Source organism: Lampetra fluviatilis, chromosome 2, assembly GCF_964198595.1.
Source record: "Lampetra fluviatilis chromosome 2, kcLamFluv1.1, whole genome shotgun sequence".
Taxonomy (NCBI): domain Eukaryota; kingdom Metazoa; phylum Chordata; class Hyperoartia; order Petromyzontiformes; family Petromyzontidae; genus Lampetra; species Lampetra fluviatilis.
Window position 1 is genome coordinate 7,166,671 of NC_136276.1, and position 288,358 is coordinate 7,455,028.

A 288,358-nucleotide genomic window follows, 5' to 3' on the forward strand; every position below is an offset into this window, starting at 1 on the left:
TTGACAGTTGTACAGAATGGAAGCTAGACCAATGTTTTGGTCCAACGAAATATTTTATTGTGAACTAGTGTAATTGCCCGTCACATGATAGGTTCACAAAAAATATTTAATTAATTTATTGAATACAAAAAATGCTCTACATGTCACATTTGGTGTATATTTTTGGAGAAAATGTATTATTCTTGTCACAAAGTAATACTAAGTTACCATTTTAATAATAAGCCTTTTATGAAAAAAAAAACATTTAAAATGGCATGAAAATCCACGCAGCCTACCCATCATTACACACAAGGTACATAGTGTCAGGCGTTAGGCACATATGGGGCCGTCCATAAATTACGTCACGCACCTGGGGGGGGGGGGGGGTCAGACATTTGTGACAATGCGTGACGAGGGGGGGGGATTAATGTGACGTCACATCAAAATGCGCAACTTTAAATAAATATATAAATATTTTTACAACACTAATTGCTATAACAACACTCCTACAACATCAGAGTGCAGCGCCACATTAAATACGCACTACATGACAATAGTTTAAAGCGATTTGAAGCATGTTTTATTTTCAAAATGGAAATATGACGTCATATTTGAGGGGGGTCTGACTTTTTGTGACGCCGTGTGACGATGGGGGGGGGGGGGGTAAAAATCGTCCAAAATCGCGTGACGTCATTTATGGACGGCCCCTATCACCAAAACTATATGTATCATTTGCACTGGCCAACTCACTTAGAGTAACAGCTTAAAGTTCAACTTTATCATTAGGACATGCCTCGGCTTTGATGATACTAATAATAACGATCTTTGCATTTGTATGGTGCTTAAATGCATCGACATTTCAAAGTGCTTTGAGCTGGAATACAGCCAGAAACCCACGCCAACAATTTCCCAAGCTCTGTGATCTGCCAGTAGTGGGACATGCCATGTATACTGTAGTCCCAATTGACTAATGATGATACTCAAGAGTTGTGATCAGCTAATCGGGAATCATTTCGTAATACGATCTGTAAACTAATATGTAAAATCGAACTCAACAACATATTTTGATTTAAAGCTTTCGTGACTGCAGGGATTCATATTCTTGGTTATTTCGGTAAAGTCACGAAGAAAAAAAATAGAAAACAATAAAATATTTTTTATTTATTTTACTATTTCCCTTCTACGTGACTTTACCGAAAGAACCAAGAATATCAACAATATATATTTTTAGATTTGTAAAACCCTTTCTTTTTATCGTGTTACGTCAATCTGATATGATTGACACGTGCAACCACAACGCATTGTTCTGAGCCAGAACCTTTCCAGAGCATGCGGCTGCAGCGTTAAACCCTCCATCATCTGCAGCAGCACATCTTGACTTGCATCAACATGCAGAATGGCTTGAATATGACTGTTTTACTGCAGCAGTACTGTCCTCAGCACCACTACGTTATATAAGTCTGAAACTACTGCTGCTGTTCTAAGAATTCCGTCACTGGGGAAAGAATCTCAACATTAGAGTCTCAACAGAGCGCCTTCTCCACAGATGCTGGCAGGCCGATTTCTGATTAATGATGTAGCACTCATTGAGTCACTCCTGTTACAAACGTACGGCGGTCAAGTCGCCTCTTCTCTCGCGACTATCATGGAACATTTCCGATGAACTTCACCTATTGATTCCTCCACCCGTGCTGAGAGCTGGGTCTACAGAATGACTGTTTTCCCCATCCATACTGTGTTCAACAAATCACACTGCAGGTCAAACCACTTCTCTTTCTGTTTCTCTCTTGGCACTGCTCAGTAAACATTAACTTATCAAGATTCAAGAGTGTTATGCTAATGTAACAGAACATCGAACTGACTTTAGAACGAACCAATATTTTGCGTGACTGTCCCTGGTGGTCGAGTGTCCACCCCTTCTAGGGACTACACGTGTCTGCCCCCTAGTGGTCACTCTTGTACACTACTACACGTGTCTGCCCCATAGTGGTCACCCTTGTACACTACTACACATGTGTGCTCCCCAGTGTGCACTCTTGTACACTACTACACGTGTCTGCCCCCTAGTGGTCACCCTTGTACACTACTACACGTGTCTGCCCCCTAGTGTTTACCCTTGTACACTACTACACATGTGTGCTCCCCAGTGTTCACTCTTGTACACTACTACACGTGTCTGCCCCCTAGTGGTCACCCTTGTACACTACTACACATGTGTGCTCCCCAGTGTTCACTCTTGTACACTACTACACGTGACTGCCCCTAGTGTTCACCCTTGTACATTACTACACGTGACTGCCCCCTAGTCCACTACTACACGTGTCTGCCCCCTAGTGTTCACCCTTGTACACTACTACACGTGTCTGACCCCTAGTCCACTACTACACGTGTCTGCCCCCTAGTGTTCACCCTTGTACACTACTACACGTGTCTGCCCCCCTAGTGTTCACCCTTGTACACTACTACACGTGTCTGCCCCCTAGTGGTCACTCTTGTACACTACTACACGTGTCTGCCCCCCTAGTGTTCACCCTTGTACACTACTACACGTGTCTGCCCCCTAGTGTTCACCCTTGTACACTACTACACGTGTCTGCCCCCCTAGTGTTCACCCTAGTCCACTACTACACGTGTCTGCCCCCTAGTGTTCACCCTTGTACACTACTACACGTGTCTGACCCCTAGTCCACTACTACACGTGTCTGCCCCCTAGTGTTCACCCTTGTACACTACTACACGTGTCTGCCCCCCTAGTGTTCACCCTTGTACACTACTACACGTGTCTGCCCCCCTAGTGTTCACCCTTGTACACTACTACACGTGTCTGCCCCCTAGTGTTCACCCTTGTACACTACTACACGTGTCTGCCTCCTAGTGGTCACTCTTGTACACTACTACACGTGTCTGCCCCCCTAGTGTTCACCCTTGTACACTACTACACGTGTCTGCCCCCTAGTGTTCACCCTTGTACACTACTACACGTGTCTGCCCCCTAGTGGTCACTCTTGTACACTACTACACGTGTCGCCCCCTAGTGCGTTCACCCTTGTACACTACTACACGTGTCTGCCCCCTAGTGTTCACCCTTGTACACTACTACACGTGTCTGCCCCCTAGTGGTCACTCTTGTACACTACTGCACGTGACTGCTCCCTAGTGTGTTCACCCTTGTACACTACTACACGTGTCTGCCCCCTTGTACACTACTACACGTGTCTGACCCCTAGTGTTCACCCTTGTACACTACTACACGTGTCTGACCCCTAGTGTTCACCCTTGTACACTATTGCACGTGGGCTGCCCCCTAGTGTTCACCCTAGTCCACTACTACACGTGTCTGACCCCTAGTGGTCACCCTTGTATACTACTACACGTGTCTGCCCCCTAGTGTTCACCCTTGTACACTACTACACATGTGTGCTCCCCAGTGTTCACTCTTGTACACTACTACACGTGTCTGCCCCCTAGTGGTCACCCTTGTACACTACTACACATGTGTGCTCCCCAGTGTGCACTCTTGTACACTACTACACGTGTCTGCCCCCTAGTGGTCACCCTTGTACACTACTACACGTGTCTGCCCCCTAGTGTTTACCCTTGTACACTACTACACATGTGTGCTCCCCAGTGTTCACTCTTGTACACTACTACACGTGTCTGCCCCCTAGTGGTCACCCTTGAACACTACTACACATGTGTGCTCCCCAGTGCTCACTCTTGTACACTACTACACGTGACTGCCCCTAGTGTTCACCCTTGTACATTACTACACGTGACTGCCCCCTAGTCCACTACTACACGTGTCTGCCCCCTAGTGTTCACCCTTGTACACTACTACACGTGTCTGACCCCTAGTCCACTACTACACGTGTCTGCCCCCTAGTGTTCACCCTTGTACATTACTACACGTGTCTGCCCCCCTAGTGTTCACCCTTGTACACTACTACACGTGTCTGCCCCCTAGTGGTCACTCTTGTACACTACTACACGTGTCTGCCCCCCTAGTGTTCACCCTTGTACACTACTACACGTGTCTGCCCCCTAGTGTTCACCCTTGTACACTACTACACGTGTCTGCCTCCTAGTGGTCACTCTTGTACACTACTACACGTGTCTGCCCCCCTAGTGTTCACCCTTGTACACTACTACACGTGTCTGCCCCCTAGTGTTCACCCTTGTACACTACTACACGTGTCTGCCCCCTAGTGGTCACTCTTGTACACTACTACACGTGTCTCCCCCTAGTGTGTTCACCCTTGTACACTACTACACGTGTCTGCCCCCTAGTGTTCACCCTTGTACACTACTACACGTGTCTGCCCCCTAGTGGTCACTCTTGTACACTACTGCACGTGACTGCCCCTAGTGTGTTCACCCTTGTACACTACTACACGTGTCTGCCCCCTTGTACACTACTACACGTGTCTGACCCCTAGTGTTCATCCTTGTACACTACTACACGTGTCTGACCCCTAGTGTTCACCCTTGTACAATATTACACGTGGGCTGCCCCCTAGTGTTCACCCTAGTCCACTACTACACGTGTCTGACCCCTAGTGGTCACCCTTGTATACTACTACACGTGTCTGCCCCCTAGTGTTCACCCTTGTACACTACTACACATGTGTGCTCCCCAGTGTTCACTCTTGTACACTACTACACGTGTCTGCCCCCTAGTGGTCACCCTTGTACACTACTACACGTGTCTGCCCCCTAGTGGTCACCCTTGTACACTACTACACATGTGTGCTCCCCAGTGTTCACTCTTGTACACTACTACACGTGTCTGCCCCCTAGTGGTCACCCTTGTACACTACTACACGTGTCTGCCCCCTAGTGTTCACCCTTGTACACTACTACACATGTGTGCTCCCCAGTGTTCACTCTTGTACACTACTACACGTGACTGCCCCTAGTGTTCACTCTTGTACACTACTACACGTGACTGCCCCTAGTGTTCACTCTTGTACACTACTACACGTGTCTGCCCCATAGTGTTCACTCTTGTACACTACTACACGTGTCTGCCCCCCAGTGTTCACTCTTGTACACTACTACACGTGTCTGCCCCATAGTGTTCACTCTTGTACACTACTACACGTGTCTGCCCCCTAGTGTTCACTCTTGTACACTACTACACGTGTCTGCCCCATAGTGTTCACTCTTGTACACTACTACACGTGTCTGCCCCCTAGTGTTCACTCTTGTACACTACTACACGTGTCTGCCCCATAGTGTTCACTCTTGTACACTACTACACGTGTCTGCCCCCTAGTGTTCACTCTTGTACACTACTACACGTGTCTGCCCCCTAGTGTTCACTCTTGTACACTACTACACGTGTCTGCCCCCTAGTGTTCACTCTTGTACACTACTACACGTGTCTGCCCCCTAGTGTTCACTCTTGTACACTACTACACGTGTCTGCCCCCTAGTGTTCACTCTTGTACACTACTGCACGTGTCTGCCCCCTAGTGTTCACTCTTGTACACTACTACACGTGTCTGAACCCCTAGTGTTCACTCTTGTATACTACTACACGTGGGCTGCCCCCTAGTGTTCACCCTAGTACACTACTACACGTGTCTGAACCCCTAGTGATCACCCTTGTACACTACTACACGTGGCTGCCCCCTAGTGTTCACTCTTGTACACTACTACACGTGTCTGCCCCCTAGTGTTCACCCTTGTACACTACTACACGTGTCTGTCACCTAGTGTTCACTCTTGTACACTACTACACGTGTCTGCCCCCTAGTGGTCACCCTTGTACACTACTACACGTGTCTGCCCCCTAGTGGTCACTCTTGTACACCACTACACGTGTCTGCCCCCTAGTGGTCACTCTTGTACACCCCTACACGTGTCTGCCCCCTAGTGGTCACTCTTGTACACCCCTACACGTGTCTGCCCCCTAGTGGTCACCCTTGTACACTACAACACGTGTCTGTCCCCTAGTGGTTACTCTTGTACACCACTACACGTGTCTGCCCCCTCGTGTTCACTCCGGTGCGCTGCACGTGGTTGTGGCCGCTCTAGTCGCACGGTGATGACGCGTTGGGGGTGGGGTGGGGGGTGTTCAGTGCCGGGCCCCCTCTTCGCAGCGTGGCGAGCACGTGGGGCGCTCTCACTCATCATCCCTCTCGCCTCTATCACTTGGATCATCATCATCGTCGTCGTCGCTGCTTTACACGTCCACACATCCATTAGCGTATCATCGTTGAGTGAACTACATTGTGGCCGGCCACAGCCTGGGCGTTGAGTGGTATCGCTCATCCCGACCGTCGCGACACGGCTAATCACCAAACTCATTGCCATCATCATCATAATCACCACCGCTCACTCGTTTATTTACGGGCGACCAGAGTCTGTACCTACGGCTGTAGAGGATCGTCGGGATCCCGCTTCGTGTGTTTGCCGAGCAATGGCTCAGGTGCAGGCGAGGTTCGTGACGAAAAATAAAAAGTGAGTACACAAACTAAAATCTGTCGTTCAACCAACAACTGAATTGCGTTTATCGAGCAACTCCCACGTGCTCCCTTACATCCATAAGCGAGGTAGAGACTCTAGTTGGCACAGGCGACTAATGAGAGTGTTTTTAATTATCTAAGGGGGGAATAGTCATCTCAGGACTGCATTGTAGCAGTGTTGCTGCTGCTGCTACTTCGTATTTTTACTGTGTTATGAGTGACTGCCCCATCGTGATGCAAAATCCATTCAAGTCCAATAATATGTGAACGACACGACGAGTAACACGTGAATTAGCAAACGATTTTCTTGAATTGTAGAAACCGGTTCCAGAGTTTGCTTTGTGTTGAGCCGATGCTGTTGAACTAATGCACTCGCCGAAAGCCCGTGTGGCTGAGTGAGATGTGTAAAGAAATACAAACTTATATTGTAATGTGGAGGAACAGATGTGGAAAGGAGACCTCTTACGACTCTGTTTTGTAATTTAAATTGTCCACAGCGATGCTAATGATTATTTTGTGCAATATGAATTGTGTCCACTTTGATAAAAAAAAAATACGTTTTGCCCTCTCTGGCAATAAAACATGCGTTAAATGTTCAAACGTCAAATAGATACATTTTGCAAGGCATTAACCATACGTACTTGTGGCATGACGTGCAAATATATAATCGTTTTGATACTGGCAAAAAAGCTCCTATAGATGTCCGCCTCGTATAAGGCGATCTAAGTAAGAATGCCCCACTATTTGTTGTGAATGGAAAATAGCTTTCGTGTGCTTTGAGGATTCGCATCCCCAGGGCTCATGCTCTCTCTCTCAAACCCCCTTTGGTGCAGGTATGAGGTGGACGCAGTCCCCTTCTCGGTGGTGGCCCAGGCTGAGGTCACTGACCTCAGCAACCTCATCAACAAACTGCTGGAGGCCCAGGCAGGTGAGTCGAGCCCTTTAATCGCAAGGTGGATGCAAACGCATCAATTCCATGTGACATTTTGTGTACCTGCTGTGTGTCCGAGCCCGTATACCGAATACCTTAATTTTGCGCGCACGTCTCAAGCTTAATGTTACTCTGTTTTTAAAGTACTTTGACGAAGCCAAGGGGATGTTGTCTTGTTTAATATGGATGCATATATGTGTGCAGTAGTTTTAATTTACTTGCATGGCGTTTTGTTTTATTCCTTTTTGCCATTTTGGAACCGGTTTCGCTTTGCACGTGACACTATTCTGGTTTTTTTTAGTTCTCATCTGGTTAAATATAAACCAAATTACAAGTCACGCCAACACGCTCATGTGCACAAATTCTAATGCCATCCGATTTAATGGGTGGGGGGGGGCTAGTGTAAACCCATGCAACACAACGATGACACTTCCTACGGATGAATTACACAAAGCACAGTTAATTTGCTCCTCGCGAACTGGTGACGTTATCGAACGTGTGGTGCAGGAGAACACAAGCATGTGGAGTTTGACTTCCTCATCGGCGGGCAGTTTTTGCGGATGACCCTTGGCAAGCACATGGAGCAGGAGGGCATCTCCACGGTGAGCAAAGGATGATCGTGGGTCACAAATCATTTCCATTTAACATTTGAAGAAATAAAACAAAAAATCCTTTTCGCTTAACATTTATAAGTGAGCTTACATATTAAGCTAATGGTCAGAATAGGAAGATATTTCCTCAAAGACACTGGTGTAACCACCAGCCACATCAAAAGATCACCAGGCCGATGCGCACACCTCCTTGATGAATGTAAAATGAAAGACAAGCCACAGTGCGATTGTGATCATGCAACCCAAGCTATGGACATGTAGACAATCACTGTAATCTGCACTACTTCAATGGTGCAATAACACAACTACACAAACTCTCTTCTCAAGCCCTCTCGTGCTTATTAGAACCTGACATTGGCATTTAGCACACACACATATTGCCATACACAAATGTGAAATTTTAGTAGAGGGTATTCTATATAAGCTGTGTGACTCTTCAGTTGCAACGAATCCTCAGTCTGGAGTTGTGCCCACCTAGTAAACTCCCCGTTTGAGTATTGAAACTTGTGGTCCATTTAAGGTGGCTAAGAATGATTACGTGTCCCGAGGAAGTACAGCCAATTGACTTGGAAAGCTGATGTGTCCATATATTCTGTGTTTCAGGAAACTGTGGTGGAAGTTGAATATGTCGAAAAGTTCACAGCACCACAGCCTGAGGAATGCATTTTGCATGATGACTGGGTCAGTGCTGTTAAAGTATGTAATGATTGGTAAGTTTTATATTTTTTCATAGGGTTGGCATGAAGCACAGATTTTTGTTGTTGTATTAAATCTGTTTGTTAAGCCCACTTAAGTGTTATATTTGTGGCAATTTACCTGAACATGGGAATCTTTACAAACAAGGCTGTAAAATAGTTTAACAAACATAACATGTTATGGTTATATTTAGAGTGTTGTGAATAGGAAAAGTGAGCAATATGTGTGCTTCGTTGCAGGATTCTGTCAGGGTCTTACGATAAGACGGGGCGTATCTGGACTACAGATGGAAAGGCATTGGCGACGTTAAGTGGTCACACGGAGGTGGTGAAGGACGTTGAATGGATTAATAAAGGTCTGTATGCAAGTATGCAAAAACAACTACAAATTGACTGTTATTGCATTGCCATTGTAAGCTAATTGTTGACTTGTCAAAGCCAGTATTTTCCTTTTCATACTTCAATTATTTATATAAAATGATGATCATCAATCAGAGTCCATTGTTGCTACCATCAACCTCACTCCCATACGTAAACTGATCTCATCACTCCATTTTCTCGGGGGTTGTCTTCTTGGATTCAATTTCTCCTTTGGCTTCTATTCCATCCGGAGTCACATCCATTGGCCATCACCTTTCTCGTAATGTGTCCTGCCCAAACTCTAATTACCTTTTAAAATGTTACTGCTATGTCTCTGGTTTTGTGTTTGTTCTCTGATCAATGTTTTTCTTTCTCTCTCAGTATAATTCCAAGGGAGGATCTCTCCATGCTACTTTGTGCACTTTTCATTTTTGGTAAAAAAAAATTCGCGAATATCTGTGTTTCTCTGATGGATATTGAAGTGAAACAGTTTCTCTGAGATCTCCTGCTGTCCCCCGTCCATTATTTATTTACCATTGATCTGCCCAGAGTAGCCTTTACAAAAGGGCGCACATCAAGTCCTTTCAATAACACACGAAGTTATCATCGTCACCTGTTAAGATAAAAACAGTCCCATTTTTTGCCGCGTTCGCAGGCGAGGAATCCTGTCTGCTGCTGACGGCCTCCCAGGACCAGACAGCCATCATCTGGGAGTGGAATGTGCGGCAGAACAAGGCGAAGCCTCGTCACTGCTGCCGAGGACACGCAGGCAGCGTGGAGGCCGTCGCTGTGAACAACACGTACACCAAGGTGCCGCCACGCTAATAATCACCGGGCCAGCCGAGACGCACGCACACCTACCTCTTGTCGCTCGGGAGGCATCAACGTGTTCATCTTCTGCTAAGAATGCGAAATGGTTAATGCAATAGATTTTTACGTGGAGAAATGTCATTTTAAAAATACGTTCTGTACATCACGTGTTAGATTTAGAGCGGGGACGTTTAAGTGGATTTGCCAAGTAAAACTTATAGTCGACAACTTGTTTGTGGTCAATTGCTTGGGCTCCTTCAAAATTGGTGGCCATGCCCAGCGTAACGCGGCTGATGATGACAACTACATCTACAAGTTCCACCCCTCGTCTATCCAGTATCATTTGTGGAAACAGAATTGAAACCTTTTACCAGACGAATTGAATAATGGAACCAATAATCAGGGATCGATTATGTTAATAATCACATAGCCCAACTCTTTTTAGATATATTAAATGTCTTAACTGAAGTTGTACTTTTAAATGAAGTCATATTGATGTATTTTATTTTCCCAGTTCTGCAGTGGTTCCTGGGACAAGATGATTAAAATTTGGTCTGCAGGTAAGACATTTTATAAATATTTTTTTATGAAGTGTAATACTGTATGTATATAAATGTCTGAATAAAGGTGCAGCCCTGCAATTTCTCACGCCACCGTTGGCGGAAGGGCCTCCTAGATAATCATTTTTCCATATTGGCCGTAGATCGTTGAAGACGGTTCTGTGTTTGTAATATATATTTATGAAACTTTCCCTTTTTATTTCCATCAGTGTGTAAGGTTGTGTTTGCTTATATCAGAACTAAGCATTTCAATGGTGTTCTTATATCCAGCTTCTACTTTACATGTCGAATAATGAGATACATTGCATTCTTTCCTTTGTGTTCTATAAGTTCCAAACGACCAAGAAGATGTGGTAGAAGAAGGAAGTAGTGCAAGACCAAAAAAGAAGCAGAAGATGGAAAAGCTGGGGCTCACTCGGGTTTGTTTAACTGCTGTGTCTACTAGATCGCTCTAGTTACTCTTCCAGAGTAATACAAACGTTTCACAGTCGCATTTCAACACCGCAAGTCACATCATTCCATTTTTTGTGTCCTTTTATCTCCCCTTGCAGACACCCATTATGACGATTTCAGGTCACAATGAAGCCGTGTCCTCCGTTTTGTGGTCGGAAGATTTGGAGATCTGCAGTGCCTCCTGGGATCACACAATCAAACTCTGGGACGCCGAGACTGGAGAGCAGAAGACTTCGCTAGTGAGTTGGCCAAGAATTCCATTCGAAGTTCATTTTTACTTGAAAATGGAATAGTTGGGCGTGATAGAAATTTGTGCTAAAAATGTTTTGGTTAAAACCTACACACACGTGTTTTTTTTTACTATTTACAGGCTGGAAACAAAGTGGTAAACAGCATCTCCTACTCGCCTCTGTGTAAACGTATCGCGTCTGGGAGCACCGACCGACACATTCGCATCTGGGACCCACGCAGTAAAGGTATTGGCTTTGGGCACGGTATATTCTTGTCTTTGAGTGGCGTCATGCTCATCAACTTGGAGGTTGCTTCCATTGTTGAACATTGTAATATTGAGTTGCACCTCTCAGAATAAGAAAACAACACGATGTGCGCACATAAAATATGTGTAATTGTTTTTCTCTCTTGCACTAAATACCTGTGTGATATTTGAAGACTCGCCATCAAGAGTTGGGGCATCACCTTAGCTTTCACTATGTTAAACTGCTCTATACACTTCTGGATGCTAATTTAGTCATTATACAGGCGTTAGACGACCGCCTAGTCTGCGAGGCAGTGAGAAAGTGGATAGGGAGGCCGCAGTGTTTTAGATACAACTCTTCGTCTCGTTTCCCAGGTGGTTCCTTGGTACAGCTGTCGCTCACCTCTCACACGGGCTGGGTGACGAGTGTCAAGTGGTCTCCTCACAATGACAAGCAGCTCATCTCGGGCGCTATTGACAAGATGGTCAAGCTGTGGGACACTAGGAGGTATGTAAAACCCAGCGGTGATGAGTGGTGCAGCACGGACACGTTTTCTCTTCATCAGTCCTCTGACAAGTGGAAGGTCATTTAATATAATGCTCTCCATCCTGTTTGATATCGAGCTTTCTTCATATCACTGTCATGGCCCCTTTACTTAAAGTTATCAAGAAATATTTGTATGTTTCTTCTGCCTCTGGGCCTCTTTTAAAAACCTTTCCAGAAATTCAGTCATCCAGCTTTCATCTCTGAGAATGTGGCCAATCCACTTTTTTTTCCCCTTTTCTGGATTGTTAATGGCCAAATTCAATTTTGAATACGTGTGCACAACCATTTTTGTACCAGCGCTGATATGAGTTTATGAACACACCTTGTTGCTTTTGCATTAACTTTTAGATTCTCTCATAGAAACACCTGTCAAAGGTGTCATGAAATACATGCCGTGTGGACAGGTTTTATAATCGGCATATTGCATTGTTTTTCAGCCCCAAAGCTCCCCTATACGACATGGCAGCACACGAAGAGAAGATATTGTGTGTGGAATGGGCTGAAAATAATGTACGTCTAGCACAAACAAATCACATTTTACAATACAGTTGAATTTTACGAATGTTCGTTGTTTTGTTTGCAACTGCATTTATCTATCCATGTGTGGCAGCCCTCTGATCATGCTTACCTCGTGTTCCTCAGATGCTGCTGAGTGGTGGCGCTGACAACAAACTGGTGACATTCAACTACTCAGACACCGTCACTGGAGATGGGGCTTAACACGCATTTCTCAACCGCACCAGAGAGGATTTCTCATTTGCTGCCAGTTGTAATTACCACGACGAACTTTTTAATAAACGTAACACGCATTTTGCCGAACTGTTATTTACACCTTTGTGTTTTTAAATGTTTAACATTTATATGCGTAAAAAATGTATGCATCTTAGTGCGATCATAAAAGTTCAACAGCAAGTTACTGGGCAAAGGGTAACTTGCATTTAAAAGTAAATTCATTAAACTCGAAAAATGTCCAATTTCATTATTTTTGGATATATATTTCACTTTACGTTATCTTTAAATATGTTCATGCATATAAAGTACAGGAATCTCCCGCTATACATAACGGATGCATTCATGAGAAATGCTCCTTAACTTGAAATTACTTAAAGCGAACTATAATAAAATCAGGTGTTGTGCCCCGAGCTAAAATTTCTGGAAGAAAAAAGTGACAGTGTCTTGAAATGTACAAAAATGCATATGATTATAGGTTAACATACATTTGAATCAATACAAACACCAGAGATGGTTGAATAACTTGTCTTATTGAGGCCTCTTGTATGTATGCTGAATTTCTTTCGCACTGTTTCCAAACGTGCTAATCAGAGGTGCGGTGAGCGGTAGTGGATTTATGCAGATGAAGAGGCAGGATCGCCTGCCCCTCCATCTGATGATGAAGCTGGAGCCACAAGAATGATCACGAGAAAGCTGGCTCTTCTTGTCTAGCTGTCCAAGAACAAAATGTTTATTCTGCTTGTACAGCGCCTTGAAGCAGTGAATGCCACTGGTTCATTGCCTGTTAACTCTAGAGCTGTGTTATACTGGTAGGAACCTCCTGGTTCCACCAGCCCACAGGGGATTATTGTGTCCGTCCTGCTGGGTGGAGAGGGGAGGGTGGGGAGGGGCTGGGTGGGAAGGGGCTGGGTGGGGAGGGTGGGGCTGGGTGAGGGATGGGAGCGGAGGGGCTGGGTGAGGGATAGGAGCGGTGGGGCTGGGTGAGGGATGGGAGCGGTGGGGCTGGGTGAGGGATGGGAGCGGTGGGGCTGGGTGGGGAGGGGTTGGTCACTCCGTGGTGCCCTTATAAAACTCAACGTTTAACCTACTCACGCCGGCTTGTGCCCACCCTCAATCGGGCATATTTGCGGAATACACCACGCCGCCGTTAACCCTGGCCATTGACCGAGCAATGTGGACATGTCAATTAAGTTATCCAGTTATTGCTAAACCGTTTGCAACGATAGCCTGGGGTATTTTAGCACTGGCCAGCACCTCAGGAATGTCTTACAAAGTTAATTGTGCTTTGGTTTTGCAATGTCCACTGGCGTCGTTTCCGTTGGGTTGACTAGTGTTGAGTTTGCATTTCACATGCAATCTGCAGAACACATTTGTTTCTTTTATAGGTAAGATTCTACTTGGATCCAAAGGTTATTTAATAAAATGGGGGTTGGCTCAGCAAGGGTACCTGTATTTGAGAACACAAACACATTGCATGTTTAGAGTCGGAAGCAAACATCAAACACGATGGGAAAATAATTTTCATCTGCATAGATTTTATTCAGTTACAGTTTTGAAAATGATCAAATTCATTATTCTAGTATGTTTAATTTGTCAACCCTTAAACACAAGGAAAATAATATTCACACCCATTGAGTACGTTGGGAACAAACTGCAGAGGTACCCCCCCTCCCCCACCAATAGAAGTCCAAAAATGTACTTGTTCATACATCTTGTCCGTTAAAAAATATTTGGAAAATTATTCTAATCTCAAAATGTAGTCTAAAATAATCTAAACGTTTGGTGACCTAATGCACTGACCACTTACAGTACAGGAGAAAAACAATGCATAACTTTTAAAGTGCAGATAAATATACTACAAATGATTAAATATATTCAAAGAAATGCAAAATATCTAGGTCTATGTACTGTAATTAACACCTTTTTCATGCGTAACGGTAATGTGCAGTGCAGCATGCATTTTTTATTGGTTTATATTTTAGTTTATCGTGGGTTAAACAAGTCCATTATTTCACCCACTGGACTATGCAGCTTATACTGTATGAACAATGTTATCTTCATATGCACCAGTCACTAAAGATACACACACGTGTGCTACATTTGGTTATTTTTCATGCAATGGCGTTTGACAACAATAAAGGTAGGATTTTAAAAAAATATTTTACGTTGTGTCATTGTGCTTAACATTGGCACTCAAATTGTGTAAATGTTGAATTTTACATTTTTTTACACAAGCTCACAAATGATTTCAGATGGCTCCTGCGTCCGATGGACCATTGTTGGTTTAGGTCAAACGGGGTACAAAACATGTATGTTGTGTACGCTCTCTAAGGGAAGGAGGATGGTTTCTGGAGGAGGTGAATACGTCGCTGAAATGAACTGCATGTGGAAAAACCATTATGAAGCAAACGCCCTTGCATTGTGTTGCATTTTCAAAGCTAAGAAAAAAATTACCAATATAGGAGTCATTGCCCCTATGAAACTAAGATTTTACTCGTTAACAACAAAGCAACATCGTTACACTGGACTTGTGGAAACGTCAACATTTAAGCAGGCAGCATGGAAACGAAAGTATTGCTACATTAACATTTTTAGGACATTTATTTTCCCCCTCGTGACATTTGCATCTTGGATGGAAAAATATGGTTAACTTCAAATTAAAGTCCTCAATTGTTGTGGCAGATTACAACAAAATAAACGAAGTTTAATAAAAAAAAAGATGAAAACAGTATATGCCATGGCTTGTTTATACATGAAGGAAAGATTTACTTCTTGCTTTATTTCGATACAGCATCACCACAGTGTGCAATGGCTTGCTGGTAAAGATTTGTGCTACATTTCTGTAAGAAATATACGAAGTTGGGGAGGAAAAAAAACATTGTGCAATTTTTGTGCATTTTTAGGCTTAAAAAGTCCAACAAAATTCAGTCCCATGTCTTATATTGCATGAAAATAGTGCATTCACTACAATAACCTTTAAATATACAGCACATTACAGTGACATTTGCACAAATTTCAGGATAAAACAATAAAAAAATTACACTGAATGCATCTTAGTACGTGTATCAGTGTACATAATATTTTAGAGAAAAGTTAATTTTGTGCTATACTACTGTGTACGATTTCACGGTTGTGCTGGTATATATCTCTCAGATGTGTTTTCAGGTTGTGCTGCATGTTTAGGAATGATGTCCGATGTTTCGCTGCATGCCCTCTTAGCTGTAACCGATTTGGGCGTACCAAGGGATAAAATGAGCGGTCCAATTTTAGTTCCTAAATGAAGCTCGCAGGATGATGCCGCGGATCGTTGGATTTCATGCCAAACACGCGGTGGGTAAACCAAAAAACACCGAGGGATGTTGATAAATTGTTAATGTTGCATTCACAGGTCATGTAAATTTGCAGTTGCGATTGCTTAATGAGATGATTCAGTATTTCAACTGACGTTTGATTGGGCAAGCTTTGGCGAGTCTGCATCAACAGATGATTTGCTTGCTAATTTGCAAAGCAGGCAAATATCAAGTTATGCAATATGGGTCAAACTTATAACAGCAAAGCAAAGTGAAGTGTTCAGCCTACCGGCTTTTAATTTGTTATTGCATATAATGGATTAAAGCAAGCGACATTCAAGTACACTAACATATGAAGGCATCTAACAGCCTTATGAAGGAGTGAATTGCACAGTGTTGAACGTCAAAAACCGCCAGTGTAAAGAATATAAAAAAAAACTTGGTAAAATAAACCTTAAATATTAAAACCTGTCATCATAAGCATTGCATACATTTGACTGTCACATGTCAGAACGTATTTATGTTTCTAATGTACAGTGAAGGTATGTACATTCATAAAAGTGTGCATGTACTGTATGTTATATATTTACACTCAAGAGTAATTCATGGTTATGCATGGTAGATTATTTTAGTATAATGCATTCATAGTATGTTTAATGCCACAGCAACGAGATTAATCTAGTGTCAGTAATTTACAAAAACTTAACAAAATTAAAACCTCAGCATGCACGACCATAGTTGGAGCGAGGATACGTTTTATTTATTTTGTTAACTTATGGCAAGTATGATCTTCTACTGGCTCAGCTATAAAACACCTTATGGGATGCCAAAGTAGCCGAGTCAATAATACTGATGTGACATCGGGAAGCTTCTCTTGCCCACATTCATACACCATTGACATTTCACTGTCAACATCAAAATTGTTGACATAACAGATCATAGGCCACCATCATCTCTCGACAGTTCCCACAGTTGCTCTCAATATCCTGCCCGTGTAATACATGGTCAGCACTGAAACTTGTGCCAATAGAGAAACAGTGAATACGTACTTTGATATGTTTCACACCACACCAACGGCTTTCTCCAGTTGCCATGTGCTTTCACTTTTGACCTACAAGTAAATGTTTACACTTATTTTTTCACAAATGTCTCTAACTCGCTGAGGATACACCACGAGTGCTGCTCGTCAGCAAAGAGCAGATGATCCGCGATGGCAGATCCTCAGGTGTCTGTGAATCCAGCATCTTGGGTGAGTCGGGTAAAAGTTGTAGTCATCTTTGCTGCATCTGTCTTCGAATGTTTTTGCATGGCAGGATTGTGTGTTACCGTTTTTACAAAAACTCATACACTCGCAATTCACATTCAGCGTTGAGTACCCTCAGCCTGCGACCACATAAAACTATGCGCCTCCTTGCTGAATATCCTGCAAGTCGTACAAAATGGAAGCAGCCTCCGATTGCATTAACCCTGAGCGTGTGGTAACTGGGGAATTACGGCTCAATCCAGACCTTTTTTTTCTGGAGAACTGAGTCGTCGAGGAAGTCGGGATGAAACTAAAAGCAGCTTTAAAAAAAAAAAGACCAAAAAAAAAACATTCCCAGAGATGCTTAGCTCCCTGGAAGACCCGGGTCTGACATGTGTTGCCGCAGCAGCAGCAAGGGGATCTCTGAGGGGTTGGTGGGACCAGGGTCTGGCAGGGATGAGTGACGAGTGGCGCTTGTGTGTGCTGCCACCGTCACAGCCACGGTCGACGCTGCCTCCTGAGCTGGTTCGTTCCCACACTTTACGTTGTCTTGTTCGTCCTCCTCCAGGCCCACAATGAGCGGCTGCTGCTCAGGGTCCAAGAAGGTCAAGGCTATAGTCTCGTCACAAAGGGCATCGGAGAGGGCATCTACCGGTGCCCTGGAATCCAGTGTATTGGAGGCGATGGAATCCTTCGACTTGTGCTTGCACATGTCATAGTCAGAGTGCATGCGACTCTGAAAGAGAAATACAACTTCATGAATTGTGGCATTAAAAAGGAAAAGCAATTCGACAAAATATGAAAGATACAATATGGTTGTCATTCACATTCTTAAAAAAATCAGCACTTAGAACGTGTTGTTGACCATAGTAAAGGTGGAAAAGGGGTAGTCCTGCAATTCCTTGCTCATGCGACTGCTCGCACATGGCCCTCCACCCGAGAGTGAGCACGAGAGAACCCCTCTTCCACACACTAACCAAACGCGTCTTGGAAGAGGTAGGAGTACCCACACTTTAACCCACCACACAAAACCTGCTGATTGACCGTAGTGTACCCATGTATGCCATACATTTCCACTGTACCTATTTTATTCCCATTAAAAAACACTACAGTATTTGCACAAAGCTGCAAGGTGTTGATTTGTAACAGCTGTTTGGGTAGCAGGTGGCGCAATGGTAACACTTGGTAACACTTGTGCCTCACAGCAAGAAGGGCCTGGGTTCGATTGCTGACTGGGGCGCCTTAATATCGTGGAGTTTGTATGTTCTACCTTTGTTCTGCATGAGTTTCCTATGTGTTCTGCGGTTTCCTTCCATAACTAAAAACATATACAATGTAACTGGTGTCGGCCAAACACTCAAAATGTTGAAAAATGACCTGCAAATTACTCCTTTGGGACGACACAGAACATCATCCCCTATCTGGAAAATGTAGCAAGACCATCCTGAAAAACCTAGGCTTTCCTGGGTAAACAATCATAATAAGAATATTTTTTTTTAATGATAATCATGTGTATCAGGCCTCCCCTCCCCCTTTCTGTCCAATGCGTTGGCGTGTGCAGCAGAAACCGCGTCCAAGCCGTCGTCCATCCTTTTGGCCCCGCCCCCCTCCCCCTCTCGATGCGTTGTACGTGGCACTCCGTGCCGTCTTTGAGCCCCGCCCCCCTCCCTCCCGATACGTTCCATTCATTGGCTACCACATTCTAATGAGCTCCCCCCCCCTCTCCTCCCCCCCTCAACTTGCTTTTAAGGGATTACATCTTGAATCATTGCCTCACTTGATGCAGCTAATCCGGCTGTGACGGTCCCACCTGATGACGGAGACTTGTGTTGCCTCCGAAACGTCGTGATTTTTTATTTTATTTTTATTAATTTTGATGTTTTACCTACGTGACTTTACCGAAAAAACCTAAGAATATGATAATCACGTGTCAAAGGTTACCTGGCTGCTGGAGGCAGTGGTTACTTCTGAGTGGGTGGAGACGGCTGTGTGCCCTGACGGGCCAGCACGGTCACAGGCTTCAGAATCGGCAGCGTGATTCGCAAGCGACATGGCACTGTACGCCGGTGGCACCAGCACCGCTTGTCTCTGTAGCAGCTGCAGGATGACCCCGACATCTGAGGCCATGCGTGACTCCAGCCTGTGGCCACCCACCCAAGACAAAGTTACTTTTGTTTAATTTGAAGTTGAAATTAAGTAGTCTAAGCAGTGCCTGGATAGGATGCTGCCTTCAAAGGCCGTGAATATTTTAGCAACCGATCATTTGGCAAGGTCATGCATGTACTGCTGTAGATATATTCATGCCTGAGAGATAGCGCAAACTATATAAAACATGGCTCTGCTTAGAACTTCATATGCATATCAAATATTCATGTTACGTACATTAATAAAGCATATGAAATGGCTTCATGAGCATAAATATTAACATGAATTGGTTACTTAAATGCCCCAGCATCTGAAATCACAGTATATCTTATTTCAATCATTCCAATGCCTTGCAATAGTTTAAACTGCAAAACTCTGCAACAAGGGGCAAACGTGCTACCGCTTGGCCACGTCACCGCTAACTTTAGCGATGTGTAATGAGACCGGGAGCACAATGTGTAACCGTGAAAACAATAACTTTTTTTAATTAACACGATGCACGCTTAGCGAGGACCAAGATACGAAGCAGGAACATGCTCACGAACCAATCCACGCGCAACTCTAACCTTTTACAGTACCCGCTCTCTCCTTTTAAACCATGTGTTCTCCCCTCAAACGTCCCCTTACCCAGAACTCCCTTTGCATTTATCCATCTACTTCCAATTACGGATATCCATCTCCTCCCCACAACTTCGTTGACCTTGCCATTACGTGTTCGGTTCGAATTTCGAACCAACCACTTCGCAGGCTCCCGCTCAGTGGCGGCGAATGGCGCGAGAGGACGCTTACAAATAAATGCGGCTGCGCAGTTTGTACCTGCCGAGTTGTTGCTGCATCAGGTCGAGTCGCCTGTCAAGTCTCTCGTGCGGAACCTCTGTGCGGCCTCCGCCTTCCCGCAGGACGTCCTGCTCGGACACGGAGCGCTTGGGCACCTCCTGGTACTCGTGCTTGCCTTCGCCCCACATGCTGCCCAGCATTGCCGACACTCCCGATAATGCTCCTGCACGGAGGAAGAAATGAGAACCCCCAAAAATTCACACACAATGTATGTCTGTGTTTACATGTCATTACCCATCATGCTCCACAATTATGCAGAATTATTTTGTGTACAATATTTTGCATTTGGATGGTGTGCTCTTACCAAAAACATTCGGCAACCCACCAACATTTGTGTAACAAGCCGCGACTGGTCCAGAGTTTTCCTGTTTAAAGAAATGCTGCTTATATGTGGTACTAGAGGGAAGTACCCGGCGTTGCCCGGGGGAAAATCTATTTCAAAACTTCTCTTAAAAACATAACATATACTTACACAAAAACTAAGCTATTGTAAAAGTCCGGCATGCCATTTGTCTGTCGATTTGTCTGTCAACAAATTCCCGTGGAGAGCCCCCGGGCCTTGCCTAGATTTCCCAGCCGGCCGAGGTGGCACCTTGGCAGGCTGGGGCTGGGCTACTATATCCCCCCACTACCCGCTCTACAGTAGTAGTAACTACAAACTCTACAATAGTATCTACCTACTCTACAATAGTATCTATCCACTCTATAGTCGTATATACCGACTCTATAATAGTATATATCGACTCTATAATAGTACTAACTTCACAAGAGTGTAGTGGTGAGGCCTAGTCCCATGCAGAGCCCCTGGCCTCGCCTAGATTGCCCAGCCGGCCGAGGTGGCACCTTGGCACGCTGGGGCTGGGCTGCTACCCCCGCCCCCCTACCATCCCCCCGCCCGCTCTTCAATAATGTTATCTAAGGTAATAGTAGTATCTACCGACCCTATAGTAGTAAGTGCACACATTGGGGAGAAGAGGACATCACACTGTGAAGAAATCACCTTAGCATTGTGTATTTTTTTTGCTTTTTTAACGCGAATGAGAATTAACCCCCCACCGATCAAGTGTGTGCGTTGCTAGGGCAACCACCACCACGGAGCCAGCTTTCCCGTGCATGCGCAGATGCGTGCTCTGGCGCCACCCTGTGCTTATGAAGGGGAATCAATTGTTAATTTAACTACTTTAAAGTTGACAGATGTGAAATTCGAATAGCGCTTTTTCATCTGGGGGCATACATCGTGGTATCCGTATACTTTTTCGATTCGTAAACCCCACAGTGTCAGTTAAAAACGTCTCAAGGTACCCGCGCAGACAGACAGACACACACACAGACAGACAAAAAATTACTTATTTTAGGTAAGATTACGCAAAACTCCCAAAAGGAAGAGATATTTAGAACTAAACTAAACTATTTATATTTTTGCCACGTAAGGCCTACTGAGCTATAAAGCTCTTTTTCAGAAGCTACCTGGCCACAAATAATAGCTCAACAAAGTGGCTTATCATCCCATGGAAATTTACAGCAGCCAATTACTCGCAACGCATGTTTCTAAATGTGGAAGAAAAAAATGGAGGACCCGGAGAAAAATCCATACAACCATGGGGAGAGAGACATGCAAACTCCAAATATAAAGGTGTCAGGGTCGCGATCGAACCCACAACCTCCTGCATACTCGGCGAGGTAGTTAACATCTTGCCATCATGGCGCCCCTATTCAGAGTAAAAGGAATGGAAATTCTCACCGGAGATGAGGCCTCCTCGGTCCCGTGGCCTCACGGCAGCTGTGAGCGGTGAGCTGAAGCTGAGGTCGGCCGGTGTGATGTCGCAACCGGCGCACTCCGGGGACAGCTCCACGATTCGCGACACTGCCTTCACAGCCTCGCCCCCATTGTTCTTTTCCTTTGCGGCGCCACCGCCGCCGCCGTCGTCGTCATCTCCTTCTCCTTCGCTGGAAGCCGAGAAGGTGGTGGCACTCTCCTGCCGGCCCGGCCCTCGGCGCCCACCTCGCCTGCGAGGCCTTCGCGCCGGCCACATGTCGCTCGCCTTGGCGTCGCCGTCATCCTCGACCCTCTCATCTGCGAATGAGTAACGCGCATGTGCGTGTCTAGAAATCGGTCAAGGAGTGCACTAGTGTAGTCGTTTGGGAACTGTGCTGTGAAGCTGGGCGACCCAAGTTGAATTCGCGCTCACGAACAATATCAGTGACTAATATTTGAGCCAGTTCTGGGCCTCCCTTCGGTCGATTCAACCTATGAGTACCTGGTGTGAGACAAAGGCGGCCGGCCGTGGTGCTGTCTTCCCATCCCCTCGTAGGCTGTGCCGGCCTTCATAGGTGACCGCTAACAAAACTTGCCCTGACAGTTTGTTAAAGGCTATATGGAGGATCTTTGTTTTTGACAGATCGCCCCATATAAAGGGTTTAACATTCAAGATACCTGAAATTAGTGCCATAGCGTATGTTGCCAAATACGTGAATGGAAATATGTGAGTGTAAATTTTTTGAATGAGAGATTTTGTACCTTTTTCTGTTCGACGCCTGAATGACAATTTCCGTTTTCTAAGTTTTCCATAAGCTCCATCGGACTCATAACTCCAAGGGGATCTGGGGATCATTTCAGTCTGTAAAGCCAGAGATATGAACATTAAATGCATCCATTATCTTTAAAGGTACAGTAAATTAATTAACCAAGCAAAAACGTACAACTCAAAACAATTCGTTTACTTATCATTTTATCGACACAGTTGATACTTCACAAATAAGAGAGGATAAAACACACACCCATTAAAATAAAACAGGAAAACTAAATGCAATGTACTGCATAGTTACATACGAATACATATACTTAGGCATGCTAATGTGAAAAAAAAGATATGTAAGTTGCATGCTCTGCATGCGTAAAGTGAATTCATATTTTACTTTTGAGCTTATGTCTCGCAGGTTGAAGGTAATCTCCAGGCTGGGCCAGAAGTGTTCGGAGAATTCCGGGTACATGTCCAGGACCTCCAGCATGTCCTCGCGCACAATCTTGTGCAGGTCACAGTAGGTCAACGCCCGCACGTCTGCACTGGATTTCCCGGGACGCGAGTACTGGTTGACGGGCTCTCCGAAAATGTCATTTTTACCTAATGAGGAAATACAAATTGCTCGCAGTTATCAGGAGTGAAAGGAGAACTTTGGTGGAAAAACGACCCACCCTCTCGGGGTCTTTGTGATGATAAAAAAAATAAATACCCTATAACAAGACGCTCCGGAAAGTAAGACGGGCACTCCGAAATTGTGCTCGGTATCAATAAAGTTAAACAAATGTTTTCACACACACACCTACCGGATTATAAGACGCACCTCCAACTTTTGCATCAACATACAGACGCAAAAGGTGCATTATATTAACTCGAAGTATGTATCGAGTAGTTCTATGTCCTTGGCTTACGAAATAATTTCATACCTCTTTATGCAAGAATAATGTAAGTTGAGCTTCTTTCGCACTGTACGTAGCCAATGGTGCTAATCGGAGGTGCGGGGGAAGGACAACAAACTAAACACAAAAAGCAGTTCTCAATAAATTAGTTTGAAAATCTACATTTAAAAGTGCATAGCTCCAATGGCTTCCTGATATCGGAAGAGCGGTACAGACGGCCGAAGCGCATCCGAAAGTGCACGATGCAGTGGCCGTCTTTGTTCGATGGCTAGCCAAAAGCCGCTGCGAAAATGATTGTAATGATTGTAAATGTGCATAATGCCAAATCTGGCAATGGTAATGCCGTTTTGGAAACGTAACATGGGATAAAAAACAATCGCAATATTGACGTGCTTATTACAGCAATTGCAGTACCCACCAATCATCCAGCAGGTGGCGGTACAGAGCTTGCTCAGCCACAGCATAGACATTTGGCGATTGAAAATGAAACAAATCTAATCTTGGTTAACAAAGACGACCAACGGCAATTCTGGATTCTTAGGGATAACCGTAACATTGTAAACATACTAGTTTCTGTCCAACTACATCCTGGACATCTGTGAAAAAGAGCTTCATAGCTCAGGGGCCGTAGATAAATGACGTCACGCGATTTTGGACGATATTTGACCCCCCCCCCCCTAGTCACACGGCGTCACAAAAAGTCAGACCCCCACTCAAATATGATGTCACAAAGCTCTGCCCCCCCCTCACCCAAAAATAGAAACCTGCTTCAAATCGCTTTAAATTGTCATTGTAGTGCGTAGTTAATGTGGCGCTGCACTCTGACGTTGTAGGAGAAACATTTATTTAAAAGTTTATTTGATTAAGTAGAACGTGTTGTCTCTATTTATTTAAAGTTGCGCATTTTGATGTGACTTCACATTTCTCACCCCCCCCCCCCCTCGTCACACATCGTCACAAATGTCTGACCCCCCCCCCCAGGTGCGTGACGTCATTTATGGACGGCTCCTCATCGGATTCCTCCAGTCTAAATAAAGATTCTAATTCTGACTTAACACACATCTCCTTCGCTCTCCGACGTGTTCGTGTTTTGTAGTTGTACCAGTCTTGGGAGCTTCTTCGCAATCTGAATTCTTCAGGAACTAAGTTCCTGAGAAATATCTCGGCAAGTGGAGCGAAAATGCAGAACACCATGCCCAACAATGCGCCGGGCAATGCAAAAATACATTGTGGGAGAGACATACAGCAACAACTGCGGAAAACCTACACAGCTTAAATCTCCCTACCCAAAATTGCCACCACAATGTCCTCGCGAAGGATCTCGATGGATCCTCGCGAAAGGAAGTACATGGCTGTGATGACGTCCCCGCTGTGGACCAGCGTGTCTCCGGGTGGCGCGTGCGTCGTCTTGAACTTCATGGCCAGGGCACGGAGGCAACCCTTGCTGGCCCCATTAAAGGCCTTGCAGCTCTCCAGCAGCGTTCGGTTGAGGTGCAAACAAATGTCAGCCTGTAGACACTCGGGGAAGCCTTTTAACACCTGCGTAACGAGAAGGGATTTTGGACTACAGTGAGAAAACGGAGGTTGAAAGGATATCAATGAATGCCCCCAAACAAACGTAAATTGCGGCAAAGTCAGATGCAGATACCTAATGAGGTCCTGCACTTATTTTGTGCAGTATAACACCACTAGATAAGTGCAACACTAAGCATGGTAATATGATTCAAGCAAGGATGATTAATATGTATACAGCATATATTTGCACCGATTAAAAATATTTTATGCAAGTTAGCGAATGTCACCACAACGCATTCCAAACATAAAAGCACAGCAAGCTCCAATGCAACCAACATTATAAATGCTTTTGTAATTAAGTAAGTAAATAAAAGCCATATCAATCTCTTAAAATTGCACTGTTCATAATACAAAACTTATTTTCATGTCATACACTAAAATAATGGCATCCAGCATGCTTAATGCACCCACCACCTTCACAGGTAACAACAACAAAGGCGATGATGTCTCCATCATTCAGATGCGGAAACCACAGCGCATGATTTGCTCCACCGCAGCCAATAACAACGCACGACAGCACAATGCACCGCATACAAAATGTCATTTGCAGCCGACTTCAGGTTTTTTAAGCGCCTCTCGAAACCGTGTGCAGAGCTTCACTTTGCATAACTCTTTGACACAGGACTCGAGAGTAAAAAAAAATCACAAAAGAGTTGGTGTGAAAATGAAAATCTCCAAAGAAGTTCAACATTAAAAAGTCAAAAACGTGTCTACTGCGTACAGTTGTCATACGGAGTGGTGTACGGAGTTTTCCTCTCTCCCCCATGTGAGATAATTTGCGCGCCAGCATTCGTGCCAGTTCCTCTGAGACAGCATTGTCATTGCCTTGCACTGTGGTGGTGTGACTGAGATTGGTAGTTTTGTGCTTGACAAGATGGTGCCGCCGGTGCCTGCAGCTTGTTCCACCGCACGTCAAAGCTTTTTCATGAACAGCATCAAAATCTGGCACAGAAACTTGCACTTTGGTCCCTGGAAATTGTGTGTTCAAAAGGCAATTTTTCCACAGTGCTAAAAATAACTGTCTTGCTTTTGGCATTGCTTGTTTTAAAATTTCGACCACGTAAAGATGTTTATCCACGACGTTTGTGAACAACACTTGGCGATTCGTTCACTGAAATAAATCACTGGCATTCTTTCTTCAAAAAAATCATCTTGCATGGCCTTCCCCATGGAAAATCATTAATAACGACTTGGCTCAAAGCATATTTCATTGCTGTTAAAACCAATTAACCATACATCTGCACCGTTTAGGAATGTTGGTCATGTATACACACAACACACCAAAAGGTCATACCTACAGCGAGATGTACAGTAATAGTTACATAATTTAAATGTATTAATGAGCAGTTATAACTTTGTCAAATAAAAAATACCATGCAATAAAAAGTAATGCTAAACAATGTGTAACTTGAATCTACTTGCTAATTGTAACGTCGCCAACTTGTTTTAGGCTGAGGCAGTAACGCAAACTCAGCAGCATACGGCACCAAAGGCAATGAGGCAGGTGGATTTAAAGCTTTACTGCAAAAACCATAGACATCTTTTAAAATATGAATCAGAATTTTCCTTTATCCTCGAGAAAATCCGATGAGCTATGAAGCTCTTTGTTACGGATGTCCAGTAGTCACAGGTGTGACAAAGGGAGCTGGCCCCTGACTCTTCAAACGTTAACTGAGCTTGACTATGTCAACTGCAACATTTATATTGCCAAGTGATTTATGGAAATTGGTATTTCCTGCAGTATCACTATATCCACCTGGCATCAATGTCAGAATGTTCACTTAATTGCTGCCAAAGACTGCACTCATTGTTGACTGCCAACAATCCAAGTAAACAGTGCTCACGTGATCGCCATGTCTTACACATAGCAAGTCATGGACAGGTGTCTCAGCTGAGTGGTTAAGCAGCGAATTGGTTCTGCTGCCATGAAGCTGAAAGATCCTCGAGAAAGTCCACTGCATGGTTGGCGAAAGGCCCCTTACTCTTGAAGGACGGAAATATAGATTACAGGTAGGGATGTGTCTGTGCATGCATGCATGCTTTGGATTACACAGGCATAGCAGGCATCAGGCATCACGACGAGGAAGGTTTCTCAATCAGGTAAGGAAACAAGCAGGGCCCCTCCTTTGTAGTCATAACTCTTTCCAGCAGACACTTGTGAATGTGAGAATGGAAAATACTCAGTGGCAAAAAAAAGCCTTAAAAATAAACCTTAGGCCAATGACAAGGTACCGACTGAATTGCACAGGTCCATGAAAAAGCTAAGTTGTGGACCCTCTTGCATGGAAAGAGTTATAGACATTTATTCGGTTTGCATTTATTACCTCCTGTAGATATTGCAAAAGCACGTCCATGAATGAGCAGGGAGGTGGAGGAAAAACGATGGCCGGGTTAAGCACAAGGTCACTTGCAGCCCCCGTGACATGGCAAAGCAGAGCAAGAGGAATGGTAGGCTAATGTGCCTGGACCGGAGGATAGACACGCAGACATTTTGGCCTTGGCACAAAGACTCGTATTGCTTCACGCCATCCACTGTGCATCAATGACAGAATGCATGTTTTATGCCATTAGATATATGCCAGTGCAGTGAGCATACATTACATGATTTAACCTACGGCTAATATGAAAAACGTGTATGGTTGGACACATGCCGAGCAAGAAAAAAAAAAACAGGTATGACGAAATGTGTTGTCGTGACAAATGCATAACTAAAAAAAACACTCACAATGGCTAACCGGTCAGGTAACATCAAATGAAACTTCATTTGATAGACGCTACCATCCCATGTCTGCGACATTGTTCTACAACGCACTCACTCGTAAGTGGCGTTGAAGAGGGAGAACCGCAGGAAAGTTCATTGTTAAAATTCCATGATCCCAAAACAACAGGTCGGCAATGGCGCTGTCGAAACGGCTGTTTGTACGCTCATCACAAAGCATCGTGCTTCTGAAGGGAACATTGCGTGTGTCCCGTCTCACCACCCTCGCTCTGTCTATCACCCACTCTGGCACGGTCGGCAGCTGCGACGCGAGCACACTGGGACCACCAGCGGTGCCACGGGAGCGAGCTCTGGCTGAGCGATCGCCCCCCCCCCCCCCGCGGCCGTAGCCATACCATGTTCATGTCGATTCCATTGGTGTAGGACCAGGCGTGCTGGAAGTACTCCTCCAGGCGCTGCCGCAGTGGGTTGGGGATCTGGTGGAAGCGGATGAACTCTTTGACGCGCAGCATCTGCGTGTGGTAGCGCGCCGTGCCCGAGTACAATCGCTGTATGATGGCCGATACGTTACCGAAGATGCTGGCGTACATGAGGGCTGTGCATTATGGAAACACGTACAAAGACGCGCACACACACACCACTGCCATTAGTGGGGGTCTGGCAACACACTCGCCATTCCAGCGAATCATCATGAGATCCGGTGGAGCTAAGCCAAGAGCTTGGCAGGATGGAATAAGAAATGAATGTGTACCCTGCACTTAAAATGCCGTGCTGCTGCTGGTACGATATTTATTTTTGTTTCAAAAGTGTTTTGTTCTTTCACAGTTAAGAGCTATTCGCTTCGTCAAAAAGTTCCCAAAACATGCTTTTACCGGGTATTTCATAAGTCATTCATGATTGAATTTTGGGTCAAAGGGCATGAGTAAAATTGCGTTATACACCCACCTCCAAACAACAGGCAATTAATAAAGTTGTCACGTGAACAAATGTGCCAGTTTACTGCTGCTTCAACACACTGGTATTTTGTAGAGAAATCCACAACATATAACTGTTGGGTGTGACGATTTCTGTTAACTGCCTGATGATGCTGGTCATAACTACCAGCAACATGTCGTCCAGAGCTCGCTGATTCGATCTCCCAGCGCGAACTGGTGTCCGCCCAGCAGTATAAATGAGTACTGTACACCACAGTTAGTCGATCGCAAGGTCACATGTGGTGGAGTAAAGTGCGAGTATTCACGCTGCAGCCCAACTTGCTAATCCAGTTGCACCCACCGCTCTTTCTGGACACATGTGCCCCGAGCTGCGGCAGCATCTGTCAATCCCAGATTGGTCTCTTCAGCCATCTTCGGACCCACAGATAATCCAACTTTTCTCGGGAAGATAATCATCCTCGATTGCCTATGATGATGTTGAGTATTCCCACCTCTCACCAATATGTCTGGCCAGTGTACAGCAGTAGGACGAATACCCTTCTAGAGAGTCTCTCTCGAGTCTTCTCTTGTGGAGGTCCCTCCACCAGCAGTGATGTGAGCAACAATTGCAGGGATGCATCTGTTACCTTATTAAATTCACAGCTTCATCAATAATGAGCACTCACAGAGGCGGGGGGGGGGGGGTGAAAGCGTTTAACTCACATCCAATGAGCATGACGCAGATGGAGAAGATCTTTTCGTAGTTGGTGTTGGGCGACACGTTGCCAAAGCCCACACTTGTCAGGCTACTGAAGGTGAAGTAAAGGGCTGTGACGTACTTGTCCTTGATGGAGGGGCCTGAGGATGTGTCTGAATCGTTGTAGGGCTTTCCAATCTGGCCACCCAGTTGATCCAGCCACCCGATGCGATCCTTCGCTAAACTGCGAAGCAAAAAGGTACAATCCACGTATTTCACGCTGATGGAAAGTAACATAACCTGTATATTTTCACACTCACAAGGTAAACAACAGGACAGGCTGCGAAATGGAGTAGCCCTAAGTGGAAAAAAGGAAAAATGGTAGTCTTTACTTTGGTGGTATCAATAATAATAAAAAAAATTTAAGTGGTTGGACGAAGTCACTGGAGCTATACACTTTAAAAATCTAGATTGAAAACTCGTTTCTTTAGAACTGCTTTTTATGTTCAGTTTGTTGTCCTTCCCCTGCACCTCTAATTATCATGGTAGGTTATGTACGGTGTGAAAGAAGTTCAACATTACCAAAACGTAAACGCATTGTCTTCATTAAACATTACTCTTTATCAAAGGTTAAGGCCTTGCAGATTCAAAGTTAGGCCTGTCCTGGTTTTAATCGGATTGTCCTCTTTGATGCAGCTCTCCTGGGAATGTGTTAGTCTTCCTGGGACATTAAAAGTCATGTTTTTTTGTCAGTTGTCTGCCAACTGTAATACACCACATACGACAATGCCTGTACATGTAGTTCTCCACTTCGTTCCCTGTTATGTCCTGGATTGTTTTGTACCTCTGCGGTGGAAACCCGAATCCCAGCACTGCTACATTTGCACATTTCCATTTCCATGGCAAACAATAGATCAACCTTCAAGATTTAGAGAAAACTGGAAAAAGACCATTTAAGATGACTTACCTCATCAGTTTTGGAAAAATGAACAATCGCCAACTGAGACGCAAACTCTACAGTCATTAATATAATAACTTTTACTGTGTAGAAACAAATATTGAATACCCATGACCACATGCATGAAGTACAGGCAAAAAGCTGCCACAGTAGCATATTAAAGGTACACACAAAGGTACACACGCACAAACTTGGGTTACCGATCGTTTGAATTATATATCTCTGCTCAGGCCACAATGAGTGCACTTTTCCATTGTTTCTTTGTGTTCCTTATTTTTAAAGAAGAGACTTGTCTGAATGAGAACAAACAAAAAAACACCTGGAGGTCCTTCCATCTCAGTAGCCAAAGCCAGACGGTGCGGTTAGAGAGGTATTGTATGAGGGTAATGTTACCTGTCCACGGGGCGTTCCATGTTTCCAATGGCATACCAGATGCAGGCCAACCAGTGCGCGATGAGTGCAAACGTGCACATGAGCAGCACGAGAACGGCCGCTCCATACTCGGAATAGCGGTCGAGTTTGCGCGCGACGCGCACCAGACGCAGCAGCCGCGCCGTTTTCAGCAGCCCGATGAGCGTTGTTGTCTGCGTTATGTGCAAGCACAAACAACAACAACATGCATAATTTGCCACTAAGTAGTGGTGTTTGTCACCACAGTGCTTGCGCCAGGCTAGGTGTACATGGAACTGACGCAGGTGTTATGGGTTAGTTTAACACGTAGGCTTTCGCGACCAATATAATCCATAATATAGGTATTTTGGGTTAGATCGCGTAAATATATAAATGTGTCGTTAAAACCCGCCACCACCCGACACAGCCAACTAGTAATATCTGGTACAAAAGATGTATTACCGAAGCTATCAACAGAAGGTGTGTACAGGATTAACAGCACGTGTGGAAAATGTTATGTTGGGCAAACAGGACGAATGATCAGCACGAGACTAAAAGAACATCAGAGAAATATTAAATACTCCCAAATACAACTGTAAGCAGTAGCAGAACACGCGTGCCAACAAGGACACTCAATTAATTTTGATGTTGAAGTTCTGTGCAAAACTAGCTACCACTGGCCAAGACTAATTCGAGAATCCATCGAAATTTAAATAAATAAAAATAATTTAAACAGTTCGGATAGCTACCGCCTTAGCGCTGCATGGAAGCGAATCGTCAAATAATACATTGTTTAAATGCATGCCTATGAAGGGCACCATACTTCAATAGGGATCACTGTTGGTACGGCTATTTTAATAAACACAATAGACAGGAAGGACAAGATCAAAGGGCTCGCATAATGCACATGCAGAAGCGTGGTCACCACATCTGCGCCTCTATATAAGGAACAAAACAGTTAGACTCCTCCACAAATCTGGCTGTCGCCTGATGAAGCTAGTTGTAATTACTGACGAAACGTCGTACTCAGTTTGTAAATGTTGTGACTTGGCTCTCCAACAAACCGGTGTGCTGTACTAGTGACGAATTGGTCACGTTCTGTTTACGTGACAACCCTTACTAGTTGGCTGTGTCGGGTGTGGTGGGTTTTAACGACACATTTATATATTTACGCGATCTAGCCCAAAAAACCTCTATAATGGATGTTATGGGTGAACTGATTGAGATGAACGGCAGATGCACCATCTGTGCTCCCCACTGCACCAGCTTGCTATATTTTAGCCACCGGGTGCTCTGCACGTTGTTGTGAGCATCGCTCCTTCGGCCTACATTGTTGTTGGGAGGGCGAATGCCTCGCAATCGAGCACACATGTACATCCATACACATATTTATGAAAATATATATAAACATGATTTTTTGTTATTGTTGTAAATATCATAATTGTTACATAATTTTGCGAATCAACTGATTTGCAGTTAATTTTGAATGAACGGGTATTCGACACTATGCTTAGTTAACATAATGCTTCTCTTTAAGCCGCTGCTCTTGGGCTTTTGCAGTTCTTCACGCGTAATTTACTAACATCAAATCCCCACGAAATTCCAATTATACTTATCTGCGCGTAGCATTACAGCCTAAAATCCACGTCACATTAACTATACAGAACAGCTTGAGCACCATGAATGATTCCACAAATGCCCAATTGCGCAGATAAAAAAAAAGTTATTAAAGCGAACTCATCAAAAAAGCCATTCTGGTACCGAGCCAAAACGTTTCAATCTGCTCTTATTTGGTTTAAAATGTCCCATTGGTTCTGAAAATGTGAAAATCAGCAAGGGAAGGTGTAACTCATCAGCATTTAATAGAGGTGTAAGTATGTATCACGGAGGGTGCGGGAAAAGCGGAACACGTGTCTAAGTGAAGTGACGACACTAGCCAGCAGTCATGACAGGTTTAAAACGTATCTTTTTGGTGTTTTGCTGAGAGAAGGCTTCTGCACACGGTTAATGTAAAAAGAAGTGTGCATCACCGGCTGGTGTATCCATTTCTAGATAACCCCTGCAAATGCCAAAGACCTCCTTATATTTGGTTTGTTGAAACATATTAAAACTGTATGACCTTCTGACACTCAGAACACGGATGGCAAATCCAATATATCATACGCTGTGCTGTTCATAATGAAGTGAATTACACAAATTAATAATTCAAAAGAGATCACTGAGCTGCTAATAACTTACTGGCCTCATATATATCAGTTATTTTGTAATATATTGAAATAAATAAATAAAGGCAATTAATTAGTTTATTAACACAACGTATCTCATGTTTAAAGTACTGTACAGGACAGTCTCATTACAACGTGTACAATGGATTTCTGTTTGCTTAATTGTAACATGAATAATAAATTATGACGAATATATTTCCAGGGCCAAATATTGTACTTCAATGGGAAAATACAATACACAAATAAGCGTAACCCCTGTCAAGCCAGTTCAGGGTTGATGAATTCGGTAACCTTGAATTAGTCTTGCAGTGTTATTTTGTGCTTGTACTAATGTAATGCCATTGATTGAGAGGTGGATGCAGGCAGTCTGTGTGCTAATCAGGAACGCTATCGCAAACATAAATTACTCATTAATCATTAATCAAGTGAAGCATGATTACTTGCCTACACTCCAGGTAGTGTTCCAACGTCAAACTACGTGTTAGAGGCACTAGCCAAACATACTTACCAAGGCACATGAATTTGAAAAGCTATCCAGCATATATAGATTTCTAAAAGTCAAATTCTTGTTACCCATCCTCCACCCTACTAAACATTTGTGATTCATCATCATCAGCCATGATCTATCCACTGCTAGATGAAGGCCTCGCCAAACCGTCACCATCTCCAGTGGTATTGCGGTGTGACAATCAGTGCTGTACCATTCGGCTACACATTTGTAAAAATGTCTCGCTCCAGATTTGGTTTAGATCGATGTGCTGGGAGCTCCTTCAGGAGCTTCGGAAACTCATAAAGTTCATGTTTTATAATTTGTTGAAACAGATGAGAACTCAAAAGATCAGGATAGTCCCATTTGCAATAGTGACCTGGGACATTAGTCTGCCAGTTGGAGGCCTATGATTATGATGTATAATCCCAATTGAGGAGTTTGCGGGTGTATTTTTTTACGTTGCAAATATCAACTGTGAAATCGGCACAAACGGCGGCCTGCTCTTGTGAAGATGTCAGCGGGATCTTTAACGTTCACTGCGAAGCAGACAACGCGTAGTAGTAGTATTATGATGGTGATTACACACAGCAGCAATAATAATCAGGGCGGCCGCTGGATTCGAACCATGAACCGAAACTTTGCAGCAAGTGGCGAGCGCGCTACCGCTGGGCAATGCTCTTGTTGACGTTCACAAGCATGAGCACAACAATTTGTTGGCTGTGCTTTCAGGTGCATGCAAACAAATAGTGGGGTTATGACAGCAGATCTGCATTTCCCAGTCGTAGCAGCAGAACAGAAGAACCTCCATGTGCAATCCTTAGTATAGTAAATCACGGCAGGGTGGATTAAATATGTGAGGCTCCTCTGCTTAGAGTATTTTGAGTTTATGTGATAACTGCTGTGGGTGCAAACATTGCTTTAGTTTAATCATGAATTTGTTGTGGTGGGTTTTTTTTATTAACAAAGGCTTAAAATGTCTTATTGGTCACAATAATCCATTACCGGCTTTAACAACATTATTTATTGAGACAAACACACTTCTGCATGTTCGTTCGTTATTGTAAAATGTATTCCTGTTTGCAATTGGCAATTGCAGTACTATATATTGACCCAAAACATGCGAAATGCTTAAAGCTCTTATGAATTTCAGAAATAAAGAAGCTTCAATTTAAAAGTGTGGTAAATTACGTTGAAAGGTACTTCACTTATCTACTGCTGAATGCTATTAAAAACACAGCTCATGATTTAGATGTTTGCCTTCCAGCAAACCGTTAGAAGAGTATACCCTAATCATCCTATTGAACAGAAATGTATATCTCACAACTGCTTAAGGCAGTAAAACTGCCTGAGCAAAATGAGAAGCCATATAATTGAACGTAATCAATCATAGCATGCGTCATATCCTTCACCAAAGCTGACAAGGTCACACGCACCATAAACAGGATGCGTGGAAGAGTAATTCCAATTCAAGGTTATTGAATAATTAAACACTAGAAAGGAATGAAGTACTAAATAAAATACATGTAATAATTCGCAACCATTGTGTCCTTTTGATCCTGCCATGTGTGTGACGTGTGTGTATGTGAGCGGTAGTGTAGCGGTTAGCGCGCTCAAAGCCAACACCATTGACGATTATTTGAACCGGTCCTAGGTCTCCCCTAGGTCGACTCAGCCTGAAATTAGTACCTGGTGTGATGTATAAACATGGCCACAAAGGCGGCCGAGCGTGGTGCTAGCCACCCACCCCCTCTTGTGCCGTGGCGGCCTTCACAGGTGTGAGATAATAGCACTTGCCCCAACAGTATGTTAAGGTTATATGGGGGGTCTTTGTCCTTGTTTTTTGTTGTAAATGTCTGCTCTGGTGCTTGTTTGTTACTACGTCGAGTGCGTGTCAATATGAGATGAGCCGCTTTGGTGGAACGCGGCTGAATGTGTTGGCAGTATGTTGTGATGTCATGTTTTTAGCACTCCGAGGTTTTTACTTTTGCAATGTGTTAAGGGGATATGGGTCAGTTATATAACAACGAGTAACATTCACTAAATGATAACATGTAAGCGGAACCGACTTCATTTCACACAGCCACATGTGGCCTGACACTTTGATGGCAGATTATATATTTGAATCACTGAAAGCATCTTGGCTGAATTGAACTGAATTATGAACAGATTTTTGTTTATATTCTTGGTTCTTTCGGTAAAGTCACGTATAAGGGAAATAATAAAATAATATAAATATAAAACAATAAAAATTCTCACGACGTTTCGACTGCAACATCATCACACCAAGAAAATTTTCAAATTTCAAATTTTCTTGCTGGGGATTTCACACCTGATGATTATTGCTTGTGTTGCAGTCGAAACGTCGTGATCATTTTTATTGTTTTATATTTATATTATTTTATTATTTCCCTTCTACGTGACTTTACCGAAAGAACCAAGAATATGAATCCCTGCAGTCACGAAAGCTTTAAATCAAAATTAGATTTTTGTTTACTTTGAGTCTAAACCCCCAATAGTGGTCCTGATAATAAAATGCATGTCAACACGAAGGCAGAAAATATTAATCATTTTTACAAACACAAGTAAAAGTCAGATCCATGTTCTAGTTATTTAACTCAAAAGTAAATCAAAAGAGTTGTGTGAATCGATGAAGGAGTTGTTCAAAACATTATTACGGTAATAATACAACACAAATTATTCATATTATGCTCACAGAACTCAACAGTGCAAGTCAAGTGCATGTAGCTTGATATGATTATTTGACAATTTGACAAATAAATAAGCAAATGGGTCGAGAATAGATTTCACTGAACTCAACGAAAATAGTCGCGTTCAGCGAGCATTACATCAACGTCTGGTGCCGTTAAAGCTGTCCTTGAAGTTTTGATGAATTTCTTAATCTAGTCACCCAGTCCACCAATTCAGAGCTATATTGCATCATCAGGGAAGCACATAGTAAACAAAACAAACGTTTCATTTTAAAATGTTTCCAAATATTTTAAGCTGTAACATCCATGACTTATTTGAATAAAACGAGCCAAAATATAATATTGTTATGAAATAACCATGAATGGTGTCATATATAATTATCAATCGAACTATTATTAATGCATATTTTTTTCACCTTAACATTCCAGTGAAAGTTAATATTCATACCAACACATTTTACTGTTAAAGACAATAATGATATATGCATTTTATCTTGTGGAATAAGAACACATAATGGTCATAATTGTCAAATTATCGTCTCACACAGCTGGGATGTTTTGCCAAATTGCCTGTCCCAAACAGTGTGCTCACTCACAGAATGTAACACATAATTTGGTCATGACCTTTGTGACGTCAAAGGAAGTGTAGATGTGACATGAACATCCTTATCATGCCACAGAATATAAATAACTTTAGGAAATTCAAAAGCACAAAGCATTGGACATAGAGTACTTATGATAACAACAGCATCGCCTGGGTCAGTTGAGATTTCCTCGAAGTATAATTACACAAAGGGTTTTCTACCAAAGGCAAACGAAAAAACTAAACTTTTTACTCACCTCTCCAGAGCCAGAGCCGGAGCCAAATATGAGCAGATCAAAGGGAATGGCTGCCACCATGTCGATGAGGAACCAGCCTTTGAAGTAATGAATGGCAATCTTGCCCGGGTGGCTCACCACCTCTTCATTCTTGTTGATGTAGGTGGTGCGAAAGTTGATGAAGATGTCCACCATGAACATGATGTCCACCATGAGGTCGACGATGTTGAGCGGATTGCAGGAGTAGCCGCACTTCTGACGCTCGTTCTCCACCTGCTGATCGCTCAGCAGGAAGGCAGCCGAGTAGGGCGTGAATATGGCCGTGTATATGACGAGCAGAAGGATGAGCCAGTCCCACACCGCCTTGAAAGGGCTGTAGTGCAGGATGGTCCACTTGTGGATGCGCGGCGCCTGCAGCTTGTACTCCGGCAGGACGTCTGCTCCCAGCGACAAGACCTTCGGAGCGCACGGCACATCAGATTGTAAGGCAGCCGTGCCCATAAAATGGACATTGTAGACTAAGGAGATGCTGTAAACTGCAATACGGAATGGACTAAGTTTTGAATCTCTCCAAGCTAATGAGCGAGGGTGATCTGGAGAAAGCTATAAAAATATGAATGCATGCATTGTATTTTAAGCATTAAAAACTATTTTTCAGGTAGGATTGTTTAGACTAAGCAGACCGTGCTTTTAACTTCGTTTGACTGTTTCATTAGTTATTTAAAATGTGCTTAAAAATGTTACGTCACGTAAAAATTACTTAAAAGAGTTTATTCAATGTCATAAACTCCGGTGTACTAAACATACCTTTAAAATATACATGACATGTAAATGTTATAAACCATCCCAGGCAGCATATATAAAATAAAAAAATTTAAACAACAAAAAAACTACAGAAGAAATACCCAGATGGGTCCATGCATACCTTTGCATCCCATCCCTCCAACTGGTCACCACCTATGTTTTGCTTGCTCTCTGTCATGCTCTTGTTCTCTAGATATTGACTCTACGCTACTGTAACGTGACGACAGTTCCCATGTGCTGGGGGCCAGTGGCTTACACAGCCACAGCAGTATCAGTTGGGAGTGCGAAAAAAATAAAAAAAAGCCCTTTCTCCTTGCCCAAGGCTTATCTGTGGTCACAGTGCCAACACCAATCCCCGGTTGTCATGGACAGACATGTTGTATTCACAGGAACATATGACCCACCAGGACTGTTCAATTCAAGGAACGCACGCAAGTTGCACCAGTGATACTAATGGTTCAAATGAACGTGATTTTTTTTAAACCGTTATAAAATAGATTTGGAAATAATGCTTACATTTTATAGATGTTTTTCTCGACTAATATTGCTTGAATGGTAAATTCTGTATGTATGAGCCCATCCACCCTTTGTATGACAAGACTAAGAGTGATTTTCGCTTGAGAAAAGGTGAAGCGTTGAGATGAATTTTAACCCAAAGCATATGCAGGCAGTATAATTAAAATATATGCAGTGCTCATATATAAATACTATAAAGGGTAAGCATAGTTTCAGTTATACAAACTAATAATTTAAAATAATTAAGATTACAATCTGGCACTCTTTAAATTTTTTAAAACATCACAAATTTAGCACACTCTAATGTGAGAGCAGAGTGCATTATAACATCGTAACGGTGACTCTAATGCAGAGATGGGTCGATGACTGGCAAATTTGGATTAGGGATGAGAGATTAAAAAGTTGAGCATCTATTAGAATTCACAGCCAGTGAAAATAGAGGGGGGGGGGGGGCAGGGGTTGAAACTTATTGCAGGTGATACCAAGATAGTTAACATAAATACATCTAGCACAGCACTTAATCGAATTTCGGTTAAGTATAAATAACTAATAAATACTCATTTGTTTGTAAAACAGTGTTAAAAGCATGGTCCTCTATGCAAGTTTAAAAAAAAATCAATACGTGGAGCGGTTGAATAAAAAATTCGATCCCCAACTGATCCAATCTGCAATTCAATGGGAGCTTAACTGGATCAAGTTTCTTGACCCGATTTGAATAAGATGAGATATCCCAATCGTTGCATTTTCAATGTTAGTAAACTACTGTAACTGGAGAAAATCCACGACCAGAAAATACTGAAATATGTGCACAATAAAAATGTGTTTGCTGTGCTGTTATCTCCTGACCTTCTCGCCACCCAGTGGGTTGGGAAGGCTCACAAATCTGTGTAATTCACCGACACTGACTCCAAAGTGCTGGGTATTATGGTCCACATTACCAGCCCCCCGGTACTGTACTGAAGAAGCTTGACTCAATTTATCACTCGGCCTTAAGATTTGCATTGAACTGCCCATATAGGACCCACCACTGCGATCTCTACATTAGGTCAAACTTAACATCTCTTAATAATCGACGGCTTGTACATCAGATCTTATTTATTCACGATGTACTTGTAACAAAAAATCAGCAGAATACCTGCTGGATCTCCTCACTGTTTCAAAGAACAAATGTGACCTAAGGTCCTCGCTCATTTACCAGCTTCAGAATCCTTATTGGCGTACAAATACTGGAGGAAGGGCCTTTGCTGTTGATGCCCCCAGGGTCTGGAACGCTATCGCCAATAAACTGCAACTTGGATCACTACCTCTGAGATCTTCACTCAAAACTGATCTTGAGGAGTTGTACACCCCTAGCTGCCACTGCTATGCAGAGTGGCCTGAAATCAAATGTATCGCTCTGGATGACCGCTGCAATGTATGATCTTGAGTTTTGATGATAGTGTGCTGATCTTTAAAGGTGCATTGAAAATGTTTGATACTCCTGCTGATACTCCTGCTGTTATGGAGTGACTCATGCTGCCAGCTATGGCTGCACAGTTTGGTCATACATGTTATGTATATCGTGTATTGTTAAATTTGAATCCCAGTTCCTATGATCACTGTTACATTGTTTTTATAGCTTTATTTTGGTGATTTCGAAAACGTATGGTTTAGCCATGTTTGTTGAAGTACAGAGTTAACCTGATAACTTTAACCAAAATTGTCTTATGGTTGTTATTGTTTGACTTGCGTCCCACTGGGATTTTTGCAAACAGCGTTGATATACGGTGTTTTTTGCTGGAAGACTTTGCTGTTTTTTTCTGGATTTTTCTGTTGCGCGTAGTCACTTTAAGATGTTTCTTGTTCATGTTTTTGTTTGTTGCGGTTGCACCCGAGTCAAGAGCCGCATGGCTCACAGGGCTATACCTAATAAATGAAACTGAAAAACCACATTAAAACAATAATAATCGATTCACGAATTGACTCATTACATGTGCAGCCACAATCAATTCCACATTATCCACTATAAAATAGTAACATTTTCAATTGAATTGTGTGCAATGATTCATCCCTCAGCTATTCCAATGCTACAATTAAAATTACTACAGTATTCGATCCAAAAATATGTTCTCTCTTGTCTTGTTTTCACCATCTTGTTTGTATTGTTTCCCATGTTTGGTCTGGTGTGTTTTAAATCCAGAACCCTAGTTTATAATCTCCGTGTCATTTTCATAAATAGTAAATTCAGTCTGATATGCATGATTCCATGCAGATATCGTGAGCTTAAAACTCAATTTCAACTGACTGGATGCATTTCACATGTTTAGTTTATTATAATGTAAATGTACATTAGCTATTAATAAAGCATCAAACAACAACGTTCGGCATCACTCATCTGAGACGTTACGATGCAACGCTCTGTGGAGCTTCAGCAGGCACAGCACTAATCACTCACTATCCACTCAGATTGTAAATGTTGTGGCTTGGCTTTCCAACACATCGGTGTGCTGGACTAGTGACGAATTGGCCACGTTCTGTTTACGTGACAACCCTTACTCGTTGGCTGCGTCGGGTGGTGGTGGGTTTTAACGACACATTTATATATTTACGCGATTTAACCCAAAACACCTCTCTTATGGATGATATTGGTCGCGAAAGCCTACGTGTTAAAATCAGTATCGACTTTGACAACCTTAACCAGAATGCAATATATGCATGTATGTATATTGAACTTCTTTCGCACCGTACGTAGCCAACCGTGCTAATCGGAGGTGAGGGGGAAGGGCAACAAACTGAACACAAAAATGAATCTTTAACAAATGAGTTTTCAATCTAGATTTACAAGTGCACAGGATGGGCTAGGGGAGAAGAGACGGGGGTTTTCCTAAGAGACGGCAGCAGGTTAGCGAAGATGATTGTTTTAGTAGGGATGGCCGTTGCTAGTTTTGTCTGGATAGTTATGGTCAAGGGGCAGAGCTCGAAATGAAACATGCGTTGAGACTATTTAGATTATTTGCTGCTATAAGTGTCCAAATGATAAACCACTTTGTTGAGCGATCATTTGTGGCCAGGTTGCTTTTGAAGGATAAGTTAATACCTCACTTGGCTTTGTCTGGTAGGTTGGGGATGGTTTTGTGTTGTATTTGCGTGTGTGTTTGGGTGATTTGTTTACCTTTTACTCCTATCGTGTTTTTGTACTGTTCGTTGTTGTCACGTTCTTACCTGACCCGAATTGACATCTGTGAAAAAGAGCTTTATAGCTGATCGGATTCCTCTAGTATAAATAAATATTCGGATAACATATTCTGATTCCGAATCGGCTTCGTGAACTCCTCGTGGCCCACAGTCCAGGGCCCTCCTCCACACTTTGCCTCCTCGTGTCTCGCCGCATTTTCACTTCTTGGCTGATTTCCTTATTTTACATCTCTTTTATAGGTTTATTAAGTTTGGTGTGCTTCCTAGGGATTTTATTGTTGAATTAATACTGGTTCGGATGTGATACGATCGAACCAAAACGGCGTCATCTGATCTCAAATCCAATCACGCCCTATGCTGTCAGTGTCCACCTAGTCATCTGAACTGATGTACTTATAAGGCCAAACAGTCAGGTAAATGCTAATTCTTTATCAAAGCGATGGTACACTCATAGAAAATAAGTAGCAAGTTTAAGTTGACCATAATATTCAGAAATAATTAACAAGCCTCGGGGTCAATTTAACCAGAGACTTGCAAGTATAAGATATTGTGTTCATAATCCACCAATGCTAATGGGAGTTTTAAAGTCAAATTGAAAAGATTATACGAAAATATTTGCTCAGGAATATAATTACCTGCTGACTAATCATAAATATACCAACCCGGCATGCAGCACTTCATAAAGCTTGGTGAACAAAGATAAAACCATTGAGGGTGTAATTTTATGGTTTCCAGTTTTACAATTACAAAATGGAAAATAAAGATTATTTACGGCAGTCACCTTGAGTAACTTTAACAAACAAACAGAAACCCATTATGTATAATGAGAAGGTCAGTATGTATACCCAAAAGAGGCTAAACACTATTGCCCTGAAGGCAACTTTAGGATGTTATGTTCCACTCTTTTGTATGAGTGGGAAATATTACGTAAAATAATATATATTTTTTATCGAATCATGGCCAGGATCGTGAAAATTCATCGAATCACTGGGAGGTGGATGAATATTAACATACCTAACACTTTGAGAACCTCCCCACCCAACATTGATTGATTTAACCACTGACCGCAAACTTTCTCAGTGATTAGTGGACTGTCCGTACATGAGATTATTTACTATCATCATTAATCACGGTCAATCCACTGCAGATCAAAGGCTACCCCAAGCCACTACACCATCTCTCACGAACCTGTAATAATGACACAGTAATTGACGTAAGACCTGTATAACCTGATTTCATTTCTACATCTCCTCTGGGACAGTCTCGAATGCTTTCCATTCTTTGGGTGTCACTGCATCATTCTTGACCATCAGCCATCAATATACATAATCTTGGGTGGCAGGATAGCGACACATCCAAGTGCTAAAAATGCACCTGCAAATTACTCAACTTGGCAGAACCCTCCTGAATAAGAATCTTTAGACTCGGTAAGGCTTTCTTGGGGAAACAAGCATAATAAGAATAATGATAAAAGTAAAACAAATATTGGATGCAAAATATACAAATATATGTAAGTTGTATATTAAAAGCACTACGTACAGTGAGTCATATGTACCCAATAATATAAAAAGATCAAGATGTCATTCATTGGAACATTGCTGTTCCATTTCCTCACCGAATGATATGGCAGATTTTGATTTAATGTCAATGTAGTCACAATTTTAATAACAAGTGACACAATCTTTTTTGAGATACGAAATGAAAACATGTTGAAATAGCATCAAGCATCATGGATGGCGAAAGGTCACCAAAATGATCACTGGAGTGCTAAAGCATGATTTATTTTAAATGAAAACAGAGAGAATGGGAATTTTTGGTACAGGTTACATTTTCCGTGAAGTTCATATATCATTACATATTATTATTCCCATTTTCAACAACAGTACGTCATGGTTTTCAAGCAATGTACCTCCTATTTTATGTTGTAGACAACAAAATATGACACAGCAGTGTGTGCCTGCACGATATTTCATGAGCATATAAGACTTAAAGTAAAATCAAATGTAATTATGAGGCAATTTATCCGTTTTTGAGCCTAGTCGGTAAGATTCAGTTCTTGGTAGGTTCTATTCTAGCTACTCAACAAATGCTCTGTATACACACATTATTTTTAAGCCATAAGTTAAAATGTTAACAAACACTCCTTATAAGCAAATAAAAAAAATGCTCATATACAACGCATATTAAAATTAAGTGATAATAAAGCATTTCATTATATCAGCCACGATTCTTTGACCATGTCCCAGATGACATTCGCATTTGTAATTGACCCCAATTAGCCAAAAGGTTACACACATTTTGAGGTCAGTGAGTGAACGACGAACGATTTTCTGAATCAGCAATTAAAGTACATTTCTTGATTAAATATCAGGGGGGGGGGGTGAAAGGTAGAGGATGGCGGAGTGGTGGCACAATGGTGAGCGCACCGTACTTTGAACCCGGCTCCAGGAATTGTATTCGCGGCCATCGTTAACATCAGTGGAGCATAGTGTCTGAATCGGTACTGGCCCCCCCACCTCCACTGACCCGCGCTGACCAAACAACCTTCATGCCTGGCAAGGGTGTATGTGGCCTTCATCTAGCAAAGGGCTATATATGAATTATCACGTATTGTTCAGAGAAATTCAGGGAACATCACATATGCCACAGATGATGTGACATCTGCTTTGGAACCATGTGTGCCAGGTAGTAATTTGGTTTTCATACAAGAAAAATGCTCGGACACGGGGTATTTAGCTTAATCCAATGTGGCATTTGTTGAATAATTCAATCCCACAACCAGCACCACAATCAGCTTAGGCCGTTTTCGGCTGCAGAGTCAATATTGACACCAAACAACCGAGCAGAATAAGCACAATGTATAATTTTAGTCTGATCATGACTGATGAGTCCCTTTTGAAAATCTCATAACATTTCTGATGAAAACAATTGTTATTTAGAATAAGCATAATATTTTATTTTGAATGTTTTAAAGCGAATTGTATTTGCTATTCAGATCTCTTGCAATGAACATTCTTGATACATTATCATCTGCCATGGTCTATCCACTGCTGGAGTAAAGCCTCCTCACACTGCCACTATCCATCAAAGTCTTGGCATGCCACAGTCTATCTCGCTCTTACACATGAGCTGAATGTCACTCCATCCATGCTGTGGTCATCCTTTTGAGCACGTTTTCTCCTATTACCAGTCTCATCCATCAAACATCATCATCCCTTCTATCCAAGCACACTTTATTTTCTTAATGGTCAAACTCTGTTTCTAAGTTGTGTTATTTACTGATCGATGTGTTCCTCTGTTTAATCAGATTTCAAAAAACACAAAAACATGATTTGCATAATAATGGAAAGGAAATATGAAAGTACAGTTCCACTAAAAAGGTTTCATGACTGGAACAATTACTTCCTTGTATTTTCTTTCAGAAGAAGATAATTTATAATGTTCCAAAGTGGCGAGTGATTCGTTGTTTTTTTTATGCGACAGGACCTAATTATAACATATCCATGATGGGAAACCCTTCATTCGATCTCATGTATTTAAGACTAAACTTTTGTAGCATAAATGAGCATATACATGAAGATGAGCAGTACTGTACCATTTTATCACACTTCTATCCCAATGAAATGCCAGCCTGATCTCAAAAGGTCAAGTCCTTAACGTCACGGTCCATCAGCACAAGCCATTTTAATGGAGTGACAAATCATACTGGAAATAAATGTACCTAAGAGACTGCGCTGTGCTTATATTTGAAGCATTATGACAGGTGTTTTATTGTGACAGTCTTTTGAAGCAAAGACGTGTTACTCTCGTGACTTGCTTCCAAAGGAGACATCATGCAGATAAGCCTTCTTTCTAAAACGTAACCTTTAATGTTCACACTCAGCCATGAGCACATAAGAGAAATGTTCGATTATTTACGAAATACGAATTGGCAGCCAATGTACACGTGAATTTGTGATTTATAAAAAAAAAACAATTTCCAGTGAAGCATTATTTTAAGCGTTTTCAATTTGAGGATTTAAACTACAGTAGAATGATATAGGATATTAATGTGTTACGTAATTGTTATGAATGATTAACGCGGTTGACTACGTACAGTTAAAATGTTTATCAAAAGTGCAGGTAAAGTTGAAAGCCTTTGTTTGATGGACACATAATTAATATATCATAAGTGTGCAGGCAACCGTGTGCACTACCTAATCCACTGACACCACATTTTACAAAACTGAACTGCACCTCTTGGCATGCCATCATCATTTGTTGCAGTCAAACAGAAGAATTTGTTTTTAGTAACTGCTCCAAAAGAAAAATATATATTCTCAGAGCGTTAGACTTCGGTAATTTCCCTTCAGAAATTGAGAATGTTTTGAGTAATAGGCCAATAGCTGTAAATATTATTTTGCACATTTAAGCAGTTTAATTTAACAAATGCTATAGCAACATATACAGCTACTGTATATCCCACATTAGTATTTATTTCAACAGATTAAATCATATCTAGTAGTCATGATAAAATGTTAATCGGCATCCTTCAATGTATGAAGCTATTCTTAACACGGATGCTTTTCGCGTGCACATTTTAGCAACTAATTAAAAACAATTCCAATATAGTTCTACTGCGTTATTAAGACGTGCAGAGATGAGAGTCACATGAATTATATGACAGCCGAGACATCAATTCCAGTTGCGGCATACGCGACAATTGCGCATTCTATCCAACGATCACAAGCACACACCTCTGATGAGCAAGGTTGGCAACGTACGGTGCTAAATAAATTCCAACATACAATGCATATATACACACGAATCCCTTTGAAAATGCCATTCAATGTAGCCGAGTGCTAAAGTTAAGGATGTTACAGTACCTCCTGGGCAACCAAGCTGGAGAGGCGGACCCCTTTGGCACTCATCCCACTCTCGGCAGCCTGCAGGAGCTCACACTGAATCTCGTCCTCTTCCATTCCCATCGCCGACCGGACGGGCGAATGGTCTCACGAACAGAGACCTCAGCCCACAGCAGCCACGGCCACAGCCACAGCAAGAGCAGGAGCAGAAATAACGCCAGCCCCCAACCGCGAACAAAAGGCAGGAGATGCGGCGAGCATGCAAGTGGCATCAGATACCCGTCTGGCTAATCTGATGCTGGGAGCAAAGTCAGACTCACGCTTCCAGCCATAACAGTGCATACCCTTGACAGCGAAAATAGATTGACGGCGGCAGTGGCCGTTGCTCGGACCTCAAGTGTGAAGAACTGTGGCTGATAGAATAAAATAAACAATTTGGATTAAAAGCTGCATCATGCCAATATTGATAATTCTTCAACCGAGGGAAATAATCGGTCCAGCGGATACCAACAGGTGAGCACTGCATCGTGCAGCCACGCCGCTCTGGGTCTCCTCCCCTATCATTTTCAACCTGCGACTCAAGCAAGCAACTTATGGAACCTGCTTCACCATTCATCCAGCCCCAGAGCCGGGCAAGGTCGGAGCAGGAGGGGCCAATGCCTCGTCCCCTCCCATCGCTCTGCCCTCGTTAATTTTTTTTCCTTTCCCGGACCATCCCCCCGACGAGAACTATGCAGACACCGTCGTAATCTGTTAATGGGGGGTTGGGGGTTGCTTTGACGTTGCTCATTTAACACATCCCCCCCCACCCCATCCCAGCCAACGATGACATCAAAAGTTGCCTAGCAACCCAGGTCAATTAATTAGGGTGGCTATCCCTCCAGTTTCACCAACTTCTCACGCCGCCTCCTAGCCCGTGAATGGAAAATGACGCTCAGGAAAGATGCCAATTGTCAGAGCGCGCGCCGTGGACTCGGGATCCGTTCTCGAGTCATCTCGCACAACGGGCGTGGTGGTGGTGGTGGTGGTCGTGTTGGTCGTGGTGGCGTGTTTCGGTGGGTTCTGTGTACGCTGCCAGCCTTTTCGTGGAGATGCTTGCACAACGGAGCCCCTTCGCTCATTAAATCCTTTATATTAAGTTCACTTGCTTGCTTGCGCGCTTACGACCGTGCAAATCTTTCGGTCGTTTTTTAACCCACTTGCCGTGATCCAATCGAGCTGACATTTTGCACACAGACTCGTTGTGCGTGACAATTTATTTTCGTGAAATTTTTTTCTCCAAAATTTTCAACATTTTAGGGAAAAATATATATATTTAATTACCAATTGCTTAATGGTGGCAGGCAATCATCTGACCCATAGGTGGCAGCCATCTCAAGCCAGAGAACGAGAGGACTCTAGCCACCCGAAAACCGATGCCACGCATATAAAGGATTTATAGTGAAAAACTTTGTTTTTACGGGTAAATTTTTTTTTATATTTTTAAAGGGTCTCGTGTTCGCGCGATATTTCGTTTTTTTTTTTATGAAACATGCCTGTAACACTACCACAAATGGTCCTGGATTACGTAATGGAAACGCATACAGTGCCTTCAACACCTCCATAAGTAGCTGCTGTCATGTTTTCCGTTATGTGCATTTCTTTTATTAGAGTATTCCCAAATGGCATACAGTAAAAGAAAAAGGGACGCTGATTAAGGAATACGGTGATTAGTCTTCATAGTCAATGCCGTATACACTGAACATGCGTTATGGATTTCATAGCAAAATCAGGATTGTACTCAGCCTCTACTTGTGTCAAGCAGAACATTTTCACAGCTTGAAATTATACGAAGTTGTAATGGGTCTGATGGGCATAAGGAAGTTTTGGTTCAGCGAAACGTAAATGGTATATTTAAAACCACATGCACATTGCAATTCTGACAGCTCCAGTCCAAACTTGTGTGATATTATTCTGCTAACTGCACAGCGTCTGATGAATTTAAATGAACACATTGTACCGAGCCTAAAAGAAACTGTTAGTTTCAGAACTGCACCTCCTGAAATTGGTTGCAGTAGTGCATGGTGCAAACTTGAAAAAGGAAATGCTCAACAAGCCTACTAACCCAGGAGACCAGGATTGACTGAAAACTTATGCGTGCTAAATTTACAAGAACTTATCTCAAACAAACAACACATGCACTGACACTGTCCTGTAGTATCTGTACGTAATCATTCCATACATATACTGTTTGCGAAGCTTACTCAATCGTTGGAGGCATGAATTCAATGACGACATGTTACACGTTGCGGTGCCCGATGGGAATCCAGTGTCAAGTTGCCCACGTGCACCCCATCCATCCGCACTCCACGCTCGTGTTCACGTTACTCATTAGGGCGAACGATGCCGAAAGATTCTATCCCCACAACACAACCCTGCGCGTGGAATTTTCTCTTGTATTTTCATCTCAGGTATCTGATGCGAAATAAATGCGGCCCGATTGGATCTCTCCAGGATAAACAGGAACTGAATTGTTTCGCTCATCTAAAAAAATAGTTTATTCTAGGACCATTCCATACCTACGCCATCAATACGGGTGAAAGGGATAATAGTTTAACGTGAGATTGAGATCTAAAAATAACAATTATTAGGAATAAATTGAATGGCAATTAACAGTCTGATTTAATTATTGTACGGTCACTACCGTTGATTATACTTTTAGTTTATACATCCTAATTAAAGGGCAGAAAAGCCATGAGAGTGTTTCTGTATGAACCAGCAATATGCCCTCATTATTTGTTACTTTAGTTACAATAGGACAATTTTCCCTTTATAGAAGAGCGCTCACATGTGAGTTAATCTAAAATTATCAATGGCCTGTCATTGTTAACTTGTTATGCTTTTGTAACGCACGTGTTTTCGCTAATTTAACATAATGCGCAACACAATACATGTTTTACAGTATCAGGATATTTCATTAGCAAAGTAGAGAATTGCACCCAAAAACACATGCAGTCACTACTTGTACGCAAAATTAATATTGCATATAGCATTGAAACAACTTTAGTGTGTGTATTATAAATGTGTATCATCGGGTTGAGTGATAGACTTTAGCCAATTATTTAGATAATAATTTACATCCCTTTCTTAATCGAATGCTGGATGAAGGTCTTGCCATGCCAGTCATGGGGGTTGTTTGGCCATACTTCACCATGCTAGCTATTGGGGGTTGATGAATGAAGACCCAAGACCAGTTCAAATATCACTTGCCACTGATGGTAGCTGTGACCTGGAAATTAACTCAGGTCGCTGGGTTCAGAGTACAGGGCACTCACCACCATGTTACCACTTCTCTTGATTATATATTCTTATATTGTTAGCTGAGTAAAATTTATGAAATAGCAAGTGACAAAAAAATAAGAACACTGGAGATGAGTTAAGTTGTAATAAATATCTTCCAAAACCAATGAATATATAATTAACATATTGATTTAATTAGTGGAGAGTCACTACCATCAATTACACTCTACAATGTGCCAATACGTGGCATATGCTTCTCGTGAAATTAAGCTCTTCCCATTTATACATTTATACCAAAAATGAACTACAGCTGACAAATGCCAAGAAATGATGATCATTCGTATTAACAGTCCGACTGCGTCTTCAAATGCCAATGCAGCACAGATATAAAGATTACGTACACAGTGTCAGTGAAAACCTGCACTCTCAAGCCCCAAACAATCCAACCTCTGAAAAGAGCAATTTCCCAAGAGACACACCAACGCATTTGGATCCTCCTTCTGACATCCAACCCAGGACAATGACAGATCATCACCGAATGCGAGTCCTCACTTGTGATGGATGGCCATGTAGAGACATGAGGTCACATTCAAACAATGGGAAAAATGCCCCTCCCTGCCTCACATTTGCCATGATTCAACACAAGGGGTTACCGCTTGTTAGAAACCATTGTCAAATGTTCAGTCACATTACCACATGACAGTTGGGACATTTGACACGATAACTACAATAAATGGACCTTATCCACAATTTTAAAATAAATCAATGCTTCTCCAGTTAACTGCTACAGTGATAATACTTTTATATCAAAAACATTGATCCTTTTGAATTCCATAATATGTATCCAAACAACTTAAAATTGTGAGGAACAAAAGATAGGCAGCGGTTTTCAAATTACTATGTAACATGTAGCCCCTCTCAAAGTCGCTGGGCAGGAACACAAACATAACAGATTACCATACACACATCGTGCCCAGACTCACGTAATCGGCTTTTTAAACTAGATGATAAAAATATTTGTGTTTATTCATGGACATACATCCACAGCACAAAGTAATAAAGCACAATGACACACACACACACCACTGGTTGTAAGCCTCTGCAGATATACCAATTGCTTACAGGAAATACGATGCACATGAAGACAACGATGTTCTGCTCAGCCAAATTGACCAATGGGGCAAATCGCGTTAGTGAACACCTACTCTATAGAAAGCAGTAAGCACTCGTTATTTCTGTATATTAGCATACAGTTTGTAAAATATAGCTGATATCTTTCCTAAATGCATACATTACATAGCTTATATACAATACGCATTTAAAAACCTTTAAAACCATGTGTCAGACAGGGCATGTCGATACTCTAAGTGTACAAACGTCACAGCACACACTGCAATTTCAACGGCTTCAGAACAAACCATGCATGTAACTACATCGCAAAGGCTGAGATAAGGTGACGCCTCATCTCCTATGTGGCTTTATTGCGATGGATCACAAGCGAGGAACGACTTAATTAGAGCCGTGTGTATCTGTGCCCCTGTACCTGGGTGACCTTCTCTGTCACGTGGTGGGTCTTCTCCTTTACTTTGGGCGGGATGAAGTTCTTCTCTGAAGAGGGTGGTGTCACCACGGTTTTGTCGGAGCGGAAGTCGGAAAAGTTGAAGGTGAGTTGTGGGAGTTTGCTGATGGCCCGGTACTTCATCAGATCCGAGTCGGATGTGGAGTTAAGAAATGCAGGCCTAATGTGGTTTGCAGTATCTGAGGAATAGCATGAAGATATCAAGTAAGACAAAAGATAAACGCTCATTGCATCGCACCTGATTTTCTTATATAAAAAAATTACTGATGACAACTACAAGTTGAACACTTGAGACTGTTCCAGAAACCATTTACACATAATGAGCGATGTCGCTCATGAGATATTTTGCATGTGCCTCTCTGAGCCAAGCCTGATCTTAAAAAAAGACATAGAGTAATGGGATCATTAGACTGGATATTTTTCTCAAACAGAGTAAACCTGGAATGACCCAAGCACCTGCTGATACATGCAAGGTAGAGCGCTCGTTTCGCAAGCGGGAGAAGAGAAAACAGCCCGATCGATTGGCATCCAGGAGTGAGATACTAGAGACATTATTAGAAGACAAAGTATGTTAGGAACTACACCCTGATGTACAAACGATGTCTATCCTACTCTGTGACCATCGTTATTGCACGAAAATCACAACAGTGTGTGTTTCCATGCCCCCAACGTTACAGAGACAGTCATACTTGGAAGCTGAGTCTGGGGTGATTTAATATAAAGACTGTAAACTAAACTTTTATTTTACCAGGTGAGGCCCATTAAGCTGGCCACAAATATAGCAGCCAAAGACTCTAAACGTATGTTGATTCGAAATGTGGAGGACAAAACCAGAGGTCCCAGTGTAAAATCCACACAACCACGGGGAGAACATGCGAACTCCAAATATAGAGGTGTCAGTGTCGGGATTGAAGCAGGCGAAGAAGATAACATCTTGCCACTGTCGCGCCAAAAAGACGTTCGGTATAGATTAGAGATCCAGGTTTGTGTAGATGGACAAGCAGCTCACATGGTTTAATATTAAATGGAAGATAAAAAAATGTTTGACAATATACAAAAAAGGAACCTTTATTTATTTAGTATTAATTGACTTTAAATGATTATTGTGGTGGCTAGTTTCACGTAATCAATATAGGAACGCAGTGATAATCATTTCAATGTATGCAGTGCCAAGCTGTGCATTCTGATGCTGTTCTTGGAGATGGAGAGGAAATGTGAATGGAGTAAGTTATTTCAATTAGAAAGTCAAAAACATACCTCGTATATGCCTTCCTCTGTCCACTTGGCAAGAACATTAGTTTTCAAAGAAGCACAAGAAATACAACCATAAATACATACTAATGCAATGCACGACCATGCAACTTTATATGCTTCTCACAAATCACTTATTTTACAACAAACACAACCTGTAAATGTACTGTACATGGGTTACACTGTGATTTTAATTGCGAGAACATACATACCTAAATACACGTTAGTTTTATCTGTATGTCAATATTATACGAGAGATAGACAAAGAAGCAAGGCTAGAAAGCCAGGTCATGTATAGGGCACAGCAAAATTTCGGACAAGTGACCAGGATGCATGGTGCCTGGCTGCAAAGGGTGGTAGGGGAATAGGACGCCCGCAGTCTGAACGAACGTCAAACATCAAGAATTGGACAGGTTGGAAACCAACTCAGTTGAAAGACGCAGCGGCGGACAAAGAAAAGTGGAAAGAGCACTCCAAGGAGATGTCGGTGAAGGAAAGTTCATGCCCCAACGTAGTCACATGACATGGAGCAAGGGTATTGCAGTGTGCTACGGCGCAACTTAGGCAGGCCTTCAACAGCAGCGGAGTGATAATATTGACGACTGCAGCGCAAAAAGCACGCTGTTCCCGGGAGCGCATGGGTACCTGTCGTGCCGTGACGATCGCGAAACGGCCGCTCCGAGTCTCCGCGCATCGCCTCAATATCGTCAGCCGAGGATGCCCTCCGCAGGCTGTGCAGGCTCTCCTTGGAGCGGATGTGTGCCAGGTTTGAGTTGGAGCACGCCCCATCCAGCACGTGCAAGCGGTCCATGTTAGACAGCTGCTGCTGCTGCTGCACGAGCTGCTGGTGCGCCAGGTGCCTCGGAGAGGAGTGACCGAGCGACGCAAGTGCAGCCGCCGGGGGCGGGGGCGGCGGTGTGGTGACCGGCATGCCCGAGTGGTTGGAGCGGGCGGGCGAGGAGTCGATGAGCACGCGCGTGTCTTCGGGGTGCGACTGCAGCGAGCCGTCGCGGGACGAGGAGGAGCGCATGCGGCGCAGTGCCAGCGCCTCGCTGCTGCTCATGCCGCTCGTGCCCGGCCGGTGCCGCGGCACTGTCGCCTCCACCAGCACCGAGTCCTGGTCCTCCCGCGGCAGCGACAGCTTGCTCGCCGCGATGGTGCGCAGAGACTGAAACTTGAGACGGAGCGCCTTTCCCGTGTCTGCGTGCAGAGGGTACGGGAAGGGAAGCTTCAACAAAAGAGGATGTAACTCGATTGTATTAAAATAGTTGTAAAAGTTACATGCGGATAAAGTGATATAGAGCGTGCGATTCAAAATAGATTTGTGGCCACGAAAGTAAAAGCAAAGCCACAAATATGTGGAACATTATCTGACTGAAAAATACAATATAGTTGTTTTTTTATTACTGGGGGTCAAAATAAATATATATTCCAGTTTAAATTTGATGTAACAATTAGTGCGGTGTTTCTAGGGGTTACGGACATGGAAAACTGGAGTTTTGTAGTGGATGTCAGTCATCGGATCTTGCACTTAATGGACCATTCTCTAAATGTTATGACAGCACACTCATTCACTATGCACACAGGCATAGGGGAAAAAAAGAAGGTGGTGGTGCAGGAGGAGGAGTAGAAGGGCAGATGTAGCACTCACAAGCGGCGATCCGGGACTGCACGCCTGCATGGTTGACAACCTCTTCGGACTTGAGTGACGTCCGCTCCGTCACGTCGTCAAAGTTGAGGATGAACATGATAATTTCACCAATTTCATTCTTCACAGGGACAATGATGGTGTTGCACAGGAAGCAAGTTCCTACAAAGTGAACATATTATTATTATTATTACTGAAACACAATGTTTATATTTGCACACAAAAAACAACGTTTTTAAATATAACATGTAAATAAATTTGGAAATTAAAGGAACTGCATTGGCAGTGGCATGAAACGCAAATGGGGGGAAAAAACGACTCGACGAATGTGTCATTCAAACTGCCTGACAACAGAAAAGTCTATCCTGGAGAAGGCCACATTCAGGCGATGGCCCTCCAGTATTACCATTGTGTCCTCTGTTTGACTGTGATGGTTGTACGTGGTACTCTATCAAGGCAGTTATATAACATATATACGGGTGCTTAAAAAAATGTTTAACACTTATATGGGACTATCGTTTTTTTATGGAAAAAAATGGATAAGACACTGTAACATGATAACAAATGTATGTTAATAGCTTCAAAATTTTCGATTTAAAGCTTTCGTGACTGCAGGGATTCATCTTCTTGGTTCTTTCGGTAAAGTCATGTAGAAGGGAGAAAAAAAACACAACAAAAAAATAAAAAAAAGCTTCAAAAAGTCATAGAGTCTCCACTTGTTCGCCATCATTGTCAACACACGCGTAGAATCTTCTCCAGGTGGTCTCCAGAGGCCCCGGAAGCAGCACATTTCTTGTCGTATTGTTGCAAATTCTCGGGAGTGTTCACATTTTTTTGAAGCACCCTGTACAGTAGTTGTTTTCACATCAGGTATACTTTGATAATATTACTACTAAAGAATTATCAAGTTCACATACCGCCAGGGCTTCATTTTCCCACTGAAAATGTTTCGGCTCACTGGTAGACCTGGAGCAGGCGCGTGACTATCGCTTACACAGCAGAGGGGTAAATCTGGATTTGGTATACTTGGGGCAAATATATTTTCCGTGTCGCTGATCACAGACAGTTGCAATTAAGTCCTGCTTATATAATACCAAGTCTGGGTAGATATAATTAATAGCAATAGCATCTGACCTTCACACAGTTAAATTAAACTCTTTCTCTTCATTAGCACCAAACGGTAAAGTTTGTACAACGAATAGGTCTCACCATGAGCCAAACGAAAACTCCATCACTACGTTGCATATCAGCTGCGGTGTTTACTGATGCAAGGCAGGCATGTCATTGAGTTTTCAAGAGTACTCTACTGATCAACATGAACACACAGAGTAAACACATTTGAAGCGAAAATCCAAGCATACACAAGCAAAGCACATATCACCCAAGTCATGTGTGCGTGCTATCGATTTAAACCACGTGACTAAAGGCAATGCAAGAGATGCTACATTGGCGTGTTGTAACTATTCTGAAGGGCTAAACTTGTGACTCAAGTCATCTGAAATAACAAACAATGTATTGTAGAGCAGTTTTCATGGCCAATGTAAGACGTGCGAAACCTGCAGATGTACACACTTTGTTATGGGATTGCAGATGGCCATCGACCTCACCATAGATACAATGTTAATACAGTACATGTATGGATAAACCAGTCATTAGACTGTGATGAATGCAATAACTTTTAATCGTGGACTCAATAAATAAAAAAAACACGGTGGATCTGTTTTTACGAACACCAACCGGCACTCCACATTAGGGATGATGAACTCCTATGTTGGGCTTATAGCAATTAATACACTTGAACGAATTACTTAAGGGATAAATATATACAAGTAGAACTGCATTCTGCGTCTCCACATTTTTATGAAATTTATTAACCCATTGATTTTCCAGAGCAATGTAATCCGAACACAAAAATTTGTATGGTTAACTCAGTTGGCTATATATAGAATATTTCCACACGGCACTCTATTAACACTTGTTTACTTTGATAGCTAAGGGTCGGGAATCTGCCAAGGCATTCATAAAGCATGTTTGGCGATGTCTCATATGGCTCCTGAGTAATCCTGATTTTCAAAATACCAATTTCTCTCTTTAAAGTACAAATTATACATTTGGGTTCAGAGAACACACAAATAGAAATTGAATGCAGGCAGATGGAAGCTCGGATTATACTGCAGGAATGCCTGATGACATAGGATTTTGGAGAACGTTTAATTCGAAAATACAGATGTGTCCTTCGACATGATTAAAACAGGTACTTTAATCATCCCACATGCAGTCTAATCCACAGTCAGAATCACATACCAAAATCACCCAGATGTAGAAACGCCATTGCAGTTGTTTGCAATGTGCATGAAAAACATGTAAGATCACATTTTTCACAAATCTACTTGCCAAAACAAAAATGATTCCAAATAAATGATCAGTTTCATCTCAAATACCCAGACCTTTGCGTTCTTGTGCTATAATCTAAATACAAATCTGACTGTCACATCACAGTCTGTTCTAGGTTCCAGATACAGTATTGGAAACTGTCGTTTAATGTTTGATACTCATGGATCTTTTTAATTACTCATGTTTATCCAGGAAACCCTCACTGAGTCTCATGACAATTTTGTTTAAGGAGGGTCCTTACAAAGGAATTGGGGGCGATGATTGAAATATTATGTCGGCACACAATGGCCTAGTGTTGTGAATTAGGTTACGGGGATCTTTAACTATACTCTGAAGTGAGTAGTGTGTTTTTAAGGGTAATACGATACGAACCGCGAACCTTTGGAACAAGGAACACACTACCACCGGTCTATGCCACTGCCCTTCATGCAGAGCATCCCAGGATGCTTTACAATAAAAGGTCTGACAATGATAAAGGCCATTGGGCAAAACATCCAACTCAACAACAAACTGATGCTAACAAACACTGTAATATATTGTTGACGTGTGCAACATGATGTGTAGAAGAAAGCAATATTGTGTACGTTTACAAGGCTCATCCTATTAATGCGATGTATTAAACCATTAGAGCTTAAATATTATTCAGGTTGGTCCTGCATTTGGATGTTTGGCAAATTTCATTCTAATCAGTGTTAACATGTGGCAAAAAATAATTGCACCCATAGAGTAAGAACCCATCCATATGAGGAATTAATTCTCAATGGTCCGTACAAACAGGTTCACAAACCTACTTTCTATACTGCCCTCTACGTTGCACGCCTAGTGATTTGGAAGATTTACAGATTTGCAGTACGGCATTTTTATCTAAATAGGATTGGGTAGGTCAAGTTGCAAGAAGGGATGGATGATGGATACTTATGGAGTGCCAAAGAGGAAAAGCAATGGAACACATCCAAGAAGATGTCAACTGAGGAGATGGAGCAATAAAATCAGCTCGTACGCAGATGCTAGGTGGATTGCCAAATTGTAGGATTGCAAGAGATGGCAACGGCTTGAGCAAGCCTTCATCCCGCAGTGGATTGATCGTGTAAAATTAAAACGATTGATATTTACACAACACTAACAATGTATAGATCAGTCCTCGTTCTTGTATAAATACAAAGTCCACCCACAGGTCAAGCATAAGCTTTTAATCTATCAGTAATATATGCAATGCTGGTTCATTTCAAGTCAGTATATCATAGGAATATTCACTTAAGCACATAAGGAAACTTAAATTCCTCAATTAGGACACTTAATTTCCTCATTCGCTGAAGTGATATGTAGAAAATATGTCTAGATTCTCACACTTTCTTCATACATTGGCTAAGGAAAAAGAGCGAATGTAGAATTTACTTGGGATGTTGAATATTAATAATATAAATAATTCACACCATGCCCTTCAGTATGCCTATTAGAGAAGCATGGAGACCACAAAAGTCATGTATAAATACACCACTTCAAATAATTAGATTACATCATCAAACACTCTGTTCGACCAGAGTTGTTAATTTTGTTCACGTCTTATACTGCAGACCGGAGACACCACTTAAATGTGTCCTTTCATTCACTCATTGCTGTTCTGCAATGACTGTAAAGAGTGGCTCTCTGTTGGTTGGGAAGAAGTAAAGAAGTAAAGCCCTGAGACATGATCTGAGGACCGGATTAAGTACTACTGGACCATCGTATTGCTTTAACAAAAGCCAACTTCAAAGGCGGCTACAAAATTGAATGCACATCAAACGCCAAACATGTGTTTTTTTTAAAGAAGCGCTTTCACTTTGACAATATCAGATAAACACACGTGTTCCTCGTCTCACAAAGATGCACAGCATTGGGCTCATTGCACGGCTATGACTTATCGGGATGATATTTTGGAAATGCGATTACTTACAACAACTATATCAAGTATTGTTGTTCAGATAAAGTGATGAGCATATATGAAAAAAACGAACTTTTGCTGACAACATGTGTTGGTAAAATAAGCAACATGAAGATGATATTGTCTGTTTAGGATGCGTGACCATATAATTAGCGCAATCACGTTTCATGACAAGAAACTTTATTGAGACAAAAAGACACTTTGACACAATTTTTTTTTACTTTAGTACATGCAGTCCACTATATTATTCACGATCACCTCAAACCCAAATATGTTTTATTTAAACACAAAGCGATGTTCTGTTAAAAGACAAGCGACCTTCATGTACCATATTGCAAATAAATGTATAATTTGTATAGCATTTTTTTTTTATATAATAAAGTACAGTGTATCATAATAAAATCAAACCTTCTGGTGAGAATTGTGTGTACCCATATTTAAAACAAAGAATTGGCCTTTGAATTATATTATTATACCTTACTGTCATGTTATTCTAATTATTTGTGATTGATATTTTGTCCTTTTTTGAAAAAAGCCTCACAGACTTCGTAGATTTTTTAGGGCAGACATATTTGGGATGTTTACCCCAATCCTTATTGAGTACGTTTGCAAAGACATGTAGCTATTTAAAGCAAGTCCGTACAAAGCTATTGAAAGAACATTATTAGTTTAGGAACTGAAGCGGAATTAATCTATGAATATTGAATCTCCATGTTTCTCACAGTCAGCAATGCCACAACATTGAAGTCGAATTTAAAGTTGCGTTAAATGAGGCGACAAATTACAACCTGGGCAGTTAGAGTCAAAGACTAAAATCCCCCTTATAGCCTTAACAGACTGATGGGGAAATGCTGTTACCGAGCAAATATGACGGCCCTTTTTCTTTTTCTCCATGGCAAACTAGGAGGTGGGTGGCCAGCACCACACCCGGCCGCCTTTGTCAGCCCAGTGGCGATGTTTACACACCGCACCAGATACTCATTTGAGGCTGAGTCGACCTAGTGATGGCCCAGGACCGGTTCAGATAATCGTCACTGGTGTTGCAGGGATTGAACTCGGGATGGCCGGGTTCGTAGCGCAGCGTGCTAACCGCTGCACTACCACTCCCAATAGAGCCCAGTTTTGGACATGCATACTGACTGCCATGACTTCCACTCAAGCGTCCAAATGTGTTTTTTTTATGACTGATGTCATTGACTAGAGGCGGCAATGCCTGGTAAAACAAAACCTCGAATTTCCTACATAGACCTACAAACATGATGTGCTGTAGACACCTTGAAGGCATATTCTGACAGTGTTTGTGATTGTTTTGGATGAATAATAAAACACACAAGCAAAAGTATTTCTTTGATGAAAATTTTTTCAATGCAATTTTGTTGTTTGTGTTAAGAATTGCCATGATGGTGTGTGCCTTGTAAGAGGTGGCTTTCTCGAACAGGCACTTGTTATCGTGGTCCTTGTAGCTTAGGCCAGACAGAATGCTGGACCCATGAGCTACGAAGTCAACTAAAGTGCTAATACTAAGTAAACGTTTTATTTTCCCAGGTAAGGCCCACTGAGCCATACAGCTTTTTTTCAGAAGTGACCTGGCCACAAATGATAGCTCAAGAAAGTAGCTTATCACGTGGACATTAATAGCAGCCAAATACTCTAAACGCATGTTTCTAAATGTGGAGGAAAAAACCTGAGGACCTGGGAAAAAAATCCACACCACCACAGGGAGAGCATGCTCTAAATATACAGGCATCACGGTCGAAACCGAACCCACGACCTCCTGCATACCAGGCGAAGTAGTTAACATCTCGCCACGGTGGGACGTTAAATGTTCTTATGGATACCAACCGCAGAGCTGTATTCAATAAAGGAGCTAGTTCTCTGTGCCTTACTCATAATACAACATAATTCCTGAAAACAACTTCGTTCAGGTAGGGAGCACTGACTGATTACGGCTCAATCAAGGCTGATTCTAAGCCTCCCCAAAGTTTCCATTGGCCAAATAGATGGATAGCTGGATGAACTTTCCAAAATGAGGCCAAACTGACTCGGTTCATCCCATCACGACCAAAGGGAAACTTGTACAAATGGTGTTAACGAAGGAATTGCAAATGTATTTTTTTACAAACACAACAAAATAACGAGCAAAATAAACATTGTCGGTATCGTCGTCGAACGTCGCCATGCAAAAAGTAACGTACCAAATTCTTTAACATTGTGATAATGAACACCTAGTTGAACAATATAAGTGTTTTCCCTGTCAGCAGCCAGTGACAACGTTCAAGAATCCGAAGGTGCGTGCAGAGAATTAAGTTGTTTATTCGCGAGGCCTAAGCCATGGGAGCTTTAATGCATGATCTTCTCATGCTCCAATTTAATTACACACTTCATCACCAATATTCGTAGACACGTGTAAGCTGATCAATGATTAATTATCCGGCTGCTTCTAACGTTATCCTGCGGTCCCGGGCCGATCCGGCGAAATTGCTCCAAAGGCTGTAAACCCAAGATCGTAATAACTGCGCACATCACCCCATGCAGGGTCTTCGAGATTAGAGTGGTAGGTACAGCACAGTAAATATGTTAACTTTTTACAAGAGGATTTTTTTTTATGGCAATTGAATTTCGTAAACATTTCAAACGCAAATAAACACATATACGCAACACCTAAAAATAGAGCGTTATGCAAGGATTTGCAAACATAAGCTATTTTAAATAATGATGTAGTGATTATCCGCCGTTTTTGAAAATCCGCCCCCCCCCCCGAAACCGCCAGATAATAATCGATGATGATCGACCCTACTTTACTTTCTTCCTCACCCATGACAAACCCCAAATCATGGTAATGTCGCCATCTATAGGTCTAAGCCAGTACGAGCTGGAATGCGGTCTTCAACAAAGCAGGACAAAATAAAAAAAAATTCCCAGGTAAGGACCACTGAGCTATGTGGCTCTTTTTCAGAAGCGACTTGGCAATCACAAGTGATAGCTCAACGAAGTGGCTTATCACGTGGAAATGTATAACAGCCAAATACTCTAAACGCATGTTTCTAAATGTGGAGGGAAAACCGGAGGACCGGGAGAAAAATCCACGCGACCAGAGGGAGACACAGCAAACTCCAAATATACAGGCGTAAGGGTTTAGATCGAATATACGACCTGCTGTATACCAGGCGAGTTAGTTAACATCTCGCCACTGTGGCGCCCCTGTTGGGGACCACTGGATATTTCCATGAAGCCTGTTGAGAGTTGCCAAAGTGTTCAATTTTAATAGGGAAACGAAAATGGGATATGATCGTATCTGATGCTCGTTACATTTTTTTGTAACAGAGGCATGGAAACGTGTGAGCACAACAAAGCATGAATAATACACAATGGTGGCGAACGGAATAAATGTTCAATGAAGAGATTGCCCAGTTGGTTACACGCAACTAAATTATTTAAATCTACCAAGAAAGCAGTAGTATTAAAAAAAAAGTACATTTAACCCAGGAAAGTCAACATAGTGGCAATTATTGAGCGATTAAGCCAATGGTTAATCGCTCTAATTAATATACATCATATTCCACTAAAAGGTCATGGTTACTTCAGTACAATTATCATAATCTATAATGCATTAATGGAGTAATAAGCAGAGCTATTATTACTGAAGTTTTGCTGCTTGGTATTTCAGAATAGTCATATATTTTAAGACAATAAAACAATTCCCCACGGTTAGGTTGGGCTAATTAAGGCATGTGGCCCCATGTTAATGACAAAAAACATAGACAAGGCTTGTGACACAAAGATCTTTAAAAAAACGTAATTTTACAGAAGGATAGACAAATAATTCCTGATTATTCGTAAATTTCAATGTGTCGACCAACTAGTATTGCTAATGATGATACTAATACAAGTACTGTAATGACTGTGGAGACATTGGAAATTGAGGTTAATTTCTAAAATATATCTCGAACAATTGAAATGAACAACAGACTGTATTCTGCATAAGTCAAAACAATTCTGTTGTTGCAAAGACATCGCATGGATGGATAGCACAATGGCTAATTAACTTACCGCTGTGGTGCTTTGCATGTGGTGTTACATAACCGTTTCATCTGCCGTAGAGTGGACATTTGAGACGTCACCATACATGCAATACGTAATTTAGAAAAAATATATATGAATTACTCTTTACATGAATTTACAGAGTGGAGCTCTGGCACAGTGGTTTGCGTACTGAGCTATGAACACATCAACCGGAGTTAATTTGCTGGCTACAGAACTACTCCCGAGACAACCATCTCACCCCAACCCTTACTGACCAGCATGATGAGCGAGGGTCAAACAAGCCCCATGACCGATGCGGCAGGGGAAGACATTCATCCAAATGTGGATTAAAAAAGAAGTATACGGATGGTGAACTTCTTTCGCATCGTACGTAGCCAATCCTGCTTATTATTATTATTGTTTCTTGTACAATATATACATCAATGACCGTACCACAGAAATGGTATATAGAGAGCATTGCTGCTAAATAAAACAAAACCAAGCCGCCAGGTGGCACCATCAACTGTTCTTTGAGAAGCACCATCGAGGCTTGCAGGCCAGCACCCGCAGCCTTGTAGAACTATTTACACAAGACAAGCCAATTTCATAACTACCCATCTCATATTTAACATTTAAAACGACTAAACGAAATCAAAAAGCTATTATATATAAATCTTGACTTAAAGCTTTCGTGACTGCAGGAATTCATGTTCTTTGGGTCTTTCGGTAAAGCCACGTAGATAGAAAAAATTATTATACAAAATCATATCGCTAACCTATTGTAACACTACATTATCGTTCATTAAAAGAGAACATTCATACCATACCATGGGGTTCTACACATATAAAGCGTGAGCGTATTCTTTTCTGTTTGTGTTCCCATTACAGCATCTGAATATCCTTCAAATGTTTTTAAAAAAACTATAATTGATATGGTGAGCTCGAAAGTCAAACAATGCCACCTCCCGCAAAAAAACGACACCCCTGAACCTTTTGTCTAACATGAAACAAAAAGTGCTCATTCAAACACAGCTGGACAAAGAATTGGCAGGTGACACATTGAGCAGAACTAAATAAGACGAGCAAGCAATGATGGCAAGATCCCAATATATGCACGTACGCAAACATAAGTGAGCCCCGAAATACTTGCACAAATATGTAAAAACACACACAACAGCACATTGCAAAGCACAAACGCGGCGCAAATAAAAATGCCTTACAAAAAAAAAACACCTTCATAAGCCAAGTCAGCAGAAAGATTGTACACTCAGCTAGACTCGCTTGCTTGCTGACCTACTCCCCCTCGGCAGCGGCATTGCACATTACGACGCACACCCCCACGGACAGACTTCATTAGACCCCTCAGAACATGCCCTGTGGCCACCGCGAGACTCGCAGGGGGACCGGCTGCTGTGCTGTCACCTGTACGCGTGTTCACGTGCCCCTGCTTCCTGATATAGCTAACCTTCGACAAAAAGAGTCAGACAAGGAGATGAACCAAACAAAAGGGAGATTGAGGTTTTAGCCCAAGAGCACAGGCCAGCTGCGCCAGTGGTAAAGGCCTTTCGCTGTGTGAATATCAGTAGAACGTTAACATAGTACACAGTGGCTGCATGGAGATGATTAGAGGACTGTTGATAACTCCTTTTTTTCCATTGTTATGAAAATATCTCGGTAATCCAGTGTGTGTGTTGTTTACTTGTTTGTTAAACGCAGACACCAGACCTTATACACCACTTAGGGCCACGTTTCCTTTAATTCAGTCGCTGCTATTCTCGGATGACTATAAGGATTGGGTAATACAGACTGGTAAGAATTAAGATAGACCAGAGGAAAAGTATCTGATGATCGGATTAAGTATTACGGTATTACCATGTCACTTTAACAAACGGCAGCTGCAAAACAAATCGCACATTACAACAATAACGTATCTTTGAAAAGTAGTTAAATGTTGACCGTCAGATATTATACAATTATTATTAAAGTATTCCAGTCAACCAGTAGTGGATTGGCAAAGGGCTGTTTTCTTTAAGTTGCAATTATAATGTTTTCCACATTCATAAATATGAATTCCAATGCATTATGTTGCAAGCCTTTTAATGCCAAAACAAGGAAACAGCAATTTACCGTTTAATTCTTGTGCACCACAAACCTGAAAAGCATGTTATAATTGCATTATGACCAATTTGCCTTTTTGAGAGAGAGAAAAAGAAATCGACAATAAAATACGATGATGTAACAACCAGACGCACTCACTTGGACAGCAACTTAATTGAATAAACCACCCTTCAAACTATCGCCTGCACGCATGTGCTCCCAGATAAAGCTGGCAGCCGATTAAAACAAATTCTGGCTGAGCGTGGAAAAAAAAAGACACGGTGGGGAAAACAAATCCATGTTACCCGGGCATGCAATGCCCGCGACCGTTGTGGACTTCATCGGCTGAGAGGCTGTCCACGTTCCGCGGAAACCGATCGTGCTTGATTAGATGCCTGTTTACTGGACAGCCAAAGTCATGGAGCCAGAGCCCATCGGGCTCCTGAGCTGTCACGCGGATTCCCCTGTCAGAGCCAGCAGCGCGTCTGCTGGCAAATGCCACTTGGCTGCCTCCGTTTGTTAAGTTTGTTTTCCATGACGGAGTCATGCAAAGGCATGGGACTTAGTCTTCCAGTTTGTGAGAAGATGGATGTGAAGGGCGGATAGCGGCAAACTAATAGCAATGATGATGTTAATAGAAATAATATTATTTGTTAAGATCATTATCATCATGATCGTCAAAGGTAAAAAAAAATGCTCAGTCAGGTATGACGAGCGTGTACTTTAAAGCCCAACGCATTCACGTTACATAATGGTTTCGTAGGAGCTACTGTATATTTCTACGCATTAAATAAGGAAACATGTTGTGCCATTAAATGTTTTCAAAGGGTGTTTTATATACTGTTGATGGACATAACAGGAATTCTAAATCAATAGTACTGCTATTTACGTGGCGAGGGAAGGTAATGCTTTTGAAAATGCATTCGGTTTAAATTGTTTATAAAAACACTTTTCAATACGGCAGTTTTACGAAGCTTATGCTACATTTTTACGACCAATGCATATTTAATACCACCGCTCAAATGCAAAAGTTTTAGGGGGTTCTTGGACAATTGTTAAACGACTATAATAAATCCGTTGCCACTGTTGGTTACACTTACACATGCATTATGAATATGGTATTTAGTGAGCAGAGCATTTAGAAAGGTCATCTACGATAATGGCATGGGCTTCTTTTGTTCGTAAATTTCGAAGCACTTTAGTGCGAATACGTGCATTACACTGAAAAGCACAGGAGGCAGATAAAGGTAATCGAGGAAGTTTTAAATTGAGCACATTTCATACAGAGTATATCAAGAAAGCCATTACGATCCCCCACTATGGGTAATGTAAAAATATGTGTATACATTGTAACCTCTAAGAGTAATCTTAAAATCTCTATAAAGGTATACCTAGACTGTAATAACATAACAATTTTTTTCTCTGTGTAATATATTTTCATATGCAATGCTCTATTGGGAGTGGATCGCTGATGCCATGGTAAGCGCACCGAGTGTGAGACCTGGTCACGGTTAAATCAATGTGAAGTGATATATAAACTGGTTCTGGCCCCCCTCACCAACCTACACTAATTATAGTATGGGGAAGTATGGTTAAACCACCCAAAATTGTACATGGTGTTGGGAGGTCCTCAGCCAGCAGTAGATTGATAAAGGGCTGTAAATTGTTATTAATACAGCTAGAACAATAGTAATCTAAATAATGTAATTATTCAGGAAACGATCACCGAGTCTCAAGACTATTTTGGACAATGTTTTTGCATAACATGTTTTTTTCTGTAAGAGGTAACCAGAGTACTTAACTTGGAGAAAATACACACGTTAAAAATGGTCTATACAAACGGGTACATTGACCCATTTGCTGTACTGACATGTTCTGAATACTTTACAACCTCGTGGGGTTTACAAATCTGGTGATCTACCGACCCTTACATGTGCCGCCACACCACCTTCAAACACCTAGCTCTTGGACCAAAAATAATCACTCATTTTAATTAGACTCGACCATGAATATAATCATGTCTACAACAACATTTAAAAACATTTTGTTGTAGACCAGACCCAATCATAAAAAGTTACAATTTATGTATATTTGTTAATTTAAAAAAAAAATGCTTAATGCAAGGAGGGCTCCCCATGAGAAAAACGGCGCACTATTGTGCAGAGAAGGTTTTGGGTTCAATGGATCGGAGCCGGCTACTTGGCCAAAACAAAGGGCCAAGGATGGGGTTACGTGGAAAAAAGTGTTAATTATGTATAAGGAAAAATTCCAATGAAAGGACTTACCTTAAAGAACCCAGTCAACCAGCTCTCCTCACCTGTCTGTGCATTGAGTGCATTTAACCCTAGCTAAAGCAACTATATTCGATTAACTATTAACGTTTTAGGGTGTACTGGTTGACATTTGGCATCTTCTGTAATGAGAGTGAATTTCAAATGCAGCACAGTGACGTGACCACAACAGAAATCATGGATATTATCAAGTGCATTTAGCAAGGCAGGTGTGCCTTTCAAAAGTACATAAATACATTTAAAGTCTAATCGCGTTTTTCCAAATTAAGATAATTTAACTAAGCACCTCGGAAATAACATGCTCTGTCGATTTCTCACGAGAGGTTCATGTTTTTCCCTGATTACAATTTATAATTTAAAAACCATAAATGTCTTCAGAGCAATTAACATCCAGCCGCGTTTGATTAATGTTCCATTACTATCCCTGCGCCTGATAGTTATTAACCAGGTAATGGCCATGAAATACACAAACACTATCATTTTTCTACAAAGACAAATAAGTACCGTACATTGTGTTTTTTTCTCCAGTAAATGTCCACTGCTGTTAGATGAAGCTCTCCCCACGCAATGTCATTTACTGGGGTTTGTTTGACCATACTTGACCGTGCAGCCTGCTGATGGAGGGAGGCCCAGAACTAGTGAAAATATCACTCAATACTTCTCGCTACTGAAGTTAGTCATAGCGAAGGTATCAAAGTCGGGATTCATCGTGCAGTGAGTTAACCACTCCAACGACCACGCCCCTCGAATGTCCACCAAATGCAGGCTGTAAATTGGACTTAAATTCCTTAAATACATTGTAACATGGTCTACCCATATCTCAACTTATATATTTTATATAAAATCCCCCAATAATTAATTGGAGTTCTGCTGTACTGTATCGGCTGTATATGATACACTGTACTGTACTTATATGTGTGTTTTGTTTAATTATGTAGCCACATTATCACATTCTCTTTTTGTACGAATAAATACATCTGTAACCTATTATGATCTTGAGATGCATAAGTTCCACTGTAACTTGAAAACATGTAAGAATGGACGCAAATAAACACAATTGACGCAATGTATGGAGTTTAACTTCATTCGTGGGCAATAACATTCTACATGCCCCGTGTCATGTACTGTGCACACAACAAAGAGCGGCTGTATTGATGCCAACATATTAGTGGTGCTAATGGACACGGCGGAATACTGAATATAAAAAAATACAAGAAAAATATGTGCGTGGTGTGAAACCATTTGCATAACGATGAAAACAGTAAACACAGCACTGAACATGGCTGGAACATATATGTACAGAATATGGTATTAGTGGAGATGATGCTTCCTAAACCATTACATGCACTTCTTCTTTTGTGGTTAACAGTTATATGAAATATAGGTTCAGTAATTTCACGGTTGCCATTATCATAACTGATGGCCAAAATAAACTTGGCTCAAATCTTTGCTGGGTCAGGTTTACTTTATGAACAGTAATATCTAAGATGCACGGTTATGGTCTGATAGTTTATCAGAAGATTGTTAAATGTCAATATTCTTGTTGACCAGTTTTCACCTTTTGTTAAATGCTCTCAAAAACAGCACACGAAACATTCCATAGTAAAGTCATTTCATGGTTTGACAAACGTTACTGGAGAACAAGTTTCACACTGACATTCGGTTATGCTTATTTATCATCATGATGTTTGTTTTAAAACTCATTATTCGTGCAATGAAACACATTACTGTGTGATAATCTGTGAGGTGAAACAAGGGGTTTTATGGGAATGGCAATGAATGATGCATCGGATCATAGATTAATATCCATTCTTCAGGCCCCCAAACATGCCACACTGATTTGTATTTATAAGATTAAACATTATGGGAACCTCATTTGCCAGTAAAAATATGATAATTGGTTCTTTACCCTTCTATCTGGCAACAAAACTGTTGCCAGATAGAAGGGTAAAGAACCAATTATCAAGATTAAACATCTTTTATAATTTATGGATATTTGAAAAAAAATTGTATGTGTTACGTTGGGCCCAATTGGGTGAAAGAAATGTTTACATCAGTCAGAAAGTAAATGACAAATTGTTCAATGGAGATGGTAGAAAGTGACGAAAAAATATTCTCAAATCAATGGGGGTGGGCAGGAGAGGGTGAATTGTTACACCTCAAATTACTGTAGTGCATTGGAAATACCGAAGGTTTCTACATGTATGGTAATAGAGGGTTAAATTCTCAAAACCACATTTTTTATCGCCACTTCTATGGCAGACACCATGTGCTGCTGAAGGTGTCTTCACCCGCACACACCAAAGGTCATAATTTGTGCCGGGCCTGACCGAGCCAATTTTCCTGGCCCTCACTCAAGGCAGAATGTGATCTGTGAGAGCTGCATGGCCAATCTCATTATGTGGCATGGCCAAACCGTATTGACATAAGCCACAGTGAGCACTCCGACATGTCGATATGTAAATGATGACGCAGTTCAGGGATCTCCACGTTGCATTCTCTGCTCCGTAACTCAGAGAATTTGCCCCACTCATACTAGACTTGTTACTAGATTTTATTCATCATCATACAATAGTCAATTTACAACATTTGTCTGATGTTTGCTGACAACTATTAATAATGTTTTTGATCAATGAAAGAAAATACATTACTATATAAAGATATTACTGGATATGATTTAGCTTTTCTGTTTAATGTCTCTGATTCATCAATAATTGATTTCGCATCATAGAAGTTTGCACTCCGGCAATTTCAAGTACAAAACAATGCATGGTCTACACAGGGGAATGTAGCCTCGGGGACAGGAGGATTAAGTATGTGCGTGTCTTATGAAAAAAATTGGAGAAAATAAAACGAAATCTTGACTTAAAGCTTTCGTGACTGCAGGAATTCCTTATTCTTTGGGTCTTTCGGTGAAGTCACGTCGATAAGTTAAAATAAAATAACCAAAAATAACAAAAAACTACGACGTTTCGATCGCAACACAAGCGGTCGTCGTAGTTTTTTGTTATTTTTTGTTATTTTCTTTGAACTTATCTACGTGACTTTACCGAAAGAGCCAAATAATATATATATTTATTCCGTTAATGTGCAGCTGCTGTCCACAAGCTTTATAGATGTTAGCTTAATTATTTTCAAGACGTTTGAGGACGTGGAAGCGATTTTAAAAACAATGCAGGAATATTTAGCAAAATTTATAACCCATTCATTTTCATAACCATAAAGTGTATGCATCCAAAAGTAGCTTCAAAATAAGGACATTTTAAATATTAACGATTTGCAGATAATACGTGTGCACAGAGCCACTTGCACTGTATGCTGTGGTGTGATTGATAGTAACCCGCATTGTTCTGTCCCCCGATAATGGTCGCCAACAGCTGACCACAGAGACACCCTGCATCAGCCCATCACTTAAGATGCCGTTCAACCCAATATAAGCTTAAATGCCCTCCGTGGTATTTTTGAACTTTCATGCCATTTGCTTTCTATCACAATGGAAATAATTCTCAGCTGAGTCTGAGCTTTCACAAAAAAAACACAACTGGCTCATAAGGCAGTCGTTTTGGTCCAACCATTGAGACAGGCAGTTTTCATGTATAACTAAATATTTGATGACCTTTATGTAAATGACACCATTCAATCTCCTCTACCCACTTAAAAAAAAACACTTCATTTATAATGAACTGCCAAATATTGTCTGTCTGTGAAAAATTTACAATGATCTAACGACTTTAAATTCTGCATGTACAGTATTATTGAGGGGAGTGGTGGGTTTGGTGAGTGTACATGCACTGAATACGGTGACCTGAGTTCAATTTTGGGCCACATCTAACACGAGTGGCAAGCGATATCTGAACCGGTCGCGGGCACCACCTTCACCAACCCGCACTGACCAGCGCTCGTGTAGGATGGTAAAACGACACCCATCACCGACACGGCATGGAGAGGCTTTCATCCAGTAGTTAACTGACAAAAGGAGCTGTATGTTATTTGGTTTTTATTCCAGTATTACCAGCAAATATCGCATCGTGTAAGAAGCTCCAATAAAGGCATTTGAGAGAAGAACACATATTTTATATAGTTTATAACCAAAAACTGATCTCTGTTCAGCATATGGCTGAAAAATAAGACATTGATGAATTGTGATAAAGGAAATTTTGAATTTCAGGGCAATGTACTCAACTAATCTATTTCGTTTTGTACGCACGTCGTAATGGATGTATTAAAAATATAATGATTGTTTGAATTAGCGCTCCTGTGACTTTGCTTAACATGAAGCTCACGTGTCCGTTGATATTGTGCAATTTGTTGCGAGAGGTTAATTTGGCTGTGACGAGCAGACGAAAGAACATTCTTCCGAGGCATGATTGTGCCTTCAAATATCCATTATAAAGCAATAGAAAATAGGTATCTATTTTTGCAATACGTGAATATGTGGGCTTGAACCATGAAATGCCGATATTAGAAGCGAATATAGCATCATGACCAAATTACTGGTCACAACTAAACATCATTTGTATTCCGATTACAGGACTGTGATAATATATATTTACTAATAGATATATAAACATGATTTTATAAGCGTGGGTGCTTTGAAAAAAAATCAGGATCAATTACTGATTTGTAAGTTGACCATGACAAGCAAGTATTTTGTCAGTCCAAATTAGATTAAAAGTTTCCTTGAAAGGTGAAGATTAGTGTTAAGATGCTTGGCTGAGTTGATTTTATCTCAATATTGAGTGTCAACATGAAGTCACTTATCTAACTCCAGGATACACAGTAACCATTAAAGAGATTGCATCCAGGCCCCTGGGATCAGCAAGTGTCGCTTTGTGTGAATAACATCTGTCCAATAACCATTTAACCTCGGCACATGCAAAGCAGACTTGGTGTGCCGAAAAATGTATATTCTGCTGCTAACCGTTTATTTTTTAAGATGAACGTGTCGACTGTGCCCGGTGAACAGACTGGTGGAAAAGCCCTCCGTGATGGATGCACGTAAAAAAATACTTTCGAACTCAGTTCGCTAACAACATTTCTGAGATGCTCGCGTAACCCGGAGGCAAGAGTTGTTAGTTATCTTGAAGGATGGTGTCATGGCTGGAAGGGGGCTGACAGTTCAATGCCACCGGCGTAGATCAGATGTTCCCATGTGTCACTTCACTCGAGCACGGCGTATATTAAGCACGTGCAAAGAAGACATCCTTTCGCCGCTCTAACAAGCGTGGGGACACCGTTATCGAACAAAGTCAAAGGGGAGACGCGAACTAAAACACGATACAGACACATTAAAGATGCTATAAAAGCCCCATCCATTGTACAATTGCTTATAGCGAGAAAAGTTGGGTAATGAATTAAAACTTCATTGCAACAAAGCACTGAGAAGAAAATTAGCAAGGTTCTTTTTTCAGGAAATTGAATTCATTAACATTAGGCGTAATCCCCTCCCCCACCACCACTTTGCGCAAGAGCGCAGAAGCGTGGTCACCACATCGACGCCTCTATATAAGGAACGAAACAGACTTCTCCACAAATCTGGCTGTCGCCTGATGAAGCTAGTTGTAATTATCTTCTTTCTTCTTTCGGTAAAGTCACGTAGAAGGGAAATAATAAAAATAAAACATTATAAAATAATTATCACGACGTTTCGGCCACAACTTAAGCAGCCGTCCTCAGGTGAAGACCAGGTCTGTCGGAAAGACAGCGTCTGAATGAAACACCACCACGCTTGGCAGCGTATATTTAAGCTGGGTTAGAGGAGGAAGGGCGCCTTGACAAAGGAATTTACATATCAACAGATGAATTTAGCATATTTATGGAAAATGCAGATATGGGATTAGTCACTACTTGTGGAATGTGTGGGTGGGGGGAGTCTCAAAGTCATATTATGCTCGTTAATTATGTAGGATTAGCAGTCATAAAGGGAGGAAGTAGGATTAGCATTAATAAAGGGAGGGACATTTTAATAGTAAGGAGCTGCAGCAGCCAAATCGAAATGTGGCAGAGATGTTAACTACCTCTCCCGGTATGCAGGAGGATCGGTGGTTTCGAGCCCGACCCTGACGATACCTGCATGTTTGGAGTTTGCGTGTCACTTTCTGCTTCTCTATTTAACTCACTTCGTATGTTGTGTACTCAAAAAATAAATCTTGCAACTCAATTTTTACACACTTCCCAATATGCTATCGACTGCAAACTTCGTATAGCTATGTCATACTGATGACAACACTTCATTGAAAAAAAATATATTTTTTTTTAAACAATCTTTTTAACGGTTCTAATCACCACGTGGTCCCTTACGTCACGGCAAGCCTCGGGGAGCCACGCCCAGGGGCGGGGGATGTGAAAGGAGGGGGGGCGATGGGGGAAAGGGGCAGGGGGAGGGGCAGGAGGTCGTGGGTTCGATCCCAACCCTGCTGTATGTTTGGATTCTAGATTTGAAGTTTTCGTGACTGCAAGTATTCATATTCTTAGGTTTTTTCGGTAAAGTCACGTAGGTAAAAATTAAAATTAATAAAAGTAAAATAAAAATAATAAAAATACATATTAAACATTTTTTACCTACGTGACTTTACCGAAAAAACCTAAGAATATGTATATTTGGAGTTTGCATTTTTCTCCCGGTCCTCCGTTTTTTCCCTCCACACTTCTAAACATGCGCTTAGAGTATTTGGCGGCTATACAATTCCACGTGATAAGCCACTTTGTTGAGCTATCGTTTGTGGCCAGATCGCTTCTGAACACATTCCTGCGGAGGGAGCTGGTAGGAACGTTGGGTTGCTCGGTCAATGGCCAGGGTCAACGGCGGCGTGGTGTATTCCGCAAATATGCCCGACTGTGAGGGCGGGCACAAGCCGGCGTGAGTAGGTTAAACTTTGAGTTTTATAAGGGCACCACGGGGTCACCAGCTCTCACAACCCAGCACCACCCAGTCCCACCGCTCCCACCCCCACCCAGCCCCACCCTCCCACCCAGCCCCTCCCCACCCTCCCCACCCAGCCCCTTCCCATCCTCCCCACCCAGCCCCTCCCCACTCTCCCCTCTCCACCCAGCCCCACCCCTCCAATTTTTGGATGCACGACTGACGGACACAATAATCCCATGTGGGCTGGTGGAACCAGGTGGTTCCTACCAGTAAAAAGAGCTATATAGCTCAGGGAGCCTAACATGGTAAAATAAAATGAAAATAGTTTACTTTCGTTTTTTACATGGCTGTGAAAGCACACAAAGCACATCGAGCCACACTTGAGCTCCTATTGGTCTGAATCTCACCGAGCAAACCCAGCCACTGATGCTCGCTCGTCCCTGCTGCTCACATCTGTTGCCACTATATCGAACGTCTCGATCCTGCACAGCAAGCGGCCATCCTACTGCTTCTCTAATGAGGCAATGAAAATTCTGTGAAAAATAATTCAATGGCAATACAGCCTTAAATTATTTAAATTGTTGTGCTTCTCTTAGCTTTAGCGATTTAAGTGGGCCATTTACTTGTAATGGACGGTTGGCAAATTACCGTGAACAACTTAACCTTTGTACATGTACCTATACACAGCGTCTAACATACATTGTTTTATTTTTCACAGCAGTAATAGCCCCTACAATTTAGAGAAAACAACCATTAATTCACATTGATCATTTAAATTAAAATGTTTTTGTACATCACATGGTGATGACCTTAAGTGTTTTTTTTTAAATATGTATACTGTACAATTAAACAAATCAATAACATTGATCAAATGAATTGTGATGTTTGGTGACATTTTGTTAGCTAAATGTTTTGGTGAAGTTTAGTTATCTAAATGTTTAGGTCTCTATTTGGATATCTTCTGTGAACCACGTGTTACTCTTTCCATTTGACCTCTTGGTGCAATAAAGCGTGTGGCCTCATTTCAAAATGTAACTGCCGTTCGTCCTAAAAAATACTCATGTTGCTTTAGGTTACAGTGTTCTGAAGAGAGGCGATGTATACTTGTTGTCTGCTTGCTCCGAGAAAAGTGTTGGTGTGGCGTTCCAACCATTTACTGGCCCCATTTCGACCACTGTGAATGCGGTGTGCAACGTGTGAAAAGATTGACCACAAATGGAGACGTCCAACCAGTCCTCACTTTCACTCAACAGCCACACACGGCGTGTGGCACGTGTTCGATTTATGTTCGGGCACTCAGCTTCCTTGCCCGGATTTAAACATTTACCCTGCTCCCCACCTGTACAATCGTGCAGGTGACACCTATTATTTATTTACCAGTTTACCCTGAATTGCCGGTACATGTAAACCCTTTAGAGATACAATTTAAGTTACGTTTACACCTGGAGTAATTGTTTTATTCTGTTAAATTATTTCCAGAACAAAAACATATATTTTTATGGAATTCAGAAGAAATTATGTATTAATTTGATTTCAAATTACATGAAAACTCATAACTACATGGAAACACGATAATTATACACTTCTTTCACCTCTACAAATAATATAATATACGAAATCACCTCAGAAACAGAATCTTTATCAGAATCAGAATTTTTAAATAGACTGGAGGAATCCGATGAGCTATGAAGCTCTTTTTCACAGATCGTCCGGTCGGGGTGAGTTAAGCCTCTCATAATGCAATTACACACCATGTGTGGATACAAATAAAAAGTTAAACGAGCGAAGGTGACCCAATACATGCAGAAATACAAAGTCAACCAGCATGCGTTAATATACATTTTTCTTTATGGAATTTTCCAGTAAGTGTAGAGTATTTTTCAAAATATTTGAGACTTGTGCCCACACACGCGCGTACGTTTTGAGTGCCTGCATGAGCGAGTGCCTTGTTATGAGCTCTGACAGGAAAGGAGTATCTTGATTCAATGTTCTGACCTTTCGTGACATTTTAACCACTTGGTAACGGTGAAGTATTTTTGAAATTTTAACTATTCACGTTTTGATATACTCACAGTGCATATTTTTGGCGGAAAAAATGTATGAATCGGAACGTTTTTAATTACCTTACACGAATATGCATCACTACATTTTACAGTATCGTTCCATTAGTGACACTGACATAAAGCTTTCACACGACCACACCCATCCTCTCGAGTTGTACGTAAATGATTAACACCATGTATATTCAGCAATGAAAGCAGTAATCATGAAAAATATGAGACTTTTTTTTTATTACTTCTCTTCTATGCAATGTTTTCCTCTTAGGAAAGAGTCTCTCAGCAGCAGTGTGGTACTATTAATTCTGCATCTATGGCAATGGTTGGACATTTGACCTCTCAAGTCTGACCCTTTGGGTCTTCATTATTGTAGTGATGGACACAATAGGGTCATGAATCTGTCAGAGAATAACCGGCTTGTACAAAGGTGGTTGGCAGTTTCTTACAACGAGTATGAAAGAGCATTGAACATGGATATTCATGGGAACTGTCCATAACGGAGCCGCCAAGCGAAGTAACATATTCAAGCACCCTTGTGAACTGGGTTTATATCTAATTATATCCCTGCTGGCCCTAAGTCATTCTCATGCGTATCAATCACCATTAACCAGATCTGGCAACACACAAAATGTGTGTGAAAAAATATGGATTACATTTTTGTTCTCACTTCCCAAAGTGTTTTTCCTGAACAAGTAAGGACCCTGCAATAAAATCAATTTATGTCACTGAACAAACTAGATGTTCTTATCTCGCAATGAAACATTCATAAGTTTAAGCATGTAATTGTATTCCATCTTGCGTAGAAATATTTTATACATGTCAGAATAAATTTAAATGCATACCCTTTGAACTTGCTACGGTACATATTTCTCAATGGGAATTGTCCATCCGTTTTCTGCCTCCAATCCACGCGTATTGCTGCATTACATTTTCAGTGATGATATAGGACCATTCTTTATTGCTGGAGACTGCTGTTTAGGCCAGCCGTGGAATGTCAATGGCACATTGCTCCCAAAACTGGCAGAGCAGAGGCATTCCAGGGAAATGCAACATATCTACAGGACATCTGTGAAAAAGAGCTGTATAGCTCATCGGATTCCTCCAGTATAAATACATATTTTGATATTGATTCTTAAAATGCTACGTGATATTTTAATTGAATTATTGGAAACAAAATGGGATGTGGTAGTTTTATGATATCTAAATGCTTTCACGGTTTTTTAAAGTTCAGGTTGCTGTAAACATTGGGTAGTTATAAATTACATTTATCTATTTCATATTTAATGTTCAAGCATTGTTTCCTAAAGAAATATATAGTTCTTGACATCACACCACTCAAGAGGTAAATAAGGCAAGAAAGCGAGGGACGCCTGAGGGCCAGACAGAATCGTGGCCCAACATTAATTTAAAAAACCCAACGACAGCCGTTAAAAATAGCAAGCTGACCCCTTCCCAGACAGTGCCTCTAACAGACATGAAAGTCTAAACTTCAATCGTGCAGTGATAACAATATATGTTTTACTCTTCACATGTCTCAAGAAAGTTGCACTTTAACCAAGTGTAAGCTCGCTTATCAAACAGGGCCGTTGATTGTGCGAGCGGGGGTAGTTGCGTGCACCGGTTCTTCCATTACTCCAGATGCACCCGAAAATGTAGAAGATTCGCAAGTATGCGCATTAAGAAATGACAACCGATGGTGGAAGATCTACGCGGGGCGACGAAGAGGGCGAGACCAGCGGAGGGGGACCTTCTCTCGTCCAAGGAGCAGCCCCGTCATCTGCTTCGACTGCGGTCTGCCGGGGCACATCGCGAAGGGATGCCTCGCTGTGCCAGGAGGACTCCCTGGACCACCGTCGTCCTCCACCTGGTCCTCATCTCTACCGGGCCCCCAGGATCAAGGCACCTGATGCCCTCGCCGTCGCCGGTTGTGCCGGCCGCGGACGGACCACTAAGGTGGGAGCAACCGTTGCCCACTCGTTCTCCTGCTGCCATCAGTGATTCCCGGGAGGGACCGTGCCTGTTAGGCCATCCTTCACTTTCCCCCGGGCCCCTCCAAGGAGCTCATGCCCACCTCACTTGGGGGCCCGGCAACGAGGACTCGTTCAACGACTAATCGGTTCAAATTACTTTTTTCCACCGTGTTGTTCCCCTGCGCCGCCTGCTTTTTGCAACACTCACGAGTCAGGGGATTCATTGGCTGAACCTGCTTCTTAGTGTGCTCGTGGGTGTTGCCACACATGCGGGCGTAAAGTCGTGCTGGAGGTGGGAGGGTATGTGAAACGGGCCTTGTATATTGCTGAATTTCTCTTGCTTTGTTGTTGTTTTCGGTTGTGATTATTGTGCATACTGTGGTTATTTATTGTTGTTTGCCTATCGGTTGTTCTTTATTGTTGTTGGGAGGCACACTCTTATCTTTTTTGCAGATAGTGACAGCCGGGACGGCTGTATTTTACGAAGGGGGGGGTGATATAGTGACATACTAGATGTCACTAGAGGGCAGCCACAGTACCCAGTGGAAGAGGGGTGCTGTAGGGGCATGGCCCTGGCAACGGTAAGAGAGACAGCGCATGAGGACGTGGCCTTTGGGTGAACCCGGGAGGACACGTGACCGGACGAGGTGGAAGGGGCTACCCCCAAAGGGGGGCGAGAGGGACACGTGATGAGATACCAGAGCCCTCAAGAAAAATCTGGAATGGGGTGTGACGAGGGGTGGGGCCCGGCCATGCCGGAGCGGATATAAACCGGGGCGGAGAAGCCGGCATGGTCGCCGTCGTTGGAGTGCTGCTGAAGAGAGATGGGGCCCTCCCGCCAAGTCCTGGATCCTCAGTCTTCAGGCGTGAGAGAAGTCGTCGAGAGCCGGGCAACGTGTTATCTGGCCCGGCAGATTATATAGTGTTCCCATGAGTGTTATGTAGCTATCCAGGGTGGTCACCACCCTTAGTCGTTATCACGTGAGTGTAGACTTACCTGTGTTGTGTTGGTGAATAAAACGTGTTGCCTCCATACTCAAGAGTGCATCTCAATAGAACCCACTAGAAATATGTAAAATTAAATATGAGAGTACTCTTGTATAACCTGTTTTGATGGTGAAATGTAACAACGTGCCTGAGGTCTTCAAACATTGCATGTTACTGGTTATGTCATGGATCAGACACACTTACACTGGAAAATAAAATTAAAACGCTGATAAATATTCCAAAAATAATGGAGAAAAGGAGACTTGATAATTACAATGACAGAAAGATGAAAACATGGATCAGGGAACAAACACAAATCTGAGTTGTTAAGGAAAGTGGGCTTGGCCAGGACATCACTTGAAGGGATGAAGACCACTGAACTGGGGCGCTGCACTGGCCAGATGTTAAGTCCCTCGCCTGATATGGAGGACGTTGTGGATTCGAACCCAACCCTGATGATACCTGTATATTTGGAGTTTGTGTGTTCTCCACGTGGTTGTGTGGATTTTTCTCCCAGTCCTCCGTTTTTTTCCTCCACACTTATAAACATGCGTTTAGAGTATTTGGCGGCTATACAATTCCACGTGATAAGCCACTTTGTTGAGATATCATTTGTGGCCAGGCCACTTCTGAAAAAGTATTTAGTTATAGTTTTATAATTAGACTGGTTACAGGATAGCAGCCGTAGGAGACCATGCACCCAAGAGGATGACCACTGCAGAGATGGAGCAATTTGATCAGCTCATGTGTCATCACATGTGAGATAGCAATGGCGTGGGGAGGCCTTCGTCCATCAGTAGATTGATCATAGCCAATGACGAGTTTTTAGGGAAAAATGTCAATCTTAAAAAAAATCCATAAGAGAAAGGGAGAAAATCACAATCACTGGTTAACACATTGACCAAATGGAAATATATATTTTATAACCGAAGATTGCAGTGGGTTCGCAAGCCAGTTTACTTCATACGCACATAGTCAATAAATGTGGTTTCATATCGAGCTGGCGCACTATTACAGGCCAAACATTATACAAGCACATGGTGCATGGCTCTGAGTGATGTGGCAATATTGCACGATGCAGGCCTTCATAAGCCCCGGGGCCCAATCACAGTTTAAAGCTAACACGTAAAGAAGTTAAGCCAATAATTTTCGAGAGGAATGGTAACAATAACGTTGGGAAATGAAAAAATGCAGTTGGGTGTCCTTTGGTTTCCAAATATAAATTCTACATATCTGCTGTGAGGCACTCCTACTGGCACTAGCAAAGCTAACATTGCAACGCTAAAATATAACATGAAATGCAATTTCTAATGATTTCTGCAAAACCATCCCTGTATACAAGCAATCTTTGATTTTTGTAAGCGTTACATTTGCATTTGTTGAGATACTGATTAATTTCTAATGGTGTGCCGGAGAGCGTGAAAACCATGGATATGTGTTTGTAGACTAGAAGCTCGAAGAGGGCAGAGGTCACACAGATGTGTGCACTGCCTATTGTCGGTGCAGTGTTTACCATTACCACAAACACGGACCGTGCCCTGTTTATCCTGTTTACTGTCGAGAATTGGATCTACCATCGCAGCTGCCCCTTTAAATAACATATTCTTGTAGAACAATGGAGGGTGACGGTGGTAACGAGATGCAAAGGGTTGAAATCGGGGAGGCTTATGAGCCCTTTCTCGAAAGTCCATTGTACGTTAACTACCAGCAGTCAACCTCGTCCACAAAAAAATACACAAATGAATTCCACCCAACCAATAATAAATCCTCATTACCTCATCATCATCAGCCATGGTCAATCTACTACTTAAAGGTCACCTCATTGAGAGAAGTGAACCCGTTGAGAGGTTATGTTATTGTACAAATAACCTGAATTACACTGCGTGAATAATGACAATCGCTATTCACCACGACGTGGTGATGACGTAACCACAGCACTTGTGCCAGGTTAGGTGCACTTTGAGGCTAAGTGAAGTGTCGAAGGTTCGCTCACAGCAGGTCAGGGAACAGAACCAGCTGTCATGGGTTAACTAACTGAAAGTAGCACCACCTGTGCTCCCCACTGTGCCAATTTTCTGCGTTTTAGCTGCCCAGCGCTCTATTGTTGTCGGAGGGCAACTGTTTCCAACCGCCCAGTAGCATGTTTCATGAGCCTCCTCCAAAGAGGCCAGTTTTGACTGCTGATAAGGACAATCAGCTCCACATTATCCTGTACATCAGCCCATCTCTTCTCTAGCCCATGTCACGCTCGTTTAGCCCCCTCTATCTGGCCAAACAGTAGCTGCGTGGGCATGCCGTGGCGACGCAAGCAGGTTACATTATGCAGCCAATGCAGTCTCACCCGTTGCAGGAGCTGACTGATAGGACTGTGTGCAGATCTCTAAAGGATCTGTGAGCTCCTCACATAACCAAGCCAAGTTTAACCGAGGATGGTTTATAGGCAGGCCAGCCTGAATATTTTGAATCGTCACAGATGTTGATTTAATGGGGTCCACATATTCGCAAACAGAGAGAGGGAGAGCATAACTGTGGCCGAGAAGACCCAGAGCTTCATAGGGAGCGATAGTCCAGGCAGCTTCCACACAGCATAACACGATAAATAGACATGCCACTCGACTGATATGGAATGAGACTGATGCCAAACTGGAACAGGTCATAAGTACACTGCCCAGGTATGGGAACTCCTACACTCTCTCCACAACTGCATACATTAAGCACACGCATGCATATATTTGTAACCATGAAGAAGGAAAATGAACAAACATTCATGCAGTTTTCAAAATTTGTATATTATTGAAGAAAAAAACTCCATCATGGCAAAAAATATTAGTACAGGCTAGGAAAACAAAGATATTTAACAGCACATATAGAGGTGCAGTACATGTACAAAAGCTATTTAGCCTTATGCAAAACCACCAGTTCAGAAGAACTGCATTGTGGTCATTTTTGTCTGAGACCGCCAACTCAACGAATTGAGAAAAAACTGAGACAACCGATAAGACCCAGTGTCAGTTGTCAACGTGTATGGGTACATTCGGTACTGAACATGTGAAATATTAAGAGCTGTGCTACACGCACACATAATGATTTAGCGTTTAACGAACATCATCTCCACTAATACCATATACTGTACACCTATATGTTCCAGCCATGTTCAGTTGACAGTATTCACCTCTATGCTAATGGTTTCACACCACACACATATTTTCCTGTAATTTTGTATATTCAGTATTCCACCGTGTCCATTAGCACTGCTGATATGTTGGCATCAAAGCAGCTGCTCTTTGTTGTGTGCATAGTGCATGACACGGGGCAGGTATAATGTTGTTGCTCATAAATGAAGTGAAACTCTGTTTGCATTGCATCAATTAACACAGAGAACAAATACCCTACATGCACCTAAACATATTTGTTTAGAAACACCTCCTGGGGCCTAGCACTAGGATGGAATTACAGTCATGGACGGTACTCATTGTGTCATTCTTACACGTTTTAAAGTTATAGTAAAATGCATGCAACTTAAAATGATCTTAGGTTATAGTTTTTTTTATTCGTGCAAAAAAGGTCATTTGACATGTGGGTGCATCATTTAAAAACACACATTTAATTTCAAGGTGTATTTTACAACATATACAATATGTGGTGGACATTGCTTGAGTCGGCAACCTACGTTTAGTCCCTGGGAGATTGCCGGTCCAGTGGGGCCCATTGCACAGTGGCCACACCGTGGAAACAAATACCACGGACACTGAATTATGCCATGATGGCACTAAAACCAATGCACTTGTAAGAATTAGGCAGGTTATACGGTGTCAGGCAGGTTGCACCGTTGACAAGGATGAAGCAAAGTTTATTCAGGTGACCTGTGTAAACTCACCAGTTGAATACAAATATAACTGGCCAGGCTAATAAAATAAAATAAGATGTGTAATGAGAATCTTTTCAAAGGAGAAAAAATGAAAACCGTGACCCCCCCCCCCCCCCAAGAGACCACTAAAGCCAAAGTAGACATCATCGTAAAAACTTGGCTGCAGTGAAAAAAGGTCAAAAAATATCCATCTCAAGCTCCCACATGGCAAAAAATATAGCATCTCCGAGCTATCATCAAATAACAGTGATAAGCAGGGAACACAATGATGGAATTAAAGATTGAACATTCTTAGCTGCTGCAGAAGCTGACGGTCAGCCTACACACCACTGAGCCAATTTTCAGCAGGTCCACATGGGACACAAGGGAATACGTGAGGATACAGAGACTCCTCTACTTACGAGCGAGTTAGGTTCCAGAGGTCTGTTCATAAGTCGATTTGTTCGTGAGTTCAACTTTACTCCTGTCGATTCCAAACATGTTGTACGGCATTTACACGAAACACAATGGCCTTAACAGTTGTATAATCTTCTGTAGATGTAGATGTCACTGGCTCTTCATGTCAGGGGTCGCAATCGGGTACCCGATACCCGTACCCTACCCAATACCCGGCTACCCGTACCCGGCCGGGTATGGGTACCCGTTTGCGACACTGGTGCGGCCGGGTACGGGTACGGGATAGGAATCAATACCCGTTTGCGACCTCTGCTTCATGTTCTGCAGATGGAGATGGCACCATCGCCATCTATTGCGTGGCCGTTGGACATCCGGATGGATTTGTCGACCGTTCGTAAGTAGAGGAGTTATTGTAGACAGTATGACAGATTACAGAGGAAAGCAGACAGAATGGATAAGAGGTGCCAACGAAGGCACAGATTTGATTTGAGCTGAAAATATTTATCAAGTGTGCAATGAATTAGTGCCAACATCCAAAGTACAAGTAAAAAAAGTAATCTGTTCTGACTGCGCTACCTAATTAATAAAATAATAGATAAGTAGACGTCGTCTCCGTCACGATATATGTCTCTCTGCACAAAAATAGAAAATATTTTTTTCACACAACCCATTAAGATCGTGCATAATTTCAGCAGGATCGGTTTTGACAGAGTCTCATGAGCAGTGTCAGGCTCATCTGAATCAGCACTGCTGAACTGCCAGATGCCATTGGTAAAGAAGCCTGTGTTTAAGACATAGGGCCGAGCACGACGCAATGAATTAATGTAGTTTTTTTAAAGTTTACAGAGACTCGAGGCGGCTGGGCAGCCCAGATGGGAATCGGAAGAAGAACCGTTGACATACACGCACGTCATCGGAAGGCACGTCATCGGAACGCAAGTTATGCAATCCCAGACAATTTGCATTCATTTTTAACATAACTGATAGGATACGTATTCATATGCTTGGCAAATATGGGCTTTGTCTGTAGAATGGGGACGGTGTAGTTGTATTTGTACGTGTTTGGGTGATTTTTTTTTACCATTCTTGTACTTTGCACACTTATCGTGTTTTTGTATTGTTTGTTGGTGTAACATTCTTACCCGCCCCGACTGGACATCTGTGAAAAAAGAGCTTTATTCTGATTTGATTCTGATTTGATTCTCATTATATCTGTACATGCATCCATCCAAGGACACTCTCTCGACAGGTTTGCATGTACATTATAAAAACCCTTCAACCAATTTAATATGAAACGTACCACACAGGTAAATAATAATACGTACACATTTTTGGGGAACGATTGACAATACTTAAAAAAAATAATTTAAATTGTCACAAAAACAAAATTCCACTTCGCTGTGTACCAACATAATTGGCCACACATGCGTCAGGACATGAGCACGTGGGCGTTTGATAACCCTTATTTGTGTACGTTAACATCTTCTGTGCAGAAATGTCTTTGTAGATTGGATTCGCCTCGGAAAATTGAGGCTCCCTTCATGGAATGATTTGACGGATGGTTTACATTTCAGTCTGTACAAGTAGACGATTATCATTTCTTAGTTTTGTGAACATCTTGTCCACAACCTGAGCAAAATACATTTAATCATATGAACGACTAAATCACTTATACGTTTATTTCAGGCAAGCCTCTCAAATTGATGTTTCAAGCTTCAGTACGAAATAAGATTGAAGAATTAACCAAATATATTTTTGGCGCGTAGATAGTTACATCGTTTGTATACAAGATAAAAAAAACACGTTGAAATTAATGTATATTTGCACTTAATGGGTAACATGTTCCAGAAAGTAAGACATTCCCCTCATTTATGCATTGAGTCAAATCATTTATACAAATACTAGCTTTACTACCCGGCTTCGCCCGGGACTTGGATTCACCACGCCCGGTCGCCTTTGTCTCCCCAGTGGCGATGTTCACACACCACACCAGTTACTCGTTTGAGGCTGAGTCGACCTAGGGGAGGCCCAGGAGCGGTTTAAATAATTGTCACCGGTGGTGGCCGTGAGCGGGAATCGGACTCGGGTCGCCGGGTTCGTAGCGCAGCGCGCTAACCACTACACTACAACGCGTTACGCTTCCACGTGCGCGGGTCACGTGACAGATGTGACGTCACAGCTCACTTGCCGTGCAAAAATATATATGCATTATTGAACTCCCTCCCAAAATAAATAAATAAAAGTGCATTTTTTTATTTTTTGCATGGTGTACAATCTGGAAAGTACCCACATGGCAAATTTCAAGTTTGTTGCATGTCGGGAAGTACGCTAAATATTTTGAACAGACACACATAATCACAACTTTGCCTTTTATATATATGGAGAAGACGAGCTTTACTACCCGGCTTGGCCCGGGACTTGGATTCTTGTCTTGGATCAATACACGGCCTACGTGCAGGGTGGGGGGGGATGCGTGACGTCCGCAGGCACACTGCGTGACGCTTCCGCATGCGCGGGTGACATGACAGATGTGACGTCACAGCTCACTTGCCGTGCAAAATATATGCATTATTGCGCCCCCCCCCCAAAAAAAAAATGCAAAAGTCTAATTTTATAATTTTTGCATGGTGAACAGTCTGGAAAGTACCCACATGGCAAATTTCAAGTTTGTTGCATGTCGGGAAGTATGCTAAACATTTTGAACAGACACACATAATCACAAATGTCCCTTTTATATATATGGAGAAGATGGTCTCTCTCACGCTCACACACCCATAGGATTGCAAAACGCACCCCTAACTTTTGTTTAAAAAAATACAAGGAAACGTGCACACGCTGATCGAGAGGTTACATTAGCTGTATCACTTTGAGCACGAGGGTGGCTTTCCGTTGGCCTTTAAAGCTGCTAAGATGTATTTGTGTGAGGCAATAGTCGGCGACAATAGGCAAACTGGAAAAGAAACGAAGTCTACAGTTACCCGAAACCTGACTTCCTGATGCAGCCATCAGCATGTTTCATACATCACAAAGTTGGCCCATGCCCAGCACACGAGAAGACTTATAATCGAAAATAACAATCACTATCCTCGGGGCATCACCTGCCACTTCTGGAGCCCGACGTCAGCGCTTTCATGATTCTCTGCAATGGAAGCCCTCAGTAACAATATCCGAGCTTAATTGTCGTAGAAAAACCATACAAACTCCCGTCTACTCCCAAAAGAGCACGATTGAAATAGATGGGGATGAACGCAACCAATCGCTCTGACCAACACAATCCTAATTCAATTGGCGAAGGAGGGAGGGAAGCAAAACATGCCAGTGGCTATCACGGATAAGCAGGTTTCAGTTAAGTGGCTAACCTCGTTTTACCTTCACCAGGAGCACGTATGATATGTACATCATGAATCAGTAAGCAGAGCTGTGCCTGAGAATAAGGAGCCCATCAAACAACCAAGGTATGAATGCTGAGAAAACCACTCTTCCGGAGCGAGTGGCCCTGAGGGCCAAAATGTCCAGCCTGTAGTGCTTAATGAACATGTGCCGTGAAGACCACACAGCCACCTTAACAAATCCCCTCAAGTGGAACGGCCACTCTCTGTTGGCCCAATACATTGCCGCTATGGCCCTTATGGAAGCTGGATACCTATTAGTCCACATACCGATGTAATAGACATCTTCATTCAGACATCAATTAAATCCTTGGAGGTCGTTTCGCCCCAGTAAGGCTCCCTGGTGTGCACAAACCCTTGTTCGGAACTCGATTCTTCTTGGGGTAAAAGTTCAAGCAGTGCAATGCGTTCAAATTATATGCAACCTCCGCTGCTCCTCTGACCTGAACAGCGTGGGGTAAATGAGGGTAAACAATCTCTTGATTCACGTGAAACTAGGATGCAACCTTGGTCCACAACACTGCCATATCGTGATGCAGAACTGTATAGTCCATGACTCCTCAACTCGAAGCACCTTCAGGTCCTTGCAACAGGGTCCCCTTCTGGTATATGCCAGAGCTATCAAAATCACATTGGCTCTGTCTTCCGTGATTCTGGTGAAGATCCTGGGAATTCATTTTGCCAACACCGGGATCGCTTTTTGTCACACAGCCGTACCCGGTGTCGGCTTAGAAGGTTATTGGCAAGGCGAGGTCTATCATCAAACAGAATCCTGCATCTTGCTAAGTTTTCCCTTTTGGGTCAACTGCACCTGACCAAGCTGCATGTACCTGGGACACACACAAACACGCAAGCACACAGATAATCTAACTCTAGGTGATATACCTGACCATATGGAACGATACTTACATCCTCCATGGTCATTCTGTACGTACGACTGAGACGCCGATATCGTGTCGTAATGGTATGGTCACTTATGTTGCTCAGCACTAGTGCCCACACAGCTGCACACACAAAAATACATCGATACGAACACTCTTAGATTTACCATTTTTATTTCACCTCGCTTCTCTAGAGGCAGCGGGGGGGGGGGGGGGATAAATAGTAACCTGACTTTCCACAGTTGCAGACTTTATAAACCATTAAAGTCGGCTTAAATGACTTTTCATGAAAATATAATTAAGTTGTCAGCTTTGATTCTACACAAAATAGATCGAGCATGCTGTCCCTGTGTTGATAAAGTAACCTTGGTATTTTAATCTTCATATGAACAGTACCCACTTATCTGACAAAATTGGTCTGTGTCATCTTGTTCAAACTGCAGCATTAAAAAAATCAAAGCAATTTGCAAATCTCTGTGGGAAAAAAATTAACTATTTGTAGGGGTGTTAGAGAGAGAGCCCGTTATGCATGGCAGCCTATGGTAAACAAACACAGTAGGCGGGGCTACATGTGTGCACAAGCAGGTGCCCTCTGCGACGTCCGCGCCAGACACCCTGGGGGGTCGATTCGGTCGTTATGATCCCCCGGGGCCCCACCCCTCAGGAAGGGGTTGGGTATAAAAGGGGATTGTATCGAAGGGCTCGGGAGTGATGTTTAGCTAAAGAAGAGGAGGCGGAAGACGTCTGAGATAGAGCCCTGGACTCCCCCTGGTACGCCGTCCTTATCAGGACCGCGCAGGCTCGAGCCAGTGGCGTGGTACCAGAGCCAGAGCCAGTGCTGGTCTGGACTCTGGGTACCGGGCCCGACTGACCAGTGTCGGGCCAAAGATAGCCTCCCCTAGCCCATTAGTGGAGGACTCAGAGGCAGGCTAGGGTTAGCTAGAGAGGTGTGTCCTCAGATAGACGGGTGAGGGGGCCGATACCCCCTCAAATGTGTATGTCACAACGTTGGTGTTAAATAAACAAGTGTGCCTCCAACTCCGGTGTGAACGAGTCGTGAGCGTTACTACATCTGGCGTCAGAAGTGAAACAAAGTACGAACATGGATACACGCCGGACGACTCGAGTCGGGGTACCAGAGGCAGAAGACACCACTGCAGTCGGAGGGCCCGAGACGGCTGAAGATGCCATCGACCAGCCGGGGCTGGGCGCATCCACGCCACAGCAGCTGGAGGAAGGGGAGCCGTCGATGGAGGGGCTGAGGGAGGCGCACGCGAAGCTGACCGAGCTGCTGTACGCCGCAGCCGCCATGCTCGACACCATCACGCAGCTGGGGGCTGCGGGACCGCCACGGGGCAACGGCAGCCGACGATCACAGCGCCTTCCCGCCATTTCCACGGAGCAACATTTTGAAACTCCCGCCATCGCTGCAGCTGCTGTTGAGGGCGTGGCCGCTCTAAGCATCGCGTCCAACGGCGGGAGTACAGTACCTGCCGCGTCACCACCAACGGGCGGAACGTCACCACGGGTGCGACCGGCGATGCCATCGCTGGTTCGTGCCGACGCTGAGTTGAGTGAGGCGGACGAGGGAGTGCGTTCTTCCTCTGCAGCCGCTGCCTTACATCAGCGGCTACCTCCACTCAAGGAATTTGTGGGCGAGGATGGCGACTGGGGCGGCTTCCAGCGGCGCTTCCTCGCTCACCAGGAGATGGCACAGTGGACAGACGCCGAGGCTCTCCGCGCGCTGCCAGCACTTCTCGACAGCGACGCCCTCGCCACTCTAACATCGGCTTCGAAGGAGAGGCGCTCCACGCTGCGGAAGGCGATGCAGGTGCTGTCGGCGGTATATGGTCCACCATCGGACTGTCGCCAACTCTTTTACGATCGCCAGCGGGGGACGAAGGAGTCGCCCCTGGCGTACCGCACAAGCCTCCTGGCACTGGCGAAGGAGGCCTTTCCACGAATGGATGACGAGGGTGTCGACGCCATGGTGACAGAGAAGATACTTTTGCTGGCGGACGACTTAGACATCGTCATTGTCGCACAGGACGATGCAGAGATGTGCTCCCTCCAAGCGGCCCGTCTTCTCCACGCAAACCTGTCCTCTCAACGACGGAAGGCCAGCAAGGCGGCGAGCGGGCGTGCCGTCGCTGCAGCCACCCTCCCGGCGGAAGAGGTTTGCGCCATCGACCATCAACGGCAGCATGGAGCGGGAGTACGGGAGGACCGGGCCGGTTCAAGCCGTCTACAACATCCATCGTCGTCACCAGCGCTTCCACGCTGTTACAACTGCGGCATCCGGGGCCACGTCGCCTCGGGGTGCCGCTCTCCTGGGCAGCGCAGGACGACACCTCAACGGGACGCCGGCCCTCGTCACAAGCTCCACCATCATAATCCGGCGAGTCGCGGCACCCCTCACGTTTGGCCCACGCACACGTCCGTCGCACACTTAAACACCGCAGCGAAGGGGGGGCCAATATCGCGTACCATGGCACCAACACGCACCGCTCTGGGTACTCAGATTGAACCCAGCCAGTGGTCCGTGTTGGCCCATCGGGTTGTAGCCGCGTCGTCAGGGTCGTCGGCCGTTGTGGGTCACATCGATGGGGTCGAGGTGCGCATCCTGGTCGATACAGGAGCATCGGCGACCATTATTTCGGAGTTGATTTATAACATTCTCCCTGCCCAAAGCCGTCCTTTGATGCCTGTTAACGTGCCATTCTTTGCTGCTAACGGGGGTTCACTTGGCATCATCGGACAAATTCGAGCCCAAATTTGTGTCGGGGATATTAAATTATCTGGGCCGATTTTTGTTTCCTCCTCGCTGGCGGTTCCGTGCCTGCTGGGGACGGATTTCCTGGCCAAAATGCCGATTAGGATATTAATCGACCAGGGATGCATTGAGCTCCCATCGGGCCGACGCATGGCGTTTTTGCCATCCCCCGCTACGAGCCGGACGGCGTTCGCGACGGTGCCGGCGTTCGTAGATAGAACGGTGCGCGTTCCTCCGGGGGCGCAAATGTTAATTCCTTTGAGACTTCGGCGGCCCTTCGCTAAGGGCATTGGGGCTCAAGGGGTTTTGCTGGGACCGTCTAGGGCCGGGGTCAGTGGACCTAATTTACTCCCGGCCCAGACCATAGTGAGAGGGGATGGAGAACCCTTCATCGCGGTCCTCAATGTGGGCTCGCAGACGGTGGTGGTCCCACAGGGGACCGTGCTTGCTCACGCAACGCCGGTGCCCTGTGAGGAACCCGTTGCGAGTCATGTCGGCGCTGCCCCTGCACCGCGACCACATTCAGACAGCGATGAAGGGTGGCTCGAGGCGCTTTGCGCGGGATCGACGGACCTGTCAAATTTAGAGCGCCAACGTCTTAAGACACTACTGAGGGAATTTTCCGACGTTTTCAGTCGGGATAAATACGATTTGGGCTGCACTCATCTGCTGCGTCACCATATTGATACGGGTGACAGCGCGCCAATACGCCTAAATCCTTTTCGGTTGAGTCCCGCCGAAAAGGACCATGTCAAATCGGCTGTTGATGACATGCTAGCCGCCGACATAATTTCTCCCTCCAACAGCCCTTGGGGAGCGCCGATCGTCCTGGTTAAGAAGCAGGACGGTTCGTTGCGGTTTTGCGTTGACTTTCGGCGCCTTAATAAAATTACGGTTGCCGACGCATACCCGCTCCCACGGATGGACGAATCGCTTGACGCCTTGGCGGGAGCGCGATTCTTCTCCACATTGGACTTACTTTCGGGATTCTGGCAGCTTCCTCTGGACGATGATTCAAAGCCTAAAACTGCTTTCCGTACTCCGCACGGCCTGTTTCAATTCAACCGGTTGCCGATGGGCTTACACTCAGCGCCGGCAACTTTCCAGCGGTTGATGGAATTGGTTTTGGCTGGATTGCAATGGGAGTCGTGCCTGATTTATTTGGATGACGTCATTGTCTTTGGCAAAACTTTTGAGGAACATCTCCAGAGGTTGCGGGCGGTTTTCCTAAAGATGCGGGCTGCTAATTTGAAATTTAAGCCCCAAAAATGCCATTTGTTACGCGAGTCGGTGCGTTATTTGGGGCACATCGTGGGGCGCTCAGGTATTTCTACCGATCCCGCCAAAACGCAGTGTGTAAGCTCCTGGCCGACTCCCACCTCAGTGGGAGAGGTTAGGAGTTTTATTGGGTTTGCGTCGTATTATAGACGCTTCGTCGCTAATTTTGCGACTATCGCCAAACCCCTACATGCTTTAACATCTAAAGGGGTTCGGTTTTGCTGGGGTCAGGAGGAGGAGGCTGCTTTTTGCTCCCTTCGGGATGCTTTGGTAAACGCTCCTCCCCTGATTTACCCTGATTTTTCAAAACCGTTCTTGCTCGACACCGATGCGAGCAACACGGGTATTGGGGGCGTGCTCTCCCAGGTGGTTGACGGCGTGGAACATGTGGTTGCGTACGGCAGTCGGGTGTTGTCTCCAGCGGAGCAACGATATTGTGTCACCCGTAGGGAACTGTTGGCAATTGTCCATTTCATCCAACAGTATCGCCCATATCTGTACGGTCGGCGTTTCACCGTCCGCACAAATCATGCGGCACTGCAGTACGCCCTGAGGGTTCAACAGCCATCGGGACAATTGTCCCGATGGTTGGAGGTCCTCCAGGATTACGATTTCCAAACCACATACCGTAAGGGCGTTCGCCACACCAACGCGGACGCTCTGTCACGCTTGCCAACCGCCTCCGAGTGTGCATGCCTCCTGGGGTCTGGACGTTGCAGGCCTCCAGGGGACACATCGCTACCTGTCTTGGCGGCCGCCAACGACGACGATGCAGTGGTTCCTAATTCGATCGAACAACAGGGCAAAGATTCCCTGTTGGGGTTGCCCGTCATTGAATGGGGGCGCCTCCAGATGGAGGATGTCTCCCTCCTCGGGTGGCGACGTCGCGTTGGCGGTGCGGCGGGGGGAAAAAGAGGTGGTTCCGACGCATGGGAAATGTGCCAAGGTCTGCTGATGCATTGGGACGGGAAGTCACGCCGACATCGGCTGGTGGTCCCTACTGGGTTGCGGGGTAGGGTGGTATGGGCCGCTCATGAGCGCCTCCTACACCTGGGGACCCAAAAGACTCTCGCCTTGTTGCAACTTGATTTTTATTGGCCTGGCATGACGAGGGATGTTGGGGATTTGTTGGGATCATGCCCTCAATGTGCACAACGCAAACCGCCGGCACGGGAGTCTAACCCGCCTTTGCAATCGATCAAAGTGTCCAGGATAAACGAGCTGGTCGCTCTGGACATTTTGGGACCATTCCCCGCCACCCCCAGGGGGAATAGATATTTGTTGACTGGTGTCGAGTATTTTACACGCTGGCCTATGGCCTGGCCTCTGGCCAACCAGTCGGCAGCAGCCATCGTGGAGGCCTTTGTTCAGGGTTATGTCCTGGACAAAGGTGCTCCGGAGAGGTTGCTGACCGACCAGGGCAGAAATTTTTCCGGTAAACTACTCAGACAAGTCTGCGATCTCCTGGGCACAAAGAAAATTCGGACCTCCCCATATCACCCACAAACTGACGGGATGGTCGAACGTTTGCATCGCACCATCTCGTCCATGTTATCACAACAAGTTTCGGACTCGCAAACGGATTGGGACCTACAAATTCAGGGGGTCTTGGCGGCGTACCGGATGGCACCCCATGCAGCTACGGGGTTTTCTCCCTTTTACCTCATGTACGGCCGAGAACCAGACCCGCCTGTTCGTGCCCAGTTGCGGATCCCCGTGCCGCAGGGAAAAACTAATCTGGCTGACCATGTTAAATTTAATCTGGACAAATTGACCGAGGCACGGGATGCTGCAATGCAAAACTCTGACCTCCGTCAGAAGGCGAATGAGCGCCTCAGATTGAGTCGAGCGCACATACTGCAGTGGAAGCCGGGGGACAAGGCATGGTTGCACTGCCCCCAGGTGCCACTGGCAACCTCCTCTAAACTGGTGCGGCCGTGGCGGGGCCCTGTGGAAGTGGTGGAGGTGTTACGTCCGCAGTGCGTGCGCATAAAGTGGGGGAAGCGGAGATGGTTCGTGCACCCCTCTAGGTTGAAACCCTTCGCAGCGGTACACAATCCCACTTCACACGCGCGTGGCCAAACGTGTGGGGGGTCGGCCGACTCGCTGGGTCCGTCTCCGTCGCTCTCACCTAATGCCTTGCCGGCTGTGCCACCTTCAGGAGCATCGGGAGTGACGGGCTCACGCCCGATCACCCCTCCTGCGGATACCGAGGGTCACGCGGAGTCGGATGAATGCTCACCCCAAGACGGACAGTCGCCACCTGATGGTCCGCCACGCGGGGTTACCCCGTGCGAGGGGCCCGCTGCAAGGACGCGCGCTAAAATGCGCAAACTGTTGTGAGGCCGGAAAATGTGTACATAGCTGTTGTGTTTATTGGCTGTTGTGTGGGTGGTGTGTTCCCCGCTCCTCGGATGTACATATGTTGGGTTCACCGTGTGTTGTGTGTGCGTGGTGGGTTCCCTGCTGATTGTATATAGGCTGTTTTTTTTACGGAATTCGTATTTATTCGGGGGGGGGTGCGTCGGGTTGTTTCTCATCTTGTTGTTGCGTTCTTGTTCTGGTTCCTGTTATTGTTCAAAAATAGTGAGGCACACGCGCGGTCAGGGGGTGAAGGCACCTTTATTGTCAAATTTTTGTATGTTGGCAGCCGGGACGGCTGCATGCTATGCGGGGGGGAGTGATGTAGGGGTGTTAGAGAGAGAGCCCGTTATGCATGGCAGCCTATGGTAAACAAACACAGTAGGCGGGGCTACATGTGTGCACAAGCAGGTGCCCTCTGCGACGTCCGCGCCAGACACCCTGGGGGGTCGATTCGGTCGTTATGATCCCCCGGGGCCCCACCCCTCAGGAAGGGGTTGGGTATAAAAGGGGATTGTATCGAAGGGCTCGGGAGTGATGTTTAGCTAAAGAAGAGGAGGCGGAAGACGTCTGAGATAGAGCCCTGGACTCCCCCTGGTACGCCGTCCTTATCAGGACCGCGCAGGCTCGAGCCAGTGGCGTGGTACCAGAGCCAGAGCCAGTGCTGGTCTGGACTCTGGGTACCGGGCCCGACTGACCAGTGTCGGGCCAAAGATAGCCTCCCCTAGCCCATTAGTGGAGGACTCAGAGGCAGGCTAGGGTTAGCTAGAGAGGTGTGTCCTCAGATAGACGGGTGAGGGGGCCGATACCCCCTCAAATGTGTATGTCACAACGTTGGTGTTAAATAAACAAGTGTGCCTCCAACTCCGGTGTGAACGAGTCGTGAGCGTTACTACATCTTTATTCCGTCAACGTCTTGTGTCAGATTTGTGAAAAAAATGAAAACGCATTAGGTAGACATTCATTATTATCCCACCACACACAATCAGTCTTTAAAATTATTTGTGAACAAAAGGGAGTAGATAAAGAATTCCATGTGTCTATATGTGTGACTGAGCTGTTAATCACACAATGTGAACCACTGAGCAGAAGCCACTCTGCAATGACAAGTTTTGCTATCAACAGAGCATGTTGGTCTATCATCAAATAAACAAAATAAAAAAATAGATATTGCAACACATAAATACGATCATATCTTTAAGCGTCAACTTCAGTCATTCTTGAAGAGTAAAAATATATTATTCGATGTACAAATTAAAAAAATGTTGGCAGTGAAACAATGTAAGTGGTAGAAAATTTACAATGTTAGAACTGTCGTCAGTTTTACCTTTCCAATGCAAAAAAGGAAAATGCATTCATCATCGATAGCCATCATCTACTCACTGCTAGATGATGGCTCGCCCACATTGTAGTGATCACTCACGGTCTTATTATGTCATAATCCATCTCGCTCCTGTATGCAAGCAAATCTCATTGCTCCAACTTCACGGTGAGGGTCCTCTCTAGGCATGCTGCCTATTTTGACTGCAATCCTGTCACCAGTCTCTTCCATTTGCCATCATCGCTTTCTGGCAATGTGTACTAACCAAGCCCATTTATTTTTCTGAAAGTGTCAATACTCTGTTGCTAATTTGCATTTGTTCTCTGATCCATGTGTTCGTCTTCCTGTCTCTCCATGTAAATCCCAGCATGCATCATTCTTCTCTTATTGCAGCCTTCTTGATATACTTTCATCATTTTCTGTAGGTGATTTCCATTAATTAATACAATGATTATGTTATCACCAAAATCAGAGATGGAAAATACTTTCTCCATTGATGTTCATGCATTTGCCTCCAGTCGAATTTTTCGAAAAAATATTGTTATTATGCTGTGAAGAGTGTTAGATAATAGTTAAATCCTGACAATAACAAGACAGTCAATATAAAAAAAAAGTATTTTTGTTATTTTTATTTTACCAGGTAATGCCCACTGAGCTATATAGCTCTTTTTTCAGAAGCCACCTGACCACAAATGATGACCCAATAAAGTGGCTTATCGTATGGAAATTTATAGCAGCCAAATACTCTAAACAAATGTTTCTAAGGCGAGGCAGTTAACATCTCGCCACTGTAGCACATCTCGTTCAGGAGGTAAGATAATTTATAATGATTCTAAGACACGATGTTGTTCCTTCGGAAAGCAAAATAATGAAATAGATGTGACCACCTTCAGTAATGAAATAGGATAGATCCGGAACAAAAAGCATGTTGAAGAAAAGGAGAGCTATGAAAAGGATGAAAATCCAAAACAAACGATATAATAAACAGAACTCTGTAAAGTGGTTGTCAAAATAATGAGAAAAGAAATTGGAGAGCACAACATAAAAATGATTGAAGATGTCATAACAAGCAATGAGAGCATGGCAGCAGCAAAAATATATATTGGTAAATCATAAATAGTAGCGACTTAGAAAGCGAGCAGTGGTGCAGTGGTTAGCGTGTTGTATTCTAAACCTGGCAACCCGAGTTAGATTCCCAATGAAAAAAATATATATATAAATTAAAGATCAAACAACTACATTGAGTATGCATGCAGAAATTAACAAAATGTAAATCAAACGGGTCAAGCAAGAAGATACGTTCTCACCAAGGCTATTCACAGAAACATTAGAAGATGTTAAAACATTTGGATTGGATAAATGAATTAATAAACATAAAATGTGTTCACTGAAAACCCATAAACACAGCAATTTCTTCGGACTGCTCATGACTAAGTGTTGAAAGAATAAAAACAAAGTCAGGGTAGAACCTTTAGGAAATATTTTATTTTATGAAACTCAAGTGAGCCGCATATTGGAAAATGAATCCCGCTCAGAGCACGAGGCTATGAAAGTGAAATTTCTTCATCAGGCTATACCTTACTGACAAAACACGATGACGATGGAACCAATTCAAGGTGTCCCTTGTTGAAAAATATAACCAAGAAACGATTTAATCTCCAGACCCACGGCTACACGCTTCTCCTTTAGACAATTTCTTCAGCAGCTTACGTTTGTGACCACTTTTAATCTACCTGCAAAAAGCACATCTCTTCATAAAAACCTCATTTGTTTTAAAACAACATCTCAAGTGAGATCAAAATGGAATTCCTTTTGACATTGCTATCCACAGATGCATAAATAAGGCAGTCCTTTATTTTTACACATGGTATAAATTGTTTTAATTTCACTAACTACTACAAACCATATCTTGACTTAAAGCTTTCGTGACTGCAGGAATTAATATTCTTGGGTCTTTCGGTAAAGTCACGTAGATAGATTGTTATTTTCTTTGAACCTATCCACGTGACTTTACCGAGAGACCCACGAATACAAACTATATGGCCATATAAATTGAAGCCTACAGAATATTTTTACTCCATATATACCTTTTTTAAATATTTTTGTTTAACTTGCGTATACGCAATAACACATTTAAATGTAGTATTGCACAATAAAAATTTAACTCTGTATGAATATAGTGTCTGCGTGTCTTCACGCATGCAGACACGTGTCTTCACGCATACAGACACTACTGTATACTATTTATGTATATAATGTATCTATTCACGTGTCAAATATATATGATGGCTACAATGCGGCAAGGTTATACCATGAATATGTTTTCTCGGCCAGCGACATATGCCACAGCATGACTTTCGCAGTGTGATATCCACTGCAAATGAAAAATATACATGACAAAGCCCACTGCATTTATTGGTTTAAATGTTTGCATGCATTTCTATTCTAAGCCCTTGTTGTGTGGACTATCCCGAGTCACCCTAACCCACGTGTTTGTCTGAACACATATATCGGTATCAGTGCAGTTGGGATGCATTTAAACGTTGCAGGTTTCAGATTTTCAAATTTCAATTAACATTTCTAAAAATATCCAGACCATTTACATAATGTTATATATTTTTGTGTATCTGCTCTCACAAAAGTGGTGTCACTCAAAGTGAAACATTTGGCATAAAAACAGCGGAAGTGATGTCATATCAGTGATGTAAGTTCTATTTTTACGAATAATCTAAAACAAGATTATTTTTTTTCTCGGCCTGATTTAAAATTTTTGTCACATGAACCTGAAAATCGGGAGCATGTCCCTTGATTGTAGAACTGTACAGGTAATCAACGAGTAACAGCCTTGCCCCTGTCGAAATTCAGACTGCGGGCCAGCAGACATATGTAAAAGCGTTCAACAAACACCATTACAGTACGACGAATGCTGATGTCGCTTTTGCACCAGCCCTACAAACCCCATCACCAAGTTCCTTCCTTATCTGATTCATGTGCCTCTCACCCTGTGTACACTGTGTACTACCCTGCACTATGATGGTTTACAATAAATGAATACAGTATTTCAGAAATAGGATACATATGTAATAAGTGGCAAAAAAATATTTAAAATAGACTGAGAAAATGATAACTGTGGAGTTCCCCCCCCCCCATTACCATCTATTAAGGTATCTATACAGAGCATGCATCACTTGGTAATTAGTCTGACCCAATGATGGCTTGCGAATAAGCCAGAATAATGTATCTCGATTGATCATTTAACTTCACTTAATAAACAACGACCCCAAGAATAATCCAGCGCCGTACACTTTCTGCATTGCAAAGTGCACAATAATTGCATAGTGCATGCCAATTTCTTGAATCCTTATGATTTGCAATTATTTTTTGAAAAATGGATCATAATGGCCATCCGGTTGACTTCTAATTGCCACGCAGTCCTTTTATAGAAAAATGTTGCTTAACAAGCAGCTCTGAATTCAACTGCTGTTAAGGTTTTCTGAGTAGCTCAGAAAATTAGCGACCATACCAATAGTACACCATGGATTACCACTGTTTCATTAGTTTGTAATGAAAAAAAAATCACCCATCCATAATACAGGTTTTTTTGTGAGATCGATTTCTGAGGATATGTGCAAAAAAACCTATATTATGGATGATATTGATCGCGAAAGCCGACGTGTTAAACAAAATCACCCAGGTTTGACATTCTATACAGTCTCGTTTATTTACACCAATGAGATTAAAACGTGTTTAAGCACCACATACATATCTGTTAATGTGACATTTTAAAATAAATAAGCGCAAGTAAATTGTGTACACTGGGCAGGTATTATCTAAATTGGATTTGTGATTTACTGAATGGCTCTGCAGAGTTGTTTCCTTAAATCAGACACAACAGCCGTGGAGAATTAAGGGGCATTAATCACGCACTTTTGCCCAGAAGTGGGCCAAGCCTTTGAGTGCCAGTGTGCTCCACCACAAAACAAAGAGAGACCTGCTGCTAATTGAAAACCTTTTAAAAGCAATGTTATCAAAAAGCCTTCACAAAAAAACATTTCTAAATATTTGTTTTAATGTAATTCGTAATTTGTTTATTTTGGGTTAGATTGTGAAGGTAGCTCATTTAACAACAACAAAAAGTTGACATTATACCTACATGATCTACCCAAAATAAACTAATAATAAATCATGAATGTCTTTATATATAATTAACATATTCAAATAAAGAATTTGCTAAACACGTTTTATTTTAAGAGAATATTCGAATATCATGGGACCTCCTTTTTTTTGGTTTGCATTCTGACCACAAGTATTGTGGTTAATGCAGACATGATTCCTTATAAAAGGTTTCAGTTTGGTGTTTTAACATCTTAACACCTATATTCTTGGTTTTTTCGGTAAAGTCACGTGCCTTTACCGAAAGAACCAAGAATATGAAACCCTGCAGTCACGAAAGCTTTAAATCAAAATCTTAACACCTGTTTTGTTGCCAGAAAAAAGGGGAAAACTTATTCTCATAATATTCGAATAGTTAATTATTTGTGATTGCAAGTGCAATGTTACATGTTTACCTTTGTGTCTGATAAAAAAAAATACTGTTCGTAGCAACTGGGGGTGAAGTGGTGGGGCAATGGTTAGCACGCCGCATGATGAACCTGGGCACTTGGGTTAAATTCCCGTTCACGGCTCACATCGGTAGTGAATCATATTAGAACCAGTTCTGCCCTCTGCCCTTTCACCCGCCAACACTGACCAGGACTGGTGAATTATGGTCAAAAAATCCCCATGACTGACATGACCTGGGTAGGCCTTCATCCATTGGTGGATTGAAGATGGTTGTATTTGTGTTTAATTTCATGTGGAGGTTGTGATCGATGTCATGGCTGCTATAATTAATCCAGAATGTTTCATATGGAACAGACAACAGTTATGGGCAGAGCTGTGTGTGCTTGGGTGAACTGATACTGGCCAACAAAACCAAAACATAGACATTTTTAAACCAAAAACTGGGCTCAAAGATGAGTTGGTCACAATCATACCAGCCACGTAATCTACAAAGGCCATTATTTAAACAACACAAAACCCAACATTCATGCACATATCCTCAGAAAGCATTTTCCAATCAAATGTGTACATACATATACGCAGGAGTAGGAGCTACAACCTATCACTTGGACAACTTTACATGCTCTATGAAGACCAGAACCTTGCATTAAATGTGGACACAGGACGGACAAGCTCTGAAAGTGACGACTGCACTCGATATGCTACATTTACGTCAACGGCAGGGTTCGCAGTGAGTACCCGTGCTCCAAGTGGGAAAATGCTTGTCCCATTAAAGATTTAGAAAGGTTCCTCACTGGTTCAGCAGAGGGGTGCTCTTTGGGTGTCAAGTTGTGAACCTCCTGACGGGGCAGCGGAAGGAATCGCACTTTGACCCACACTCTCACTCTGTGACCTGCTCCTGGGCTCTCCTTCCTGCAGAAAAGCATCTGGGGATTGTAAATGTAGTCCGCTTTCTCATCCCGCCACTTATTAACGCGCATAGCCAAAGGTGATCACACTCCGGATGATCTCGTGACGGTAAAACTATTCAATTATGGAAAACATCAGAATCGTACAACCGTAAAACACAGCTTTTCAGCAGCACACCATTACCATACAGTACATGTGATTTTTTCTACATGTGCGTGGATACACTGTTCATGATCTAGCATTATACATCATATTTATACAACACTTTTTTGTAACACTCCATTTGCCAGTCGTGCACAAGCACCACATCAGAGAAATTAAACAAATTCTTCAATAACATATCCAGGATATATATAATGAGCAATATCATATAATTGACATAAATGTGAAGAAGCCATAACAAAGTGTTAGAAGTCATAAAAAAATTTAAAGATAGTCATTTAAAGTGGACATTTAGAAATGTGAAAATAATTGTCAGCATGAGAAATGTATGGATTGTTTAAAATGTACTTCTCTTTTTACATGTAAACTTTTATGACGCTAAAAGCTCTGACAATATTTTACATATTTAGTGATCTGTACATTTCGTCTCTCTTCCTCGGCAGTAATCAGCAATGTCAGTGTCAGTACATTACAAATGGTTACATAATGCATGACGCATCTAACTTCTGAAGTGACCTTACACTGTTAGAATGACTGTTGATTGCAAATCGAACAATGGAAAACAGAAATATAAAAAAACTAAAATGTGGCATATTGAAATTGTTATGGGTTGTTTAAGGTGGATTATGAATATTGTGGTCAACAATTATGACATTTAATATGGTATGGGACACAAGTACCAGTTGTTTATATTCCTGCAGATGGACATTACACAGTATGTAAAATGTTCTTAAGTTTTGGAAAGGTCTACAATTAAAAAGAGAATCAATTACTGCACGATTAAGACTCAACATGATATGCACAATAAATCACTTGTTGACTGAGGTAATCAACAAAACAGTTGAATGATGCCAACACCTTTACACAAACGCATTGCACTCGTGTGCTTTCTTGATGCAATTTCCCAAATAGTTGCCAGCAAATGTTCATGCGTTTGCTTAATGCGAGGTAATGTTTGAAAAAAGATTTGCTTTACATTTTGATGAAGTGACAAAAGGTCGTCACATGACAGAATTGCACGCGTTAATCCCTAAAGGGGGTACTTTAATAATTAATGATGTGCATATTTACCAATCATTTCATCTGCATTGCAAATGTACCACTGTTTTCTTTCCAGGCTCATCTGGAATGATAACATGATTGCATGCCGTATATATTGAGATATATTAATATGGGTTTAGTTATCCCAGAAGTGTAAAACTACGGGTGAAATCAATAACATTCTCTGTATTGTTTCAAAATAAAACTTTTGCACAGCTTTACAATTTTAATTCTTGTAACACGTTTTTGAATGCAGACATATAAACAAGCTATCCCTCGATTTAAAGCTTTTGTGACTACAGGAATTCATATTCTTGGATCTTTCGGTAAAGTCAAGTAGATAGGTTAAAAGAAAATAACAAAAAAATAACAAAATACTACGACGTTTCGATCGCAACGCAAGCAATCGGACCATACCCTCCCTATGCTGCTCAGGGTGGATTGAAGGAGGTGGAGGAGTACTGGACAGAACAATATTGGATTTTGCTGCACTGCTCTTGATGGTCCACGACGACCACTTACCGCTAATTTTGTAACTTGGTAGTCACTCATCCAAGCAACTATAATCTATTAAACTTAACTTTTTTTTAATCAAGTAAGGCTATAAGGCTCTTTTTCAGACGACCTGGCTTTCACAAATGATAGTCCAATGAAGTGGCTTATCATGTGGAAATTCATCGCGGCCAAATACTCAAAACGCATGTTTCTAGACGTGGAGGGGAAAACTGGAGGACCCGGAGAAAAATCCACACGACCACGGGGAGAACATACAAACTCCAAATATACATGCATCAGGGTCGGGATCGAACCCACGACCATCCTCTATACCAGGCGAGGTAGTTAACATCTTGCCACATATTCCAGCTCAACCCTGTGCTTAACTTCGAAGACACGATGAGATGGGATGCATTCCTGGGTGACTTGGTCATAGGCACGTGATCACATGTCTGGCTCGTCTCTCTTGCCATGTGTAAGGGCAATTTACCACCACAGGCAATATCCTGACATTTATCCTGGAGAAGGGTAAATATTGCAGAGCAGGCATACTACAAGTTAGCACCACCATGGCAGCTTGTCATTGCCTCAATATAACCCATAGCAGAATCACAATATAGTTGTCATTTATTGGATGAGGCGAGCAAAAAGGCTTGCCAACTGGTTTGTAACAACTCGCGAAATTCTCCTTATTCCACGCTTGAATACATGTGCCATGGACCTTGTGTAACGTCTATTCAATGCCTTGCTCACACCCGGCCTGCCAACGTGTGACAAGTGTGAAAAGGCCTTTGACATTTGCTTCAAGGCACAGACTTCATAATGCCCCGTTGGTGGCTACCACGCACCAAAAAAAAAAGAATTGCTTATCGATGTTGAATGTAACATAGGGTTCCGATGGAAATAGCATATCACACAGTATTGACACAGCATGGGTCATGAGGTTTGAGCAGGGTGCGGCAGGCAATTGCAAGAAGGTGGATAGGTCATGTCTGAAATAATAATAATAAATACTGTACTGCCAACCTATTTACTCTGGTAAACCTCACTGAGTTCAACTCTTCCTTAGCAGGGTCCTGCATAGGGGTGTTTGGCCAACACCATGAGTGTACGGCAGGAGGGAAGAATCCTGGAGAAAACCCACGTAGTTGAGGGGGCAACACAACATTCCCATCTCATAGCTGCCTTATAGGCCCATGCCTACAACACCTACCAATCTCTGGTGGTTACCCATCGAGGTATTAACCAGCCTCAAAACTTGCTTAACTTCTGATAATGAATGTCAAAACATATTTATTTCTCGATTATAGTAGCCAACATGTATAATATGTGTATTTGTTTATTTTTTGTTATGTAGGCCTGAAATCCAGTGCATGACACGTGCTAATACCATGTCCCACACATACAGGTAAAACTAGACTTAATGTCCCATCCACAGCAACGTGGTCACCCTCCAAGCACGATCCAGATCTGAAGAGGCCAGGCATATCCCTGGTGATTTGGCCAAAGTCAATTTAAATATGATATTTTATGAAATTGTAAAAACAAAAACACAAATGGACTCAAGTGCACCTACCATATCAAATTCATATCAATGCTGTCATGTTAAGTGTGAATTCACATGCATTGAGCTGGGTAATTTGGTGACTTGTCATCACTTGGAATTTCTTGCATGGTAGGTGTTTAATACATGATAAAGGTGCAGCCCTGAACTTACATGCTCACAACACTGCCGGTGGAAGGGCCTCCACTAGAGGGAGCTCTAGAGGCCCAAAAGAGGATACTTTAGCCTACTCTTTCACTGTGGCCAAATGTTTTAAAAGAGGTGTAAATACGGACATACTTTACCCCACCACATGCAACCTGCCGATCAAATAACCGACACCCATTTATACTGCTGGATGGACAAGAGTTGGGGGAATTTAAGACGCTTGCAATATTGTTTTAACTGCCACGCCGGAAGATCAAATTGGCGACCTCTGGATTGCAAGTCCAATGTGTTAACTATTACACCACAGCGGCATCCCAGTTTATACACACACACAACACTACAATTTCTCGAAACTAACAAACGAATTCCACGTGGGACTTATAAGTGCGTAGTCGATGTTCACTATTGTGTCCTCGTAACCGCCATGCCTTCATCACGATAGGTAATCTTCTTTGTTCTTTCGATAGGTAAGCATGTTAAATTTATTTCGCACTGTATGTAGCCAACCGTAGCCAAACAATTAACCTTGTAGGGGCCATTGTGAACCTTTATTGACAACAACTGATTTTACCCGCAGTTTAGTGTCAGGAACAAAACAAGCTAAAGCAATGATAAATTTACATCCACATGCACTCGATCAATAACCTCATTATAGTTACACGAGTTTGATGAACGTTTCATAAATAACACACCATGCACCAAATATAATTACTGTAATGTTAATGTGCGAGTCGTAAGTTAATTTGTTTCCACACAAAAACCCCACTTTCCTTTAGTTGTATAAAAATATAATTATATTTGACAATATTACAAGAAGTTTCACTGGATATTACATCCCGCATCATCAGGTGTTAACAAAAACTCAGCTCTCGCCTCGGAACCTACATTGATTTAATATATAAAAAAAAACCTTTAATGGGTTTGTGCTTTGCTAGTGAACTCGATGTGCAAAATATCCCTCAACGCGACCAAATAGCTCATCATCACAAAGTGAAACTTTACGCTATTCACTAAATAACCGCAAGCTCGCATTCATGAACTATGGCAGTGCCAAGGGTGTGCGACGAATCACCTTGCCTGAAATTGCGCCACAACGGACTTCAAATGCCGTGCTTTAATTGAGTCGAGCAATTAATCAATGCTCTCTGCCGGCATTCATTCTGACTTTTAGAAGGGCAGTTATTTTAAGCAACCGGGTGAGGTTATAGATTTTACAAGAAATTACTAGATTCTACAATCGCATTCGGTACTGTAACTTTGCCAGACATCCTAGAGCTTTCTAGTGTTACATGGACTGGTTTTCTGCCTTTTATCGATGAAGACGCACAAAATCTGGTACAGGTGTGAACATGGCAAACTTTGCTGCAGTTTTAATGAAATGCATGTCCACCAAGAGGTGAAATCACCATAAAGGAACATGATGGCACCTGCACAACCTGCAATGCGTCAGCAAGCTGAACATAACCGGAGAAGGATGACTCATTGGTAGTTATATTCTTCTTTCGGTAATATGAATCCCTGCAGTCACGAAAGCTTTAAATTGGCCACGTTACTATGTGTGAAGATGATGGTAAAGCATTGTTGTTGGTTGAGAAACTAGTGGTAATTTCTTGGCCAAAAGAATAACTGTTCGAAGTATACAGTTGAGTGTCTGAATTATATTTATTTATTTCACTTTACTGTTTAAAGTGATATCCTTTAACAATCTCCTAAAATTGCAAACCGCAATGAACATTTTATGCTTAAAAACAATCATGGATCAACATTTTACGTGACATATATTAATGAATGCCACAAAGGCAACACCATATTTGGTTTTATATAAGCCTTTGGACACATATAAATCATATTCGGGTAAACTATTGTATCTGCACAAAATACATTGGAATAACTCAAATCATTACCATCAATGTAGGCCAACAAAATAAGAATATACTCTCTGCCTGAAAAAAATTACCCTGGTTCATTAAACTTCAACTGAAAGACCTCGGCTCCAATATGCGACATTTTTAAAGCCGTTCAAAAATATCTTTGAAGAGATCAGAATATGCCTAATTATCAGCTATTAGTTTATACTGAACACAAAAGTAACAATTATAATCACTCAACATCATCACTTCACGGGAGAGACTGAAGCTTGCTCAGCCAAATTTCAAGCCACAATATTTGTCTCATGGTTACATTTTCAAGACTTATCTTTGAAGTTCACCTATAAAAAAAAATTGGAAGGCTTTTCTTTTGTTGATTGACACTGAGGATTACTCTTGGATATTCTAGAGATACACGAGTCACCAAACTGAAGCTCGTTTTTCTGACCAAGCATGATTGCACTATGATTCACAGATCACTCTTTTCAAAAATGGAAAAACAGGTAAGTTTTAAATGCACATTCTTTGAGATAGGGTGATTGCCAAACTGCTTGATCCTGACGTATTTGTGATGCTTCTGGAAACGTGGGTGGACGGAGGCTTATTAGAGGGCTATGATGTGGCTTTATCCTCCAGCTATCCTGTGTCAAGGCAAAGTCATTAACACATTCCTGCGGAAGGAGCTGGTAGGAACGTTAGGTTGCTCGGTCAATGGCCAGGGTCAACGGCGGCGTGGTGTATTCCGCAAATATGACCGACTGTGAGGGCGGGCACAAGCCGGCGTGAATAGGTAAAATGTTGAGCTTTATAAGGGCACCACGGGGTGACCAGCCCCTCCCCACCCAGCCCCACCCCTCTCACCCCCCACCCAGCCCCACCCTCCCCACCCAGCCCCTCCCCACCCAGCCCCTCCCTACCCTCCCCACCCAGCCCCACCCCTCCCATTTTTGGATGCACGACGGACGGACACAATAATCCCCTGTGGGCTGGTGGAACCAGGTGGTTCCTACCAGTATTAACCTTTGCTTCCACGAACACAAAGGCACTAACAGCAGCTGAGGGAAAAATGGTGGAGCACAGTGCATTCCCGCCATGCTGTCATTTGCCCCACACTAACTTTAACATTTTGCTTGTCTCTTTTTTTTACTCAGAAGTTATGCATGTATCAGCATTATGGAGAATATTGCTTGAATTGCTTTACGAGTAATAATTTTAAACAGTGACAATCAGCATTGATGCTCGTTAAGATTATTGCTTTCTTTAAAACCGTGTGAGCATCGCCACCTTTCAAGAAAGTTTTTCTTTTGCAAAACATCCAACAATCAGATTTTACAACACGTTAAGAAACACGTGTATCGCAAAAAGAGTGTTTTGTGCGCTCGTAAGTACGCTGTAAAAAAAAAATCTAACATCGCTAAGCGATGCCCGCTGTGCCAGTTAGGCTGCATATCACAGCTCCCTGACAGTTTTAGCTGTCGTCAACAGGCACCGAACAGCAGTGGTCATCCGATAACGCTTGGCCACAAGCAGCGTGTCCTCACACGTCGAAGGGCTCAGAGCCCCCCACGCCACCCTCCCGTAAGTCCCCGTCTCCCCCCCTGTTCCACATGGCCCGTGTTTGAGGCAGGCACGCCGTGAGAATGTTGCCTTCGTGAGATAGCCGAGCAGTACACCACAGGTCACGCCAGATAAGCTCATTAGGGAGGTGATACCTGACAACTTGTAGCAGTCAAAATGTCCTATTAATATTTACGTGGTGCATTAAGTGCAGCGTAAGAGCCAGGGCTCGTTATTTTTTTTATTTGCAAAGATCCAGAAAGTGTGCTAATTATAACGCTGGCTTCATTCCTGCATGCCATCAAAGGGTTAAACTCAATGACAGTAACGCCACACGTTATCATATTTTTGTCCAGTCAGTATAATGCTATGCTCTACCTTATAGTATGTTATCATTTACTGCCCTTTTTCAACACACTGCTGGATTAAGGACAAGGGGGTTGTGTTTTTACATCACCTCACTGCTCAGTGGGGAAATGGTAAAGGGGATTGCTCAGGATAATTTCAGATATCACTCCTCACCCACTGATGTTAGCCATGGTTAGGAATATAATTAAGGTTGCTTTGTTCATAATGTGGTGCATTAACCTCTGTGCATCCACTCCACACATTATAGCATGTAATTTAACGCACAGAGTATTTTTTTTATATCCAGTCTATGCGTGAACACATAGAAATATACAAAAAATATCACCCCCACCCCCATTTATCCATAACGCCTGTATGAGTAAATATTGTGAGAGAGCAGCTATTGAGGCTGGTACATCACACCCCGATAAAGATAATATAAAACACGTACGGCATAGTGTATGCAAAGAAGTACAATGAATATGTGGACCCTTAACAATGACTGACCAATCGTACAGAAATATTTACCTATTAATGGCCAGCCTTCAAATGACAGATTGAACTTATTTACGAAGATATTTTAAGCCCAAGTGAGCTTTAATGGTGGCAAACTATGTGTTCAGTCAAGAGGCATATTACTTGAAAGCGGGATTTGAAACTTGTTTATTGTTCCAAGTCAACGAATTGTTCACCTCCCCCTTAAGAATGTTGTATAATATAATTTAGCTAATTGGGGTGTTCAATATAAAAATAAAACTATTACCAATGGCTATCGCATATTACAGTGCAATGTTAGCATGCGCGTGTAGCTTGGTGGTGCTATAAAATCTGACGTTTTTAAATTGCAGGCGTTGAATTGATAAATTTTGTGACATTTGGCATAGCGGTGCTGAGCTCTCAACAGACGGGTTCTTCTGGGAAATTTGCTAAAGATTTTATTTTTTGCAAAATCCAAGGCGGATTTTTGTCGGCTATCTCAAATTTGACCTACGAGCCATATTATACTTAAAAGAAAATGCGATACGCATTTTCAGTTCTCATACGATATGGCAGAGTGGCTCAGAAGTAGTGCAGTCTGGCGAAACTAGTAAGCTGGGAAAGTATTTTCCGCACTGTTATGTTTGAAACCTTTTCAGATGCTTCATAAAGAATAATCCACTGTGGCGTTTAGTGTTCTGAATAAATTACCCATAAACAAAAGCCGTAATACGCAGTGCCCTTTCTGTCGGTGGTTTGCAATGGGAAATGCCTCCCTTTTGTGTCACATGGACAATGAATCAGCTTCTTGAAAGTATATTACAAATGGCGATGGAGAGTTGGGTGACATCGGCATAGAAATGATAGTTGATGCAAAAATAGAAGTGATTTTGCCATGAAGGAGGAAAATGGATATGCATTTACAGGCAAATGCAAATGTGGCACAGATACATGTTGTTAAGAATCACGATATGTTTTAATTTTCATTGTAAAAATCTATAAATACATTATTTCATAAATTTGGAAGAATAAATAAAATAAAAAACAGCCAAAGTCAAGTTAAATTCTTTATATTGTTCACGTGCCATAGAGTACTAGCCTGAGATTTCTGTTCCATGTTTAAAGAATCGTGAATCCTACATCACTGCACAACTAAAAAAAATTAAATCACAAATTGCATACGTGTATATTAATCCCTCAATTTTTCCACTTTTGCTCCAGTGGAAATAAAGTTTTGATTTAGCCGACAAATGTTATGCCAAAAAAAAGCAATCAAGCTTCTTGTTAAGACAGCTCACTGTCTCTATCATTTCAGTGTGATTCATAAGAGGCCCCGGGGCAAGTCGGACTCGTCTTTGTTTTGTCAGAAGGTATTTTAGGCTATCTGACACTATCTTCACTTAGTGTCATTTGGCTACAATTCAGACGGCACCACACCAGTGAATGTTCAACTCCAGTGCCAAACTGGAATGAAAGCAAAGCGTACGTAAGTCGTACCGCTGAATACATTGAAGAGTCACATTTGTCTACGGCGCCCTTGCTCACAGCATGTGTAAATCAACTGGAACAGAATAGGCACAGCACAATCACACTGCGCATCAAAGTTGACGTGGCTTGTGAAGATTTACGTAGCTGCCATACTACTGTATGTGTACCAATGAACACGAGTCGAACATTCCACAGCCACTTGTTTAATTCATGAATGTTGCTTGTTAGCAAGGGTTTTCTTTATACTCATGGATATAGGAGAGATCATGTTTACATCGTTGTAAAACGTAATACAATGTTGTATTCTGAAATAAAATAATACTCTGAAATAAAATAAAGATCCCACAAGGATGCAAATTAACATCGCTCATTTCTGTGAAGCATGCTTGAATATCACACTTTACGCTCTATTTTCCGTAAATGCCTCCGCAGCACCTTTAGTTTTGCAAGGGTGTCATTAACACTTCATTGTTTATTATTCAAACAAATGTGGGGAAACCACAGAGAATGCACTGGAGTTTGCTTTCGGACAATACTCCCATTACTTGTATTGTATTGTTTTCCCAGTGTGTTTTAATGAAAAACGTTACGTACAATTATGCTCATGGTGGGGGGGGGGTTAAATAGGACCATCGGTTTTGACCTGCAGGCAACAAAAACCTTTTGCAGGCAACAAAAACCTTATATTATGAATAAAACCCGTATTTGTTTTTAGCTGACAAAATAAAACACCCCAACTACACTACTGCATTATTAACATACACACTTGCATCGATGATTATTAAAAAATATATTTGTACTGCTGTTGTTTCTTTAAAAAAAAGCGAAAGATCTTTGCAGGAAGAGGATGCCACAAGCGCCGAAACACACGGCCCTCTGGGATCACTTAGAGGCAGCACACACCTGGGAGTTCTGTACACTGTGCGGACAAGAGGCTTTCAGATCGAATCTGTCTCTAAGCAATTACCTTTGGCTCTTATTTCGCTCATAATTATATTTTCTTCAATTTTAACCATTAGACCGGGCATGTATGCAGCCTTTTATGTTTGTGATGGTTATGGGATCGGGTACATGAATAAAATAAAGCATTATTTTAGCAATTATTGTAGGTAGAATGATGTACATTATTTTAATGATATATGTTTTCGTTATATTATTTGGGCTTTTGGGGAAGAAGAAAAAAAACACCACACTCATTGAAGGCTGATTATATATGGATTACGGTTTCCATGGATCATCAACTTTTAATTACCAATGTCTGCAGTTAATCAAGCAATAAAAGGGTTCACGTAGACCATGTATGTAAAATATATTGACACAATTAAATATTAACTACCTAGAAGCGAGCATGCCAGATTGACTTCCCCATCACAAATTACACATTTACCTTGTATTTACGCCTTTCTTAGATAACACCAGCTAGCAAGTAATGTGTGGGAAACAGGTTGGTAGAAAGGTTTCTGATATCACTTGGGCCATCTGTAGGCAAAGGGAAAATCTTTAATTGAACAGTGGAGAGATATAATAGTTTCTGTTGTACGGCAGGTAACTACAGTTATATTTCATTGTAAAGATTTTCATGGATGTGTCTGGAACAAGCAAACACAATGGCTGCTGCATAGCTTGCGAGCTGCGCAGAGTACAACTCGTGTGGCTTTCGATCAGAGCTGGCCGACCATAACACAGCAATATTAATGGTCTGATGGCCATGGACGATGGCTCTCAGTGGAATCTTCGCTGTTGTAGCTTCCGTGCATTTTAGACTACCAAGCGTGCATGTTTGACTAGAGAAAAGAATATGCAATAAATTATGAGGAAGCTCTGGTATATATTGATCCAATGTATCTCTCTGACCTCTCTGTAGAAGGGCCATTGTCTGAAATGTACATGACATATTTTTTTTTCCCTTTTAATGTAATCTTGACTTAAAGCTTTCGTGACTGCAGGAATGTATTATCTTTGGGTCTTTCGTTAAAGTGACGTAGATAGAGAAATAATAAAAAGGTAATGTTATTGATGAATGTGTTGAGTTTTCTGTTGAAGCATATATTGGATACTTAGTCCTAGTATAGTATACAAGACATATATAGTATATAAGACAGTATAGATGATATAGATGGTTGAAATTAGAGTTTGCTTGATTAAAATCGTGCTTGCTAATATTGGTCTGAAAAGCTGATAGGCCGATAGACTAAAACTTGTTTGCAGTTATACATGGATTACAAGTTCTACTTACGTGTACACCTTTAATATGCAGTATGCTGAGATACGCTTTGACTCTGGTCAAGTACAGCAGTTTCATATTGTGAGACTCAACATTTCCTTATTCTTCCCTCGTTCAGCTTTGGGACGCCCATCGTGTCCTTGTTCCACAAGTTCCGATAACCTTGCTCAATTCAAAGAACATGTCAGCTCTTATCTGCTCTACTGTAATTAGTGCCCTTAGTTTCTGGCCCGGTTGTGCTTGTAGGCCTTTAGACCCGTGCTGAGCAATTGTGATAAAACAAAATTACGCTTTAATTTAAAATTCAGACTACTTTGGCAGTGGTGTGGAAACAGACTGAAAGCATACTCTTAGGTTGAAAGAACTTTACAACCACTGTCTCTAACACAGCATTTTAAAAGTGAAACTAGAACGCTCAACAAATGTATTTGATCATCTCATTTCTTTAATTATGCATGACAGTGTTATGAATCAATGTGTGCGTGTGTATTAGGCAGTATTAGGCTCATGAAGAACGCTACTGAGCAGTTGGAGGCAATTGCCCTCCAGCAATAACAGAGGGCAGAGGAGCGACGCTCACAACAAGCAGCGGAGCGCCGGGCGGCTAAAACACAGCAAGTAGGCACAGTAAGGGGCACAGGTCACAGGTCATCTCAGTCGACCGATGACACCTGGGTTTGCCCCGTGACCTCCTGCCAGCGTGCATTCGACACTTCACGTGGCCTTAACGTGCATATAGCCTGGCACAAGCGCCGTGGTGACGTCACCGACACTTAGTGGCGAATGGCGGTTGTTGTTTTATGGATGTGGGAGATCATTTTGACCACCAGAAGCTGTGTATATAAAGCACTGTTCATTATTTTAGAGGATTATCTACTCTACAGGCAAGCTACCCAAGAACGAGTCTACCCCTTTGCAAATAGTACATCAACATGCTAGCCACACACTAATCAAAGTTCTAAAATGGACTTTACTCAAGGTTTCTTTTTTTGCACTCACGTGATTGACAAGCACTCTGGGTGGTCCACTTTAAAGGTCCCACCCACCCTGCTCAATGCCAGTAGTGGAATATGCATGTTTACTCAGAGGCCAGCATTCCTGGAATTGTATGGAAATTCTTGGCAAGAACAAAGTGATCGAATGTAATCTTGATTTGATCGAATGTAGTAGATAGGTTTTGAACATATGCCATTGTTAGCACATACACCGTGACATATAATTTCAAAAGTCACGACGGTAATTTTAACTTACTACAGGCTCATTTGTCCAAATCAACAGCCCCATCAAGCGTGAAATATACAACAGTTCTTCACCCATGAAAGGCCCTTGCATCGTGTGCTCTCACGTACTTAACCTACAGGAGAATGGGCAAAACGCCATGTAACGATCCATCAAGGTGAGTTACCTTGTGAATGGACACTGCAAAAATGCATTCCCATTGTAACTTAAATGTTTTATTTTTATTTTCACTGGTATAAAGGAGCACATTGAAACTCTAAAATTAGTATCGAAGCGTGATACCAGGGTTACTTTCCCCACAACATAAGCACAACCTAGCCAATAACTCAACATGGCACTTGAAACATGTCATAAAAATAAATACCAAGGCTTATATCAAAGCAATCAGCGAAGACATATTGACGTTCATCTAATATGGCCTTCTTGATGCTGGAATATAAATTTCACCTGCAACTCAGAAAATGAACACTGCCACGGCACAAGTGCAATAAACTTCTGCCGCGCCTAATTAAATGTCAAGACTTTTACAATGTGAATGAGACAATCAGTGGATTATACATTTAATACTGGAGAAATGTCACAAACTGCTTTACTTAACTTACAGTAATTTCATGCAGAAAAACTTTTATACATTAAATAAATGTCAAACACTCTTTCTAAAAATGCTATTCTGCTATGAAGACCTTTCTTAAATTCTTGTTCAATCGACATTATTTTTAGCGATGGACTGTTGTTCCTCTCAGTGCAAGTATGAACATTTTCATAGATACAGTAAACACAAAAGCACATTTTAAGCCATGCCTTCCAGGATGACGAAAATATTAAAAATCTAAACTTAAAGCAGCTTAATCCCCATGGTGATACATATATGAACACACAAAATAAATACTTCGTATTTCTAATTCGTATAAAACCCTCAGGAGCCACTTTTAGCATAGATTGGCGACTGTGGTCTGCCCGCCTCGTACCATGGCTACTGTGGTCTGGCCTGGCCCCCTAGCTCCATAGCTAAATGGATTCTCAGGCGCAGACATTACTGTAATTGCCCCCACAGAGGGCTGAAAAGTGTTGGTGTAAAGCAGACCCCGAGATATCAGAGCTCAGCAGCTGTTGATCAATGTCTATGGGACTGAGGGATTAGGGCCCACCTGCCCACTTCCCCCTTCAACAGAAATTACAGCAACTGGCGCTGTTGGCCCGAATGCCATTGGCTAGAGGATGCCTGCAATGTTTACTCGCAGGCATATCTCCTTGGTTACGGTTTCTGCTGCGAGGGTTGCCTAAGTAATGGGTACCATCACCACAATCACCGCATGTTATTATCATCATGCGGGCATATATGCATTGTTGTTTTCCAAGCAACTGGTATGTAACACACGAATATGACATGTAGTGCTGTGGTTAGGTTACTCGATTTACAATTGGAAAGCTGCAGGTTCATACCCTGGTCTTGAGTCGATGCAGTCTATCATTTCACCAGGGTTGACCAAATGAGGATTATGGTGAAAGTCCTGTTATCCGTTAATTCTGTTATCAGCCAGCCCCAAATCAATCTGTATAAAAAAAAACTGTGTTTTTTTTTGTAGATAAAAATATTAGAATTAGCAAATGCACCTTTTTGTATATGCGGTTCATGAGGGTTATGTAACCATACATGATGGTCAGTGTGGGTTGGTGAAGGCAGGGGAGCACAGCAGTATTGCAATTAATTTTGTTCCATAGCCTTCTGCTCACAAAATATCTCTGCAGCCAAAGGAAGGTACACTGTGGAGATGGTGTAATGATATCAGTTGAGTTTGTCTGAGCGAGATGGATTTTCGTATTGTGGAACCACGAGGATTGACGACGTTGTGCGGATGTCGTTATCCAGCAGTGGATAGATCATGGTGTATGTATGAAGACAACATATAGAAAAATATAACTTAGAAATTGCCGCAAATGAGTGATTTAATGTTCATGTATTGCTTGTAAGGCACACCAAATGTCATAACATTTTGCCCCATTGCAGGGTTCTGATTTGCCTCCGGATTATCGTCATTCCCACTACTCATGAGAGTCCCCAGTTGCAGTCTACAATGCAAATTTGAGCACCTACAGAGGCAGCGATGATCAATATCTTTGGCTAAAAAAGATACGCGTTTGGTATATAGAGATGCACATAAGACAGTTTACAAATTCTGCAAATTCCGCAGTATTATGAAGATTATGTAAAGTGTGCAGTGTTTTTTTTGTTGTTGCAGTGGGTAGTTTTCAATACATTACAGCAGATAACTTATTTAACAAAGGACAGTATTTCATCAATTGCAATAAAGTGACTTCCTATTTCCACTGGCAAAAACCAATATGCCTTTTACTCTTTTCATATTGATCAACTATAAATGCTGGGGGGGGGGGGGGGGGATTTCGATTCCCAGTCACGACTAACATCGATGGCCAGTGACATCTTAACAGCTCCTGGGATCTCCCCTTCACCAAGCCGCACTGACCAGCATGGTGAAGTAGGGTCAAACAACCCACGTGACCAACACAGTGTGGGGGGAGGCCTTGATCCATGCATCGGCTTGACAAAGGGTTGTAAATTATTATTTAATATCACAAGGGGTGTACCATCTGATCGCATCAAAATCGGAAAAAATGTTGCACGATCTGCCGATTCTTTAAATTTTGCATAACAGCGCTGCAATCGGAATTGACCAGAACAAAACATCGGATTTTAAAAGTAAACAATGCATTGGATTGTGTCTGACGTATTTGTACAATTTTCGGAGAAACAGATAAAACCGAACAACGTACATTCACTATGAAACAACAAGTAGAGGTTTCCACCCAAGCAAAAAGGTCCCATAAACAAGCATTCAGTGTTCTTGGTTCTTTCGGTAAAGTCACGTAGAAGGGAAATAATAAAATAATAAAAATAAAACATAATAAAATAATTCTCACGACGTTTCAGACGCTGTCTCCCCGACAGACCTGGTCTTCACCTGAGGACGGCTGCTTGCGTTGTGGCCGAAACGTCGTAAGAATTATTTTATTATGTTTTATTTTTATTATTTTATTATTTCCCTTCTACGTGACTTTACCGAAAGAACCAATAAGATGAATCCCTGCAGTCACGAAAGCTTTAAATCGAAATTTAAACATTCAGTGTTTAAGTCACACGCAACAATATAGCATCACACTAAACGTTTAAAAAGAAGCACGTATATAATAACATTTTATTGGCATTGCAGTAGAGTTACATGCATATATAATCTGAACTATCGATTCTAGTTGATGATTTAATCCAAGCCTATTGCCAAGCGATCAGTATGGAGCCGCATGGCGAAATCGTGCCATTATTGTGGTTCACTCGTTTGGATGTGCAGCACAGTACTTTCAATGTGAAACCTTGTTCCTCACTGGTGTTGTTATTTTTAAAAATTATATTGTTATTTGATGTAGTTTTCGGGCTGAGGGGCCAATATCTAAATAAACCTCTGAAATATAAATCCCTAAAAATAACCGAACCGTAACAAATGTGAACTTCATTGAAGGCAATGCAGGGATTTACGGCGCATAGTGCAGTAAAGCAGAGTTGTCATATTTGTTGCCTATTTCTGCAACCTGTGTCTCATCAATAAATGGCAAGATAGGCTGCAGTTCAAGCTAGTGACATTTTACTGGTAGAAACCTCCTGGTTACACCAGCCCACAGGGGATTATTGTGTCCGTCCGTCGTGCATCCAAAAAGGGGAGGGGTGGAGCTGGGTGGAGAGCGGAGGGTGGGGATGGGCTGGGTGGGGAGGGTGGGGAGGGGCTGGGTGGGGAGGGTGGGGAGGGGCTGGGTGGGGAGGGTGGGGCTGGGTGGGGGGTGGGAAGGGTGAGGCTGGGTGGGGAGGGGCTGGTCACCCCGGGTGCCCTTATAAAACTCAACGTTTAACCTACTCACGCCGGCTTGTGCCCGCCCTCACAGTCGGCCATATTTGCGGAATACACCACGCCGCCATTGACCCTGGCCATTGACCGAGCAACCCAACGTTCCTACCAGCTCCCTCCGCAGGAATGTGTTGTTTTTCCTGATTATTCGAGTCCAATGATGATAACTAAACTGACAGTCAACATGAAGCGTTTGTTCTACAGCACTTGTGCCACAATACACACACCGTATACCCATTTCGATCTTTGGGCCACAGGACATAGACTGAACACGACTAAGTATATGCAGTAAGACTAATTCTAGGTACATTGACTGATAAAAAATATATTGGCGTTTCCCACATTCTCACACCTTGACTAATGACTGTAGACACCATTACAGCTGCCCTCTGAATTTTAAATCAATGCTCCATTTGTAGCTGCTGACCCAGGCAAACACAACAAGCGCAGGGCTAACAAGAGGAAATGTCCATCAAGATGATGCCGCAGACAATCAGGGAATTAAGTTAGCAAAGGGCACTGGTAAATCAGACCGCCGCAATCATGTGTGCAGTCTCTCGCGTGTCATTCGCGGGTGCTTCGAGCACCTATAATAAGCACAAAAGAGCAGCAGCGGACTAACTTAACGACAGGATTATTTCAGCATCCAGCGGTCTGAATGTCCAGAAAAACACCCCACGAAGAATGAATGATTGTACAGACAACTGAATAAAATATAACCATCTTGAGTATAAAAAAACGTAACGTGTAGGTAATGAGAAACCAGCATGTTACAACAGTAGGTAACATATTTCGCATTCATGCTACACGAAGGGCTAATTAACGAAAGTTTAAAATAGAAATTTCAGCAGGAGCCGTGCGTTAAAATACGACTCGAAGCACACTGGCAGTGAAACTTATCAGAAATCATAAAACAGTGAATCGTTCGTACACGGGACATGTTTCAACAGTTCTGAATAACATTTTTTAAAATTAATTAGATCGTGAGGGATGATGTTGGCATAGAGGAGCTTTTCATCCAGCAGTAGATTTGATAATTATGATGACAAAAATGAAACATGTTTCACAGACTCTCCTGACTGGTTACAGTGAAGGCATTCCCACTTACGCATCTCACATTCCAAGCCCCACATTTTCTTGATAACCTTTAGTCAGCAATGATATTTATAGAAGCTTCAAGGGTTTAAAAAAACACATGCTTTGCGTTGTATTGATATGTTTTATTTACAAAAAAGCAATCAGTTACTTATAACAAATAAAACAGAGTTTAAAATGTCGTATGATATTCCTATTTGTAAATTGCAAAAATATATTGATAGCATTAAACCTCTTCTAGATATGAATAGACAATATTTAAGTATCTTTGCTTCCTCTGAGAATCTGCAATCAACATGTGTAACTTGCGGATGGTTCACACATGAGTCAGAGCTACAAAATAACTACAGATAGATTATCTTAAGTGGGCAACATATACGTGCTTGCCACAAATTAACCACAATACCTTGCTGATCTCGTCAAGGAGCTTGCACCATGACGCAAACACTGGTCATCATCGCAACCATCGAACAAAGACGGTCACTGCATCGCACGCTTTCAAATGCACTTTCACGGCCGTCTGGAATGCTCTTCCTTCCAATATTGGCAAGCCACCAGAGCTGTGCACTTTTATATCGAGATTAAAAACTCGTTTCTTTCGAACTGCTTTTGTGTTCAGTTTGTTGCCCTTCCCCCGCATCTCCGATTAGCATGGTTGGCTACGTACGGTGCGAAAGAAGTTCAGCATGCGTACATAGGGAGGCACAAATCCACTGGCTCAATTAGCATTGAGGATATAGCAAATGCTTGGTGTGCAGTTGCTTCTCATTGCAATTGACTTGCGCTCAGAAACATTCACGTCACCACACTTGATGTAAAACTTGAGTCAACAAATAATGACCATTTTCCATTGTAAAAACAAAGAAAAGCTTTTCATAGCACATGTTTTTAAAAAAAATATTGTATCAGACATTTTGTGCATGTTTTTAATTCTCTTTTCACTAAACTGTCAAATCGATGCATCACCGTGAACTAAAAAAGATGAAATATGAGACCACTCCTGGGAAGCTTTAAGAAGTGTGTTCTGTGAGCAGTTAAAGCTGACACATGTGCAGGCAGTTTTTAAGGGGCTTGTTTGCAAAGATTAGTCAACATTACAGGCAATCGGGCTTTTACATTTAATGTATATTATATAGTATATAATAATCTCCTGTTTGGATATCACCAGCCATGGTCAATTCACTGCTGGATGAAGGCCTCCCCAATCCGCCACCATCTGTCACGATCCTGCAATGTAATAATCTATCGTACAGATTCCATTTCTCTTTCTCGCCCGTGAACGTCCCAGTGAGTTAAGAGTTATATTCCTTGGCTACAACTTAGTCAGGATGATAGATGTTTATAAATCTAGGAAAAGTGATTTATGTAAATAAAATAAAATTGACTAAGAATCACTATCAAATATATCTAAATGGTAAAATGGGGATCCCATATAGGTAATACTTACATTAAACGCATATTTATCATATTGCGCAATGAAACAAAACATATTCGCACTAAAACAAATTATCGTGTTTAATTATTGTAATGTATTCGCCGAAAACTTAAAAATCATATAGATCAAACATGCGAGTAAACAAAATTTTTGTTGAAATAAAATACAGCATTGTAATCTTCGATCACAGCATTGTAATCTTCGATCGTTAATCGTTTGCAAAATGCTCTATGAAAGAGTAATAAAACAGAATCACCTAAAACTTCAATCATAATCGCGTGGCACATTAGACATTTAATTTCCCATCTCACTGATCCGTTCAGAGCTGATAATGTGAGGCTCGTATCAACTCACCAACTTGAACACTTAATTAAGTGTGGGTACAAGCTTGGAGCTGTAGATAGTATTCCTTACACGGCAATGAACCACGCATACCCATCCAAAATGCCATCCCATCACGTTTGAATGCAAAGTCAAAGATATCTAGCTAACTGATGGAAATGGACGATAATCTAAAAGCCACAGGCCTATTGATTTACACGTTGCCACATTCCTCAACATGTGTTCACAGGAACCAAATGTGTTAGTAACATCTGCCAATGGAAATGTTAATAGTCCATAAAAAGCACTGATAGTTGCGTGTCAGGAAGACGTGCTATTTTCGTGACGACATGCACGCAGTAAAAACCTCACATGGCGATGCCAAAGAGGGCCATGCCTGTTGACGACTGTCTCTGCGCAGGTCCCTTGAGATGAGATGTTGTCAAAGTTGTAACACGTGTGACGGACCGTTCCAAGCCAAAAGCCATTCGCAGCATAGCTGTATAAATCAGACACACAGAGCGTTGTCTGTTCACATTAAAAAAAACCTAGCCGAATTTTGTATTTCTAGTTTGATTGTGACCTTGATGTGCATATCTAAACAGGCTAGAATTTCTGACAGATATGGGCTGCAAAGTCCTGCTGCGTATGAAAGATGAATGCTTTGCGTTGCTATCATTCGATGTGTCGTCAGTGTGATGTCCGTAGCATTTAATAGACCCGGCGCTATTCATCCTTTTCACCAACAAAGCCGTTTTGTAAAAAACTGTTGCAATATTTCCCCAAACGTGTAATTAAATGATGCTATTATTTTCCCCAATTATGAAAAAAAAATACAAGTGCAATACGTTAAGTATTCACAACTATAACGCTATCAATAATCCGAGACGTTATCACAAAATTTATGAATGTATATATTGTGCGCTTGTTTTTGTTTCGACAGTTTGGCGAAATGTAAGTGAGCAAAACAATGGCTGCATGTGCCTCGTTGCATTTTGATAACAAGCATTTCAGATGAGCGATGGCTTGTGTAATGGGACGCTTGGGAAATTGTTTATTATAGCAAAAGAGCAAAGATGAGTCTCGCTTAATTTATCACTGCTGTCAAGGTGAAGCTAATAGGGATAAACTGAAACACAGGAGTAAAAAAAAGCATTCATAGCAGAGAAAACTAAAGATCAAAAACATCGATCTTCACGTGCTTTTTAAGATATATAGTCAATGTGGAATACATTAGTGCTGATATATGAGTCTCAAATAAAGTATGATTTTTTGTTTTCATTTCAAGCACAAAGCAGCATGTTTGTGGAACAAACCTTAAATCATGTTGCGTGTTAAGAATAGAACGAACTACCTTGTACGAGGTACATTTGCCTTATTGAATCAGACACACGTGTATTAAAATGTATACTCCCTTTGAATCCCTGATGTATTGTCAATATCCAAGGCATGTTAAAAATAATACTGGTAGGAACCTCCTGGTTACACCAGCCCACTGGGGATTATTGTGTCCGCCGTGCAGGGAGGGGCTGGGTGGGGAGGGGAGGGTGGGGAGGGGTTGGGAGGGGAGGGTGGGGCTGGGTGGGGAGGGGAGGGTGGGGAGGGGCTGGGTCGGGTGGGGAGGGGCTGGGTGGGGAGGGTGGTGTTGGGTGGGGGGTGGGAGGGGTGGGTCTGGGTGGGGAGGGGCTGGTCACCCCGTGGTGCCCTTATAAAACTCAACGTTTAACCTACTCACGCCGGCTTGTGCCCGCCCTCACAGTCGGGCATATTTGCGGAATACACCACGCCGCCGTTGACCCTGGCCATTGACCGAGCAACTCAACGTTCCTACCAGCTCCCTCCGCAGGACAATGTGTTAATATTCTGTCATTCTCAATACACTGCTGAGTGAAGGCCTCCCCACGCCATGTTGGTAATGAGGGAAGTTTGACACTGAACTTTTCCCGGCTGGTCAATGCGTGTTGGTGAAGATCGCGATAAGGTATCTCAGACATTGCTAACTATCACTGTCATTGGAATAATAATTGACACTTAAAAACCACCTTTCACCCAGAGATCCCAAGGCGCTGTACAAAACACACAGACATGCAGGCTCACACGAATACAAATCCAACCCCAAAAACAACGGATTCAAGAATATAAAAATCCCTGAAATATAAGTGCATCATAAGATGCAATTTGAATAGAAGGAGGGAGTCAGCAGAGCGATCGTCCAGTGGAAGTGAATTCCACAGCCTGAAATGTGAGTCTCACAAACTTATGTCTTGGACATATCAACTGCAAATGTAACATTTGGTGGCTGGATATTCCAATCGTCATTCTGTTTTATATGTGCCAGTTTACACACCTCATGGTTTGATGTCCACAGCTGCTTCAGTAATTGTGTATTATCAAAGTAGAGCATTTACTGTTCAGTGGATCTTAAAGACCATGCGATATTGATTTTCAAAAGTGGGACTCTGTCTGCCGATAGAAAAGACCAGCATTTAATGATAAACTAACAGATAACCGTTAATGCACGAATACAGTTCCCAAGTTAAAAACCAGTGACGTAAAAAGTATATTTTTGACACTGCATTGTGTAATTTTTCAACCTAAATATGTCAGCGTCTTAGACTGCAATTGAAAAATAATTCACAAAACAACGAGCAGCTTTGCAAATCATGCACAGCTCCGGTTCCCGTAAACCACACGGACTGGCACTCAGTACTTGCAGTCACTCCTCAGATAAGTGTGAGTGCATGATTTAAATACAAAGGTCACAGCGGTTTTCATGATACATCAGTCAACAAAGATAACAGCTGGGCTTTTAATGAAGAAATTCTGGAAAAAATATTTACGTTTATTAATCTACCATACAATACATTTTATCGCTATTACATTAAAACATTAGAAAGAGCACATATTTTACAAGCCTTTATCAAACCATTGCTGGATGAAAGGCTTCCCCCATGCTGCATCAGTCGTTTTGGTTTGTGTGACCATACTTCACCACGCTGGTCAATACGTGGTGGTGAAGGCGTGAAGCCCAGTACCAGTTCAGATATTGCTCGCCACTGATCGTAGCCGTGCTCTAGAATCAAACTTTGGTCGCTAGGTTCATAGGGCAAAACGCTAACCACTGCACTTCATATGAACATGAATAAGTGTACCACTGCAGGTTTGATCTAACAGGATCCCGTAAGATACATTATTTGGTCTCCATGGATTTTTAGTCACTGGAAGCATGCAGAGAGTACCGATATCATGAGAGCAGCAGATGATAACACATTCCTGCGGAGGGAGCTGGTAGGAACTTTGGGTTGCCCGACTGTGAGGGCGGGCACAAGCCGGCGTGAGTAGGTTAAACGTTGAGTTTTATAAGGGCACCACGGGGTGACCAGCCCCTCCCCACCCAGCCCCACCCCTACCCACCCCCCACCCAGCCCCACCCTCCCCACCCAGCCCCACCCTCCCCACCCAACCCCTCCCCACCCTCCCCTCCCCACCCAGTCCCTCCCCACCCTCCCCTCCCCACCCAGCCCCTCCCCACCCTCCCCTCCCCACCCAGCCCCTCCCTCCCCACCCAGCCCCTCCCTGCACGACGGACACAATAATCCCCTGTGGGCTGGTGTAACCAGGAGGTTCCTATCAGTATGTTACATTTGTAATGGCACATTTATTTTATAATCAAGAAACCCCATTGCAGCGTATTAGTGAGTAACTAAGGTTGACTGATACCACTACACCTTGATCTCAGGGGCCAGTGGACAAATTATACGACAGCATATACGTGAAAAAAACGTAAGAATGTGCACTCTATGGAAACAACACAAAAATATAATGTATAAATTTTTATTTTTATTAATTTGCCAGAATTTGCTTTGATACCAGATAAATTAACCATAGTTGCTGCTTAAAATGTTATAAATAAGGGATTAATAAATATAACATGAGCTCATTCCCCTTCAATATGCCTTAAAAAAACTCTCAGAAACCAAAATTCCCTCACCGCCCTTCAGCCCAAAGTATTCACGGACTCCTTCCAGCTGTCTCGTCTGGACTGGGCGGGTGTACGGCATCTTGTGTGCCGACCGTTTCAGGCACGTGTCCCATTTGCAGCTTCTCGTCCTGCATTTGTCATCTCATCCGCACTGTCAACTTTCTTGTCTGCGTTGTATTTTGTGCAATGTCAGATCCGTTGTACTCTCTGTGTACCATCCGTTGTACTATCTTTTATTGTCTATTGTTCGTCCGCAGTGTACGCTTCGCCCCGTTTTATTCACCTCATTCTATCTCCATCACATGGCCCCGTCTTCCCTGTGTGGTTGCAGGTCTGGTAATTAACTTTTTTTTTGCATTTAACTCGACACACATTTGTATAATCTGAATAATTGAAAACCATCGATTTTTGGCCAACAAATTTGAAGCATATCTAATTTGGGTAATGAATCGATGTTCACTGATGCATCGTTCTGACCCTAAAAACGGGGATGCAATATACCAACCATGGATATGTCACACACCAATGATGGATGGATGAATACTTCAACCAAGGTCATATCCGGAGGTACCTGACAGTGCATTATTTCCACATTGAGAAAGCAATTCCAGCAAATATGACACACAGAGCACGATACGAGTAATGGATGCTTTTTTTTACAAACCTGAACATGCCATTATGATAGAGTACTCATGAACACGTAAGAGCTTGCATAGTTCCGAGATGCCATTTTCAGGGTTCATTAGCTCACTGCGGAAATGCGGGCACATTGCTTCATTCCTGAGTGCAGTATGCGTTTGTTGTTCCACCACCTTGCTTGCACAAGTTATGTAATTGCCACAATAAGGGACCACCTGAACTGCAACTACTCACGTAACTTTATTTGCTCAGGTCCCATTTCCTAGACCCCTCGGGGTTCGAATGCAATTGACATCAACGAAGTCAATGCCTGCAAAGCCAATTTCTCCTAGGGTGAGGCATTGAGGAGATTAACATTACAATCACAAGCAAGTCCTTTGCTTGAACCAGATTAAGCTCCAATCTCTCACTCAACGTGACTGATTAAAAGCTGTGGCATTCGCGCACAAAGTGTTCCATTAAGGAAAGCAATATGTGGTATTCAACGTAGATCCAGTTATAATCCCAAGTCTTGGATGAGGACAGGGAAAATGAAGAAGCAGCCGACGCAACAATAAATCCTTGTTTTAATTCAGAGAGAAAGTCAACCCCCAACATGTATTATTCATGCAGTGGATGAAAGCATTAGTCAATCATGAGGTTGTTTTAAGTACTCTAGTTTCATCTCCAAGTTCAGATAAAGCGTAAGAATGCGTGCTTGCTTGCTTGCTTAAGAAAGATATTGAAAAGCTGAGCGTCTGATTGTCTTGCCTGCAATGGTGCAACGCTCTTTTATGTGCTGTCAGGTAGAATAACATAGAACATGCAACTCTGAGCACTACTTTCACACGGTCTGAAGAGACAGCTGGCTTCAACACACAACATCCAATCTCATGCCCCGTCGGAAATGAAAATAAGAACCTTTCGTCAAATGCTCCGCCACGGTTTCACCTAATTGGTTCAGTAGACGGTGAGCCACATACCATCAAAACCATTTTGTTTCATAAGAAAACATGGCACTCTGTTGCAACCCAAAATATCCGGAACCACCACAAGGAAAATTACAAAGGCAGATGCATGCAAATAATTCTCGTGCGTGATGGATTTTTTTTTGCGTTCCGAATTACTTGAGCTGCCATAAAAAAAAGTACACAGAGTACACTCAAACTACAGCAGTGTTTACAAAAAATCCCACTGGACAACAAAGCAGTAGAAGTAGTTGTTATTTTTAACCTTTGTGGGAAAGTATTTCCCACTGGAAAGGATTATGCTAATCAATGCACCTCAACATCAATCACACAAACAAGCGCATTTAGTTATTTCCCTCCACACCCCGTGCATATGTTTCCACAGAGGAGAAATAGCAATTCACGTGAGCTGCATGTTCATCTGCCAATAGAAAAAATTTCACTCAAATAAAGCCGATAAAATACTGCCCATAACGTCCTTTAAACATTCTTAAAGGTTATGTTGGGAGATAACAGCATGTCAGCCAGTGCCATTTAAGCAACAGTTTACTGTGCTCTTACAGCAGGTCAGTTCAGTCATACCAAGTTGAAATTGGGTAATTCGTGTGCCTTTATCCACAGGTGCTTTGATCTGGGTTGAAGGCTAAAGTGATCTGGTCTAAGTCGAAATCGGCCGGCATATGAAATAATGCCATATTGGAACTTCTCAGAACTAGGCTTGCCACCTTCTACACAGACCAAACCCAAACATATTTCTCGGTCAGCCTAGATCTGTCAAAACTGTGCAACATAGTGTGATGAAGTTCAACATGATCCCACCAAGTGTAGGTACACTTGTAAAACTCTGCTCAACGCAAAGAACTTCATCTAAGGGGCCGTCCATAAATGACGTCACGCACCTAGGGAGGGGGGGGGTCAGACATTTGTGATGATGTGTGACGAGGGGGGGGGAGAAATGTGACGTCACATCAAAATGCGCAACTTTAAGTAAGTATAGACAGCACGTTCTACTTAATTGAATATACTTTGTAGTAAATGCTTTCTCCTACAACATCAAAGTACAGCACCACATTAAATATGCACTTCAATGACAATAGTTTAAAGCGATTTGAAGCATGTTTTATATTTGTTGGGGGGGAGGGGGGGAAGAGATTTGTGACGTCATATTTGACGAGGGGGCTGACTTTTTGTGACGCCGTGTGACGATGGGGGGGGGGGTCAAAAATCGTCCAAAATCGCGTGACGTCATTTATGGACGGGCCCTAACTGCATTTTTCCTATGAAATGAGTAAGCCAAGACTACAACTTAATTACCAACAACCCCAATGCATAATTTTTTTAGCCTACAATTAATCGCATTGATTATAATCAATGCCGATTAATTGCCTGCAATTAATCGATTAATTGCCTGCAATTAATCGGCACTGCCTACAATTAATCGGCATTGATTATAATCAATGCGGATTAATTGTAGGCAATCAATGCCGATGGCAAAGTCCATGAGGAACCCTGAGCCTGGAGAGTGCTCGGGTGGTGGTGACCGTCACACACAGCAGGTTGTTGTTGTTGTTGATGTTGTTGTGTAAGTGGTAGAGCTGCACCGGACGTCATTGCTACATGGTGCCACGATGATCCCACAATTCACCGACCCGCAGTGACCAGAGTGGTGACACCCACGACACCCATGTTGTTTACGTCGTTTATTGTGAAAATTCGGTCACTGTTCCTATGATCACTGTTTCATTGCATTTATGGCTTTATTTTGGTGAGTTTTTAAAAGTCTTTTCGGTTTGGCCATGTTTGTTTGTTGTAGTACAGAGTTAGACTGATGGCCTTAATCTAAGTTGTCTTGTAATTGTTGTTGTTGTTTGACTTGCATCCACTGGGATTTTTGCACACAGTGTTGGTGTACGGTGCTTTTTCTGCAATATTTTGCTGTCATTTCTTGGATTTTCTGTTTGCACTCAGTCACATATTCACTTTAAGATGTTTTCTTGTTCGTGTTTTTTTTTTGTTGCGGTTGCACCCGATTCAAGAGCCGAATGGCTCACAGGGCTATACCTAATAAATGAAACTTGACACCAGCAACGGCGTGGAGAGGCCTCGCCAGCAATGCATTGACAGAGCGGTTGCGCAATAATATCATGGGGAACCCAAGTTTGATTTCAGGCCACGGAAAACATCCCTTGCGAGTAATATATCAACTGGGCATGGGCTCCTCCTTCACTAACTAACCTGCACATGAGCAGTACCATGAAATAATCTATTTGTTAAAATTCTGGTAGATCAGAGTTAATGTCTGCATAACCATGACCTCACACATTACAACGAAAGCTGTTAGGCACTAATTTTGCAACATAAAATGTGCCAATTACATCAAGTCCTGAGAAATTTAGATTGTAGCTACTTAGTAAGTTGCCATAAAAGAAACATTTCAGATATAATTTCACGGCTCATTTCCTGCGAAATTGCATAATGGCACACAAAAGGGCATATGCTGAAGACTAATGATAGGGCTAATGTAGTGTAAAAAGAGGATATTAAAAGATATCACTCTTCTTTGCACGTGTCAATCTGCTATTATCCAAAACGTATAACAACCACCCCTTTTTTGTCCACAAGGCAACTGGTAAAGCTTTAAAATAGGACCCCGGGGGGGGGGGGGGATGCATTGTCAACGCGAATACAAAAGAATTGCACACACACACTGTACGTCTATTGGGTTCTGTTCCCTTTCATCTGATGTTTATTGGGAGGAAACAGGAGGCTGAAAGGCACGATTGGAGAAGAGGCTCGGGAAGGGAATTCTACCGTTTGCATCGCAGGCAATAAATATCACGAGGCTGGCCGATCAAAAAGCAGCAACGAGGGAAAAACCAAAAGAGTGAAATATATTGCGCGGCAACGCCGCTGAGATGGCAAGGACACCATAGTTTTAATTGCAATTACCTTCACGCATATTCTCTAAGGCACGTGCGTGGATTATGCGATTTCAAAGTAATTCTGAAACATATAAACCAAACGGATGACAAAAGACTGCAAGCTGTCTCACTTTATTGAGGCATGTCACCTATTTGAATACAAATCAATTTGTGTGTGTGTTTTGATTTTGTTGTCTCGTCTTTACTCACGAACAATCCTAACCCCTGAGTATGGAATGATGCGTCGATTCATCAAACTAACATATATTCCTTCACGCTCTATTTTCTACTGAAGCAAAGTATACGTGAGCAATATCTGCTCGTGTGCAGGTGCTAGGTGGTTTGTTACATCACTGGATTGCGGGAGATGGCAGCGAGCGGCTTGGGGAGGCCTTCATTCAGCAGTGTGGATTGACCATGCCTGATGATGTTGATGAAGATATCGAAGAAATATACATATGCCACATGTGATAACTTAGCAGACAGCGTGTAGAAACCAGACAAAGAAACAACAATACACAGGAAGCAGTAAAACAAGACAAAAATGAAGAGTAAAAAGACAAAGTTTCGACCCCAAATTGGCACGATTATTGAGGCTCTCAGGGGGGTGAGTCGTTGTAAATATATTTTAACTACAATAGTCTAACACGAGCAAGTGTTTATGCATGGTAAGCCAGAATATGTCAGTACATGGTACTGAAAAAGGTTTCCGTTGTTGTATTGTATTCCTTTCCGAATGCTTCCACCAGCATGTGGTTCGAACGTCGGACATCGTGCCAGACGACACGGCGTTGCAACCCGAAAACGCATCAGAGTGCTACGCGCATTTATTTCACGGTGTCAACATGATCATATTGTATACTACGATTTCATACAACTAACATGCCGTGCCATATATTTCTAATTTACAATTACATTTTTATTTTCTAAACAAAGCACTCGGAGTGAAATCTTTGAATATAAATAGAAATGCCTTTCACTTACATTATAGGGATGTTTCAAGTAAAATATGTAATTTCATTTAAACAATGCACAATTCATAATTATTGACTGTAAATAGGAACCTAATTAGATTCTCGAAAGGAATATTTTATCCCTGTTTTCTAAAATAAATATAACTACAGTATACAAGCACGTCCAACTCAATGCTGGTAGGCTCATGAGCCAAATGTGACAGGTGAGCTCACAAAGGACCACAACCTCCTTGGGTGGGCGCAGATGGAGACAACAGCTGGCCATGGCAGACAGCCTCCCAAGCCCTTCTTATATGACACAAAGGATGAAGGAATAGCTTGCAAGCCTGCCTGCGAGGTGAGCAGCCACATTGTATGCTGTAAAACCAAACTGAAATAAAGTATTTGGGTTTAGATCGCGTTATTTATAAATGTGTCGTAACCCTCCACCACCCGACACGGCCAATCAGTAAAAAAGTGTCACGTTGACAAAAGACAAATAGTTCACTGCTTTAGCCCACCGGTGTGTTGAAGCTTGAAACCACAACATTTACAATTTGAGTACGACGTTTCGCTGGTAATTGCATCCAGCATCATCGGGCAATTCGCCAGAATGGTCTTGCCAGTGCTTGTTCATGCCAATGCTGGCGGAGGGGCCACCGCGAGAGGGAGCTCAAGACCGCCTCTCTCTTCTAGAGGGTATTTGTCCTATTCTTCCACACTTGCCATATATGACACGTGACCTGCCGATCGACTAACTTTTACCCATTTATACTGCTGAGCAGATATGGGCACGGGTATTTAAGAAGTCTGCCCATTGCATCAATTGCCGCACCAGGAGATTGCACCGGCGACCTGTGAACTGTGTGTGTGAATGTACTGTACCTTAGGGATGACATGTCACGTGTTCCAGTGATCCACCTCATTTTGAGCTGAACAGCACATACCATTAATGTCGATTCAAGGGCTTGTATTAAGTACTCACGTGCTCCTCCACAGATTAGTGACACACCTGTATTAGACTGATAGGACAGGTGGTATGGATTTTATGGGCAAATCAAGGAACGTCTGCATATAACCAACACATAAGCGAAACAAAAAAATAGAAATTTGTATTTTCAGTTTCACCTATTCCATGGCAAATTCAATCGTGTTCACAAATTTTGTAATTTTCAGCACTTGCATTGGCCATCTGTATGATAATTTTCATTGAATTTTTCTATTTTCACTGTAACCTATATAATGCAATGTTAAATTATATAAACAGACTGAATGACAGACACATGCGAGTGAGATCAATAAGCGAGATCTTTCAGAGTCGCATCAAAAATGCAGTGATACCATGAATAAACACTTGCACGAAATGATCTGATTAAAGCTGGTATGGCTTATATAAAAAAAGTACAACTCTAAAAACCCATCATGCCTGGTCATTTCCACAATGGACGAATTAACATTTTAGAAAAAAATTTTTATGAAAAAATACGGCCTTTTATACAAGATCAATTACTGTCGCTCGTGAAATGTAAGCTGAGGCTGAAAGGTACGCTTTGGCCAGATTGAAACCCCAATGCAAATGGCTATGAATGTGAAATTACTTTAAAAAATGTGCATTACTGCATTACTTTATCACTGTCGTGAAATAGAAATGCAACACATGGTCACCACATTAAAGGTTCCGTTTCAAAAAGTAACAATTAATCACTGCTGTTATAAAAGCTTTGGCATAGTCACACTTTACTTGCAGCATCGACTTTTGGTCATCATCACCATCATCATCAAATCGAATATATCCACTACTAAAGGAATGTATTTATAATAATAAATTGTAATAATATGAATGCATATATAATTATAATTGTAAAAATAATTGTATAAATTAATAGTTATTGGTATGTTTAATGGTACATTCCCAAACAATTATATTTTGTGAACATTGTGATAAGCGCCGAGGGTATATTGGTGTAGTATATATTCTAGGACTGAATGATAATTCATGATTTAGGAAAAAATATCTAATTATGGTGCAATATGTATTCTCAGAATATCATTGCACAACGCATCTAAAATTGCTCCAATTGTAAAATCTAGCTTTTAATATCCAATAAAAAAAACGGTTGGAACATGAATGCAAAGCATGCACTTTTAAAAATCTAAACTGCTATAACATTATTTATACCATGTACCTTGTGTGATTTACTAAGCTTTAATGCCGTGAATTCCGCCAGTGTGAACTTTAAGCACAGCCTTATTAACCCGCACTACAAATGAAAACACCCAATTACTTAACATGTCAATTAAAAAAAAATTACACCTATAGATAATTTTCCAGCTCATCTCGGTATGTCTTATTGGGTGAATTCTCAATACAAGGTTGGATTTTGACAATTTGACTAGTTAATTAGGCAAGTCGAGTTTCAGTTTTTAATATCATTATACATTTATATATGCCTTAAAATATAATCTGCATACCACTTGATTTACTCCGAACACCACCAGTGAGTATAATTAATTAATTATGCAAATACTGTCACGGTATCACATATTTATTGAGTCTTGAATTTTAACAAGTTACAGTAAACCGTTGTATTAATATTATGATCACTATTGCATGCTAAGTAAAATCTTTTCGATTTACGATTTTTTTTTTAAATCACCTAAAAATATTAGTTATCAAAAATTTCAGTGGAAAATTATTTAAAACCTTTTTGCTAAATATTTCAAACAGCACTCAACAGTATAGTTTATTTAAACAAATCGTCAAACATTAAGTAGAATACATTAGAAGACATTACATGTAAAAGGTCTAAAGATCCTTGGCAAAACCACTCAGATGCATGAAACTGATTTAAGGGATGCACTGCATACATATAAATGGATGAAATCGACTAAATCCATCATGGTGAATTTGGATGGGTGATTAAACATTTAGGAGCCCACCATTGCTGTGAATACTTGTCACGGGCCTTGTAACGCTACCTATGCAGCAACCAGTGATAAATATGCCAAGTTATCGTGTGTTCAGGAGTGTTCAAAAACGATATTCATCAGAACATTATTACATATAACTGTTTACAAAATCCCAGATTAGGCTGCTTTGGTTGCATTGTATTTGACTCATTGTACAATAACCATCCTCCACATTCAAAGCTGGCTAAGTGTATAAATTGCATTCAGCATGGTAGCATTTAAAATCCCATTATCGAGACATAAACACTATAGTCTAAAGCACTTACACATAATTAACAATTTATACATTGGCAACACAGTTTTGACTACTGGGTAATAGCTGGCCGAGTGTCACCTCCACAGCACTCCACACCTAACATGGTACAATTGTGCACGGTCATTGTGCAAGATAGAGTGACGTGAACGTTACGTGGAGGAAGCAAACAATAACAATCACTAATACATAAATTACACCTTTTGGTTACATTGTTTCATTTGCCCACTGGATAACAGATAACTAAAATGCACACACAAGAGTCAGTCTAGAGTTTGCAATATCCAAGATATGTACGCTCTGTCCTTCTTATATCTATATGCTTTTAAATTAAAATTGTACTACCGTATACCCTGATTTAAGTGGAGGCAGTAGAGATCTTTAAATACTGACCATTTTATAAATTACATTTCTTATAATTGCCAGAGTAATAGCATAGCAGAGTTCACATTATTATAATTTCCCCATGCCATGAAAGTCAAAGGGGTGTTAGAACATATTTAACCACGCTGGTCAGTGTGGGTTGGTAAGGAGCCGCCTAAGACCGGTTTAAAAATCAATGTTTGTTGTGGTCAGCAACAGAACTCAGGTCACCTGGTACTAGCCACTTAGTTTAACGTTTATTTTGTTGAACCAGGTGGGAACTGAAATGACCAGGTAAGCCACATTTGGGGCATGACAGTAGGGGGGCGGGGACAAAGATTGACAGTGTATAATCCCAATAGTTGTTTGAATCATTTTCAAATTTGGCAAGTTTGGGCTTTGATGGTGGCACACGTGGGACTACTCTTGTGAATGGAATCAGGGGATCTTTAACATCCACTGTGAAGCAGATGGTACGTAGTGTTATAGCTACTACACCCGCAGTAATAAAATAATAAGATAACACTAGTCAACAAAAAAAAAAAATTCTGGCCTGGACTTTTGCAGCTGTTTTAGACTAATTTCAGGGTGCTAATTCCAAATCTGTTCTCAGATTTGCTCTATCAGATCATTTTTATGCTATCGGCATACCCCATTTTCATTGATTTTACACGAAATTAACTCTGTCACTTATGATTGCAAGTTGTTGCGAGTCAGTGACTGCTTTAGTGTTAAAATATGGTGCTGTATTTTTAGGATAGTGTGTTTATAATATAACTAGCATAAGTACCCGGCGTTGTCCGGGTGAAAAATATATTTCTTAATAACCTTACATATATACACAGATGGGCTGCTACCCCCCCCCCCCCAGCCACGATCTCCTGGGCCGCTGTGCAGTAATATGTACGGCCTATAGTGTGGTGGGGTGTCGAGGCCTAGTACCGTGCAGAGCCTCCGGCCTCGCCTAAATTGCCCACCCGGCTGAGGCTGGGTACAGGGGCCGTCACCCCCCCCCCCCCCCCCCGCGCTACAATAATACTGTCTAATCGCTATAATTGTATTATCTACCGACCCTATAATAGTAATTGCACACATTGTGGTGGGGGGGGGAGTGAAGAGGACGTGAAACTTTGATGAATTTACCTCAGAGTCGCGTGCTGGGTGACGAGGCCTAGTACCGTGTAGAGTCTCCGGCCTCGCCTAAATTGCCCACCCGGCTGAGGCTGGGTACAGGGGCCGTCACCCCCCCCCCCCCCCGCGCTACAATAATACTGTCTAATCGCTATAATTGTATTATCTACCGACCCTATAATAGTAATTGCACACATTGTGGTGGGGGGGGGGAGTGAAGAGGACGTGAAACTTTGATGAATTTACCTCAGAGTCGCGTGCTGGGTGACGAGGCCTAGTACCGTGTAGAGTCTCCGGCCTCGCCTAAATTGCCCACCCGGCTGAGGCTGGGTACCGGGGCCGTTACCCCCCCCCCCCCCCGCGCTACAATAATACTGTCTAATCGCTATAATTTTATTATCTACCGAGCCTATAATAGTAATTGCACACATTGTGGTGGGGGGGGAGTGAAGAGGACGTGAAACTTTGATGAATTTACCTGAGAGTCGCGTGTTAATGCGTGCGCATATTTTTTACGGGAATTAAAAATGGCGTCCACCCCGCAGCGAATGCGTCGCTACCCGTTGCCAGGGGCAACCGCCGTGGAAAACCAAACGGACCAATCGTGTCTCGCAAATCCCTCACATTTCGTCCAATGAAACTGCGTATGGTCCGGCGACACACAGACAGACAGACACACACACAGACACACACACAGACAGACAGGCAGATTTGCGATTTTATATATATATAGATTTTATGTAGATATCCACATTTATTTAATATTTTTCTTCTGCAGTTTTGATTGAAAATGCAATATTTGATATCTCAAAAACCTGATGTGATAGACAAAAACTGATGCCAGATTTAGAATCAGCACCCCAAAATTACCGTAAAACCGTTGGAATACCTTATGCCAGAAAAAGTGTGTTGACCAGTGTATAATCAGAACGGACGCTGGATTCCACCGGGAAACCTCTACAAAAGCAAGTTCACCACTGCAAGGCCGTGCCACTGCTTGGCGAGGTGCTGATGATTCTCTGGGTTATCCAAGATATTTCAGAATTTTTTTGAAACTGTGGACAACTCTCATTATCATGAAAATATATGGATGCAGATAATTTAATTCGTGACACATTGGTTGATGGATAATTATAGTTTAGTAATGCAGTGTAATGATTTAGAAAATGTGCGGGGTACTTTAATAAATTTATGGAATTAATCAAGATGCCACTTAATATTACATGATGTATTTTAAAATGTTCATTATTAAATCACTTACACTGCAATCTTAAACAGGGACTTAATTCAAAGGCAAAAAAGAGACGCATCATTATTGACATATATTTTTAACTTTAAAATAAATACACGTACAGTCCTATAAATTGTGTATCTCAGTTGAGGGAGTTTGTCAGCAAAGTCGGTGCTATGACAACTTCTAACTGGTTACTGAGAAGTGCATGGAGTTGCCTCTGCATATTCTCCCCCATAACCCCCACCTCCAATCCATGCTCATCATCATCATCATGTGACTAAGCCTATGGCGTTATCACAGATATCGAAACAAACCCGAAACATTAGTCTCTTCTCACTTGTGTAACATACTGCAGTCGATTACACACTTAAATGTATAAAAGTCAACTGCTTAAATCTAGAAACTGATGGAGCATCTAACTCTCTACCTCGATTATATAACATTGCCAGCTGCTGTGTTGCTGAGCAACGAGCAGTATCACCAGAAGATACATCAGAGAGCAACACAGCAACAATCATGAAATCATACACAGATGTTGAAGTTAAATACATTTAATTATATATCACTGGAAAACCATGTAACAAAACTGAAATATAAAAATAAACGTACAAATGTTGACGCCATAAACCACGTGCATTGTTCGAATAGCAAATCCGTTCATAATAAAGGTTTTTGGGTTAGATCGCGTAAGTATAAATATGTCGTAACCCTCCACCACCCGACACAGCCAGTAAGGTTTGTCACGTAAACACAACGCCAATTAGTTACTACTTCAGCCCACCGGTGTGATGGAGAGTAAATCCACAACGTTTACAGTAGTAACTAATTGGCACGTTGCTTACGTGACAAACCTTACTGGCTGTGTCGGGTGGTGGAGGGTTACGACACGTTTATACTTACACGATCTAACCCAAAAACCTTTGTTATGAATAATATTGGTCGCGAAGCCTACGTGTTTAGCAAATACTTTTATTCCTCACGTGTAGCATTTGCTTGAATAATGAGTTTTTTATTACTTTAAAAAAGAGAAACTAACAGCCATTGGTTAACCAAAATGAAATTCAAATAAGTGAACTTCTCATTTCTGCAGATGCATTCAATATATTGCTTTCCTTTCATAAAGATAACTGTGACCTAACATAGTAATGCATCACTACCCGTCTTGCCGACTCATGAAAATGTAGCGCCAGATTTAATGACCAAGAAAGAATAAAATATGGATCCTCCAGATTTTGTGGAAAAAATTAAATGTAAAGGCCAAGCCAAATAATTATTTTGTCACATATAGTTCATTTAGTTACTTTAAACACACTACCGTATTTCAAGTAGGGTACAAAGGCAGAAGCTAATTAAGCAAACACTATTTGTTAAGGCAATTTGAGTAAGGAATAATGCCATTTCTACAGAATATTACAACTAAATCGGTGATGTGGTGGAGTGGAGAGGCAGTGGTTTGCACACTTTCACTATGAACCAAGCTATTCTAGTTCAATTCCCGGCTACGCCTAACATCAGTGACGAGTGAAAGCTGAACCAGTTCTGGGATCCATCCCCTTAACAGAGCCGCACTGACCAGCATGAAGTATTGTCAAACAACCGCAGCACCAACAGGCATGGGGAAGGCCTACATCCAGGAGTGCATTAACAAAGGCACTCTTTGTTAAATCATTAACTTAATTGCATGACATCAATTTCATAAAACCCTGGCAAGATTGGCAGCATCTTTGGGCGTGCATTTCCCTTTTTTGAGCTTCGAGTATACAACATATGCCAATTTGACAACCAGGCTCTAAGGTTATTGTATTTTATTGGCACGGCTACAAATCTTATTAAAAAAAAAAGACTCGTAGATGCCCCTGATGTTCAGCTTTGGAACTTTTCTTCTTTCTTTCATTATATCTCTGGCTTCTCATTACTGCGACTGCCTCTGGATGACATTTCAAGCATGGTCCCCTTAGACTCGTCTCTTTTGCCGTTGATGGGCTTGAAATTGCTTTGAATGTTTTTTCATCGCCATATGTTCCTCTGCGCGTGACGCACAGTGCCTTGTTATAAGCTAAACAACAAATAAAATAATACGTATGGGTGCATCCTGTACTGCCAACCAGTATGCAGTTGTCTTCGAAAGTAATTATTAATAATGATGGTACACTTTCGAATCGCACAATGAGATGATGTAACACCTAATTACATAATCAGGAGGGGAACCATTGGCTGCCAAGATGCAGATGTCTAGTAGGCAAATCCTCTCAGTGTTGTTTTTTGTCACCCTTTGATCAATTTGGCTGATTTTCGTTAGGATAAGTCCATAATAGTGACACAACTTTGCTCATATTGGATCGTATTTAAGATAGTTATTGTGGCCCCGCATTATGTTAGTTGTAATGTATTACAAAGGGATAAATCTCATGACATGTTAAATATTGTATCGCTTTAAGATTGCTTGGTATGTAGGTTATATTTATTTAAAGAAAAAAATTGCAGAGCGTACTTCAGCCCTCCACAACAGATGTTATTGTATGCCATTTCTAATCTCTTTTAACAGTGAATAGTATTTCATATTATATAACTTTGTAAAATGGTGTGCAATATTACATTAGTACACTGTCTAATTTTATTTATTCTACTTTAAGCCGTTGCTAAAATGCAGTGATACAGCTAGGCATTAACAACACGTGTGAGAAAATATTCATTGTACAGCTCTGGAGTGAACAAAGAGTACATTTTTTTTTACAGAACATATTTGAAACATGACTTGCTATACTACTTATACTTAAATTATCACGAATATGAGAACAGGTATAAGTCGTAATGCATTCCTGCTTCATTGCTGGAAACAACAGGATGCTTCGATACAGCCTAAGCCAATATAGTAAATATAAAACAGATTAAAGGGTTATAAATCATATCTGTACCAATGCATGCCTAAAATATAAGCGCCTTGTGGAACGATATTACATTTTTCTTGCATGCAAGCTCATCTCAATCTAGTAGATTGCTTTACCCATATGCGTTTTTAAAGTTTATCAGCAATATTCAACAATAAAAAATGTACATGCAGTTTTTTTGCATACACTAAGGTTGAGTATAATTTGAAATAAGGTTGAGATTACATTTCCTCATCACTGCAATACAAAACTCAAATTGTAAGTTGCACAGATGTTCCATGGAAAAAGTTAGTTGCCAATAACGTTAAACGTTATGGACTGTGACGAATGGCAGTGTCAAACATGTAGATTTTTCTGCACTCATTGGGAGAAAGAGCGACATAAAATCTAACCAGAAAACTATAGACAGACATATTAGCAGACAGATATCACCAAGATACATAGCGAGAGCAACACAGGTAACAGAGAGGGGTGATCGTCTCTGTGTGGTGGCCTTAAATAGACAGAGGGGGGGGCGGAGGCAGAGAGAGGGAGGAGGGTTACCTGTGTTGCTCTCGCTATGTATCTTGGTGATATCTGTCTGCTAATATGTCTGTCTATAGTTTTCTGGTTAGATTTTATGTCGCTATTTCATTATACCTGATGATGATTGCTTGTGTTGCAATCGAAACGTCGTATTATATTATTTAATTTAATTTATTATTTTATCTTTAGACGTGACTTAACCGAAAGAAACAAATAATAATTCCTGCAGTCACGAAAGTTCTAAAATTAAGATTGGGAGAAAGAGGTAGGAGCATATTGTGGCAATGCAGCTGTGCAATAAATAAATAGTCCCGTGAATCTTGTAGCACAAATTAACAACGGAGGTAATTCAATGAGCTCTTGGGAGTGAGGTGTATGATCGTCATTGCATATTGCGACATCGTCTTCAAAGCAAACAAATACAATTGATGACAGAAAATTACTCAAGAACTTAAAATATGTTACAAGATTGGGGTGAAGATAAATACGAGCAAAAAAAAAGTTATGTACGGCAAGGTTGCTGAACAAAATAAGTGTTGAAAGGAAACACGTAAAAAACACAACAGAGTTTGTATAGCTCGGGCATTTATTGAACGTGAACTGGGAACAAAATAATGAAATAAAGAGATTAGCAAAAGGAGATTAAGTTTCTAATGATAAGCAATATACCAAATGCGTGTAAAGAATAGCGATTTCAATTGGTGCATACTACCTGACATCGCATAACGAATTGGAAACGTGGGTACTGACACAGAATATGGAATAAAAGCTGAAAAGTAAGTAAAGAAGTATGAAAAGGTGCATTCTGGGAATTATACCGAAAGACAAGAAGATCAACACATGGATCAGAGAACAAGCGTAAATTGTAGACATCTTCTAGAATGTGAAGAAAGGTAAATTGAATCAGAATCAGCATCTTTATTTAGACTGTAGGAATCCGATGAGCTATGAAGCTATTTTTCACAGAACGTCTGGTAGGTTGACTTTGGCAGAACACCTCGCTGGAAGGAATGGTGGATAATAGACGAGACTGGTAACAGAATTTCAGCCGAAGGAGGGAACATGCCCGAAGGGTTGACCACCGTGGAGATGGAATTATGAGATTAACTTATGCTCAGGAGTGAAATGTATTTCACCGCCGATTAGCATGGTTGGCTACGTGCAGTGCGACAGAAGTTCAAGATACATTGTGGCATCTCAAGACTGTGACGGGGGTAATGGTGATGTGTTCTAGATTTGAAGCTTTCGTGACTGCAAGGAATCATATTCTTAGGTTTTTTCGGTAAAGTCACCTACGTGACTTTACCGAAAAAACCTAAGAATATGATGGTGATGTGGGGAAGCCTTCATTCAGCAGTGAATAGATCATGGATGGTGGTGACATATCCGGATTGTATTATCGATTATCTATGTGAAATAAATAAAACACTTCAATATAAAATTAAATGTATTTGAAATGATAACTTTTTTTAAATAACTACTCAAATAACCTCTTAAATAATCGTACAATTCGTTAAAATGTTCCTCATCTTGTTTTAGTAGTTGGGCACTATTGTATTCTCGTAGGCAGCATGATCAAGTTCTTGTATTAATGGAATATAAATCCAACTTATATTGCGACATCGGAGGTAATTTAAAATATTTAGGAATGTATCAAACTCCTTTTTATTATGGAACATTAAGTACCGGTTGATGGATTGTCAACGAACAAAGTTAAATGTAATTTTGTCTATCACAAAGATGCCCCCAGGTTGCCAGTGCATGAAAATTCCTCATATTCGTGCGAGCCTATTAAAAAGTTAATACTGCTTATAAAATGCTCTACACTGTAACGTGCAATCTACAGATTAACACAACGGCATACTATGTAAATAACATGGTTTATGTTCTAAATACTGTCCGTTTATTTTCTTTTCTTAAAGCATGTATTATTTTAAAACAAAATTGTGTTTATTTTTTTTTACATGTAGTCAAAATTAAACCAACACAGTTAAAGGTGTGGGATTATTCGACAGCTGGGACAAATCTCAATCGACCACCATTGTTTCCTGTGGCCCATTATGGGAGCCCCTTTCAAAATGGCGGCCCACACCAACATCCTGCCTCTTGAAGGGGGAAACCCCCTCCACAGTCATCACATCGCATGACGTCCAAGGGCACATTTCCCCCCTCCAACTATCTTCGTACTAGTCGAGTTGATCTAATCCGTAATCGGTAGAATAGTTGCCTAAATAATCGGATATTCCAGCTCTAATTGACCCCTCAGATAGCTCAGTATAGTAAAGTATTTGATGCAGACATATATTATGCATTAACCAGAAACAAGCATCACCTTTTATACAATGTTTTTTAAAAATAAAGCAGCTACATTATCACAAGAGTTTTTTTTTGGGTTAGATCGCGTAAATATATAAATGAGTCATTAAAATCCGCCACCACCCGGCACAGCCAATGAGTAAGGGTTGTCACGTAAACAGAACATGCCGTTTCGCCAGTAATTACAACTAGCTCCATCAGGCGACAGCCAGATACATTATTACGTTCATACCAAATGTGTAATAAACATGCCAGAATCAAAATACTTGAATACAGCAAGAATCCTATAGAATTACTATTTCTTCTTGACTTAAAGCTTTCGTGACTGCAGGAATTCATATTCTTTGGGTCTTTCGGTAAAGCCACGTAAAAAAATATATCACGACGCTATATTTTTTGCTTGTGTTGCGATCGAAACGTCGTGATTTTTTTCTATCTGTCTATGTGGCTTTACCGAAAGACCCAAAGAATACTATTTTTTCATGAAGAAATGTGTAGGAAACAATCCATGCAGATATGTAAATGCAGTATTTAATGATGAATAAAGTTTCATATTTTATAAAGGTACAGTCTGTTCTCCTATGACGCGTGTTTGTATATCGCGAATTGTATATTAGCGAACACATTTTTATAACGAGGATGCTAATTGGATAAAACGCGATCGAGTGAACAAAACTATGTCACGCGAGTAGGAATCAATGTTGTACGTTTGTCTTGGCGTAGCATCACACAAGGCGGGATGCTGCTGGATGCTTCTAGATGCTACCCATGTGCCTTAGTCTTTGTTCAGCCTGCATACGCATTTCACGTGTTATCACGGACTGTGCTTTGCCCTAAATTATATGTTATTTATTATATCGCGATTCTTCCACAATGCGGTGTTATTCGGGAATGCAAATACCGCGTTATCGGAGAACAGCCTATATTTGAACTTGAGGAACCAATGCAGAGTTAGACTATTTTGTATCACAATCTGGAGCATGACCGATATATTTATCCACTTGGGGAAGATCTGCCTTGGTTAATGATCTGTTTGTGATAAATTCAAAATCAAGAGTTTGTTGCATGTGGTCAGTGATGATAATATACTTCAAACACTTCCCCTTTCTTGATTACGCATTTGCAGCTAATCAAACGAAAAAATTGTTGCGTCATTGCTTAACCTTGAGCTGTCCTTTATAAGCATTCGGTAGATGTTTGACCCTTCATGGTCATGCCATTGATTAATGATATCGCGAGTTATATAATAATTATTGACTGGAACAAGCACAACGTCAACCCGAAAATAATCAATGAGAGCTTAATAAGCTGATGTTCCTGAAAAAGATATAACAATAGTTTTGATCATGTTGGAGATGCATGACGTCATGGCATTAGAACAGCCAATAATTATTTGCCATCATTTCTGAGGCCACATTGCTACGATGGTAACTTATTAACCCTTTCCACCAGTGCAAAATGAACAGCAGCCCACACGGCGACTGGACATATGTGAAAAGGAGCATTATAGCTCATCGGATTCCTCCAGTAAAAATAAATATTCCGATTCTGCCATAATATATGTTTTTTTTGGGCTAGATCGCATGAATATAAATGTGTCGTTCAACCCGCCATCACCCCACATAGGCAGTTAGTAAGGTTTGTCAGGTAAATGGAACATGCCACTCCGTTACTAGTACAGCACACCGGTGTTTTGGAGAGCAAATCCACAACATTTACAATCTGAGTACGACGTTACGCCAATAATTATAACTAGCATCATCAGGCGGATAGCCAGATTTGTGGATAAATCCTCTGTTTTGTTCCTTAAATAGAGGGATATATGTGATGACGTCACTTATGAGCCCTTCACGTGCGTGGGGTTTCAAGTTTCATTTATTTGGTATAGCCCTGTGAGCCATGCGGCTCTTGAGTCGGGTGCAACCGCAACAAACAAAATATGAGCAGAGAACATCTTAAAGAGACGACGCGTAACAGAAACATCCTGGATAAACCATCAAATCTTCCAGAAAAAAAACACACCGTATTACAACGCTGTGTGCAAAAATCCCAGTGTGATGCAAGTCAAACAATAACAACCATAAGACAATTTAGATGAAAGTTACCAGGCCGAATCCGCACTTCCGCAAGATACATGGCTTAACCGTATGTTTTCGAAATCACGAAAATAAATCTATAAAAACAAGGTAACAACAGTAATCATAGGAACTGTGATTCAAATGTAACATTAAACGATATACATAACATGTACGACCAAACTTGCAACCATAGCTCGCAGCAGGACACTCCCAGTGTATGATGTGTGAGTGAGTCAGTGGTAGTGTGAGTGAGTGTTGTACGGCCTCCTCCCCGCCATCACGGCCTCCTCCACGCGATCACGGCCTCCTCCCCACGCCATCACTGCCTCCTCCACGCCATCACTGCCTCCTGGATCGGTTCCACCGCCATCATCTCGTGCAACTCGGGGTACACGCTGGCGGGCTCGCCGGGGAGGGAGTGCCTCAGCACGGGGCTAATGAATGCATATATAAATTACAATGGATATATATTGTCGGTTGGGTTATTCAATGGTAATTACCATTGCATGCATAATGTGCGTTGATTATAATCAACGTACATTATGCATTGTACCTCCTGTCCTTTGTGTGCACCGATTCTCATGGAACTCATCTTCTAATGGTGCCCGCTTGGGTTATTCACTCAGACGTTCACACGACATCGCTCCTGGACATCAACGTAGACCGTTGCTAATCGCCCTGCCATCTGAGAGAAGAATTCATAATGAATGACACACATTGATCCTATGTTTTTACCAACGTTGAAATTTAAAGACATGCATTAATAGATACAACATGCCCACAAGGTTTGAATAATTAATTAAATATTTACAATTGGACAGCGGGTTTGAGTTCGGGTCACCATTTGAAACTAAACAAAGACAAAGAAAAGAATCCCCCGTATACCCATAACAGTGGCTTATGAAGGCTGGCACAGCACACGAGAGGGTGGGTGGCCAGCACCACGTCCGGCCACTTTTGTCTCCCTAGTGGGGATGTTTACACGCCACACCAGGTACTCATTTGAGGCTGAGTCGATCTAGGGGAGGCCCAGGACCAGTTTAGATAATCGTCACTGGTGTTGGCCGTGAGCGGGAATCAAACTCGGGATGCCAGGTTTGTAGCGCAGCGCGCTAACCCCTACACTACCGCTCCCTTACGCACACACACACGTACACACTACACACGGTGGCATAAAGAGCGTTTCGAACAGAGTTTTATTCGTTGAAATCATCAACGTGCCCGTCCGTCGTGGTGTTGGCGACCAGTGACGTGCGGTGAGGTCAATGGGTGGGGAGGCACTGGCTCGTGTCAGAGCCAGATTCGCACACTGAGGGGGGCGTGGCCTCACTGAGGGGGGCGTGTTAGACACGTCCCCCTCAGTGAGGCAGGTGTGATCGCTGCCTCCCCTGGTCCTTTTTCATTGTACTGTAGGTTCATGACGAGACCAGCGAGCCTAAATATCTTTATACACATACGTGAAATAAGTTACCTGGAGTATGGAAGGCGAGGACATGAAATGAAGGGGTCTACAAACATTACATTGGTAACATACTGATATAGTATCAGGCACGCGCTTATTGCCCACGCTCCATCCAGTTACTGAGGGGTTGCGCAATCAGAGGGGAGGCTGAGCCCGTCGCTGCCTCACTTCTCGTCTCTTCCTGTATTTGCAGCGGAGCTCCGCAAATTTGGCGATTTTGACGATAAAAATGATTGGAATCGTACAGAAATGACATTTATAACACACATCAGTGGAAAAAATCTTAATATTTATTTTATTTGATTATTCTTTTTTTTTACTTTTCGCAACAGCTATTTTCATTGGAGTATGACAGGTGAGGCTCTGCCTCCCCTGCCTCCCCTGACCGCACGTCCCTGTTGGCGACACACGTACACACTACACACGTAAATGGAACATGCCACGAGTACAGCAGGGATAGAGGTGTTTGCCGGCATCAAGATCCAGTTGACTATTTAACCTGGTGGTGAGAGAACCCGAGTGTCATTTACGAGAGTGGCCTGGGTCACAAGCATGACAAAAGCAAAAGAATGTAAGTAGAATAATAAGGCAAATAGAAATCAGAATAAAACCAATAGTATCACGTGAGAAATGTCAATGAGAGAGCTTCTTGAAGTGTGATTGTTTAATACGCTTCTGTTACGTGCTATTGAAGGGAAGTGAAGCGGTTTGGTAAAAAAAAAACTCAAGTATATAGCAAATGAGGAATTCTTATCATAAAAATATATTTATCCAGGATAAAACCCCTTGTCATTCACATATCATTGACAAGGGGGTCTTGAAAAGTTCGAAGCAGCAAAGTATATCAATTTCACAGCAAACATATACAATTAATAATGCACAAGTATGTTTCCAAAATTACAATTGTGCAGTTCATACTGCTGTCTAATTACACATATTTAATCAGGGATGATACCTTTATGTTGTCCATCACAGCTGGTGGTGGGTCCTTCCACCACTGTGCCAACCTGCACTGACCACCTACACTGACCAGCATGTTGAAGTACGGTTAAGAAATCCCAATGACTGGCACAGCAATGGGGAGGCCTTCATCTAGCATTGTATTGACTAAGGTCTGTAAATTATTAACTAAACGTAGGTATAAAAGAAAGATAATCTGATCGAAGCCAGATACTTCTTTGAGGGCTACCTTCATATAGATGAGCTCATGGGTTGAAATCCTTCCAACAAAGATTACATTACATGCCAATTAAGGTGCTTTTATGAAGCCTGACATGAAGCATCGGTCCCTGGAAAATAAGTAGCAATATCATCTCCCATGTATTCCAGTGGGTATAAATGCTGATTTCAAACCAGTGGAATTTACATTTCCCAAATGAATACCATTGCATGTTAATCAGAATGTAATTAAACAGGTCCGAAAGTGCAGATGTGGAATTCCACAATTGTATGTGGCTATTTCTTCCGTCTCCCAAATCTGTGTAGTCGACTCCCTGCCGTTGATCAAGTGCAGGCCTAGAATCCTTCCTTTTTCCTCTGCCAATTATTATTATCTTGTATAAATATATCAAATGTACTACAGTGTGTATATATATACTACCATCAATATGATGTGAAGTTGTGTTTAAACGCTATATAAATGCAAATTGTATTCTATAGGAATATGTTACGGGAGAGTTAGCAATTGGGCAAGTTCTAAACACAATGATAAATGTTTCCATTGTATGCACTGTGTAACCAGGCACACACATCTGACACTAATGAACCTGTGTCTCACAAAAGCACAACAGCTAAGCTAAGTGAGAACGTGTTATATCTAAGGCACAGTTTAATGAAAGCAGAGCCATAACTCGTTCCGACACAAGAAGACTGAAACAAAATAAATCGCCGAAATAAATTTAAAGAACTGCCAATATTCGTTACGAATTCAAGCTTAAGACGTCCTTGTTGTTTATAGACCTTTCAAACTTGCTGAATAATTTACAGAGCACAGCGCTCCGTATTGGCAGAGCTGAAATGAACTCGGTGAAACAAACAACACGGGCAATTTACACTTATCATATCAAGGAAGAGAAGAGAAAAAACGAAGTCGCCACCTTCCACCACCACCACCACCGAGGTAGCTTTCGCGAGGAAGCCAGTGGGTAATGATTTACTGAGGCGCTATGAAATTTCCCATGGTGTCTTGAAAGGGCCACGCTTCCAGCTGAGAGGTGTGCTCGATGGTTGATGAGTGGAGTCAATGGCTCCATAGTCTAACTAGCGCCCACAGCAGAATGCATGTGCGTGCAAAAGCCTTTATGACACCGATGACCTTCACGCGGCATGATGCATGGTCATCCAACAACAACTCGATGGCAAAACTAACATTTTCCTCTTCCTCGTTTGAATGTCATGGAATAAGAAAAGTATTCAAATGAGCATTTAAAATGTGTCATCGTGCAATTACAAAGTCTCATTGTTATATGGATGCAGGAAAATATGTAAAATATGAAAATCCTTAACAGTTTACATTACTTAAAAGGAGGTGTTAAGGATAATTGCAGTACACAATTAATATTCAAAATTGAATATACCAAAAACCATGATTGATCTACATGGCACTCTCCAATGCAAATTGATTACAATTACCTTGTGAAATACAATTCTAAATGACGGTTTAAATTGCCTTTAAAGTATAAAACACGAATAGTAGTGTTTATGGCCATATAGCTTTCGAACAGTCAGCATTCAGTTATTAAACTTTCACTATGACACATACACTACTGGCAGATTGATTTGACTCACCCTGATTCAAATGGTCTAAGTTACAAACCCAAGGCCATAATTGTATTCTTCTCAATCATGCATGCAAGATGCTATTCTTGAAAACACTTGTGAATTCACTAAATGAATATAACATTGCTCAGGCATGATTCAAATAAAGCCGCATTACCCTCAGCCACAATCAAAATTAGATCACAATCTGAATACCAAAGATCTAGAATTTTCTTGTATAATCATCTGTGTAGACAGCAGGTGTTCCTACATCTGATACATCGTTACAGATACACAACTTTTATTCATCCTGCAAGATACTTTATCTTGCCATTCATACATCAGAACTATGAATGAGTTTCAGATTTAAAAAAATGCATTTCAGATATTCAGATTTATATGGACATTTCTTTCAAAGCTTTGTAAAAAATATACATAAGGTAATAATAACAAATGTTTTTTTGCTACAAAAGTGATGTCACCCTCTGCCATATGGCACCACTTTGGGTGGGAAGAGCACAGAAGTGACATAATAGGTGATAAAATAAAATAATAGGTGATGTCATTCTTTATGACGTCACAGTTTCAGATCAATCCGGAACAAAAAGTCCAACATTTTGTACTTTTACCAATTTTTTCCGATTTTTTCCGATTTTATCGTTTCAAAGATCAATGGGAGGCAGGCTTTGCCATCACAGGAACTTCTGGCCCAGACACAGCACCAGCAAACCAGTTCCATTGCTTAATGAGCCAAATCCTGGGAGTTGGGAAGCAATCTCAAGGACATTTTTTTAACAAAGTTTTACGTAGAATTGAGTAAGATCAGGCTGATAAAGTTCAACTATGTCATGTTTTGCTAAATTATGCCCTGAATTTGTAACTAGCAATGGCTGTGAATGCAAAGCAGATAGGTGACGTCCTGGAAAATGCATCTTGTTTCTGCATTAACCACATCATGTTGCGACATGCTCCAGGGTTTGCCTCGCACTAATACCTCGTTTCTACTGGTTCATCCAAGCCAAGCTTGTATGGAACCTTTGTGGTATGTGTTTAACGTCACTGCCTATTTCCTGTGCAGATCTGAAACTATACATTAGCCTCAAAATACATCTGAAAATGCCCCAAAAATATGCAAAAGTTATTGAGCCATTATACGCTTCTGGACTAGTTACAATTTAGATCACATAAAAATGAAAAATAAAACTGGTGATGTTGTAGAATGACAGAAAACCATGCTGTTATGTCACATTATAATATTGTACCCAATAAAATAATTAATTTCAGAAAGATGGTAATACTAGAAGAAATAGCAATTCCAGAGAGTCGTATTCTCAGTGAGGTCAACCTTTGAGTTAAGAAGAAAAAATCGTGATTTTTCATTTCAATCGGCTCAAAGTTCCCTTGAGTGCTAATCCACAGAGCAAATCATGTTTATTCACTATACGAAAGCATTATGAACCTACCTGAATAACAAAAAAATAAATAAACCCTGTGAATTATAAAAAAAAGAATTACAACTACGATAAAAAGTAAAACATGCCTTTTCTACATCAAACCCAATTCCAGATCGATTTCCATCCACATTTTGAATAAATGTATACATTCTTTCTCAATGCGATTATTAAAACACTCCTGATTACTCTGAAAAAGGGCATTAAGACAATAATTAAATGGGTATATATTACAAGGCCTAATCATCAGTAGATGTCGTTGAAGGGCAGCAGTAGGCAAAATAGAAAATCACATGAGTGTTATTTTGACACTTTGTTCTACAGCACAATGCAGGCTGCACATAAAATAAAATGAAATAGCTCATTACAGACCAAATAAATCACACTTTCACCCACGCTCAAGCACGATAAAAACGTACATTTCTAAGGAGGAAAATATCCATGCCATTTTTGAATAATAATGACAACTTCTATATCAATGTATTTAATTCTAATTTAATTTACCTATGTAACCAGGAAAACCACACTGAGTAATAGGTCTCTTTTTCAAGAGGGTGCTGCATTGGGTTTTTATTGTAACATGTTTTAAGTCAAATAATTAGTATTTATACAAGTGCTTGCGAACCGGGGCACCCGGAGAAACCCACGCATGCAAGGGGGAAACACTCTATCCCCGTATAGATGGAAACAGATGGCGATTAATCCACTTGTCGTGCTGTCTTCTCTTGGTGATCCAGGCGCCTCAATGCCCATGGCAAGGAATTTTCACCAAATTTCTGCGACCCACCAACCTCTGCCTCCAAAGTGCTGGATTACAGGCATGCATAGCCATCACCACCCGGCTATTACCATCGTGCCATTACCATTGCTCGCTGAACAAACGACAAAAACATTAGTCATTCGTCCAATACGGCGGGCAATAGATGTCGCGTCACTTGTAGCCATTGATGAGGTGAGAAGTTTTGAGTGAGTTTTCGAATGACCACTGCACCACGGCAGCTTGAAGGTGCAGCGGCGAGGACTGTTCCAGGCACGTGGGCCGGCCATGGTAAAGGTGTGGTCGCCGAAAATTGTCTTCGTTAAGGTCAGGGGTGGCAACCATACGGCTGGCTCCCATAGGCCATACCGTAACTTCATTTCATATGGCCCAAGGCTGCATGTGACTACAACCTTGAAATGTAAATTGTTTTTTATCTGTCACTGCAAACATCTTATCTGCAACATCCAGATTCTAGGTTTAGCACACTCAAGGCACTGTTAAGGGCTTCTTCGAGCGAGAGATCTGACTGATGTGTTTGTTAATTTGTGGCTTACTAAAGGTATTTGAAAGTCTTATTCGGCCATCAGGAAGGAAAATGTTCCCTCCCCTGAAAAGGACACTATCACAATTTATACTTTTCGTAAGAAAGTTGACATAAAACTGCCATGACCACATTCACTGTATTGAACTGGTTCAACTCAGTCTTTAATCTCACTCACAAGATTGTAAGGATGATTAATTCCCGTATGTCCACCTTGTGCTGGTATACACAGAAGATCTTATAATTATCCAATCTAATCTTGAATGAAGGTCTTCCCCGTATGTCACTCGTCAGGGTTGATTGACTATACTGGTCAGTGTGGGAAATTTAAAGGGGTGTCCAGGACTGGTTACAATATCACTCACCTCTCATGTCAGACATGGTTTGGAATGGAACTCATGTGGCACCCACTATACCACCACTCTAACCTTTACAAACAAATACTGACAAGAGTGGTGGAGTTTGGTCAAACAAATTCTAATTGTGTGCGGTAGGCCTCCATCCAGCAGTGGATTGCTATTACAATAAGTTGGCAAATACTCCAAGCATACCCTTAATTAAATTAAAAATCAAGAAATACAGAATTTCCGCAGCATGATAGTACTGTTGACAGTTTTTTTTCTAGCTTGTTGTATTGGTTTATCTGGTCATTTAACATGGATATGCAATATTAAACAAAGACAGGATAATAAAAACTGTTTGAAAATTGCATGGAAATTTCTGGAGGCGGCTGAAGTCTCTGCCACCAAAACCAGCACTACGGTTGCCTGGTTTAAGTCAGTCCATCAAGTATCCAGCCGGCATGAGAGATAATGTCACCTATTTATAGCCCTCCCAAAAATACATCTTTAGCACTTCAGAACAAAAGAATCATGGGTTCCTTTATCGGCACATTGGATGGGCAAAAACAGATTCATTCACCACGCCATTTCTAGTTGAAGGTGCGAAAACATAATTAATGTTTTTGTTCAATGGTTCCGTTAAAAAAATAATGCTTTTCATCAGCTCAAAATGCGTTTGAAAATCAAACTGGCCACTCACGCACCAGTATGGGGAATTACACTCTCAGTGTTTATAAACGCAATAAATTTGCTAATTGTTTAGGTCCATGACCTTAATTCGCCCATATATGTTTGTTTCCCTCCCCCCCCCCGAAAGTTCACTGCAGTAATTATATGTTAATCATCTTTTGCATACTCACAACCCACTTGTTTGACATTGTACTGCATTCATGCTTGCAATACTACATGTGACTTTAATATATTGTAGCCACATGATATGTAGTAATGCCCCCTCCTATTCTGACTCCAGTCTCTCTTCTTTTCCCCAGACTTGCAGACTAATAAAATAAAGCAAACAGAATTGACTGTGTGAATGTACTCAACAACTAAAATGGTGACATTTCTGAAACAGCACATTACTAACAGTGATGCATGGGCCGGGTAGACTAGTTCTGTTTTAGTAACACCATTTGCGAGTAAGCCTTGCACCCACATAGCCCACTTACTTACCTACACTGAAATACTGTATATTGAAGTGGCATACCTCAAATATATTATATAGCGTAATAAATACATCTTTAATCAATTGAACAAGCAAATTACACTAACATAACTTCGTCGGAAAAAGAAAATGGCTTGTCAATGTGATTTTATATCACAATATAATAATAATATTCTACAGTCCACTGCTCGGTGAAGGCCTCCTCACACTGTGCCAGTCATGGGGGTTATTTGACTATACTTCATCCTGGTCAGTGTGAGGAGGGGAGAGACCAGAACCAGTTCAGATTTCACCATTGACGTCAGCCGTAGCTGGAAATCAAACTCAGGGCAATGTGTTCCGAATGCAGTGCGATAACCACTGTGTCAATGTGCCCCTCCTTTAATTAAATTCAAGAAAATGTACTTTCGTGACTCGTGCTTGACAGAAACAAGTGGCATAATTCTGAGTGTTATAAAGTACGGGGTTATATATTCTTTCATTTGCCAAAACAAAGATATTTCCTGATTATACATTTGCATTTATTTTGCAGAACTCTCATGCACATACAGAATATAAATTACGTGAATTGTCTCCTATAAATTTTATCTAGAAATACACATTTCATTGGCCTGCCTAATTTTCTCACCATACCAAAGGAAATGGTTATACAACCCATTAAAGTGCACTCGTGTATATTATTTATTGTGTTAACGAGCATCCTACTTAGCAATCATAAAATCATTTAAATGCACTGTGATGCATAATTCCTGCCAATAACAATGCAAAATATGGCATCAGTAGTGGCGTAGTCTGAATAGCCTCTGCAAAGAGGACTCATTAAACATTCATCCCATACATGTGAAATTCTATAATTACTATTATACAGCACGCAAGTGAGAATCCCAGCTACATAAATATTGGATTTACATTTTTCAGGAGTAATTTATAGTGTAGGAAAGTCTTGAGATTAAATTAATGCGGGGAGGCATGTGTACTTAAGTGCTATACAACATTGCTATCTTCAGCAATCTAAACCAACAATGTACACTTTCACAAATGTCCTGAATAACAGAAAATTTACATTGAAGCAACGCATCTTGAGATGTGGTCACATATGGATAGTTATGTGATGGTTGGTAGCAGTTACATTTTGATATATTTACTCTCTCTGGTTCTTTCGGTAAAGTCACGTAGGTAGAAAAAAAATAGATCACAATGGCCACCTCCTCAGCAAAAGCTCCAGCCCCCACCCTCTTGCCCGATGTGGCAACCCCCCTCCTCCCCCCCTCTCGGCTCTCATATATAAGGACTTGTTTCAGCAGCCTGTTTCTCACTCCCATCTGAAGACGGTTGCTTGTGTGGCGATCGTAACGTCGTGATCTAGTATTGATTCCTGCAGTCACGAAAACTTCAAATCAAGTTTGATATATTCCTTTATTAAAACAGGGGATTATCTCATGAAGTAATTAAACATTTTTTTTAAATAAAAAAATATACAGCTATTTCCACGTAGGCTTTCGCGACCAATATCATCCATAACACAGATTTGCTTTGGGTTAGATCGCGTAAATATACCACAAAGACTTTATGGGCTACCAAAGATTCACAAACCTGATGTCCCATTAAGACGCATAGTTAGTACAATAGGCTGTGCCACATACAAATTAACACAATATGCCCGACTGTGAGGGCGGGCACAAGCCGGCGTGAGTAGATTAAACGTTGAGTTTTATAAGGGCACCACGGGGTGACCAGCCCCTTCCCACACAGCCCCACTCCTCCCACCCCCCACCCAGCCCCACCCTCCCCACCCAGCCCATCCCCTCCCATTTTTGGATGCACGACGGACAGACGGACACAATAATCCCCTGTGGGCTGGTGTAACCAGCAGGTTCCTACCAGTATGAGGATTGAGCAGTGTTGGCGGAAATTGAGCAAGTCAGTGAAATTCCACATTCCTATGGAGCAAACCGGTTTGCCTACACAGAATCAATTGTTGACATATCTCTTTGCTTGGTGCACTCACCAGGTGGGCAGTCGATCCTGGCTGGGATTCGCACTCATCCGTGAATGGGAGTCCTGTTGCTCTACTGTGCTGGTTGATCGTCGCATTTTGGTAGATAAACAATAATTATGCAATGTAGGGTGGTGTGGTGGCACGGTGGTTAGAGCGCTACACTATGAACCCTGCAATATGAGTTCAATTCCGGGCGATGGTTGACATCAGTGTCGAGTGACATCAGAACCTATCCTGCCCCCCTCCTCTTCACAAGCCCACACTGACCAGCATAGTGAAGCACGTCAAAAATTATACTACCCCATAATCGACCTGGCATGGGGAGGCCTACATCCTATAGTGGATTTGAATTGGCTGAAACTATTATTAATAATAGTTATTATTATCATTAACAAGTTTGTGAACCTACTGCTAATAATAGTTTCACCATTGCATACTGGATAGATTAATTACAGCATTCAATTTGTATTCTCACAGTGTAACAGCACGACCATCACAACAATGTCGAACAGCAATTTAATTACACTTGTCTAGTAATCACTATAATTTTGTATCAGTGATGATTCTTTTTTTAATGCCTGTCAAAGAGCCAGATTAATGTTTTGCAGGTTTCACCCGTAAGATATGCAATGACGGGGTGTCTCAATGTAGGACATGTGAATCATGAAATTGAAATTATTTAGTCAAACAGCTATGCCAGACAACATTCTATATTCTTCTTAGAATTGTAGCAGCACTAGCAACACTATTGGAAATTGAATGCTATTAACAAATACCAGTTATATGTCATTACCATCATGCTACGAAACTGGGATACACGCCACCAGGTTACACATACCACAAGGTTCACTTGCCAGGTGCACGCCAGTCAGCGTTGGTGACGCGACAAGTACAGAACATCATTATAACAATGTGCCGTCTCAAATATCACCACTGCAGCCGACAGTGCACAAGGATCCTTCAAGAAACTATGAACTGGAGTAACCTTCTGACCTCCAAACAGAGCCACATGCTGGGACCAGCAGGGGCCCCACATTACCAATATTGTGGCACCCCGGTGAAGAGATGTTAACTGCCTCGCCTGGTGTATAGGAGGTCGTGGGCTCGATCCCAACCCTGACACCTGCTTGTTTGGAGTTTGCGTGTTCTCCCCATGGTTGTGTACATTTTTCTCCGGGTCCTCTGGTTTTCCCTACACATTTAAAAACATTAATTTAGAGTATTTGGCTGCTATAATTTTCCACATAAGCCACTTCGTTGAGTTATCATTTGTGGCCAGATCGCTTCTGAAAATGGTAAAATAAAAAATAAAAGTTTAATTGTTTTAGTCTAATATTGCCAGTGGTGTTTCTTTTTTGTTGTATTTAGTTTATTGTCCTTCTTCCTCACCTCCGAGTAGCACGGTTGGCTACGTACGGTGGGAAAGAAGTTCAACATACTACATACGTGTGTAGCTATCACTATCTGCCAAGACTCCACGTGCTTATCACTTCATGTAGCGTTTCTGTTTTGTTCTGTTGAGCATGGTCAGATACTTCAGGTGCACATGTGTTGGGGAATGTGTGACACACGAATGCATAACTCAGTCTACCTGTATTACGTGCTACCGAGATACGAATAGGACTTTCAATACCTTAGGCAGGCTCCAAACGAACACACACCTGAACGTTATCCAGCAACACTACGAAGGTTCACTTCGACCACACGAACGCGAGACCTGCGCTCGCTTACCTCTCACAAAAACACATTGGAGTCGGCTCGCTGTTTTGAAGCAGACACGTGCCCTAACACGTTGGCAGTAAATAGATAAATGTCGTTTGAGTGCCATTTGAAAGTGACAGGGCCTCACGTGGCCGTGGGTCGGATGAAATGAAGTTGTGGGCCGGATACGGCCCACGAGTCACAGGATCCTCCACCCCTTACTAACAGGCTCAAGGAAACCCTTATTTGCGTTTAGGCTATGGGATCCACAATAGTTAAGGATGACCGCTTTAAAAAAAGAATGAATTGAAAATATGACAGGGTAGCAATGTAGTACGATTGGCTATGTACGGTGTGAAAGAAGTTAAAGATACATATACGTACATAACTCAGGTGGTTTCAGTTTGAGTATGGGCCTGAATTTGTCCTTGTGTGTTTCAAAACAATGCAATGCATGCCTGGGGTGCAATTAAGATTAACATTCTAGGAACACATTTTAGGAATGTATGAGTACTATTTTTAAATTAATATCAATTAAACAACAAATAACAACGCTGGCGATTTGATTAATTATCACCATTTGGGTTTCCGATTCAATAAAAAATCTAATACGTATATTTGTATGTTGCTTTTACCATTGCGCTTGTATTGTTTCACGTTTTTTTCTGTCTCATTAGGTTCTTATAGTTTGTTCTATTAATATACTTGACAAATTTACATATAATCTGCACACATTGTAAATCATTGTTACTTACATGCATGGTGCCATGCATAATAACTGATTTTACTCGATTAATTTATGCATCGTTACATATACGAAAATGTTAAATAATCACTTGCTTGTATGTGCGGCGTGAAAATGGGAAACAATAAAGAAGCCACGGTACACACCACACGCTACAGCTGAGCCACTCCAAATGTCTGGATTCCCGTCCAGAAATTATTTGCCCTACAGCGATGACATCACAGACTGTGTGCCAGAAAGTATAAAAAAATGGCTTTGCAATTACTGGTCTTAAAATAATGAAGAGTGTTGCCCCATATCTGTGTTAAGTGCTGTCGATTATTTTTTAAAGAATCATATCGATGCAAGGGTGAATTCAGTGGTACCAAGCAGAGGTGGGACAAAGTCATTGTTATGCAAGTCCAAGTCGAGTCGCAAGTCATCAAATTCATGACTCGAGTCTGACTCGAGTCCAAGTCACATGACTCGAGTCCACATCTCATAGGTGGGACAAAGTCATTGTTATGCAAGTCCAAGTCGAGTCGCAAGTCATCAAATTCATGACTCGAGTCTGACTCGAGTCCAAGTCACATGACTCGAGTCCACACCTCTGGTACCAAGTAAACATGGCCACTTAAGGGTGTTACGGAGGCTCATTGTAGCAAAATTGGCAACACACCCATGGATTCTCCCAAGCAACATGAACCTTGCAGTGCTGCAGTCTGTTTTAACTACAGACATTGATATAATGCAATTTTATACTCATCCTAATAGATACATTACACAATTATATATTTGAAACACAACACTAACTATTGCATAACTTCCAATTTGCACACACTATACAGTTTTGTGCATCGTGACATTTTATTTTATCTTATTACAAAATGTTAAATACTTCTGCAACACGAATGATAATGTACAAACACACACTACTTCCTCACAAATTGCAAGATTCTAGGTTAAGGCAGCCCTTAGCCCATAAGGTCTTGTGTATTGTTAGTGCTGTGTAAAAAAATAGGGGCTGTCACTGCCTGCAGACCGACATACTCAAGATATTGACATAAAGGCAATTGCCATGTCAAAGCCATGAGTTTAAGCCCAGCTATTACAGCACTCCTCCTGAACCATGAATGTTGAGTAATGTCCTTGCTGCAACCAAAGCTGCTGCATTTTTTAAAATGTGTTTGTTCAATTTTGAAAACCCAGATGTGAAACCAAAGATATAGAACATCCCTTTTACATAAAAATGATTGGAAAACAGGTGACGGAACCCAAAGATCTACATTTTGGTAACATAAAGTTGTATGCAGCGTTTTAAAACAACAAATTACTGCTTAAATTAGAGCCACTTTATGGCACGTCTGCCCACTTTCAAGAGATATTTTCTGGCCATAGACGGAAACTGAAGTAATCTGTCATGAACAAGCAAGGATAAAGGCAACATTACCCGGTTAATTCCTCGTATGTGTATATGTGGCTTTAGGGCTCTCAGATTCCGAAGTCTTTCTTTGCGCAAGAAAAAAATCCATGACGCATTTGGTGACTATTCCTTATACGTAAAAAAAATTCAAGGCAGATGCAATCATGATAATATGGACACCTCCACAGCAAGGCAAAATGAGCTCAACCATATAAGTAAACTAACTTTACTACCCGGCTCTGCCCGGAACTTGGATTCTTGCCTAGGATTCATTTCATATTCCCTTATATTTCACTGAAAAACCCTGAAAAAGTTTGATGCTGGCAAGAAAGAAAAAAGCCGAAATAAATCAATTAAACTAAATCGGATGTTTTTCACTCAAAAAAATCCAACCTTAACCCACTTATACGTAAGGTCGATTTAGGCAACTCGGGAAGGGAATGACGCGGCGAGCTGAAAATAGTCGCGTTCCCTTAAAAATTCCAGACAGCGTAATTTCATGACGTCAGATCTCAGCGTTCGAGAGTTTTTTCTGCTTCACACAAACAGGTGTATTTTCAGTTTTATATTTAAGAGCGAGCTGAAAATAGTCGCGTTGACTTAGAAAATGCGTGATACACGGCCTACGCGGAGGGTTTGTGGGGGGGGGGGGGGGTGCGTGACGTCAGTAGGCACACTGCGTGACGCTGCCGCATGCGGGTGACATCACAGATGTGACGTCACCGCTCACTTGCCGTGCAAAATATATACATTATTGCGCCCCCCCCACCCCAATACGTTTTGCATTGTGTACAGTCTGGAAGCTACCCACATGCCAAATTTCAAGTTTGTTGCATGTCGGGAAGTATGCGAAACATTTCGAACAGACACACATATTCACAAATTTCCCTTTTATATATATAGATGAAATGTGAATAAATAATAATGTGTGTTATACTGATGTCAACATCTCAAGAAAAATGGGCCACTGTCTATTCATCAAAGCATGAACAAAAATACCAATTTGAAAGCAGTTTCATAAATGAACATTTAAAGTACAGCTTTCATCAATCAGTCCTGCTGAGAAAAAAATGGTGTAATAAAAATTGAAAAATCTAAAGGCCAAAAAACATTTCTGTTTCGCTGGACCTGCAAAATAATAATTCCATGCCTTTTTTTTGGCCCATGAATCAATATCCCAGAGCGAACTGAGCGATTTCATGACGCCCTGTCGTCCTCGCACGTTCAGTCGTAGCAATGCTCCCGCTTACCATCCTTGCGGTAATAGAGGATCTCCACCTTGCGCTCTTCGGAGCCCACGAGTGCCTGCGCCACCTGTGTGATGGAGAGCTTTGACGTGCCCGGGCCGTGCAGGAAGTCACAGGTGCACGGCTTCTGCATGATCTCGGAGCGCGAGAAGCCGCACAGTTCGCAGAAGCCATCGTTGCAGAAGATGATGGCGCAGTTCTCTGCGCGGGCATTTGCAATCAAAAATTTTCGATCTGCAAAAACACAACACACGCATGGGAAGGTTGATAATAGAAGTCGTTAGATATTGTTGCGGGCCAGTGGTTCCCAACATTTTTCTCATTGTGTACCCCCTACCAGATGTGTCTACTGTCCGCTTACCTCTGCCAGCCCTTTCAGCTATCCATGTACCCCTCCCAGTGTATCCTTCAAATAGTTACATAATATAAAGTTACATTTCAATTACATTTACAAGTAATTAACACCTTTGACATTTAGCTCATACTTATAACTCAACAATAATTCGCAAAATGTGTACTCATTTATAAAACACTGTCTAGTAATACCACATGACCAGACCCCACACGATCACCACCATTGCGTGATATTGTTTTGTGCACCCCCTAGAGATGTCAAGCGCATCCCTCAGAGGTACACGTACGATGTTTGGGACCACTGTTCTTCACCCAGATGTATGTCAACGGTAAAGGTGGAGCCCTGCAATTGTTTGCTCACGCTACTGCCGGTGGAAGGGCCTCCACTAGAGGGAGCTCTCGAGAGCCTCTTTAGAGGGTACTTGGCCTACTTTTCCACGCCGGCCAAATGTCTTGAAAGATGTGGGAGCCTCCACACATTGTCTCACCACGAATACTGTTGGGAGGACAGATATTGCGGGGGTGGGAGGGGGGAGGGGAAATACAAGAAACTTCCCCATGGCCTCAAATGCTGTGCTGGGAGATCGAACCGGCGACCTCTGGATTGTAACTGCATTGTGATAACTATTACACCAGGGCAGCATCCCTCACATGTAGGTAGGTAGCTTGTCTAAATGATCAGTTAAATGTGTAAAGTTATATTTTGGAATAGGCAATGTATCAATGGTTGAGAACTGATGGAGAAACAGAATCGGTGTTCAGTAAATTATTAGGTCTTGGATGACAAAAATTAACATTTGCAAAGAAGCATAGAGAGACGCATGCTTCGAATTGCATTGAGAGACAAAAACAGCAGCAGATGGATCATGAACAAATACAAATCAAGAAACATTATATAAACTGTGAAGAAAGTGGGCTCGTGCAAAACACATTCTGAGGAAGGTGATGGCCGATGGTTGAAATTGGTGGGAGAATGACTGCCGGAGTAAAATAAACACACGCCTGAGAAGACATCCACGATTGAAATAGAAGGATGAGTTCAGCTCGTGTGTAGGAGTGAGATTGATTGTGGCATCACAGGGCATGACTGATGATGATTTCGTGTTATACATACATACATATACACAAAGGATTACAAATATCTGTTCGCATGCATTCCACCAGCATACATGTATACCCATATATGGATACACATTTATAAATTAATAAAAACCGTTGATAAGTTTCATACATATGAATACAGAAAAGTCTGAGAACATATGATAATTAAAGACGTCACATTGATTATTTAAAAAAAAGTAAGTTTACCCTGGGCGGAACACAAATGAGTCCTAGCCAAAGGAGAGCGTACGCCCGAGAGGACAACCTCCACGGAGAGAGAGTGATGAGATTGAGATCAGCTCATGTGCAGGAGCCCGATAGGTATAAGGTACAATGACACCATGAGGATTGGTGATGGCGTTGGGAGACCTTAATCCAGCTGTGAAGTATCCTCGAACGGGGGCTCTCTAGAACTCCCTCTACTGGAGGACATTCTTACAGCAATAACGTGAGCAATAAATTGCTCACCTGCACCTTTACCTATTGCATAGGACAGCAAAATCTCGTGTGTGCAGGATTCTAATTTTTGTTCGAGCTTTTGATATCAAACTTTGTGAAGTGGCGCATAACTGCTAAGCCTAACAACTGTCACATTCAAACGATTCCTCAAATCATGCCTCCACATTTATTTTGATACATGTCTTGAGAATTGTGTTAAAATGACGAAGTACCATATTCCACACTTCTGGGCAACTCTCCATTCAATAATAACTCTAGTGGGATGGTAAGATAGACGTTCAGATATGCATTTCCAAACTGTCTTGATTCAATTGTAGCTTCAGGAAGATATACGATGGGAAATAGGTAATTAATTTATGGACGCATGATTTATTGCTATGAATACAGGATATGTTTTGAAGTAACATGGCTTTGTGATGCTCAAATGTGGATCCATTTTTATCACGTATTATCTTCGATAATGGTTATTATTTAATTTACTCACAAATTGCACGGATATATTTCCAGCATTCCATCAAATATTGATGTAAAATTCCATTTACTCAAATTGCCTGCTTCAGGAATTCAGGAATGCGTTAACACTGCAATAAAACCAAATCACTAGCCTTATTACTCGCTTAAATCAGGATATCTTATTCACGAAAATTTGTTCCTTCACGTTTCTAAAAGAATACAAATTCTGTAGTAAATGACATTAAACCTCAGAAAAAGCACACACTATCGAGTATGCGAGGAATTTACGCGTGAGTAATGTAATTACTGGATTTGCATGATGCAGAAAACACGTTTGCATTTCCATGGCATCAACATTTGTGGGTAGCAATGTGTGCATTGTGAGACGGCGTGGCGTTTATAAAAGGGCGCGTTGTTATAACAACTCAGGATGCACAGGAATATAATTTTGGAGACAGAAGTCCATACGCTACGAGTCAATACCAATACCCGGGTGAACGCATATTCTCTCAAACGCGCCCTCACAATGCGCTAATGAACAAAAAAACCCCAACGTTATAGCGGTTTACCAATCAACAAGTAAAAAAACGGCAGCGGCTAGTGTCAAATGCTTTTCATCTCTCAATGTGCATTCATTTATGATTGCACGCTGGCAAAAAATAATACAAACTGTTAAGGCTACATAATACATATACACGACTTAAACACAGTATTCATAAACAATAGACAGGCGGAGGCGACAGATGTACGGCTTGCACTGGTGTTAAAACAAAACCACACGGACACACACGCGCGTGCGCTTTGTCTGTCCTGTCGTGTCCCGATCTCCGCATCAAGGTCCTGGATGCGCGCGCACTGTGCTCATATACTCACTCTGCCCTTCAAATTTCCGTATGATTGTGTCCAAGTAGGTGTTTTGCGGCGCAACGTGGCCTCTTCGTACGGGCATTGTGAACGGCGGAGTGCTCCCGGAGCTGTGCGGAGGAGGCAGGAGAAGTGGAGCCGGGGACGCTGCGTGGAGGCTGGCTAGCTCGGGAGGGTGGGTGAGTGGGTGGGTGGGTAGGAGCGACTCGTCGGAGGAAGGGATGGGCTGACGGCTGGCGGGGTGGCGGGGTGTGCGGGGTGGATGGCTGGCTGAGTGACTGGATGGATGTGTGGCTTGGCTGGGGAGGGTGAGTGGGTGCCAAACGCCTGGACCCTTCGGCTGTGACCGCTCCGCCCTGCGTGCGCTATGACGCATTTACCGCCGGAGCTCTCGGGGAAAATGATGCACCGGAAATCAGTGTTCCTCCCCAAATGCGAAACACAGGGCACAAAACACACCGGGCACAACACACACCGGGCACAACACACACACAGGGCACAACACACACACACAGATCACAACACACACACACACACAGGGCACAACACACACACACAGATCACAACACACACACACAGGGCACAACACACACACACAGGGCACAACACACACACACAGGGCTCAACACACACAGGACACAACACACAGGGCACAACACCTAGTACAACATTTAATTGGAGCGCTCACCGACCAGACAATACACGTCACCTAAATATACGATAAACGAAAATCCGTAAGCAACAATTCGCCCTCACACCCACTCACATCCGTAATTACACAGCAGAAGAATGCATTGCTGCGTGTGTTTTTAAGTCAATGATTTGTATACAGTATATACAGTACTGTTTATGGTTTGTTTATGCAATTAGCATGTTTATTTATTGCCTAAGTTTCAATGCGCCCCTACAATTTGTAGCCGTCCCTGTGTGCCGGTTTCTAGAATGTTCTTTATTTCAGATCAAATATTATACGAAGCATACGCATTGTCTCAAGGGGCTCTAATCGGGTTCAAATAACGAATGATAATTTGACTGACGTGCATTATAAAAGGGACATTTGATCGGGTGTTTATTCTCTATTTAAATTGTGTCGTAGAGTACGTGATATTAAACACACACATACAAAATAAACACGGTGGTGTATAAGCCTCTCTCTCACACAGTACGACGGTAACTTTCACAGATGGGCCACGCCAAACCTTAACACCACCTCCACCACAGCCAACAAAACCTCTTTCCCCAACCTCTCATTTCCGCACGCCCCTGTAGATGTCAAAGCAGCTGCTTGACTAGAGGGGGTGGAAACGGAATAGGTAATAGGGATAGAGGAGGGGACAAGCTGACGTACCGAGCGACAATTAAGGGGAAGAGGCACATGCACCCGTGTGGGTGTTAATGCTCACATTACCGCCACCATTCGCCCCTTGGCAATCGCGCTATGGACGCAGAGGCTCGTGTGATAACTGTGACTGTAGGGTAGTTAAGTAATACATACTCCACAGACGTTGGGCCAGTGCTGGCTTATCAGCGGCGCAACATTGGGGTTTAAGAATCGATTTTTTTTAACGCAATGATATTGCTGCTATAGATATTGTTAAAAACTATGTTTTACTTGTACAACAGTAGAAGCGTGGGGAGTATTAACAGAGTGCCGGGAGAAATCTGCAGATGCCGATAACTAACGTATGATAAATGCATGTTATTGTTTTGTTGAATCGACCTTTTTAATCTTTCATCTGCAAACAAAACTTTAAGGGAACAATACCGTTAACATGCGTAAACGTGCATTTTCAACTTTTCATCTATCAGCGTCTTCCGTCAATTGGTGTATAATGATAAAGTCCAAGTACTTCGAAGAAATATAATATTAAAAAACGGTAAGCAAAAGTGGGCGGACAAGCAGAAAAAAATACAACAATACGTTGCTACTACTCTGTACTTTAGATTGCTCCTCGAGTCACCACTAACGTGAGACATGCTTTTCTTCTTATTTTAGAGTTTGTGCTTCCAGTGTTCAGTATAATTCACTTTTATCAAAGGTTGTATTGTATTTGGAAAGTAATATCCCCGTGCTGCCGATGTGTATCAGCTGGCGTTGAACAGCCGTGGCGCTGTCCGTGGTCCTGAAATGGGCTGCTCACTTTTCATATTGTAACTGCATCCTGCACTGTGCCGTATGGTTGCGAGGTCATTTGTCTCTCCTAATGGTTACAGTGAAATGCACGGATGGTAGTAAAGTCATTGTTAACGCGGCATATTCCGTGGGTAAAAGCAAACATTGTATGTATGCATGCTTATCAGCCTCGGTAGCAGAGGTCCTGTCCATTTACTGATGTATGGTACGCGATAATACACAAAACTAACCTCTTAACCACTGGATCTGCTCAAGCTGGACACTTACAACCAATTGTAAAACAAAAAGTCTCTCGTCTATATTTCCTGGTACGAAAACGTTGTTTGTTAAGGATCCTGTTACGTAAGTGACGTTAATAATTAAGTATTTTTTCTTTACTGTTCTGTGACTGGAACAATAACGTCGAATCAACGCGTGTTGCTTTCCAGTCATTGTGTCTGTTGGAACTGAACATAGCAAAGGTGACACTGATAATTTATGACATATACAGTGCTGCGTCTATACATCTATGTTAAGTATCTTTGTGAGCCTTTCCTGCAGTGCATCATCTATGGTCATTTTTATTACAGTAATGTGATCTGTGCCGTTGCTTCTAGTGAAACATAAAATACATTACAGCATGTAATTGTGTAAAAATGACAGATCAAAATGTCCTATTAGAAATCATTACATAAGCAAAAGCAAGACAGTGAGCTTCTAAGTGGTCTTCTACTACTTACATATCTTTAGGTACAAACGATGGCCTGCACAAAACCTTCCCCGTCACATTTTTTAAACAACATTATATACTGTTCCACTTATTGGCATATAGAGTTTTAGTTGGTTAACTGTAGCCATGTGAGTCAATTAACGATAATCGTTAAAATACACCTTCAGATCAGCTGGGTAAACACTACTGGGTGTATTAATGATAGTGGTTTTGTGTCTCATATATTTTCATCCCTCTGGTCATTTAGAGGGTCGTGTGGTATGGATGACAGGTTGACAGTTATGTCATCTGCTAAATATATAGGCTTTGACACAGCACATGAAGGTAATGCTTGCTGACAGCGAATCGCATTTTGAGTGAGCATACTAATTCTCATATCTGGCTGAAAAAAACGTGACGCACATACAAGTACTGTATACACCTTTTTGGATGGTGCTGAAGAATTGACGTTGACAATTGTCAAATAAATTACTTTATAATCACTCAATACACATTTTAATTTCTGCACTTAAAAATTCTCTATCAATGAAGTGTTACATATTGTGAATATAAATACTTCATGGGACCTCCTTTGCCAGTACCAAAATAGGAGAATAGGTTTCCCCCTTTTTTCTGGCAACAATATAGGTGTTAAGATGTTAAAACACCAAACTGAAATCTATTTACAAGGAATCATATCTGCATTAACCACAATGCTTGTGCTCACCCCGAGCTCTCATTACTTTGATAGTGCATTGTTTTTGTGCTGTACGCCTTTTGGCGTCCTCTGGTTTAACACCGTTTTGAGACTAGGCTCAAAAGAAAGCTGTCTCTGGTGTGGACCAATCAGTTTCAAGGACAATGCAATTATTATCAGAGTATGTTTTGGTTTGCATTCTGACCACAAGTATTGTGGTTAATGCGGACATGATTCCTTGTAAAATGTTTCAGTTTGGTGTTTTAACATCTTAACACCTGTTTTGTTGCCAGAAAAAAGGGGGTAAACCTATTCTAATATAAATACTTATTCAAAACTACAGCAAATGTGTAATACATCCCCAAGAACAATTTACTGAACATCGAACAATGGCAAAGAGGACGAAATTATGTAATGCTGCTTTCCTTTTCTAGCCACGACATTCGAAATATGAGTCAGGCTTTCGTAATGTATCCCTGCTGCTGCCCACTCAGCAGAAGTGCACGTGCACTCCAGTGAGTCAACTGGTAGTTCACCTGAAGGGGAGTGCCTCTTGCCTCTTCCATCATGCCAGACCAGCAGTGAGTGGCTTGTGAGAGGTTGAGAACTGCTGTATATACAGATACAAATAGTTTTATTATTATTATTATTATTTTTATATAACGTTACTAGGTGTAGTACAGAATTTGAAATAAACACATTACATATTCAGTGCGGTAGATATGGGTTTGTCGATTTTCTATTCAAACGAACGTTGTGCTGATGTTGGACTTAATTTATTTGATGCATATAAATACTTGGCAATTAAAAAAAATAGCAAATTGAACGCCACAGTTTTCAGCTGAGTGCAGAAAAAAAGAGATTCGTGCTTTAATTCTCGTTTAGTTAAAGCTCACAACGAGATATTTGTCCTTGATTGCACTGTGTAATGATCCTGGAGGCCTTGCATCAAACACTGTTATATTAGTTGTCTGCCGCTCATCAATAATTTACAGTGGATTTTTACAATGACAGAGAAAAGCTGCCAGGGGCTGGGGATCAGTGCTTTGTTCTACTCTGACCTCTACAGTCTGGAAAGCGGTAAATTTGATTTTACTGATGTTTGTACAAAACAGGATGCTAAAAAAGAGTGTTTGTTGTATTAAATGTAAAAACGTAATATGGATTTAGTTCAATTTTGATAATGTCAACAACAATACTGTTTTTATGTCAACAACTCTTGCTTTTAATGTTCGGCTTTTTATATGCATATTTTTTTTGTTTTCCATGACCCCCCCCCCCCCATCAACAAGCAATCCTTAATCTTACAAAGCTATGGTGAATACGATCACCAGAACCTATTAGATATATTAATCTCAAAATACCAGCACCATGTGCAGAAACCGTAGAGTAAATCTGTAACTAAATGACTTATTCTGTTACATGGACAGCACGCATCATATTTACTTATTTAATTATGCTCTTATCTTAAATTGGATACAGACATGATATTTGAGCTTCTTTAAATGACTCTCAGGTCACTAATAATATCGGATTATGTTTGTGCTGTCAACTACAAGGTGTTCGCACTGGGATACATTGTGGGTTTTTTCATTTCCATCTACCAATGCCAGCTGCCAAAATCGAATACTTTGACTATGCTGACAAATAACAGGACCCACTGACAAAAGGAAAGGCCAAGAGAAACATATTCCCTTATATTTTCCAAATTCTAGCGACAAAAAACGATTGTAATGGTGGAATGTTTGGAGGAGCTTTTCTCGATAGGACGAATCAAAGGGGGGGGGGGGGGGGGAACACATTTACACCGAGTTGTAAACATGTTTTATCGACTGCAATCCTCACTTTTTGTTACCAGAGCTCCACATGCAGGCAGGGCACTTCTTCCTGGTATTTTTTCCAATTATGTGTGGGGGGGGGGGGGGGGTCTAGCTTTCTAGTCGGTGATGAGATCTGGATTCATCATTACAACTCCAAGTTTGAATGGCAGTCCATGCAGCGGAAACATCCAATTTCTCTATCACCCAAAACATTTAAATCAGAACAATCTGTAGGCAATATCACATGCATAATATTGTGGGATGCCACACCAGGAGTTAGTCACAGATCAACAGTATGCAGACGTGTTCCATGACTGCATATGTAAAGCAAAGACATTTTTTAAAAAATATGGCAAAGCCCCAGCACACACTGCAAGAGTGGAAAAGACTCTGCTGTCAAGGGTTTTCACCTTAAGAAATTCCCACATCCTTCTCCTCCGAGTCCTGGTACCCAATGACGTCTACCTGCTTACAACATTGAAGGCGCATCTGTGTGGAATACATTTTTACGAGGATTATGAGCTCAAAGAGGATGCGTAGGGATAGCCAAATGGGCCGGGAGAAACACTTTTACGTAGGAAATTGCAAAGCTTCAGGAACAAAATGCAAGCCAATGCCCATATTGAAATATAATGTGGCTCTTATTGGTGTACCGTATGTACTGAGTATATGTGTTAGTCCCAGGACGTTTTGTACCACCCTCATAGAGTGTCCTCTACCTGTCACAGTATTGTTATTTCAAGAAATTGTCTTCATAGCAGATCCAGATTCTTCATGCGCCTCATGATTGGTATTATTTTAGTGCATAGTGTAATGCCCACAGTTTTTAAATGAAGCTCTGGGGAAGGACATCAAACTAATTCAAATACAAATCCGACTGTGAAAGCAAATCTGATCTCTTCTTTCTGCTGAAAATATAAGCATTGCCTTCATCCTATCAAATCAAGACAGACTTAATCTACAGTAGGGCATATTAGTCAGAGAAAATAGATTATCAACCCGGGAAGAATATGTCATTTTCTGGATTATTTTCTAAATACAAACACAGATGTTTTCTACCTATGCTGTTACCTCTTAGTACAGTAACATTATCAGACATTTCACGTGCACATGTAGAGCGCTTTTTATAAATCCACTCCTGGATGAAAGCCTCCCCACACAATGTGTGTTTGTGGGGATTACTTGACCATACGTGACAATTCTGGTCGTTGATGAAGGCAAGGGAGCATAGGCGTGGAGGCATACAGGTACGGCACAACAATATCTTTTTTTAAACTGTCTTCTGCTGCCCACCTCATAGGCCTGCAGCCTGTCACACTTGTTACGCGTGGTGGTTGCCTATCTAAGCACTATCCAGGCTCAACGACTCATTGGCTTCCAAGATCTGGTAAGATTGGGCACATTTCTGGCTATTTGGTCATCGGCATCGTACGTTGTGCATAGAAAGATAGAAATAGCAACTATTTGAGAATACATACAATACTGCTCATTTCCCCGAACAGTTGTTTTAGTTGCTTACAACTAATTAAGCTTACAACTAATTAAGTATAAGTATAGAATGTTTCTATATTACCATATCTACTGTGAACTGTAATGTAAGCACATTGATACAATTTAACAACTCTTTGGCCATCTGTTAGATGCATGAAATCAGGATTATCTTCTATATTCAGGATTAAAACCACACTGTAAAATCGTCCGCTAAATGTGATTTGTAAAATAGAATTTAAATGATAAGGAATAAGGTCCGAATATCTGCGGACATCAATATAGTGGATGCTGTCTCGGTGTGATGGTGAGCACACTGTACCTATCTATCGGACCTTTTATCTGTGGGACCTTTTTTAGTAGTATCAAACTGATGAAACATAACAATAGGCTTTACCCTTTCCAACAATAATACAGGCGTTAAGATATTCTTGGTTCTTTCGGTAAAGTCACGTAGAAGGGAAATAATAAAATAATAAATAATAAACCAATAAAATTCTCACGACGTTTCGATTGCAACACAAGCAATCATCATTAGGTGTGACAACCACAGCAAGAAAATTTGGACTATTTGGGTGTTAAGATGTTCAAACACCAAATAGACACCAAATTACAAAGGAATCCAGTCTGCATTAACCACACACACTTGTGTCTAAACGTGCAAACAAACATGCTCTGATAATAATATATGCATTGTATTTGAAACCGATTGGCTGACACCGGAGACAACCTTCTTCGCCATCAGTGTTAGACCAGAAGACGCCAAAAGGCGAACAGTATATGAACAATGCAAGAATCAAAGTATTCATAGCTCGGGTTGAACCAGCGATCCCTGCAATCCAAGGACCGCTGTTGGTTCAGTCTCCCAGTGCTGCGGTTGAAAGATTGTGAGGTAAAAAAAAAATCTTCTCCTCTGGGCACCCAACAGTAAAGGGGCCGTCCATAAATGACGTCACGCGATTTTGGACGATTTTTGATCCCCCCCCCTCGTCACACGGCGTCACAAAAAGTCAACCCCCCCCCCCTCAAATATGACGTCACAAAGCTCTGCCCCCTCCCCCCTCAAAAAACCCATTTCCATTTTTAAAATTAAACATGCTTCAAATCGCTTTAAACTATTGCCATTGTAGTGCGTATTTAATGTAGTAGGAGTTTTGTTATAACAATTAGTGTTGTTATAACAATTCTAATATTTATTTAAAGTTGTGCATTTTGATGTGACGTCACATTTCTCAACCCCCCCCCCCCCTCGTCACACATCGTCACAAATGTCTGACACCCCCCCCCCCTCTAGGTGGGTGACGTCATTTATGGACGGCCCCAAACTGGATGCACCCCACAGTTTATAGGCAGATCGCGTGTGTTGGGCTAAAGTGTGGGAACTCCCACCTCTTCCAAGATGTCAGACCACTGTGGACTATTAAGGGGAAAATACCCTCTAGAGGGGCTCTGTAGAGCTCCCTCTGGTGGAAGCCCTTGCACGACCAAGCACATTGCAGGGTAGCAGCACGGTTATTATTCAATGTTACACCAATGTTGGTGTTCATCGAATAAACGTAGTTTTGAAACAGGCAGCGCAGCATAAAATGCAATTAAGCCGAGTCTTTTGTTCTGCTTAGTCACAAACTCAAAGGAGAGAGAACACGACAGACGTTATCGGGAAATAATATAAATTAACAACGCGTTATTCTTCATTTTAAGCCACACTGGCGGAGGGTGTGTGACACACGACATTTTATTGCTGCGATCTGGCCCAAGCATCAATTATGAACCACAACGCACACCTTTTTAAAAGGTGACTCTATGGTTTTTCTTTTACTCTTGGGGAAGAAAAAAGATGAGGCACAATTTTCCTTCCAAATTACTCGAGACATTTATAACACACGTGACATTTGTTTCTGGAAACGTCCTAAAAAACGAAGGCATGCATTGTGAGGCCCATGCAGGTCTCGCACGATGCTGAGTGGCACCCGAATATGTGGGCCTCTGCATGATCCCCACGCACACAAACACACGCCTTGTCCGTTTGTTACCGGTAAACATTGATCTCCTCTCCAAAACACTGCACGTGGCAATGTTCATCTTTAAAATATTGGTACATTCACTTACATAACTGCAATATGCACTGGTGGTATTGTGTTTATCCAGCGACATTTACGCAAACAAAAGTCAAAAACAAAAAACGCTTGCAAACTCTGTATTGTTATGTTCGTGTTATTGTCTTGAATCATTGTCGGAAATATCTGTCGAGAGAAAAGTTTAGTTTTCATTTGTATGTACTACATTTGTATGTACTATATTTGTATGGACTTATATTTTAATATATTTTACATACTCTCTACTTTGTAAAATATTATATAATATATAATGCATTATATTATATAAAGTACAAAAACATATTAAAGTGTAGAGTGTCTAAAGTGTCAAATATGCAGTCTCGATTTCTCAGACAACGGATGCCATTTCCTGTACCTATGCACATTAATGTAAACGCCCATATTTTCCCTTGGGACTGTTTAGGCGAAATACACTGCATCACATAGCAGTTGCACGTTAAGACCGTGGCGCATGCCTGAAATTCAGCACTGTGGAGGCGAGGGTTGATTGGATCACACAAATATCTTGAAACTCCCTGCCCGTACGTGTCAAGGCTGCCACACACTGGCTTTCCAGGAGATGGCAGTACAGCACGTGCATTCATTTCCATCTATATCCATCTGTATGGTGACTGAGTCTTTGGATATTCGGGTTTTCTTCCACGTGTATAAACATTCATTAATGGCTGAAAACATTTGAATATATAGAGGACAGCAGAACATTGCTAATTGTTTGCACTGGCTCACCACCTGACTGCATTCCCACGTGCTTGCCTCTCAGTCATTGTCTCCTTTGGAAACTGTCGACGTAATAAATAAATAAATATTATTGATACAAATGATTCTGGCGGAATATTGTGCAAAATGGCAGAGAGGACTGGCCATGAGGTATGATCTCGGATTGAGTGCTGAGGAGTTATATTAATGCACAGACGTGACAGTCTTATGCACAGTACTTGAGCATGTGTTGCTCCAACAGGATCGTGGAGATCGGCAGCGTGGCCTATCAGAATCCACTGCTGCATGAAGGCCTCCCCGTGCTGTCTCAGTCATGGTGAAATAGCTGGGCTAACTGACCTGAGGTGAATAAAATAAAATTGAATGTTGCAATTAGTTGTTAAGTTGAGACGAGAGGCCAGCGGACGTTTATATGCACGGATCGTAAGCCTGGTGAGGAAGAGAGGCTATATAAGCTGCCCAAGAGGGAGCCTTTGGGAGTCCTGATCACAGTGATACAGTGCAGTGATAGTCGAGGTAGATTGTGCCCTGTTCTTAAAAGATCAAATGTTTGCCACGGTGCAATGTGCCAGAAACACATTTTATTTTTCTTCTAATATAAATTAGCTTATGTAGTCAAAAAACATTTATTATTGAAGGGGTTTTCTGTAATTCAATAGCTACTATTAGGTAACGATTTCCATGCCTTTAAAAAAAAACTGCTGGTCAGATTTTTTTTTCAAATGTAATTCTCATCGCGTTTCATGATGTTAAGTGCAGTCTCCAACTCTTAGCAACTCTACGTGCTGCAGTGTCATAGATAGTATATACATTTCGATTTAAAGCTTTCGTGACTGCAGGGATTCATCTTCTTGGTTCTTTCGGTAAAGTCACGTAGAAGGGAAATAATGAAATAATAAAATAAAACATTAAATAAAATTCTCACGACGTTTCGGCCACACATACCTATTCTCCTCCCACTCAGCTTAAAATACGCTGCCAAGCTTAGCAGTGTTCATTGGAGCGCTGTCTTTCAGACAGCTCTGTCTTCACCTGAGGACGGCTGCTTGTGTTGTGGCCGAAGCGTCGTGAGAATTTTATTTTATTTTGTTTGATTTTTATTATTTTATTATTTCCCTTCTACGTGACTTTACCGAAAGAACCAAGACGAGTATATACATTGTTTCATGTGAAGACCTTGATATTGAATGCACAACTAAATATTTTGTATATACACTAGATATATACGTGTTCTTTTCAAGAGCTGTCTCTTTATATATTGCTCGGCCAACCTCTTGACTTTTGTAATGTTCGGCAGCATGCATGCATGTTGCACTTCTTTCACACCGTACATAGCCAATCGTGCTAATCGGAGGTGTGGGAAACTAAGACTATATATGTATAAGTACAACTTTTATTCATTATATAACTCACACTGTGTGCACTCGTGATATGTCCTCAATCTTTCCACCACACCTTTACTATTCTCCCTCCACGCAAGAACACACCGCTCGCATCTGATTGCACATGAAGCAACATGCCATCTGGTGGCCAGGCATACCGTAAAAATAATAACTCGTTGGCCTGTGACCACATCTGCGGCACAAAAGACATGCCGCTTGCTGCACGCATTTGATTATACGCTTTCATTGCCTTAAATCAACAGGGGAAGTTCAACATTCTTAGGCCCCACCTCTTTTCTCTTTATACTCCTCTTACTCAAGATGAGGCCCCACGTCTTCCCAATGAGGCCCCCGTGTCTTTTGCTGCTCTGCGCCTTTCCTATTTAAGCCCCGCCCCTTATTCTTCTTTTTTAGACTCCGCCTCTTTCTGTTTAGGTTCCGCCCCTTTCTCCATACACTGGTCTGGACTGGTTTGGGTGGTGGTAGGCATTGGGTAAATGGAGGCGTGGGGGGGACGAGTGAAGGCAGGTAGAAGTGGTTAAATTTCGATTTAAAGCTTTCGTGACTGCAGGGATTCATCTTCTTGGTTCTTTCGGTAAAGTCACGTAGAATGGAAATAATATAATAATAATAAAAAGAAAACATCATAAAATACAATTCTCACGACGTTTCGGCCACAACGCAAGCAGCCGTCCTCAGGTGAAGAACAGGTCTGTCGGAAAGACAGCGTCTGAATGAACTGTCTTTCCGACAGACCTGTTCTTCACCTGAGGACGGCTGCTTGCGTTGTGGCCGAAACGTCGTGAGAATTGTATTTTATTATGTTTTCTTTTTATTATTATATTATTTCCCTTCTACGTGACTTTACCGAAATAACCAAGAAGATGAATCCCTGCAGTCACGAAAGCTTTAAATCGAAATCTGTTCAGGATTGTTTTGATTGTGGGTTCATTGGTTTTTCACGGTTTTGCTGTATTTTTGCATTAATATTTTACAAGTCACCATCAAACGGTGCTGTGTTTGTCTATAACTTACATTTCAGGTGGGTTAATTGAGTTATTTTTTTATGAAACGTTATTTCGGCCCTGAAAGGGCATTCTTGGAGGAGGATTGTGCTAAAATAGTGTTAATAACAGTCATGTGTATTGCAGTATGGCAAATGTAAACCTAACTTTAAAATTAATTGCTTTAGAACAGTTTTTTGTGTTTAGTTTGTTGTTCTTCCCCCTGCACCTCCGATTAGCACGGTTGGCTACATATGGTGGTGCGAAAGAAGTTCAACATACATACATACAAGCCACAAATAAACTTGAAAAGATAACTAGCATCTTTGATGTTGCAATTTTAACCAATACGCTTCCCAATAGCTTCTGCGTCAACATGGAAGTGAAAGAGATATATCTGTGAAATACACTTTTATAAATGTCAACTACCCACACTGGTCATTAATATGGCATTTTATTTAGTTTTGCACGATTACATATTGGTTTGTGCCAGCAAAGCAATAGTATCAAAAAATATATTACATTTACCGGTCATTTCATAAAGGTGTGGTGTACAATTTCACTTTCATAGAACAATGATTATTACTTTTTTGCCAAGACTGTATTGCGAATTTAGGCTGGACCATTGCCCAATACAGCTGAGAAAACGTTGCAGGAGTCATATTTATTTCCTATGATTCCACAATGGATGATTGATGATGGATTCTACCAAGGTTTCTGCCAAGGAAGATGCGTGTGGGTAAATATGATACTATTGTTGTTCTCTTGTGAATCTGGGTCAGTTAAGCCTTATCTATCGCTAATTCTATCCACCTGAGAAGCTGATTTCTGGCTGCTTTCTGGTGGCCAAAATCGCTATTCAATGCATTGTTGATGCCGACCGCATGTAATTAGTCTTGTTCTACCCCATTTCCAGTGGCATTCAGCCAAGAAGGCAGGGCATGTGGGCCCTTGACAGCCAAGTGGAGGCAAGTCCAGGCATGGTCTGGACTCACATCCATATGTGACCAGGATGCACGTATAATATTAATGCATAGCCAAGGCTTCATAGCTGCCTGTGTATACTGTATGCTAGGCTATAATCAAGGCTACGTATACACGTAGCTCCCTAGTGTATGTGCTATATGCACACTTTGCTATATGCTATTTACGCCATATATAGCCTAGGCTGAGCTGCTCCTTGTATCCCAGCTGCAGATTGCATTGGTGCAGGTTAGGACTGTGCACAGGATGGCCTACATTGCACCTTCCTGGCTTTGCAGACACCGTGTTGTTTGAACGGCACTATGGAAAAGGCATGAGCCATACGTTTCAATGGCGATTCGACTTGGCTGGCCAAACCCCACGCACACTGCCTTCTTTCCGGAATGCCCCTGCCAGGCTCAGCAAAGCCTGGCCCGAAAACGATTCCACAATTTTTGGTGATTCCACAATCCCATCAGGAATCGCATTCAATTCTAAGAATGTAACCGCAATTCCAGGTCAGGGATCGTAACAATCGCTTCACTTCAGTTTCTCATTTTATGATTCAACGGCAGATGGGTAAACAAGTTTTTGTAATGAAATTGTACTTATGCCTGTTCAGTTAGCTGCTGGTGGGATGGGATTGAGGGCCAGACTGGGGGTGGGGATGTAAACTGTTAAGCAAATGTGGTGGGGTGTGGGGCAGATGGCACTTCAGCATATTCCGTATGTATGTGGACAAAGGTTTAGATTCAGTGGCAGGTTTTAGGTTCGACCCGCAATTACCATGGATTTACTAAGCTTACTACCAATCTGCATTCTGTGCATTAACTACACCTCTCACAAATGCGATTATACATGTTTTTATCTCATTATCCTTGGTTTGGCACTCAGTTGAATGTTTCGGTTAGGGTTTGCCTTCCATCCGTACACGGCACATATTCCCTCGAAGCAAGATGTTCTTCCATGCAGGGATGGGGTCGCCATCCTGCAATACGTAAAAATTAGCTGAAGAGATCTCCAATGCGCTTATAGAGCACGTTGCTCGACACGATGCCCGCTGTTTCACTCCACATACTAGGCGTTTCGTCAGGAACTTAATTCAGTATAACTCTGTGATGTTTATCCATATGTTGTGTACTAATTCAGAGACACTAGTAGGAGGCGTTATCCCTCTTGTTTATTCCGGCTCTCACAGCTATAGGGGATAACGCCATACTGGGTCGGGACAGCGAAGACCACGACGACAGCAGCATGAGTTCCATTCCCGATGGCAGCAGCCCTGACTGAGTCGGAGCTCACCTTTTATTCTCCCCAGCGTGGCCAGGCTCCGCCCTCGGCCACGCCCCCTTCTGGATCCCCCAGAAGGCTCCGGGCTTGCCCATGGGTCCAACTGGTACAGCAGGCTGCTACCCCTAGTTCCATTGTCTACCAATCTCCCAGCGCCAAGCGCTACAGTGACTCATTCAATGTCACTACATATATATCAGAGAGTTATACAACACAACTGTGAAAGTTAACTGTTTTGAAGAGATGGCTAACTAAATCTGAAAACAATGGTACGTATAATCACGCAAGACAACTTTGTTGACTTGATCATCATTGCCTAAACTGCTTGGATTTGTTAAAAGTTTTGTTAAGGGATGTACCTGGAGTAAAAGCCCATCTGTAGACAATTTTAATATGGTATAGATATCTCATTTAGCATATCACCGTGGTAGAAATACATCACAATGATATCAGAACCAAAATATTCGAGCCAATCACATAGTCAAGAAAATTATATTTAAAATGTCATCGTGTTTCATTTGTGGTGTTACATTTGTATCTAATGGACAATTTACGTTAATAATTAGCGACATTCTTTCCAGCTGCACATAAGGGAGTGATGGATAAGCTCATAATGTGTGAAATGCTATCTCGTTCGTGAAACAACACATGGAGATGATTGGCATGCCTCTTATTAGGCCATTGTGAGCGTCAAGCCTTGGTGTGTTAATTGAGAGATAACCACCTTGCTTAGCTGGCTCTGTCTCCAGAAATACTGACATGAATGTCATCATTACAATCCACAGCAGACCACAAAGGAGAAAAACATCTATTGTTGATCGGTAAAAGTTGTCATTGGCCCGAGGCAGCTTGTATCGGATATTGCTGATGATTACTTATTATGTATGTCAGTGAATATGTATTAATTTTAAAATCCCGCAAATGTTATTTTAGGTAAGTAAAATAACCATGCAACGTAACCTTTTTTTTTTATCATGCGCTGTTATTTCTGGATGCAGTATCCAAAGAAGGGCGGGAGGAGTGGTGATGCAGTGGCATGTGCACTCTGCTTTGAACCTGAAGAGCTAAGTTCAATCCACAGCCACTGCTCACATCAGCAGCCAGTGACATCTAAACACGTCCTGGGCACCCCCCCCCCCCACCACTTCTCCGACCTGCAATGACAAGAATGGTGGAAGTATAGTCAATAACCCCTATGACTGGCATGGCATGGAGAGGCCTTTATCCAGGAAGTGGACTAACAAAGCACTGTAAATGTATTATCAACAGAAATTAACACTACCCTTTGTGAATGTAATCGTGTTAACCTTGCTAAGATCATGTTAACGCTGATAATCGGGTTTTCCCCTTTTTCTGGCAACAAAACAGGTGTTAAGATGTTAAAACACCAAACTGAAACCTTTTACAAGGAATCATGTCTGCATTAAACACAATACTTGTGGTCAGAATGCAAACAAAAAACATACTCTGATAATATATGCATTGTTTTTTAAACTGATTGGTCCACACCAGAGACAGCTTTCTTGTGAGCCTTTTGGCGTCCTCTGGTCTCAGCCCGTTTGAGACGAGGCTCCAAAGAAAGCTGTCTCTGGTGTGGACCAATCAGTTTCAAAGACAATGCATATATTATCAGAGTATGTTTTTTGTTTGCATTCTGACCACAAGTATTGTGGTTAATGCAGACATGATGTCTTGTAAAGGTTTCAGTTTAGTGTTTTCACATCTTAACACCTGTTTTGTTGCCAGAAAAAGGGGAAAAACCTATTCTCATATTTTGGTGCTGGAAAAGGAGGTCCCATCATGTCATAGCTGTTCTTGTTTAAATAATTGATATCTTAAGTTACAGATGTGTAGTATACAGTACTATCTCTAACCCAGAAACAATCTGAAGATCTTCTAAAATCACTGCAACAAGTATACAATTTGTACAAGGTGAGCATGAATTTTCAAAATTAGTTTGCTACACTTGGAAATGTCCATACCATAAAATAAATAGAAACATCAATCTGCAGACTGCTACAACATGCTTTTTCAACAATCAAAACACCTTGCAAAAACCTCCCCACAATGTTCGCTCTCCATATTATTCCAAGGACATTATGAATAGGCCACAGTTTTTTTTGACCCCACACAGAATGTAAAACGCCAAGTAAATGCACTGCACCTGTTGTAGCCTTAGAAGATAAGGGTTATTCACTTTGCAATGTAGCATTCTGTACAAGGCTAATGCCGGAAATCTAATTTGTATCCATGCATATGAAGAGTCTGCATTCCAGCCGTATGAATGCCACTTGTGTTTTTTACAGGGTAGCATAAGGCTCAAGAGAAGGTGAATTGAGTGTATGCTATCGAAACATTCATGGTGGAACAATGCATTGATTATTCTATTACTATTGATTAAGCTCAGAATATGTGTATTGATTTTCGTGTGTAAAGAATCAATGTTTTTCAATTTGTGTGTGGTGTACGTAATGGATTCACATTGTCCCTGCAGCCACTCGAGGCACTACCATTCACTGCATTGACCCCAATGTTGAAAAAATATTTGAATCATGGATCGAAGTGTAACACTGAATTCCGACAATTTCTCAAATTGCTGCGGGATACAGAGTGGTGGTGAGTTATTCCAACCCGAATACACATTACTTGTTTTAAAATTTGTACAAATTAATCACTTTCATTTATATTTACCTCGCTTTTTTGTTGTAACACAGTCTCAATGATGAATGTGTTTAAGTATAATTATCATCCTAGTATTTCTAAACTGCTGCCAATGAAGTCCGTTCCATTTTAGTTCAACCTTGCATGGTAGTTTAATGTCCAATATTAGCGCTACTATTACTGACATTTTGTATTATAGATGAATTTGAAAATCTCAGAAATGACAACGATAGTTAGGGCTCTGAGCTCGAACTGCCAGACATCATGAACACAAGGCCTGGATGCAGGCTTCGATGCAGCCGGTGTCAGCTGTGCCAATTGACTAGACTTCAGCAATGTTGCTAATGCACTCGTAAGTTGGTAACGCTATACACATGTCTTTCACAGGGGTTGTTGAGCTCATAAAATATTTAAGGACACTCGATGCTGTCCTGATAAATCAATGTCAGCAGTAGGCTGGCCTCCAAGGTAGTGAGCACTCCTCAGCAGTCTGAGGGTCAACAGTTGAAGAGTGAACTATGGTGCTGTGTGCTGAGAGCAGCATTTAAAACAAATATTGTTGCTTTTGGAAAAATATATATATAATTGCTGGAACAGCAATTTTTATTTGTTGCTTCATATTGCCTCCTTTCGACAAAAAACTACACTGGTGTGCTTGGATACAGACTGATAAAAAAAAATCAGACGTGGAACTCTTAAAAAATGAATGGCATTTAAATGAATAAGTGAGTGCTGTTTATGGTTTCCTGTTGGCCTTGGAGAATGACAAGTAACATAATCAATGATGCAGTGTTATCTACTTCATACATCATACACTGAAGAATGTTGCCTATTAGCAGTTATTACTTCCGTGGCATACATAACCTTGAGCCATTGCATGAGTCAAACGTTGACGGGTATGGCATTATACAAGGACCAGGAGCTAATCTATGCAGTAATTTGTAATTATTTACATCATAACTGGTGCCACGTAATGTTAGATTTATGAGTGTGTCATATTATGTGCAGCATATGCTGTTCAAAATAGTCTTACATTTAAAACGTGTTGTGTATGATTGTGTTCTTTTAGCAGTTAGAAAACATTGGCATTACATAATCCCCGTAAATAGCTCAGTGCTTAGTTCCCCAACCAGTGGTCTGTGAATAAACCAAGTGTGGAATGATAGATGGTTGTCCGATCCTAAGAAAGAAGACAAAATCTAGAGGCATGTCAAACAACAAACTAAATTGTGGACAGAAGAAACTTTTCACAACAAAGAGAGAGAGAGATGGATCATGGGTGTCAGAATGTTGTAATAATTTATGGTGACATTTGCCAAAGCGATTGCTTTTCTGGCCTTCAGAGTGAATTACAAAGAGGTGTACAATGTCAATGTGCCTGCTACCCACTTGTTTCTTGAAGAATGAAACACTACAGGGGCACTCGCACGAGGTGGAATGCACTCCTATTAGCGTTGCAAATAAGTTATTACCATTATTAGGCGGGGGTTATAATAACGTCGAAAACCAATTTCAGTGCAATTAAACACATTGTTTATGATTCAATATTCACGGCCTGATTCATTTAAAAGTAAAAATGACATTGCTAATTTTCTTTCTCCATGAAAAATAGTACAGTTTTATCATAGTTATTCAAAAGGCTAAACAAATTTGGCAAGCATTTATATTCACATGAGGAGTGTTAGTTCTGTGCAAAACTACACAATGTTTTATTGTTATGAGCATTTTAGACTTGATAATTCTATTTAGAAAAATACACCAACAGACGCTGCCGTGGTTAGCACGCTGGGCTTGCAATTCAGTGGTTGCCGATTTGATCTCTTGGCACAATCGTTGAAACAATGGGGCAGGTGTCGTAAATCCCTCCACATCTGTCCACCCGGCAGTATAAAAGGGAACATCCCAGTTCGTTAATTAGCAAGTGACGTGTGGTGGGGTAAAGTGTGGGTACTCCCACCTCTTCCAAGACAGCGTGGAAGAGTAGGCCAATATACCCTCTCTCTAAAGCGCCCTCTACTGGAGAACCTTCTGCTAGCAGTGGTGCGAGCAAGACATTTTAGGGCTGCATCTTCCGTGGTATGGGCCCTGACTGCAAGATAATGGCCTCGTCAGGTGAGTGAAATTACCCTCTTTATTGTGCACGTATAGTTCACTGTGTGCAGCCAGGAGATTGCTTTACTGCATTAAACCACGACATTATCTACATCTTCCAACATGTATTCGTAAAGCACACACAACTTCAAATGATTGTGTCCATTATGTGGGGGGCGGTGGACGCGGTGGTAAACGTTGTACTTTGTAGATTTATTGAAATGACGGTATTATTGAAGTACTTTAATCATTTGCAGTGACATTTTAATTGGTAAATATTTTAATTGGTATACGGTATTGAAGTTGGATTTGTAGTTGTGACGGTCGTAATCAATATTACTGTAGTAGCCAACTGCAATAGGAATTATTATCGTAAGTAAAGCACTATTGTCGTGGTTGTAGTTTATTTCATACATTATTGTTATTCAGTTTAACACGTAGGCTTTCGCGACCAATATTATTCATAATACAGGTTGTTGGATTAGATCGCGTTATTTATAAACGTGTCGCAACCCTATTCTGGAAAATCGCCCGATGATGCTGGATGTAATTACCAGCGAAACGTCGTACTCACATTTTTTTAATGTTATGGATTCACTCTTCAATACACCGGTGGGCTAAAGTAGTGAACTATTTGTCTTTTGTCAACGTGACACATTTTTTTACATTTATTGGCCGTGTCGGGTGATGGAGGATTGCGACACATTTATAAATAATGCGATCTAACCCAAAAACCTTTGTTATTATAATAATTAATACATTTTTAATCATATCCAGTGATAGAAACGGGTTGCTTTGCAACGGTGTGCCACACCAGTAATTCCCAGAATACAAAACATTAACACACTGGCACTTTTCGGAGAGCTTTAACCGAAAGCAAATGCGTCGTAGTATTATTGGGGCGAATGGAATGTAACGTGAGGTGCAGGATGAGTGGGTTTCATATTGGGACTTATACATTCCCATTTCGACCCTTAATCACTTCTATAGTAGCTATTATTATTCGAGTAATTAGCATTGTAGTAAACCATAATAGAGTGAGGCTGTGTGGGGTCACGTGCGTTAGTTATGGTGCATTACGTTTTCAGGCAGTTACCTTCACTCCTCAATAATGATCAAACATGGTGAAGTATGGTCAAACAACACCCACCCCCACTCCGCCCCACCCAGCCCAGCTGCCATGAATATTAAGTCAAAACCACATCGTATCCAACAACTCTGGTACCTATTCTTGGTTCTTTCGGTAAAGTAACGTAGAAGGGAAATAATAAAATAATAAAAATAAAACATAATAAGATTAAATTCTATCTGATATATTTTTTATGTGTTTTAATATTATTTTATTATTTCCGTTCTACGTGACTTTACCAAAAGAACCAAGAATGTGAATTCATGCAGTCACGAAAGCTTTAAATCAAAAAATAAAAACTCTGGTACTGCCAATCATATGTTTATTAGATAGGTGAAAGAGTCAAGAGTGCAAAGACGCCTTCTGAATTTGCCTCCTGCTACATATAAAACGCAGACTATGGTGAACGCAACTACGTCAAACTGGAGACAAGAAACTAAGAAAAATACATAACACACAGTTGGACTCGGTGAGGTGAGTGAAAAATGCAGAGTACATTATACTGTGCATTGAATTCGTGGGAACTGTGTTTTTTTTTATTGCAGAGGGAGAGTTGACAGTAATTATGAAGGAGTTGGATTCTTAGTGTGATGATGGATGAAGGCCTCCACCACTTAGACTTTTTTTTTTCCCCATACTTTCACTAGGTTAGTCAAGGCGTGTTTGGGGAGAGGAGGGCAAAACCGGTTCTGATCATCACTTGCCACCTACTGTATGCTACAGACATTGGCCCTAGCCGGAATTCAACTCGGGTCACCAATTCTAGATTTGAAGCTTTCGTGACTACAAGGATTCATACTCTTAGATTTTTTCGGTAAAGTCACGTAGCTAAAAAATTAAATTAAAATTAATAAAAGTAAAAAAAATAACGACGTTTTGGAGGCAACACAAGCTTCCGTCTTCAGGTGGCACCGTCAGCACAATTGCTGTATCAAGTAAAGAGGGTCACCAAGTTCGTAGCGCAGTGCGCTATCCACTGGGATCACTACCAACCCTCCGCTACCCCCGATTATAATTACCATGGGGGGGGTGGGGGGGGGCGCTCACTCATACTTGGGCTGCACCCAAGGTCACGGAGCTCCCAGGTAGCGCAGAAGCAAGCAAACATGAGGGTTGTGTGTTTCCCCTCTCACGGCATCACCGCACATTCATTATGCATGAGCGCACGTGCACAGTGACATTCGGAGCAGAGTTGTGTCCTGCCTGCCCTGCCAAAGCAGCGTCCTCTGCTAAAGCTGAACCAGCCCAGTGGCAGCGTTCGGCATCAGCAAGCGAAGCAAATGTTTACAGTCCAAAGGAGTTCAAGGGGTTCCGGATTCATGCCAAAAGTACGGGTGAACCAAATGTCAGCTCGAATAGCTCGAATTCAAATCCTCATGAACATAACAAGCTGATCTTTAGCTCCCCCCCCGCCCCAATCAATGGTGCAGCGCCACCAATGAACCAGCCTCTAAGAGGGGAGATGAGCCCTTTAGCATGACCTTGTTTATCGGGGGGCATACACAAACTCCATGCGGTAAGGGAACAACGCCATCAATGGTTAACATTTTAAACACAATTTGAACGCTAAACAGGACGAGTTGCGATGTGAACTACGCTTGTCTACCATGCATTCTGTTCGAGCGTCACCGACGCATGGAAATATTGGGGCAGAGGCCAACAGCCAGCTCTGTCAACACACACACACACACATTTCGACTTAGGGATGCAATATTGTTCAGGCAATTACAAAATACATTTCACGGAGGATTACATTTGATACGCTATGGTAATGCTATTGCTACGGCTTACACACAGAAATTGGACACATTCTCTAATGGCACAATAACAATATTGTAATACGCCAATTATAGTCGTGTTTTCACCAATAATGCAAACTTATTTGAGCGTGTTTTTCAATAATTTCATGTAAAATACTAAGTTAAGTACTCTTTATTCTACACAACCCTGTCAAGACATTGAGGTAGTGCTCACATCCTGTTTATAACACAGAGCTAGCGGTGTAAATTACACGTTCCAATGGCGGGGGTTAATTTATCAATGGGACAACCATTTTTTACTTCCCCATAATAGTACTGATTTGATCGATCCCGGAGGGATAATGAGCTGAGTCATCCCCCAACTGGATTTGAACTCGCCACCTGGCCAGTTACGTGACCTCGTTTAAAGCCCTTTACCGAAAACTCAGTGAGGGTGGGTACGACACGGGCGATGATAAACTTTAAACGAATGTTAAACGCTAAGCACAATTGAGTAACGATACAATCGGCTGTCGTCTATCATACAGACCGCTCTGGCTCTCACCCTCCCCCCCGTATATATTGGAAAATGCTGCGAAGCCATTATTTTTTACTTGTCTACAATCATTTAGAAGGGACGCTAAGCCTAGAGCAGAGAGAGAGAGATAGAGGGGGCTCAACTAGCCCGCCCCACCCACCTGGCGACGCTGCATCTACAGATCCAGGTAGAGTATACATGGAAACTTCCGAGGGTATACACTTTTGTTTCACTTTTACAAACGTTACTTTCTTCATCATCTATATTTCCACATTCCTTAGAATTCAACCAGCAGAGAGTGAGCTCCGTGTTGAAAGCCTTGCTCTTTGTTCCTGACAACTGAGCAAGATTGTCTAAACTCTAAACCCAAGCAGCACTGATCAAATCTCTGATGAGACACACTGGTGCCGAATGGTCCAACAAAAGAATGTAGGGCTAAAAGCGCCCTCTAGTGGCCTCGTTCCAGGATAGCAATTGAATACACTGGATTTATAGTTAATCAATCGACATCGTTAAACAGGATGTAATTGCACCGAAGCAATTAGTGCATAAACAGAAGAGGTCTATGTACGCGAGAGAGTTGTGCAGTAAATACATGCTCTCTTTGTCTTCCCCCCCCCCAAACAGTTAATCGACATTCTATCAGCGTCGTGTCATGAGATGAAGGGTCCATCGAGAACTCTTACGGAGCAGTCGAGTCGAGTACGCCCTGTGTATCAGAGAGTAGCTCACGGGACAGGCGTTTCACACGACTACTTTCGGAAAATCCTTCAGAATATCATTTTAATCCTTTACACAATAGGGGTCGTACTTTCCCACACACTCTGCTATGAGATTGTCACGTGACAGTCAAACTGACATTTTAAATTCTCATCGCTGGAATTACGTTTAATTAAGCGCAAGAGAAAATACAATCAATTGTTTGTTTTCATGGTCATTTGGGAACTGGGTTAAGACCATATACTTGGTACATTTCAGAATCTGGATTAAGCACAGACATTTGAACCCAGATACTCTGCAGTGGTAGCTCAACACTCTCATCTATGTGCCACCTGGCACCTGAAATAAGTTATCTTAGAATGTGATGACTGAACGCACAAGTTGATTCACAGGATGAAAGTATTATTGTCTATACCAATACAAGTCATTAGTTCATATTGGTATTGCATACTATTACGTGGCAGTTTACTGTAATTCACTAATGTATTTCAGTTGAATGTTTGAAAACTAAATTTGATTTGAACACTTGTAAAAGTTTCAAACTTATTGTAGAATTCCTCTTTGGATTCCACTATGTACTACAAAATTAGTTTTTTGTTATGTCAATCCCAGATTAACATCACAATGTGTGTCAGACAGTTTGGCAGATAGACAAATTATGTTCAATGGTTAGAATAATTAACTGCAGCACCAAAGTTCAGTTTCACTTCATACAATAATGGTAGGTGTTAAAATTCTGTTTAATACGTCCATTGAGTTTTCATATATCCTTCATATTGACAGCCAAAAACCCAGCTTACAACGAATGATAATGCATTTATTAAGCTGATGTGGATGCAGTTTTTTTTTTATAGTGGGGTATCTACATTTATAAAACGACACCTTATCTTAGATAAATAAATACAGTATACATCTGCACCCATTAATATTAGACAAATATCACGGTTGTTTTTGTTTGGATAGGCTTACATTGCACACAGCATACATGTTATCGAATACAAATAGGGCTCATTACCAAAGGCCTATGAACATAAAACAGCATTAAAATATTGTTCCCTATGTTTTGTTAGTATGCCAGGTCTAGCAAATTGTCTAGCAAATTGGTTGTGTGTGACTTTTGTTTTGCTCATACGTATCTCAATCCCGACTTTGCAGCCTTCTTTGCTAAATCATTTCATTTTAATTGCATCTGCACAAATGATGGCAGATGCGGATACCTGGTGCACAAATAGAAAATGGAAAACTCTCCATTGTGCAACTGTGGTCATCCAGAATAGACCGTACACCAAATAACGATGCAATGTCCAATCAAAAAATACGAAGGAGACATCACAGCAGTACATTCCACTGCTCCTGACGCGATTGTCTGACTTGACCACCTGAATGTGACATTGTAGTTGTTGATCTGCATCTACAGCAGTAATATGAAAGAAGCATTGGTTTTTATAACTATCTAATGATCAGAAATGATCTACTTTATCTCCAAATAACTTTGGTGAGATATTCTTTTCTTATCTGTCTCCTCTAATTTGTAATTATTGGAGGGAAACAACTTGAAAGCATATAAGGATATGTTTAATGAGGACAATGATGGTTATTTTGTGGGAATATCAATGTGAACTTAATAACGAAAAGCTAAATTCAAATATTCCTGAAAAATAAATGTTTCAATCAGTGCGTACAATATTACCTCATATAACATTGGTCACAAAACATGGACGTGAACACACAAAATGGTAAAAATCTGAAAAGTGCATGACAGAGCCTGGCATCACTCTGAGAGACAGAAAGTGGAACACATGGATCAGGCGAGAAATGCCCATGAAACATCTTATTCACAATTAAGGAAAGTGGATTTGCGCAGGACACATCACGAGAAGGGATGATGAATGATGGATAAGACCGGTGACAACGGCAGCCAAACTAGATAATACGCCCAAGACGATGACCACCACGAGCATGGAGTGATGAAATACGCCCCTGTGCTGACGTGGAACAAATTGTGATGTCGCAAGACTGAGGGATAACGATGGCATGGGAAGGCCTTCATCCGACAGTGGATAGATCATGGGTGATGGTATTGACAACGGAAGATACATAATGTGCATTAATTGCCGAGAAACACGCGACATTAGTTTTTCGGCGCGTGCGTTTGAGACGCTCATCCGTGGAGATGGATCTGGCAGACTTCGTTCCGCTGGTCGGATCAGTAGCATACCCGGCGTATGTGGGGGGGGGGGGATACTGACAGGGAGGGCAACAAGAACACCGATTCATTGCCCTCAGTGCATTGCAAGTCTACTCATCTCAAGTATATTGATAAGACAGGCAAGTTTAAAGTCACGTTTCTATCTTGTAATGATTGAAGAAGAACCCGTCTACACAGCTCCTTTATAATTTGTCCCACCCCTAAACCTCGTCCGATTGAGGAAAGCGAATTGCAAGGTTTCAGTTGATATTTCACGCCCCAAGGCACACCACAGGCGGAAAGCCACGTCAAGTAACCGTACCTGAATGATGGAAACAAAGTCAAGAGGTTGGCCGGACTGTGACCTGGCAATGCCTATTGCGACCCCTGGTGGTACGGCACAACTGCGGCCACCTCATCAAATCCTCTGCCCCTCCACCAGTCCGAGGAGGGTCCGTGAGCCACGGTGCCCTAATGAGTGCAACGGACACCACCTTCAACATATCGGGTCACTGTGTCGTTGGGGGGGGGGGGGTTGACTGCATCCTCCCGGGCCCTTTACTCTCAGTGTGGACCGATTGGTGCTCAGGTACCAACCCATTAGCTTTGACCCCACGAACCCAAAGCCCTTTCGCCTCATCATATACCTCGTGGCTCACTCGGCCGCTTGTGGACGATGGTAAAACACTGCATGCCATTGTGACGCCACACCCCTTCGAAATAACGCCGGTTCAAAATCTTCGGATTTTTCGTGAGAATTCGGTGGTTTCTTTATTCACTGCGTGTGACAGGAAACGAAGCACAACACAGTACTTGTATTACACAGTTTTTTTTTTTACAGAAGTTGAATTTACTCGCACATCAGTTGCATGTAATGTCCACTAGGTGCCATTGCACCACTGTTAACTAGCCTTGGTTTGAAACAAAAATGGTTTGACATGTCAGAAAATGAGGAGAGCATAGCATTAAACAAATTGTGCTCATGTTATTTAATAATAAACATTCAGCATTTAGAAAGCTTTCATTTCACATCACTATTTAGTTAAAGCAATTCCACGTAAATTTGTCAAAACAATTTCAAGCATGTGTGTTGCACTTCCAAATGATTCTTGTTCAGGAATGCTTTCTCTCATTTCACACTCGTTGGTTTATAAATAAACTATTGGCGATTCGCGTGATTTATTTATGACCAAAGCATAAATTAACTTTAATTTTTCAGACTCCACCTCACAACACTAAGACAGGTTTGTCAAACTTTGTCAAGCTGTCTTATTCAACACATTGTGTGATATGTACCCAGGGCAAGATAAATATTTTGTAGGCCCCTGGGCTACAGGTACTGTGAGGCCTGCAAGTAATATCAAAAGGAAAACAAAATTAAAGAAAAATTAAATGTATCTTTACAAGGCTAACAACAAATTAAAATTCAGCATTCACAAATGAAATCACTTTTTACTTCATCTCTGGAGGCCCTTGTGCTGGCGGAGGCCCCTGGGCTTGCAGCCCCTAAAGCCCCCGTGCCTTAATCCGGCCCTGTACGTACCCTTGGAGGTGATTACAGTTACCAGAGCATACTGGTAAATCTAACTTAATTTGTCATTCAATGTTACTTTTAAAAAATGCTTTCTCATAGTGAATATTGCCATTTGCTGCATTGCACAAAGAGTATGTCAGTGCATAGCTATGCAGTCAACAAAAATAATCTTTACATTCTCAATATATACCATTTCATTGTTTATTTTTAAAAAAAAAAAAGCCGTATAGGTCTCCATTCTTCATTGCTCCTAATGCAATTACAGTAACCGGACACTAAAATATCCAACTCACAGACTGTCCGGTGGTTTAATACTTGCAATCAAATTAATGATGCATTCACTTATTTTGTTCCTTTAAATTAAATTATTGCATCCTCTTTAGGACCCCACACATTCATCTTAAGATGATTTTAATGTACCATGGCTGCAGCTGATTTACTTATAAATCAATCATGCCTTTAATAACACTAGACTCCTCATTCCAGTCACATCTCATATTCAGTTCCATGATTGCACATCAGTGCAGACTGCATGTCCAATTGCTGTTATGATTTTTTTTCTGTAATAGATTTGCAAGGTAATGCAATGACAAATCTCTACACTAGATGAATATATCTAAGATTTATGTCGGCATTAAACTATGCTAATTTGATCGTATAAGATGGCACCAAAAATTGCATCAAATTACAGTTCTATCTTTGCACATGGTATAAATTACAAGCTCTTATATTGGTTATGGAAAAGCAGGTGGCTTTTTCAAGGCCCTCTCTTGCTGTAAGTAATCGCATACACAATTAAAATAGAGCATATTCCTCATGGTGGAAATTATGTGATTGTGTTACACTCAGCATTGTCAACATTGAATTATAGGTTTAAAATCACATTTTCTATGAGCATAGATGGAAGATTATGCCATTGTTTTTATTTTAGTTTAAATTCTGCAGATTGTTCTTGATAACAAGTACATTTACAATACTATAGACGTAGAATACACTGTGTTGGTTATTTGACATTATTGATATTTTACCTCATACTATGTAATTGTCCTGGTCACTCTTGTAATAGTAACACTATAAACCAGTGCCCTCGCCTGATTATAAAAAAACATGTCCCTTTAATTAATATTTGTCTATCATTGGGAGAAAAACAGGTCATTGTCTTTTTGTAATTGTGCAAACCACGTAAAAAATATTCGAAATTATAGACTTTCGACCTTTCCCAATTTTGTTTCAAGAACAAAGTGATTTATCATTTCGAACAGGGATTAATGCTACGTATCCTGTCCTAGTCATCAACTTAAATAAATTACATTTACGCCAACTTTTCCTGAACTGGTTGAGCAATTAATATCATGTTTTAGAGGCGCCAAGCTGTGGCACACTAACAAAAGATTTTCTTGAGCAAGCTTGATCTCTCCTAAGTCCTTTCGCGAAGTCAATTATTTTGTTCCAGCTGAGGGCACTGTTGGAAGCAAGAGACACCTGGTGGTACACCAGATTTAACAAACACAGAGGAAATTATGTCCTGCCTATGTTGTGACGAATTGGATTAATGAACTTGTGCCATGGTCTTCTCAAGTGCAGATAGCATCAACACTGGAATATCTACTGCTTATCAAATCTGGACCAGCTAAAGTTCAAGATTCTTTGGCTGTGTAAGAGCAAGTGCTTGACAACTGGCAAAAAAACAAATGTATGCCACATATTATATTCAGCATATGTTCTTTAGCAGCAAACACAACATAATACTGATGCAATTAAGGTTATATAAATGACAGTAATGCAACTGGGAAATTATACATAAGCAAGATTGTGGGAAACATTCTATAAAACATCCCTTAAGATTTAACTTTTTTGGGAAAAGCTTTCAGAAATGTTGGCTTTTATACACAGTACGTTAAAGCAAATAAAAATCACATGCAGTAACAATCGTTTTCCACATATGACAGTGCATACGTGCAATTAATGCTCTCCTGCATATCATTTTTTTGCAACATGGGAGCACAAGGGTTACAAGACATATCCCAAATGCTCAGTAAACAAGCAACACGAACCAACGGGCACCGCCCTAACAGGAAGCAGCGCTTCTTAATCAGGGACTGGTTTAAGAACGCACGGATCTGAAACAAATGTGCTTTCCTCTCTTTGCTCTTTTACAACACCTAATTTGCAAGCTCGGTTGCACACGGTGTCCAATACATGTCAGACCGCTCTGCCTATTTCTGGGAGGGAAGGAGCCTCATTTGGGGAAGGTGGGGGTGCGGTAGATAAAGACATTGTCCCATATCAGGACTCCTCAATCCCCCCTCCCCCTGCTTAATCCAGTGGTCGTCAGCAGACAGCTCGTTAGTGCATGCAGTGAAGCATGGTACTCGGCAATTAGAGTACACACGGTTCTGAAACTGGCTTATGAAGATGTAGAAGCCATGCAAACAGTATCTTTTTAATATATTTTTTGTTTCACAAGTTTTAAGTCTGTTGTTGCTCTTTGAAACTTACAAAAAATGATTAATCATTCATGTTTGTCGCTATTTGTTTTCTTCAGCAAGCGTGATGGGCTTTCAAAACAAGTAATATCTTATTTATGCGTTGTACTAAACGCATATTTATTTCACAGGTTGTTCTCTATCATGCACGGAAAAAAATATATTTATCTCAATGAATTATGTACGTTAACAGAGCACTCAATTAAGCTGCTAAGTTTTGGATAACCCTTACACGTTATCTTGGCACAAGAATCCTACCTGTCTGACACCACGCAACTAGCTAGAGCTGAACTAACATGAAAAATAAATAGTTTACACGCCAAAAAACGACTCCGCAAATCAAATGAGTGTGGCTGGGCATACTTGACGAATCACTTGTGCTGCTTAAGCGTGCTGCTTTGCGCTAAGTACCATAGCAGGCATGCCGTGAGCAAACACAATTGGGGTTCTCGGGCACCGTGCCGGGTAACAACTTCCCTGAAAGGCTTAGGATGTCGGCTAACCTTTTGGGTCAAGTTCCGATTCAGCACCAGAGACAGAGGACAAGATTTATATTACACAGATCAGCTCAATTCAATGCCGTTCCACAAGAGAGCTTTTCAGATTTGAGGGCCCTCTCTCCTTGTTAGCGTAACCAAGGCAGTAATGCATCCCCCCCCAAACTCTCCATGAACGAAGGGGTCACTTTTGGCTTAAGAACAGCCACCGAGTGATTTGTGCTGCTTGTTCAACGTTTTGCGTTTCAAATGCAGATTGCCTTTTTTTGGTGTGCAAACTAGGACGGACTGAGAGATGCACTCGTAATTTATGGCGCCCATCAAAATGAAGTGGCTCTCATCTGCTGTAGAATATTCATAGATTTGCTTTACGGTCTACTCTATATTGATTAAAATTCACACACACACATATAGATACACACTGCAGGAAAAAGCAGCCATATCCAGGACAGATGGCCTTCAATGGACGTGATTTATTAGAGGAGCACATTTGAGTAAATCTGTTTCATAATTTATCCTTCCACATGTTCAATTAAAAACAATGTAGTTTACGCCTGACAATAACAGTGCGATGCAGTGTTGTACTCAAAGATGACTAGCCACAGTGCAGAAGGCAGACATTTGTCTCATAAGCTCGGGGTGCCCGCTAGCCCGTCCCTGTAGAATGCACGGTTGACAGCAACAGAGCCATATCATCATGGAATTGATGCAAGTTGTTTTATATGTTTCATTGAATTTGTTTTCGAGAGCGGTGAAAACCGAGCATGCTTACAAAAGGCCTGCTGGGAATCGGGTTGATTCAGTCTGTCTCCAATCACACGCGGGCCCTGGCAGGACTTGAACCCTGGTCTAAGAGATGAGCGAGAACCCAGAAAGCTGTATCTTCCTAATGCTGTAAGATCTAACCTTTTCTACCACCACAATAGGTCTATTTGTATATTTGTATTAGCATTATTATTTTTTAATGTGCTGGTATATTTTTGTCTGTTTGATAAAACCTTTGGCCCAGGAGCTGCAAGAATAAATGACTGTAATGGTATTAGTTAAAGTATAATTTCCTTAAAAGACCTCAGAGAAATTGAATCAGTGATGCATTGTGTGATATAATTAGAATGCTGATACCCAAGCACAAAGCTTGTGACAACACAGCAATGGTATTACCTTTGCGATACTTTACATGATCTTCACTTGATTTACATGTTTAAAAACCTCACATAATGGAATTACATCTTTCATTGATTCCATCCCCGTGCCACCTTATTGCGACAGTTTGTACGAAACCCTTCGCCAAAGTGAAGATGCAACTTGGTGGCGGAGCGCCTGGTATCTGTCCGCCTGCCTCCACTTGCACTAAAGTGGAGCTGTGTAAATTCGTTTCAACTGTATTGAAGCTGAGGCCGTGACCTCCACTAGTGAGGTGATCTGCCGTAAGTACTCCATTAGACAAAGCTTTTCATGCCGCACAGTGGCTGGGCTCATCCTTCCTTGGGCCCATCAGTCCTGCCTAATTCTGTAATGGATAGCTATTAGGCGGCTCGCTCTTGGGACCCCACGACAAGAAGCACCCGATATTTAAACTGACAGTCCATCATTTCTGCTGAGAGGCTCGCGGAGCCTACGGGAGCCGTCTGCCGTCAAAATCCTATCAATTTTCTGTAAGGGATGAGCAAGGAGCGCGCGTGGTGCCAATCACGCAGATGGCTTGTTAATTTTGGTCCCCTCCACAGATCACGCTTAATCCAGTAAATGGCGGTGCTGCTTTGCTCATCCTGTTACCAATTTTATGACATGTTATAGCGATACCCTTTTATGCGCCTATCAAACGCCCTTTCATTTAGCACCGTATGGTTTTGATACCTGCCTGTTAACTTGTCATTCTCAAGGAGCTAAGGACACGTTAGGTGGGCGTGCTCTCTTTGTCAGATGCAAAAATCTGAGTAACCTTCTCCAAAAGGCTTCATGTTGTCATTGTTAATTTGCAATGTTCAATTGCTCCATCGTATATGGCTTTAGTATAAACTATACTTAAGGCGTATGTTATCCTCATAGTATGACTTAGACTTACAAAAATGTAGTTACACGGGCATGTGTTCAAGTAAGCTGCTTAATGATAATCCAAAGCTTTCACTGGCTATATCAAGGTAGCCTATTGTTACTTTTTGCCATATAAAAATGTTTGTAGAAGAGTATATGTAATGAAACACTTCAATAATTTACAATGAAGCCTAGAAACGTAATGCATCAAAAAAATAACATGGTTAATGCAGCAAATGCATTATTTACATTTTATGATTCATGGCACACAAAAAAATGCTCCAAGGCACACTACATCTCTGTTCAGCCTTCAGTCCAAATCTGCTTTATGGGAGGTTGACAGAAGGTGGCAGCACCAGATTTAGAGCACTTGGGAAAAATGGAACAGATGGGCTGGTATTGCACTTGCCTAGTTTTAAAAGCTTTGAATGCATATTCCTTTCTCGCACCACGATTATTATGAGTGAGGAATCACAAATAGGTGCCGATTAAATGTAAACGTTCAAAGCAACGCAATCAATAAGTATACGGTATAAGAAACTTCTAAAGATGCTACTTAATCTATTATAAAAAAACGCGGTGTTCCTTTCGTCCATTTGTATGTTTGTCCGTCAACTAAATTATAAGAGTCTTCTGAACGAGTACGATTAATCTAATTATTGTTTCATCCATTACCCAGAAATACGTAATTTTTCATTTTTTGAGCATTTATTTTGGATGGACGGTGAAATAAAACATATCTAATCAACTTTGAGGTACAACCCAGTCGTATCGGCACACGTGGGGGGTAGAGGCGTGAAGCGCCGAGAATACCTCCGTAGGAGCTCGAATAAGGTGGCCGTGGGCTGCCAAAACTCGAGTATTACAAATTGCACACAAATCATCGTAGCACATATGTTTGCGCATGTGTTTCCTGAAATAGAATATTATCAAAACCTCTTGAGGTACACAATCAGCCACGGACATAATTTACGTACTGTCCAGCCAGTCTATAACCCGAAATTACAATGAGAATATAAACGGCTTACATGCCGAGATTTTCTGAAGGATTACTGTGTGGCTTTAAAGCCAACTATAGAACAGATTTGAGGATGACAGCTGAGGCAACAGCAATTACCTTTTCATAGATTTGCACCAAGATTAATATCTTTATTTGTTTTTGACCGTTGCTGTTTTCAAAGTCAGTACCGTCTATTACAAACCTTAATTACTACATGTAAATATAATGAATAACTTCTTTCGTGCGTAGCCACTCGGAGGTGTGCTAACTACTGCGCCACCGCTCCAACAATTACCATTAGCATCGTTGGAGCAGTGGCGCAGTAGTTAGCACGCTTCATCATGAACTTGGTAACCTGAGTTCACTTCATGGCCACAGCTTGCATCAGTGGCGAGTGATGTCGCAACCACTGCTGGCCCTCCCACATCTTCATCAACCACACTCACTGATATGGTGAAATATGGTGAAGTATAGTCAAACAACCCCCACGATGGACATGCCATGGGGAGGCCTACATCTAGTTAGTTGATTGATAAAGGTCTGTAAATGATATACATTTGAAGTAACTAATATGTTCGATTGTTGAACTATCACAACTTCAGGTATTCGTGCATTGTAAGACACTGATATAATGCTTCCTAAGGGAATCTTTAAAAGTCCACTTGTAATTGAATTTAAGTAAAAATCTAAGATGTGGTTTCATCATTCACTATCTATGGCATTGCTTAACAGTCCTTTATTTGAAACCCAAAGGTGCCACTAAAAATGCATTGCCTCCTTTTTCAGAATTTTTTTAAAATAACAAAACACCAGCAGTTGATGGCATCTTTCAAAATAAATAACAGGGGAACTGAAGAGTTTAGTTGATTGGTTGTTACATTTTTCACACGGTTTCTGTAACTGATTGAAAACTTCGTGGTAAGATGTGCAATGACTGTTGGCAAATATTGAGAATCCAAAGTCACTGTCTAAGCAAGGATATGTTTTGCTGCGGGCCACTCAATCGTGACAGCTGTGCAATGAGTTTGAGGGCTGCACCGCATGTTGGCACACGGTGTCCGACGTTTTGCTCCACGTGCTGGGATCTTTCTTCGGCAAGTGGAGCAAAAACGTCGGACATCGAGCCAAACAACACGCGGTACAGCCAGAAAACACATCAGAGAGAGAGAGCTGTACAGCCACAACCGCGAAATCCTACGCATTAGCATTACTTAATATCGATGTCAAATTACACGTAACTGAGCTTTACCACAATCAAGACCACAAGGACACCACAATCGATACCATAACGGCACACACACAAAAAACCGAAACCAGATTTCTGCACTGTTTTTGTTGTTCACTCTTAGGCAGGGGGAGGGCGGGTGGATGCTACTACCCACGGCGAGTGTGGTGCCAGCATTACATTCCAGCATGTGCAACGAAGAATCCGGCAGTGTGGGGGGGGGGGGTGACATTTAATTGTGGCAGGGGCGGTGGTGGTTTTGTCAGAGCCGGCCGGCTGTTAAGAGGGCGCCGGCGGTCACAGGCAAACTCGTTGCATGGCAACACGAAGGACTGTAAATTATTAACATCCCTAGGAGGAGCCATTAGAATCTTCCGCGTGGACGAGTTTTTTTTTTCCACGACAAATGTCATCTCGCGAGCATTTAGATGCGCGGACCGCCGATGCACGCGTTGCTCGAGCGAAGATCACCTCCAAAACACTCTTTGAATTATTGAATGGTTGCAATGATATTTTAAACACAATGGCCTGTGATCCTTTGCAGATAGTTACGAATAGCCTTCTAAGTTTGTTTCATGGCACGCGTTCGATTTACGCAATGCCCTCCGCTGGTATGCGCATATAGGTCGTAAAGTATATCACTTTGAAGTTGTTGGGAAGCCAGTAATTCTGGTGAATCTGACAGCGATCATCATGATTAGCAGCAGCAGCCACTGCGAGATGAAGGCCTCTCCACACTGTAATCATCTCTCAGTGTCGCGATGCCAATGTCCATCTCGCTCCTACGCATGAGTTGATCTCAACTCAATTCTCCACGGCTGATTTCCGTCGTATTAAGTTCCTTTGGCTGGCATTCCGTCCCCAGTCTCGTCCATTGGCTATCATCCCTACTGGCGATGTGTCTTGCCAAAGTCTTTTTTTTCTTAACAGTCGATGTAAAGTCTAATTTGTGTTATGCTCCTTAACCCACATTTCTCACAGTGTAATTCCATACTTCTTCGCATACTCTTTTGAGTTTGTGTTCTATTTTCTTTGTCGGTGTACCATTTTTGTTTAACCATGGCATGGTGAGTAATGTCCTCTAATTAAAGCCATTTCACTTTTATAGATGGGTTTGATCATTCCTAGTTTTGTATTTATTCGTTCGTAGCGTTTTGAGAGCTTAGATGACTCAGTTTCTCCTGGACTAAAATGCCTTTTAATGATGAACGAAATTCAGACAATGGTATTTGTCTTTTCCAGGATCAGCTTTAACAACATTTACTTTTGTCATTTAAAATAAGCAACGTCAACAATCCTGCACGACAAGGTTAGCCTCTGTTGGAAGTGTCTTGCAAAATAAGATCCGTGTGCAGAAACGGTATTCTGTAACAGGAATGTTTCCAAAACTTGGATAAAATTAGTAGTTTTTAAAATGCTATCCAAATAAAGTTATCTAGTTAGTGTAACACTATGCAACATTTGTGGTGATTCAAAGTAAAATATTCCATATGCACCATATACACACAGTGTAAAGTGCTTACAACATTTTTTACTCAATTACACTCTACTGATACCTGTATGATATGGTGCGTATTTATGTGTTTTGTATTAAATATGTTTTAAAATATATGGTTTATATATATATCCATTTTAGGACTAAATGTGAAAATTAAATGGTTGCATGCAATTAGGAAAACAAATGACGCAAACTAGAAGCAAATCCACACTCGTATGAAAAACAGAGGAATAATTTAATGACTGTAGCATTAATTTCTTCACCTTTCCTCGTTGGAAATGGCACTTCGCTCTGAGAACAATGGGACGAGAGCAGAGACAATGAGATGGGAGCAAAAGAAGACGAGGCATGGCATGAAGTGATTCGCATGAAAATGGGGAGAGCAAGTGACAAAGCCGGGGGGGGGGGGAAGTTTCCTAGCAGCAGCCGATGCGACAAGGCCCAGCGACAGAGAAGCAACGAAGCGAATCTGTGGTCCGGCCGCCTGAATGTGGACACATCTCCCTAAGCTGATCCATTCTCATGGAAAGTAGCAAGGCAGAGGAGGGGACAGCGCTGCCTTTTTGTGTTCGCAGCCCCATCCTCTTCTACTTCTCGTGGCTGTCTGCTCAGCACCGAGGACAAACACTGGGCAAACCCCCCACTGGGGAGCCAGTGAGGATCCCATGAATGCATTAAAGGGGACGTCATAAAGCATGTTTGCTAAAGCACAGATGAGGGGCAAGGTATCCGCTTCTGTCGACTCGCCATAAGACACTGCTCTCCCCCGCCCCTCCAGCTGAGATGCTAATGTACAGACGTGTACAGACATGCCATGAATAACAGCTTCGCAGAATTCATCACACTTGTCACTACTTAATATCATAATCTTGACCTTTTATTTTTGAGTCTGCATATACCAATGCATGTCAATATAGCCTAAACGCATTCCAGTATTCGTATAGAAAATAAATTGCATACATTGTTTTATCTTTAAAGTATGCACTACTGTATTAATGTAAAAAAATACACATGGATATTTCATGCCAACTACAGTATGGTTGCTGAGATTGTTTTTTTGTAAAAATAATAATGTTTTTATAGAAAAAAAAAGCTTTTTAGCAGAAGTGAAAATGCAATCATTGCAAAATGGAAGGAAATGACATGCGTGAACACTGAAAGTGAAAGTGTGTACATTGCTCACACCACACGACCAAATTAAAATTGCAAATCCAATAGACGGTGATGAAGCACCCACAGAGTCATTGTTTCACCAATCCGTAGTTCATAAAGCTGTCCAAGGCGACAATGTACGACTTAAACAAATTAAAGGCCACGCTTCCACATTTGTTAATATGCAGACATTTCCATTACAATTCCCAATTACAAATACCGTGAACAAAAAAATGAGTACATGGCAGAGCGAGGAGGATGCTTATAAGGCTCGCATTGCAAGTGGGGGGGGGGGGGGAGCGAACGTTGGTTAGGGTGATGTATGAGGGTAAACAAACCTTCAGCTAATTAGGATCAGCCCACCTATGCCCAGCAATGTATAAAGCATGGGGATATGAACTCCTGCAGCAGTACTGTAGAATAAGCCCTCAGGAAACACCATTGCGTTTGTGAACAATGCATATGTCTATGGCAAATGACAATTACTCGATATCTTTAAAACTATATAAATATACGTGTTAATTTTAAATGGCTACTTGATTCGTTCATAAGCGCGCATTGACTAAGTTTTGTGCAGACTATCGTTCAAGTTAATACCGTTTTATTATTAATAGAGGAACATGTCAATAATTTGTGGCCCTTTCGAGACACTATTTAAAGGCTTAATATAGATACACAACCTACAAACATTGATAAGCTGAAGACGGGTAATTTAAGTGGTTTTGTTTTACATTTATCCAGGAAAGCCTCACTGAGTCTCAAGACTTATTTTCATGAGGTTCCTGCTTAGTTTTGCAGAATGGTGCAAAAATTGTTATGTGTTTTTCAATTGAGTTATTTTCAGGTAATTTTTTTAATTTGCTAATTTTGGAGCATCAAGGGATCGAAGCAGAAGACATTAACCAGAGCTGCAATGGGGCCCTAACCACTAACTTCTGTAATGCAATCCATATTTGTTTTTTGTTCAGCAACGTGGGTAATTTTATACCAAACTTTTTGTCATTAACCCTCCACCACACGACAAAATTGTGACATTTACAAAGATATTATTGATATATGCCAATGTATTTATCAAAATCTGAACAATAATGCTCACCAGTGGCTTAAAAGTATTCGTTACTGAATTGTATCTTGTGAAAATGTTGTGGAGGGTTAATCACCAAAAATCTGACACAAAACGACTACGTGGCTTAACCCAAAAACAAATATGAATAATCGTAGTATTGGCTACAATACCCTACGTATCAAGGTAACATTTGTAATAATCAGCAAATACGCTACCTCTGGGCCACTGCAGTGGATGATGTAACTCTGCAGAACACACGAAAAATTGTATCTGCAATTACTGCCGCTGCTAGCTAGTGTGGTTCACTTGCGGCCCGTTGAGACCAGCAGATGCACACTGACCATTCATCACAAGCAGGATACATTTTCAGAGGTGCAGGCTACAGAATTGCTTATGGGATGAGGGTGGGGTGAGAGAGCCAGTTTAAGGTGCAGAGGCGACTGAAGACTGAGCACTGCGCTGCTATTTGTGCGTGTCATTCCAATGGAATTTTTGCAATGTCAAGGTTGACTTTAAAAACAGGAAATGCAAAATAAATCGTTAATGATCATTTAAGATTCGGTGTGCCTTGAAATTGTTATATGGTGTGAAATAGAAATGTAGGATACTGTTACAATATTCCGGTATTATTGTGCGCGTATGTGTAGGGTTTACTTTCAGAATGTAAAAAAAATATTGGGTGATGACCATTTAGATATTTCCAAACTAGCTTTTAGAACAAATCTTGCTTTTTATTCAAATGTGTTTACTTGTGAAAACATACACTTGTATGGAATGCCATTACCACATGCAATTTCATTCAATTACTATTTTGGAATAAAAATAAACCAAATTATATCTGGGGTTATAACGTCTTTTTCAGCATCATACATGCAAATATTTGAATCCATGTATTGCAGTATATACTCGTAAAGTGCTTCAGTGTCACATAATTTTTGCAGTTATCCCAAAGTGAATTAATTGCTGTAAAATGCATTTAGTTGTGCCATGGATGTCTGCTCTGCATTGAGCTGGGTAGATGGATTAAGGTGATTATATTGAAACAATTAAATAAGTGGTTTTATTGCTATGATCCATCAAAATTGTTGCTAATATCACCTATAAAATAGTCATGCTTTATTAGCAACGATTATATATATAAGAAAGCTTTGGTCCAATAAAGCAAATAACCAAAATTGCCTTGCCGATTTAAAATAATCTCTAGTTACTCTGACAAGAAGTAATTGACAATGCAGGATGGGTCTTGCCTCGGAATAACGCTATTCAGTCCGGTGCAAAGTATGAGGCACATCATTCACCCAGAGGCCAGTAGATGGATGCATTGCCCGGTGACAAATTGCATTGATTCCATTGTCCGGCCACTACTAATGTGATACCAGATCAGATGCTGCTCCATCTATTCTAATTTGAGTCAATAATTAGAAACCAGAGAAATCAGATGCTTGAGATTCACCTCGTCGAGAAAGAAAACAAGCATCCTATAGAATTGTTTAAGGTGTAAAACCCAATAATCAAAGTATCAAATTGTTTGGTTTTATTGCGTTAACTCTTTTAGTAGTGAAGTATCGATTGTTTTCGATAGAAATGTTTCAATTTCCTTGTTCACAGTCCACAGACTGCTATGCATGAATGTAATTGTAATTTACGAACGTTTAAAAACAGCCAATATCGTGGAGATCTAATGGATGCCTAATATTGGTTTGTTGGCTTGACGTGTTAACATCAATATGGAAAAATCAGCTTTGTATCACAATGTGTAAATTGTGGCTCGTATTTATTTATTTCTCTATTTACCGTTTCAGCAAAATAAATAGCACGAGAAAATGCAGACACATTTGAAGACTCATTTTCCGGCTCACAAGGCTTTTCCATTGATGGAGAAACGCTGGGCACGAGCTGACTTAATACGCGTGACTGGTTATAATGCGCCAGATAGATTAGAGCGCCGTCATAACGCAACAAAAGCAAACAAGTCTGTGGCTGCATATTTTACAAACCCGATATGAATTTCTACTCATTTATTTAAACAAATAATGATAAAACTGTAGATTTTTATATTCTTAAAACTTACCTTTATGGAGTAAGTTGTTGTAAATACTTTATTTTTTGCGAGAAATTTTTTTTTTACGACTCAGAAAATACATATATACAACAATACAATACATATGTGCCAGTAGTCTATTGCCATACGCAGTTTAAATAAAGGTGAATGTTTTACCTTGAACATAGACCTGTAATGAAGTGCCCTCGGTGTTAGTAACACATTCACGTCGCTTCTTGTATTTCACCTTCACACCCCCACATCACCACCTCACCGCCATCCCCACCACACTCCTCTCAAGCTCTCTGCTGAGGTAATGGGCCCCCGCAGAAGACTTCTCACCGGTCTCTAAATTCCCTCGACTGATCCTGTTGCCTGCAAAAAGCATGTAAACGCTGTTCTACTTGACAGACCTCTGCCGCCCCCCCCCAACCACACGTAAGCCAGGGGCGTCTAATTACCAATATCAATCTTCATGCATAGTACCTGAAGGTGTCACTCTCTCATCGCACTCACCTGCGCAAACAAAAGGAACAAAGACGGACTCTCCCTGCCTCAATGGGGAGTGTGGAAAGTTTCTCCCAGCCCCTCAGATCTTATCTGAGCACTCGGCTTTCTTCCAAATCCGCTGGCCCACTGCTTTTTTAGCCACTGCAATGGAGAACGACACCCCCTTTTTGCCCTGGAACACATTATTAGCTCCAACGCACAAACAAATGGATAGGCATAGCCAACCGCTTGCTTTCACCGCCTGCTGAATAATACCTGTCATTCATTAAGGCCACTCTGTTACACACTGAATGTGGTCGACGTTACCGTTTGTTCTGTTGTAACTTTCCTGCGTTTGTTTTTTCTTTCTACACAGCGTTACAATATAATCATGAAGCGTATTTATTATTGTCACAATTTTGAGCATAAGATATGAGTTGTTAATGTACTACGTGCGTTGAATAATTTGTATGCACTATTTATTTTGGCCTAAGACCCACCACGGGATTTTCTACTTGAATGAATGGGTAGGTCCTCACGGTCTAAACTAATCCTGTTAAGCTGCTTATATGCTCTATGAAGTGTGATGGAGATTTCATAGTATACATAAGCAATGTATCTACAGTCATCTTCATTTGCACTGGAGATGTGGCAGTCTGGACACTGAAGATCAAAGTCTTTTTGAATATGTTGACTTGTATATTTATCTTAGTCATGACGGAGAGAATGAAATATCTGAGTCCCTGTTTTTTTATATAGTGCTGTCTCGTATCCTCGTAAAACAAACACAAAATATTTAAATGTTTATGTCAGGATACACATGGGTTTAGAATTATATAATTATTGCCTGGAGTGCGTTTATGAATAATTTCGGGGGGAGCGGTGGTGCAGTGGTTAGCACACTGTGCTATGAACCCGACGACCTAGGTTTGATTCCTGGTAATGGCGAGCATCAGTGGCAAGCAGGAAATATGAATTGGTCTTGGATAAAGCTGTACCTCGGGTACGGCGAATCGGGGCGTATGCCCCGGGCCCCGCACTTTGGGGGGGCCTTGCGCTTCAACGTCACGGTGTCAGATGTAATACTAACCGGTTTAGTTTGAAGGCGCCAGGGGGGGCCCACACACCCCTATGGACGGTCCTGATCCTGGGTCCCCCTTTTTTATCAACTTACACTGATCAAACAACCCTCATCAAATAGTGTGTGGAGGTTATCATCCAGCAGTGGATTGAAAAAAGCGCCATACATCTTTTTGAACCGTTTATTTTCCTGGTGCTTAAGCGTGCTGTTGTAGACAAGGTATTTCTTATATTTAGTTTTCGTGTTGACAACCCTCAGTGCAGTCTCAATGGGTTCCATGAGTAACCCAGGATTACACAAAGTAACCGTTCAAAATTGTATCATTCAGCTTAATCCAGCTCCAAGGGTACCAAAAGTGACAGCATGGAAAGAGTTACGTGTGCAATTTTACAGCACCCACTTTGTGGCAGGTGAAAAGCTCTATTGAGTCGGTTTTGATTTATCGTTAAAAAGGGGGAGAAAAAAATCTACTGCAACTGATGCTGTGATCACTTTAGGGCAACACAAAAGAGGCAGGTAATCTTAAACGGTACAGGACAATGCCCCGATCATTTTCCTCCAATCTGTGTCACAGAGCGAGCCTCGGCCGACCACTGAAAACAATTCAAACACTCTATTGTACTTCCTGCCGGTGAATGCTCATGCATCTTTCTCTACAAAAAGCCGAGGGATATCTTATGTCTGCGCGTCCCATTGTGCCGCACAAACGACCGGCGTTCCGCAATGGCTCATCCTAGACGTTCCAGCTGTGAGCCATTACTCTCCCGTGCCGGCACCACAAAGGGCCACAGAGCAGCAGCCAGCATGGGGCATCTGTGACATGAAGCAGCGGTGTTTGATATCACATCGAGTAAGAAGACACATTGTTATTTCCCTTCAAATTTTAAAATCATGTAAGGTCAATCAGCTATTTCACATATCATTTACTCCAAATAATACATTGACATGTCATTTCCACGTAAGAATATGTAGAGTTCTGTTGTGGCTGGTGAGTGGCTATTTTAAACGCACAGCGATACACTGGGAAAACGGGAAAGTGAGGATATGCAATGTTCCTTGTGAAGTTAAGTGGAGTTTGCAGAAATTGACAGTCCGAATTTAAATGGATGACTGTAATCTTGCACAATTGAATCCTAATACAATTTACAGTTTAGTTTATGCAATATAATACACTGACAAATTATAATGTGTGACAATCATTTTGACAAACGTAATAAAATTGTATTTATCATAAGTACATTTTGTATCCATACATTGCCTTTCAGGACTATAGTCAAAGAAAGGTTAACATTAATACCAAGTTAATAGCCTTTCAATGATATCGCATATTACATGCATCGTAAATGTTCTTTCGAGATTTCAGACAACACAAATGCAACCTTGGCAGCGAATTTGTACAGGTCACACTCGTCGCTGCCAAATAGAATTAACAGGTACATTTCTTTTAATAAATACAGTACATCTTATTCCTCAACTCCTGTGCAGAATGTCCGATTGCTACTGTATACTTCTGTATTCTGGTGTTTGCTCCGGACTGTAATTTGGCTGTGGATCTGCTCCAGGCTGCAAGCGTCCCCTGTGTTATGCCTTGATCGGAATTGTGCTGTAGATTCCAGGTGTGCAGCTAGATTTTAGTATTTGACACGGCATTATCGATTTCCAGAAAACGACGGCTGGTAAGACAGGAGCTTCTCTCGTGGAATGCACCTTAACTCCATCACAATTAGTATTCCTTTCTTATTCTTCGTCCTCGTCTTCATACCCATAGTCTTATCGGCAGTTTGAGCACGGCCACAGCAATACCATAGGTGTTTCCACTCCATTCTATTTCTTCCGATGTCTTTGGCAGGTTGTGTACGTCCGCAGATTATATTTCCTACCAAGCGAAGGTTACCTTTTGGCATGTGGGGGGCATTCTTGAGAAAATTGCAGAAATGCAGCTTCTTTCTGTTCCATTTTTGTTTTCCTAACTGCACACTTTGACAATGGTAATCGTCAACATTACAGCTGTTGATATGCGTGAGAGACAATCCATTGCATTTGTATGTTCATCATACAATGGTCCAAGTGGTTTATTAATGTATGCCTGCCACTTCAACTCTCAGTGTGTGTGTGTGCACACTTCCCCAACTGACCCGATCCACCTCACGTCTGGCTACATTAAAAGCATCAACACGTTCACACTCGCACACCGGCACTGGGCTGAAAGGCGGGGGGCAGAGAGGGGTTGTGGGGAGTTGCTCAACATTGCTGTTGTTGGCTATCCAGTTTGGACAGTCACAAGACTCATTGGTTACCAATCATATGCATCGTATACACTTTGCTTTGTCGCCACATGGTGCAAACATTGACAAATGACAAAGGCAATCGTGACTAGGGCAAACTGTTGTGAATTGAGGACGTCTTGGTGTAAATGTCCCATCGGACACCAAAGGTTTTAAGAGTATGAATGTGCTGTGCAACATTCATGGTGAAAATGTATGAGTTATAATAGCTCCGGTTGACGATATTGTGTTGAAAGCAAATTTGTTTGGCGTGTAGGTTTAGGCAATGTTTAAATTAAAGCAAATAAAAAAAAAGTATCAGCATTTTCCGTCACATTAATCCTACTTGCTCCAGCAATATGCATGGGAATGAACATTATTTTTCAGGCTGTAGACCTTGCATTTTCAGCAAGGGCTTAATAAGTATTTTCTGATGTGAATATATGTGCTATATAATTTCTGTTTCTCAATGTTGTTCTATTTTAGAATAACCTGAAGTACACCAGCCCCAGATTTATCTCAATCGCATGGGAAGCAGCTCACCTCCTGACTTCATTATAGCCCGTGGCCTCTGCAGAAGGTACTGAAAAGCAGCTCGACTTGGTTCAAGCAGCGCGACCAGCAGTGTTCCCGATGGTCAAGGCACCTCCAGGGTAGGAATCTGCGTGAATAATGACCAATTATTTCACAAGAAAGGAAACAGTCTTGAAGAACGAAGCAGGAATTTTGTACCCACCCACCCCTCTCCTTTCTCCTTTACATTTTTCTCAGCGGTAACATTTTCCTCCTCCATTACGCCACCCTCGAGCTAGGGAACGGTGGGGGGATATTTGAGCGGAACTGTGGAGACGCGACAAAGATAAATGAGACATTGTCCCCTCTGTGGGAAATTGTATCCCACCCCGAGTAAGATTTCCCGTACATTTCTTCTTTTTCTCGCCGAATTTATCCGCTCTTATCGGATGTGAGTTTCACAGTGATGAATGCAGCTACAGATGCATTCCTTGCACTGTCTTCGAAAATTGCTACCTCCAAAACTAATGTTGATGGCACAGGACAGCACCAGCTTCTATGGCATCACCCGAGCTCTACACGTATCACGAGTTGCGTTAATGCATTCGTTTCAGCAGCAGCAGACATCCTGCTAGAGTACGAGAAAAAAAAGTAATATGCACAGTATCCCTTCATTCTTTGCGAGGGGCACGTTCCGGAGATGCTCGTGAACGGCAAATTTCGCAGATAATTATATATTTTTTTTTTGAATTATCTGGTCAGTGTAGGTTGGTGAACGGGCAGCCCAGGATAAGTTCAGATATCACTCCCCACTGCCTAACATGAATATATATGCATTGAAGTACTGTAATAGGGACCATTTAAAATACGTATTAAATACTGTAATGGAAATATGATGCTTGCAATGCTTTACAAACTTTTACTTAAGTGTGGTTTATTTACACCATGTCATATTTGTTATGTATATGACTACAGCTAAACTATCTGACATCAAATAATTCCACAGAAAGCTTCAACTGGAAAGAACATGTGAAACATAACATTTAGAGGGTTGGAGAAGATAAGAAATAAGTCTGCAGCAGCCAATGAAACTGGCTAGAAAATCAAGAATGACCGAGGAAGCCATCGGAGTATCACGACACGCGTTCCTGTACGTTCCTGTCTTTCTCATGGTGCTAATGTTCTCATAGTTGCTATCAGGATAAGATAATTTGTTACATACATGCACGTTAAGATTGACATTACACCCTTATTAGAGCACTGCAAATAGTAATTTCCATGGACGGAAGAATCCAAATATTGAGCGACTTAAGATTGGAAAATAGAGTATGTACCTGCGATGGAAAGTGTGGAATTGGGTTATTAGCTTGCTTGATATGGCAGGAGATCACATCGTTCTGCAGTAGCCACAGCCTCCTGATATTACACTGCAGTGTTTACTATTTTTAGCCTCTTTTTGCCACTACTCTTTCAAATTCCTTTGTTAAGTTTCTTGAGTTCAGATAAATTTTAATATAGTGATATGCACAATATGAGTCAAATGGATTCCTTGCAAGTCACATACATATATTGTATGGTTTCATCCTTCATTGCTTAAAGTGTTGGAATGTGTTCCAAATACATTGTTAACATAAAACAAATTATTGGGAGAATTGTGCTACATTTTCAACGCACTGTCTTTGATTTATTTTATTCTAATTTGCAATTGCATTTAGGAAAAACATTTTCGGTTTAATATTTTTCCTTGAAAATTGGGTCCGTCTTTTTCAAGTCCTATTTTTTTCATAACAAATTCATTAAGTATTTATTTTCAGTCATGAGTATTCTTCCTCATTCACAGACATCTGGGTGTCACCCATACTCACGTATTTTTGTCCCGAAAATTGCACATGGAAGTAATTTTTATCATGTTACAAGAGGATGGCTGGATAGTCCATAGTGGTCAGTGTGATTGGCCGTCAAGGCAGTTTACGTGAAGTTGACGCTTCAATTACCACAGCCACAGAGTAATAATAACTATGGGGAATTACTAATGTGTAAGGTCTGCCATAAAGTAAGACATTTCAGATTTTGTGGAATTATTTTTCAAGAGCAGCCAAATGTGTGTCCATGTCATTGCCAAAGTCCTATATTTGAAAATTACTTGCAGCTAAATTGTCTAAAAATATATTACATAGCAGCTATCTAGATCTCTTATAAAACTGATATAATTAATAACATAACAAAAGGCTTGATTATATAAATAGACAACACTGAAAAGCATTTAATATTGTATTCACCTTCTGATGTGGTGAGATGAAGAATTTGTCTTGTGTTAATAATTGTAGAAAAGGGTAAATTTTACCTGGAGTTAATCATTACAAAAAAATATTAAATCACCTAATATCGGACGCGAGATTCTATCTCGCAGAAAATTAGTTACATTTTGGTGTCATTACACAGTATGGGTTGATATAGACTGTAATAACAATAAGATATAATCTATATATGATTAATTATTATGTATTTATATACACTATATATGTACGTTGTAATTACAAATTCTTTAATTTTTTTCTTGAAAATAAATAACTATCAGAATGAGTACCAGGTTATGATTAGCACGGATTTATTATTTAAGGAACGTCACATAGTTACATCAACGAGGGCTATTGTTCTGGCATTGCGCACATGGAATTTGGAGAATCACACTGTCAACCCTTTGACCTCCAACCACCTTCCCTTGTGCAATTTTGGACCCAGACCGCTCAACTGCACAAAAATCGCTTCGCTGACGACAACAGAAAATAGAATTTTATTTCCTTACCTCCACCACCTCATCTGCCAACCCTTCTCCCCGTCACACATACGCATGCGTGCGTGCATGCACACTCATATACTGTTACACACACACACAAATTAAATACCTGTCTTTTCAATTTTTTCAGCCCATCATTCCAGTAAACAAACTACGAATTTATTTTGCCCTTAGGTATAGGATTCTAAAAACAGTATTTCAAGACAATATATCAGCATTTGATTCACTTATTTAACAAGTATGATATTAAACCACACGGCTGGTCCTTTCAATAGGCAATTGAACAGTTTGTGAGTCTTTAACAGGGCCTCTCTTAAAAATAGCTATTTTTTCATTTGCTCCTTTCAAGAAAAGCAATTACATGTCTGCGATTGGGGCCAGCTATTCGAGTCAGTGGCACCAAAAGGCCTTCTCGTTTCTCATAAAACGTGAAGGAAAAGGAAGGGGAGATTTTGTAATTACCTAAAATCTGGACACGATTTCAGTTAGCGACAATGTTATCAGTTCGTAATTTTTAATGCATTCCTGGCAGTTGTTATTCGGTCTACTTTCAAAGATTGGGTAAATATTTTTTTCGGAAATGCGGTATTTAGTGCCAATCACATCTTATGTATCACGTGTCATCACGTGTAATCACATTACACTTGAACAAAAATGCGAGTTGAAAAAAAGTATAAAACACGTCGAGGATTTTCCTCTCCTATTTTTTTGTTATCTGTTGCCATTTTGCCAAAAAAAAAAACACCCTCACACTGCCGCATTGTTTCAAGAATGCTGCTTTGGATGCTTGGCCGGCCATGTGACCTTCAGCACCCATTTTCTGCGATGAAAGATAAATGTGCAGAAAATGAACTGTGCCCGATCATGTGATGGACAGCAAACACAATATTCCAGCTCTGGCCTTTACGCTGCAAGTGAGTGCCAGTGACTTGCACGGCATCCAAACAGAGAATGACGGGGAGTGGCGGTGACGTGAGGGTACACATAGATAAGATCAGTTTATTTGAACAGAGCCTACGGGCAAAGCTTCTATTTTTTTTGCTGCATATCTGGTTAAAATAATTTTGTTCCCCCCCACCCATCATTCTATTTTGAAAGAATTGGAGCGTAAAAACATTTTAAAGGATTCTTTCGATGCAAACAGCTATTTAAATGCAGCAATGGAAACTAATTGTGAATTATTATGGTGAAAGGACTTAAAAATAATGAAATATGTGTTAAAATTGGGCGTTATTATCATGGTATTTGTTTAGTATAATAATAATTTACAGACCTTTGTCAATCCACTGCTGGATGAAGGTCTCCCCATGCCGTATGAGTCATGGTGGTTGTTTGAACATGCCTAATCACGTTGGGCAATGCGGGTTGGTGACGGGGGAACCCAGACTGGTTCAGATATCACAATTTTTTTTATCGCCACTCATTTTATTCGTGGCTGAGAATCCAACTCAAACCGCGAGGTTCATAACGCGGTGCCCCAGATGCTTTTCTCCCCCATGTTACTTTACTGCTGTACATAAACTGGTGTGAAATGTTCAATATAAGTTTGTCTAAAATACGTTGTTAAAATTACCTTTAAAATAAACAAAAGGTTATACAGTTAAACCCTTTGGAAAAATGCCTGCATGTTATACCATGTATACTGTATTCGAATGTCTACAAGGCAATGATTCAAATCCACGACTTTATTATAAATAATGAGTACGTTCACCACAATAAGAAAATGAATGGATTTTTTTTTGTATCGGGCTGTGAAGAAATTTTGTACAACATTCTCAATGACTGCCAACAGGATCTTTTTTTTTTGCTGCGTTGTGCTCCTCTCTGTGTACTTAGACCATTTCTGAAGTTGCAACAGAATAAAGGATCCGTGCAAACAGACTGCACGTGAGAAGGGATGACAACAGGGCCCCAAAAGCAACAGCACAGCAAGGGAAGCAGCACGTGGGAAAGGAGATCCTTAGAGATGTTTTTTTTTCTTCCCCGTGGGTGATTCTGCATAGTTGGACCGCCAATGATGCATTTGTTTATTTTAATTTAATCAACAGCGATACAAAAAAAACGTATAGGGATGTAAAAGGCAATGTAAGCTGCTGGTGAAAACTCATTTGAAACCCGTGCTGCCGATGTTTAATTATTTTACAGAACCGCTTAGCACAGTGGAGTAGTCAGCTAAGAAAGGTTTATTGCGTACATTTTTAGTATTCCCATGAGTGTGCATGATCAATGCAAGTATTTAATTGGTGAAAGAGAAATTCGAAACAAGTGACAAACAAAAATGTTTCTCATAAGTGTAAGCAACAGACGGGATAATATAAATTACCAATCTCTTTTAAAAAACACACGTTCTTCCTTTTTAATTTTGGCAGCTTTTGCCGCAAAAAGCGTCCTTGTGCTTCCACAATGATTCTCTCTTGGGCCATGTGCCTTGCATGACATTTACCAAGATTGTAGTTATTTATAAAATCACATTTCCATTGGAAAAAAGGGCCAATTATGCCACCAAGACTTTAGCGATAAGATCGCCTTAGCTTAGTGGGATAAGAGAGGTTGTTTTTTCGGCGGAAAACATGGGTATTGTTTTTTTATTAAAATGACATATCCCCATAAATGCAACGGGGAAACAGAGAATATGGCTTAACTAGCTGAACAATGTGATTGCACATTATACAATGATATGGTTTGCTGTGGGAGCAGCGGACTGATATAACATGACAGGGAGATGGACAAGCTTAGGACTGCACCAGAATGTGGATGAGTTAGAAATGTTACAGGATGAAATAAAAACATACTGTGTGTGTCTGTGGGTTTGCGTGTCATAGGTCAACATGCTACTTGATCTAAAATTTCTCAGATACGTTGAAAAAAATCCACTTTTTTTCCAACGTGAATAAATGCACGGTTACTCTGTAGTCCATTTATGATTTTATGGTCACATTGTTTGACATTTAGTTTTGTAATATGATGTATAATATCAAGGTAATGTATTAGTATAAATGGCATACAGCAACGACAATCCTGGATATACCAAACCTTCAGCAAGCCAGCACATACGTGTCTGGATGCAGCAGCAACACCTGGTTGTGTATAACATTATGTGTACATAAAGACACTCCGTCTCGCTCATGTGATACCTGCATACTCTCAATTGCAGGGCAGGTGTCTGGCAAATGTCAGGCAAACTAGCCAACCTCACACCAAAACCAGCCTGGGCAAGACCTTGATGGTCACAGTTGCAACAGCATGACGGTACTTTCTGTATCACGTGTTGTTAAATTCCTTCTTTTTTTCATCAACATCTTTCTTTTCTTCTATGGGTTTTATTACATTTTCCCACAAATGAAACATATATAGACCCGTAGAAGGGAAATAATAAAATAATAAAAATAAAACATAATAAAATACAATTCTCAACGACGTTTCGGCCACAACGCAAGCAGCCGTCCTCAGGTGAAGAACAGGGCTGTCGGAAAGACAGCATCTGAATTATGATTTTATTATTTCCCTTCTACGTGACTTTACCGAAAGAACCAAGAAGATGAATCCCTGCAGTCACGAAAGCTTTAAATCGAAATATATAGACCCTTTTCATAAAACAAGTCACGATTGAATAACGACGTTCTACTCTATTTAAATGCGGTGCAAAAAAAGACCTCGGTATGGGTGTGTATTAGCTATTCATCGTACACAATGAAGAAGAATATATTCTTCGGCAACTAACTTGAGTGGAGTAACTCACTCACGTGCTTTGAAAACCTAATACTCTTTAAGTGTACCTTTCATTTTAGATTTAAAGCTTTCGTGACTGCAGGGATTAATTTTCTTGGTTCTTTCGGTAAAGTCACGTAGAAGGGAAATACTAAAAATATAAAACAATAAAATTCTCACGACGTTTCGACTGCAACACAGGCAATCATCATCAGGTGTGAAATCCACAGCAAGAAATTTTGAAAGAACCAAAAATATGTACCTTTCATGTATACACAAACCACCGAGTACAAGTGCAAATTAAACAACAAGCTAAACGGTTAGGACAAACACAAAACCCATGGAGAAACTAACACAAATGTGGTCGAGCGAGGAACAGCACCCCCCTCCACCCCCCACTACGCCGGCCAGCGTGCGCTGGTATAATAAGGTGAGCTGTGTGCTGGCCCCGCCGTGCGTGCCGTGCATGCAACTCTTGTCCGTCGTGTCGGGCGCGCATGCGTTGTCTGTCCCACCCACTCAGCCACTCCGGCTCTCAAAGCCAAACCACGACCACGAACCACCACCACCGCCCGGTCACCACTCCAGCCAGGCACTTCGACATGGCAGATTGCCAAGCGGGGAAAGCACAGCAGAACTTGGACTCGTTTCAATTCCCTGTCACACACACACTAACTTAATCGTTGTGGCAGTGGGGTTTATTTGATTTGTTTACATGTTTAAAATAAAGTATTGACACATTGTTACCCACCCCCTGACCCCCCAAATTCTAGGCGAGCGTCACTTTTGCAAGGTAAGTGTTTGGCTGTGGCGTGCGTTTGGTGATGTGGAGGAGTGTTGTGTTGTGTGTGTGCCAGGGAATGAACGATCATGCTTAGGGCGGGGGGGGCTGCTTGTGAACGTTGTATTGCATGTTCTGGATAATGTGTGATAATACGTTTACAGCTGTCCTTGTGGTTATACAAGCTTAGTTCCCAGTTGGTCTTTGAAAATTGTTCCCACTCGGCCAAAACGAATGGTTGCGATTGTGCCTTTGTTTGGCAGGCTGATTGACCAGATAATATTGTCTTTTTTAAAGTCTGGTTTGAGAATCTGTAAGTTGTTTTCAATTGGCCTGGAAGTATTTACCTATCATCGAATCAGGCAAAATCGTAGTTTAGTTTATATGTGACAACTCGCATCGGCGCTGTGTGAAATCAATTCCGTTTAAGTGTTTATGGATATGTACAATGTAGTTGTGAATATTCTAGATGAGAGCATATCTCCACCCCTGACTCTTCTTACGATTTGTTTTTGTGTTTTCTTTATGCAATCTCAGTGAAGCTGTTCCATCTTTGGAAACGGTGTTCATGATTTCTATATTGATGTATTGTATTAACGCTTCGATTTGTGAGAGCTTGGATGAACGCATCAGTTTACACCAAATCAAATGCCTCTTCACATTCTATAAAAACCAGGAATAAGGTCGTTTGACGTTTTATAGAATCTCGATATCATGTGGACAATGGTAGAAAACCCGTCTATAAATCCAGCTTGCTCATATGCTTAATTGACCACTAAAATGTCCGTTATTCACTTCCTTATTATCAATCACACGATATAAGAAACCAATTGTTCTCGCTGGATAACCTGGGTGGATTCCTGCCTGGCTGGGTGCCGCGTTGCACGGCGGTGACGTCACTGGGCATATGTGCGTGATGACGTCACCGGCATTCGACGAGTTTGAGCCAGATTGCTGCGTGCTCAACATCCCACGAGTCGCACGGCCCGGTGAGAGGATGCCCTTCATCCAGCAGCGGAGTGACGCGTTGCTGTAAATTATCATGTGATATGAAAACAAAAAAAGGTTTGCTGGCTGGCTGGCTGTTGGGAGGGACAGACAATCACGTACAAAGAACTTGCGGGCTGCTGGATGGGTGTGTAATTCTTCAAATTAGTATCATCTACATTTTTTTTACCGAATGATATATATTTCATTATAGCAACCAATAAAATGGAATTACAGTAAATACTTCGCAAACTTATATATATTAAAAGGCTGCAAAGTGGGCTGAAGATAAATATGAGAAAAATGAAAGGCATGCCCAGCAGGTTTGATGAATAAAAATAGATGATTGTTGGAAGGATACAACTCGGTACAAAGCTGCCAAGAGCAAGATGGGGTGCTTTTCCAACATACTATTGTGCCTAAAAAAATATGTTAATCAGTTCATGTTGCCTGCTATGGCATATTGATTAGAAACATGGACACTGACAAAGAAATTGAAACAAAAGCTGAAAAGTTTTGAAAAAACATGGCGAGGTTCATGCTTCGAATTACGAGAGAACAAGAGAAACACGTGGTGCAGGAAACTAATGCAAATTGGAGACACGATATCAATTATTAAGGAAGGTAAGTCGCCTGAGGCAGGTCAAATCGCTATAAATGATGATTGGAAGAGGCTGGTGACAGAATGGCAGCCAAAGGAGTGAACACTCTATAGAGGCAGGCCACTGCAGAGACGTCGTGATTCAATACATTCATCATGTGCGGTAGTGAGATGGAATGTGGCATAGAAAGACCATGAGGGAAAACATCATGGGGAGGGAGGCTTTTTCCCAGCAGTGGAAAGACCACTGCTACTGCTGCTGATGAGAATATCTAGCATTTGCACATGCAACAGCTATGATCATTAGCTGCTGAGCATTAATTATAATGTACCAAAGTGGGCAATTCAAGTGTATTTTTGTTGACAGATTAATCATTGTTAAAATAATGAAAAAGTGTAATTGAGGTATGATATTTGTTCAACAAAATGAAGTGACATTACTCACTAATAGTCGTGCTGATTAAGAGAAATTAATATTGCGTCACAAACTAAGCCTATCGTGGAGTGCATGGGTTTATTTATGTACTTGAAAATCTGTTACATGTGTTTATGAGTATATATTAAATCATATTTAACACAATGGCACATTTTTTATGTGATGGGAATTTGATATTGTTGAGCTTGCTTCAAAGGCAAACCCAATCTCTTCCCTTATTATAATGCATATTTTCTTTATGCTCATCAGCACTCGTATTCGTCTCATCAGCAGCACTTGCGCTCGTAAACGAATACCTTGTATTTAAATGCGAGCAGACATAAACATCTTTCTATCATGAATTCATAAGAAATCATGTCTTTCTCTTCAACACATGCACCGCTATGAACTTCGGCATATTTTTGGCAACAAATGATGGAACATCAAAAATGGTTCACGAATTTTGACAGATGTCACTTTACAGAAAAATATATATATACTCCGGATTTTTGATATTCACTGCATCAGCATTCACATGCCGGTATCAGCTTTGGCACAAACTGTTGGTTGTTCCTACTGTCTATGAAACCAAATGGTCAAACGTATTTGCATCAGTGTGTGTAAAATGTAGATCATACAGACAGGATTTAACTGGTTACTTTGTTACATACAACTGCCATGAAAGCTAAATGTTGTTCACACAAAATCTCCGTAAAAGCAATTTTTTTTTATGAAATGCAGATTGTGCCACTACTAGATTTGTGTTCACAGGGGCATTAAACATAAAGAGTGACATCTTTAATGAGGTGTAAAAAATAGTGTCATTTTTTATTCCTTATGACCAGATCTGTGGGATTAAATAGAGCATGAATAATTGAGTGAAAATACAATGGATGAAATTGGATGGCACATTTATTTGCCTACTTATGTTAAATACAGTGATTTTCGCTCCTACAATTCCAAAACAAATTTGTATACCTTTTAGTGAACGTGACCATTATCCATATGCAGAGAACCATACAGTTTAAGCCATATCAAACTGCTTTCATTCACAGAACAAGGAGGTTCAGTATGTGATTGATAGTTCCTACCCTACCTACAACACCGCTATTCATGGATGAAGCCTGACAAGATTAGGCTATGATGGTGACAAAGTGTCCATAGTTCTTGCCCATAAAACTACTGTAGCCGATTCTTGATAGTGCATTTGTGGCAGTTGCCAAAAGTGATAGGATCTATTACATCAATGTGGTGTGTAATATTCAATGTAGGATGAGCCACCTGGAGAATAAATGAAGGCAGGAGCCAGTTTGTGGGTATATAGAAGACGCAGGGCGAACATGAAGAGTTGACAGTGCCGATGCATGCCCTGCATTGCAGGAGTTTGTTGAGTCGGCATGCAGGCTGACAGGTGAACCCCTTGTGGTGCTGAAATAGCAGAAATTCTTTAGCGCCTGATGGGGGAGTCCAGAGGGAGCCACTCAGTGGCATCACTGTAGGCTCAAGTGACATCCATGCTGGCATTCAACCATTCCCTGGGTAGGCACTCTATGATTCTCAAAATGCGGTCACAGCCCTCGTGTCTCGTTGAATCACGGGGAAAGTGACACGTTCAAGATGTACAGTGCTATGTAGAATAAATGTCAAAGCCACTAGGAAATTCTGAGTGCCTGATCTTGCCATTAATACTTTAAGTTCCCTGCTCAGTGACAATGGCTTTAATAAGGATGTCAGCCAACAATAAGCACCCACGTTCTTGGCTTTCATAAGGAAATGTGGCATAGAGATTGGTCCATTGTTTATTTTTCTGAAGTTGGCCTCCAATTTCAAAGTGAACCAGCAGAGGCATTTGTCTATGTTCTTTTTCTGTCATTGGTCATAGAAACCCTGGTATGCACAGGCTCTGCTCCCTTGAGTTAAAATAATGGTGCTGTTTCAATAGTTGCAATGTGGAGAACCGTGGTGCAGGGTAAAGACTTGTGGCAGGAATTGCCGTTTGAATGAGATTCTGTGAGGGTTTTCTGCCATCAGAGTGGGCTGCCTATTGTCAGATTTGTGTAAGCCTCGCTCTGCCGTAGTGGCAATGACATCAACGTGAATCGCTATTGAGGAGCCTTGAAAGCAAATCTCCAGAAGACTCCCGGCACATTTATTTTGAATTATCATGATGCCGAAGGCTCCATAGCCACAAGTTTGGCACATGTTACTGACGGCAGGGTAAAAAAAAAGCTAAATCTCCTCCACTCACTCACTGAAATATATACAGAGATGGTACATTGCCAGAGGTGGCATGTGTAAGTGGGGGAGAAATATATGGCACATTACTTCTGTGTAATTGAGGTGCAACATAACGATTGTTCTTGAAAAAAAATCTGAAATATGTATTTGCATTAAATAACTTATATATAGCCACTAAGTTGTTTTTCTGACTACCCACAGATAATTTTCAACTTAAAGTCAGACAGCAAAAGACTGTAAAGTAATTTACCAAAAAAACTTACAATCATTTTTGCCAGCAATGCACTTAACCCGTGGAGCCTAAAAAAATTATTTTACACGCTTCACATAATAGCATAATGAATGCTTATGACAGCTCACATGGCTAGAAAACAATGTGCACACTAACAGCCCTCTTCTTATTCTAACCCAAAGTTTCATCAATAGTGAATCTAAAAAAAATCTCATGCAGTTATGTTGCTTGAGGCCACCATCAGGGTTTATAAGAGCAAGGCAGTGAACGGCTCTTCCCAGGTTTTTTGTGAGCTTGTTATTATGCACATACAGAAGGATGCATTTTAAAGTCTCAATAATGATGGTGTTAGGAGCCAAATTGTTGCAGAGTTGTTAACAAAGTGCTGTCAAATTGTCTTGACAACACAATTTAGTAATTTGGTGGAAATGTAAAAACATGCAGCCCAAAGTTACAGAAGGCAACTGTGTATGTAAATGGATTTCGACACAGGCCTCAGGCCTACTTGAGCAATCACTGTAAGTGTCCCCACAAACTTATCCAAACTTACCCAGGCTATTGATTTTTCTCTGAGGGCAGTCAAGTCTTAAACATGTTCAAATTTCACCAGTGAAATCCCTTGCACGGGCCTGTTGACAATCTTATTTAGGTTGACATGTACAGCAGTAACCACAGACGCAAGGGTGCCCTATCAGTAAGTGTACTTAATAAGTAATTTTTTCGCACTTTATATTGTAACTTGATTAGCACGAGAGCTGCTTAGTTTTAGCGTAGGACAAGTAACCTGCTTGTAAAGCTGCTCATGACGTCAAGCGTAAAAAAACAGCTGCTGTGCAGCTTCGAATAACAAGACCTTCAGTAGCTCAAGGCCCCGCTGACACATATGACACTTGCAATAATGTTCAATGTTGGGTGAGGGTTTGTGCGTTATTATGCAGTAATAATGTTGAAGCGCCCGTATACAATCGTACAAGATGATTCTTCAACACTTCCTATCATTCAATTTAGCACGGAGCAAGTGGATCATAAACAATGATGTACTACGTGTAGATAATGTCTGTGGCTGGGATCACTGCCAAGAACGTCATTTTATACAAAAGCACCAACACATGCTTCGATACTTTTAGTAAAGGAAAGTACAGATCAAAAGATTGAAAAAAATCCTGTGCTCTTGAAAAAAATGTCTTTACACACCTATGGTGATTCCATCAATCTTTCTCTGTTAGCCCTGTCTTCTGAAGTTCAACCCTCCCTAATATACCACACAAGCTGGTCAAGTAAATTTGAAAAAAATATGGTTACTTTTATGATTTTAGTTTCACCGTTTATTTGTTATTTATCCAGTGCAGTGTTAGCATATAGCGTTAAGTGTTAACACACTCCATTATCAACCCGGTGACCTGAGTTAGATTCCTGGCTACGGGTAATTGATATCTGATGTGGTCATAGCTGTGGATTTGCTCTCCAACACACCAGTGTGCTGTACTAGTAACGAATTGGCATGTTCTGTTTACGTGACAAACCTTGGCTGTGTCGGGTGGTGGCGGGTTAAACGACACATTTATATTTACGCGATCAAACACAAAACCTGTATTATGGATAATAGCTCTTCCTTCACCCATCCCACACTGACAAGTATGGGGAAGGAAGTAAACGTATTTTTCAAAACCCCCGTGGCCGATATGCCATGGGGAGGCATTCATCCAGAAGTGGCTTGAAAAATGACAGACAATTAATTCAGAAGCTCCCATACTAAACAGTTATGAAGGAAAAATATAAAAAAACAGGTTAATACTGAAACCATTCGTTTAAAAAAGTCTCTCAGGTAACTGTAATGAAAAGTGTCCGCCGTACGAAGCAGGTGTGATGTGTGCATATCGCAGACAGGGACACACGCGCAATCTTGATTTGAAGCCTTCGTGACTGCAGGAATCCATACGCTTTGGTTCTTTCGGTAAAGTCACGTAGGTAAAAATTTTATGAAAAATAAATCACGACGTTTCGAACGCAGCAGACATCGCAGCTGTCGCGATTTTCACCTGAAGACGGGCGCTTGTGTTGCGTTTGAAACGTCGTGATTTATTTGATTTCTACCTACGTGACTTTACCGAAAGAACCAAAGAGTATCATGCGGAACGTTTTCACTTTTATTAACACAATTAGATTAACACGTGTTTATTGCGCAATTTTTTTGAAGATGCTATTGGAGCAAAGTAGCATTGAAATAAAGATGAGTAATTGTAAAATATTACTCCAAGTGCTTTAAATATGGACTTCTTAATTATTTTATGGTGTTGCGTTGGCAAAATAATTCAACACATTAGTCAACAACACTGCCTTAAATATATATCATCGGTGACGTTTTTGGCAATCGCCCTTGATGTGCTATGATGGAAACGTTGTTGACGAATGTCTTCAGTTTTTGTTGTTAAATATGGACGACGACAATGACATGCGGTGAGGTACAATAAGTACAAAATCCCTGACATTGTAAATTATAATTTTAAAATAACACCACTCCATTTATTTGGTATAAACACACATTTTAATTTTTATGAGAGTGACCAAGGTTGTTTAGAATAAAAACCATAACAAATAAAAACGAAAGAACACAACTATTTCTGAACATGAAATATGTATGATATCAATGTGAACAACCGAGCCACAAGACAGCATAGTACAGGACGACAGAGTGGGCTGTAGGATTATGCCACACGTGAGTTGTGCGCACCGTGGCTTTACAGATATTAAGGAAACATTACTGCTGTGTCTTTAAAGTTTCAAAAGCAATGCTGGGAAAGTTCAAATCTGACAGTATTTGGCTCATCAGAAAATCCACAGCAACTGAGCAAAGCTACTCCTGAAGGGCTGCATTTTCCCAAAAGGGAAAGGCAATGGCAACTTGCCAAATGGTTTGGCCCTTTGAGCCTGAAGCTTGTCCACTCAATACCTAATCCTAAATCCTTGAAAACTACTTACTTACAGCTCCAGTTTATGAACATGCATGGAATAATGTGCATCAGCATTTGTAATGAGGTTCTGTAGGTAATTTTCATAATCTTCCAAATAGACTCCGAAATATGTGATATTCTTCTTGAGCATCTATAGCAGAAATGTACATGTGATATATTTAAATTTGTTTATGTTCATGTATATTACAATATCCCATGTTATTGCCTTATGATAGATTTAAACAGTTCAATTCTAGGATAAGTCATCCAGCTCAAGTAAGCATTGCTATGCATACAAGTACAGCACTTTAATCAACCATTGCTGGATGAGGATTCATGGAGATTATTTTAGCATACTTCACCATTTTGGTAAGTGCGCCTTGGTGAAGGTCGGGAGCGGATGTGAGCGCATGTAAGTGCAGCAAAACAATAGATCTTGCTGCATCGTCCTCTGCTTCCCACTGCCCCTGATGGTGGAATGCCCTAGCAGTTGTGCATTGACTGACATGGTTCACAGTTTGGGGCCCCCGACCCAGCACTGGTTGATACTGCTGATGTATTACTCAGAGATATTGCGCTGTCTGCTTCACAGTGGCCGTTTAAGATCCCGTGATGTAATACAAAAAAGAGTTGGCCATTCGTGTCACGGTCCAAACCTGCCAATTTTATTTAACAAAAAACAATTACTCAGTTGGGTAAAACCACGTGGAAATATCGCCGCTTAGTGTGAAGCTACTACAGTAGTCCCTCGGTTAATAGTGGATCGGTTAACGTTTTTTTGGTTAACGTTTAGCGCCTCAAAGGACCACCCCCCACCCCCCATGGGTTTTGGCTAATGTTAACACCTATAACACAGATTTTTTTTTTAGGTTAGATCGCGTAGATATCAATGTGTTGCTAAACCCCCGACCACCCGACATAGCCAATAAGTAAGGGTTGTCACGTAAACAGAACATGCCAATCCTTGACGAGTACAGCACACCGGTGTGTTGGAGAGTAAATCCACAACATTTGCAATCTGAGCACAACGTATCGCCAGTAATTACAACTAGCATCATCAGGCGGCAGCCAGATTTGTGGAGAAATCCTACTTTTTAGTTCCTTTAATAATAATAATAATAGTTCAATTTGTAACGAGCGCAAATTTGCAGACGTAGTGGCCGCAACTCAGAGGCGCGGAGCCAAGCTCAAATGGCTACCTCAACGTTGACACGTTGGCTAAGGCGAGGTATGTTTACGTTTTCTTGGTTCTTTCGGTAAAGTCACGTAGAAGGGAAATAATAAAATAATAAAAATAAAACATAATAAAATAATTCTCACGACGTTTCGGCCACAACCCAAGCAGCCGTCCTCAGGTGAAGACCAGGTCTGTCGGGGAGACAGCGAAGACCTGGTCTTCACCTGAGGACGGCTGCTTGCGTTGTGGCCGAAACGTCGTGAGAATTATTTTATTATGTTTTATTCTTATTATTGTATTACTTCCCTTCTACGTGACTTTACCGAAAGAACCAAGAAGATGAATCCCTGCAGTCACGAAAGCTTTAAATCGAAATTTATGTTTACGTTGTTATATAGCACGCGGTCGCCGATTTCGGCCAATCCGATCGTTTGTTAAGTGGGGCTGAGCCATGCCCTCAGCCAATCAGCGACGACCATTTATGAGCCGTTTAGACCTCGACCGGCTTTGTTCACATTGTGTTGTCTGTTTTGGAAGTGGAAACAGCTCTCTTGCAGGAGTCGGTGATTTTTAAATATTCGATTAACAGTTGTTTTGGTTAACAGTAGTTTTCTTGGAACGGATTTTAAACTTTAGCCGAGGGACTACTGTAATATAGACTTGCGCTATAAGAATGGCGCAAATAACAAACGTACACATGATTTGCAATTGATGATATAACACTTATTTTATGCATGGTGACCACCCATCCTAGCACTATCCAGGCTCGAACCTGCATATAAAGCTTCTGAGAACTGATCAAATCAGGACCAACCAGGCGATTGGGTTACAGGCAAAGAGTACTCTCATGCAGATAACTCACCTAAGGGGACTGTTGTGTGCACATGACTATAGAGATGAATCAGAGTTATCGCCCATGCACCTGAAACTCCAAGCTGAGTGTGCTGATTGCATAATATGATACTAAAAACACACGTAAAACACTAAAAGTTTTAGCTTGCATTTTATTATTTGATATATGTAAGGCCTATAATTTTGACAAAAGCTTCATCCACAACTTTATATCCCTACTTTCCTGCAGCAAGAAATTATTTTCTTTATTACCTATATGAGGTGGCTGAATGAGAAATATGAAATTGTAAAACATCAATATACAGTACATGCCATGTGTAATTTAATGTTATAATAAACTAGGCAAACAATAAGAATCTTTGGAAACTTTATATAAATTTTGTGTTTGTTGAGCAGTTTCAACACATTACCGGCAAGATTACTAGGACTCAATAATGTTAATGTAGAACAATGAGAGTGATGCGAATGTTTTTCAAAATGAGCATGCTGTTTGGAAGATCCCGCAGGGCAGAAACAAAATTAATTATTGCCCACATCAAGTAACACCCATGAGAGACTTAAACTAAACAAAAATTAACCCCTCCATGCTCCACAAAAAGAGTTTATGTATGTACAGAAATTCTTGGCTACAGCAAAACATCACCGGCACGGCCACTTACGTCCTCCCCGGAGAGCTAGAAAGAAAAATATGACATCAAAATCTGAGCCCTCACCATAAAGCATCCCCCGGGATGCCTAAGATAAACAGCAATGTGCCATTTAAATGTATCCCAAAGTGTTGACGCGTGCACATGAAGGATTCCACTGCAGTTAAACTGAAGGAGCCTTTTTAAACATTTTTCATTTGTAAATTATCCTTAGTTTAAACAAAATAAACATTTTCTAGTGCTTTGTCAATCCACTTCTGGATGAAGAATTCCCCATACCATGGTCGTCGTAGAGGTTGTTTGGACATACCGGGCAGTCTCGGACGAATCCATTTCTCATTTGTCCCTGATGTTAGCCGTGCCAGGGAATCAAACTCAGGTTGCTCAGTATGTGTACCATTGCACCACCACCACCACTTACGCCCCGTGCTTTTGTAATCATAATTAATTCTGGGCAATCCACTGCGACCATCTCTCACAATCGTATGATGTAATAATCCACCCAACATCTGCACACACGCTGATTTCATCCCTCCATCTCCTTGGCAGATGGCCCAATGGGATGCGTTCTGTTCGTTGGCTCTGACTGCCTAATTATTTAATATACAAAATACTCCAGAAGTGTATTGTCAAACCCAAATATATGTTTTGCATTCTAAATTAATTTGCAAGATTGTTCATTTATGGACATTTAGACATTCCATCATAGCATTTTTATTAATAATTTTGACTCAATCGCCTGACAGTTATTGAATAATGAGTGAGTGTTTATTGACATTAGTCATGTTACTCACTACAGTAAATTGAAGCAGGCATGTTTTTCCTGTAGATATTTTAAAGGTAAATATTTGCAATGGAATGATTTCAGGTTAAAGAATACAACTTCAAAGAAAAACAACTGTTTTCGGTGGTAGTGTGACTGGGAAAAGGTTTGGTGGCGGTGGGGGGGGGCAAATGTGAAGTGTGGGCAACGGGGGGTGGGGTATGGGGCATGTCTGGATTTTGGGATTAATGGATCTGGTCACCATACCGGCAAAATGTCAATACACAGGCAATTACGGTTGCATAGCGCCCATCGTCCAAGGGCATACGATTTTAAGTATATAACATTGCTTATTTTTTGTGATTAAGGTTACGATCGTTAAAAAAGGTCATTAATACTATAACATTTCCATTGCAAAACTTGCATATATTAGAGAAGACGGATTTATAAAGGTCAAACATTTCTAAACGTGACACTGTGTGATGGAGGAGGCTTCGTGCATTGATCTGAAAAGTGGTTCTCAAACTGTTGAAGTCCTCGTGTGTGCAAAAGGTCCATCATTTAAAGTTCACCAATGCCCCCATTCAAATGCAAATAAGGTACTGATATTCATCACACATCCATTGAGATTAATTGGATATGCACACGCGATGGGCGTCAAACTATTGTCGAGTACGTGATATTATATAGTGATACTTTACAGCCCTCTGTCAATCAACTGCTGGATGAAGGCCACCTCATTCTTTGTCGGTCATGGGGGTTACTTGACAGCCTGGGTCAGTGCGGGTTGGTGAAGTGGGATGAGGTCCAGGGCAGGTTCAGATATCACTCGCCACTGATGCCAGCCAGGGCAGGGAATTGTTCTTCAGGTGGCTGGGATCGCAACGCGGTGCAATACAGTTGCTAGTGGACGTCACTTTGTCGGTGTTTTTTACTGATCAACTCGTGTGCAGGTGCTGGGTGGGTGGATTGTTACCATCGCAGGGTTGCGAGAGGTGGCGGGCTACTCGCGGAGGCTTTCATCCAGCAGCGGATTGGCCACGGTTGATTATTATAACTTCATTGGAGTAATTGCAAACACAATGTTGGGCCGATATTCGAGTCAGCGTATTATTAAAACGCTCAAATGTTATACAAGTGAAAACAACAAAAGGCTTTCACCAGGTTAAACAAAGGACATCAATCAATATATAGCCCCCAGTGTAGTGTCCTGCCGTTCCCAGGCGTCTTTAATTAAAATGGTGCAAGTCTTCCTCTGGATTCTAGAATAACTGGGAGAGGCGTGGAAACTTTTAAGACTGCGCGCGAACACGCACATGCCAACACTAACAAAGCTAAACATGTACAGGTACAACCGGTCGTCTCCCACCACACCATTATTGCTCGGCATCCGTGTGGGTGGGTGCCTTGTTGACAAATCAAGTAACCACAACACCATTATCTCAATTCTAGGTCTTACAACTTGGAATTCTATTTATCACGGTGTGTTCTCGAAGAGCACTTGTGGGAATACGGTTATATTTCAAGTCAACCTATGCCGAGACATTCCACAATCGTTTTAAACTCTGTTGAAGAGTTTTGTTTGCTAGACATTACACGTTCCACCACCCGTGCCTCCCACCGACCCTGGTTCCATCCCGTGTTAACAAACTCACGTTATCTTTCTTACAACTGCGTTCTCCTCCTTGTAAAAAAAAAGAGAAGGCACTCCATCACAATGACTCGTCAACTTGGTTTAAACCACGTATCGCTGTTTCACTCTCGAAGACACAGATTCCCCGTGGAGTCTTTGACGGGCTGCTGGAGCAAGTGTAGTTAGCGAGCACCCAATTAAGGCTGGCATGACACACGAGGGGGTGGGTGGGGGAGGTGGCCAACACCAAGCTCAGGCGCCTTTGTCTTTCCAGTGAGGACGTGTACACATTTAAGTCCGAGTCGACACGGTGGGAGGAGGGTGGCAGGACCGATTCAAATAATCGCCACTGGTGTTGGCCGTGAGCGGCAATCAAACTCGGGTCGCCGGGTTCGTAGCGCTGCGTTATGACAACTGCACACGTAGATCCCGGCCCAGCACGGGGAAAGGGACATTCCCATGAAAAAAAGCGTGACTTGGCAGCATTGTGACATTATAGGACGCTGCGTTGTCTATCACATGAAAAGGCCTGCACGACAAATAAATAAATAAGGAGAAATAAGTAAATAAAACATCCCTCTGGCGGAGGGAAAACCCACAGCCTGGAGCAAATCGCCTCCGCATAAGATGGCCAGGACTGGCTTGGGTTCTCCCCCCCCCCCAAGCTGACAGCAGCGCCGGAGACACCGAGGGAAAGAAGGGCAGTGGGTGCTGGGTTGTGGGGTCTTTAATCCGTGTGCGAAATTCAAATCTTTCTGGAGTGAATTAAAAACATTGGAACAAACCTGGACACGAATCCATCCGTCCATCCCTCACTCCCGCACCCACGCACGCCAATCCCTCCACCCACCCAGCATGCACGCACATCCATCCATCTATCCCATACATCTAGCACGCACACATATATCCATCTCTCCAACCCATCCTCCCTCGCTCCCACACGCACGCACGCCCACCCATCCCTCTATCCCCTACCTCCCTCCAGCACATCCATCCCTGGAACTCATCCTGTCGCATCCACGCACACACGCCGACACAACCCATCCACCCCATCTCTATCCCTGATTCCCTGCCTCCCTCAAGCACGCAAACCTATCCTCCCACCCCCTCTGTACATAGTACATACCTCCCTCCAGCACACAGACCAATGCTCCCACCCACCCCCTCTGTCCCTAACCTCCCTACAGCACACACACACCCATCCTCCCCTCCTCCATCACACACACACGCACACCCATTCCCTCTATTTCTGCCTCCCTCCAGCACACAGACACATCCTCCCGCCCCCTCTGTCCATAACCTCCCTCCAGCACGCAGACCCATCCTCCCACCCCCTCTGTCCATAGCCTCCCTCCAGCACACACACACACACATCCTCCCCTCCTCCATCCCGCACGCACGCACACCTATCCCCTCTATCCCTGCCTCCCTCTAGCACACAGACCCATCTTCCCACCCCCTCTGTCCATAACCTCCCTCCAGCACACCCACACATCCTCTCCTCCATCCTGCACGCACGCACACCCATTCCCTCTATTCCTGCCTCTCTCCAGCACACTGACACATCCTCCCACCCCCTCTGTCCATACCTCCCTCCAGCACACACACACCCATCTTCCCCTCCTCCATCCCGCACACACACCCATCCCCTCTATCCCTGCCTCTCTCTAGCACACAGACCCATCCTCCCACCCCCTCTGTCCATACCTCCCTCCAGGCTCCAGCACACACACACACATCCTCCCCTCCTCCATCCCACACACACACCCATTCCCTCTATTCCTGCCTCCCTCCAGCACACAGACATATCCTCCCACCCCCTCTGTCTATAACCTCCCTCCAGCACACACACACCCATCTTCCCCTCCTCAATCCCGCACACGCACACCCATCCCCTCTATTCCTGCCTCCTTCCAGCACACAGACACATCCTCCCGCCCCCTCTGTCCATAACCTCCCTCCAGCACACAGACCCATCCTCCCACCCACCCCCTCTGTCCATAACCTCCCTCCAGCACACACACACACCCATCCTCCCCTCCTCCATCCCGCACGCACACCCATCCCCTCTCTCCCTGCTTCCCTCCGGCACACAGACACATCCTCTCTCTAGCACACAGACCCATCATCCCACCCACCCCCTCTGTCCATAGCCTCCCTCCAGCGCACACACACACACACATCTTCCCCTCCTCCATCCCGGACACACGCACACCCATCCCCTCTATCCCTGCCTCCCTCTAGCACACAGACACATCCTCTCACCCCCTCTGTCCATCATCTCCCTCCAGCACACACACACACCCATCCTCCCCTCCTCCATCCAGCACGCACACACACCCATTCCCTCTATTCGTGCCTCTCTCTAGCACACAGACCCATCCTCCCACCCCTCTGTCCATAACCTCCCTCCAGCACACACACACACCCATCCTCCCCTCCTCCATCCCGCACGCACACACACCCATTCCCTCTATTCGTGCCTCTCTCTAGCACACAGACCCATCCTCCCACCCCCTCTGTCCATACCTCCCTCCAGGCTCCAGCACACACACACAAACCCATCCTCCCCTCCTCCATCCCGCACACACACCCATTCCCTCTATTCCTGCCTCCTTCCAGCACACAGACACATCCTCCCGCCTCCCTCGCACCCACCCCCTCGGTCCATAACCTCCCTCCAGCACGCACCCCCCCCACCCGCCCATCCTTCCCCTCCTCCCCTACCGCACGCACGCAACGCGCAATCCTGGCGACAAGCGCGCTGGCAGCAGCAGCAACAGCGGCGGCAGCGGCAGCGGGCGCAGTCAGTCAGCCTCTCTCGGACCATGGCAGATTGCCAAGCGGATAGCACGGGAAACTTGGACCCGATTCAAACCTCTGTCACACTAACTTAATCCGTGGCGGCGTTTTATTTACGCGTTAAAATATTGATGTCTTTTCACCCAGATTAAAAAGAGCGAAGCGCATTTCGAGGTAAGGGCGGTCGGAGGGGGGCGGGGTATTGCATGTGTGTGTGTTTTTTGGTAATTTGGTTTAGTATTTTGGCATAGGTGGTGATTGTGTGTTTGTGTGTAGTGTGTGTGCGGCGTAGTGTGTGTGTGTGCGCGCGCATATACATGGCGTGTGTGAGACGTTATAATACAACGCAATGGGGGGGGGGGGGCACATGTGTGCCGTGTGTTGTTGCGACTGTGTCCAACCCGCGCTCATTCGCAGACTCATCCCCACTTAGGGCGATTATAACTTGGACATCTATAACCATTACAGCTTGTTGTGCTCCGGTTTTAGCCCGTCGTTGTGCGGCTCTCAGGCATCAGCGTTGGTGTGCTGTCTCTAATGATGATGACGGATAAACACACTGCTCTTAGGACTCGTGTTTTTCTGAACCGGGTTTCCACAGTGCACCCTTCGGCGTGTCCTGTTTAGTGTTGTTGGGATTGTTGCGTGTTGTCCGCTCTTTTTAAAACGTACAATTATTAATATTTTCTCTATTTTTTTTGGAGAACGAACGTAACATTTTTCTCTCCGGATTTTGCACGTGATTCATTTTCCCCACCGGCAGGATGTGGAAGTAAACATTTAAATGACTAAAGAAACAATACTTATCGTGGACTTGTTCCGTTGTGATTATGACATCGTAGGGGAAAACGAGACGAGAGTTGTGTAAATGTTCACACTATGTATAACGGTCCGAGTAATAATATTGGTGAACCAACGGGGGTATTTTGACAAGAACATCTTTTACGTACGCAAGGTCAATCGAGTGAATGTTTGTGTCGGAGTGAATTGTGAATCTACTTTTTAAATGTCCATGTGCAGTTATAGCAACGCAGATGTCTCAGTGGTTAGTTTGTGAAAATAACACATTGCGCATTACATGTATCTACAATACCGATGCTAATTAAATGTACTGCTGGATAAAAGCCGTGCCAATCATGGGGGGTTATCTGATCATACTTCACCACGCTGGTCAGTACGGGGTAAGTAAAGGTGGGGTTGAGGGGGGGTGGGTACACGACTGATGTGATACAGCCGTCACTCGTTCCTGGTGTTAGCAGTGGCCGAGAATGGAACTTGGGTCGCCGGGGTTCATAGCGCAATGCGCTAACCACTGCGCCACCGCTGCACACAACGTTGATCTATTATAATGACATGGAGGGTGTCATCATCATCAGCCATGGGTTGAATCCCGTGCTGGATGAACTCCACAAAGCGCCGGAATCTTTCACGATCCTGCGACGGGAAACAATCCACCTCGCGCTTGCGATGATTCGCGTGTCACCGCGCTGTCATGTGCACCATTTTAACACGTTGGCGATTGATTGGATCGCGGTTTTTATAATCGGCGACGTTAATTGACACTGGGAATTAAGAGTCTTTACTCGAGCCTATTTGGAGTCACTTTAGCAAGCGCTCCCGTTGGCAATTACTTTGGAGCGACGAAGCTTGGACCATAACCCTAATCCCATAATCGCGGGCGCGAGACCGTGCGCATCTTTAAGTTTGCCAATGTTGACAATCTCTCACGAGAGAGGGACAACACACACGATGCGTGTCCAGGCATAACTTAGTCAGACACTGTTAGTCATCCCGCTTATGCGTACACATTTTGGCGCAACAATAAAGAATGGTGTGTTTTAAAGGGGGTTTAAATCCACTGCGAAGCTTGCGCCGTTGTGCCACATGGCATAGATGCGTTTTCGGGTTGTACCGCGTCTCGCTTTCGGCGTTTTGCTTCGACGTTTTGCTCCGCGTGCTCGGAGCTTCTTTCGGAACGTGGAGAGAAACGTCGGACATCATGTCGAACAACCACGGCAACACATCGGGAGACGTGGGAGGGGAAATGTAACAATGGCAACGACAAGGGTAGTCGTAATGGTGTATGGAAAATGCTGTTGCTCATTCATGAAAGTGAGTATTCCAGTGTGCGAGCATCTGAGTAGGGCGTCGTTTATGGGTGGCACTTTGGCGCGTAAATGAAGAGAAAATGGGTGTTTTTAAAGGAGAGTTGCCAAATCGAGGCCTCAGATAAGCAAAGCGTCCTTTTCATCCCTGCGAATAGATCAATTATTGTTTTGCTCGGTCACTGCCTAACGTGTACCATCAGAACGCGACCTGCGTGTTAGCTTACTTAGAATATCAATCATTCACAGCCCCTTTGTTAATCCACTGCTGGATGAAAGCCGCCCTACGCTGTGTTGGTCACGGGGCTTGTTTGACCCATCGCTTGAACACGCTGGTCAGTGCGGATTTGTGAAAGGGGTGCCCGAAATCGGTTCGGACATCACTCGCCGTTGATGTTAGCCATGGATGGGAATCGAACTCGGGTCACCGGGTTTATTTATCCAGGAATAGAGTTGTTCCTTCGTCACCAAGACAGGTTGGTGAGGGTGGGGGGCGGTCGAGCACCCTGTTTAGTTATCACTTACCACTGATGCTAGCCGTGGCCTGGGATAGAGCTCGTGTCACCGGTTCATAAAACGCTGTGCGCTAATCACTGCGCCACCGCTCCACGTCACCTTACGTAGGCGTATGTGTGTCGTGCGGTAATGGACAGCTCTTTGTCAATCCACTGCAGGATAAAGGCCTCCCCATGTCGTGCTGTTCATTACCAATCGGTAATTATTAGATATGTTTGGTATAGATATGTATATATATAGGCCAATAGTGTATTTTCCGTATATGCTTCAATGCTTCCCTCCAGCATTTTCAAACTAAACTTTGGGGGGTGTGCATAAGCAGATTTGCATAAAAAAACACCACTGGCAACTGGGAAACAATGTTTTTGTTGGGGTGCGTCTTACTTTCTGGAGCGTGTGACGATCCTGAGAATACCCATGATCGTTGTGGCGTTGCGTGTTACGAAATACACAGTAGCGTCGATTACGTGCGTCGCCCTACAGCGGTTGTTTCTGCTCCGAGTTTCTCATTGACAGAGGAGCGCAAAGTGCATGTGTGCACGTACATGCAGCGCTACAGAAATGCCATCCTTGTTTGCACTTGGGTGAAGTAGAGACGGAATGCCCCCCCCTCTCCACCGCCCGCCATAAACCCCCACCACCAGCCCACACGTGGCCAGTCTCACCGGTCCGCGCGCGTGTTCACCTTACCGCAGTCCAAGTCTGAGGTTAGTTGCAAGCCTGTGAGGTTAGTTGCAAGCCCGTGGGTTAGTTCCACCAAGTCCGTGGATATTTTCCGAACACTGTGAGTTAGTTCCACGGATTTTGAACTAACACCCACGGGCGTGGAAATAACTCACGGTGTTAGGAACTAATCCACGGCCTTGGTTGAACTAACCCACGGGCTTGCAGTGTTAGTTCCTAACACCGTGAGTTAGTTCAAAATCCGTGGGTTAGTTCCACCAAGTCCCCGTGAGTTAGTTGGACGGTGACATGATTTATCGTGATAGTGCGTTCGCCAGTTGTTGCAGACGTTCACGGATCGAATCTAGTGGCCTCCCTGATTAATACTGCGGATGTATAAGCCGTACCAATACGCGCCGTCTGATCCACAGTGGACGTTAAAGATTCGGCGATGTCATTCACAATGGTAAGCCATTGTGTTCCTGCGTAATGGTCCAAATTTGAGAAATACTTAAAATTACTCGTATTGGAATCTACATAGCAATCGTCGCCCCGTCCTGCGAGAACTTGGGGAGAACCCTCCTGAAAAGGAGTCATAGGACTCCGTGAGGCCTTCCTGGGTAACAAGCGTGAACCCTCCATGCAGTATTTGCCATCTCTACCAATTGTAAGCGGTGAGCTGCCGAATTATAAAACCTTTTTACCGCATCCCATAACCTCACCATGCTGGGTCAGTGCTGGTTCGTGAAGGGAGGGGGGGGGATCCCAGGACCAGTTTAGATATTACTGGCCATTGACGTTCGCCGTTGACGGGAATTGAACGCATGTGGCCGGGTTCATAGTTGTTTGTCTCAAGTCATCACGCTGCTCATATCCCTTTATATAAAATAAAAACGTGATTTAAAAAAAAAAACCCATACACATAGTTTGGCAGAAAGAGCATTGATGTCACCACAAACACCAACAACGCGATATGGAAAATCTCCTATTCACAATTACAATAGTAACTAATTTCATTGACGAAGTTGATTTTGCCAGTTTGCAACTTGGGGGGTGAGAAATCGAACCTCGGCTCTGGGGTTGTTGGATGCCAACTGCGAGTTCGTGATGGTAATAATACTGTAACATGATTGAACGAGATTGTTTCTAATGTCCCATTAAAAGGTATGCACTCTGTGGGATTGATCATGGGGATTACGTTGCAGCAACCCTGTTGGCCTACACAGAACTAACGCCGCTCCGAGGCTTTGTTTTGGCTACAAGGCGCTCAAATCAAATCAATCATTGTCCGTTATTTAACCACCACGTGAGATCCTAGTGGGATTCATCAGTCAATATGTTTTTTACCAACGGAGATCTCAGGAAAGTGCATATGCAGTAGTTAGGGACTGCATAATTAAGTATACTTGTATCGGGTGTCTAGTTGGTGGTGATGTAAAAAGCATCTCTGTATGTGTGTTCGTAGGTCAACTCAACTTTAAACGAGTATCTGGTGCAACGTTTAAATATTCGCAATACGGGAGACAAAGCCGGCCGAGCGTGGTGTTGGGCACACCAACCTCATCGCGTGCCGTTCCGACCTTCATAGGCGCTCGATTATAACACTTGCCTCAATAGCCTACGAAGGCTACACGGAGGATCTTTATCATTCTTTTTGTGTGTGCTTTGCCATGCTATTTTCCTGCTCACACCCTACTGCGGGCTGATGGTTCACGAGGGGCTACCCTTGAAAAGAGGATTCGGTATAGGGTGGCTCAGCAGACCGGTTCGGCTTTCAGGAGGTGGGACGATAGATTTGGGGCGAATGAGAAGGATGTGGGGGAGGCTGCGAGAAGGGGGGGAAGGAAGGGTGGGTGAACGGAAGGTGGTGGTGGTCTGGGCTGTCGTCCTCATACCCCCAGGGATTGAGTGTCTTTGGTTGGTTTTGAATGCAAACCCATGCATACCTCATCCTTCTCCTACTACCTCCTACTACCAACAGACACCAGTCCCTTCGGAACACTAAAGCACGTCGCCCAATAGAGGCCGTTTTCGCCGCCGCTTCGCATTAAAGGCAGCGAGCCTTTACCCTCGCCCTCTCTCGCTTTCTCTCTGTTTTGGCAATCACACACTGCCAAAGCCAATAGGGACCCCCCCCTCCCATGCTCCTGTAGCACAGCCCCCGCAACACGCAGCGAGCCTCCCCGAACCCAGGGAATACATCGTCGTACGTTTCGCTTGATTGATAAACGTTCATTATCTGATGGTGGTGTTAAATGTCCAGGCGAGTTACAGCCGATGCGGTACAAGCGCTCTCCTCCCTATGACACCGTCACTCGCAGCACCATGTGTGTGTGTGAGTGTTTACATTTAAACGTGTGAGCACATATGTGCGTGTGTGCTATGCTATATGTATGTACACTGTGGTGGATTTCTTTGTACAGATAAATACTGCTTAACCGTGGTAAGCGCATATTTGCTTTTTGAACTGCAACCATCTGTAAAAAAAAAATGCCATCACATGGTGTTTGAGAATTGACTGGCTTATCACATTTCAGGAGATGTTTAAATCCGGTCGTATAAATTATGCTGCTTGTCATTGCTAACGTGACTGTGCATAGCCTGACAGCAAAGTCACAGCACCCTGTAATGTGTAATACTTAGTCTCATGCGTACTGTCTCATGGGAATTTGTGTTTTGTGTCTAAACATGGTTTGCAACCATTGGTCATCAGAATGCACATACCCTGTTAATAGATGTAAACAACTCAGGGGGTACATACTGCAGCACATGTATAATTCATTTAATGGTATGGAGTAACAAAGGAATACACTCTGTCATGAGCAAAGAGTCGTAGTTTATCTTACGAAAATTAGCCAAGATTTTTTACTTGCCATGTCGGTGTATATTGCGTGTAAAGTATTTATTTAAGTTTGATACGACCCTGGGTGAACCGGCCTTAAAAGGAGGTAATTTCACACTGTTGTAGCAGAGGAATGTGTGAAACAGCAGGGTGGACGTGTTATCTATTAATCTGTTAATGCCATCGAATCCATCTGATGTTCCACATACTGTAAAGTCCCAATTTGTCTTTGCTCTTTTATCAGATTCACCACATATGCCGTATATCTAAACATAGCACGGTATACACATCACGGTGGACAGTATATCTCATTGAAAGCCAATGTTGTTTGTGAGCAGTACAATAAAATAAAGTATTTTATTTCTTCCATGTATTGCACATACGTGAATACACGCACCAATCGGTTTGTAAAATCGATTTTAAAAAGTATATTTAACGTGCACAATAAATATCCAATAGTAGGTCTAGGATATATATATATTTTTTGGCAGAATTAAAATGCAGGACGAGATTGAGGATGGAAACGCACACATCAAAAACAACACGTAATACAAAACATGCCGATGACAAATGCAATACCAAAGAGTCAATCAGCAGTGTAAATACCCATGGTGCAGAAAATGTGATGCTCAAGGTCCTTGTAACCTTAATACCGAGAGATGAAAGAGGGTTGACCAACATTCCACACAGAATCAATATTATATCCAGTGCTAAGCACAGATTGTTTCGGAACTGGAAGACCCTTAATGCTTGGAGCACATGGCCCAGGCGCCAATGGCCAGCGGCGCCCCCTAAGCAGGCTCCTGGCAGCTGTGTGTAGGCCAACGTGTGGTATTGATTTACACATCTCACTTCTCAGCTAGCGCGCGGGCAGTCCGGTGCGACTTCCACTAAATGTCATGGTGGCTTTCATCGAACGGAAAGTGATACTGAGCGCGTGTTGGGTTGGTCACTTCCCAGCAGCCAATGCAACAGCCACCGAGCGCGTGGAGGTCTGGCTGGAGGAAACCCAGGAGGGCCAGTAACAAGAAAACACTATCAAACTTAATTTGCCTGCCAAGTTTTTCAATTCACGCGCCCCTCTGACTGTGGGGGCTCCCCAGGCTGGCAGCAGCACTGCCGTATGAACGCGGAGGAGGTCCGGGACATCGTTTTGGCTCTTTGAATGTGCATCAAAATATGGCAGGAAGGACACAAGTGCAAATTTCTCATTAGGCTCGGTGACACAAAACAGGCAAGGTGATCTGGGTGGCTTCGAATTTCGATCTCAGCTGGTTGCAACTAGGCACTGTAATTGCATGCCAAAAACGGACCACGGCTCAATTATCCTAATTTTCTTTAATAGTCTAACCTCTGCACTCTTTGTTTATTCGCCCTGCAAATTTGAAACAAAAGTTGGCACAACTTTTACAATTGATCAGAAAAAGTAGTATCTATAGTCATACAATTTATTTGCATTATTGTATTACCATACAGATTCGACTTATTGCTTCACAATTCCCCCCCCACCGCCACATTCCGAAAGTAGAATATGGTAACCATATGGCTGCAATGTGTCGGACTGTAATTATAAAGGTTATGGAGTGTTCACTGAAATGTGCTGTAAGGTTCTGAATCCCTGCGAGCAGCGATTTTGAAGCAGTGCTGGGTACCACACCAGACTCAACAGGCCACAGCAATTATGGTCGAGGGTGTTAGTATGGCATTTCCTGTCCAGTATGTCAAACCCTAAGTTACCCGACTCTTTTATAGTTGTCTAGCTCCCAGACCAAAAAAAAACACAAAAGCGTCTTGAAGCATACAATTGAAATATTCATTTTGTGATTCATCAAACCCACGGATTTTAAAGCTCGCAGACGGCATAACAGCCCTGTCATGTGTACGCTGTCACGTCTCCTTTCACTAAAGGCCAATCAAGCAACTCTGTGGTTTATTATGAAGTTGCGGTAATCCACTGCAGAGAGTAGGGAATGTGAAGCATTTTAAGGAGGGCCTAATAAACAAAAGGGTTTTTTCCCCCCTACCATACACTATCGGCCCTGTGTCGTCTTGTGCAAGAAAATAAAGGAATGCACTGTGTTTCATTCTTCGAATCATATCATGGTACCAGTATAGGGTCAGGGCTGTGTGGCCGGCCCTTGTATTCGTGTCAAACTCAATGTAAATCACTCTGGCTGTAAATGTCTTCCTTTTTCCGTCCACCCTCAACTCAAACCTCAAGGTAGCCGACAGATGTACATTTGCACTCACATTTTTGCAGCATTAAAAGAGTATTGAATGGAGGAACAAGGAGCGTTCACCTTCTTGGCAGATGGCCAGACTTGTACGTGTTAGTTTTGCAATTTATATTTGTAATGCCGACACAAATGATGATTGAAAGCTGACATAAAACGTGGCAAGTTCATACAGCGCTGAATTCATTAAGCCTGGAACTACTGTAGTGTTTGAGTGGCAGGCTTTTAAAAGAAAATGGCTTGCACATGTACAACTTCACTAAATCAATACCTGCTTGTAACTATGTTTATTAAGTTGAACACATATGTGGATTTATGTACGCACTCATGAGCACTGCATACGATTTAAATGCATTTATGGACTGCAATTTGAGAATAATTTTTCATTTGAAAATCTTTTTTTAAACACTTAAAATAATATCCCACTGCCTTTGCTGTCAACTACACTGGCATCTTATCAAAGTCTTCAAGTGAAAGATCAGCCTCATGAACTGTGAAAGTGGCACTGCGTGACAACTTATAGTCTTCTTCAGATACGGGCAACGGCGTGCATGTGGATTTAAGTCGGTGTCAAAAGGGAGCATCTTCTTGAGATAGCGTTTCTCTTTCTCCATGACACGCTGTTTCAACTGTTTACAGCTATATTTGTTTGTCTACCGTGTGAACTAAATATATTCCGTTACACAGTACTGATGTGAAATATTAATCACAAAAAAATCTACAATAAACATAGCTGCAGAATTTTAACTTACAGACAATAATTAACAGGTAATAATGCAAAAGAGGCAATCAGTGGCCCATGCATTATTGTATCAATAATTGTATCAATAATGCATGATGTGACCAAATGTAGTGGGCCATGGTAGGCATAATTTAAGATAGGGCTGCGCGATTCTATCATACGCATAAAAAGCACCGCGTTTCCACCAATATGTATAATTTTATATTGAATCATATGTATGGAGTATTTAGAGCTAATCATTAGCTGCAATGGTACAGTACTTTGGTCCCCGTATCCCAACAACCCAGCAGGATGTTGGATGAGTATGGCAAAATAGGCGCATCACTGCATCATAATTTGCCGAACGTGTCGCAGTTAAAGGCAAGTTATGCCGTTGTTCCAACAGAAATAGCGGTATGACATTGAGGAAGGACGGTTAAGTCTTGATAACCAGAGTTGTAATGATAACGCGATTGTAACTGTCAACCGCAAGCGTTTTGTGTTAGCCCCTCCGTCCAGTGACAGAGCTTGCTTTCAGAATGTTTTTTTTTCTCTCTATATATTAATCTTACGTGAAGTAATTAATGTTCGACAGCTCGTTTTTTTTGTTGTGTATGTTTGTTGTCCTTCCCGCGCACCTCCAACGATTAGCACGGTTGGCTACGTATGGTGCGAAAGAAGTTCAACATGCATTCATACTTAAAGACACAATTCAAACTCTTAAGAAAATTAAGTGGGCTAGACGGGAGGACACGTGAGTATACAAGATCATAACCGATGGCTAAGAAGAAAGATGGAGTGGCAGCCCAAGGAGTCTGAGAGGACATCGGTGAGGAGATGGAAATCGGATCGTATATACAGGTGCAAGGCAGATTATTCTATTGCAAGATCGTGGGAGATTGTAGTGGCTTGGAGAGGCCTTAAGCCAGCAGTGGATTTTACATCGCCAATGATGATGATGAAATAAATTTTCTGCCAGCCTTTTGTACAACTGACATGCATTTTAGCATCCGATACTGCTTGTGTCTACAGACTACCGTATACAGTATAAACACAAAAGGAGTGCGTATTTAGCAGAACGTTTTTCTATTCTGCAATCGCACAGTGATCGTAGTCTCCACGATGTGCTTTGACACCGTGGCTTGCGCATCTGTTTCATCTGCCAACAGGTGGTAATACTGGGGAGCACTGTTTTAAAACGATTAAAACTTGCTTTTGCAGCCCATTTTTGGTTGTTATTCTGCTTGGTTTACTCAAGAAAGCCTCACTGATTATTCAGTAGGATCCTGCCAAGTTATTGCAGTAGGGTAGCGACGTTACTACTGTGTGTTATCCCAATTGATTCATTTTCAGGACGTTTTTCAGCATTGGGATGTTAGGGCAATACCAGTTACATTGTATGTATTTTTTTTTAGCTATGGGAAGAAACAGGAGAACCTGGAGAAAACATAAAAACTTCACGCTGAAAGCTGCCCGGGTCGGGAATCGAACCTCTGAAACCTTTTGCTGTGAGTCCCAGGTGTCATATCACTGCGGCACCCTGCGTGGCTCTTGGCTTTGTTAAGGGAGAGTGTTATTACACTACTCACGTGGAGGAGAGTATGTACAATTTTGGTAACGAGTGTGCAAATGTATCGTGTTAAGGGATTTTCATGTACGTATGCATTTCTTTCGCACCGTACGTAACCAACCATGGTAAACGGAGGGTTTTGATTGCAACGATGTTAAAATTCTATTCATATATTCATTGGCACCTCATCCTGTTTATCATATCAGAACAAATCAATTCACATCTGCACAATACCTGAAGGGTTGTGCTTGATCAGCGTGTGGTTTAATCCTAAAGTTATAAAATAAAACAAGGCAATTTAAATGACACCGGGGTAAAAAATACAAGGTAGCCATCACTTAAGCAGATCGGTTTAAGACTGTAAATTGCATTGATTTTCTCAATATATTAATTGTCATTTTAATTCGCAGTTTATTTTCACAGCTTTGTGTTTTTGTAAATGGTAATGCATCATCTGCGATTCACCTTGAATGATGTTTGGAGACAAGCACAAAAAGTCTGCATTTATTTAATTTGCAAATTACTGTGGTGAATTGCCAGTAGTCTGCAACTACCATTGATCCTGCAATCCGCAAAAAATCGCGGATTTCTGTATGTCTTCCGGGAGCGGCCAACCCCTCTCGTTCGTCCACGGCACACCACGTTAGCGGCGTGCACAGATTGTAATATATTATAATTATTTTAAAATAGTATTTTATATTTTTTTAAGTGCTGCGCTTTCCAAATAGGCTGCCATCTTCTCCGAAATGCAAACTATTTTATTCTTTTGTCTTAAATTCCTTGGTACAGCTCTGCAATGTTATCATTTCGACGAAATCGATGGTCTCTTTGTAATGTGCTTAATTAAGTAATTAATAGTTCGCATTGCAATGGAGCCGTTGGCCTCTTTAGAATTTTCTACACTTGGATGTCAAGCCTGAAAAAATTCTAAAATCCTATAACGTTAACCCATATGGCAGATTTGCACCATTTAGGCCTTGGAAAATTCGTGTAACCTCATAATCCGCAAATTTATCGCGCATTAATTTAGCCTTTAGTCACATGCTCGCACTTCCCCTGTAATATGAGATGTTTTCATGGATTAATGGAGCCGCGTGGCTAATTTGCCCTGTAATCCATGACACACTACGGTGGTGCAACATATTTTGTGGATTTCGGGACTAACCTCCGCGGCTACGGGATCCGTGATCTGGTCTCCCCATACCACCATGGATTTATTGGAGTTCTACTGTTCAGCTTCCAATCTCAAGACTAAATGGTGGCCATCAACATGAGTTTTAAGGATTCACTGTGGCTGACCCATGAAAATAAGTTTTCCCTGAAAAAAAACAGGTTCTTCGGGAGAAAATCAAAAAAACGATCCAAGGTCATATTAGCAACAAACTCATAGAAGCTGGATTATGGGCCACTCCGATATCAAGAGTACAGTTTGTTCCTGCAGTGGGATTGATTTGTGTCCATTCACTGGAGTCTGTAACCAAGAAGTGGAGACCTGCAACTTTGCCCTTCAGCTGGGTTGCCTTATATAGCTCCGTCTGCCCCCAATCAAATACGCGAGTGCGGTCATTGCATGTGGAGGACAGGGCTTCTATATTACTTCATTTCGGTCCGGTGCTTCCAATATAATCCATGCTTAGTATGAAGTCAAGTGGTATATGGTGTGCAATAAATGCTCAGATTTATTGTAGATACAGTGCATTTCCATAACTTCAATAAAACCAAGACATTGTGTTATGTATAATAAAAAAAACTTAAAAAGAGCCGTATGAATGTGTTTTAATATTTATACGTAGGCTGTTTTCTTCCTTGAATTTGCATCCCTTAAATGCAAAATATAGGATTTCAGAAAGCCTCTTATTATGCATGGAAGGACGATAATTGAAATAAAGTGACGTACATTGCGGTACGGTGTTTAGTTTATAATGTTTAAACAAAAGTGTAATGTTTAGACAATCCATCTAAATTTCACATGTAAATTAGACATTTAATATGGTAAACTACACGTTTGAATACTGCATTGCACATATAAAACAGTAAAAGACCACATAATTGAAAACGTTTTAAATTATAAAAAAATATATACACGTTGTAAGTACTATACGTTATATCTAGTCCTGGTGAAAGAATAATGCAAAATGCTAAAGGTAGTTATTGCATTTGCCAAAACGTTACATTTTTTTGCTGCATTGCTAAAACTCGCTTTACAAAGAATCTAAAATTGGCGTGCGTTTTTTTTACCTTCTCTACTCCCTTAAATGTTGCTTTTTTATATTACAATCTTTTGCAGCTACTCTAACGTATTACACCACGGGGCGAAGCATAAATTCGTACAGTGTGCGGCAATAATAAACGTACGGAACGTATGTCAGGTTCTTATTTTTTTTTGTTATAGCGGGTGACTCCTGTTATGCAGTTCAGCAGCCGGGTTGAAACTGATACCTTTCAGTGGGTAAAACCAGAGAACCATAACAGAACCTGTTCTACCCGCTGTAGCTTAGCCTGAGTGAGCATGTTTATTAGTGGAATTAGACTGCTGGGCGGGAGGGGGGCAAAGACGGTAAATCTTTTCGCCGTTTTAATTAATATTGATTCAGGCCTGATGCAATCTGGCTTAATACGAGTTTGTGAAAGAAGGCAGTGGTGGCCACACGGTTGGGGCGCGGTGGCTGTGTATGGCTGGCAAATGCAAGAAGAGATCCCGGGAACGCAGATGTCGAAAGACCGAGAAAAGGCAGAGAGGGCCGCACTGGCACAGACAGAAATAGAGAGTGGGCAAGTGATCGCAAGAGTGACACAGATACCCTGCATATGTAAGGTTTCCCGGTGACGTTTGAATCTATGAATAAGATGGCTCTAAATAGCAATGACTCCTCTAGGCACCCTTATTGCTGGAACTGGTATGCCATTCTTTGTCAGAGATTGCGTTAAAAAAAATCCTGTCTTTGTATGGTACATAACAAGGATATTTATATATGTTTAAACTTTGTCAATATACAGTACAGTGTTTTAATATACTATGTTAAATATCTGATTATTCATAGTGTTTTAGTGTTGGCTTATTCTCACGACTGAACACTTCTATCCATGGAATTCCCATTTTCTTTGGCTTGGATCTATAACACAGCATCTGTTTTTACTCTTATATGAAGCAATTGTATGAGGACCCTGGGAATTCACAATGGCGTTTTACATGTAAGTAAATCAAAGGTTCTAGAGCTGTTAACTTTATCTGAAATGGTCTCTGATTTTGCACAGTAATTCTTTGTACCTTGACAGTAAATAAATAACAATAAAATGCCTTCAACCAGCATGTTGTTTTCTGCATTCTTAGTGCTACTCAATAGAGCTTTGTTTTAAAACTACAACAGTGGCACTATTGCAATCGATGACATTTACGACAGTTTACCGTTTCAATGAGATTGCATTTTTATTTTTTAAAAACATTTTTGGGGTGTTGGGTGGAAGAAACCTTTTTACAGCGAGTGGATGCGAATGTTTGCCTGTGCTGCATGGCCATACGTTTGCACTATACAAGGTTTTATCCACCTTTTCGTGCCACTAGTTTTACCCTAGAGGGGAATAAGCAAGTGATGGCAAAGCTTATCTCTGATAGGCCAGACCTCCATGATAATGAAGTTATTCGTGCATTCAGCCTGGCCCCGCCGTAAACTGCTCATGCCCAGCACCTAAACCAAGGAATAATCAATATTATTTTGGCAGTGGGGGGAGGTTTGACCCATGTATATTTTAAATTCATGCTACTGCCAGGGTTGCACAGCTGGTCGAATATTTTTGCCCTTTACCACAGGCACATCCCATTGTATTTTGTAACAGGGTTTGCGTTTTAAACATGAGCCTTCATAACCAGATTTTAGAAAGCCTTAGATGATCCAATATGTGTGCCATATGCTATAGAATATATTATATTACCAAAATATACGACGATCGCCTCGGCATGTCCTTTTCTGTGGAATGGTCACGTAAATGCTGGCGTTATCTTGTGTAGTCTCAAATGTTAATAATTTGTGATGTTATTCGTTATTTTATGCATGTTTAACTGAAGTTATTGTTCAGTAACTGATATTAGAATACTTGTTACCTGGTTCTGTAAGAAAATATTGCCAATGCCGACGTCCGTTATAATTTATACAGGGCGTTCTTTTTTTTCCATTCAAATAATTTAACAAAATAAATTACGCAATACATATAATGTCTATTAAGTAAAATTGGAGGATTTATTTTACCACAAAGACCGGGGATATAATCAATTTATCGTTAAAAGGAATTTATATTAACTGTTCCATTATATTTTGCGGCTGTCAGATCGTTGCGAGCTTGATTTATGAATCGACAGGAGCACATTTCAAAAACTGAGCATTGTACAGGATGTAGCAGCATTCATTGCTTTTCAAAAGATGGAAAGGGAAACAGGAGAAAAACTGGGAACATAAATCACAGAAATAGTCCGGGCTTATAGACTGGTGATGACGAACATTTAAAGAATGGGGGGGAAGAGAAAGGAACCAGAGAAGAAAACAGCGACGTTTTGTCAAAGTCGCTGTGGCCAGCGTGGCCCGTTTGGAGATGCATCATCGTTTGCGGAGCCAATGATGCAAGGAGACGTGGCTCTGCCCATGGGCAATCTTGCCTTATTCGCTGGCCGAGGCCAGCTGCGCACATCTTTACGCGAAGATGCATGACGTACATTACGGCATATCGACGTAATGACAAAAGCATCAGAGATTCAGGGACCTTTGTGCATGCTAACAATTACGGAGGCTGATAGTTTTATATCGGCAGCGTTACAATATTATTTTCATTGGGTAATTATGAAAAGAAGTTCTCCCACTCTGAAGATAATGTTTGTATGGCATAAGAGGAAACTGTATTTCACTTTGAGTACACGTAAGCGCGTTCCTCAAATTAAAAAAAAACATAGTTTTTTTTGTAACTTTTTTGGTTCATACTTATTTGAAATGTGTTTCTTTAAAATATATCCACATTTTAAGCTTTAAAATATAAGAGTACATGTTTGTAAACAATGTATTTACATATGTAATGTTGTCTGTTTATAATGGTGATATCTTAAAAGGCACAGTACTGTATAGAAATTATATAGCTTTGGGTAGTTTATTGATCAATTTGTCTTTAGATGTCATCACAGATTTTTTTTTTAGTTTTCTGTATGAAAGTTCTCACATTCAAGCGTGTTTAAAAATTGTTGAATCACGCCACGCTGCCACTATATATTTCTGACAATTGGCACATCCTTACAAAGATTACAATTTTCACACATGGTCAGAGATCAGACCCAAGTTTTTCATGAAGACCATTAAAAATAGGTTTTAAAATGGGCACTCTTTTGTACTTAATTGCACCATGCAATCCTTTTTTTAAAAAGGACCCCTTTTCAAAAAGAACAAAGAATATGAAAGGAGAAGCATCCATACTAATGCATCTAATTGGTTAACGCCATTGAGCACTTACCGTAAAATCACATCACATTACGTCGCGCTCTCTGTGCTAACATTGGTTCATGGGCCTGTGCGCTGTGTTGAGTTGGTAATTAAGCACGGTAATTGGCGTGGCATCGCCGGCTTGATTGGATTCCCTGAACCACTGCCACATTCTCTGGCACGGAGGCTCCGTCAGCTGGGACTCGTCGCCCAGGCCCGTCAATAAACAAACAACAAGGCCTCCCCAGAGCTTGTGAGACCCTCTCTGGCATAGTGCAAACAGCACAACATCCTCGATAGCAAAGCCTCTCCGTATGAAATTGCACGAGCAAATGTGTTTTGTGTGCCACACAAGGATGCAGGTGAAAAGAAAAGGAGAAGTACAGTACCGATGCACTGTAACTATGGTATCTGTTGATGGTAACCTTAATTTGGGTGCCGATTGCAGGCTTTCCCTTGTGCCAGTTTGATGGAAAAAAGATTTTTTTTGGGAGAAATGGTATTCACTTATTTTTAAACTGTATTTAACAATTCAGTAATGCGTTGCTATTGTTCACCAAAAAAATTCATCCAGGTTGTCGGTTTTGCATTTTGAACAGTCAATTAAAATACTACTTAATAATGACTTTTTTTGATGTTCCTTCAAAGTCCATGAGAGCGCAGTTTCTTACTGTTCAGAGCACAGAGCAATAACTGCAGGATTTAGAGTGTGTGTGTGTATCCTCAGCGTGACTTTTAACAGAACATTTGGTCATGCAGTATTTCATTTATATTTGATGTGTTTTTACTTCTATCAATGACTCCATTTTTTCTTCCTATTTTTCCATTAAAAACACAAAAATAGTAGGCAACAGCGGCACAGTGGATAGCACCACTATACAATGAACCCAACAACTTGAGTTCAATTTCTGGCCACGGCTAACATTAGCGGCGAGCGATATCTAAACTGGTGCTGGGCCCTTCCTTCACGAAACCACACCAATCAGCACGGTAAAATGCTGTACGGTCAAACAAGCGTCATGACTGACAGAGTGTAGGGAGGTCTTTGTCATCGAGCAGTGGATTGACACGTAGCTGTCAATTCTACATTTTCTGGAATTGTTTTGATTATTTGCAAATAAAAAACTGAAGATTCAAAAAATACTTTTCAGGATTACAATGCTGTATAATTTCAAACAAAAACTATTTTCAATGAATTTCTATTATGACATTATGCTGAGAGAATTTGATATGCTGTTTGTCAAACATTGTAATTAATAACATAAAACTAAATGTTAACTCATAAACGGTAATTTATTTGAATGATGCATCACACTACTACACTTGATGTATTGTACTCCATTTCTATAGAGCGTTTGTTCATTCACTGTTCAGTTTACCACACAGAGTATATGTACGGCCCTTTTGTCATTCCACTGTTGGATGAGGGCCTTTACAAGTCGTGTCGGTTCGTGAGAGTTATTTGACCATACTAGACCACGCTGGTCCTTGTGGGTTTTGAAGGAAAGATGGACGTGGAGGCATATGAAGCACAGTTGTTCCATAAATAGCAAAACAAATATTTTTGGGCCAAATTCCTATTGATAAAAGCGTGAACATGCTGATGCGGCAGCATTTCGTAATATGGAAATAGGTGTTGTATGTGAATGCGATACTCGTTTCTAAAAAACCTTGATAAATAAATTTAGGGGTTACAGTATTTTTTGACCAAGTATTGATGTATGCCATAAACTTGTTGTTTCCTTCACACTGCATTATAGGGGATCAATATGAGTTGGGGATCCATCTTTATCTTGCATTGTCATTGGCAGCGTGAACTCTCCCACTCCCTTTCAAACTGTCAAATCTGTTTGATTGTGCAATCCAGCATTCTCACACATTTATACACGTGTGAATTCAAACTGCATTTTCAGTGCCTCCACTGTGGGGGTTTCAAGCAAAGGTTTTTCATATTTCTCACCTTCATCACTCTACCATCTGTGTACCCACGGTTCAGGGAGCCGCACATCAAAGGGCATGCCATGTTTTGGGAGCACGCAATGTGCGATCAAGGCATCAGCGACTGCAGCATTTTGAGTGTACACATTTAAAATGCCCACATTCATTTTCCATTCATCGTCTCCGTCCACCACGACCGTGCACGTACCACTTGATGTTGCATGGCAGCAGTTGACTGCCAGTTCAAACTAAACCACGCTGCAGTGTGGCGTACACAATGCACGGCGGACCCAGTTGCTTCCTTGCGTTAGTTTGATCCAGCAGGAGCCACCGTCGGCCAGCACGTAGCCCTAGATAACACACGGTAGAAGCACATTTTGGTGATTGTAGTTTGTAAGCAGAACTTCTTGGGATCTTCAAAAAAACCTGCACGAATGATCAGACACGTGCCGATACGTCGTCGTTTGAACAGCCAAGCAGGTTTGACCTGCTGTATTCAAGAAATGGTGGTTTTCTTGGAGTGTGGGTGCTTCAAGGAACCATGGAAAAGGCGTCAATATTGTTATTATTGTAGCTGGGAGATAACCACTATCTGACCATGCCACAATTGAAAATGATTGTGTGGCATGGCGTTATCTTGGTCATCGGTCAGTGTTTTGATGGTAATCGCTTTATAGTATTGTGGTACTATCTAACCGGTCTCGTACAGTAGTTTATTTTTGTCAACGACAACACGAACCTAGTAGAGTGTGTAAACACGCACTGGTGTATTTGCAGTGCAGATATCTATTGTACAGAATAAAAAGCAGCATTGCGTCACTCAAATCAAGTGTCACTTCTTGCAGAATTGTATTAAGTCACGCTTAAGAAAAAGTGTTGCTTTTTTAAAATACGTTTGTATCTGGTTGAAATAACGACAGTTTGTCTTATACGCGATCGTGATAGATGTTTCTTAGAGTACTGTGATGCAATAACTATATGTTTATCCTGTTTTTAAGTTACTAAAATAGAAAGTACTGTAAGGTCTGTAAAATGTGCCCGTTTTTGGCTATTACTCTTGTATCTGGTTGACCTCCACTTATACTTGGCAGCAGTCTCAACATGCCTGAAGGAAAACATTGAAGCCCTGTTCCTTGTCATAACTTATTTTTGTCCATTTACATCGAGTGGCATATCAGGCATTTTCTTCTTTTCAGGACCAAAGCATTGATCATTTAAAGTTTCCCTTGTAGTAATGTTAAGCACCGCAGGGTTAAATGCGTTCGTGTCCTTCTGACGAATGACTCATAAACGGTCACTGACAAGTGGACCTGCCACACCAATCCGGGGAGTACATAGCCGAGGCGAACCCATCGCTCTGATGCAGAAACTGTGTAATAATGTGTCAGGGCGGATGGTGTAGGAGTGCGCATAAGGGCGGCGGAGTTACGATAATTCTGCCTGCGAGCGTAACATCATTGGTCTCCTCCTAGGTCCCTCTCCGCCACCGCCACCGGCCCTGTTATCTGATCTGGAGGCACACCAGCAATGCCGGCCAAAATGACATCCGATTATTCAGAGAGTGACAGAGATGGAAGGGCTCCATGTTTGGAGGTGGACAGCAGATTAATGTTCACGAAGGGGGCTCTCTGAGGAGCTTGGGACCCACGTGACACATGGCTGTGTTCTTTTAGAACAAGAGGGCACAAAAGCCTAATGGAACCTCATATGATGCTGTTTATGCGTTTCTCAATGCGTACATGCATGACATATATTTGCAGTTATTGTACATACGTAGCCTTTTGTCAATCCACTGCTGGTTACAGGTTATTCAATGCCGTATATATACGGCATAAAAAAACACAGCAGCTCGCGACTAATGTATATTTGCATGTTTTATACTAAAACACGGATATGCACATGCATAGAAATGCATATGGACACTTACGGAGAGTATTAGTAGTCATTCTTGCGATTAAGGCTACTGCTAAACATGTGGGGAAGCCAAACTGTTATTTTTATGTTGTAATTTTGAAAGGATGTTACTGGTAGGTTTCTTCAGTAAATGCAAGGCTATCTGCTCATGCAAGAAAAAACAATTGAGATACATTAAGTACAAATATACAAACGGAGGAAAAACAGAGTAAATAAATATGTAAGCGTTGAAAAGGATAAGAACACCAACGATTTATTTTGTTTATTTTGGTACCAATAGTTAACCAATGGATTCTGAAACGTTCGAGCATAATTGCAAAAGACGTTTTGATAAATGCGATGCATTTTTCTTGAGAGTCACAGTTGAAAACAAAGTCTGCAAATGGAGTTATGGCCGGTTGTGAAAAACAACAATGCTGGTGTAATAGGATCAAGTCCCGTCCCTGGTGGGGAATCTGCTCGCCCGGGTGGACATGACTGAATGAGGCCAATTTTTCATATGTTATGAAGCATATTTGTGTGCAGCTCAGCCAAACAGCTGAGCACCAGTTATTGCCGGAAGAAACGGGGAAAACCTCATTTAAAACACTTAATATAGCCGTTCCAACAATTTAGGGAAATCTAATTGACTTTTTTTTCATTATATGTCTGTGTTGACATGGGGAATTATATAGGGTATGCAATATATACCATGAGCGTACACGGACTGGAGCGGATGTGTGGGATAGCACTGGCATGGTCATAAGTGTACAGGCCGCCATCTCATGTGTTTGTTCACTGCAGATTGGGGAACACATATAAGAGCATTCTCTTATTTTTTATATTCCGTCTTACGTGGAAACTCCTACTTTTTTGGTCCTGTGACATGGGGTTTAAAAAGTAGATGTGAATATGATGTGCTGTGTCGTGTTTGCAATGGTTTTTGTTGGGCCACTGTCACGAAATTACTGCACGATCTTTAACAACCAATGCATACTAATATTTTAAAGTTTGTCATTAAAAACAATTATCGTAATTTACAGCCCATTTTGTGAATCCACTGCTGGATGAAGGCCTTCCCACACTCCCTGCCGTTCATAGGGGGGGGTGGGTGGTTGTTTGACCTTTTTATTGAGTTTATTTTACCAGGTAAGGCCCACTGAGCGAGATAGCTCTTTTTTGGCAACAAATGACAGCTCAACGAAGCGGCTTATCACGTGCAAATGTATAGCAGCCAAGTGCTCTAAACGCGTGTTTCTGAATATGAAGGGGAAAAGCCGAGGACCCCAAGAAAGATCGACGCGGCCATGGGGAGAACATACAAACTTCAATTATGCAGGCGTCAGGGTCGGGATCGTACCCACGACTTGCATACCAGGCGAGGGAGTTAGCATCGCTCCACCGCGACCATATTTTACGACACTGGTCAGTGTGGATTGGCGAAGGTCGGCAAAGCCAGGGCGAGTTCATTCGACTAAAATCTGGTCAGAAATCAAACTCGGGTCGCCAGGTTCATAGCACAGCGCGCTAACCACTGTGCCACTACTCCGCCCCTGCTTACATTTCTGTTACTGTGATTCACGACAAGCAAAATGGTCTGGTTCCCAAAAATTACTTATTCGGCATTTGCTTTGTTTACTGGATTGTATTTTCTTACACCTTTGTTATAAGACACAGGCGCAATGCGCGCTTTGTTGTAACGTCTGACACTTAGCTGATGTGCTTGTGGGCTTCAAAAAGCAGGTGAAGCAGTGAATATTATGCGCAAGAATACATGGGCTCTTGCTTTATATCGGTCGCTGGCCATGGCAGGTTGCTGTTACGCTTCGGTTACCCCCCCCCCCACTCTCACATGCACACAGACACGGTACACGGGAATACACACGCGTCTTCCACCACACGCGCGCACGCACACTCGCACACAAGCAAACGAGCGTATGTTAAACTAAACATTTATTTTTATTTTACCAGCTAAGGCCCACCGAGCTATATAGCTCTTTTTCAGAAGCGACCTCGCTACAAATGATAGCTCAACGAAATTGGCTCATCGTCGCGTGGAAATGAATAGCGGTCAAATAATCTAAACTCACGTTTCCAAATGTGGAGGGATATATTCACGCAGAAACCCGCACTTTTCTCTCTCTCGCTCCCTGTGTGCGCAACGAACACAACAACAATTGCATGCACACACACAAAAAGACACGGTCTCACTCACTCAGTTGCATTGACAACGTACGCGTTCACTCGTATACAACATGCGTATATGCGAGCAGACATTGCGCACACACGCGCATACGCGCACACACACACACACGCGCATACGCGAACACACACACACGCATACACGCACACACACACACGTGCACACACACACGCATACACGCATACGCGCACACACACACACACGCGCATACACGCACACACACGCGCGCATACACGCACACACACGCGCGCATACACGCACACACACACACGTGCACACACACACGCACACACACAAGCACACGCGCAGAGCTCCCACGGCGCTCAGCAGCTCGGAACAGACCCCTCCCCCACCCTCCCATTCCCCTCCCCTTTGTCACACCCTTAAATCTGGCAGCGCAAGAATTCCAGCCGGCATGCGTGGGCCACGCTGTTTAGAAAAGGGCCCGGCTTTGTTTGGCAACCACCCTTTGGAGTTTACCGCTAACAGTTCGCACTGATCTGCATTTAATCTGGTTTTAGTGGGGGAATAAACTGAAAAGGTCCAAAAGAATATGTAAACATACGCATGAGATGCCCAATAAATAAATACGTGGCATATTCACGTCGACATTTAAGGTTTCAAACCCCGGCAATCCTCGTTCACATGTTTTTTTTGCAAATGCTGGAGCCAAAAGCTTGGAAGCACATTACGTTGCACCGGCTTCAAAACATAAATCTAAAACTGCTTTGCTTCAACTGTTTTCATCGCCTTAGTTTTCAGCGCTGAGCCAATGAATATGGAGTGTGTCAATCATTCCACAGGGATATAATGCCAAAGAGTTGGCTACCTGCAACAAAAAAACAATGTCGTGCAGTTGCTTGTCCATGTAAAAACCGGGTAAAATGTTGACCAGTTTTTTGTTGTCGTTTTTTGGGGTCACAGGACAGGTCCACCAAGATGCAGTGGACACCAGAGCACTCCCAGCACCTGCCGCACTGGCAGGGCCAGCGCTTCGACATGCCATCCGGAGGCTCTCTACCACTCCACAAGGCAGAGGGAGCCTTCCGCGGACACATCCAGCACTTCCGCTACTCCTGGGCCAATGACAACATCTCAGAGCTCACCGCGTCAAATCTGCTCAAGAAGTACGCGGAGAAGTACTCGGAGCACCCCGCCCAGCCCCCACGTCTCGACGAATCCTCCTTGGCGCTGCTCAACGGGCAGAAGCAGGACGGGGCGCAGTGGCAGACGCCCCTCGACGAGGCGTACAGCATAAACTGCACTCAAGACGCTGTGTGCACTGGGAAAGCCAGCAGCGACGCCCCGCTACCACCCGCCGGTCCTCTTGCCATGAACTCACCCATAATGGCTGGGGCGATGTCTGGACCGAACTACCCTGTGCCCGACGGGCGCAACATCTCGGGCTCACATCCGGCGGCGGCGGCCAACACGCAGGTGTACTCCGCCGGCTACAGCAACGGCTCCTACCCTTCGTCCAATTTCTGCACAACGTCGGGCTCCACGCTGCCCTCCCCGCGCCCGTCCCCGGCTCGCAGCGCGGGCATGATGCGCTCCGAGCAGACGAGCACCACGGCGAGTATGATGCCAGGCACGCAGGCGTATTCGTACTCTTCGCCGCCCTATGGGCCGCCCGCGCCCTCGCAGGCCACCAGCCCCGGGTACAGCCCCAGTGGGCATCACATCGCGTCGGGCTACATGCCGGCCCAACACAACGTTCCTCTGTCATCGACGACCATGCCGGTATCCAGCTACGTTTACCATCAGGCTCACGGCTCACCCTCCTCCAACCCTTCAGGTGTCGGCCTGAGTGCTGGTAGCAATCTGAAGAGGAAAGCGTCATTTATGTCTGAGGATGGCGACAATGACTCTGGATACGGTAGCTATGGTTGCAAACAGCCGTCCAGCTCCTTCACGAGCCAGATGTATCGACCCTATGACAGTTACGATGGTGCAGACACGCAGAGCCTCGGGGTGGGTTTTCAGCCGGTGACGCAGCCCCAGAGGCAACTTGCAGCCGAGCAGCCGCTGCGCAAGTATGGCGTCGAGCCAAACCACACCATCCACCATCAATCGTCTTCACAAGGGCCTGTTAAACAATCGTTAGGACCAAATAGCGATCATTTCAGCAGTAAATTTATCCCCTCTGCAGTAACACCTGAAAGCAGCGGTGAATACAGACATGCCGCGCCATGGCCCCTTTATCACCAAGACGCAGGTGCAGTTCCCTCCCATGAGCCGTCTGTGGGAGAGAGACTTAAAAACATAGAGCCGAGCTTAGTGGAACTCGTCACACGTGAAATGCTGGATACCAGCCCACCTGTTCACTGGGATGATGTGGCAGGGCTGGAGCAGGCCAAAAATGCCATGAAAGAAAGTCTGGTGTGGCCAATGCTGAGACCAGACGTGTACTCTGGAGACACCCTAAAAGTTGCATTGCTTTTTGGGCCTCCAGGGTCAGGCAAACGCCTGCTGGGCAAATGTGTAGCCGGGCAGATGAGCGCGAGCTTTTTCCGTGTAAGTGGATCAGCCTTGGTCTCCAAGCGTGCCGTGGAGAGCGAGAAACTCATCGACGCAATGTTTGCAGTGGCAATGTGCCACCAGCCCTCGGTAATTTTCATTGACTGCATTGAAGCGGTGCTCGCACAGCAGGCTGACAGGGACAACGAGGTGAAGAGAGCGAGGGCAAGGCTTCTGCTGCATTTGGATAGAATAAGATTAGCCTCAGGTGAGGATCCAAAGGTGGCTCTAATTGGTTCAGTGTCCCACCCAAAGGAGTTAGACGACGCGACCCTCGGATGGTTTTCAAGAACTGTCTACGTGCCCCCGCCGGACGGGCCCGCACGACACCAGATACTCCTGCGGTTTCTGTCGCGCCGCAGCTACTCGCTCAGCCCCGAGGAGATGGTGCTCATCTTGAGCAGAACGGAAGGGTTCTCGGGAGCAGACATGGCCAGCCTCTGCTACAAGGCCTTCATGCAAGGCCCCGTGCAGGGTTCCAGGACTCCAGACTTACATGACCCTTCACGGCAAATCATGTACACAGACTTTGACAGGGCCCTGCGTGCAGTAAGAGCAAGTGTGTCCCAAAAAGATGTAGAGATGTACGCCGAGTGGAATAAACAGTACGGCAGTGGACAGGCATAATGTGGTAGGCTGATATGGCCATGAAGTGTAAACCTTCGTGGTGTCAATTTTAAGTCTCAGGGTTTTAACAGTTGCTCTCTGTATAAGCTGCAATTAAAAAAAAAATTGATATGGATTGCAGTGGAATTAGTTTGTTTAGAAGTTATATATATATTTAAACAAATAAGACAGTAATAATAATGTAAGTGGCACATAAACATAACAGATCGTCAGATTACCAAATATCCATCAGATTATTCGTTGGCCTTAGGACTCGGTCCAAGTAAAGGCATGGAAATGTTGCAGGGGCTAGGCACGTTTCTTGATTCAAGTTGTGCAGTAGACAATGGCAAAGGTGAACTTTGCTTTATAATCAAGTCTGTCAACAAAACATAATCCCTGAACCTTGCCCAATTACAACAGTATTCACGGTGTCTCAGGAGCACTCATTGTTATTCTTTGCCTGTGCTCATTATGTGTTGTTTATTTTTTAAAGCAGCAAGAGAACAGAAAGCGAGATGAAGTTAAATGAAAGCTTTCAAACTCAGTATTAAAGCCCAATCGCTAAATTACAGTGTTGCGAAGTGCCTGAACAGGTTTGCTACATTTAGTTTCTTGAATTATTTCCGAAATATAGATCTAATTCAGAGCTTTAAATCCATTTTTAAATGAGTCAACTGCAAATCATAGGGGGATGAAACAAAATAATCACAGCGATAGTCAAGCATAAGCAGCGGCCTCAATATTTTATGTGATAGGCATGTTTTCACTCTCGTCAGCTCACATGCCTGTGTTGTGTAATTTGAGACATAAGCTAGCGATAATCCTGCCTGAGAATCATTATCTCAAGATCACGTGAAATACTCAGGAAAGCGAAAGTATATGAGTTTTCACGAAATGAATAAGCACTGTAAAATGGCCGAGTGTTTTTTTGGCAAACAAATTTCACCCCTTCTGAAAATGTAAGATAATGTATTTGTTATTTGCGTTTTAGACAGATAATGGAACTGCATTTGCATTTCTCAAAGCAGCGCATGCTGCTGGATTATCCAAATCCAACATGGCCTTTTGCTTTTGTTTTGACTGTAGGTCATGTGACTTCAAACAAGATTGGTGCAGCAAACCAAAGCAGATCTGTTTTGGGCTGTCAACCAACTGTCACTCTGACTCAACTTTTCAGTAAACTGCACGTTTGCAAAAAGCACTTTGCAACATTTTTACAATGCTCTACCACCAGTGCAACACTCAAAATGCAAAGCTTACCTCAGAATGAATGTTTTGAAAGGCACTATGTAAAAAAAAACTGCTTTTGTTTCATACTACACTTTCGTTTACCTCATTACTTGAAATAATAGGTGGGTAACAGAAAGATTGACACTGAATGTATTATGTAGGATAAATTCAAGCTTTCTGTGTGTCCGATGCTTTAAAACTTAGCTTATACCAAGTGAAGGTTTTGTCCTGCAGTGCTGTGTAGACTTTAATAGAATATCATCATTGATGTTAGCCATTTTGTACTGTGTGTGTGGGGGGGAATATCAGTCCAGTGATTGGCCATGACTCACAGCATCACCTCATGATACATTTGCTGCATAGCTACCCAACCGACCGTTGTCCAGGCGCAAAGGTCAGATGACCACCATTACTGTAATAAAGCTAAAGATGGGGCTATTGAATTGTAGTCATTAGCCAAAATGATCCAAAAACTCCTCGACCAATAGCACGTGCAACCTATAACCTTTGGCTGTTGACCTTCACATGCTGCCTGTCTTCTATGTTACCCAATGGGATTGCCCGGCAAGCATAGGGAGGGCCGCGATGAAGTGGGCGGGAGCATGCGCACGAGAAGGCTGGAGCAAAATCTGTGTGGCACAGTTGAAAGGTCAGAGTTCAGAGTGCAGCAAGTAAATGGTATGGAGGAGAGGTGCTCGGCCATTGGTTGCATCCACTGGTGACAGCTGATCAGCTGAGAGCCATATATCAGGAACATGGCAGAGGACAGTAAACATTCCTGCTGATGCTCGTGGTGGGAGGGGGGGGTATGAAGGTGGCCGTGGGCTGACCAAATACAGAATACTAATAGACTTATATTGGGAAAAGAAGCCAGTTTTAAGACATCTATATCTGCGTGTACTGCCCGACTGCTTTTTCTACAGATTAGCTTGGTCACGCACTTCGAAAAATATAGTTTGTGTCTAATTTTTAGTTGTCTCCCATAACGGGCTTTATTTTGAAATGAAATAACGACAGTGCTGCACCGTTATTTGAATAGAATTACACAGGTTATGTTCTACATTTTAAAAAAAAACTCTTATTAGTATTCATATTCTATTATTATTAGTATGTTGAAATTTCTCAAACAAATGCAAGCTCTGTACACAAACACAAAAGTCTCATTTAGCTGGAGCTCTACGATGCTGCAGTCACAATGCAGACTGAGACAAAAGAAGCTTTCAGCTCCTCTTTCCGTGGGGTTGCCTGGTTTCTAACATCCACACACACAAAAAAAGAGTGAAAAACAGGAACCCCTTCTTTCAGGTCTTAGCAGGACATCTGTGATCCTTGCAGTTCCTGCACGCAGGCCCTCGTAACTAAATTGGGCCTTTGTCTCATGACAACGACAGGAGAAAAGGGAGACGCTGCTCTGGACTCCGGACTGTACTGCCATTTTGGTAATAAAAGCGATTTATCATGGGAAGAACTGGTAGGGCTTTACAGCTGTCAACAAAGCTGGCCATGCATTGGCATGAGTGCCACAAAGCCAAATCTGTTGAGCAAGTGTGAAGGGCTCTGGGTTTTACACATTCTTCCGTGCTTATGAGCTATGGGATTTCCTGTCTCGGTGGGCCAGCTAAAACAAAGGGGTAGCTGTTTCAACTGCCGTTTTTCATCTATATTGCAGAGCCATTGCCACACAAAAAAATTCTTCCACTCCCAGATGTACAATATTTGCATACAAACATTCTTTCAATCAGCACTTTGACACCTTAATTTAAACACAACTAATACTCTTTACTTAACATAAACACAAAGTTCCTTCAAATTCAGGTATATTACCAGCCACCACGAAAAATTGTGTTTTTTTTACGTCATGGAAAATTAGAGGTGTTTATTTAGACGTAACATAACTTATCCTGATTGTTTTTTCCCTTTCCAAATTTAACCTCTAATACAATTTGTTGTTTTATTATTGCCATTTTCCTGAGTGAAATAAACAACATTTGGAAAGGAAGTCTTTTTAGTTAAGATAACAAACCACTTATCTGAAATTACTTTCTGGGATTATACCTCCATTGGTTTGACAAACAAAATATGCAGTTAAAAATGATTTCGCATTCAAGAGAATATAATTAATTTTTTTAAGTATAAACGAGCTGCACACAAAGAAAAAAACGTTACTAAATATATTTTGTTGTTAACGAAGGGCAGAGACAGGTGGTGAAAAGTGTAACTGATCATTAATGTGGTCTGCCCTCTTGATAGGTTTTAACTATTAGCATTTTTAAGAATGTGTCACTGGTATTATGATGGAGTGGGATAACTCTAAAAAAGCCAAAGTAGACATTAACTGTTGTTGTATTGATCTATTGTATAGAAATTCACTCTATGGTACAGTACTGTAAAACATTTAAATGATAAGTTGTGTATACAAATGAACATTGGGGTGTGAAACTATGCTGTAAATCAGCAAGTTACCTCAGAGGATAGTCTTTGTGTTTTAGCTGCTTTTTTTTCCCTGCTCCACACATTGTAATATATTCCGTACAAGAAAGCGGCATATGTATCTACCACAAACTTGCCATTTCTGGTAATGTACTCAGGCATTAGCTGGCACAGCTGATGTCATTTATGGACATTGCTATGCCAGCTGAAAGACCAACTCTACCTCATCAATAGACTTTGTACACAATAGTTTATATTTATTTTCTCATTTCATTGTCTGTCTAAAAAAGTTCATTATGTATGTTTCACATGAACAAACTCTACCTCAGAAAGCTTCTTATTTGTTTTTTAGAACAGTATTATAAGCAGAAACAAAATGCCAAATGATTTTTTTGTTTAACTACTGTACTGTACTAAAAATGTCATGATACAGTTATAATGTGTGTTCACCCAGGTTTGGTTTGTGCAACATGCTTTGGTATTTTCAGATTTGTGTCATTGTTTTTTAAATAAGGCCCACATGGTAATGTTTGGCTAAAAAGAAAATATCAAACAAAATGATCACATTCTCTATGGGATAAAAAAAAATTACAATAATAATGCTCTTTTTAATTATAATTAAAAAAAGAAAATGAATGGGTAAAGGATTCTTCAGAATTCCATAATAATAGCGGGGGTATTTTTTTACCACCATTATTTTAGACTACAGAGTGATGGTAATTCCGGATACAAAACATCAATGAAAAGTTTCATGGTTGCTACGCGGCGTAAATTCAATTCACCGCCTTCAATGTAGCCTATTTAAAAATGACTTTATGCAACTTGGACTTTGACAAAGCAGTTATACTCGTCGTTTATAGCACTTAGTGTTTACTGATTTCCAGATACTTCATTGCTCTGTGGGGATCTTATTTTCGAAATGAGAACAGATACAAAAACAAATGCTATTGCATATTTCTTTTTACATACCACGATCGCACAGTTGTTTTGTTGTATCCACAGGCCTATGGCATAGCTACAGCAACAAGTACTTATTGGATTTTTGTTATTTTTAAACCAATGTTGAAATAATGATGCCTGTCACTCAGCTCGTGTTCCCTAAAATCACGTGTGTTCTTCATGGTAATAACCTATAACTTTAAATATTTGCCATTTACATTGAAAGTGACCGGTTTATGAATGTTTAAAAAAAGTATAAGTAAAGTGAAAAATATCACAGGCGTCACAACGCTGCATACAAATAGTGGTTCTTGCAGTTCCTCTGTAGCTTACTGTTGTTGCCTCACTTTGGGCTAAAGGTGTTTCCTCAAAGTCAAGTCAAAATTAGATTGCATTAGATTTTTTTTCTCTTTGTCTAGATTGTTGTTTTAAAAAAATAAGAACTTTTTTGTGTTATTTGTTGTACATTCTGGTATTTTAAATACTGTATAGTGACAAAGTAATGAACATACCTCAAATAAAAAGTTAGTGAGTTGGATTTGCAAGCGTGTTTTCTTTATTTATGGAAATTATGACTATTACCTTGAGTGAAATGCATCAATACACACACAGTCGGGTGAAGCAATTCATTTCGTATCTTTTATAAAAAATTATAACAGAAAAATACAGAATTCGCTATTTGGATGACATGGCTGATCCCCCCCCACCCCCCCCACAAAGAAACGTTAATAACGACATAGTCATTGTGTACAAGAATCGTTAAAAATAAAAGTTATTTGTCCGATTTGGTTCTGAAGAGAAAACAACGTTGCTACTGGTGTTTCCAATTAACGCATGCCTTCAGTCCTGTAAACGTGCCCCCCAGGCAGCTTTCCATTCTGGTATAAGTGAGTTTAACAAGCAGCTGTGGCCAAAACCCCTGCAGTCGACCCTACTACCAGTGCCGGGCAGCAGGCATATGCGGCGTTAGATGTCTTTTCCACATCCCGACCACCGTTCACAATACTCTGTTCACGAAACAAAACCAAAAATATTATTTGTTTTAAAAATCACCATGATGACCTCGTGCGTAATAAATACTGACGTATATAAACCAAAAGACCGGAGAAAGTGTGTGTCTGTGTAGTGAAATAAGATGCCTTTTGATTTAAAGCTTTCGTGACTGCAGGGATTCATATTATTGGTTCTTTCGGTAAAGTCACGTAGAAGGGAAATACTAATAAAATAATAAAAAATATTAAACAATAAAATCCTCACGACGTTTCGACTGCAACACAAGCAATCATCATCAGGTGTGAAAAACACAGCAAGAAAATGTTCTTGCTGTGTTTTTCACAATATAAGATATCTTTCTTATGTTGCCAATCATGCAAACAAGGGGGGGGGGCGGGTCAACAGTACACATTGTCCCTCTGCTAATACCCCACGATCATAAGCTACTTATTTTTTCCAAGTGGTATATTATCAATCTATTAAAAAAAATTGCTTTGCCACATGGCGGGTCGTTCTCTCGTGTGGCTCAAGCATCAGGAGGGTGCCAAACGACAGCGCCTCGTGGGTCTCTGTGACGAAGCTGGAATGTGCAGCCTCCAGCGGCCAGTGCAAGCGACAGCCGTCCATGGCACGGGCGCTGAGCCGTGCCGTTTTACAGAATTTTTTGACAGCTCACCTAAATTACTTCTTTCTTTCGTCGCCACCCCCGCCGCCCGCCCGCCAAAACCGAGGAGGTTTACGTACATTTTTTTTCCTTCTTCTTCTCTCGTTTCTTTGATACAAGGGACTAGAATAACCTGGAACCACTAACAGCGTGGTATGGCATAAAGGCTAATGCGCAAAGGCGGCGTCAATCACGTTTACTTTGCTTCAAGCAGCGAGCGTTCAATTCAAAATGTTGCACTAAGTAGAAGTATGGCTTCGTACAAAGAGAGCCATAATGGTGCTCACGTATAAAGTAAATCTGGCATACGCTTTTTTAATAATTTAAATGAAGTCAACGCTTATAATACGAAAATGCCTTTGTAATCGCTATGCGAAACGAGAACACGCAGGCGTCTTACGACGCGTCAAATTATTTTCTTCTTACAGAACAGTGCAATGGAAGTGGCTATACCCTCAAATAAAATGATTACTGTACTTGCCTTTACGTCAGCTTGCCTTACTTTCCAAAAGCATGTTAGCAAATAACTCTCTCAAACACTCTGGTGTAGAATTCCTTAGCTCCCTTACACATGTAACATATAGCCCATAACCCTCGTTGGGAAAGTAAGAAGAAAAAAGATATGACCTTTTTACACGAAATGTCTTTTCAGGTTTATTCAACATTTGCCATTTGTTCTGTCCGGAAATGCTACAGATGCGACCGAGTTTTACGGAATTTCTAAAATGTGGCATTTCACAAGTTATATGTGAATTAGATGTGCATTTTGATTTCGCTATTCCATTCTTCCTCAAATATCACAAAACGCTGTAAACGATACAAAAATATTATCTAGATGGACCAGTATGTTAGATATAGCAATGAGCATGTTAGACATATATACATTCATAATTAATTTCACATTTTCAAGTGGCAATCTGTCACTCTCAGTGAATTAAGATAATGATGGTTATTACTATAATACAATTAAAAGGTGAAGTAGGTATTTTGGAGTGTCCTCTAAAGAATGTAACTGCAGGTTTTTATTTATTTATATCACAGGCTATAGAAAAAAAACAGTTCATTGTCCTTGACCGATATGTTCAGATATTGGAGAAGTGTGGACTTTAATGGACTGTCAACTCGGAATATGAATTGTATGGTTTATATTGCTTCCATTTACACCTGGAGAAACTCAAACAAATACAGTTTTCGATTTTTTATTACAATTTTATAAAACGCACGATGCAATGATATTTTGTTAGGCCACAGATGTGTTTCTATGTCTGCAAACACGATGGAAGTTTATTTATATGGTTTACAATACAGAACACCAAAGGTAAATGGTGCAGCCCGGACAATGTCTGGCTCATGGCACTGCTGGAGGAAGGGCCTACAGTAAAGGGAGCTCTAGAGTATCCTATAGAGTCTAGAGCAGGGGTCGGCAACCTACGGCTCCGGAGCCGCATGCGGCTCTTTACGGGCTGCTTCTTGACGATATGTACGTATGTACAGTATGTACTCAGATGCATTGCGGCTCTTGAAATACTGAATTTTGTACCGAATTGGAAAGAAATGGCTCTTCTTGTTATTTTGGTTGCCGACCCCTGGTCTAGAGGGTACTTGGTCTACTCTTCAATGCCAGCCAGACGAGGTCCGAGTACCCACACTTTACCCCACCATACGTAGCTTGCCGACTGACTGTGGAGAACCCATTTATACTGCGAGACAGAGGCGAGGCGGGGAGGGGGGGGCTTCATAAAATATCTGTATCGTTTCAACTGCCGTGCCTGGAGATCGAACAGGATTGCAAGTCCAGTTTGCTAACCGTTAACACCACAGCAGCATTGTATATTACACAATTGTACAGCAGTAACTATTTCAGATATTTATGAAGTCATGTACGCATTTATCAGTTTTATTTTTGTCCTGTTTTTAACATTGCGTTGTTGGTGTGCTTGTTTCACTCCGGGACAGTTGTAATCCTCTACGATGCGCAGTACCACAGTCACATTAGTAAGAGATCCAATCCCACAGTATTTGAATATCAGTCTCTACAGAGTGGGACTGCAATTTACATGTCAAATAATGTTCAGACACTTCCTTAGCATGCAATCATTTTTAAAATATATAACAAGTGACATAGCACCACACATTTGTTTGTAAAATGCAGTGTCATTCGCTACTATCGACTAATCCTCATGTTAACAATTAAAGTATGGCTCGCGCAAATGTGACGATGAGAGTTTTTTGGAGAATTCACGGGCCAGCTCAATGAGAAAAGACACATCGTGCCGTGATTTCATCAGCCCGGGCCATTATTTAGTGTATCCATCCGAAGCCACGGCATTCCAAGCATCAGTCACCATGAAGACACTGGTGGGCCTCCTCCGTCATAGCTAATCACATTATGCTAATGCAAAGCCATTTGGTAAATGCCAGCAAGGCGCTCGTTACAGCTGCAGCATGAAGGATTGTGCATATTGATGAACCTGGACAATGAGGTGGGTTTTAATTGCCAGACAAAAGGTTATCGTCTGGGCAGGGGTTTAAGCGCTGCTCCGTTTTTTTTTTGTAGATTCACATTTTTTTAGACCTGCAATTAGAAGCATTAGTCTGACATTTGAATGGTGCATTTGGTGTACCCATTTGTATTTTTATTGCATGTTTTAAGCTTGCAATTATAAGTAGTAGTAATATATCAACTGATGCATTGCATTTACAGTTTATTTTATTTACACTGCGCTCGAGTATGGTTTTTGTTGAGTTTGTGGTGTAGACTTATTTCAAGTGAGGCTACACTCAATAGACACAACCAAAAAGCTTTTCTCAATAAATTTACGTATTTGATATTTCCACTATAATCTCAAATCGAACGAAACATACGTGCATATGCACTTCCCTTTCCAACCCTCTCCACCCAAAAACCTCACGTGAACCGATGCTCAATGAGCAACTGGCCCACCTCACAGGCATGTAACACCAATGCCTGTACATGCGAGTAGTAATTATGCAATGCAAGAGATGCAAGAGAGGGAAGGGGGTTTAATTACGTAGTAATTATCTGGCGTGGAGAGTGTGGGGTGTGAAGGGAGCCTAACTATCATCCATCAATGTCAGCCTCCCTTGCTTGGCGCTCCTGCGGGCCCTTTTATTACACAGCCACTCCATGGCATTGGAGTGGCTCGTATGAATGTTCTAAGGTGTTTGGAGGGTGCACTTGGATGGGAAAACAGGCCTCTTGTCCTGTCCCTTTAGCTGAGCGGGACACGTGCCTCTATAGCTTAGTTACCCAGGTTCGTCAAATGCACAATTGCTTTTACAAATCCTTTTAGGTGCATTTTTAGATTTTAACTTTTCCAGAGCTCACCTAGATTGCAGTAAAGCTTACCTGAAGCTTTCAGTATGCTGTCAATGTTTTAATGAATGAAACATTTTTAATTTTAGAGAATATCAACAAATAATTTAGAGGTTACAGCATCTCTTTGCGAAATCGACAGACTAAATATGAAAAGTGTGTGATTTTGAGAGATAGGAGGAAAAAAAAAGCTACAAACCACGGCAACTTTTATAGTGCCTTGCCCTATGAACCAAAACTCTATGCCCTATGAACCAGAATCAGATCGTCAAGTGACAAAGAAACTTTATGACGGCCAAAATTAATACATTAAAGAAAGGATTTAAAAGGATAGTTTCAAAGCATGTTTAACATTCTCAACCTGGTGCTACACTTGCCAAATGTTTTCCAGATGTCGTGTATTCATGTGTCCCACTATCGAAGGTGTCGGAACAGATACAGTATTTTTCTACAGGCCGGAGAGTAAAAACACCACTGAGAAATGGAGCATTAAAAAGGGTTTCAACCTAATCGCTCCAGTATGGAAGGAGGAATGCGTTTGTGGAGTGGAGGGGGGGGGTTGGAGGGAGGGTGGAGAGTGGTCTGGGGGTTGCTTTGGGTTCAGCCACCTACTCGTATTTCAGCACGACCCTCGGGGAGATGGAGAGAAGGGGAGTCAGGGATAGTGAGGGTGACACAAAGATGTAGAGAGACAGGCGACGCAACCAGGTAAGACAGAAAGTCAATTTGAACGAGATGGAGCGCTCCAAGGAGAAGCAAGACAAAAGTTCAAAAAGACATTAGGTACAGAGCGAGAGGCAAAAATGGGCCAGGACAGAGACAGATGTTAGGACATTTCCGTAGTGACAGGAGAGAGAAGGGGGGAAAAAAACCTCAATAAGATACAGACATGGAGAGGCATTTCACAACAATGAGAGAGCAACGCAAAAAACACGGAGCCTTACTAGACCACAGTGAGATTATGGGTTGTAAAAAGAGGTAGAATAAAATGATTACACGTCTCACAGGCAAAATAAACCCACAAGACAGGCTGAAAATTATTAGAAACACTCGCAGTTGAATGAGAAAAAAAATAATTCGAAGAGACAAGACAGAATGAGCACATGAGAAAACAGGGAACAGAGAGGCATAGATTATGTCTATTTATTCTATTGTTGGGCTATGTTTGCCACTGGCCGTTCTCCCCAGGGCTACGTCATGCCAGCATCCCATCTCACTTTAGATTACGATCCATTTTAAAATCTCCATACCCTGGAGGGTCTGAATTTTCAACGGCAAAGACTAAAGACCCAGGCGAGCTTGTTTGCGCTCTAAGCCAGGACTTGTAAAGCCAGCCTGACATCGGGACATTTCGACTGAGCACAGCTGTCAAATTCTTGGAGTTATGATACAATTTTTTTCTACCCTCCCTACCATTAGTGTGAAAAAGATAAAAATTGCATAGGTGGCTTTGTTGTGACATTTGTGCTTTAGGAGATCGAGAGATTTCGTTTTTCAACACTCAGTCGCTGGACATGCTTTTTTGATTGCTGGCAAATGACGGCCAGGGCTTTAACCCAGTTTAAAGCTTAAATCCTCAGGGCATTATTGTGACAATAAGCAACCTTAATATATCACCATTTAAAATTAGGTTTAAAAGATTAATTTGAAAGTAATGCGATTTTAAGTTTTTGTTTCATACCAATCATAACTTATTTATGTATTTATTTTTTTGTGTTGAATTCTACACTGCCCTAAAGATGCGATGTTTATATATAATGAAAGGAAACGTTTTAAAAATGTTTTGAAATAAATAAACCATTTTGGAAGGAGGAAGAAAACCATTGCGCAAATGAAATGTTCCAGATATTTAAACAAAATAAAACGTTAGGCAATGCATTTCAGGTTGCATTCATCAAATATTCATAAGGTCTTCCTGCAGTCATACATGCATTTTTCATCAGGCATTTTTTTCTGTGTTGTGAAGCTGAACATAATCAGCTATTGGGTTGGTATCTGCTGCTCAAAACGTACATTACAAAAACCTCCATGGCTCATTTGCTTGTATAGCAAGAAACATACATACACTGGGCAGCACATTACAAATGCCATTGAAGAATGACAGGAAGCATTTGTACAAATATTTGTGGACATTTCTCAGAGGTGCTCGAAAATTGAACCCCCCCACAAAAAAATTAGGCACGTGTAACCGCCGGGTGTTGGACCACATATTGCGGAGTGCATGGCTCTTGAAAGTGATACAGCACAAAAACCCACACTGCCAAGGAGGTGGCCGGGGGAGTTACGAATGGCCCTGCACCCCACACCTCGCACCCCCCATCCCCCACCACTCCCCACTTTAAATAGCGTGGAGAAAAATCTGGTTTAAATCAAACGGGACCCCCACTCTGATTTGCTCCCTCCGATGCATGCCCGCAGGCTACAAATACTCACTCCCACGGCAAGTGGGACAGGCAACGGCACTGTTCGCAAAGGGGGGGCGGGGGTGGATGATGGGGGCCGATTGCTGCTGGATTGAGGGCCCCCCTTGTGTGAAGCGACGGGAAACGTCAGCGCCCTACCGCTCTTCTTCCCTCAGTGTCTCGGCACTCTCGTTCGTAGGTTCCCGTTTAAGTACGTCCCTAAGTAGTGCGTCGAGTTTACTGGGCGTCAATGCGGTGAAGCCATTTTATCTTGATTTTATGTTATGCTTTGTTGAAAAGAACGGGCTTATTCCACATTTTTAGGAAAAAAAAGATGTTACTGAATGTGAATAAGCACTTTTTTTAAATATTATAATGCAATATTCAAATTTGAATACAATTGCCTCAGTCTTAAATGACGATTGCAAAGGGAAATGTGACACGCATTACATTTTTAAGTGACCCACTACAGATTTACAAAATATGTTTAATGCAAACACAATATATGAAACACAAGCTTTATACAAACCCAGATGCCCTCAAATGCAAAGGCGGTCATGCATAAGGACAAACATGTTCGCGCGCCCGTGCACTTATATAGAATGTGTGCATTCGACATGCAGGCAGAAAGGCCAACATGCACTCATATTCATGTGCCAATCCTTTTTGCAGAAACTGCAGCTGTAGCCCTACATGTGGCTCAAATTTAAGCAGGAGGTCACCACTTCCCCTATTAACAAGCTGCCAAAGAAATCTCGTTAAAAAAAAACCTTCCGCAGCTGAACCTCCCCACTCCACTGTGGCGTTTTACGTTGCTAAGTTTTGAAAGCCATTCAAAACATAGCGTGCTAAAATAACTGCAATGTAATGTTTTGCCCAATATTTGGCCCTTATTCAATAACGCGTTGAGTGTTTTTTTTTATTAAACGCTAGAAGGTCTTATCAACGCTTTCGTAAATAGTTGTGGCGTCTAATGTGTTATCGTTCTTCAATATCAATTACAAAAAAGAGACCCGTGGTATACTCCAAGGGATTTCTTTTCACTGCATTTTTCGAAATGTAATGGTACATGTACGCTAATACTCATGCCCTTGCCATGGAAAGCCTTGCTGAGTCTCAACACTTTTTTTCAGGAGGGTCCTACAAATGGGATGTTTAGTCAATTCCAGTAATGATTGACATATGGGAGGGTAACGGAAGGATAACGGGAAAGCCACGCAAATGAGGGGATAACAATCAATTGGCCACATTATTCTACTGCCATCTTCTGGATACCTCGCAGCCTAATTCTACACCACCTGGTATCCTCTTGTGCTTTCACCTCCGAGGACTTGCCAGATTCAAACCGACCAATATACTTTATACTTAGCTTTCTATTTTTTTTTAATGAATGGTAATGGTTGATAAGTACGTCATCATCAGCTTTGATCTATCCACCACGATATGAAAGCCCACTAAGGCATATATATACTCAACTCCAAAACTTTATCGTGGTTTTGCAATGCATGTATATATGTTGAACTTCTTTCGTACCATATGTAGCCAACCGTGCTCATCAGAGATGCGGGGGAAGGACAACAAAAGCCCTCCCAAGTTGGTCTCCTTCTCTCGTGGTCTTGCAATGCAACGCTCCATCCATCTCCCACACACCAGCTCTATTCATCCCTCCATCTCCATGGTGGACAGGCTACTAGGCGTGTTCACCATGTTTGCCTGCCACTCCATTATTAGTCTCAAGCACCAGCCATTGTTGCTGCAAGTGACATGTTCTGCACAGGCCCACTAACGTTTCTTAACCGTCAAAATTATGCCTATAACTTTTGGTATGTCATCTAATCAACGTGTTTCTCATTCTGTTTCTGAATTTAATTCTTAGCTTACAATTTTGACAATGTCAATATTTTTCTTTTACGGTATTACCAAAGCAGGTAATTTATTGCAGCGTTTATATACATAGTGTGTATATTACTTGAAATATATATATATACTCAACTCCAATACTGTGCATCAAATTCTGTCCTCCATGTCTTAAAAAAAACATCGGAAATAGAAGAAAATTGGTGACATCTTTCCTCACTGATAATTGTTTAGCTATCAAGTATACGTGTAAGTCTACATCTCAAATGCCATAATGAATGCTGTTAAAAACATGGAGTGATGCAATCAGTTTGTGTGCAGGGGCTGGGTGGATTTGCTGCGTCGTGGAAACGTGGAAAGTGGCGGCTTTGGAGGCCTTCATCCAGCTGTGGATGTTACCATTGGCTACTGATGATTGTTTTTAAATATATAGGTATGCGCAAGTGCAAATGCGTTTTGCTAAACGATGCATGGATCTCAAAATGTAATATCACACGAGTGTATAAGCAATGTGGAGATGTGTAGCTGTGGCTGGTGTAAGACTCTACATGTGGCCTAAGTGTTGCAGGAAATCTTTCCTGATACAAGTTCATGCATCTTAAGAGGTCATCGGCAAAATTATATAAGGCTCATTTACCACGACAGACAATAATACACCTTATATTTCTCATCTGTGATACCAGTTATAATGTAAAAAAAAAAGAACCTAAAGAATGACATTGATGGAATTTAATATTTGATAAGCAAAGGCCCATTAAAATGTTGTTTATAGAGGGTGCTTACATGTCTTTAACTAATTCTATATGTGGGAATCTTGTGTGTTATGTTGCTCCTTGGGGTGTTTTGATTTTTGTCACCGAGGCAATGTCATATTTGGAGGGTTTACTCCAGCAAGGGGCAACTTGGATTTATAACAGCACGCAAATGTGTGCAACATTGCTAGCACAAAAGCCTTATCCAGAACACCAGCTTAAAATAACAAAATGTGTGGCTATATTAATGTTTAGACCACCAACTCTAATCGATGAGAATTGTAGATCGAATTTGTTTCAATTACAACTCGTCAGTATAATACAGTCATCAATGTTCGCTCCTGGGAGCTCCATATATGGAGAAGACGAACCTTTACACGATGGGGACCCCATTAGCTACTAATGAGTCTTAATGAGGATGCAACCAGTTTACAGTTTGAATCTTTGTTTCACTGCCATCTGCTATCTTGCGTTCCCCGCCATTTACAGGTTTAACCGGAGAGGCAGCTTGCGGCCATAGGAGAGAGGGGAGGCAATTCAGGCAATGAGAGGCAATTCATGAACGATTATTAAGCAAATAGTTGCTCAAATGAGTAACACTTTGTGCTGAAACCAACAGTGGCTGTTCTATGGCAAAACTCACCCCCCCCCCCCCTCCAACAGGAATGAGGAATTGCCACCAAGGACTCATCGCTGTAAACAGGTGAGCAACGCCTCAACGTTAATTTCAGCAGAAAATCACTTGGACTTTTTTAGTTACTGATTCAGAATGCTATTTAATGTACATATCCAGACCACGAGTCAATAAAAACAATGACTCTCCCCCTTTCTTAGGAAAAAATATTCACCGCTGTTGTTAAAGTAATAATATTCATAGGGAATCGCTTACGAGTAAAAGAGCAGCAATTAACCATATATTCACATAAACATAAAAGGCTGCTTTAATGAAAAAGTCGAGGGAGGTTTTTTTAGAGCATATACAGGATAGGATATCATTTTAATTTTTGTCTCACACTGGAATTCACACAAAGCAATTCCTCCTAATTCATTCACGGTAGATGTTATTGGCCCGTTTTGTCATACTGAACCGATGCAGCCCCTGATTCTGTAACAAACATATCCCGCAACCAATCAGTAGATGGGAGAGAACCAACGGGAATTGGGTCCGTGCGTTCTGACATCAGCAAGTGGATCCCCAACGACGGACGAAGCCAACGAATCAGACGTCTGTCTCACATATGATCACATGGACATGTTATTAGCATGCGCTTGCTAACAAAGTGCATGCTAATAACATTCACTTGATTTTGTGTAGAGTATAGTAATTCATTTAAATATAGTTATCTATTAATAATAAAGGTATATATTTTTAAAATGTTTTTTTTATAACAATGGTGGAGTCTCTAATGATGTAAAATAAGGATGGTGATGATGATATTGTTCATGTATGATGATGATAAAGATCCAGTAATGATAATCATTAATGATGATGCTATTGCAACCACTGATGATACACCGACTCCAAACCTCTCAATCCACACCAACTGTTATCCCGTCATTCTAGATTTCAAGCTTTCGTGACTGCAAGGATTCTTAGGTTTTTTTCGGTAAAGTCACGTAGGTAAAAATTTTAAATTAATAAAAGTAAAATAAAAATAAAATAAAAATCACGACGTTTCGGAGGCAACACTTGATACAGCTATAGTGCTGTGACGGTTCCACCTGAAGACGGAAGCTTGTGTTGCCTCCGAATCGTCGTGATTTTTATTTTATTTTTATTCTACTTTTATTAATTTTAATTTTTTACCTACGTGACTTTACCGAAAAAACCTAAGAATATGCTATCTCGTGGTAATCCACCTACCACTACATCCAAAGGGCACGCCATAACAGGCTCGCCTTTAAGGCTGAATTCTCCTTGGGGAGGTTCAGAATGGGCGCTTCTGATATTTGTCATGGCTAGGAATTGAGCTTAGGTTGCCGAGTTCACAGTGCGCGGAGTCAACCGTCATCCATATACGCACGAAGAGCAAAGGAAGTGGTTTGACAAAGAGCTCTACAATAGTTAATAAATTAGATCAATGGAATCCAAATGTTGAAAAACGGCATGGCTGGATAACGGCAACCCCTTAGAATCTTAGATCATTAGTCGGAGTGCTGACAGTCAAAGGCTGCTTACCCTTTTGAAGACTATCGCTTGTGTTGTGATCGAAACGTCGTGGTTTTGTTTTTATTTTTCTATTTTTATTATTTTACCGAAAGAACCAAAGAATAAGTCTAATTATAGACTACCAGTACGCTCAGGTTAAGAACCAGGCTACAGTCTACATTATAGACTGGCAATACCCTCACATAGCTTAAAAACCAGGCTACAGTCTACATTATAGACTGCCAGTACAGTCACTCAGATTAAGAACTAGGCTACAGTCTATATTAGTGTTTTTTGTTTTTATGATGATTTTATTTTTATTATTTTTATTCTGTTTATTTTTATTTTTCTATCTACGTGACTTTACCGAAAGAACCAACGAATATGTATTAAATAATTTACAGACCTTTGTCAATCCACTGCTGGGTGATCATAATTTTAAAGATTTTAGCCCTTTAGTATTACTTATACTTTGTAACGTTAGTATAGTTAGAGTGTATACCTTTTATATAAGTTAAGATTCCTACTTGTTCAATGTATGCACCGTCCCGCCATAGTGAATTCCTTGTTTGTGCAAACTTACATGGCGATTAAAACCGTTTCTGATTTCTGATTTGAGATGGTTGTTTGACCATACTTCACCATGCTGGTCAGTGTGGGTTTTTGTAAGAAGTGGAAGGTGTCCAGGCGAGTTTCAGATATCACTGACCACTGATGTTGGCCCTGGCTGGGATTCAAACTCAGGTTGTCTAGTTCGTAGCGCAGTGCTGCCCCCGAACACCCACGCTCACCACCTTGCGACTTTTATCAATAGCCCATCAGCCTGTATGAACCCACGTGTAAATGTGTGTGGGGAGCGGAAGTGTAGCAGTTAGCTGGCTGCGCTACAAACCCAGCGAACCGAGCTCGATACCCACTCACGGCCAACACCGGTGACGATTATTTGAACCGGTCATGGGCGTCCCCTAGGTCGACTCAGCCTCAAATGAGTACCTGGTGTGATGTGTAAACATCACTACTGGGGAGACAAAGGCGACCGGGCGTGGTGTTGACCACCCACCCCCTTCATAGGTGCTCGCTAACAGCACTTTCTCTTACAATCTGTTAAGGCTACACGGGGGATCTGTGTCTTTGTATATGCAGTAGTTGAATGGTTAGCGCATTGCGCTACAAACCCGGTGACCTAGGTAGACTCAGTCTTAGCTGAGCACCTGGTGTGATGTGTAAAACATGAGTCCTGGGAAGACAAATATGGCCAGGCGTGCTTCATAGGTGCCCCGACAGCCTATGTCGGCTAAATGGGGATCTTGGTTTTTGTTGTGGAATGCGACGAGTGCGGTGTTTCATGCTTTGTGTTACGAACCCAGCCAGCGACTTAGGTTTCATTGCCAGCCATGGCACACATCAGCGGCACGTGGTTCCAAGAATAATAATGATAATCACTCACTCTTAAAGAGAGAAAATGACTTGGAGGCGCTGGCCCATAACGCCGCCCACATAAGGTGTTTTCGGCCAATTAATGAGTATTTACATCACAACGTGTGTTAAGCCTTTCCTGGGTTAATTCAGACTTAAATGGCTGCCTGGGCTGCTTGTTGTGCTTCAAAACATTACTTTGGAGACATGGGTGGGTGGGTCACGTGGAGATTTGTGAAACTCCAAAACCTGCTGTGCTGCAAGATGACCAGGAGACGCGACAATACAACAAGGGGATTCTTGAATCCATCTGTATAGACTATTGAATCATCTCCTATAAGCATGGGTTTCCTCTGCGTACTGACATTTCCTCCCACATGCCAATCATTCTTAGAAATTAGTCTTAGAACTCGGGGTAGTGACACTTTTCTGGGAACACTACCTCATCTGCATCATCTTCATCAACCCCATCATCAACAGCTGCAGAGGACATATCAATAGCAGAGACAACAGTGATAGCAAAAAAATGTATCATCTTCATCATCAACATAATCATTTTATCATCATCATCCTTGTCTTTGTATTCTTTATCTTCATCATCACTGCCAACTTCTTCATGTGTACGTGTGCCTCCATTCCGCCAACTGTCACAAAAGTTTAGGGAAACAAAAACTTCCTTTAAATCGTGCTTAGAAAAGCAGAGATAATGTTGTGGATTGGAGGCGCTAAACACACACACATGAATTTGTGTGGAACAAGCCACCATGCCCTGAGTGCTCCCAGTACAGGCCATGCCCCCAAAGCAATGATTTACATGATTCTGTCGTGATAGTCATGATTGACAGTTTCTGTGTATTTTGAAAACTTGTTGCCATCGTTGGTTCCACCATAACTCTAGCCTAATTCCAGGCCTAGTTTTGGGCCCTTCCACAATTCTGGAGCGGGAAGTAGTGAGAATGGGTGAGTTTTTGTTTGGACTCTGCTGTACATGAATTGTAAATTGTGGAATGACTGACATATTTTCAACAAAAGACGGCCGTCATTCCACAAAAAAGTGGCGGAATGATGGTTTGTTCCATTTTGGTGATGGAGACACATTTTTACAAGAAATTACATGAAAAGGGACATTTACCGAACACATGAATCAGACCATATAAGTAGAGATTGAAGGCTCCCTCAATGCTTTCCGCTGAGACCCCAGAAAACCCATTACATTTCCCTAAGCCCCGGCCAAACATGAAGTCCCAAATTATTTTGACTGGTTTCTGTACTAAGCAAGGGTATTCCCCAGTGTCAATAATCAGTTTGAAATTCGTGCATTTACCCAGTACTGCATTGACAGGAATGAGCAGAACCAGAAGCACACCTGGCCTCCTGCTTCTGACTCATTGAGTACCAAGCCAAGGCAGTGGCATCCACACACACACGGAGGATTTTCTGCAAGGCACTCAAGCAAGCATCCATGTGGCACGGGCACTCAATTTAAGCAACTGTATTCGCATATCTCAATGTGCCATGCTTTTACCAAACGTTTAACTCTAGCAATAAAACCAAGGCAACACATTTTGATGGTGCAATAGCATTTCCCATTTACCATCCTGACCAAGTGGTGGAAATTCCGCATTCTTAATGGCAGGCGAAAGTTTATCAATTGGGCAACCACTGTTGACTTGACTTTCCCATAAAGCGGCACTAATTTTATGGACCCTGGAAGGATGATGGGCTGAGTCAACCCCCAACCAGGATTTGAACTCGCAAACCTTCGGATTGTGAGCCATTCCCTCTATAGATAAGCCATCGGCCTTGTCCACAAATACAATTGAAATGTATGCTTGGGGGATTTGAAATCCTCTATCTTGTACCCAAGAAATAATCAGCTAAATGCTGTTTTCCCTAGCCCTCACATGTACATTACAGCACTCCTTGTAGATATACTATCCTGACTGCCAAATGGATTCACAGAAATCTTTGCGAAAAAAAAACAGACAGATAAAGCAATTTGTCAAAATTACATCTGGATATAATATTGGAATTGCCTTTGCAATTTAATCTGGACATGTGGAAAGACATATAGTACAATGCTTATGAACATGAGTTATCCTTTATACGTATTTTTTACTGAAAATAAAAATACCAATTTGTTTAATTGTGATGTAGATGTTTTCCCTGTAATACTGACATTTGAAAAATTTTGGTTACAGGAAAAAGAGACAATAAATATGTTATTAAAAGGTAATATAATTAAACTTATTTTGCAAAAAAAAAAATCCTAAAACATTTTTCTAAACAGCATTACAATTTTAAATATTGGTAAATATGTGTATTAACATTTACGAATATGTACCACATCGATCATAATCATAATAATGTACATTATTATTGTTAAAATTGGATTGAGAAAATATTTTGCCAAAAGTGTATATGTTTTTCCCCATCAATTTACAGGAAAAATGTAATGTTTTGCTAGCACATATACTAAATAACACCAGCACACCATACCTGATATACATGGTATGTGTTTCACGAGCAATATTTTATTCCCAGTGTTATAGTGGAATTAAGGGATAGTATTGTAAACCATTTTAAATCTGTATAGAATAACATATTCTTAGATATATGCCAAGTTTTCAACAACAAAAACATTCAATAATCAGTAGATTCGAAAACATCGTTACAAGTAGGGATAAGTCACAAACCTATTCTCTAAGCATGTTAAATGTATTATTATTGATTCCTAATCTTCCTGAGCCATGATCAATCCACTGCTGGATGAAGGACTCCCCAAGCCATCGCCATCTCTCGTGAGCCTGCAAAGTAACAAAGACAAAGATCCCCCATATAGCCTGTTAAACTGAACAGACTGTATGGGCAAGTGCTGTTAGCGAGCGCTTATGAAGGCCGGAACGATACACGAGGGGGTGGGTGGCCAACACCACGCCCGACCGCCTTTGTCTCCCCAGTGGCAATTTTTACACACCGCACCAGGTACTCATTTGAGGCTGAGTCGACCTAGGGGAGGCCCGGGACCGGTTCAGATAATCGTCACTGGTGTTGGCCGTGAGCGGGAATCGAACCCGTGTCGCCGGGTTCATAGCGCAGCGCGCTAACCGCTACACTACCGCTCCCCACAATTGTATTATTATTTATTTCTAATCCTCATGAGCCATGATCAATCCACTGCTGGATGAAGGCCTCCCCAAGCCATCGCCATCTCTCGTAAGCCTGCCAAGTAACAATCCACCTGAGTACGTGCACATGAGCCTCATTTCGTTGCTCCACATCCTCAGTGGACGTCCTCTTGGAAATGTTCCATTCCTTAGCTGCCACTCTATCATGGTTCTTGACCTTTGGCCATCATACCTTTGAGTGACGTGTTCTGGACAAAGCAACTTGTTTTTTTTTTAGCAATTTGAATTATGCCTTGATTCGTATTTGACATTGTTTTCAATAGAAAGGAATTACAATTTTTGTTAGAATTCAATGTTTACATTTTTTCTTCAAAACTTTAAATAATAAACCATGTTTCTTTATCAAAATATAATCAGCAGCACATTGTATACGTGGATTCAAGGGATTGTGAGATTAAAAGTTATTACGTGACACAGTACTGTACTCCAGTACTTCTAACTGGCAGTATTTGCTCCATATGGTTGCTTGGTGCAAACGGTGTGTGAGTGAGTATGTGAGCACTTTAAGCCTGTAACAACTCTGGTACTGGGGCATCCGCCAATCAATGATAGCCTGAACATTAGGTGAAAGAGACAATCGGGCAATAAGTGCAGAGGGTGTCAGTCGTACATGTCACTCCATCTCTTGGTCGCCACTGTTCCCAAAAACAAAAATCTGGTTGAAGTGTTAGAGCACAATTCTGCACGCAGGTTGCACAAAACACGAACTGTGCTCGATACTCAAAGTGTACATCAACAACACAGTTAATGGAGCATCCAGTTATTTGTATAAAGAGTAACCATGCATAATCGAGTACTGAAATCATACAAAATTCTTAATAAATATATGAAGTTTAAAGAATGAATGGCTTATGCATCTGCTAATACATCAGATGATGCTCGTTAAAGAATACATTAACTATAAAAAAAATTACCTCTTAAAACACATCCATATACAATACATTTTACAATAAATAACATAATTTTATGAATTAGTGGGATTTTGTTTATTGTGCGATAATGCAATTCAGAATGTTGACGCCACCTCGGAAGGGTATACTGCCATCTTGTTAAATTCTCTAATTTAACTGACTTTTTAAATAATTAACTGCCACGTGCCCTTAAAAAAGTAAATCTCATATGCCCTGGGAAGCATATATGTGGAGACACGTGATATTTCCTCTCTAGCCTGGGCTAAGACCAATACTCTGTATCAGGTACAGCCACAAGCCCTGCTGTGAGAAGCTGCCAGTAGAAAGGGCAGGACAAATATTTGTGGCGTCAGAGATTTATTGGCAAACAGGGTTTTAAATTACACACCCCTAGGCGAGTAGAGTGGCTCTAATTAGTCTACAACCTGGTTAGCATCCAAACTAAGTTAAGCTTTAAAACAAATCTGTTTCAATGTGAATTCCATAGGCAATATTGAATTTGGCAAAAGAAAAGGATACAATTGATTCATTAAAAAGATGTATATGGTATGAGGCTATGCATATACTATGCCATATATATGGTATGTGGCTATTCCGATGCTTTCAATGCATGAATATTGTTTTCCAAACATTTAAATTCCAAGTAACAGCAAATTGAGTCATGTAAACGTAATGTTCTAGCTCTGTATTGCTCAGTGTACCAAATCCCATCACTTCAGAAACCTAAAATACATTAAAATATTTCACATCTCATCTCCTTCCTTAACCAGAATGTCCAACAAAACAAGGTCACTGTATCTAAACAAAAATACATAAAAACTCCCTAAAAAATGCATCACCAATTCCTAACGTTCAACACACTACTGCAATATAACAATGTATTGTTGTTCAAGTATAAAATATACCCTCTGAATTTAAAAAGTGAGAGCACGAGCACTAATATAGTTTTCAAGGCCAGGAGCACTGTGCGTGAAAGCCTCTCGACAGTGAGTAATAAGGCCTGTTGTATTACCCAAAAAAATGCAATTTATGCTCAATAATAACAGTATGATAATGGGAGTCAGTGGGGATTTGAGCTGCAGTTCACAGCAAGCAACAAATACAGTTGTTGCTCCTGCCGGTGCAGACTGGCGTTTGGTCTCTCTGTGCCTCTGCTGGCTAATTAGTCATCAGAACGAATGTACCTTGTTGAAGGCCAAATTGAGGCTCAGCGGCACATGATTCATGATGCCTTGACTGAAGCAGATGGGATGTAATGGGATTTTTCCCTACATTCATCAGCCTCTGCATTTAGAACATTATTGTATGAATTATTTCTTTTAAGTGCCAAAGTCATTTTTGCCATCGCAAAATTATGGGACGTCACAGTTTCTGTTGTTGTTTTTTTGTTGTTATTGTTAATAATCACCTTTCATCTTTTTTTTCTGCCAATATATTAACATTTTAGTGAGTTGTGTGAGACTTGGGAACAACAATGAGCACCTTGTTAGGGGGCGACATTAATCATGAAACCCATTTGCTGCTCCGTGGAATGGAATAAAATATTGATAACTTCAAAACCACATTCATAGTTTCAATATTGTTTTCTGCATAATAACCACGTACGTGTTCGTATGCGCGCGCTTTGTCAATGGCTCTGCAAAACTGGCATAATGCATTATATGAGTCCGGCACGGGAAGGGACCATTGAAATTGAAATATGGAAAATTCTATGAATGTTTTCAAGTTTCAATCACGCTCGCTTGATGGCTGTCCGCGCTTCCATCCATGGCCCGGGCTTCCCCTGCCAACTCCGAAGAGATGGGCCTGTCAGGCTAATGCCACGGCGATTACTCAGCTCTTTGTACTCTTATCACATTTCCACCAACATTCCTTCTGGCTATTTCCCCTCAATCTGTATCTGCCATGGCACAAAGCCTCGCTTTCTGGCCAGCTCCCGGCTGCAACCCACAGCGGACCCCGGAGTCCCGCCACGTCGAACAACACACAAAGCGGTCGTGCTTACCGCTTAAAGGAGTATTGTTTCCTCGCTCCAATGCATGATGTGATATTGGCACATCATACCCGAAATACGGATGTTTTCAAGAATGGCAAATTCAATAGAAGCTTAAACAAAAACACAGTATTCATTTATTTTAGTTATGTTACGTCAAAATAAAAAAAAATCCCAACCATCAATTTGTTAATGTGAGACATATACATATATATTTCATGCATGCTGGCACAAAACGTAATTTTGAATATAAGCTAGTAATCAATACCAAATGAAACACACAGATAGACGGGGGACTGGTAGCAAGACAAATAGTGGGCTGGATAGATATACAGGGAAATAAATTAAATGGGAAAAAACTTGCAAATGACAGCCCAGCCTCCACAATGTTTTACGACACAGCAGCAGTATTATGAGTTTAGCAGTCTTCTTCAATGACAGCGCTCAATGAATTTTGGCATGCCAAAGTCATTCGTGTATGGATATCCAGGCATGGGTTATCTGTTTTGACAAACCCAGACTGGATGTCAACAAATACATATAAAAAATGTTTTATGTATTTATGCATGTATTGTACAGTAAATATACTGTATTTACAAGCCAACACACATATTCGCATACACACAATATCATCTGTGTTTGAGTGTCTAAAGTTCACGTGAATTTAAATACACAAAAGTAGACCGTGCAACATTTTTTTTTAAATATAGTAATGCTCGCCTAAACAACTACAAAATTCCCAGTAAGGCTTTACCAAAACAAAGATGTCCGATTAATATCGTTTGACTGTGCTGCAGGGGCGCAGATGGGGGTGCTCCCGAGGGAGCAAACAGAGATCCTGGGGACTCATCCGGCTTCAATTTCATTATGCCGGGCACCGCGGCAGCGAGCCCGTGGCCGGCTCATGTGCTTAGCACAGTGCTTGCAGATGGGCTCGACCCTCGGCCCTTTTGTTGTAGATGCCTTCGCTGCCTCCAGTTCTTATTATGGCGAGAAAGTGTAAAAGCCCTCGGATGTGACACTCTTTCATATTTCCTGTGCCCACATTTTTTTTCTCGGTAAATCTTACAATTGCGTAAAATGCAGTGTGTATATGTGTGTGTGTAACCTCAATGGTACTCTAAAATATACCTCGATAAAAAAATGAGCATTTTCATTATTTATAAATGTGTTTCACGCAAAGTGGCTGAAGGTGAGTGAGATTGGGATGTGTGTTCCGTGTTACACCTCAAATGAAAAAAAGGGAGCTCGATCGGTATGGCAAAATTGTGCGGCGTATCCTTACGTCATCACAGGTCACGGCGCCACAGTTATAGTTTCACTTCTTTTATTGGGAACGGTCAAATGACTTTGACAAAACAATGACATTAGCACGGATGGAAAATTGAGTTGAAAAATCCAAAGGAGATGTGATGCATCTCAAATAATTAGCAGAGCAGGGGCATATGGCTTGCAATTACTGCTTCAGGCAATGGTGGGGCAATTTTTCTCTGGCTCATTAAGGGCAGCAGCCCTAATTTATTGTGTAGGTTGAATCATACTGACCCTTTCTCCTGTTCCTTCAGGTTCACAGCCACAAACACCGTTCTCCCCAACCACACACATACACACATACGGCACTGTACAGATCCACGTGTACACTCACGTGCGTGCGCACATAAGCACACCACAGGCACACGCAGACACACGGCACTCAAAGCCCACTCTGCTTCGTCCGTCTGCTGGTATCGAGTCCTTTCAAGGTCACTCCCAGCCGCTTCGCTGTCCTCTGGCTCACGAGAACGCCTGGCCATATTGTGCTCAAACTGTCAGGGGCTATCAAATGAACTTTGCTTTGGAGCGGAATGGAAGCTGGGTACGGTGGTGGGACTGGAAGCGGGAGGGGGCAATAAGCTGGTGGTTATATTGCGATGAAATGTAGGGCAAACCAAAATTATTAAACTGATAGCAAATATGGACCTTGTAAACAAACACAAATTATTATATTGCTACAAAATAAATCATTGTTGGGGAGTGGCGGGGGGGGGGGGTGCCGAATTATTTTGTGCCACATAGGAATTTAGCTTCAATATGGTGATATCCCATGATTATTTGTCACGTACAATACACATTTATTTATAACCGCATTTTTGTAAATTTACTTTCACATTCGTATAAAATAAGCAGCTACCTTCAGTCACATGGTGTAGTGTGCTATTGGAGTGGTTCAGGGATTGCAGTCTTAAAAATAGAAAAAGATAACTGTTATTGTTTCTTGCGAAATTTTCTTTTTCCTGCCCCCAACATTTCTTTTATATATGAGCATTTCTTACCGCTCGTTGTTGCTCCCAACACACAAACGAGCTGGATCGCACACAGAACGAACAAACGGAATGGTTGCCGGCCCCGGTGTAATACCATACATCACGGTGCGATGAATTCCAACGCATGCCCTGAGAGTAATTGCCACGCTGCACCCCTTTTAGCTGCAGCAGCAGCAGCAACACCGCTCTTTGATACCCGTGTTTTATAAATAAATAGAATTTTCTCTTTTAAAAAAAAAACGTTTTTCCTGCAGAATTTTTATTTTCTCCGACGCACACTCCGTATCGGTTGCATTGCCTTTGATGCAGTTTCTTTAGGGCTTGTTGGCCTTAAGGTTTCATAGATAATAATGGTGGGGGGGGGGGAGAATCGACACAATTACACACGAGGTTTAGAAAATATATCTCGGAGAGAGATTCAAAGCGGAGAATATGTGGATATTTAGTCCAGATCGATCCACTCCAATTCAAACTGTGTGCATTTATACATTTGATTGTACTGTAGTATTATATATATAAGAACGTGGATAAATAAAGCAACTCTCTTTTTTAACTTACAATGGTTTGTCATTAAATTACTTTGTTGTCACTGCACGTACTCAAAAACTGACTTTGGCGACGAGAAACGCAGGATGCTGTCAAATAATTACCTTGTCCCGCGTCGTCAGGTTTAAGTTATAGGTAGATTGTCCCTTCACAGAGGCAATGTCCCAAATTGCGTCGCAGCTGCGGGTTTACACTGCCGAGGAGGTGTCGTGGTGGCGTCAGCTAGGTGACAAATAAAAGGGGGAGGAATTTCTGCACGCGATGAAAGCGCTGGGGTGCTTGCTTGGTCACGGGCGAAAAAAAACCAATTGAGTGAAATCAACGCACAACTGTTTCATTGGCTTGCAACGTGCCATTGAATCCAGCAATGTGTTTTATCATCGCCATAACCCTGTGCCGCTACCTCTACCACACAAAATACGGACACGTCTCTGGGTGGACTTGTATATACAGTTACCATGGAGTTTTGCCTATTACGCTGCCAAAAAAATATATAAAAGGCCCCACTGTTGCTGTGTGTTATACATTTCTGTGGACATTTAGTTAACATGTTAAACCATTTAGCACGCGCTTCGAGATGCAACGACACGTGAAGTGCGCTCAAAGGATTACACGTGATGACGATTATTAGTCTAAAAAGGCCCTGAATTTTGGCAAGCAACAAACGGTCGCGTCGTTTCATGAGACGCAATTGCATAATGTTTTTTCTGGCCAAAGATGACTGTGGTTTAAATAAACTACATCGCAGGTGGGGAGCCGTGGAAGGGGGTATAGGGTGAGAGAATTAATTATGGAGTGCGGTTCATTTCAGGGATTTACAGTCCAGCATTAGCATGTAAAGTATCTTACGTCCAAGACGTGTGTGTGTGTGTATATGCGGACAGTACACTACCTGTGGCGAGTGCCGTCATGCACACGAGAAGAGTGCTGGACGTGCCACGGCATGGCTTTGTCGATGTGTCCAAGGCTCGCACGCCAGGTGCACGCCGGCGTGCCATCGCTGTGCGTTGTGTGGGGCACCTGAACGTAAGTGGCCAGGGAATTTAGTTACGGAGTGGCCAGCAGCAAGTTACTGATCTCGGCACGCCGCGTACGCGCACTACGACACCTTGCTGAGCTCGTCAAGGAACGTAAACCATCATCCTAGCAGCGGCTTTTGGCTAACCATCCAACAAAGATGATCACTGCATCGCGCGCTTTTAGATGCGCTTCTGCGGCCGTCTGGAACGCTCTTCCTTCCGATATTAGGAAGCCACTGGAGCTATGCACTTTTATATCTAGATTGAAAACGAATTTCTCTAGAACTGCTTTTTGTGTTTAGTTTTTTGTCCTTCCCCCGCACCTCCGATTAGCACGGTTGGCGACGAACGGTGCGAAAGAAGTTCAACATGCATACATATATACGCACTAAATGCACACATGTGCGTGCAAACAGAACAAAGACAAAGATCCCCCGTATAGCCTTTAATGGGCTGATCGGGCAAGTGCTACTCGCGAGCACATATGCAGGCCGGCACGGCAGACAAGGGTGTGAGGTGGCACGCATCAGGCCCGGCCGTCTTTGTCTCTCAAATGGCGATGTTTACACATCAAACCAGGTACTCGTTTGAGGCACACACACATACAATCGCAATGAACTGTGAAGGGAATTTTACATAAAAGTCTAGCACGAGACGTCATGTAACATTAATGTATTGGTGTTTAGATGTTGTAAAATGTGCAACGTGCATACCAGGGGCGTTACACAAACTTAAGTGGAAAAAAAATACCAGCCACGTAAGGGAATTAAATATTTATCAACCTGCGAGACGGGGACTGAGCAAGCGACAGCACCGTGTCGAGCGCACACTGCCATGAGTTTAATTCCCAGCTACGGCTGGGAACAAGTTCGCGAACGATATCGAACCGTTCCTTGGCACCCCCCTCTTCACCAATCCGTCAAGTACGGTCAAACAACTGCCAGTGTGGGAAGGCAGTGGATTAACAAAGATTCAAAACGTGTTTTCCCTTCAGCATTAATGAATGATCCTGTGCCTGCGAAAATATAACTGAATATTATTATGCTTGTATAACCAAGAAAACCTCACTAAGTCTCAAGATTATTTTTTTCCAGCAAGGTCCTGCTACGGTGATGCAGTGGGTTGCTATGTATAAACCTCATTGAGCCCTTTGCAGGTTTTTTTCAGTATTGGGATGTTTGGCCAACACCAGTTACTTTGTATGCTGTTTTTGTTAGCCTTGGCAGGAAACCGGAGAACCGGGAGGAAGACCATGCAGAACAGCGGGAGGAACGTACAAACCCCATCACAGAAAAGCACCCGAGTTGGGAATAGAACCGAGGTCCTTCTTACTGTGAGACACGAGTGTCATCACTGCACGCTCCTTTTCTATATATTCTATAACTGGTGTCATGCATTTCCCCCCCGTGGTGGATGCATTTTCTGATGACATTGGAATCGAGAAAAATTGAACTCTTTGGCTCTGAGACCAGGATTTAACCCGAAAAATTGAGCCTTCTCCAGCTGCACAATAATTACTGCGAGTCTCTGCGAAAGGACAAATACGTATGTACAAACCCTTGGTCAATCCACTTCTGGATGAAGGCCTCTCCATACTTTTCAGTCATGGGGGTTATTTGACCATACTTTACCATTCCGGTCAGTGCGGGTTGGTGAATGCACAAGTCCAAGACCAATCCAGATATTAGGCACGACTGATGTTAGCCCCGGCCGGGAATCTTAGTAGGGTGACTCGGGTTTTGACGGGCAGTGCACTAACCACACGGCCACAGCTCCACATTTTCACATGAATACTTAAGAATAACTATTTGGTACGTGTACCAAGTTTTACTCTGAAATGATAATTTCTTCACGATCAGGGGAAAAATCCGCTTGACTCCCGCTTGCATACGTTCTGAATTTAAACCAGATAATAATTTGGTTGTGAGGTTGTTTTTCTACCTAGCAGTGAGCTGAAATAATAATAATTAGTGCATTAAATGCTTATGAGCACCACTGTGGCGAGAGATTAACAACCTTACCTGATATATAGCAGGTATTGGGTTCGATACTAACCCTGACCCCTTTATATTTGGAGTTTTCGTGTTCTCCCCATGGTCATGTGGATTTTCTCTGGGTTCTCCATTTTTTTCCTTCCACATTTAGAAACATGCGCTTCGAGTATTTGGTTACTATAAATTTACACATCATAAGCCACTTCTTTGAGCTAGCATTTGAGTTAGCCAGGTCGCTACTGAAAAATTAACTATATTACCTGGTAAAATAAAAAAAAATAGTTTCGTAGTTTTTAGTTGATACACATGACAATTTTATGTGTTTGGCAATGTAAGGTGGTGGAGGATCTTACGACACCCAAAAATCAATTATTGGCTGCTAAAACCAATATTTTACATTTGACTTACTAATTTAAATATTAACCTCACATTTTAATATATTCTAAGAAATCGATTAAAATTCATCGAGAAGTAGAATGATCAAGCGGCTTCCATCACCTTATATAATGAACTAGTATTGTAATGAGAAATGCACTGAAGTGGGGGGCAAAGTAAAAAAAAATCAAAGTTCAGGTTATCTGATACCACAAAAAGCACGTTAAAAAGGATACATATGAAAATATGTGATACTACTTAACAAAAGACACGGATAACTCTCCAAATGCATTGCTAATATAATGAGAGAATGGTTGAACAAGTGATAATCAAGATGTGGGAACATGAAATAGCAAAAGGAAGCTGACGATTGGTAGAACATAATCCATGGTAGAGCCAGGCAGCCGGATTCTTGTAGATTTTATTTTCACGCTTTTGCATAACCTCGGTATGAACTTGAAATCTAGAAATGCATAAAATTCAGCTGGCGGTTTTTGGCTGTTGGTGATGATTAAAGATGACTAGAACGTGTACGTAATCTTGTGTTTGTGTAAATATAATGGATAATGTGCAGTCCTCTGTCATTACACTGCTGGATGGAGGCGTCCCCACACCATGGTGGTTTGACCATCCTGGTCGATGCAGGTTAGGAAAGTAGGCACCTGTTCAGATATCACTCGTTATTGATGTTAGTCTTTGCTGGGAATCAAACCCAGGTTTCTGGGTTCATTACAGAGTGCTCTAACCGTAGCACCACTGCTCCACCCCTTTCGTAAAGTAATGGATTAATATTTTTAAAAAACGATCCATATTAAAGTATGTTTAACCAAAATTGACAAAATAATTTCGCTTCACGTGACAAATGCACCAATTTAATTTTAAGTACTGGCAATTCATTATACAGTAATGTGTACTTCCCAATCTGCCTCAGTGCTTAAACTCCATCATTAAAAATGCTCACTTGAAGCATATAGTTTTCATTAATAAACAAGGTGCATTTTAAAAATATATTGAGCTGAACAAATCTTTGCAGTTAAGCTCCTCTTGGAGCGCAACGCCTAATTAAGAAGGCGCTTTTGATAGGTACCGTGTGTGTGTGTGTGTGTCAATGACGAGAAACCTGCCCCAGAGTCTCTGCCGTTACCTCGTGTGATTGAAACCACCTGGAAAAAAATTGCTCGGCAGTTTTTTTGTTGTGCCCTGAGCTTCCCCCAGCCTACAAACCCCCTTCTGCACCACCTCTTCCCCTCCCTCCGTCTCCCCCCACCCATCCCTGCAAAGTAATTACCCTGGGCTAACAATGCACTTTCCATTTGCTTATGATTTCCCAAGTGAGCTCGGTAAATAGATTGCCCGTTATGCTTACAATTACTTTAATACCGAGGTATTGTGGGTTAAATTTTACTTTGCATTTTCACAATCGGATAAGGCACTCATGCAAGAGGAGTGTTATTGTCCAAAGGACTAACAGAGATGTGATTTGGTAGGACAGCCGCTTGAAAGTCAAGCATGTGTAGTATAATTACCGGGGGACTTTGACGGGCACGGCTGGGGCGTCCATCCACATGGAGGCAGTTACCTCAAGTAAAGCAGCTTTGGGGGGAATTTTCTTCTTGACAAATAAGCCACCTTGGAAAGATCGATCACTTACGCACCACATAAAAGGGGAGAAAGATAAAATGTGATCATCTATTGAAGCCAGTGGTTGAAAAGAGCCCATAACAGCAGCTGTATTTTTCATGTTTTAAATCACGGCGGATGAATCCCCTTTTGAGCCCGCTGCAGCCATTCATGAGCTTCCCTTCACCCCTCATAATCAATTCCCCATGTGTGTACAAACAGCACTGTGTGACAGTTTAGGAGCCATGCTCATTACTCTCCTGGGCTGCATTACACCACGTTTCACCTTGCCGGCCCTTTCCATCATTTCCTGCGTGCCTCTTGGCTGGTCCCTTGCAAAGCCGCACGTCAGGAAACGAACTGCCAACTCCCTCTCCATAAGGCACCCAATTAATCAGAAGAGAAACATGCAGTCCAACATTAAACAAGCACGCGGATAAAAGAAGACATTACAGCAACAACAACAAAAACCCCTGGCCATTTGTTTCAGCTGCAAATGCAAAAACAATGGAATTATCTACATTCTGATGCATCGCTGGACAATTTCAAACACTTCTGTTGCTATCCATTGGAAATTTGAGAGCGTGCTGTGATCAGTTTCTGTATGTTTTCTGTAGTCTATTAAGGAAGTCCCTCATTTATTTATACTGTCTTTTGCAACTTAAAGGTTTGTGTGAAAAAGCATTCTATAGTTACGTTGACATTCATCTGTGAAAACTTTGTAAAACAGTGCCATCCAATTACGATCTGAGATATGCACTTCCTGTGACTCAAAAACAATGCCAAAGAACTTTTGTTTACATCGTTATATCAATGTCTGGTACGTCTCTCAGCACGGAAATCATCCACCTGCAGGCCAGCACGCACTGGCTTTGACGACTCTGCTCCAGGCTTCTCTTTCCTGCTCTAACAAGGCCACTTTTTGCTGTCAAAATAGAGCAAACACAACTGATGAACGACTTTTGAACTTGCTGTACAGCGGTCTGGTAACCAAAAGTTACTGAACTGCTGTTTGGTCTAAACACATCATTAAAACAATGTGTTTTGAACTAGTAGTTTGTCCTCAGGTCACAATGGCATGAGGATGACAAAATAACAAAGCATTGATTTGATCTTAGATTGTTAGCAAATCCACACGTGTTGGTTTTAAGGAAATTAGTTTGTGTAGAAAAGCAAATATATTTAATTTTCGTCATTATCAGTGAAGACTATACAAACCCAGACAATCAGTATGCAATGTACACACACATTAACAATTCAAATTAAAAATCATTTTTTTCATCAATTCAATTGTGTATTTATATAATCTAATTTAATGGGTTCCAGACAAGCAACACTCACCTCAAACAAGCAGAACATTTTCATCAGCTTCCAATCCACAGCTTCGGTCAAAATTTCCAGTCACTCAAATTAATTAGGGTTGTTAATTACAGGAAAAGGATTATCTATACTGCAATACGAACTCCTGTGTATATCTGATGTGTACTAGTGTGGGCTTTAACCCTACCACTTACAGGTGCTGTACAAGAGCATTTCTGAATACAGAAGAAGCCAATACTATCTCTCACATTTTGGATGCAAAGCTCCATTTGGGTTAAACATTTGACCGGCATTAGCTGCATAGCTTATCCTCAATACAGACAGCAAATTCTGACACTAACCTTTCCCCCCCTTTTCTAACCAGTCTTGTTCATTGATCGTCAGTATTGGTCTGAAGCCAATGCCGAAAATTGATTGGGAAATAATGATTTCTTTTAGTAATTACAAGTGCATATTTTACACCTTTTAAGCTATGCTCAATGTTAATTGGATAATGTCCGGTTGTTTGTCAATATGTAGCATTCCCTTTATGTAATCGTCAATGGAGGATGTGCACTGTTAACAAGTGGAATGTACTTGCCACCACGAGTGCACCTAGATTTAAGCTAAAAAGCAACATACAAAAAGATTAGCTGCCTTTATTTCTCAAGACACCACATGACACACTGATGGTTACAGGCAGGATATTTGTTTTACGTGTACAATTTTATGTATTCGTTTCCTTTTTATTTACTTTTTTTGTAACATATACGTAATACTATTTACAGTGTAACAGCTGTACCACATCAACCTATTAAAATGCATATGAATCACAAAAACTGGGGAGAGTATTTGTTTTATTTTTTATTAAAGTAAAAACATCTATGCTGAAATTACTTTTGTGTAAAACCTGACAGGCCCCTTAATGGAATTCCAAGTCCGCCAGCTCTCACGGTGATATTCAATTTAATCTGGCC

General features: G+C 41.9%; 3 protein-coding genes across 3 annotated transcripts; 2 read left to right on the forward strand and 1 right to left on the reverse strand.

Moving 5' to 3' along the window:
• The first annotated feature begins 6,055 nt into the window (after positions 1 to 6,055).
• WDR12 (WD repeat domain 12) lies at positions 6,056 to 12,745 on the forward strand. The gene is made up of 13 exons (XM_078865131.1): positions 6,056 to 6,444; positions 7,283 to 7,377; positions 7,888 to 7,982; positions 8,595 to 8,701; positions 8,927 to 9,042; positions 9,702 to 9,856; positions 10,371 to 10,416; positions 10,747 to 10,835; positions 10,968 to 11,108; positions 11,240 to 11,345; positions 11,720 to 11,852; positions 12,329 to 12,401; positions 12,534 to 12,745. The coding sequence occupies exons 1-13, from the start codon at positions 6,404 to 6,406 to the stop codon at positions 12,609 to 12,611; spliced, it is 1,275 nt and encodes a 424-aa protein (XP_078721257.1). The 5' UTR covers positions 6,056 to 6,403; the 3' UTR covers positions 12,612 to 12,745.
• A 2,958-nt stretch (positions 12,746 to 15,703) lies between these two features.
• On the reverse strand, positions 15,704 to 162,030 carry LOC144940961 (voltage-gated inwardly rectifying potassium channel KCNH2-like). Its single transcript, XM_078867454.1, has 17 exons — positions 161,874 to 162,030; positions 158,637 to 158,867; positions 54,150 to 54,308; positions 53,144 to 53,698; positions 52,505 to 52,528; positions 51,212 to 51,426; positions 37,073 to 37,507; positions 30,813 to 31,003; positions 29,488 to 29,705; positions 28,246 to 28,445; positions 24,843 to 25,095; positions 23,055 to 23,260; positions 22,657 to 22,756; positions 21,880 to 22,212; positions 20,118 to 20,301; positions 19,098 to 19,296; positions 15,704 to 17,892 (listed from the first exon to the last, which is right to left on the reverse strand). Exons 1-17 carry the CDS (start codon positions 161,947 to 161,949, stop codon positions 17,521 to 17,523), a joined length of 3,951 nt encoding a protein of 1,316 aa, XP_078723580.1. The 5' UTR covers positions 161,950 to 162,030; the 3' UTR covers positions 15,704 to 17,520.
• A 66,602-nt stretch (positions 162,031 to 228,632) lies between these two features.
• On the forward strand, positions 228,633 to 254,624 carry LOC144937707 (fidgetin-like). Its single transcript, XM_078865145.1, has 2 exons — positions 228,633 to 228,868; positions 251,760 to 254,624. Exon 2 carries the CDS (start codon positions 251,775 to 251,777, stop codon positions 253,980 to 253,982), a length of 2,208 nt encoding a protein of 735 aa, XP_078721271.1. The 5' UTR covers positions 228,633 to 228,868; positions 251,760 to 251,774; the 3' UTR covers positions 253,983 to 254,624.
• Positions 254,625 to 288,358: the final 33,734 nt, after the last annotated feature.

Coding starts and splice junctions, on each gene's coding strand:
- WDR12 (XM_078865131.1), top strand. CDS start 6,404: ATGGCTCAGGTGCAGGCGAGGTTCGTGACGAAAAATAAAAA. Junction 10,417..10,746: donor GATTAAAATTTGGTCTGCAG/GTAAGACATTTT, acceptor GTGTTCTATAAG/TTCCAAACGACCAAGAAGAT. Junction 11,109..11,239: donor GAGAGCAGAAGACTTCGCTA/GTGAGTTGGCCA, acceptor TACTATTTACAG/GCTGGAAACAAAGTGGTAAA.
- LOC144940961 (XM_078867454.1), bottom strand. CDS start 161,949: ATGCCCGTACGAAGAGGCCACGTTGCGCCGCAAAACACCTACTTGGAC. Junction 53,699..54,149: donor GCAGTCCCGGATCGCCGCTT/GTGAGTGCTACA, acceptor CTCTGCACGCAG/ACACGGGAAAGGCGCTCCGT. Junction 22,757..23,054: donor TGCGAGACATAAGCTCAAAA/GTAAAATATGAA, acceptor CTGGCTTTACAG/ACTGAAATGATCCCCAGATC.
- LOC144937707 (XM_078865145.1), top strand. CDS start 251,775: ATGCAGTGGACACCAGAGCACTCCCAGCACCTGCCGCACTGGCAGGGC.